The sequence below is a fragment of the Notolabrus celidotus genome, chromosome 17 (assembly GCF_009762535.1).
Source record: "Notolabrus celidotus isolate fNotCel1 chromosome 17, fNotCel1.pri, whole genome shotgun sequence".
Classification (NCBI taxonomy): domain Eukaryota; kingdom Metazoa; phylum Chordata; class Actinopteri; order Labriformes; family Labridae; genus Notolabrus; species Notolabrus celidotus.
Window position 1 is genome coordinate 12,708,616 of NC_048288.1, and position 268,041 is coordinate 12,976,656.

At 40.2% G+C, this 268,041-nt stretch overlaps 3 protein-coding genes and 1 long non-coding RNA gene across 4 annotated transcripts; 2 read left to right on the plus strand and 2 right to left on the minus strand.

The window, feature by feature from the left end:
• Positions 1-52,379: 52,379 nt before the first annotated feature.
• Positions 52,380-152,553, minus strand: reck (reversion-inducing-cysteine-rich protein with kazal motifs). The gene is made up of 21 exons (XM_034705797.1): positions 152,371-152,553; positions 131,309-131,367; positions 124,576-124,650; positions 116,325-116,361; positions 113,492-113,577; positions 113,052-113,099; positions 111,687-111,720; positions 109,788-109,985; positions 107,407-107,671; positions 107,141-107,314; positions 93,940-94,152; positions 92,474-92,610; positions 90,104-90,247; positions 89,815-90,003; positions 80,916-81,038; positions 78,489-78,660; positions 75,415-75,604; positions 75,000-75,210; positions 74,819-74,892; positions 69,560-69,715; positions 52,380-56,160 (listed from the first exon to the last, which is right to left on the minus strand). The coding sequence occupies exons 1-21, from the start codon at positions 152,441-152,443 to the stop codon at positions 55,942-55,944; spliced, it is 2,877 nt and encodes a 958-aa protein (XP_034561688.1). The 5' UTR covers positions 152,444-152,553; the 3' UTR covers positions 52,380-55,941.
• A 3,384-nt stretch (positions 152,554-155,937) lies between these two features.
• LOC117828921 lies at positions 155,938-181,443 on the minus strand. Its single transcript, XR_004634520.1, has 3 exons — positions 181,356-181,443; positions 181,202-181,266; positions 155,938-156,409 (listed from the first exon to the last, which is right to left on the minus strand). It is a non-coding gene; the product is annotated as an uncharacterized LOC117828921 (long non-coding RNA).
• A 5,292-nt stretch (positions 181,444-186,735) lies between these two features.
• On the plus strand, positions 186,736-193,942 carry LOC117828920 (cytochrome c-type heme lyase). The gene is made up of 8 exons (XM_034706322.1): positions 186,736-186,859; positions 189,315-189,429; positions 189,540-189,587; positions 189,707-189,840; positions 189,940-190,088; positions 190,335-190,454; positions 190,572-190,658; positions 191,869-193,942. The coding sequence occupies exons 2-8, from the start codon at positions 189,321-189,323 to the stop codon at positions 192,065-192,067; spliced, it is 846 nt and encodes a 281-aa protein (XP_034562213.1). The 5' UTR covers positions 186,736-186,859; positions 189,315-189,320; the 3' UTR covers positions 192,068-193,942.
• A 15,048-nt stretch (positions 193,943-208,990) lies between these two features.
• Positions 208,991-213,771, plus strand: LOC117829328. Its single transcript, XM_034706957.1, has 3 exons — positions 208,991-209,372; positions 213,132-213,257; positions 213,396-213,771. Exons 1-3 carry the CDS (start codon positions 208,991-208,993, stop codon positions 213,659-213,661), a joined length of 774 nt encoding a protein of 257 aa, XP_034562848.1. The 3' UTR covers positions 213,662-213,771.
• The last annotated feature ends 54,270 nt before the right edge of the window (positions 213,772-268,041 follow it).

Sequence of the window (268,041 nt, forward strand, 5' to 3'; positions counted from 1 at the left end):
GAAAAATTGGTTTTGCAGACCTAAACTGAGTGACTGTAAACATTCATTATTGCTGCAAAGATCGTCTTTTTTGAATGGATGTTTACAGAGTTTTTGGCGCCAGCGTCAAGTGGACGCTCAATGAACTTCCGTTTTTAACACTTCAACATGGGCCTCATATTTTAAGGACAGAAGTTTCCCCTTGGGTAGGACAAACAAAGAAACACACATTAGCCCAGATTGGGCCTTAACAATCAATCCAACGACTTAACGAAGGAAAAATAAAGACACGACTGGACTCAAACACTATTTAGATTAACAAAAAAGGTTTACACATAGGAGTCCATAGATGAAAAACAAATTGACACTTTTAATGATCTAAAGAGGATTTTATTGATTAAAAATCATTTCTTTATACAGCTAAGTTATTAGTCCCTCCATTGGCATTCTTAACAGATACAGGACATAACAACAGCACCTGTACAATGTCCTCTTCATTGTTACTTCTATATTGATATTTTCTTTTCGCTCAACCAAGGACTCAAGGATACTTTATTGTGATTCTGACCATGTATAACATGAAAATAATGAAAGCAGTACTCAGGTCTCGGTGTAGTAAATAAGTACTTGTTCAGTAATAAATATCACCCACCTATAGAATGAGCTGAGTATGTTGGGGTTCAACCCTGCCCTCTAAGATGAGCCTTTTTGAAGATGCTTGTGGTATAATTATGGCACATGAAGGTGTACCCTGAGGTATTTAAAGCAGGGAACAAACTCCTAGCCGTTCCATCAATATAAAGAGGAGTTGGGGCAGTGTCTGTATTACGCAAATCCACAATACTCTCTTTGTTTTCGCTGATGTTGAACACTACCGTGTCGTCAGCAAACTTCACTATGAGGTTGTTTTGAAAGTGAGCTCTGCAGTCATATGTCAGCAGTGTGTAAAGCAGATGGCCGAGGATGCAGCCCTGGGGGCCCCCAGTGTTGAGGATAATGGGAGAGGATGTGATGTTTTTGATTTTAACAGACCCTGGCCTGTGAGTCACAAAGTCCAAAATCCAATTGCAGAGAGATTGGGATATTCAGAGTCCTGACTGATAGAACTAAAATCAAGAGCAGCCTCACATAGGAATCCTTATTTTTCCAGATGTAAAATGGATCAGTTGTGCGGTCCTGCCTGTAGGCATACTGGTGCGGGTCTAACGTCATGTTGATGGACTGCTTTGTGTGTGTCATTACCAGTCTATCGCAGTACTTCCTCACGGTTTAGGTGGGTGCAATTGGGTGTTAGTCATTGAGGCTGGACAGTGTTAGGGTTTTTGGCACAGAAATGATACTAAAAGTTTTGAGGCCCAATAACTTACTTTATCAAGTCCAAGAAAACGGAATCCAAAAATGGTCCAAATGAAAACATGAGAGAACCACTAGAGGCATGAAAGCCGAAGGGTACTCATGAGAATACAAACATTATTGGCACCTTTTTTGGCTTTGACTTCACTTCACATCAGTGAACAAGTAAATCATTTCTCTTGAATCAAAAAATTGAAGATTTACACCGAAGGAAATTTGTGTTGGGTAGATTATTTCTTTATTGTAACAATGCTTCTTGGTAATAAATCTTCTACTGTTGGAAAGCCTGTTTATTTCCCTTTTAAATTGTGCCACATTTGTAATACTAAACAGTTTATTCTGCTGTTGCTATTGGCTCTTCTTTTGAGCTTCTGGTTCCCCCTGGTGCTGCCACTCAGGCACCTGATGGGCGCTGCTACAGTGGTCAGTAGGTGTCCTTATTTGGACACATGTCAGAGTCAGGCCGTGACGGTATAAGATTTATTGCCAAGAAGCATTGTTACAGCAAAGAAATAATCTACTGAACAGACAAGTCCTTACTTTTTATGAAATGGTTCAGTTAAATTTGAGCCACACCTGAACTACAAAAGTAAATCCAGCTTTACATACGTGTGACAGACTGTATTCTAATACATTGAGCACACAGAGAGCCCCTCTGGTTACATTTGAGGAAAAAAAATCATGGCCATTAATGCTCCAATTATTGCTACTACTATCCACCTAATCACTATCATATCTCTCTCTCTCTCTCTCTCTCTCTCTCTCTCTCTCTCTCTCTCTCTCTCTCTCTCTCTCTCTCTCTCTCTCTCTCTCTCTCTTCAGATGAGATAAGATTGAAACTTATCAGTAAAACAGGACTGGATCATATCCTATCTTGATGCTGGGTCTTTGTTAATAATTTAACATAGACTACGGTCTAGACCTTCTATGTTTGCAAAGACGTCTTGAGATAATGTTTGTTGTGATTTGGTGCCATATAAATACAGATTGATTTATGATTGATTGTTTCATGGCCACAAAAAAAGAAAGAAAAGTGTCCAAAAATCACTTTTTCATGGCCCAGAATTATTAGTTTTTCTCCAATGCCATCCGAGGGGTGCATTCCTGTCCTGGTCTTATATTTTCGGTCTTTATTGAAGTAACACTTTCAGTGCTGAGTTTTAAATTTAAAGCTCCTGTGATACACTTCTGGATTTTGCTCAGTATGGCCCCCCCTAAAGGGAAAGATGAACATCTCAAAGCTTTGCTGGTCCAGTCCGGTACACACTAAATGATAGAAAACCGTAACCTGTATCCCTCATTGTGAATATTTGATGTTGAACATGTGAAAAAGGCTGTTTCTTCAGCATGCTCTTTATCCTCTGGTCCTGCACCAACCCACCCCTCATAACAGTTGAAGGCATTAAGGGTTACACCATAGAAGTAGTAAGTTGTACTGATGATGGTCTTGTCTGCATTTGTCAAACAGAAAGAGGAATCTTTGTCGACTTTAATCTGTTTCGCAACCAGTAAGAAACTCCACATGGTGACTTTAACAGAGCGTTCACATCCTTGAACTTCATTTGTGACACTTAGCAAAGGAAGGCTTCCAAGATATCTATTAAGCTGGTTCCATGGAGGTTTTTTCACCTGGTCTCATAACAGCCTTTCTGATATTCACTGTGAGAGAACAGGGATTGTGATTAGCTGGAGATGTCCTTGTAAAATGTGTGTTTCAAAGAAAGATGATATTACAGAGCCTTCCTTCAGATTCTTCTATGTTGTCTTTACAGAAAGGATAGAAACTTGTAGGACAAAAAACAAGCTGCTAACTGTCCCTGTTCCTTCCACGTTCATCTCCCTCGCTGAGGTGCATGTGCGTGTCATTCTTAGATGAGAAATGGAGCCTCTTTAATAGATAGATGGATGTATCAATTCTATCACGCTGTCAACCAAAATGTGACAATTTACAACTGATGCTTGAATACCTGAGCTGTAATGTTACCAAACTTCATTCCAGCACCTGGGAGAAAAAATGTCATAAATCTTTGTTTAGACGTTTCATCTACTTTGATCAACTACGCAAACAGCACAAACAACCCAGTGACCCCACAAGATGCAGGCCGTGTCTCACAGAGCTGGTGAAAAATGTCTGTTTGGATTGATTTTTTTTTCTTTTTTCAAATAAACTGATGAGGAATGAGGCGGTGTGGTGACCTGCACAGAGAGGGTCCAGCACCAGAGAAAGAAAGATGAAGGCAGTGGACAGCATTTTGGTTTCTTGCTTCTGAAAACAATGATTGCAGTTATCCTTATGAAAGCTTTAAGAGTGCTTATCAACTCCTTTTTCTTTATTGTTTCACCATTTCTTTTTGTTGTTCAAACATTTCTCAGATGTGGAGAAGATGTCCAAGATGACCAACCTTTACCTGAGTTGCATAAATTTACCATTCCTCAATATGAAGGCAATCATGACCTCAGATTTTTTAGATCAAAGAATCTGTTACTGCCAGATAAAAAAAAGTACAATTCTCTCACTATTTCCCTCTTTTCTTTACAATTATAGTCTTTCAACCAACAAATGCCTCAGTACTCTGCTCAGAGTGTCAGACTGCTGAAATGTCAAATAATTTTGAGAGCAGAGGCAAGCCATCAAACTTAAGAACAACAAACAGCAGGGCTCCCAATTATGACCATTTTCGTCGTATATGCTCCAGAAATTCTATCTGTGCAACTTCAAAACATGTCTGGGAGCATTTGTGCGAGTAAAACGAATTGTTGTGGTGCAACCTTTTCTTTTAATTCTCTGTAAATCAATAATGAATCTCATGGGGTGACTAGTGGTTGATTCGTAATGCTTGCTAAGAGGTGCAGTGTTATGACTTCAATTAAGAAGCCTCTTAGCAAGCATTACTAATCTACCACCGTTCCATTAAATCCAATCAAACGTCAGCTTAAAATTCTAAACTTTCCATCTGCTTTTAAATTGATTAAAACTAGCCTTCAATCTGTCCTTTCACTGTGCTTCATTGTCACATGACAGAGAGAAAAGCTGCCTAACGGTAAACAGAGAATTTGTGAAGTGGTGGATGAGGATGCACCAGCAGAAAATAAGGCTCACAGATTTTGGAGAGTGGCTGAAGGAAATTCAAAAACTTCCGCTTTGAAAATGGCCCAATGTATGTGGCAGTTCTGGTGCTCCCAAATTTTTGCTGGTGCTACTTACTTTTTGAAGTTGGGAGCACAAGTACTACGAGTTAAAAAAGTTCATTTTGAGCCCTAAATGACAAGATGTCAAGAATTAGTGTTAGCTTGCCTTCTCATAAATCCTCCTAAAGCTGTGATCCACCATGTGTCCCAGTTTGTTTTGGAGAGTTTTCAGAACATCTTGGGAACAACAGATTGATTATTTTTTAAGATTGGCTGTAAAAATTCATGGCACACACAGGATGGTTGAAGTGATTGTGGTGACCTGAGACATCTGTGACCAACATCATCAGGCCAGTGTCATATATTTCCTCTGGAATATTCCTGAAGAGCCTGTTGTATAATGTGGGGTTTGGTCTGTGTGAACTCCTGTGAGAACGTAGCAGGAAAAGTTAAGAAAAATTAAATGTGAATGAGTTGTCAGGGGTGGTGATGTTTATATCATGCAACCGGTGTTCTGTCTAGTTTTGCTACTTGGTTGAAAAATTCTACTGCAGCGTGAATTGCTAGCACAGGCTGTCAGTTTGCACTCCAATTTTTGGAGACAAACAGGGTAAGAGAGCTGTGAGAATAAGGTTAGCATGATTTGTTAATCTAATATGAACATTTTATTGAAGATTTCTGGAGAAGTGTAACTCAGTCCACTAATATCCAACATATGCAAATGGATTGAGATAGAAACAAAAATAAAGTGAACAAAATTAGAAGAAAATGAAAGGATTACTTGTTCTATTCCTGGATGAGATTGTAAATGTTACACCGTGTCAGCACTGTCTACCACAGCGTCAATTTCATGTCATGTTTTGCCCCTTAGGAATCAACTTCCCCTCTCAACTATCTGACAGGGAAGACTTCACGCTGTGAGGGGACATGTGTGAAGAGTCTAATCAGGGAACCTTTCAGGGGCACCCGAGGACAGTTTGAGGTTGTTCTTTCATATTTTAGTACAACCTGGCCACGTAGAGATTGAATGTGTCATAGAAACTGAAGATTTGTGACACCGAATCCTCAAAACAAATGTTAAATTTGCTGATTGATGATTGATTGATTGGTCTGACTGGACAATACAATATTTGGTGACCTCTTCTTTTGCACTGCTGGCCTGAGCTTCAACACTTACACATCTATAACTATATCAGTCATTAAAATGCGATACCGAATGTTTATTTCAACATCAAAATTTCACTTTACACAGTTTGCAGAGGACTATCATACTCAGAGGATGAAGCTTGCAGCTCTTGCTCTATATCAATAATAATAACTTTGTTGTCTGGTTACTCTAATCCCAGTTCTGATCATATTCAGAAGCTCCTGCTGTGTTTAATCCAAATTTATAGTCTTGTGTAATATTCTACCCAGTAGCAAGTGTCCAGCACCAAAGTAGCTTGAGGACAGGCATTTAACACCTTTTTATGGCACCACATTAATTCCCTTGGCAAGGCCCTTGCCTATCAGATCATGTTTCATGTATGCAGCCTTTGCAGCATCTAGCTTTGAAGAGAAACTGATCTATGGAATCATCTTCCATACTTCCCCTCATGACTAATAACCATGCTGGGAGGTGGAACTTTAAAACCCTTTGAAGCCCGCAGGCTGAGGAAATTTCCCTGCTAAATGACACACTGAGGAATCTCTATGCTGATTTTGAATTTGAATATTAAAAGTGTGTGGATGGAGGGCATGCTAAAAGCACCTTGGTGTTCTCCAGATGGCTTTTTCCTCTCAAGCTAAAAGTGGCATATTACGCCTAACACCTCTTTCAGCAGATGAGACTGCAGCGGGGGTAATCAGTCTGCCTACACTGGAGGATATATCCATTTACATTATGCATGGCACTCAGACGCTGTAATGTAAAAGGTGTTTAACAGCGAGTAACGCAGGGAGGAATATGCTAACTAAAAGGAGCTGCTTTGATTCCAACTTACAACTCTTTAGCCAATTACATGGTGAGGCATAAAAAATTTCTATTCACACAGTGGCTTTCACTGCAGCTTCTACAGCTGTATGTCTTATGAATGCTCAAGTAGGATGGTATAGAAATTGTACACATGCTCCTATTCCTGCAGCAGAGGCACATTGTCCTCACAAACCACCTTATCCACCTTGTCAGCCTGAATCATAAGGGAGCGTAGTTTCTGCAGCATTCAGGAAACACAACCAAGCTTCTAGTAATACCATTCAGAGAACCATCAGGAGCTCACAAAGATAATTAACAATACTTCTGGAGGAATCCAAAGGAATAAGCTTTGTGAGTGAGCACATAAACACCAACTGCAAAAGTAGCCTTAAAAACATCCCTAACTTTTCATCATTCAAGAATTGTAGAACCCCCCGGAGGTAGTTTTAAGTTCCCTCAGTGAAGGGTTTTGAGTTCCCTCAGTGAAAGCTGCGTATAATCGCCACCTCAATGGTTGAATGCCATCCATCCAAGGGATCTCCCTTTTCAGAGAAAATTTACTCAGCAGCCTGATACTGATTATTCTTCAATTTACAAAACTTTGTATTTGTGTCTCTGAGCATCAAAGAAGACTTCTTTTATCAATCTTTATATGGATTATGCATTGCAATTGTTGGAGCTTGTGTAAAAACACTATACTATGATCATGCACTTTTTTCTTTATATAATGAAATTGATCTTGAATAGAAGAAAGCCCGAAAGGATGAACTTGAATCTGTTTCAGTCCTCTCTCACATTTCATCCAATGAAATTCTGGAAACAACTGGACATTCTAATAAAACGGTATATGTCATCAGATCATACATTTGTACTGTGTGTCACACATACTGGTTTAGTTAAGGCTCAAATGGCAGGCAGAAAACCTGGACCAATGCACAGACAACACACTTTGAACAATGTATTCACCATAAATATTCAGCAGCTAAATTGTGAATCTAAGTGCAGACGTAAATACATTAGCACCATTTCATGTGCTCAACACTACCAAGGTATATGCACTAGCCTTATATTTCATGAAATGAAAAAATGGCCTACTTTCTGCAAAGAAACTATCCAACCTGTTGTTTTTTGTGAGTCTATTTCAAGTGTAGGAAAATCAATTCTTCCTAATACTTCTGCCTGTACAAAACACAATATTTTGATCACGCTGAGGCTGAGCAGACCCTGAACCACATCCTGACCTTCCTGCAACAAAAGATCTAAATTGACATCCTGTCTCCACACTGACATCATGTGAGTTTTACACACACAAAAAGTAGGAATGATAGAGAAAAAATATGATTGATAAAAAAGGGAAATGGCGAAATTTGGCAATGGAAGTAAGACAGAGCACAACAGTTTGTCAAGCTTCACAAGCAGGGTTAACTCCTAAAGCATCCAAAAGCATCCAAAACGGCTGAGTATGAGACCTGGTTCACAACGAAAAAAGCCCAAACCCTGTCCAGACAGCAAACTGCCCAGATACAAATCAGGGTGATAATGGTTTTGTGTTTTAGGCTTGCTAGCTAGTATAGTTATTTGTTTGATGATATAGGCTAGTTTTAATGTGAACATGAAATCTGCTTGTTACTTATCACTCCATATTGCATATTAACATATTGACATATCAACTACACACAGTGACATGGGTTCATAATTTCAAAATTAGGTAGTTCATGTTGTTTACACAACTGATTGAACAGTTGTTGTGTACAGACGACACATTTGCTGATGTTTCAGTTTAAATTGTTACCTTGTTAACTAGTGACTGTAAGCCAATTGGGCCTCTGGCAAATGCCTTCAGTTTTTCATTAAAGACATACAAGCTGACTTTATTTTGACGTTATAATAAAAAAATACACTAGAATATATTTGTGGACTTGAGTCCATGGTAATGTATAGATTTTTTGATAACCAATCGGAGAACGACAACACATTTTGAGTGTAGATACAGTTTTTATTCAGCGTTTGAAGCTCGCTAATTTGTCTGAATGAACGGAGCAAAACGCCACTTATGGAGCGCAGCCTGCAAAATAGTCCAGGCAGACAACTCGAGCTGCTCTCATTCATACTGACCCGTCAGCATCCTCTCTATCAGCTGATCTCAATATCCTCATTTGGTGGTCTATTTAAGCTGCAAGTCTCCCTGTCTCTGCCTCTGCTTTGCCTGAGCTCCTGCTGTCCTGCTCAGTGCTGTGTGAAATTTTTGTATCCACCTTCTCCCTGGCATCCACCTGCGGGCTCTGAGGGGGGTTAGTCCTATCTCATTACTCCTAAATGTCTGCATTTAAATCTACAAGGAGTAATGAGGTTCGGAGCCCATACGCCAAACACAATACTGTATGTTGCAATAAATTTTATCTTAAGAAAAGGTGAGTTGTCTGACTGAACTGTTGCTAAAATGCACATGCATATTTTTGAGGACGTATAGGCTGTAAAGGAGTCTATATATCAATGTGGAAAGTGTATTGGGCTGAGTGTACACTGAGTGTACACTATTTGTGGATAAACTGAGTTGAAATTAAATTTGGCTCTCATTCTTTATCTTACTACCAAGACAGCCACCAGTGAAAGTGTTACATCCTCCATATGTGTAGTCCCAGCAACACTTGAGGGTTTTATTTCCTTTAGGTTTTTGCTGCACTTCAAGGCCAGCTGACATTCCATTTTGTCATTTCTCTAAAGTTGTTTGCATGGCCCTCAAGCTGTATATTGTGTAATCATCACACACAGCTCCAAAAGTAAGAACTCTTATGTCATTCACTGCTGCTAGATCACAAATCTACACACAATGAAAACACTACACACACAATAACACACAGTCTGAAAATTAAATCTCGTTTCAAAAAGGCAGACTTTAATTTGAAAATAATAATAATATTAGAAAAACATTCAATGAAAGAAGATTTGTTGTTTTTAACACATTTTACATTTTTTTGAAGTCACATCAAGTCAAGTCAAAGTTCATCATATCCCATTTAAAACAACAGTAGTTGACCAAAGTGCTGAACAACTTCAAACTAATATCACTAAAAGGGCTTCATTTAATCTTGTTTCTTTTATATTAAACTATGTATTTCATGATTTAATAGGAGATACAATGGTGGCACTGGACGGCAGAGCGTGTCATCGGGATCACACAACACCACCCTCCTCAGACATTTATGCTGGCCGACTACACAGGAAAGCCAGCTGCATCATCAAGGACCCCACACATCCTGGTCACGACCTGTTTCCCCCTCGCCCCTCCGCCTCTCTGGAAAGAGATACCGGACAATCAAATCACACACAAACAGACTGAAAAACAGCTTCTTCCCACAAGCTAAGACAGTGTGCCCCCCTCTCCTCCCTCGCCCAGCAGAGACTGAGGTTGGAGTGGAATAACCCAGCCTAATAGTTTCACAGCAATATTTGCACTCTGTAAATCAGATATATGAGCAGTTTAATATTTTCCATCTTATTCTTATTACCTTCTTGTGCCTTGATTTTATTTCTATTTTGGGTACTTTAGGTTCTCCTGTTTGAGGTTTTGGCCCAAGTTACAAACATTTCTCACTTTTTACACTCATAGTAAGTGGAAAAAAATTGTTTTAGTTTAATTTAGAAAAGAAAATAACCTACCTACAGACCTGGATCCTTCGTTAATCCCATCACATAGAATGTCCATACAGTACTTCTGAATATTCCCATGAATCCAAGTGTATAAAGCCTTTGGAACCCCTTGCTGTGCAGCTTTTTTTAAAGACCAACAACAGCATGATTTATCACTTTCAACATAATCCAGAGGATATTTTAGTGTTACATTCAAATTAAATTAAAATATTATCACGTGACTTCCTTGCAGAGTAATAACCCCAAACTCATATCCACATCTTTACTATGGGAGACTTTTGAGGTGGTTGTTGAGGAGAAGCAAAACAAAGTGAAAAAATAAAATAAAAACAAGAACAGATTTTGAGTTCTGAAACTTTTTCAGAAGTGAACTGTACGCTGTCATTGTCTTATGCTACATTCATGTGCTCCTCAGATGGACCCGGTTTCTGAGTTGAGAAGTCTTTCTTCTGACTTTGGTGTGCTCATGTGCTTTCAGTCCTGAAATTCAGGTTTAGCGTAGATTGTATAATAAATGGAAGTAGTCTTTGGGACAATACCCCATTTGTTTCTGAGGCAGAGTTTGAAGCCAATCGTAGAAGGTTGCCATGTTGAAATGCTGACTCAGCCTAAACTTAATCCATCAAAATGAACATGCTGTTTTTTTTATTTGATTGCATGTCATTTTTTCCCTTTGAGCACATTGTAGTTCAGCTGCCGCAGTGTCTTCCTGCTTCCTGCTGCTGCGATGATGGACAAGAAAAACAACACCACTGTGCGTTTGAAAGGCACATTTCACTCTCAGATGGCTCAGTTGCTAAGTCAAGAGTAACAGAGATTTTAAAATATCACCAAAGTGCGTTTGAGTTGAAGCTACTACCTTAAAGCTAAGAATACAGGTGCTAATATCAGCATGCAGAGCACTGTGTTGGAGTGTGTCAATCTCCTCAGACCTTCAAACAATCTTCAAATGTAGAGATGTTGTACATTGAGACGTCACGGCAGTAATGACGGCATGTTGTAAATCCCTGAGTCATCTGCATAATGACTAAATTACTGAACTTCTCGGCCCCTTCTGCCACCTTCTTGAGCTTTTACCCAGAGCATTTTTGTTTTTTGTTGTGCTATTTTATCGGGACTAAGTCAATAGCTATTTGTGTAATGATGTCACTATTGTTATTTTGAAATAATTTCTTCTGCCCTCTTCTTCTTGCAGGAAAAGCTGCAATTTTGCTCCATTTGCTCTCCTTTTTTGCGTGTTGTTGGGAGTTATGTTACTACAATACGGACATTTTCTCTCTTTTTCAGCCTCCTGAATTCAGTACCGTGAGTCAGGACTGCTTGTTTTGGTCATAAGTCTCTTTGAAGGTAAATTTGAGGCTTCTTTGTGATGATGACTCCTCTAATGTTTTCCCTCTCCTCTTTGCTAATCCAACCTTGGATTAGTTGTTTATGTCATGGATGATGAGGACAAAAAGCCACTGCTTGCACAGGTGGACAGGAAGTTTATTTTGGGATGTGAAGATTCAGGTTTTTCATGTCCTGTATCCAAAAAAATGTGATTGTATGAAATAATACCATAAGCCCAGTGAGTTGTCTTCCAAACAACAGACACACCAAACAGTGATGGAGAAGGAAACATAGAAGCAATCAATATATGCATTATTTGCGCCCTTTTAAAAGCCACCCATTTCCCATCCCTCAGCTTTAGATAAACAGCAAACAAAACTTCCAAAATTAAACACGTTAATGTAATATTTGATATTTGCTTCAAATGTGAAAAAGCTGTTTATGGTGCCTGGGGCGTGAAGAGCAATGCTTAAATAAAGCTATAACCACTTGGCACTGCAGCCCCACAGAGCTGCAGTATACATCCATGAAATATTAATATGCACTCAGCTACTTCTACAAACATTGGCTCTGCTGACGCACTCCAAGTATAAACCTCAATACAAACAATTGTTCAGAAGCTTGAAGAAATATCAACTTTTTCTAACTAATTTAGAAAAAGATGTCAGAAAAGAAAACTTAAGAAATCTTCACAATAATATGTGAAGACAGCTTATGTGAGTGGTAAATAAGTTGCGGGATAACCTCTTGGACCGCCAGGACATTTAATTCTGTTGTGACTAAAGTGTTACCCACATCAGTGGCAGTCTGTGATTTCCCCAGGCTATACTGGAGGAAAAACAATTCCAGTTTATTTCATTAGTATTGTAGGATGAAATTAAATGATAAAAAAATTAAAATCAGTCGGTGTAAAGCTGTGAGAGGCTGCAGCGCATGCTGATTATGTTTATTCAGCTCAAGTCAAGTCAAATCAAATGAAGAGTTTTTTCATTTTGTGAGTAATAGATTTGATATTTATCCAACAAAACTCTGTTTTTACATTCACACCAGGTTGCACCTTTGTGCAAACAACTTTCATTATGCTACATCTTATCCACATGCAATATATCTGTTCATCACAGGGGCAGACCAAGAGGGGGGCCAGGGGGGGTATGGGCCTTTGAAAAATGATTGGCCATTCCAGGTGCAAACCGAAATCCTAAACTATGATTGGCTAGTTGCCTTGCCAGAGGCAGGACTAAATTAAAATCAGCTGTTTGACCTTGATGCTGCAGGCAGCCAGAAACTTTTTCTGTATTTCAGTGCAGCACATTTTGTTCTGTTAGTTTAAGTGCTGTTCACATTGACTAATTTCCCTGCTGGTTACCGTATTAAACCAAGTATGTGGGTTTTCCTTGAAAAGTTGGATCGTCTTATACTCTGGGTTTAGTAATTAAATGAAAAATGGATTTGTACTTATGTAGTACTTTTGAAGTCTTTCTGACTACTCGAAACGCTGTTACACTTCTCATCGCATTCACCCATTCACACCACATTCACTCACTGTACGAGACGCTCAGTATTAGCTAATCACATTCGCCCACCACCGAACAACAGCAGGAGCAATTTGGGGTTCAGTGTTTTGCCCAAGAACACTTCAGTATGTGACTGTAGGAGCTGGGATTGAACCACCAACCATCAGATTGATAGACAACCAACTCTACCCACTAAGCCACAGTGTATGGAGCCAGTTATCTGTGAGCTATGACTGAGACCAGACATCAGTCACTGCTATGTTGTCAGGAGGATCAAAGATGGAGATATGGTGACCGGAGCAAAGTAGCATAAAAGTAGAACAGATTATAACACTGAGGCAGAGTGCCTTTTTAAAGAAGAAAGCAATGCAGAAGAGACGTTAAACAACTGTTAAACAGTCTACAAATGCAATGCCATGGAGTGTAAATCTGACGATGATAACCACATAAAGAGCTGTCTTAAATTGTGTATGTGAACATGTTGGGCCATTGAAAGTATGCCCATTACCAGAGCTGTCATTGATCGGATAAGCTGCAGGTTATATTACATTTTATGGTGTTTAAATAATACTTGGGTGCTTCATTTACAAACTTGACCTTTCTTCTTTTTCATTTAAATGTGAAATTTTAGGTTTGAAATAAATTAAAAACATGATTTAAAAAAAAGACGTGTTAATAAAAACAACTTTTTTATTATTATTGTCAAGAATTATTGTTTTCTTTATGAATAAATGTTTATTTTTGAGGCATTATTTTAAACTATATTTGGGTCATTATGGTAAACGGAAGTTTAATTCCAGGTTGGACAACTGGTCTAAAAATAACAACTTGAACATTATCCAACATCAGATTGTGTGTAGCCGTTTTAACGCACATGAAACAGTTCATTACATTATTCCTGTCAAAATGCTGCAGAGTTGTGTTTCACTTTGCATCATGCATTATGAACATGGCACAGTCTTCCACAAAAAAACTAAGCATACTGTATATAAAACCCTAACCAGGCATCAGAACAACTTGGCTACCAATAATGGACCAACACAATTTCCACATGGAGGCCTAGATTAACATTTCTGGTTGTAAAACAACTGCCTGCTGTTCTCTGTCAACTCTAAACAGCAGATTCAAAGCGCAGATCACACACACGCATCATGTGGTTTTTACAAGACAGGGAAAATCTTTTTGTAGGGCAGAATCAACATGTCAACATGCTCTGGTAAAAGGAGAGTTTCTGACAGAAACCTGCAAGACGGCAAAGTTTTGGAAAGTGTTGTTGTTTTCTGCTTCACCTTAAGAGTGGATATTCATTAAATGGGTTAAAATGTTATATATATATTTATATATTTTTGTATAAATAACAACTTAAGGGAGGATTTTGTCAATCTTTACAAAATCACTAGTTGTGACTGAAATATTTCCCCTTGTACAGGGGTAAATAAACAGATTCACTAGTACATACTTTCATGTCAACTATTTGTTCTGTGAGGTAACTGGAAATTACTCTTCCATCATTTTCTTCTCTGCAAACTTAGCTTAATCTTTCTGCTTCACATAAAATATAAGGTGCATAAATTCACACAAAATAGTATTTAAACGATGCATATTAATCATAGACAATAAAACCAAAGATGAAAGAAATGACCCAATCCAATGACAAAGCATTATTTTCATATTCAATGCAAAGATTTGGCTGCAGCATGGGTAAGATAAGCATGTGCTTTGTTGTGAGAATCATCATCAGGCTCTTAATTTACCTTTATCCTCTTCATATGGATCAACTTCAACTGCCTGAAGATAATCATCAGTCCTGGGCTGGTCTGAAATGGTCCCATGACCGATCAAATCATTTAGTTAAATCTACATATATTTAAAAAAAAAAGGAGCCTATGACTTTGAATGTCACATGTGATAACCTTACTTTTGCTCTTCCTGACTGAGAACAGGACTGTGGACCCTTCAAATACAGTTTGTTTTCTTTGAAGAGATCACATGGATCCCATTGATTGGCTGACTTTAAGCTGTGGTTTTGGTGGTAAAGACAATCAACTCACTGACCTAACATAGCACAACTCTCCTTTACCAATAATATGATGTATATTATAAGCTTAAATCAGGCTTACTAACAAAACTGAGTAATAGCTGAATATTTATTATAGCTAATTATCTTAAAAAAACAAAAATATGCCTTTATTTTCAGATACAAATAAGTTTACACTGTACATTACCACATTTAGTTTTCACATTTAAAATGGAAATTGGTAATTAACTCACAACTTCAATAAAACACTGTTAACCTACCATACAGTACATCTGTTTCAGCATAGCACAGAGCTACATGCGTGCATGCATACCTACTGTTGGAAAACGATCTCCAGTGCAGCTTTTGAAAGGAAAAAAAGAATGAATTAAAATGAAAATAAATACTCGTTAAAAGAAAATAATTATGAAATAAAAAAATTAAAAGAGAAAATCAAGATCCCAAAAATCTAGTGAGGCACAATGCACCCCGCTTCCCTCCACTTCCCTCAGTTAATGAACACATGGTTCTAAAAATCTCATCATGGCTAAAATACAGATGACACAGCCACCTGTTAAGTACAGTTACAATAGGGCGCCATTGGCCTAGTGGTCTATGTGCTATACAGAGGTCTATAGAGTGCCTCTCTGACAAGGACTATAGAGGTTCAACTCCCAGCCACCAACATTTGCTGCATGTCTCCCCCCACTCCCTGCTCTCTACACTTCCTGTCTCTTTTCAGCTGTCTTAAAATGTCCTGGACATTTTTTTTTATATATATATTCTTGTTGAAATTCTTGTACTGGTCACCTTCTTGTTTGCTGCTGTAACTCTATGACTTTCCCCGTTGTGGGACGAATAAAAGGAGTATCTTATCTTATCTTATCAATAGAGGCCAAATTGCCCGAAAATATGACTTAAAAAAATTAATTACTGTAACTACAAGTAAAAAACAGATTCAAGCCAAATACAGCTGTGCAATGTACTCTGGGAAAAAAAAGGCAGCAGGAAAAGTTAGTCGTGAAAATCAAGACGAGGAAGAAGTGAAAACCACTGAAACCTTGAGACAAAACAAAAGTTTTAACTGGAAGTTTTCCGTTTGCTCATCACATCGCCGCTGATTAAGAACAAGAAGCAGCTGGCCGGGCAGGTGAGCGGGTGAGCAGGTCAGCTGATGAGATAAGGTGGGAAATTGCATCCCGGCTGGTGGCCATGTGTGAAGGTCTGGAATGACTGGAGAGGTTTGTGTGCACAACGCTGACTTTTAATCAAATGAACCAGAGACAGGAAAGGGAAGACGGGATGATGAAGCAGCTGTTGCCATGACGGCAGACAACTCAATTTTGATTCCAAATCATTCTTATTTTTCTTTGTCAATAACAACACCTCTGTCAGAGTTTAATTTTAACAGCTTGTCTGTCATTTACAGGGAGTTGTGATGTTTTTCTCCATTAGCAGTTTTTTCTATTTATTTCACCAGAAAGCTAATTACAATAATGACAGCTCCTGGGGGCCGGAGTACAGCAGACAGCTAATGGAAAAAAACAGTAATAGAAAGTCAGCAGCTATTAACCATGCCTCTTTTTTCTTCAAGGCAAAAAAATCATTTCAAAATCTATTTGGTCTGGAAAGTTCCAGTACAATGTGTTCCTTTTGAATCAGAAAGCAAATAAAGTAAAGTCGATAGGATCTCTTTTGGTAATGAGGGTATCCAGCAGCAAGGTTTTGTTTAGCTTCCCACAGAGACAAGCCTTGTGGGAGGCTGATAAGAGGAAGGCCCTCCACCCACCTCCCTGCAGCCTGCTACTACTGGTATCCTGTGTTGCTCTCTTCAGTCTTATTTTCTCTTGTCTGAGCTTTTGTTGGCAGTTTATTAAAGAGCAAGGAATGCAAAGTAATACCCGTGGCTACTATAAGCCATACAGAGTCATGAGTCAGCAGGGTTCCTGACAAAACCCCATGTTACAGTGCTACTGTTTATTCATTCTCATGAAATCAAATGTTGCAATACTTAATGGGTATGAAAAAAATGAAGGTTCGGACCATTGAAAAATCTCAAGATGGATACATGATGTCAGAATCCGGTTTATTGCCAAGTAGGTTTAATATACTGGGAAATTGTTTTGGTGTTGTGGTGCAAAAGCAATTAAGACAAAATTAGAATAAAAAATCCTAAAGCTAGAAAACAGCAGTCTCCCTATGACAAAACACTCATCTAGAATTAGATCAGTGTAAACAATTAAGATTACAAATTTGAAAACTTTAAATACAGCGTTGGTGGACTGGGAGAGCTGTAGAGTTGTGCTGGAATGTACAAGGTGAAGGTGCGTGCAAAACTCAGAATTATATTCAGAGACAATGTCCAATGTAAACAGATACTTCAGACCAGTGCTTTGACATCATCAATCGATCAATCTTTATTTATAAAGTCGAAAACCACAACAGATGTTATCTCAAGATGCTTCACAAACAGAGCAGGTCTACAAAGTACTCTATGTTATATTATTAAAAAAGACCCAACATCAAGACAGGAGAAGATCCAATCCCATCTTACAGACAAGAGTCTGGAACATTCACAGCAGCAGGCCGTCTATGGCAGCGACTCAGAGGAACCTACGAGACAAGGGAGCTCAGGGACTCCAGAAAGGTCAATGGTTAGTAACTTAAATGGGACAGGGAGAGTTAAAGTAGGTGACAGGTAGGCAGAAAAGAGACAAGGGAGAGATAGGATCCCAGTTCTTCAGTTCCCCTGTCAATCTAAGCCTATAGCAGCATAATGTAGAGCTGGTCCAAGCCTGAACCAGCCCTAACTATAAGCTTTATCAAAAAGGAAAGTTTTTTAGCCTACTCTTAAAAGCAGAGAGGATCTCTACGTCCCAGGCAGACACTGACTGGTAGATGATTCCATAGGAGAGGTGCCTGATAGCTGATGGGTTGACCTCCCATACTATTTTTAGAGACTTGGCTTTGAGGTACAATGAGCAGGCCTGCATTTTAGGAGCTTTGTGTTAAAGACGGGTAATAGAACACTATGAGGTCTTTAAGATACGAAGATGCCTGACCATTAAGAGTGTGAATAAAGTCTGACAAAGAAGGTTCATATTATTCTCATATTAATAACACAAATAGTTAATTACTGTCACTTTGATGTAAAAAAAAAAATCACATTTAGTTTTAAATGAATGAAGTCTGTATTCTGAGTTTTGGCTCATGTTGTAGAGGGGGTTTGGTTGCTTGCAGGGAAACAGTCTGAGGCTAAAAGAGGAAATTGGCATTGGCTGAACTTCAATCATGGAGCCAGCTATCATCTGACATCATCTGATAAGACTTAGACATTTTAAAAGCTTTCTCTTGATTCATCTGCAAACATATGTTGACAACTATCTGAGAAAATAACCTCAGAAGTCCGTAAACTACTCTGACTCGATTCGACAGGTTGCTTGTTGCACTATAATAATCAGTAGATCAAACTGGGAGTATTTGCCCTGATATAAGAAGTCCTGATGTCTGCTAGCTGCACCAGAAGACCTTGCAATTTTTTGACTCCAACTAAAAGTTACTTTAGATATGAGTCACAGAACAATGTAACTTTTATAGTCATAGAAATAACAATGATTATTTTTAATATAAAAATTATATTGAAGTCTGGTTGGCAAAGAACGAAGTGTATTTCAGTGGTTATATCATTTCAATGGTCTCAGATAAAGCATTGGCACAATGAGCCTTCCTTTTCAAATCAGTCAATACAATTGTCACAATGAGACGCAGACCGACTTTTTGATGCTGTGTCAAATCTGTTTATTCTTGTTGGAGAAGATTTTTCTTCTGAAAGAGTAATGTCACTGTGAGTGTTCATGATAACCTGTGTTTCCCACAGAGCTCTGTTCTTGGTAATAAAGTAGGTTTTAAAGTAGATTAAAGTAGATTTTTAATCACGATTAATCACAGAATTTCAATAATTAATCACGATCAATTGCATTTTTAACACATTCAGAAGATGATATTATAGGGAAGTAAATCATCTGCAGGGCTCCATGATACCTCAATCCTTTTGGTTCTTTCCATTTCTGCGTTGGTGAGCATAGCTGGAGTGCTGCTTTGCTGGTGGAGATCAAGAGTAGCTCTGAATGCATCTTTGTTTCTCTGCAGCCGGGGGATCTTACTCAGTGTTGACCTCCATCTGTTGGAAACATCTTGGATTGGACACTCCTGCTGTCGTCCATTCTCTGCTCCTATTTGTCACAGTTTTGCTGCACTTGCCGGACTTTTATCCCTGTTAACAGTGCCAACACACAGCATGTGTTCATATACCAGGAGTTTCCTGCTGCTGTCATATTCCGTGCAGTCCGAGCCAATTGTCGTCACTTTGCTTGTGACAATCCATTGCTCTGCAGCTTCAGAGAGGTGCTGGGTATTGTGTTGTTCTTTTGTACGTCCCACCATGAAAGCAAATGAGTGCATGAAACATCATTGTCAATACAGTGTGCAGTTATTCAGAGATAATTTAGATCACTCACCGACGTCTAGTGATCCCAAGTTAATGCAACATCATTTGCACTTTTCAGGATTCCCTTTCCTTGTTTGCTTTCCCTGTTTCATACAGGTCCTGTAAGTGTGGAACTTTTGTTCCCAGCAGCTATGACTGGCCACAGCTTGCTAACCAAAGACGTCTCTTAGACCAAAGTCTTCTGCAATGTTGACTAGCCTGCCTTCAGTAGCCACCGCATATCATCCACAGGTCTGTGAAGATTAGCACACTCCAAAATAGTGCTCTGCCGGCCTTTGTGACGCTGTAGCTCAAGCTCAAAGTACTTTGGTGATAAAGTAATTCTGTTTGACACAAAGTGCACTTTTCACCTGTTAACAGAGCCCGCAGGGAGTTTCTTAAAACGAGTCAAAAACACAGTATTGTTCTTTTTAGTCATGGTGGCAGCAGCAGAAAGTAGGTGCTGCTTAACTATGGTGCCCTCTTCTTGTTTTACTGAGGGTAGCAGCCAGCGTTACCATGCATTACTTCCTCCTACTATATTGGAGTGTGGACCAGAGTAAACAGACAGTGACAAAAGTAGTGTGGGAGTGAAAAATTTGTTTGGGATTAAGGAAAATTAACCAGTTAAGCTTAGTCCGTAATCATGTAACACTGACGGCAGCAGAAATTAGGTGCCTAACTATGGTGCACTCTTCTTGTTTTACTGAGGGTAGCAGCCAGCGTTACCATGCATTACTCCCTCCTACTATATTGGAGTGTGGACCAGAGTAAACATACAGGGTCAAAAGTAGTATGGGAGTAAAACAAATGTATAGGGGATTAAAATAGATAAGAAGATTAAGGAATATTAACCAGTTAAGTTTGGTCCGTAATCATGTCGCGATTAACACTGACAGTCCTAGTATGTAGCACTGATAATACGCTCTTTATGATGTGACATGTGGTGGAAAAAAACACGATAAGCCTAAAGTTAAGATACATTTTTATTTTGGCCTTTAAAGATGCATTAAGCCTTTTAACTACTGTACAGCTTATGTTAATAGGCATCATTAAAAAAAAAAGTTTTATACCAATTTATTGGGCTAGGTATGACACCAGAGTCCATGTATACACGGAATAGTTCAATGCTATCAGACTAAAAGATGAACTGGAAGTGTACTGACTAGTGTTGTAGTCAAGACCACGTTGACCGAGACCAAGACATGTCCGAGATCAGGGTGCAGTGAGACCAAGACAAGACCAAGACATTTAGGGATCGAGACCGAGTCAAGACTGAGACCAAGGCAGGTCGAGACCGAGACAAGACCAAGACCATATATCAATGAAAAATCATTATGAGAGTAAATGTAACAAGGTAGCATGAGTCGCCCTGTAAAAGTTTTTTTTTTCTAGTTTCATAAGTGTTACATAAACAAAATAAAAGACTTCTGTTTATTTTATTTAAGTTCGCTTTAAATACAATTGAAAGCAACAAACAAGGTTTGGTTTTGTCTTTGTTGCTTTTCTTTTGACACGCTGTGAGAGAGTTTATTGCTTAATTAAATGACTTAGCAGACATCTCTGGTCACGGGCACACAGTCTCTCCTCCTGTCTTCTGTCTCCTTTCATTAATGCCTGAGTGCAGGGGGCGTCCCTCACCGTGGCACTGCAAAAGTGGCGGCCGGGAAAAAAATGAATGAATTGAGAAAAAGGGGGGGGGGGGTTCTCTCTTATCACAGTAACGACAGGGACACAGAGTGCATCAGTGGTGGTCTCGACTGATCTTGATATAAAATACGGGGTTGCTCAGTCCGAGACGGAGACAAGGCCGAGTAAAAATGCTTTTGATGACTAGATGAGACCAAGACCTTAAATAAGTAGTCTTGAGACCGGTCGCAAGACCAAGAATGGTCTTGAGTACTACAACACTAGTAGGGACTTTAGAAAGGGAAGGAGTACAATCAATTGACTGGAAGGCCAGTGATAAGGTTAAGAAGGCTTTTATAGAGTAACAACAGGATGGAGAGAAAACCCTACATGGAACAACATCCTCTGATGAACAACGCATCCGCTCTGCAGGTCAGTAACACATTTACTGTTGATTGGATGACCACCTACAGGCCTTAGTACTCGTGAAGACAATATGGTTACACGCTGTTTCCGGACTTAACCTGTTAATGAGTAGATGTCTGCCTGACTGCATCATTAAATGTGCAATTGCGTGGAGCAAAATAGACAGCGGGTGGCGAGAGCAAGAGCAGTGTTTGTTTCTTACTTCAAGTCGATGAGTCTACAGAGTGAGATTTCTGACTCATTAGGCTGTGAAATACAGGCCTCACCGGAGGAATTCCCTGAATTGGGAAAGCCCTGGAGATTATTTTTAGCTTTCATCATGTTGAGGACTTAGTGACTCAGTGAAATTCAGCTGCAGGTTTGGAGACGGCGCACCACAGCCTGTCAGTCATTGTGTGCAGTTAATTAGACACTCTCACAGCCATGCTGGATCAAACTGAGTCACACACTCAAGATTTACTTTAAACTCCACTGAGTGAACAAGAGTTATATTTTCAGATTGACATTTACTGATCACAAAAACTACCAAAAACACTATGATTTTACTCAAAATATATTCTGTTCTAGACCTACGTAGTTTTTTTAAAACTTTAACCACCCATTCATCATACATTATGCCGCTTGTTGGCTGGCTACCAATTAAAGGCATAAAGAAGTTGGCACAAAATATTAATTTGAAGATGACTTTATTGATTAAAAAACAATGTATTCACAGCCCCCCAAAAATGGTCTCTGATTCCTCAGCAACAGATTTTTATCAGCCTCTTTGCAGGAAAAGTATCACTAAATTGCAGATTTCAAGTCAGGTTCAAGTTAAAAAATGTGCTTTCAAGACATAAGATGTATTTTATACCATACTCACATTTGACTGAACATTTTCATTGAAGGTAACATTGGACATGAGTTCCTCTTAAACAACCAGTCAAAGGAACAATATTAATGCCTCTGAAAGGTCTCACCTTCAAAATGAAAGTGCCAGAGGCGTGATGGTGGGACCAAGTGATCCCAACGCTTTGCTGGCATTGAAGGAAGTAACAGAGGCGTTAAAGGCCAAGGTGATCAAGACTTCTGCCCTCATTCAGCTCCTTCTTCTTGTAGCTTTTAATCACTTTTAAAACATTGTTGCTATCACCACCCCAATTTGGTTTAAGGTAGTTGCATTACAGCGATGGGAATCTTAGAGAAGCTCTGACCAGCTCACATGCTGTTGTCTGGATTGCAGCAATCTCCTATTTTCCCTATCAGAGATAGCTTGGGCCCAGTAGCTCCTCAGGCTGCTCCCATATCTATTTCCACTAACTGTTATTATTTCCCAACTCTCAAGACCAGCCTGAAACAGGAACTAACCACAGTGTCAACAGACTGAGGTGAAATGTGCCGGACTCCTTTTCTTGGGTACATGTGTGATCAGGTTGACCCTTGAGTCATCTCTGAGAATTAATTCAATTGGTTTTGAGGTTTGTCTAAAAAGAGTATTTAACGTCGCCTGGTATTAAGTAAGACAATCAGCTAATTTAAGTGTCTCTAGTACAACAAGATAATACGTTTAAAGAATCAGTTAAAAATGTATCAGTGTTTTTACTTTCATGTACTTTTTTGTCCCTTGTGGAACACCTTAGTTAAGCTGCTGCAGTGTCTTCCTGCTTCCTGATGCCTCTATGATGGGAAATATCAACTCCATAGTGGCACCAAATGGCACATTTTACTTTGAAAAATGACCTGTCAAACAAGTTCAAAATAATATTCAAGTTGTGTCAAATAGATTTAAAATATCACAGAATTTGAGCTTGGGTCACCACCTACTGTACAATCTAAAAATACAAACACAGCTAATCAGACTGATGTCAACAGGAAATGGCATCATAAAATCTGACAGAGCATTATATTTAGGGTGTTCAGAACACCACAGACCTGTGGATAATAATAATAATAATAATAATAATAATAATAATAATAATAATAATAATAATAATAATAATAATAATAATAACTCATAGGTGTTACATAACGCTTTTCTTAATACTCAAAGTCGCTTTACATAGAATAAAAGTAAAAATAAAACATGTAAATAAAACAGTGCAAGGACAGGTGGGGCAGAGGTAGAGGTCATGTGTTGTATGCTATTTTTGAACAGGTAGGTCTTGAGGTGGTTTTTGAAAGATTGAAGTGAATCAGAGTTGCGGATGTGTGGAGGGAGAGAGTTCCAGAGAGCCGGGGCAGTGATGGCAAAGGCTCTGTCCCCAGCTGTGCTTGGACTTGGTGATGAGGGACAGGAGATTAGCATCTGATGATCTGAGACAAACAGATGGGGAGTGACTTTAGGAGGTCGGTCAGGTATGAGGGGGCGAGGTTATTGAGTGCTTTGTAGGTGATGAGCAGGATCTTGAAGTGGATTAGGTGCTGTATGGGGAGCCAGTGGAGGTGCTGAAGGATGGGTGTGATGTGAGCTCTGGAGTGGGAGTGATAGAGTAACCGGGCAGCTGAGTTCTGAACATATTGTAGTTTTTGGAGGTCAGTGGAGGGGAGGCTGTAAAGAATGCTGTTGCAATAGTCAAGTCGGCAGGTTATGAAGGCGTGGATGAGGGTTTCTGCAGCAGAGGAGGAGAGAGAAGATCTATGTCGTGCAATGTTGCGGAGGTGAAAAAATGACATTTTGGTGAAGTTTCTGATGTGTGGTTTGAAGGAAAGGGTAGGGTCGAGGATGATGCCAAGGTTATGGACTACTGGAGAGGGTGTGACTGCATGGTTGTCCAGACTAAATGAAGAAGTGAACTACAGTGATGTCTTAAAGATTTGCTTTAAATTGTTAATATGGACTTTGAAACTTTTTTGTAAAAGCATGATAATGGGATTTTAAACATGCAATTAATCACGGTTGAAGTTTGGCGATTGATCATGATTTAAAAATGAAACTTTTGGCAATGCCGCTTTTCTGGAAAATCTTGCCTTTAAATTCTCCGATAGTGATGATATTGACATTTGATGTCTTTAACAGTTCATGTCTTGGGACCTTGTTTTTGAAACTTGATTCTGGTTTTGAACACTCACATAGCTAAAATGAAAGCCTTTTCTTTTTTTGTCATTTTAAAAGTAAGTGTTGTTCAAGTTCCATTTGTACGTCTTTTGTTCTTGTACCTTTTTCGTGTCCTTGTTTTTGCGCTCTGAAATTAACTTTAAATCCCATAAAATGTGTTGCTGCACTGTGGAGCTCTACTTTTTTTTGCTCTTTTCTTTTGCATCACCACTTTGATGCTATTCTTGTGACCTACAGCTCATTAACGATTTGCTTTTTAGTCTCAGTACATGAGCTGACAGGCAGCTGTTAGTCATTGTCTGAGTGCCGGAACTTAAAGCAGCAGACACTCCAACCATCTGTGGGTTCAACCAAGGAGATAAGATGTATTTTATACCATATATTTATCCTTGAAATACTCGATCAAACTCTATTGCTCTCGCTTTGTTGTATACTTTATTTTTTTCACACTGACAAAACCACTCATCTCTCATTTTGTGCATCCTCTATGTCCTCACCACGCCTTTTGGATTCTCACAAAATACCATTTGCCATCATTTATCTCAATTTGCTGTTTTTCCCCTCACACTATGCCAGCCAAACTAAACTCAAGCCAGCAAGCATTTCTTTCCTCACTCAATGATTCCTTTAAGGAAGTGGGCAAGGCCAAGCGGGAAATATGTGGCACACTTCAGTGATCGATGCTCAGATTGGGTGTTCCAAAGATACTGTGTTAATATACTGAAAGTTTTTTCCTTATGGCTAACATTTTTCTTCTCAATGTACAAGGAGCTGTGGAGCTGTATCCTATTAGCTCTCAGTGTTGATACAAGGGCATCCTGCTTCTCCCTGCTCCTGTCGGCCAACCACAGAGAAGTACTTCAGCACATTTTCACATTACTTCACTGTGAAAGTGGTTTTGCCTCTCCAAATTAGCTTTAACTGACTGCAGGTTAATACAATCTTTTGTCATGGCGACCAGAGGGCTTTTTACCCAATATATGTGATGCTCAGTCAGCCACAATGCTTAATTAGCCATGCTGCTTAATTAGCCATGCCCTACAATGGTATGGGTTTTGTTTACTGCCTTGTTGTTGACCATTCTTCAAACAATTATAGCAACTAAAAACAAAGGTATGAATTTCTGCCACGTATCTTCACCTTGAATAAATAATGATTTGATAAAATATACCTATAAGGATGTCAGTTTGACTTAGCTGTTACATTTCACACCCCATGTAAAGAGGATATTGACTTTGGCACGGGCCTGGGTTTGTTCATTACATGTCATTCCCATAGACTGTATAAAATATGGACGTAGTATCCGTGATGTCACCCATCTGTTCCTGAGAGCTGTTTTGAAGCAAATCGACGGCAGCAGCCATATTGGTAATGCGGAACTCAACCAGGCAGAGTGTGACGTAGTGTGAGCCCCTTAGCCAATGGCTGTGTGTTTCCCACCGGGAGTCTCGTCAGTCATGTCCTTATTTGGGCAAAACTCGTAATCTTAATATCTTCTGAACCGTCACGTTAGAAAAAAAATTCACCCCCCGTACAGTGTGTGCCATTAGAAAGATTAGCTTCATAAGGCCAAGCCGTTTTTTGAACCAGGCTGTAAACATGTTTATTAATGCTGCAAAGATCGTCTTTTTCCCATTCATATCTATGTAGTTTCGGGTGTTTCTGCAGTCAGCCTCAAGCGGATTCTCGATGTACTGCAGTTTATAGCACTTCCGCATTGGCTTCATCGTTTGAGACCGGAGTTTGCCGCTTGGTCATTCCCCACTATCTATCCCTTGTAACCTACTGTCCTATATATTAACATCATTTTGAGAATTTTGGTTTAGTTCAGCCAGTCAACTCAAGCTTCAAATATTTCACATATTCCATGCGTCACACCCACAATCACCTGACAAGTATCTTCCCAGGTACGTCGTCTAATTACAAATTTCCGGTTTGTGCCTCTTCTTTGCTAATGGCACTGCTGCCCTGCATCAGTGCTGCGCTCAAACCTTCAGCCCCGCTACTTCCCACCATCCACCTGCAGGCTAATACAGGGTAAAATATATTCTATCATCACTCCTTCTTAAGGCCACCAATTTCTACACACTGTACCTTTAAGTTTTATTATTGCCCGGCTTTCTTACTGATCATCCAGCTGTGTAAGATGCTTGATTCTGATTGGTCAAAACCCCTTGACAACGGCTATTAACTTCCATTAAAATGAGCAATGCCAGGGGCAAACTGAGCACACATCACGACAATTCAGCTACAAAGGAACTTAAACCACGAGCGATGGTAATGTTAGCAGGGGGGTTCAAAGATGTGACATTTCTCTCGTTTATTTTTAAAGGTGTGTTGACCACAGAGCTCAGAGAAGAAGGAGATCTGAATGAGGATAGTTTCATGTTAAATCGACCGCAACAGGAAGATAAGAATCCATCGCCATGGAACGCTAACTGACGTGGAATCACTAGGATTATTTTAAAGTTATATTTTTGGGGCATTTTTGCCTTTATGGATAGGACAGCTGAAGAGAGTGAAGAAATGTGGGGAGCAGAGAGAGGGGGAGGACATGCAGTAAATGGTCAAGGCTGGAATCGAGCCTACGACCCCTGCAATGAGGACTTTATCCTCTGTATGTGGGGAGCTTCTACTGCTAGGCCACCAGCGCCCCATCACTGGGACTATTTTGATAGACCGCTTTGCGTCGGGGTCTTGTCTCACCCTGTTGAGACAAAATTAGTAAAAGAAGTAAAAGTCAAAATAAGCTCTTGTGAGGAGCTTTTAGTTTTTTTTTGCCATGACGCGCCCCTTGTGGCCAAGCAGTACCTCTTATCTCTTGGCTTATCTTAACATAACATCTCATCCTGCTCACTTTTAAGATGCATCACTTGAGAGTCTTTGCTTTTGAAAGTAAAAATCAATGCTGCTTTGGCAGTGTGCTATTAATCATTTCTTCTGTCACCTGCCCCACAGGAGCAGTCTCAGGTATTAAAAATAACAAGAGAAATAATCAATCTTGTTGCTGACTCTCTCTCTCTTTCATTTTTTTTTTTTTAACTTTTATAAGTCACAAAGAAAGATCTGTTTTATTTTCAGTCTGTTTCATAACCAGCTTGAAAGTCCTCACAGGAACTTTCAATAGAAGATGACTTGAATGTCTTTTTTTCATTGTTCGGCTGTTTCACAAACCAAGGAGAGATTTTGAGGGGATATCAGGTAAAGAGAGACATTTCTGATTCAGATGATAGAAGAGATGACGGTTGAGGCTATATAGATCATTGGATGACCAAACTTTCAACCAAAGTCATGGATTCTTTAAATGTAATGACAACATACCACACTGTAAAATAAGTCATTGTTCAAGGCTGGAGTTGTGTAACTCAACAGGCTGTATCATGAGATAGAACACTTCCCCTTATTATGTCACCATGTCTGAATTTTTTAACAAGTCACCTGTTTGGCTGACTTTCCAAGGTCTTTCTTTCAATCACATGTCCCCGTGTGGGAACTGCACATAATGAAGTTCTACTGAGAAAACTTGAGTTGGGCTTTCGAAGAAATAACACTTTGTTGAACTAAAACTAAAGGATACTGAAAGACAACAAGGTGCTTGTATCCACAGCTCTGGAGGTGGTTTGTTTGTTGCGTGTCTGTGTTGGTATTTCATGGTTTTATTTCTTAATGTGGTTCCATGAGCCTCATGTGAAAGAGCTCAAAGTTTGTTTATAGATGAGATCAATTAAAACCAAGGCTCCCTTGTTGCTGATTTATAAATATTTGATGCCTCTCCACTCACATATCTTTCTTCCTCTTTCTTCACTGCAGTGTTTGAGTTTCACTTTGCACACTCTCTTCATCTGCTGGAGAAAGGAAAGGTCCGCTATCTTCACCTTATATGTAGGTTCAACATGTGAATATACCTGCAGGATGAATTTACAACTAGAGAAACAAGCACAGCAAGCACATTTTAATGCCTCTTTTCCATCATATACACTTAAGGGGGAATTCACTACGAGTGGATTGTAGCCGCTAATAGCACCAAAAATTGCTCATAATTTCCTCCTGCTAGCTGCGGTAGAATTAATCTTGAGACGTTCAACTCCACACTGTAAACCCGAACAAGTTGAAATTACTCAAAATGTTTGTTGTAACTGATTATGTAAGAGTTTTTAAATAGCGGAAATACATTTTTTGAGTATAACTGAAATTATAAAACACAATTTCACTTTACTCAATTGTTTTCTTTCTTTTTTAAAATTTTCAAGTTTCCCCAACTCAAATTTTATTTTTTAAATTTTTTAGATTTTTAATTCATACATACTAGATGAACTGAGTCATGTCATGGTTTGGTTAGTTTAGTTTGGTCCTTTTATTCCATGCCATGGTTCCTCCCCATGTTTATTTTGTTTTAGTTATCCTTTGTCTCCCTTGAGTGTCTCTTAGTCTAGTCTTGTGTTTCCTGTTTTATTTTGTAGTTCTGAATCCTTATGTCTGCAGTTCAGTTTTACGTCATGTCCTTGTGTGTTTCCCTTCTTTTGTGATTACCCTCATTAGTTTCACCTGTGTCATGTGTTCCACACCTGTGTTGATTACTGTGTATTTAGTTCCTCTGTTCCACCTGTCCCTTGTTGGATCATTGTTCGTCTTCTCTGTACCGGTACAGCGGTTTTGCGTTGTCTTTCCTCGTTACTTGCCGCTTTGCAAAGCACAGCCATTGTGGTTTTTCAAGTGTGTGAAGACTTATGTGGTGACGTTGATGATGTCATACAGAGCGTCCCTCTGTAGACTCAAAAGATGTCATTTGGACATGGATATTAACTTAACAAAATTGATCTACACATAATTAAAACAACATTAATCATTCAGATAACCCAATAATTAATTGTTTGTTCAACTAAATAGCTGGTTTTGAGTGCTGTATCCTGAATGGCTATGAGTTAGAAGTACTGTTCGGGTTTACAGTGCAGAGATTTGTTAAACAGTAGGGATTCCAAATTCACAAAACTTGCGTTTTCTCTTGTTTGCTTTCTGGAAACCCAGTCAGATTGTCCAAAAACATCTTGATGGGAACATTATTAGTATTTCAGGCAACTAAAATCACTTCAGAAGTAACTCAGTGATTCATACCAGGACAACATGTGCAGTCTCAGCTAACATTGTGTTCCTAAAATAAAATGGGAGAAATGGAAATGAGTGTTATTGCATTTCAAGTAGTTTGGTCCGACCAATTCACAGGCAGCAGTGATAACTATTGAACTTTTTTTTCAAGTCACCTTCGCTTACGTAATTTCCCTGCAACAATTTCCTTTTTGTCCTTTTTTCCCTCCCCTTCAACCTGCCTGTCCCCATGATAATGATGGGTGTGTTGGCAACAGATGGTATCCAGAATTCACAAATGGAGCCAGTTGGGACAGATGGGGGATGCTGGTCCCATTAACTTCCACAGAAGGGCAGACCACCACCTCGCCCGGTCACCTGCTCAAATAGTGAGCTCACGTGTGGGTAGAGAAGATAAAGAAAGGCAGAAATCACAGGTGATGGAGGAGGCAGCGCACAGTGGTCATAACATTGAGCTGTAATGACAACACAGGGAAGCTGATTATGGCAGCAGCTAAATAATAAGGAGCAAAGATGACTTGTGAGTAATGAGGTGGATCATTGAGGGAGGAGAGGGACCATCAAAAGGGAGCTAAGTCATCAACTGATATTGCCCTCCATTGGAATACAAAAAGAAATTAGAACATAGACGCTTCTGGCACAGCTTACATAAGTCTATACCTAGGTCCCTGGATTTCTGTGGAGTACTTGCTCTTGTAAATGTTAACTTAATGCAAAAAAGGACCCGCAATCTGACAAAAACACTACAACAGACTATAGATTTCAAGTCAAGTTTCCACTAGGTGTGGGAATCGAAAACTGGGTCCAACTTAGAACCGGTTCCAATTGATCAATTCCATCAGAATGGTACACCTCAAATGTTAACGATTCATTTTCCAGCATGACGTCACGTCACGTTGCATTACGTCACACACTCTGCAACGCAGAATTCCTTCACCCACGAGGAAACATGGAGAGGAAAAATGTTTATACTCTCCAAATTCAAAGTATTTTCCTCCAGGCTCCAGGGGCCACGTCCGGACTCGCGGCAGAAAATGAAGCCCCGAGAGCGGGTAAAATACCTCCGTGATGACATCCAGAGGAAAAACGTTTATCCTCTCCAAATTCAAAGTATTTTCATCCAGGCTCAAGGGGGTCAGTCCGGACTCACGCGGCCGAAAATGAGGTCAACCTATTGTTCAGTATGTTCAAGTAAAATATGTTTATGTTCAGTCTTGTGCAGACATCCTTTTGGAAAAAATGAAATGGTTCCTTTTGGTGCGAAAGGTTGTGTAGAACTACTTTTTTCCCCCTCAAATAAATACTCAGGAATCGTTAGGAGAATTGATAAGGAATTTGATTGATAAGCAGAATCGACAATGGCATTGACATTAATGAAATCTTTTCAATTCCCACCCTTAGTTTCCACAGAGTACTGTTTGATATAAATGTTATAAGAACACAACAGGTCAACTGACTTCTTCTAGTGCTTTATGGAAGCACATTACACTCAACAAAGAAAACAAATCTTAAAAATGATGACTCAAATTTAACGTAAAAAGTGGCAGACCATGTTTTGTAACCTGAGTTGGAATTCAAGTCACAGACAGTACACAAATTAAAGGAATAAACAACACAAATTATTACCTGGGACTAGGTGAGGGTCTTGCTCACCCTGTTTGGATTCTAACCTGCATAACCACCTGATCACTATATTATTCCCTACTTGTGTTCGTTAGGTGTGGGCCTCACCTTTCCACTCACTAGACAATATTAAGTCAAATTTAGGGCCCGATTTGCAACCCCCAATAATCGGGGGACGAGATCTTATTCAGTGATCATTGATGTCAATACGACTGTTTTACTTCTCCCAACCGGGGATCATGAAAATATCAAATATGTTTGATATCTTCAGAGTGGTCTGAAACCATGGGCATTTTTTATAGTGATTTAAAACACACGGTCCAAATAGCATGGCCCAAAGTGAATTTGGGCGTGTCTGAATATATTTTGCTAGTTAAGTGGCGCATAACCTGTTTGCTAAGTGAGGTGCAGGGCGCAAAGAGGTTGGATTAAGTCCCTTCATTATTCAAAAATGTGTTTTGAGCATAACATCAATCAAACCAATCAGTGTGTGTGCTCTGATTTCCTTTAAGAACCAGGTGCACCTGCAGGCATAGATGTTGTCATTTACACATTAGCCTTCAGCCTTCCACTGAGCTCCTAAATATGCAAAAGACACACAGGTCACTGAAAATTATGTTGATGCTTGGTTTGATTTTGTATACACTGAAACAATCAGGGACATTCCTAATGAACAGACATGTATGGTTAGGCACGAGGCACAGCAGTGTTAAATATTTAAAATTCAGGACACGCCAACAGTATCAGACAGGATCTGATGATAACTTAAGATATCACAGGCAGGTAAGTCGTAAATCTCCTTTTGCTTCTGATTGTTGCTGGAACTCATGGCTGTATTTTTGGAGGGAGTCTGTGGATGATGGAGAGCTTGGTGACGGTCTCTTTACTTTTTGGCCAGTGTAGGGCTGAGATGAATCAGGCATGTGATGAGGTAGCGATGAGGGTGTCCTTGTCCTCTGGCCCTATATAGAGAGCAGTATCATAATGTATAGAGGGGAGGGGAGGAATATTCTTGTCTCACAACCCTCTGTCCTAAAACAAACTGTACTGGCAAAAAACACTGATATTTCCTTAGGAGTGGGGGTGCTGCTGCCTATCTCTGTATACAGTATCTCACTAAAGTGAGTACACCCCTCACATTTCTTCTAAAGATGATGCACAAGAAAGTTTACAAACATTTAGTTAAAGACTGCAGACTAAGCACAAGGATTAATGGAACCTTGTCTTGTGGTCTGATGAGACCAAGATAAACTTATTTGGTTCAGAAGGTGTCAAGTGTGTGTGGCGGTAACCAGGTGAGGAGTACAAAGACAAGTGTGTCTTGCCTACAGTCAAGCATGGTGGTGGGAGTGTCACGGTCTGGGGCAGCATGAGTGCTGCCGGCACTGGGGAGCTACAGTTCATTGAGGGAACCATGAATGCCAACATGTACTGTGACATACTGAAGCAGAGCATGATCCCCTCCCCTCAGAAACTGGGCCACAGGGCAGTATTCCAACATGATAACACCCCAAACACACCTCCAAGACAGCCATTACCTTGCTAAAGAAGCTGAGGGTGAAGGTGATGGAGTGGCCAAGCATGTCTCCAGACCTAAACCCTATTGAGCATCTGTGGGGCATCCTCAAATGGAAGGTGGAGGAGCGCAAGGTCTCTAACATCCATCACCTCCTTGATGAAGTCATGGAGGAGTGGAAGAGGATTCCAGTGGGAACCTGTGAAGCTCTGGTGAGCTCCATGCCCAAGAGGGTTAAGGCAGCGCTGGAAAGTAATGGTGGCCACACAAAATATTGACACTTTGGGCCCAATTTGAACATTTTCACTTAGGGGTGTACTCACTTTTGTTGCCAGTGGTTTAGACATTAATGGTTGTGTGATGAGTTATTTTGAGGGGACAGTAAATTTACACTGTTGTAGAAGCTGTACACTGACTACTTTACATTGGATCAGTGTCATTTCTTCAGAGTTGTCCCATGAAAAGATATAATTAAATATTTGCAAAAATGTGAGGGGTGTACTCACTTTTGTGAGACGCTGTATGTGTAACAAGCTGAGGAACATGACTCTTGAACTCTTATGCTCATCTACTATCTTACCAATGCACCCTCTAAAAAGCAGGAAAGTCCTTCATCACAGACTTAAGACCAAGTTTTGGTTGGTTTAAGATACAGAGGCTTTCTGCTTCCCCACCATGCCATCTTTGTGCCTAACACCAATACACCTCCAGGCGCGAACGCAATGGCGTCAAATGGAAAATAAGAAAGGCACTTGTGCTACATGCATGAACACTTTGCACAGGGTGTGTGACAGGGCTCAATGACTTAGAGGCATGTATATTCGCATAGCTTGTCATGCACCTCTTCCATGCATCAAAACAACACAGACCATACGCACTGTGATTGCTCCGCTTGGTAGCATTTTAATTTCCTGCACTGACAACATTTTCGATATCAACGTACATCAGCTTCACCTCTCCTCTGATGTCTCCCCCCTTTTCTTATTTGCAGTAATTGCAGTATGATGTACTACTGCTCAACATTCATCAGCTCTGATTTCAACCTAATACCCATGGAAAATATGTTTAATGTTGCCATGGTTTCTTGTGCACAAACAACGAGAGAACATAGAAGGACTGGAAACTGGCAATATGATTAACACAGAAATCGCAATGCCAACTAGGGTTCAGGGTGACTGAGTACTGCAGAGTGATGTGGACACTCCAACACACATGTATGTAGTACTCACGACTATCTCCGCTGCTGTGGGGTAACTACGGCGAAGAATCAACATAGAAGTACACACCAGGCTTTAGTTTGCAATGGCATTGATTTGTGCAAGTCTCTGATCTCCACTGGAGGAAATATTACTTGATATTTACTTCATGCTTTATTTTGTATACATGCCACTAAATCAAAGCATTTAGGATGTGGTAGCTTGGATGCGTTTCTGATGCATGTCTTTTTATACATGAAGCAACCCAAACTGGTTCGCCTTTAGATGAAAAAATATGTTTGGACATAATTCTGTCACTTAAATTTCAAGTGGTTGCCTCAGCCATGAGGCGTCTCGCAAAAGCTAAACTGACAGCCACTGACTTGTGTGTGGGAGTTGTTTTTACGAGGCTTGGAGGCCTTGAAAACATCTTATGATCATAAAGGCGACAACTATATTGGACATGAAAAATGATCCAGTTTAACTGTTTCAACTAATACTGAAAAGCGAATGATGTTTACAAACTCAGTTTTCAAAAGATGATGTACCTTTACACAAAAAACTGTTACCTTTCAGATTTTCATTATTGGTTTTTAAGGCAACATCTGGTAGTGACTAGAAACCACAAAATACAAACACAAGTTTTGCTGTAGTTTGAGTGTTTGTGTATATTTATCCTCTTCTGTACATTTTATAATATGTTAATTATATGTAAAAATATGAAAATATAAATGCATGTCAAATATACTCAATTTCACTGAAAAGTGTGACAAAAATGTTAAATTCTGTAGTTATGAGTTGGAATAAATATCTTCGGTCAGGTTTTTACAGGTTTGCACCAGCAGATTAAATCAGTTTGATGATGTGAACACATCAGAGGCGGCTTTTGTTATAATAAAAGTAACAAAGGAAAACCCTTGTCAGAGTCAGATCTGTGCTTTTCTTAGATGCTGCCAAGAGTCTTTGGTAGACTTGGTCTCAGAATCTCTTTCACCAAGGAAATAAAGGAGCAGAAAAAAGGTGACTGGACCCGGAACAAACAAAGAAACAATGAGATTCCTGAAACTGACGTTTGTCTGACGAGAAAACATTTCATTTGATTGCACAACTGTGCAATTATACACAAAAGATGAAATATATTAGTAACCTTAAACAACACTGTGCAATCTGTAGTAAAGTCCTGGCCTCAAAATCAGATCACAGAGATGCTCTTTAGCTTGTAGGTTAAAGACCGACTGTTGTGTAACATGGCTCCACTGATATGTGTGTTTTTTGATTCCTACCTGACAACAGATAAACGTGACGCATGCTGTCCATGTCTGCCTACGTACAATGACAGAAAGAGCAGCAGATTGCATGTGAATACTGTAGCTGAGCAATAACCGAGGCCACAGCCAAGGCCACTGCTGAGCTGTACATGAGCAGCTCTGCCCTCTGCTACTGATTAGACCCTGAGTTAAAATCATTTCAGAAATCATGTCATTGTATCCATTCAGAGAAGAAGGTCCTGCAAAAACTTGTGTAACTATTAGATTGCAGCATCCTTCAGATTGTGCGAGTCTGGTAATGTGGAATTAAATAAGTATTTCCAGAGCAATCTTTTATCAAAATGAGGGGATGTGATTGTAAGGTAATTAAATCCAGGCTGACCTTTAGAGCCCTGGAATCTCAAAAGTTTCATAGCACTCCTTTCAGAGCTTATTAGTTAAGTTTATTTCTATCTTAATTTTTGAATGTGATAACAGTATAAATGGGGTTTTATGAATCAGTACATGACAGTCAGAGTTGGAAGTAGAAGTTTAATTTCAAAGGTAGGAGGACACAGTCAAATGTAGTGAAGAATAAAACCACTCTGTCAGAGTTGCACTCATAGTACCCTGATACCTGCCCAACACCTCAAAACACTATGTGACAGATACAACTTGAACATTCTATAATTTATCATTCTCACCTCTCTACTTTCTGCACGTCCCTGCTTCCTATCACTCTGAATTAATGAATGGTTTCATTTTAAACAATGAAGTAGAAGTGTGTGTGTGTACTCCTTAACAAGTAAGCAAGTGAGAGAGGGAGAAGTCACAGCTTTCTTGTCCGTTTCTTTAGCAAAAATCAACAGGAGGATAATCAGTACTGTTTACATATGTAGCAAGCTAATGAACTAAGTATAAGGAAAGCAAGAAACTGATAAAAGATGATGTTCTTAGTTCCCTTTATTATTAGGAATTAATGTGTATCACTCTCATACTCTTTGTTTTAAAGACGTTTTGTATATCCTCCGTCCTCGCTAAGGTAGGAGGTTTGGACATTATTGCATATAAAACCATTGACCTGCAGAACTGGAAAGCCCCCGCAAAGCCCCCATGAGATGTATGAATCAGCAAGCTTCCCACAGTCTCACCTGTTTGAATTGATTTGAATGAGAGCAAATCGAGCCCCCCAGTAAAATGACATCCCAGGACCACACAGGCCTTCCTTCGCTTCCTTCGCCCATGACCATGTTGCCAGTTCACCAGTTTTCCTCCCTCCGTGACTTTTGGTAGGTATTGTAGACCAGGCACACACCACAAGAGTTGCAGTTTTGGATCTGATCCAGTTGTCTAACTGTCACAATTCAACTTTTGTCAAAATCACTCACATTCTCACACTCACTCATTCTCCTTTCTTCAGACACACCAACTTCAAGGACAAAATGTTCACCTGCTGCCTAACATATCGAACTCATTGACAGGTGCCACTGTAACAAGATCATCAATGTTATTGACTTCACCTGTGAGTTTTTTCTTCTGTGGTTGTTCCTTTATGTTTGCTCTGCCCTCTCCCTTTTGTGTTGTTCCCCTGTGAGAACAGAAAGGGTTGCTGAGAGCAGGGCGAGCTTGGGTGTGTCTGCAGTACACATGAAAACACGGGCTTTGACAATTAAGGATCGGACCAAGAGGATAAAGAGAGGAAGACTCAACACAGATCCCTGGGGGACATCTTTTATGACAATAGTTAATGGATATATCTGTTATTAAAGTTTGGTGTGTGTTAAATGAGCGCTAACGCTTACACCATAAGCAGTTTCAATATGTGGAAGGATTAGGGGTGGGAATTGATACGATTTTATCAATGTCAATGCCATTGTCAATTCTGCTTATCAATCCTCTTGGGTTTTAAACTCAAAAGCGTTGCTCATACAGTATGTGGTGTATCCAACAAACAGCTGTCATTAATCTGACTTGGAATAGTAAAATGTCACAGATGATGATCAACCAAAAGAAGAGGACCCACGTGCAGACCAAAATTAAACAAAAGATTGAAAAGGCAAAACTCAGAAAAGTCCAACAGAGGACAAAAGACAAAAGCAAAATCCAAAGTAGAGGCACTGGAGTATTAGGGAAAAGGTACCGGAGTAAGCACTGGAAAGACTCAACTAACTTGCACAGAAAGGAGGAAACACAGAGATTAAATACACAAAGGGTAATTAAACGCAGGTGTTACATGAGACACAGGTGAAACTAATCAGGGTGGGGCATACAATCACAGAAGAGGGAAAACTAAACCAAACTCACAACAGTAAAAATTAACTTGAGTCTCATAAAGCCTTAAATTATATGTTTAATTACAATAAAACTCCTTAAAGGGATATTTCAGTTTTTTTGAAGTGGGGTTGTATGAGTTACATGTCACAAATAATTGTAGTTGCCACAATGGATGTAAGTCAGCTCGGCCCCTTTTAATGGGAAACTGCCCGAAGAAACTCCACGCAAGGCTACAGTTTTCTGCAGATGGGGCCAAGTCTGCCTCGTAATTTAGCTAATTTGAGAGACTTTAACCCAAGCACTCATCTTGATTTAGGTGTACCCTCCACTGAGAAATTTTTCAGCACTTTACTTTGCCATTAGAAAGCCCATTTGTTTTGGCACTCTTTATGGATACGCAGAAGAAAAAGTATGGACTATTTTCAGCAGCAAACTGATCAGATAATGGAGTCTCTCAGATTCCTGTAACAAAACTCAATTATTGGGCTGCCCTTGCATGGCTTTCGACACTGGACCAAACAAATTTGCCCTATTGCTGTCCCAGTTGATCATTTAATACAGTGTTCCTGGAATATAGTTTTGTTGTGTACACAGACAGAATCAAACTAAAACTGCTGGCTCTAGGCTTACAAAGTGCTCCTAACATCTGTTATCACCTTGCCACCACGCCAACAGAACACGGTGTTCTAACACCATTCATCCTTTTTACCTTTGATACCAAACTGCAAGGCAAAATATTGATTCAACAGTCTTTGAAAAGGTTGTGTACAAAGAGCTAGCTAGCTTTGTGCTGCTTTTAACTGGATTGAGTTGTATTAAGAAGTATACTAAAATCTGAGGTTACTCATTTCTATTGCTCACTGAATGGTGAAAAAGAAATGTTTAAACTAAAGTTAGCAAGAAGTATGCACATAAATCTGTAGCATGTGGCAATGGCCGTCAATGCCCTGGCAACAGTCGGGAGGTCATTCAGTTGCAGTGGTCCTTCAACTGAGCCGCTGGCAAATGAAGAGGGAGGGGGGAGCACAGGAGATGAACGTTCATTACGCACGGGTGGACACTGGGAGACGCCGGCACGAAATTCCAGTGTTGCAAGGAGTATCTCTAAAAGAAATATGGCATTGCTCCTTTTTGTGACTGGCTCTAAATCAGCCCTTAGGTCATCCAGCAGCTCAAAAATAGCATTGCTGGATGATATGTCTCTACTTTTTTTTATTTCTGACAGTACAAATATGTTGACGCATGCACAGAAGATTGTCTCTCTCTCATCTCATCCGTCAATGCATTTATGCCTCCTTTTAGCCACAATGACCGCAGCCAATTGTGCGTAACACTATAATGCTGTGCCAGTTTGCACCTGCCTTTCAATCGTGCTAAATATAGACGCAAAAACACAGACCGCAATCGGTTTCAGGTTTGATAAATCACATTGCGTGTGCTAAATGATTACATTTGCATCTCCTCCTCCCAGTATTTTGCGTGTTCTGATAATCTGCATGTATTCTGCATATTCATGATGGCAAACACGCTAAATGGATTGCACATGCTATTTTGCTCATTTGACAGACGCAATCCTCGGTGCTCCCAGTTAGTACATCAGCTTTGTGCCCGGTGTCAAGTTTGCATGTTCTTTTATACACGCATACCTTTAGTAGATCGGGCCCATAGTTTTTTATACATACACTCATGAACAGACATGCTACCGCCATGCACATTCAGAGATGTCAGAGTGAGGAGTCTGCCATTAACCAGCACCACCGAGGCAGTTGGGGGTTAGGTGCCTTTGTCCTGGCAAATTAACCAGCACTTCTCCCACCACTGGTTCACTTGCTTAACTTGGTGCATGCCGGGTCTTGAACCAGTAACCTTTCGGTTCCCAGCCAAGTCCCTATGGACTGAGCTACTTCATTTCTTGAATATTATCTATTTTCACAATGTTGTGAATCTTTAATCATGCAGTTCGGGTGCAGTATGTCACTGATGTTGTTTTGTTTGGTGTATCTAGTTTGTATTGGTGTGTACAGTGCTCTCTTTAATTTGATGCAGCGTTTTTCCCAGGGCAATTTTCCTCCTCGTCTGCCTCTGCTTCATAATGATTAAAGCTGCTACATGCGACAGTTCTAGTTTAAGTTTGTGTGATGACTCTGATGCATGGCAGAGGAAAAAAAACAGGACAGATAAAAAAGATTTTGCACTTGCTCATGCCATAAACCTTTACAGATATTTAAATTGATCCAGACAGAAGATGACAAAATGAGCCAAGAAGAAAGCCCAACCTACGACATGAAAGGGTTTATCAGTAAGGACTGTTTTCAAATATGTGACACCCACTTTTTGTTTGATTGAGATGAACATTAACTTTGCTAGCTGATTGTATGAAAATGTCATAACCATTACGACTAATTTTTGTTGATTAGATTGCATCAAGTTGACCTTTGTAAAGATGAGGTTGAGGTCTAACAACACCACCAGAACTTCCCTCCTTGTAGGGGATTCATGACAGGTTTTAGCTGTTAAAGAAAAAGAGGAACAATCCTTTTTATTATTTTGTAATGGATGCATATCAACTCAAATACAGCCCATAAAATTCCAATCCTGTCTGTGCTCTACTCACCTCAGCCAGCTGATCATCTCACTATTCAATTTGGGGAATCAGCTGCCAGAGCAAGACACTACTATTTGGAGGTGCATGGTGCAAGTTTTGACCCAGAGGTGGATAAAATAAATGGATTTACTAAGTCTGGATGATAACAGATATGTTATTGAATATTACATAGCCTCTCTCTTTCTTTGCACAAAACAATCCAGATAACAACAGTAACATAATGTACCCAAACATCACTCTTGCCTTTTTAAACGACAAGCATCGCAACTCTATCAGAGCGAGAAGGCTTCTCTTGTAAAGTGTAGCTGGCAGCAAACACACAGACAAGGATGGTAGATTGTCTGTAACCAAGAATCACCTGCCTTTTTCATTCACTGAATATCTTTGGCCAGTCAATTTAATTCACAGCACAGTTCCAGTTTAAATTAATCAAATCACAGGTTGATACGTTAATTACCTCCTTGCAAGATCTTGACTTTCTGTGTTTGGGTTCAAGAGGCATACCCTCACAGTACACCCAAAATCCTGATGTGGTGTAATCAATTTTGGTATGTTGCAGCTGTGTTGACATACAGATGTTGTAGCAGTGCAGTCTAGCTACATCATGAATGCAGGAGATGGAGGTGCAGCCAACGTTTTACTGAAAAGTGAAGGTTGGTTTTGATGATAGGTCATGGAAATACTGATTTACCATGTTAACTTATTTTTTCGATTCATTTAAAAGCTTACTGTGCTTCCTCTATGTGTAAACAGAGATATTACCTTCTCGCTTAAAAGCCGTCACTACCCACATACTCCCACATGTTCTTTATACTGGGAGGAATGTTAAACAATAAATCCACTCCAAGGTTTTCAAACAAATAGGTCTCACATGGACCTACACTTCTCCTTCTCTGCCAACAAACATCCAGTTCCTGTTTGTTTTCTGTTCAGCTATTCTGCTGTAGTTCTCTGTCCCTGTGTCTGGGCGAGGCAACATCATAAAATGTTCATAGTTCCAAGACAACTCAAACTGTGTTCCCTGAAAGGTGCTGTCATTTTTCAAAGTATCCTCAACATCATGTCTCTGCTTTCCTAGCAGACAGGTACCAATAGATCTGTTAATGTAAAAATGATGCTTCTAGTGTCTTCTAGTGTATTTCTTTGTAGATGGATATAAACCTGATTCCTGTAGGTATGGGGGAGGGGCTAGTTTAGTCTGTTTTTCGCCATCCTGTAGATTTGAATATCAAAAACAAACGTCTGGGTTGATGGTCAAGGAATTGCATTTCCATTGCCCACTCGAGAATCTTGTATTTTTAGATTTTTCTTTCAGAATTAACCTTTGCAAGATAAGTTCAGTAGTTCTGCTCTGATGTGTATACTCCCAATGACTAATGTCCGGCTACACTGAGAAGAAAAAACAAGCAATAAGAAACTTTTAAGTGTTTCAGAAAGTGAATTAACTGCATTTATTCTTCTACGCCTGTCCACAATGCAGACTTTGGCATTTCTGCACAGGCTTCACGTGTCCTTCTCAATCAACCACTATGGATACACCACCAACTGTGAAAGCATCAGAGACAACAGTCCAGTCAAGTCCCTTTGCACATGCAACAAGCTCACACACAGTGTGTGTCAGGCACAATTATTCAAAGCCTCTTGTTAACAATAAGCTGCAGCACTTCAAAACTAATGAGGTAATCACTTAGGTAATTGTGCTATTTGTAATTTTTAAGCATTGCTCATGTAGAGTTGGGGAGGTAACCATGGTGAGAAACTTTTAGATAGGCCATCCTACAACAAATTATTTCCATGGCCCTGCTGGACTAACAAGCAGCTTTCTTTATTTACTGAGAGTAGAGTAAAACCACAAAGAGCAGGAACTACAAAGTAGTGCTAGGTTTGAGTTCCCCTGTATAGTTGGTAAAGCATTAAATCAAATGAACATATATTTCTTTATTAAAACATTTTTTTCATGTAATTAAAGCATTTGCTTAAATTGGATTATAGTGAAATGCAAAAACGATAAAATAGATTAGGATAGGTACTTTATTGTCATTGCAAAGAGATACAACGGAACTTCATTCGGCAGTATTTCCATACAGCAGTGTTCAATGTATCAATAAATACAATTAAAAAAAAGGACTACAAATAAATACTTACCTATATAAAAATATAAATATCAATATGTGCATTCGTCGCTTTAAGTATGTAACTGACAGTTATGTGCAGTGTGCTGTCGGCAAAAGTGTCTAGGGTCAATACATTTTTTTTGGGTGTAGGGCTGTGTCACGAGTTCTGCAGTATGTCCACCGCTTTGGGGAAGAAGCTGTTCTTAAATCTGTTCGTCGATGTGCGAATTGTTCTGAGTCTGGGGGTGAACATGGGATGTCGAGTGCGTTGAGTCCCTCATAATGGATGAGGCTCGTTTCTGCAGTCGGGTTGAGTATGTGTTCCTGAGTGATGGTAGGGGGGTAACTACAATCCACTGTGCCGTTTTGATGATCTGCTGAAGGTCCTTTTTTTCCACTGTGGTGCAGCTGGAGTACCAGACTGTGCAGCCGTATGTGATGATGCTCTCTATGGTGCAGCAGTAAAAGTTCTTCAGCAGGTTACCAGGAAGTTGGTTGCGCCTTAGTGTCCTCAAGAAAAATAGGCGTTGCTGAGCTTTCTTTATTATGTGTGATGTGTTCAGGCTCCAGCTTAGGTCGTCAGATATGTGCATCCCCAGGAATCTGAAGCTGGTGACAGGCTCTACCTCTTTCTCATCTATGCTCAGTCCAGTGTGGTGTGTCTTTTTGGTTTTTCCTGAAGTCAATTATTAGTTCTTTGGTTTTCTTTGTTTAGAGCTGCAGGTTGTTGTTCTTGCACCATTCAGAGAAGGTTTGGATTTCCTCCCAGTAGGCTGCCTCATCATTGTTCGATACGTGTCCCACTATAGTTGTGTCATCTGTGAATTGGAAGAAGGTGTTGGACTCAATATAATCTAGCTAGGGTTGCTATCTACAGCTGTCTTTAAAAATAATAAAAACAATATTGCTGTTGTTCTAAAAATAAGCACACAGTAATAGGTTGTCACCAATTGGTTCATAGTAGAGGGCGTCACCAATTGGTTCATAGTAGAGGGCAGTGGTGTTTCTTAACCCTGTTTGCTACCTGCCATAAAACAGGAAGGACAAAGAAGAAGCAGCAAAAGAAGAAGACTCAGTCACCAGCTAGCTAGCTTTTATCGCAATGTGTTGCTTCTACTGCTAAACAAATCATGTCAGAGGAGATGACAGATGGAGGAAAGGTACTCTACCTGCACTCACAAAAAGATTCCTTAGTTAGGGAGTGTTTTGTGGACGACATATAACAGAATCACACGCAGAGGAAGACTGAGAGGTTTCTGTCAGAGGGCTGGTGACTCATAAAACATAAGTGAGTATCATTATGAAGTGGATGATGGCATGTAAGTTAGTTGCATTTTTATTAAAGTTTCATAAGTAACATGTTGCTCCACTCTTGTCTTGCCTATCCATTATTTGACTGATAGTGTGAACATGCTATGCATGAATTTATTATTGTCCATGATAATCTGTGGTGAAAATCTGTTACCCTGGCAGCCTTAGGGCCAGCACAGTGCTGACTTAAAACATGAATAAAAGTTAGATATTTAAGTTAATAATGTTGAATAATAAACACCCCTCTCCTCCAATCAGTTGCCAGCACTGTCTGTTTAAAATGATTCAAATTTCGGCCATACATTTACTGCTATTTGGAGACAGGATGTCCTACTGCTACATGATTGGTTAAACTATAGGCATAAAACAAATGGGAACCTAGAACACTACAGGTTCTACATTTTTTGTGCAGAAATTGTCAGTAGAAATGAGTTTTAAGCCTTTACCGTTATATATAATATCAGTAGAGAGGTCATGTAAGGTTTATTGATCCAAATGTGCTTGTAGCCTTGGGGTGGGCTGATGAACTTGACTTTTTGGAATGTCTTGTAAATTAAATTTTTGTCAATATGCGTACATATGGAACAACCTCTTTGCTCCACACTTCTTCACACAAGTAAGAGCTGTGTCTTTATCTCAGTGAAAAGTCAAGTGAGTTCGGAGGAGGCTTTAGCTCCACCAAGATCATACAATGTCAGAGTGTCTGTGTTTGTCAAGGACAGAACCTCTGGGCATTGCCAAGTGATGAAGAGTGTCAGGTTTGTCGACCTTAGCATTGGATGTCAGTTCTGTGCAGATTACATAAATCTGCTGGTGTCATATGGTGCAGACTCGGCCTGATTTACAGTGGGATGTGAAGTGACCAAGGGACTCTGCTAAAAAAGAAGATTGTTTTTGTGACACATGTTGTCTACCATTGGGAATACTCCTTTTAGTTCAGGCGCATGGGGTATGATGTGCAAGATTGTGACTGTTTTGCAGTGATATCAAAACAGCATGTATAAGGATATATTCACATTACAAATGCAACATAGGAAAGAATACAGGCCACTGAGGCAACTAGAAAGTAGTATAAGTCCATGAAACTCTATGCATACGAGTGGTACCATCAACTTGCCCACTTGACTGCAGCTCATGCCCAGGGCAGGAACCTGCTGTGTTCATGCACTGACTCACCCAGACACTTAACAAACTTCATACTAGAGGGCAGTCAGGTTAAAGCCTGTTTCATTCCCGGGTCAGTTGATTTGTACATTTGGGTTCTCACATGCAGACCCCCAGATAATGTTGAGTTGTTTTCAGTAGTGCAGTGTGGGTGTGTGTGAAAGGAGCACACATTACCTTGTTAACACAACCAACACATTCTTTTTTTGAAGTTATATTTTTGAGGAATTTTTGACTTTATGAAAGGACAGCTGAAGAGAGACAGGAAACCTGGAAAGTAGTGAGTTAGGGGAAGACACGCAGCAAATGGTCATGGCCGGGAATCGAACCGACGACCTCTGCAACGAAGACTACAGCTTCTGTATGTGGGGCACTTGGATCGCTAGGCCACAAGCGCCAATCTTAAAGTGCCTAAAAACATCCCACTGGGTTTGAATGTGGACTTTGACTAGTCTAACAGCAGAGATGGAGACTTAAGTTTGAGATTTGGACTTTGTTCTCACATAAAAACATGACTTGAGGCTTGACTTGGACTCACCCTTCAAGGATTTCACCCTCAACTCAGATGAGTTTTGGGAATATTGTACAACATTAGTAATTTGTATTTCTGGCCCATTAACATTACAAAGTCATTCTCTCCGTGATGCGTGACCTTCCAAATCTGGTGAGCAAGTACCCACACTCCACAAGTGACACTATGGCAAGCACATGACCTGCTGCTGCTACAGTACAACGTTTTTAAGGCTATTTAGGCTTGCCTTTCATTAGTTTAAAATTGCATTCAACGATCAATAAGTGAAACATCTTCCCCTTGCTCCATACCTAGGGTGGCCCTGAAGGGCAAAACACAACATTTCAGAAAACACAACAACATACAGAAATTGCAGCAACATTTCAGAAAATGTTGTTGTGTTTTCTGAAATGTTGTTGTGTTTTCTCTAATGTTGCTGTGTTGGCCCTTCAGGGCCACCGTTTGGTAAAGATAGAAAAGATACAGATAGAAAAGGAACCTGTTTCCTGGCCGGGAGCCGGTTCACTCGCAGTCGAAACAAAAAAACTGGTTCCCAAATTGAGCACTGGCTCCAAACCTGCTTCGGTGGAAAAGGGGTATGTGTTGCTGGTTAATCTTTGAAACAAAACTCTCGATGCATAGCGCCTCCTTTAGCATCCTAGTAGTAACTGTCACAATGGGTAACAACCAAAAGACAAGGACCCATGTGCAGAGCTATGAAGATTAATTAAACAAAAGAAGAAATTGCAAATCCACGAAAATTAAAATCCGAAATGTCCGAACAAAGACACACGTGAAGCAGGAGAAGGTAATGATGATTATGATGCCATTTTAGCCAGAGTTTTGACTACAAGCTAATTCATTTATTTTTTAGTTTTATAGTCTAGTGATCATTTGCTAATTAGACTGAATGAAAATGATAATGTGCAAAAACAACTGACCTGATGATGGCACAAGGTGAAAAGAAAGAGGATATTCTAGGAGGCTGTTTACACCTGGTTTCAACATTTGACCAGAGTGCTGCATCACAATTGGACAGACACAACACACACTTCAAGATGGATTGGGATCCGATCACTCAGGCAACATACAGAGGTGGTCCGGGAAGTATCTGTCCACATAGGTTCTGGGCCAAGGAGGCAGTATCAGCAACATGTCATACCAACATATGAATATGTTCTTTGTATGTTCAAGCGGAGTGTGCATGAATAATAATAGGCTTAATAATAATAGGGAAGTATGAATTTCATTTTGGATATGGGTTGATCCTGTACTGATGAGGAAGGAGGGTGAGACAGTGGGAGTCAGAGATGTAATTAAAGAAAAGTCAATCAGTTTCTAATGAAACAGGGATGATACAGATGATTTATTCAGTGAAAGATGAGCCGACAAAATGTGGATCGTTCTGTGCGTTTGCTCTGCCACTCACTCATCAAGGCACATGATCTGTTCAATGTCCAGCTCACTATTATTCATCATTTGATACATGATCTACGCCTCTACATCATTTGATTGACACAATCAGGAGATGAGACCTGCTAGTGGTTTATCATAATGATGCAGAATGTGCAGCTCATGTTCTCTGTGTTTTCACTGTTACAGAGACTCCAGGCTGCAACGTAATTTTCACTGATAGTCCACAGAACTGAAGAGGAAGATCAAGCTTCATGTTCCAACAAAGTTTAATATCACGGCCTCACTTGACTCTGTGATGATCCGCTCCGCAGTGCAGCTTTCTCCCTGCATCACAGTTTGTTTTGTTCTGATGTTTTTCAAAGGCTTATAAAGCTGATGGGGCTCTGTGTGTTTTTGCACACAGAGCAGGGAGGTGAGATCCGATTAAGTCACTGAAGATGCATTTCGAGACATATGATAACACATGATCTGAATACCCATACTCAAAGTGTTTACTTGTGATCAAATCATGATACAATTTCATAATTGGCTGAAATAAGTCCTAGATATTATTTCAATCTATAGCACAAGGCAACACATGGACAGTGCAGTTCCTCAAGCTGTGTCCAGCATATTTAAAACATGCTATGTCAGATATAGGACATTAACCCTCCTGTGATGTTCGTTTCTCAGGAACAGTAATAATGTTCCTGGGTCAATTTAACTACATTATTAACTACATTACTAACCACTTAAATCAATATTTAGTGCAATTGTGTTCTTTAATTCTAACAGATCCTGGTTTAATGAGGCTATCTCAATTGTTTTGAATGAAAATTCATGTTAAAAGGGTGTGTGTGTGTGTTTGTGTGTGTGTGTGTGTGTGTGTGTGTGTGTGTGTGTGTGTGTGTGTGTGTGTGTGTGTGTGTGTGTGTGTGTGTTTGTGTGTGTGTATGAGTGGGTGAAATATGTCACACAGTTGCAAAGCAACAACTAGTATTTGACTCATCTGACCACTTTTAGCCTCCACTTTGACTGCCGGGTCAAATTGTCCCACAAACAATATATCTATAAACATGCAGGGGGGGTTTGCAAATATGTGAAATCAACCATTTTCATTGTCTATGTTGGTTTCACCTTTTAAGCCAAGCAGAAGAATTTTCATACCGAAAAAATACTTTTAACAATTTTTGGGGATTTTTGAACTTTGAAAAGGGTCAATTTGACCCGCAACATAACAGGAGGGTTAAGAGGAGTTTTAACCATGGCTGTCAGACGATTACTTTTATAAATGATTATAAATCGGAATTTCAACAGTCAATTATGACTGATTTCAATTTTAAAATGCCATTTTTTTTATTTCAAACAATTTCTTAGTCCATTTAAGCTATGAAAAGCAATCCTGACTAGTGTCAGTGTCACCACTTTGCAAGTGCAGCATTAAACTTCCTCGCTTTATTTTCATCCTTAGGTCTGTGGCGATTTTGAACACTCAAATAGTACTCTGCTACCTTTTGTGATTAGTTGCCTGCTCACATCAGTCTGATTAGCTCCACCTGTATGCTTAGTGGGTGGTTGCTCAAACTCAAAGCACTTTTGTGATATTTTTAATTTCATTTCTAGGTCTGACTTGTTAAGAATCAGAATCAGAATCAGAAATACTGTATTTATCCCGGGGAGGGAAATTTGGTAAAAGTGAGCTGTTTGGGAGTTTGTGCCATCCAAAAGTGCAGTAGTGTTGTTATTTTTCCATCACAGCAGCAACAAGAGCACTGAGACTCAGCCGTGGTATGCTAAAGTGTCAGATAACTGTCCTCATCAGAGAACTCAGGAGAATAAATATATAGTAGTTCACTTTCTATTGTTATATGTACATCTTTCATACCAGTTAACAATGTTGTGACAGTAAATGTCTATAGAAACAATTGAATAAAAAAACATTGGATATAAGAGAACAATGCTCAGTTCACTCTCTGGCACTATAAATGTCACAAAGTCTCTCAGTAATGAGTTTCAGAGGAGGCTTCTTAGTTTCCCCAGAGCACTTAAACATATAATTACAGATCTTCACCCACTGTCGACTGAACACTGTGTACTCTCTAATTCCTATTTTCATTTTTTTCGATTTGTGATGAGAATGTCGGAGATTAGAGGTTTGAGTTCAGCATGAATCACGACTGTGTCAGCATCGACCCTCAGTGCAATTACTCTCCTCCTCACATTTATTTTAAGAAAACAAAATGATAAATCATGACAGTCAGTCAGAGGCATTTACGGAGATCTGCAGAATTTATGAAGATCGATCAAGAAGATGTAAGAGAAAAACTTCTTTGTGTTAACTTGGTAAAAAAATATAAAAAAACATATTAAAATCACTCATAACCAGAATTAAACGAATGCCAACAGATGTTGTTGTCTGGTGAGATGGCACTGGTGAATTATCCAGACTTAAAAGAAGAAGGCCTTTACAAGATTTAAAAACCAGACTTACATTCATCTTAAAAATTACACAACGCAACCGTCACCCTTTCAAACTATATATTATCGACTACTGAGATGACCTTTTGTTAATGCTTTTAAAGGGCTTTCAAATTTGTCCCTGACAGTACCACTGAGGGTGTTAAAGGTACTGATACCACACAGTATACAATATGAAACATCTTGGTGCAAAACTAGATGTATTTAGAAAAATACTCGAGCCTCCTAACCTAAAGTCTCCACATTATATCTCTGTGTATCATATCTGACATTTACTTTGACAAATGACCTGAAAGCTGTGAAGCTTGATTCACACCACAATGGCTTCACTCTCTTCACATGTTCATCGGAGAGACTATATGTGAAGGATAGAGAACATAACTCCCCCAATGTTTTTGTATCTGGATAGATGAAATATTAATGCCTGTTCTGCTGCGCACTTCACACTTCTTGGATTTTGAAAATACCCAAGCTTTAAGCAGACAGCGTTTTATAACAAATGATACATCAGAGCAGGTTTCTGTGCTCCCTTTCAAAAGAAATGTATTTGTAACTGATACCTGGGCTGAATGTTGTTTGTTGTTGGATCAGACGCTCCAACAATGAGTCTGATTAAAAAGTCAAATCCCATCTTTCAGAGCTGAAGCCATGTGTTTGCTGTATTTGGATTCCAGGAATAAATACTGAGTGATGAACCATGCAGAATAAAAAAAAAACAGACATTGTGGGTTGTGGTATTGCTTCTTTTATATTTCATAAAATATGCATCCTGTTGAATTCTTTCTCTTTGAAATTCCTGGCACTTTTGCAGAGTCAAACACATTGATGATAAAAAGAAAGGACAACACTCAATGAGCATACAAATCCAGAGCAATTTGGCAAGAGGAATAATACAAGACAGCTGAAAAACACAGCATGAGTGACAACACTTCTTGGAGTCCTTGCAACTAAAGAAAAAACATCTCAGGTGGGTTCATGCCAGATTGGACCGACTCATCCAGCCCAGTCAATTAAAGCATGTGGAGAATTGAGCTTCATGCTAAAAGTACTTTTCTTCATTGCTTCCAAAGGGCTACCAAATAAGTTATCAGACCTGACGGCTCGTTCTCTTCTTTAACTTGTCAAATATTGCAGATTGGAAAGTGTCCCACTCTCACAAAATGTGATCCTTCTTTATGAACTCCTCCAGCGTCATGTTTTGATGCTCTTTCATGGCTAATTGTTTTTATGTATGAACAAGGTCAAGTTGTAGAAAAATAAGTGCTTTTCTTTTGACATACTGTTAGGGGTCATGTCCACTGCCGCTGTTTTTTGCCCTGAAAGCGCCTATTATCTATGCAAACTTGTAGCGCTCTTTTGGAACCCTGCCACGCTCATCAATGTCACTTCTTGATCACCGACCAACCAGAATCAAGAAGGGGCGGGACTTCTGCAATCAGCTTTGTCAACACAATGGCGGAGGTCCGTGCGGAGGAGAAAAGTTATCACACTCATTTTTTGGAGATATGATTTCCTGGTTTAGAGCTGCTGATTCTCTCACACGATTTCTATCAATATTTCTTATAGTTTCATGTTAAATTGTCATTGAATGAAAGCACGTATGAAGCATACAGACAATTTTAAAACAGACCTAATGGGACGCCGAAGTGTCGCGGGACGACTTTCATTACCCAGCAACAGAACACGCTGGTGGGAAGCGTTCGGAAATTGAGGTTATGGGCGGTGGCAGTGGACATGGCACCTAAAACTTCCAATGAAAGCCTATCCCATTCAAAGGCAGGATCCCTTTTGGTAGCCAGGCTAGCTGTACGTCAATAAATCACTATTTTCTGGCAGTCTGTGCAACAAACCGACACTGGAAATTTAAAAGCCTGTCTCCTACTGATGCATGTACCAGTTAAAGGCCTGATGACTGACGGATTTAATCAAATAAAAGCCCAGGCTACCAATCAGGGTTCTACGGTATGTAATGTAGTTTAAATAAACACAATATTAATTATTGACATACACTGATCAGCCGTAACATTATGACTACTGAGAGGTGAAGCTAAGGTCAGTTATTATCTCTTTACTATAGCAACTTGTTCCTGGTCTGCCCATGCTGACCCCCTTCTATCGCCAAAAGCACTGACAATGAACACACGAGCATAAGAACAAGACCCCGGAGTGATGGAAGAAAGTGACCACGATAAGGCGACAAGTGAGACCCCACCTCACAATCTGCAGGAACAACGTCTTGGTGCCAGTTACCTGAGGAGAGGTATAGATGAGTCAATGTTTCATCAGGTTCAGGCTGTTTTGGCGTTGACATGATGAGATATTAGGCAGGTGGTCATAACGTCATGACTGATCTGTAGACTGAGCAATTCTGGTACATGCCAATAACCAAACTACAGTTTGGTTAAAGTTAGCCACATATCAAATATTTTTGCAACTCTGGAATTCCTGGCTTTATTTTTTTAGCACTTACGTGATGGCTGTTCTTTACCAAAGTCTAACCTGATTTGGCATCTTTATTATAGCTAACTTACACACACACAGCTGGCACTAGAGGGGCAACTAGATCGACAGCATTTGAAGCATAAGGTCAATAAACAGGACTGTTTTTGAAAAGTTTGGAGTACAACATTATGCTATAGTTGATCATATTAGCCTCTTGCAATGACACCAAAGGTGGGATATCAGTTTCTAGTCGCCAGTGATTAGTAAGGAGCTGGAGGAGCTGATCTCCTCAACTAAAGGCTGATTTATACTTCTGCGTTGAATCAACGGCGTACCCTACGCCGGGGGTCCGCGTAGCTCCCGTACCTACGCCATGGCCTACGCACGTAGCTGACATGCACCTCCTCCAAAATGTAACTCCCCGTAGAGCCGACGCGGATCGCAAGCTCTGTGATTGGTCCGCTCGGCGGCTTTGTCTTTCCCGCATTTACAACACTTCCGGGATCCCGGACATCGGCCGCACATTGGCCGTGTATTTCATCTCCTCCTCTCTATTCTTCATGTAATCATGTCTGTATGATAAACAGCAACATGTATCAGCTGTAGATTAACATAACACGCTCTGAAACTCTGTGGAAAAGTAAACAGAGATCGTAGCGGGACCGGAAGCAGGCGGCCGGCTATCAGAGAGACCGCACTGCCCTCAAGCGTTTCGGCGGAGAATTGCTGCGCGACACGGACACACCGACGCACAAGTATGTGGGGCTCATGTCCGCGTCAGCCCCTGCTGCGTAGGGGAGACTTAGAAGTATAAAGCAGCCTTACCTCTAAACAAAAAGGTTATTTTTCACACATTGCTGAACTTTTCTTTGAGCTGAGAAATAATTCACCAGGAGCAGTTGGAATTCTTTCAACTTTAGTTTTCTCTTCGAAGATCAAAAGAAATACAAAATCTTGTAAAGTCACCACACATACGTTGGCTCCATTGGACAAAAACATCACAATATCCATATTCTTAATAATTATAATAATAATAATACCTATACAAATAGTAATAGATGGAGGAGCCGTGTTGAGGGTTCCCTGCTACAGAGCTGCCTAGCACAGTAATACTGTTAGAAACGGGGACATGTTGTGCTGTACAGGCAGATAGACGAACACACAGAGACAGGACACACACTGTGATACATTCCGGAGTAGAAACACTTCATAATTGTCATCATGCAATAAAGAATAACAGCTACCTGTTATATATATATATAAAAAACATGGCACATAGGTGATCATTATCTTAATCAGATACATATCAAATATAGAGACATTTCTTAACAAATAAAAAGTTATTGCATTTTCATTATTACTTCATATAAGACACTATATGCAAGGCATACTGTGGAAATTATCACTACCCAGAGTGAATTGTGGGTAGAGACTAAGTGATTGTCGCTTTGTTATTACATGGCTTCTAGTTCATATGTACAGACAGGAAGCATCCCTTTTAATGCTTTTCAGAGCTGTTGACCTCACAGAGCGAGAGGGGATCTAGGATTTGAATGCTGTTCGATTTCAGAATGGATCGTTCACCTGCTGCTGGGAAACATCCTGGTAGCACTTTGTGAGATGTGGTGCTCATGCCTGCAGATGCTGATCAATTCACCCTCAATCTAGGGAAACACTCTGTTATTTCTAAGTGACCGCCTCAGGTGTTAAAAATAAAGCTAATGCAGAGGTGCAAAAAAACTGCAGTTCCTGGAGTGTCCACTTGAGGCTGGCTCTAGAAGCTCAAGAGACCTGATGAACACTTGTGTTAAAATGGTCATGCTCAACTTCTTCATCACTCAGAAAATACCTTGTGAAAATATATTGAGGCTAAGAGGAATGGATTGGTTTGAGTAATTAAAGGCGTGACTAGATTGACTGACAGGTGGGTGCATTGTAGCTGTTTGCCAGGAGGCTTCATGCCCACCTTAACTCCACCTTTTGTCCATGTTTAGGTTAACCAGAAGTTATGAGTCTGACTGTCTTTGTTTGGGCTCTCCAGAAATCAATCTGTGATGTCACTGAGGTTACATCCATGTTTCATACAGTCTATGGTTATTTCTCCATAGCAGACTGTTGCTAAGAAGAACAGACTGTTGCTATAGATGTGACACTGATGACACACACTAGAGAACTGACTGCCATCATAACACTCTGCAGACAGAGGTCAGATTAATTTGGTGTCAGTTTGTTTACTGTTGGGAAAAAGAGGAGATAGAGGAGAGATGGTTTACGACAAAAACTGTAGACTGTGACCGGAGAAACGACAAAACTGAAAATGACACAAAGTAAACACTAAGCAGAGCGCGGGTATGGGAAACAAAAATATCAACAGACGGGCATTGTCGGGGTAGAAAAACTCTTCTGATTCATGCAGACCTGTTCACCTTGTTTTGTTTCACCATCAGGGGAATCAAGGTGACATTAGACCCCTGTGCTCTATGCCTGCATGGGTCCTGCTCGCCCTGGGTTACAATCCATCATGAGAGCTATAGCAGAGAGTATGCCTTTTAAAGTGGCTGGCTTTTTAAAAGGAAAATTGGATCAAATAACCAGTCTATCACGTCACATTAAGGGAATACAAATATCCAAATGAAAGTCGGTAAATCTTTGTCTCTTCAGCTTTAACACTGAACATTATTTCTTCTACTACTTTTTTTAGAACTGGAGCTTTCAAACAGTGTGATACAAATTTAATCAGAAAAAAATGCCAATCCTGTCGAGCGTATCCGGAACATTCAGACAGTCAGATTTAGAAAAGGTTTCTTTTCTCTCCCTTCAAGGCAGCTATTTGTTTGGGCTTATTTCATGACGCTATAAAAGCAGCTCGTATAGTTTAAAAGATGGCTGATCCACTGTTAAGAGCATCCTCATTTTGTAGCTGAAAGCAGAGACTGAAATTGGAGTTGCATTCATGGACCCTCTGATTTTTTGAGGTTGGCTGGTGACTTTTTAAACCGAAGAGTCGCAGGTCACACATGCCTTTGATTGAAGGTTTTAGAAGCCTGAAGAAGTCGAACAATAATATCTTATTCTGCATCTTCTTATCCTGAGAACATCTGGGAAATATTGCTATCAAACCACAGTTATCTTCCAGTTCATGGAGGACAACCCTGCTAGTTTATAAATTAACGAATAAGCAGATAACTAGAGAAGTAGATGATTGATTGAATACTTAATGTTGTTCTGGAATGAGCTGAACACAGTGTTACTCAGCTTGACTGAATAATGCAGCCGCTCTATGAAGTATTTATCTCTTTAAACCATCTGAAAGTTGATTCACATGGTCAATTATTCATCAAGATCTGATGAAATATATGTTAGGTAGAACAGCTTCAGGTGAAAGTGACTGATTCTGAATCCTAGATCTCCGTTCTCTCTGTGAGGCTTCACTCTTAGTGCTGTGAGAACACAGCAGACCTCCGCTCCCTTTATGTGAATACTTTCTGATTGACTTCTTGGCACTTTGTTTGGTCAGTACTGTGGTTACAACCGACTTTGGAGGCTGGATTAGTTTCATCTGAGCTGGCTCAGTATACGAGCATGGCGCTAATACTGCTGAGGTTAGAGGTTCAACGCTAGGTCCATAAACACCTCACATGTATGTACACGATGCAACAGACTGTGCATCCTATTTTATTTGACTGGAGGTGTAGATAGTGTCACTAATCAGACTCCGTCTAAAGCATGATTTACACTCAACAGAGGAATCTGGATGTTGTGACACCAATCTTTGCACGTGTGTGAGTGTGAAATTGTGTGTGGCTGAGGAAGTTTTGGGACACTTGTTAGACAGATCTGCCGCCAGACTGGGATGTTTTGTCCTCGTCTGTCTCTGTAACTCAGTCGGACACACACAAATGCACAAACACACAAATAAACACGCACACACACAAACACACACACACACACACACACACACACACACACACACACACACACACACACACACACACACACACACACACACACACATACACACACACACAAAGCCTCTAAATAAGACAGAGTGAGTCATGAAATTTACATTCCCACTCAACAGCTTTTAGAAGAGAGCTTGCTGCTGCTGGAACTAATGGATAAACACTGCTGGTATGAAGTCAAATGCTTCTTAAAGGTCACACTCACACACTTACACACACACACTTCACTGGAAGGAAACACCAGTGCGTAACTCGTCCACGGAATAATACTGCTCATACAAAAAAGCTTTCCACATTAATAGCTTTTCCACCTTCTTGATTGTTTGACACGCAGGTGAGTCGATAGGAATGATTGTCGATAAATGCCGCCGCTTCTACCTGCTCCACCGCATACTTACCTTCAGGCACCCCCAAGAAAACGGATAGGGCGATCTTTGGAAACATTCAAGAGTTCATGAGGGATGGGCTTGCTTTTGGGAGAGGTAAAGAGTTCTCAGGGCTAGTGGAGAGCAGGAGCTGCTGCGGCGGAGAGGAGGCCAAGGAGGAAGCACAGGCCAAGGGAGAGACGTGAAGGCTGAGCACTTGCTGAAGAGCGGATGGAGGAGGTTCTGATCTCGGAGGTGAGGAAGGCTGAGAGGGGGACGTGAGAGACCAGAGTGGGGCTGGCATAGTTGATGAGGGAATCGATCTTCTCCGCCTCCTTGCTGCAGGCTTCGATCTGGAAACAAGAGAACACGCTCAACATTCAGATTTCCAAAATTCCCATCTGAGTCAGCAGAGAACTTCTGATTGAAAAATAAGAGCACCTTGAAGTTTCTTTTTTACCTTCATCAAAAACAGAGCTTTACAAAATCAATGTCATCAGACTTTCAAGATGTATACATATATATGTTCTACTGTTGTATTAGGATTGATGCGTAAAAGACACAGGGCCTGATTCACTAAAGGGTTGCGTGTCCTTTGGGCCTGTTTAACCTGTACAAATGAGACAAACTGAAACTGGTTAATTCACAATATGGATGCAAAGGGCTTAGTACGCCCCAAACTGCTGTGCAGAACAAGCAGCGTCTGTGTGCTGGTGCTTTTTGCATATACTAGCTCAGAAAATCGTTTAATATTGAATTTACATTATCAATAATTTTCTAAATAGGGGTTAAACGACAGGTAGTGACTGTCTGAAACTCAACCTTGACACATAAAGGCACACTGTTCAATGTGTGGAGATGCTCAGGGGTTCTTTATGCAGGATGTTTTATCACTGTTTTATTTTTTTGGGGGGGACAAGCAACTCTTGTTGGCTTGCTCCAGGTTGGAAGCTCTAATTTAAATGATTAAATTTGTATCCATCTGTGATTAATTGACCTAACAACAAGCTGGTTTAAGTTCCTCCTCGCCAATGTGCTCAACATCTTTATGTAGACAGGTTTGAGTGTTCAGACAGGAAGTGAGTTTCAAGCAGAAGAAAGTGAAGATGCTGAAAGATTATCTGTGCAAAAAAAAAAAGAAAATTATGGACTTCTAAATTCTTGATGCTATCAGTGGCCGTAATCCCCTCTATTCCCCCCATAATCCGTATAAAACATGGATTCAGTCTCACAGACATCACCTATTGGTTTCTAAAGCATGGTGATGAAGCCTCATGTTGGTGGTCACCATTGGAAATGGTGTCTCCAACTAAACTCAGCCTGGTTTAGAAATCTGCAAAGAGGTGAAGTTGCAGCAGATCTTTAGCATCTTGCCAAAGAGCTATAGCAGATCCACCTGTCACTTAAATCAGCCATGCACTTATGATGCAAAACTATTAGCCTGATAGCACAGAAACAGATTTAAAAAATCACCCATCTGATAGTTTTTACAAATAGTAAAATGGGCTATAGACCAGAAGAGAGATCTGAAGTTAAGAGTTGGATTGTAAAATGCTCCTACGATTACCATTTTAACCAGACTGGCTCTTTTATCTCTACTTTATTCTATTCTGCCTATCTATTTATTTATCAGTCTGTTTAGTACTACTATTCATTTTTAAGACTTGAATGTCTCTGTGTTTTATTGATGTTGTTTTTTACAAGCTGCTCAATCAAAAAAGGGATTCATAAAGTTGTTTGCATTGAATTGAGAAGCATTTCTTGTACCAGGTTGTGTAGAAGTTGAATACTGCTGTAAGAAATGGGCATTTTATCAAAGGGGCTCAAAAAGGTTATCTTGGCTTTAGGTGTTTTTCGACTGCAGGATCTTTACACCGGAATCAAGGACTTTACCGCGGAACCAGGGTCTAAATTCAGTTCTGGGGAAGTTAATCTCCCCCCTGGAAATTGCCTACTTGGGAGGTTGTACTTTTCAAAGGTCCAGGAATTATAGGTGGCAGGGTCTGCAATGCTGAACGGTTTCTTTTTTTTTTTTTAATGCTTTATTTACAGTTTTTCATTTTACAAACAAGAACATTTATTCCCTACACCCACCAATGTTATCCACCCACCCTAAACCCAGAGACAAGAGTGACAAGAATTAAAATGCTGAAGGTTTCTGATTGGTAGAGTAACCGCAGTGTTTTTATTTCACCAACCATCCAATAACATCACACATAACTGTGATTCACGTGACTTGTCTTTCTTTGATTTGTTTGAATTTGTTAAATCTTTTTTTTTCTTTTTGTCGTTTTGTACGTCCCTGGCTTGATTTGCAAAATCTTCCGGACTTCAGCCTGCAGTCAAAACGCAGACAACATTGAGGCTACAGGAACCATTTAGTTCCTGGAAGAATAGTTCTAAGGGCTGAAAGTCTCTGAAAGCACGGGTGGAAATGAGCTAACTTCAAGTGGACACTTGAGGAATGGGTTTAGTGCGGGTTTACGCACTTCCACATTTTCAACTCTGAGGGTTACTGCTTGGTAAAGGAACCAATCTATTGCCAAAAAACTTTGAGTTTACACTTCTACATTGGACAGGTGTTGAATGGCAAACCCTTTCATTTCCTGAAATTCTATGAAAAATTAGTTCCTTTTTTCAGGTTTTCAGTACTGTAGGGTGTATTTTGCAGACATACACTTCTTTCAAGATGAACTGTTGTTTTCCTACGAATATTACTGTCATCAAACCTTCCTTCAATCAACACATTTAGCATACAAGAACTACCACGTGGTGTCAAACTACATTATGAAACAACCACAGCAAACTGTGTCCTTAATTTGCATATATTCTAATCCTTGTGCAAAACTAACTTTCAAAAATCATGTAACCATGTCAGTCCCCTTCTACCACCACCCACAATTATTGGGTTACACTTCGAATTAGGACCCAAGGCAGACATGGACTCAATAATTAGTCCCATAATACAGATACATAAAAGCAAAATTTGTTGTAGTTAGCTTCGGCCTCCTCGGACACCAATTACTCTGTGTTTTAAAAAAACACTTATTAAGACAGAATGATATGAAGTCATTATGAATCAACTGTGTGAGATGATTATGAACTATTGGAAAGATGGAATGAATTGCTGTGAGATTTGAAAAATGTGTAATGCCAAGACTTTCAAAGTCTGACTTGTTTGGTACTCCCTCAGACGAACTCAGAAAAAGACAACTGCGCCCACTAACACCCTTCTGGTCAGTATCTCTGAAGGTTTTGAACACACACTGTCATCATCAACAGACAGAAGAGCGGGTAAACGTAGATATGTATACAAAGTTATAAGGAGCAGAGTGGAATGATGTCCATATTGACTCTGGGCATTAGTGCTGTCACTGATGTAGCCACTCTGGATCAATAGAGGTCTATCACATCAGTGTTGTTATCTGCCTGGGTTATGACTCAGACAATGTGTGTTCATCTCATCCAAACAGTGCCCCCACTTCAGCACACTGCCCTCTCCAGGCCCGACGGATATGAAAGAACAAATACATTTTTCTGACTAACTACTGGCATTCCTTTGTTTAAATTTCACAGTACAGTGCTCGGATGTGAGGAGAATGTCGAAACTTTGTTTTGGCACTGCTTTTGTCAACCTGGGGATGAAAATGGCTTTACTTCTCAAACAAGTGCTGTTGCCTAGTAACAGCTAAACTAAAAGTCGACCAGAAAAAGATTCCCTTATCCGCAGAGTGTGGTGTTTGCGTTGTGCTTTTTTTCATGTTTATCCTCATGTTTTTCCTTCTGTTGTTCCTTTGAGAGATTCTTTCTGCCTCTCTCTATGTTCCTCCTCTTTCTTTCTTATTGAAATGTTCTTACCCAGTTTCAAGAATCCACATTTTCATTACATACTATCACAATTTCAGCAGTGTTTGGTCTCTGTTACAACAAACAAGAGATTTGAATCACGTATCATTATTGTCCATCATATCATAGAGCAGTCAAGTTCACTGGATAGAATGTATGAATGTTTTTTAATCTAAACTGAGAAACAGAAGAAAAGCCTTGGAAAACAAATTACATCAGCCTTGTTGAATGACTTTAATATTCAGTCAACACACAGAGGTACAAACCTGTGGATGCAAAACTGTGTGAAAATCAATTTGCACAACACTCCTTCAGTGTGTTTTTCCTCCCAAAATGTTTTCATTGCCTCGCTGATGAAGAAAATTTACCTGAAAACATCTGAGGGAATAAACCTGGCTAATGGAGCAAAGAGTATTTTTCATGGACCGATTTCCAGCAACCTGTTGGAAGCTCTGAACTGTGTTTTGTAAAACAATTGCTTGTATTTGAAGGCAATCTCATCAGCCAGAACATTTCTCAAAAGGATCTGGCTCTTATGCGACTGAGATTTCAGCCTTTTGTGAATAAGGTCTGTGCATTCTGCCATCCCCTGAACTGCAGGTATCAGCAACTACTAGCACTCTTGTTAAAATAAGTTTGTTGGATCCATAGACTGTATAAAAAAAATGGAGGTAGTAACCGTGATGTCACCTATCTGTAACTGAAGAAGCGCTGTTTTGGAGCCAATCGTGGACGGGTGCCAAATTGGAAATGCTGAACACAACCAAACTTCATCCGCGCTAGCGTGAGGTAAGGGGCCTTTAGCCTTTTCGCCAACAGCTACAGGGTGCCCGCCTGTCAATGAAGTCAGCCATGTCCTTATTTGGGCAAAACTTCTAAGTTTAATATCTTTAAAAATACAGTTGTTAAATACAGTGTTTCTGCAGCCAGCATCAAGTGGACACTTGATGAACTGCAGTTTTTAGCACTTCTGCATGGGTTTTATATTTGAGGACTGGAGATTGCTGCTTGCTTGGAACTTAAGTGTTACTGTCCTTGACCTGGGCTATGCTCTGCCAGTTGGTCACCAGTCCAGCAATTTCCACTTCCATCGACTTGCAGCTTTCTGAGATTGGTTTGCAAGGTCAGTAGAATCACTATAAAAAGAATGCTTGTTACTGTCAGGCGTAGAAGAAAAGGTCTTGGAAATAAATGGAGTTACTCCAATACTGCATACTAACACAGATCTATACTAACACACCCGCCTGGAGCATGAAGACAAAGCTTTTAATTTACCAGATGATCATCGTTCCAACCCTCTCCTCCTGTCTCCTATTGTAGCTTTGGGTAGTGACTGCAAGAATAGTAAACAGACTGCACTCAAACAGTTATTTTCAAGTCTTCTGACTACTTACAGAAAGGCAGAGAATGCTACGTAAAGTGTCAATTCTATTACCTTATCCCAATCACAGCCCACTGGCTATGCCACCAGGAACAATTTGGAGTTCAGTTTGGCCAATGATGCTTCAGTATATGGACTGCGGGTACTAGGATTGAACCGACAAACTTCTGGTTGAGAGACAACTGGCTACTGCTGAGCCACAGCAACCCAAGCTAAATGAGTTTCCTCCTCAGGGGGGCTGAGTTTGGGTTTAGAGAGCTTGGGTTTAGAGAGTGGGTAAGGAGCTCAGACATCCAGAGGACGCTTCGAGTGAAGCTAGAACTCCTTCACATTGAAAGGAGTCAGTTGAGGTGGTGCGGGCAGCAGATTAGGTGCCTGCAATTGGAGGTTGTCCAGTCATGTCTAACTGGGAGGAAAAAGACCCAGAGCCCACTGGAAGGATTATATGAAACCCATACTGCCTGGGAACCCCATAAAATCCCCAAGAGCAGCTTGGAAATGTTGCTAGTGCACTGACGTTTGGGTCAACTTGCCTATAGCCTGCTGCCTTCGTGACCTGGCACCAGATGAGTTGAAGAAACTGAAAGGTTGGATGTATACAACACAGATCACACACTAAAACCAGGGAATAGCTTCTTAAGTTCAACTTAAAGCTAAGCCAGAAGGGCCAGCAAGCTATAATGCAAACAAAATTGTCGTGATTCACAACCAGCACCAGGGTTGTTTTGTTGGAGTGGCATTCAAAAACGAAATCATACACATGCAGCATCTCAGCTGTACAAAGCAATCACGTTTTCAAGATGTTGATTGTGATAAACGTAGCTGTCTGGTTAGCTGTCTCAAATATGATCCAGGCTGAATTTGATGGACTGATACATTAGTTTGAAGGCTTAATAATTGCTAAAAAGTGACACAGCAGTTTATGGCTCTAACAGGATTTCTAAGAAAGGTTGAAGTGACTTCATTCACTGGATTTGAAGGCCGGAATGAATAGACTTGATGTCCTTCGGCTACAAACAATAACCAAACACGTTAAAGAGGCAAAAGCAGTTGTCAGGGTTTTAACGAAGAGTTGGCACAGGTGCATGCTGGGAAATAAACTGGAGCCACCCTGTGTTAGGTTGATATGTCTTTGGACATTGATGAAAATCAAAGAATACCAAATCATCTAGCCCATGAGAGGCTTCAGAGCTAAGAATACCAATCATGAAATCTCAGTCTCAGTGTTTGAGTCATGCCCCATTTCTGCTGACTTCTGATAAGACACAGAATATATGGTGTGATCTTGACAATATAAGCAGAGTTCACTCTTTATGATGGTGCCAGGACAATAAGGTGCATGTATGAGTGGATTCAAGTGCATTCAACCCCAATTTTCCAAAATGGTGTAAAATAACAGGATTTGATGGTTTCCAAACTGTTTAAACACATTTTTTTTTTTACTGATAATAGTGCAAAGACAACATATCCAACCGAAAAAAGTTATGAAAAGTATTTTCTCATTTAAAATTTGATGCCAGCAACTTGTTTCAAATAATTTGGGACAGGGGCATGTTTACCATCATGTCCTCTTTTAACCAACAGCCTTTAAACTATGGGAATCGAGGAAACCGTCAGTTTCTAGTTTTGAAAGTGAAATGTTGTGCTCTTCTTGTATTGTTCAGCATTAATGGAATCTTCCCACATGTGTAAGCTTCCCATGCCATTAGCACTTATGCATCCCAATGCCATCATGGATGCTGGCTTTTGAACTGTGTGCTAATAACAAAGTGGTTGGACCCTCTTTGCTTTAGAGCGGAGGGCACACGGTCCAGGATTTCCAAAGAGAATGTTAAATTAGGCCAACCACAGGACAGTTTTTCACTTTGCTTCTATCCATCTGAAATGGTCTCCGGCTCAGAGAGGTCACTGTCCTTTTTAGATAATGTTTATATATGGTTTCTTCTTTCTGACCTGCGTTTATGGGTGCAGCTACAAACTGTGTTCATAAAGGCTTTTTTAAAGTGATTCACTGCCCATGCAGTGATTTCCACTACAGTCATGTCTGTTTTTAATGCACTACCGCCTGAGGGCATGTAGATCACAGCCATCAAGTATTGGTTTTCATCTTTTTCAACTGATTCTCTGAATCTTTTAATGATATTGTCTACTGTAGATTATAAAACTCAAATTCTTCGTGATTTACCCCACAGTCTCTCACAGAGTAGTGAACCTCATCCCATCTTTACATCTGAGAGACTCATCCTCTATGAAATCCCCTTTTTATACCCAGACATGTTACCAACCTGTTGCAAATTAACCAAGTTAATTCGGAGATTTTCCTCCAGGTGTTTCTTTTTTTAATAATTACACATTCTTTTTAGTGTTTTGTTGTCTGTTCCAACTTTTAAAAAATGTGTTGCTGGCCTCAAATTTAAAATGAGCATACATTGTTGTGCACTGTATTCGGTAAACATTTGGTTTTAATTATTTTCAAACCATCAAATCTGTTTTTAAGGACATTTTACAGTGTCCCAACGTATTGGGGATTGGGATTGTTCATATATTACATGGCAAAGTACTCTAGCTGATTTAATATAATAATGAATGTATTAAATTATATTTAATTTTGATATTGAAAAATAAGTACACCTTGTACTTTCCAAGCAATTATAATACAGACTGCTGTCTGCTTGAGTGTGAAACTCTGCTGCAGACAGTGTTGAAAAAAATATTACAAACTTTAATTCAAATTACACTGATTATAAAAAGTCTTGGTTACTTTCCCTCTATTCTATAAGTTCAAAATCTGTGAATCAGAAACTTCATACAGAGGTACCCAAGTGTATTAAGTGGCCTAATTTAGAAAGACTGAAACACATACAAGGATTCAGATTTAATCTTTTATCAATAGAGTATGAAGCGAGACATCAATTCTGAACATCCGTTTTTTTTCTGTTGAAATATAACAGCTGTAAAACATCCGGTTTAATCTTCACTCTTCTCTTTGGGAGTTTGTCCATCTGAATCTCAATCTTTCAAACAAGTGTGACCAGTCTTTCATTTAATTTCCTTTACTCTGAATAGTTTATTTATACTTCGTTTCAACAGAACTTTCTTCTTCTGAAATACTGTTGCTTTAAGATCACAGTGTTCCTTCCTTTGTGCAACGGGACAGAAGGACCTTGAACTAAAAAAAGACACGGATACAAAGAAAATGAAAACGTCATACCTGCACAGACTTTATACCGGCTCCGATGCTCCTGGCAAGGATTCATTTCCTATCATGAGCTGATTCACAATTTAGAAGGATGTCACGATGACTAAAACCTTCTGTTAGCAGTTGTGTGAATTATGTATTCTGCTGCTGTCTCTGCTGTTAACAGATGCTGTTTGTGCTTTTTGAGGGGAGACTCTAGTGTATGTTTTGCTAAAAAGGTGCCAATTAAAAATAAATTGAGGGGAAAATTCTTAGGGATTGCTAAATCAGGGCGATCAGATACAGTTGAGTGAGATCACTGATCAAGTGTTTTCTTTAAGAAGCTGTGGGAGCAGAACTTTGAAGCTGATTGGACGAAGACTCAATGTGTTTAACTATTCCAACTCATCTTCTTTATTTGAAAGATGTGTAAAATGCACTCAACAAACAGGTTCTCGTGGGGTGAAAAGTTGCCTTCATGTTAGAACTCATTGACGTCTTCTGATATGGCCTTTTAACCATCTCTCTGTTTAATATTAAAACTGTCCTCTTTCCACGCTTCAACTCTTCCACCACTAAGTTTAAGTTTATCCACAGCTTTTGCATGAAGCATGTTTGATGCTTATGGGCATGAACTGATTCTGATCTAAGATTAGATCAGATCGCTTCCAGCTGCAGTTTAACACCAGCCTGGAGACGTCTCAGCTCCAGATAGAGCGTTGCTGTATTATCAGTGTTTTTAACCCACTTAATGGATGACACACATAGACCTTTTCCTATTATGGTAACCTGACATAATCTTCTGTTGTTGCTTCAGGGTACAATACGACAGGAAAGATTAGGAAGTCTTTGTGCAATTTACAAGCAAAATCAATTATGAGGGCTGTCCTCTAAGGCCAGAGATGTGGGGTGGGATAAGGAACTTGCGTAAAAACAGGGTTCTAGGCCGAGCAGTGTTCAGGTACAGGTTGCTGGGCTTTGCCTGACTTCAGTAGATTCAAGCTGCAGCAAAACAAGTCTTCAAACTTGTTTCATCGCTCTGTGGTGGTAAACAAATGCTGTTTTTGTGGCATTGGCCACCAGAGCTAAACTGCGTCATCATTCAGAGGATGAAGGATGTTTAGACTATGCTGGCAGATTCCAAACATCCTCATGTAAGAAAATAGCATCATTATATAATTGTGATGCAGTTATGCATGTTGGTCTCACATCCCAGCAGGCACCTAAGCCTCTTTTAGCCCTAACCCTGCGGCGTAACATTAAATACAGAAAGAGAGAGAGATAAATGCATGTCAGCTCCTGCCATCTAAAGAATATGTTCATCAATTCATTATCAGCTTAATGCACTTAAACAATTAAATCAGATTAACAGACAGCTTTATTTATAAGACAGTTTAAGTGCTTATTGAGATTCTTCTTATGTCAAAGTGGAAAGAAAGAGTTTTTCTGTCTCTCACAAAACAAAGGAGATGACAGTAAAAATCATACGTAAGAAGATAAGGGCCACTGAAAAAAATATCAGAGGGGGGCAGGCAAAAAAAAAAGAATCAAGGTGTTTTTTTCCATTCTGAGATTAAAGTCAAAATTTTGATTTCAATCTCAGAATAAAAAAAACCCAACTTGAATGTATTATTATTTATTATTTGCAGAGGCCCTAATCCTCTTCGGTACAATCATACCTGCACACTTTTTCCAAATTTCCATTGAAAGTATCTCAAAGTGGTCAAACTTTACACAGTATCTCAAGAGTCAAAGTGGCACACATCCACTAAGCGTGCGTGTTAGACCAAGATGAACCTTCTATCTAAATGGTGCTGATGCCTGGAAAAGGTTTCACCAATAACCTAAGAGGTATAAATCAAAGCGATGTTCACAGAACTTTAAGTCTACATTGTTACTGTAATGCTGCAGAGGAGTAAAATACCAAAGAATCTCACAGAGTTGCTCGTGCAGTTGGTTGATACAGGAGGTCTCACCTTTGGATAACAGTTGAGCAAAATCTAATTAAAGAGGGTTAACTTTGAATCAGAGTCAGGGTTAGCATGAAATGAAACTACTTTTAGTGAAATAAACCCAGGAAAAGGTAAAAAGTGAAAATAAAATGAAACATTATCTGTGTGGTTCAGATGGAAACTGAAAGACGCCACTATCAAAGAAAGTGAATCTACTTTGTTCCTTCACCTTCACTGTTAAATGAGTTTAAGTGCTTTGAACACACTGCAAAACAAATGGTGGCGCTATCAGCAAGTATTTATATCGTCCTAACAGATGTCCAGGTAGCACCAGGTGTATTAAGTAAGGGATAATGTATGGTTAGCAGGTAGTTATGGGAAATAGAATCCCAACAGGGGCTTTGCTGGAACTCTTTTCCGCGGATAGATTTGACATGACGTGATCAGTTTGCCTCTGGTGTTGCTCATGTTTTTAAAAAAGTTAATAACCGTCGTCAAAGTTCTCAAGGGGTTTTGACCAAGCGGCAACCTCCGGTCTTAAAATATGAGTCCAATGCAGAAGTTCTAAAAACTGCAGTTCATCGAGGATCTGCTTGAGGCTGGCTCCGGAAGTACTGGAAAGCACATATGCACCAATTCAAAAAAGACGATCTTTACAGCAGAAATAAACATGTTTACAGGCTGGTACAAAAGAAGAGTGTAGTCTGGATAGCTCATTTCTCGATCGGCACACACTGTACGGGGGGTGAGTTTTTCTCATAACGCCCGTAATTTTAAAGATATTGAGATTACGAGGCACAGCTGACTTGATTGACAGGCGGGAACACTGTAGCTGTTGGCTAGGAGGCTCAAACGACACAATCGCTCGATAACAGCAATATGGCTCCCGCCGACGATTGGCCTCAAAACAGCGCTTCAGAAACAGATGGGTGACGTCACGGATACTACGTCTGTTATTTATACAGTCTATGGTTTTGACACATCAGAATCAAGCAGCCTGGTAATAAGAGAGAGTAACCGTCTTAAGTAACACTTAAGGTGGAGCAGCTACCAAAGACGCACACTCCAACAGGTAAGAATGCGGGTGATTGATCATACTTAGAAACTTATGAAAATGTGATAGATGCTTTCATACAAAACTGAAAACTGGATTTTTCTTGTTATGTGTTAGAAGCTTATATTTATAAGCCTAAGGTATATTCAGAGATGATAATTAAATGATACAAACATCTATTTAAACATACATTATCATGATTGTTGTTTAATAAGATGTATAATTAATGCATTCAAATAAAAAGGCTCCATTCGTCAGCACTATTCATAATGAACAACCGCAGAAACAAAAGAATTCAAATGAAGTTGAAACACAGAAGTGAGACATTGAGGGAGACAGATGCGTCCTCCCCCTCACTTTACCCCTGTAATCACTGTAGGCATGAATATTTATGTCCAGAAGGAGTGAGGTGGGTAATTAGCAGAGCTAAACACGGCTGTGCCTGCGAGCCGCTCGCGCCTGTGTGTATATGTTTGTGTGCATGTGTAAAAGAGAACCGGGAAGATGAAAGAGCTCCTGTTGTAAGGCAGACACTGTGCAACCTGGAAAATTAACTTCTTCTGTGATTGTAATGTATATTTATGATGATGATTTGTTTATCAGATCACACTGGGGAAGCTCGCAGTGCATTTCATGAGGCTGCAGATCCTCGCTGCAAATACACCTGAATCCATATATTGCATTGCATATGACACCTCTGTTGTTAATACAATGGAGGTGACAACTGTAGGCTGTCATTGCCGTGAGAAGCATCTTGTCATATGAAATCAATTGTTAATAGATGCCTGAGCTTTAGTGCCAGGGTTAGATTTAAAGCTGATGTCGATATGCCACACTCTACTCTGCTGATAAAGTTAGACAGTCAGAAGTAAGTTAGCAAGAAGGGGCAGTTATTTCTATCTTTAGATAATTTTTTTGTACATAAAGTTTTGTATTCAAGGCTGAAACTGGAGCAGGATGAGCAAACAGGCGTGTGTTTGCTGTTAGAAAAGCTTTGCTAGGTAAGAGAGCAAAGTGGCAATGCACAGGGTTAATGCTTCACTGCTCTTTCAGAACAGAGTGTGCAAATCTTCGTCATTCAGACACTGAAACACACATCACAACATAGGGGCTGTGAAGGGGAACGTTAAACCGATGTGTCTGGTCACCTGTAATAAGCTTATACATCAAAGTTTTGTAGCTACATCACAGATATCGATATCATCACTCTGCATCTGGCAAAAATGTCCGGAACAAAATAAAGTAGTGTCTGTATTTCATTAATTTGCATCCAAAACAAATTCATGCATAGGCAAGAGCCACATCTTTATGGCAGTGGGTGATGGTGCTCATGGGAAATGCAGTTTTTAGTCCAACCTTGAAGTTTGTCACAGAATGAAACCTGATTTCAGGGTCATGTGAGCTCTCTGAAGAGTTCAGATTTGACTTCACCCAGTAAACTAAAAACAAGAGATGCTGTTATTCTAGATTATTCTTATGTCAATACATCCTTCAAAGTACCCAATCCAGCAATGTATTGGTCTAGCTTCCTGTACTTTCTTAGTTCACCCTGTCTGTTGCTCTCAGGCCCAAATCATTTATCCCTACAAATGGAGTTTATTTAGTTTTCAAAATGGCTCCGACAAATGTGGAATACATTTGTATGTGTGTACACAACTCCAAAATATGCTGTTTGTTGATTTTTAGCTCAAAACTCAATTCAAACTCCCCCATGACGATGATGACATTAAGCACACTGCGCTCCAGTTCTGCACTTTGCAATTGGATATTTGAATTCCTCACAAACAGAAAACAGACTCTTTGGATTAACGGATCCATCTTCACTCTAGTGCTTAGGACCTCTCCCCCCCAAAGGGCTGAGTGCTGTTTGTGTGTCTGTTAGCAGGATTATGGAAAAAAATACTAAAGGCAGAATTTTCACAAAACTCAGTGGACGGGGGGTCACTACTAGCCGAGGATGAACCCATTACATTTTGGAACCAATTAAATTTGGGACAAAATCTGAATCCAACTCATGAAAAAGCAATAATACCGTATTAGACTTATGAACAAGCAGTAATGCTGGATTTAGACTATAAACAAGATCAAATTTCTCCCTTATGAACCCAATGTTTTCTCTCAATGATCCACCATGTTTATTAAATCATTGAGTCAAAACTTTTGGGAGATATGTAAATGAAAAGGTGTTCTTCTGGTTTTCACATGACAATAAAATATTTCCGAATTTAAAAAATGGGATTGTTGTCAAGGTAAATGTCAATTTGAGTTAGGAAATTGCCTACCTGCAGATACTAAATTAGCATGAGAAAACATAGTGATGTTCTGTGTCTGATCGTGTTACCTGTAGTGGTGTTGGCTGCTGGTCCACCGGAGCGATGAGGACAACCAGCTCATGGTCGATGCTCAAATATCCAAAGACGTCGCACTGCGGCACCGAGACGTGAAGCCGAAGGATCTGCAGGACGTCGTGCACTGTCACTGGCTGGTTCCTGTTCAGCTGCACAGACAATGTCTTTGTTTAATTCTTTAAAAACACCTTGAGTACAATTTTCATGTTTCAATATGTTACATCAGGTGCATTTCAACTAAAGATTCAACTCATAAAGATATTTTCCTAATGTGGAGGAAACAACCTTTAAGAGATTGCTTAGTTGTTCTCAAAGGTCAACTATTTTTGGTGAGACTTCTCAATGAGCGCTTCCACCCTCATGGTGAGTGTTCTAAAGTACATTTTTTTAACCAATGTGAGTGCAGTGAGCTGTATTAGAACACTTCTAAAAACGTTTTTACTTTTTAAGGAGATCTCAGAGGAAAAGCCTCAATTGAAGAAAATGTCAAATTAATAATAATGGAAGGTCATGTTTAAAAGAAGAACTCGTCATTTTCTACACAAACTTTGGCAAGAGGAAAAGGCAGATGTAAAAAATACAGAGAATATATTTCTAGAAGGGGCATTTCATTTGAAGAAACAACACTGTCACACTTTTCAGTGAAGAAAAAAAATTCAAGGCACTATATTTACACCCCTGTAAAGTCTTGCCTTCATGCCACAGAGGCATGAGGTCCAACCTTTGAGGCAGTAACCTCCAACTGTGCTGTAACGCCATGTGGAATCACATACTGGGGCACCAATATTATGTTGTTGCAGGACCAAAATGAAAGTATAAAGGTGTGATATGTTGCAGTATTTGGGAGCTGCAATATGGAAAGGGATTTTGTCTTACTTATTCCAAACATTCATCTTCTTTGATTCAACAGCTCACCATTAATCGTTGGTTTCGTGGCGTACACACGAGTCTGTGCCATTTTGGCTTTCTAAGCACATTACATCACATTGTCCCTAGCCAATCACAGAATATAAGGCTAATGCATTTTTTTTTCATTTCCAAAAATGTCATCTCAACTTCTGCTGCCTCAAGTGACATCACTTGAGGATGCTTCTCAGACTGCACACATCCCTCTCTGGAGACATTTACGGCTTTAAAAAAAAAACCTCCTGTCAATACCGCCTGGGATCACCCTTTGGAATCTGTGCTTCAACTTAGGGGGAAACACTTCTCGTGGTAGAGCTTTTAATAAAATGAATGAATATAATACTTGTGAAAGAGCCGGTGTTATAAAAGCAGCCTGTTACAGCATCAACAGGGCAGGGGGCCTCTCAGCAGGCCGAGCTGTAGCTTAAGTGGAGTTAAACTCATATTCTCATGTATCTCAGCAGCTGCAGATCAAATCAGCTCTGCTTGTGTTCGGTATTAACAGGCTTAATGCTGAGTCTTACTGTGATGTGCCTGTGCAGGGGATTTCAGCCGACTTGACTAACAGCCAAGGGGGCTTTGTTGTTGTATGATTAAGCTGATCAGAATGAGATGCCTGAGGGACTTATTAGCTGCTAACATGTCAGTGTTTAGGCATCAGCCGGCTTCTGGCTATCCTGCTGTTCAACAGGCTGGGCACACAACCAGGGAGGCTCAGGGGAGGCGTGTGAAAGGAAGCTGTGGCCAAAGGTGGAAAGAAGTGGGCACCTGTGACTGTTGTTTAATGAATGAAGGTCATCATTTTTTCTTGTGGGATATACCCACAGAGCTGCAGTACACTGACTTGTTGAGAATTAAGTACCTAGTAACTGCAGTCATCCCATACTTGTAGTGAAGTGAAAGTAGAATATTCCCCTTTTAGAGTTAGTGGAGTAGTTGCATGGAGCAGCAGATTTCTGGTTGCTGTTCAAAGCATTTTGTGTGTATGTGTGTGTGGTAAGGGTTGGATTGAATGTAATGCACTCATTCACACACACTTCAACACATGGACTGAAAGTAGTATGTGAGGTCAGGCCCCTCTCCTTTGGAATCATCTACCAGTCAGGGTCTTGGAGGCAGACACCCTCTCTACTTTTAAGAGTAGGCTTAAAACTTTCCTTTTTGATAAAGTTTATAGTTAGATCTGACTCAGGCTTGGAACAGGTCTTAGTTATGCTGCTATAGGCTTAGAATGGCAGGGGAAGTGGCACACTGAGCTTCCCTCTCACTCCTCCTTCTGTCTGCATGTCACTAACTTTAAACCTTCATGTCCCATTAAAGCTGTTGTTGGTAATCAGATTTAGATACACTTTTTGTCATACTGGTTAAAATGATCTTTATGCCCCGATGGCAATCAATACATAATGTGTTCCTAAAAAAGAGTGAAAAAAAGCTGAGATCTACAGACGGAGTAAACCTGGGAAAACACCAATCACCGCCTTAAGGGTCCAATTTATAAAACCAATCGAATCCCGTCCTGCCGTTCTGCCCGCCTCCTGTGCGTACATTTCCCCGGCGTGTACTCCTCGTCCCCGTACCCTGCCTCTATTTACTGCCCCTCTCGCTCGACCTCAGACCTGTCCCCTCTGACCCAATGAGGTGCTTTGCTCAGGACTGTAGTCGGGAACAGAGTCTAAAAAGCTCTCACCACGGGGGCTCTGACAAGCAAAAGAATTAAAGACATTTAGTAAGTCCTACAGAAATGCATATGCATTGTAGCGTCTGTCCGTCCGGACGCTGTAGGGATGACGAGCCGATTCTTGAACACGTTGATTTTTAATAACCGGTCACTGTCGGCTGTGATCACGCCAACCAACAAAGCAACAATCAAAGTTTGAATGTATGAAAAACTTCTCTTGTCTCTCCTCTCTCCAGCTCACACACTCTACACCTCTCCTGATGCCTTCACTGACTGTCAACACTGTAGGAATTAAGAACATCTACACTGAACACGTTTAACAAACAGTAGAGCTGTTACAGTAATATATATATTATAACTTTTCTCCTGATATCGTGTCACCAGTACAACTGGATAATGCTAGCATGACAGTTGTGAGTACTAACAGCAGCCATGTTTGTTTGTGTTTTTCACTTTCACTATGATAATGTTTTGGTGACGACCTGTTTTGAATCAGTCACGATCATATGTTCATGAATCAGCGGCGCTCGTGCATGTGAGCGAGGGCGTCTTTTTTGGAGGAGCTCAGAGGGGAGGGGGGGAGGGGTCAGACGGAGTCCTGAGGAAATGCTACATTCAAACTCATGCTAGTTTTCCGTGACTACCAACCCCAGCTTTAAAGTTACTAAGCAAAGATCTTTCTTGGAGTCCATTAGCTCCCTTGTCTCGTAGGTTCCTCTTCACCTTTCTGTAGACCTGCCAGACTCCAGTTGCTAATATCAGTCTCACCATTATCATCCTTGCTACAATGAACTAAAAACAGTCTGATTCCAACTGCTACAACTGAAACTTTAATTCCTCCCCCTATTGTCAACATCATTATAGTAAATGCTAATATGAGACCTGTTGACTTTACACTGCCTGAAGCATGCAGACCCAACACGGTATCGGCAGATGGCTGTCTTACATGAGTCTGGTTCAGCTCGAGGTTTCTGCCTGTTAAAGGAAGTTTCTCCACACCACTGTAAATGCTAAAATCTGTAAAGTGCTCTTCTCATGCTGGATTAAGACCCGATAAGATGGAGTCCTGCCTGTAAAATGGGACTGGATCTTATCCTGTCTTTATGTTGAGTCTTTGTTAACAATATAACACTGAGTACAATCTTGACCTCCTCTGTAAAGAGTCTTGAGACAACATTTTTTGGGAATTGGCGCTTTGTAAATAAAGATTGATTGATTGATTGATTGATTGATTGAGATAACTGGATTAACTTCTCTTCCTGTTGCGCCTCAGCCATCCACTCATCTTCTAACTCTTGCTTTGCTCTCATTCTTTGGATACAGAGTGACAAGTTGTGATATAAAGAAAGTTGGAAAAGCCTTAATTTGAAGTGTGACCTCATTTTGACTGAAAACTTGGCACATGATTTTCTACATAACACCAAACTGAGCATTTGGCAACAAATCCTCTGAGGTATTTGTTTATTTGTTTGTTTTGTGTGGCTTCCAAAACTGACCAGGAAATCAAATCAAGGTAAAGGGAGAAAGAATCCCTTTTTGGGACCTAAGAATTTCATTTCTGCTTTTTTCAGATGATGCGATGTTGTTAGCGTCTTCAAGTTGTGACCTTCAGCAGTCATTGGGGACGTTTTAAGCTGAGAGCAAAGTGGTTAGGATAAAGGTCTGTACCATCAATAATGCTCTGCCAAAAACAGTGGAACAGCTCTTTCCTGGTGGAGAGTGAACCTTTGCCTTAAGTGAAGGAGTTCAAGTTCCTCTGATCTTGTCCACAAGTCAGGGTTAAATGGATCATGAGATTGATGGATGAGTTGGTGAAGCAGCAGCAGTAATGAGAAGCCGGCATTGAGATGGAACATCGTGGTGAAGGTGAGGCTGAGCCTGAAGGCAAAGCTTTCAATTAACCAGTCATTTCATGTTCCAGCCCTCTCCTAGCTTCTGGTCGTGACTGGGGGGAATAAAATTCACAAATACAATCAGCTGAAATGAGCTTCCTCTGCAAGGTGGCTGGGCTCAGCTTTACAGGGAGGGTTAGGAACTCAGGTATCCGGAGGGGGGGTCAGACTAGAGCAGCTAATCCTTGGCATTGAGAGAATCTAGTTGAGGTGTTTCAAGCATCTGAGGAGGACGCCTCATGGGTGAATGAAGGTTTCCCAGGCACATTAACATGGGAGGAGACCCAGGGTTGACCTGAAGCTTGCTGGAGGAGTAATAAACAGTATCCCATTTGCCCTGGGAATGCCTCAGGATTATTCATGGGAAATTGGGAAATGTTGGGAGAGAGAAGTCTGGGCCACCTTGCTGGCCAAAAGTGTATGAGCACAGGATTTTGTGAGGAAAATAGAAAAAGATGACAATGGTGTGAAAATGAAAAGTTTTTTTTCCTTACTGCACTGTTTCTATTATTCAGTCACAGCACTTTGTTCTTTGGAGCAGATCAGCATGTTGCTGCAGTAAGGGCCTATTTGGATTTATAGCTCCCCCATGTGGCCAACATATGTAATTACATCCCATACCACCTGCAGTGTGCTCATACAGAACACTGATGAAGCTCAGTTTAACTCGAAGCGTCTTTTTAGTCACTCAAGTTGACTAACACGGTGAGAATTTGACTGTTCTGAGACTTAAACTGTATACAACCTAAATAAAAATAATAATAACACAGCCATACCTTGGAGAAAGTGTTCATCTGCTCTTTGTTCCAGATGATCTGCAGCATACTGGCACATATTGGACAACAGGCTCCTACGAAGAGGTCAGAGGTCATAGGTTATTTCATTTCAACCAAACAGTTCACAGTGAATTATCCTCTTATAACAAACTAGACTTCAAAGTGTGATCTTCTTTCTCACCAGGTGGAGTGACGGGTTGGCAGCCAGGAGTTGACAGAGGTGGGCAGGGAATCCCGTTGCATGCAGAGTCAGGGGCCATGTCTGACACGGCTCCCACAGCCTGGCAGGGGCCCTCGTAATCCATGGCCACGCGGTCAGAGAAGGCATCGCACACTGTGTTGTAGGTTTCACCATTGTGGCCGCAAACCTGCTGAGGCTTCCTACAGGAATCCTGTGAGCAACACACTAAACACTGTAATATCTGCCCACGTGTGACACACATTTTATCACCTTCACTGTCTGTCTCCTCTCTGCATCTATGCCTCCAAATATAACGGTTACTAGGATGATTATTAAGGATTGATGAAGGATTCGACGCTGTTTAGAGCTTCTTAGCTTTAAGAAACACTGAAGGCTCCTGTCATGTGTAACCCACCTGGCAGTGGCCCATGTAGGCCAGGGTTTTCCCTGCCTGCTGTAGCTGGCACAGATTGGGGTGGACCAGGCCGTCGGTATCACAGGCCGGTTCAACGCTGTTCTTATCACAGGATCCTGGACGACCTACACACTCATACTGCGGGCAGTCTGATGAGTCACTGAGACACACACGGTACTTTGGAATGCACCTGTAGAGACACACACACACACACACACACACACACACACACACACACACACACACACACACACACACTTTAATACATCTATACATCTCTCTTTGCTCATGTGATACCAGTACTCAATACACACTGAATACCACAAGCTTCTTGGTAATAACAGAGCAAAGCAATTAGAGTAAATTCATTGCTTCAAAACATATAAGCAAAGCCTGCCCTATCACCATAGCAACCGCCACGTCTCCTCACATACCTCTTCTCATAATTGTGTTTGGTCTTTGAACAGAGAGCCAGGAGAAAGAAAGTTGATCAAAGTTTATGCAGTGGGATAATATCATGGAGTGTGAGTCCAGGTGGTAAATCTGCCTGTGTGTGTTTATGTGGGTGGGATTAATGTCTTCCAGACCAATGTGGAAAAATGGACTCAACTCTTACTGGAACTTTTGATCATAAAAGACAAAAGTTCAGTTTGGTTCAAATATTTTGCTGGATCTGGCGCAACAGCAAATCACAGTCAGGATGAACACACAAAAAAGGGGCGCAGCTAATGGAAGGATGAATCGCACGTGGGATGTGGAAGATAACAGTGACATAACGAAAGGGATACAGACAAAAGAAGCTCCTAATTAAGAGCTGAGCATTAATCTGTGAAATGGCGAAGACTGGAATTTGTCACTTAATTAATGTAATACATCCAAATGAGCAAGTATTAAGAATGATACAGCTCAGGTCTGAGAGCTGTTGAAATAAGTAAACATGATACTTCTCTTTATTGAATCTGCTTCATTGACAAATGAAACATTAGTAAATCATCCCACTGTGTGGAATTTAGACAATTAATAATAAAATACAGTTAAAGCTGGTATATACTGACAGAAGTGTAAACAGTTGATTTATTGGTCTTAACATTTTTAACATTTTGTGTAATCATGTTTGTTTTAATTGATGATGTTTCACAAGCTGAGACTTTTAAACATAAACAGAAAACTTATCTATTCAGTCTGGCTTTTATATAGGGTTTCATAACCATGTACCATTTTGATGTTTCATATTGATTTTAATTTAAATTTTTATTGTTTTATCTATTTTTAACTACTTGTTTTTTTATTATTTGTCTATTCAGTTTTATTGTAATTTATAGTGCCTTAATTTATCTTCAACTTGATTCCGTACCCTTTTCAGAGTATATGCATTCTAACTATCTATACTCGGCTCGTGTTATTTTGACGCTTTAACTTTTTTTTTAACTACATATATTTTATTGTTGTTTGTCCATTTTTTTATTTTTAATTATTTTATTTTAATTTGATTATCTTTTAAAGCTCTTTGAATTGCATTTGATTTGTATGAAAGATGCTTTTAAATAAAGCTTGACTGATTGATTGATGTGATAAAGGTATTTGTGATATGTGTGTGTGTGCTATGTTGTTGGTAGTGTGATCATCTACAGCTATCACTGACACTCCTTCAGTCACACTTGTACTTTCACAGTTTGAGGCTGAGTGAGTCATATTTTGTCACCTTGCCTGCCACCTTGGTGTTTAATATTACTCTGATGGAATGATGCACACCCATCCACCTTTGCATGCTGGTTACGTTTTGTATTCTACTCTTTGAAACTAGAGATATAAAGTATTTTCAGAGAGGCTCAACAAAGATTTTTCATAAAACATGGAATGGAGGATTTAGCTGCCTGCAGTCCCAAAGTCACTGTGATTAAGTCCACTGGGTTTAGAAATGTGAGTGTGATTATTTAGAATTAATCACACTTGGTTCCCTCAGATTTCCACACAGCTAACGTGACATTACCTCACGTTGTTGATGATTGAGTCTATCCTCCAACCTTGTGTTCTCTTTACCTGTTTTTGAGAAAATACTTCTAAAGGGATTTAAAAAAAATGCAAAGGGCATTCCCCCTGAGGCTTCTATGTAAATGGATAAATAAAGGTATTTAAATATATGAAATACCTCCCCTATTCAAATATGTGTATATGTATTTATATTCTAATCTATTTTGATCTTTTCTTTTTTTCTTTTTAATTATTTATTAAATGTTACTGCATTCTTACCCTTCTATAAACGGTTATGCTTTACATTAATTAACATTATAATATATACTTATATTAAAAAGATGGCCCAGTTAGTTTTTTTTTATCTAACTCTATTGATGTACATTCTGCCATAAGAGAGGAGATGCTTGGGGTTGGGAATTAAAGGGAAGTTATGTGTTTTTCCTGTGAGTGTTTTTTACTTATAATTATGAAAATAATAAAAAAAATATTAAAATAAATAAAATGAAATGAAATGAAATGAAATAAAATAAAATAAAATAAAATAAAATAAAATAAAATAAAATAAAATAAAATAAAATAAAATAAAGGTATTTGAATTCGAATGGAAAGAGTCACATTTCACATTTTTTTTAGTTCTTTTTTTGGCACAACTTTAGTTGAATATTTGAGGGATAAACTCTTGTATTATAATCAAAGCAGGGAGAGTCAGGAACTCTCTCTTCTAGTAGTCAAGTTGAAATCTTTTGTTTGATTGTTATTATGAGTGCTTTTTGTCCCTGCATTCTTCACATATCTGAATGTCCTTTGTTTTCTAAGATTAGTGTCCCTGTCTGGATAGAAATGTGACCATGTGCGAGGGGTTAAAAGCTTATGGCTGTATGTCTGGGGTGAAGATGATTTGTGAATGAAAAGAAATAAACACCACAGTGATAAGAGCCTTGTGGTCAGCAACCCCCCCTTAGAACAAACACAGCCACCTATAATAACAACATAAAAGTCAGATGGAGGGAAATGGTGCAGAAGAAAGGGGGGGGACTGTTGTGATGAGTTAGTGCTCAATGCTAGCACCAGCAGCTGCACTGACATACAGCTGAACCTACCTCTGGTTCCTCTGGCAGGGTTTGTTGAAGCAGGGGTTGCTGAGGCGGCACACGCCGAAATGAAACTGCTGGTCCTTGATTCCCATGCAGCGAGCCACACAGGAACTGGGGTAAGTCCGCCCATTGGAGGCACACACAGGGACGAAGCTGTCTGGGCAACTACAAGGAAGACCTGGATGACATAAGACAGGGTTAATAACAGCTTAGATAGGGGAGGGAAGTCTAAATGGCATCAATCAATAACCTAAGCTCATTAGTATGGCATGACACCACTAACCACCCTAAAGCCTTATAGAGCAATACTGTTTATCACAACCTGGGTTTTCATTTCTGTGAAAATGTTAATCCAAACAAATGATTATACATTCTCTGAGGGACTCTAATTCTGTTAACAAAAAAATATGATCACATTTTCCTTCAGAAATGTCAAGTTCCAAAATTGAGTTAGCTGCTTAACTTGTGATTATAAGTTAGGTTGTTATAATGGGATAGTGGATATGATGGATGGTGGGAGTTGGCATAGAGGGGATTGGAACTTTAACCAAACATCAGTGAAGGGAGGTGCCTGCTTGATAACCCTAGTGATGTGCTGGCTCTCACTATTCATCTGCTCACAGTGTATAACCCCACCAGGATCCTAAGGTCAGCAGGTGGAAGTCTTTTAAATGTACCCAGGGTGAAATCTAGGTCCGGTGAAGGGGCCTTATTTACTGTGGTTCATCTTTTTGGAACGAACTGCCTGCTGACCTCAGGTCCATAACAACTGTCTCCACTTTAAGAAAAAGACTGAAAACATATTTATTTTCTCAAGCGTATGAATGATATGACTGATGTGACTGGGTGCATGTGCAGCAACACTTGCTGTTTGTCTGATTGCTGTGTCTGATGTATGTTGGGTGTATCTATTGTTTTTCTGTTCTTATTTATTCTATTTGGTGAAATGTTTTTTTGTTTTTAATTCCCCATGTAAAGCACATTGAACTTACGTGTAAGGAAATGTGCTTTATAAATAAAATTGCTATTGCTATCTGTCTTATCAATCTCAGGCTTTGGGGGACACGAGGAGCCATGTTGTAGGCTGCTAAACTTATCAGTAGAGGGTATAGTGGGGTGGGTTTGTACCCTGGGTTTAACTCAAATTCAAACTTAACTTGATCACTTTAATTAAGGGCATCCTGCATTCAGTAACACTGTCTCAGTTAGTAATTTGATCAACAAGAAGTGTCAGCAAAACAGCACAAATACAATACAAATCCATAAAAACAGTTTATTGAAATAGTTAATGTAGCTGTAAAATAAAAGTCTAACTCTCATGAACTCAGAGTAAGTTGCAGGATGAACACTGACAGTAAACCATCCCTATCTTCCTCTAGATGCTGATGGAAGAACTATTGTCCTAACATGCTCTGACATTTTACTTTCTCCACTCAAGATAAACTCAGACAAAGAGCAGCAATTTTGCCAATCAAGGCTCTGAATAAGTTGCTTCTCTGAAGAGGAGAGCTATCCGTGGTTATATGGCGTGAGCAGGAACAAAGTGAGAGAGATGGAGCAGGCCTGTTCAAGAATGATGACTGGGTGTTGACTGGATAATGGATGCTTCATCTATGTAAACTAGGGATGTACATTTTAAGTTTTTTCCGTAATCGATCTTTGGAAATGTTAACGATCAATTATTGATTAATCAATGATAAAAAACATTATTATTCTTATGTCAAAAACAAGGCCACATACGTTTTTTTCCCCCTAAATTCCCCCTGCAACAAAATGCATATAACTGACAGGATTGAATACGGGTACATAAGGGTTGTGGAACGGCCTGCCAGAGGAAATCAGACTTGCAGAGTCAGTCCCTCATTTTATTTCACTACTCAAGACACACTTTTATCGTAAAGCTTTTATCTTGTGAATTTATTTTAATCTTTAACGTTTTATCTCTGCTTTTACTGTCTGTTTGATTTTATTGCTTCTCTGTTTTTATTGTGTTTTTATTATTTTTTGTGAAGCACTTTGTTACCTGTTTTGAAAAGTGCTATACAAATAAAGGTATTATTATGTTTAACACTGATTATCGACGATCAGGCTCATAAAAATATTCTCCATGGACATAGTCTTATAATGTGAAGGCTCATAATACTAACAGAAAAGTAATTCAGACTCACAGTGTCCAGTTTGCTGCCTACTTGTTCTTATTGGAAAAATATACATGTGTACGCGGTCATGTGCCAGCTGGGAGCGCAACCAGGTCATAATCAGTCCAGAGGCAGAAAAGCCCAGATGGCTCTGATGTTGCTGGTCAGCAAACATAGCGTAACAGTCTGTTGGCTTTGTATCCAAAGGTAGGGAAATGTGTCAGTGTCTGTTATGTTGTTGAAGGACAGGCGCATGCAAAGCAGGTGATGAACGTCCAAACAAACACAGACGTACCGGTAAAGTGTTGGTGGTCGTTATCCAAGCTGTCGTAGCTGAGACATTCTCGTCTGGAGCAGATGGAGTCACCAGCAAAGCAGGAGCAGGTGTTACATTCTACCATGAAAGATGTCCCGTGGCCTGGTGGGAACACAAAACAACACATTCAGAGAGACAGCAGAGGAGAAATGGACAGGATGATGCTGTATGCTGACGATGTGATGATTTACAGTCCCAAAAACCAAAGTCACAGTCAGGTGTAGCACAAAGTGTTAGTAATGGAGGCCGATTCAGGACTTTGTTTCATGGTATCTACAGACCTGCCTTAAGTTTATTACAAGGAGCTGGTGACAAATTTTTTCACATGACTTTTGTCTGTAAAGTCAAATGACATAACATACACTAATAAGGACTTTGCTACTTTTAAGTTGATTTATATGCAGAGTCCTATCTTTATCCATAGTATTCTTGTGTTTTGGGGCTACTTCTCTACTTAGTGTATATTCTTGTACCTCTTGGTATGTGACAATAATTATCCAGTATTTGATCTATATGGTTGTACAATTGCAAAGGCTGATGGGAAATGATATTAATGGAAAGAATAAGCCTTAAAAGCTCCAGTCAGGAGCTTCTAAGTTGTGTCAACTTTGTACAAAATATTTCCAATCCAATCCAATCCCCTTTATTCATACAGCACATTTAAAAAAACAATCAAGTTTAGCAAATTGCTGTGTCTATTATCTTTAATGATTGTGTCCTGTACATGTTGAATAGCCTTTTTACCAACACATATCACACTGCTGTCTTTAGAGAATGAAATGTATCACTCTTTCAGAATCTTTGCTATAGAGAATGTAAAAATAGTTGTTTTTTCCATCTGCCTTTGACACATACCCCACTCCTTCATTTTTAACTATGAACACTAACTATATAGAAACAACCTGTGTTCTCTGTGATGGTCTTGTTTGCTTCAGACAGACGCATCACTACTGCAGTATTTATATCAAGAAACCCAGATTTTCAAGCTGAGCATTTTTCGGAGCCAATAAAAGCTAAAAGCACGAAAGGTTATGAACTTGAAAACCGAGTCTCGTCTCAATGACCTCCACCACAAAACGCCTGTGAAGAAAGAGCAGCTTTTTTCTCTTCTCTGGTTTCCCTTCTTACTTTGCACAAAACAGGGCAGCTCTCATGCTGACTGACAGTGAAGTCAATTTAGCTGATGTGAACCTGAAACTGGTACAAACTGCTGTGCTCTGCCAGTTGCTGCTGAGTTTTGGGCCAATATCCCTGTCAGTGTTCGGACAGGTGAAAGAGGTGCTGGGATTTTGAGACTGAACATACAGACAGACAGACAGACAGACTGAGTGGAAATGGGATAGACAGATACATGTGGGTCATGTAGGTAAAACTTGAGACTAAAATAAATGGTACAATATTGTAAAATGTTTAATGCTTGTTACTGATGTCAAAAGTGATAACTGATTAACATGTTCCTCTAAGAGCAGTGATTTTTTTCCCATTGCTGCCCTGCAGGTTGAATTTCTTCTATAGCACATCTGAAACTCATCTGTTTAAAATTCTGGATCAGCCCGGGGAATACTAGCACAGAGGAGACAACCTTTGTTCTCCCGTTACACAAGGAAAAAGTTAACTTCTTAAAAACTGAGAAGTGTCCTCTGGTGATGATGAATTTTACCAAGTTTGCTTACATTACATGACGATTAATGATAAGGAGGGAAACAAATGGTTGCTCTCAGTTAATGGTGTGTTGTTACTGGCTCTCTTCCATTTTGAGGCATAGACGAAAGACTCCACTGGTTAAAAATTAATGAACATGCATCATGCTTTCTTGCTTATTTGTGGTTGTAATAAGGCGCAGTCCTGTCATAACTACTATTGATGTTAACTTAAGAGCTTTTGGCCAAAGAACTGGGATTACACTAACTTTTCATGTCCTTTACGGCCCTGATTTTCAACCTATTTGAGTTGTGACCTCATAAATAACACTGTAGGAGTTTGCGACGCCCCAGCCGTGTGGGTGTGGCGCTGTCTGCTGCTGCACTGAAGCAGAGTGGAGATAGATTGAAAGACCAACTGAATAAATCTCTTGATTTATTAGCCTGCTTTCTTTAAGTGGTTTTAAAAACAACTTTTAGCCCCAATTCGACCCACCTCTGCAGAAAAGAGGATACAATGACAGTTAAGTTGGAACATCATATTTTCTGAGAACAAGGAGCTCCTCATTTACATAATAAGGACGGTATATATACAATGCAAGAATTCTCAGAGCAGAATTCCATATTTCTATTTTTTTTATTATTTAACTACTTTTTTTTTTTAATGTAAAAACTACATCTGCAACTCACCACTGCACTTTTATCATATTATGTTAGTCTGTACATATTAGTCATGCCTATTTGTTGTTCTTTTGTATTTATAGCTGATGTTATTATTATTTTTATTTTATTTTCATTTGTATGCCTTATTCTTATGCCTTGTACAAAGAGAGCACAGTTTACCTAAGTCAAATTCCTTGTGTGTTCAAGCATACCTGGCCAATAAAGCTGATTCTGATTCTGTATATAACACAGAGGAATAGACTAACTGTGTTTCAGGCACAGCTTTTGTTCTAAATCAATGTCCGGAGCAGTTATTTGGTGACTGAAGCCATGTGCTGATCTCAAAGCCTGATTCACTGCCATACTTTCTTTAAAAATAAGCTGACATTTATCATGCAGTGCATTTACGAGCTATGTTATTTTATTAAATGACATCAAGTTGCAGGTGATCTCTCTCTGTCCCTCTGTCTTCTCATGAAGCTTTTTTGTCATTGGTGTGAAAATAACACATCTGTTTTAAATAAAAAGTAGACATTTTTCTGAAAGATCAAAGTCAAAAATCTGTATAGCCTCCCTGGATATAGCATTTCTCTGTCAGTTCCTTTCCCTCTATACACACAGTTACTTTCAGAGTCTGAATATAAACAAAGAATCCATTTTTAATGTGAGCAAGATTGTTTTCTTAAAGCTCTAGACCTCCAACCAATCTTCGATAGGCAGCAAACAGCCTGTTAAGTGAAGAGTGATTAATATGCATATTGCATTTGCCTGTATTAATTACAATTTACAGTTGATCACACACTACACCGCCCCTGTGCTGTACGACAGTTTAAGAACCAGGACTTACTTTGGGTCAAATTTATAAAAGACAGGACTGACAGCCGCAACTCACACAGCCAACACACTGTCGGTCTGGGACAGCTCAAACAAGACAAATTATGTCCCTGTACAGTACTGTCATTTTATTTCTCTCTCAACAACCAAGGGTGAGAACCACTACTTTAAGGTACTATTGACTGGTGCAGGTAGAATGATTTCTTACACTCTCATCCAGCATGTTATATATTTTATCATAGCTTTAAGTATAAGTATTAGAGTTGTATGGATACAGCAAATCATCCACGTGTGCCTGTGAGAGTCCATACTGACAACTGTGTCTCAAGGATCTGTTTTTATTATTTAAAGACACGACGTGATGAATTTGGGCCTTGTGGTGATCAGGTAAGGTTAGACAACAGTTGTTTGTATGAGTATTTATCATCATTGGAGATTTCAACATGTTACAGTTTTAACGACATTGATTTTTAATAAACTTCTTTGGGCTCTTTACCATTTGTTTATCCTACGACAGCAATCAAACAATGCAGACATCCTGATGCATGTCTTAACCTGAAGGCAGTTGGTTGCACTTGGTCTTGGTGAGGGCTTCAAAGCAAAGTGTTCACTGCTTTTTATGTTTATTAATTTTTTTTTTTAATACACTGTGACCCCCCTCCTAAATATTAAATATTTATGGACTATTTTGTGTTAGTTCACTACATACAACCCCAATAAAATCCATTTGAACTTGTGGTTGTAACATGAAAACATATGGAAAAGCTCAACAGGGTAAATGCTGTAAATACTGAAAGCAGGTGGAATGTGTAAACCTGGCTCAGGTGAAAAACAGCTGGGTGTGGGGGGACTTCACAAAACCTCTCTCATGTGAGATACCCCGGCAACGAGGCAGAGGTTTGAACTAAAATTACTGAGCAGATGGATCAACAGATGTTTGGCAAGGATTAGTTCCAGCACATAACTCCCAGTCAGACCACATCATTTTACTGTTTGTGCGTACATTAAAGGAAAGGGATACAAAATGTAAGTTGTAAGGTTTAGAGGTATTTGTATGTAGATTTTCTTCAAATTTGAAACTAAGCAAGGTTTCCTTAGCTCAAAGTTAATGCTAAGCCAAATATACCCTTACACCAGCTGGTATAACACAGGGATGTGCACGTTTAGTCAACTAAACCATGTAACAACATCAGTTTTGCTAGTCAGCAACAGAATGACTAGTCTGTTAAAGAAGGTATAAATATTTTTATTATAGGTCTCAAATGCTGATCATATGTTGAATCTAGCTGGGGATATAGCTCTTGTCAGTGGCAATTGCCATACAGCTGTAATGCTCTACCATCCAGATGTAAACAAGCACAGATGACAGATGGCATCTTGTAGCGCAGCACAGTTTAATATCTTGTATTTAAAAAAACAAATGGAGATAAAGTCATAAGTAGGCTGTGTCTGGTTAACACAACCAGAGCACTGTGTAACAAGCTCAGACATGCTAACCTTAACCAGCAAGGAGGACTGAAGGCTGATGGTGCTAGCTCTGCTATTGGTAGGCACACACAGAGAACCAATTTGCAGTGATTACCCGCAGACTGTGATCCTGTGTTTAGCTGTGTTTTATAAAATAAGCTCAATTTTGACTGTTTTATGAGTTTTTACTTTTAGACAAGTCTAGTTCATGCATTTATCTTCAGTGCACTGTAACAGAGTTTTTACAGGTCTCCCGAAAAAAATCAATCACACAACTGCATTTAATTCAGAAAGCTGCTGCTGCTAGAGTCCCCACCAAGACCAAGAAAGTTGCTCAAATGACTCAAATTTTGAGGTCCTTACACACCATCTGGACCACGCAGGTCCTCTGGGACAGGTCTGCTTTCTGTCCCCAGAGTAGAGGCAGGATTCAGCTTTTATGGTACAATTATCTTGAACAAACTCACAGAAAAAGTCATGTCTGCTGAAACTATCAGTTCTTTTGAATCAAGGCTGAAGGCTCACCTGTTAACATCTGCCTTTTATTAGAATATTACTAGTTTCAATGCTGCAATTTTATCGTATTATATTCTAACCTTCCTCTTTTATTTGTCTTTTGCTTTGATTTTTAAGAGCTTGTTCTGACTTTTAAACGTTGTCTTTAACTGTGTTTTTTCTGGCTTTTGTAATGGCTCTTTTCATATCTGGTGGAAAACACTTTATATTGCCTTTTTGATGAAATGTGCTTTATCAATAAATATGCCTAGGCAGAATTAAAATTTAAACTTTAAACTAAAAATAACACCAACATAAGGCAAATACTAAATTTAAAAGATGTTTCCTCAGGAAAAAATAACACAAGTGTGTTCACAAAAAGGCTGATTGACTGTTTTACGGTGATATGCATCTTTTGCCCTTGTACCAGACCATCAAAAGATCATCTACAGTGTACCCTCTTCATGCCTAAGTGATAGCTGGCAGTAGAAAACTTGGCAAAAACCTGCATTAAGAAAGACAAATATACTCAGATTTACACAATGCTACATATTCCATGCTTACACCATAAAGTTGTTTTTTCACAAGTTCAGTTGTCAAGATCTTCCCTTGCACTGGTTCTTCCATCAGGCAGCTCTTAAGTCAACAAGGACAAGGTCTTTTCCTCCTGATTAAGGTGTTTCTTGATGGGGAGTGATTTGGAAAGAACGCTACATAAAGCTCGAAAGCACTCCAAGTAAAAATGTGCCGCTCTTGAAATTTCAGTCTTTGCTGTTAAAGGTCAACAGGATGACTGTCGAGCACTCAAATCCAGAATGGGTCATTAAGAGAAGTGGGAAATGACAAAGCATTTATCATTTCTCTTTGTGAGTGTGCACTCTTTTTCGCCCACTGCCAAGAACAAATTGACCATGAACATCCCGGTGAAACATGTACCTGCTGAACTGTAGGGAAGCTTTTTGAAGGTTCTGAAAAAGGTAAGTCTGATTCGGTGATGTGTCTTTCCCTGCTGTTAGACAACAGGACTTTAAATTGACAGACTTTTCACTGGAGTTCGGCTGTACAGAAAACAAAGCAGCAGGAGTCCAATTCAAGGAAAACATCTGTCTTCAATAATAGTGGAGCAGCTCACTCGTCCTCAGAAGTGCAGGCAAAAAACAAACATAAAAGGAAAAAGCTAGAGGAACCATAAATCGGAGAAAAACTGAAGGAGGGAGGGGAAGATGAAGCAGACAGTAAAATGAAAACAAAGATGCTTTGCTTTGGAAGCACATAAAAATGTGATTAGTAAATTGAATAGCTGTGCCAAAGCTAAGGTGGTGAGATTGTGGAACTCCCGTTGTGCCCCAAAATGAGAGAATCAAAAATAACAATATGAGTGACAGCAGCATGACCACCCTCCATAATTGTTACCCACTTTTAGCCATGCAAAACTGCACCATGTTTTTCTTACACTGCCTCAATTTCAATTGCTGGGATTTTAGAAAAGCACTGAATATGTTGAAGATGAAAAGGGTGAAATAAATGATGGGTTCCTGTGTGTGAGGGCTTCAGGTATTGGCACGTTCTGCACACATTCCCTACATCTGCAGTGCCACTATAAATCACTGTGCTTCAATGTGAAAAACAAAACCTGTTGGAAAAGCGATAAAGCATCCAAAAGCTGAAATGTGCAGAGCAGCAAGAACTCCTTTTCTATCTGTGTCACAGGATTTTTTTCAGAAATGGATCCCTCATACTTAACTGACTGCAGAAATAGTCATTACTAGGTATAGTCATGTAAAAAGCTGCTTTTAAATGCTTTATACAGCATTTTATACCCACCAGCTGACCTCACCCAGAGTACAGAGGAGCACAGGTGACATTTATTACTTTCGGGTTCAGGGATAAGAACTCAAGATGGATGACATAACAAAAGTTTTCCACTTTTAAATACTGTCCTATCAGCCTTCAAGTTGTTATTAAGTGTTGTGAAGTTGGATATTATGAGAGCTCTTGAGGTGTCAAAAAACTTCAGATTTTGAAATACACACAAGTTCTCAACAAGGTAACTCATCGTATCTCTACCATCCATCCCACTTGACCTGCTCAGGATTTTGTTGCAGTTTAAAACATCATAATTCTCCATAATAAAAAAGGAATCAGGTCTGTAAGTTCATTTAAGGTGTATAGTTTGCTTATAAGGTGAGAGGTGAAATGTATGATCTCTGGGAAAATGACACACTTTGGGTAATCTAAAGCCTTTTGGTCTCATCCAGCTCTCCTTCTCACTGAGCTCTGCGGTTTACATACCTTTAAAAATAAATGAGGCAAATGTCACGACTTTGAACCCTGCGGTTATCATCATCACCGCTCATGGTTTAAGTTTTTTTGTAGCGATTGCTTACCATAAGTTTCCTTCACCTGTTCTGCTGCTGTTGCTAATATTGCTGTACAGGATCCAATATGAAAATGGCCGTAGCCTGCATGATAACCATGCTAACCGGAACTAACATTTTTGCCATATTGTTTACCAATATGATGCTAACGAAAACTAATGGTTTCACCTCACCTTACGGTCTGTGGTGTCAACAAGCAAAAACAAAATGTGCCGGAACTCTTTTACGCAGATTGATTTGACATGACGTGTGATCAGTTTGCATTGCTCATGTTAGTGAAAGTTAATAACCGTTGTCAAGGGGTTGTCAAGGGGTTTTGACCAATCAGAATCAAGTATCTTATATTGTAAAACAATGTAAAGTAATGAAAAACGGACGCAAAATAGCTAAAGTCTGTTAAGCGTAAACTTGATTATCAAGACGACCTTTCCCTTGATGTGAATTCTTCTTCTTTGGACTGTCACCTGCTTAATTCGCCGTAACACAGAAGTTGTCTTAGTAAACTGACGGGGTCTAGTTCAAATTCATGCATCAAGGTCTGCCAGTGATGTCAAGACATGTTAAGGAGCAGAGTGCATGTGTATGGAGACTTAAAGGAGCAATGTGTCATAATCAAGCAGAATGGACTTGGTAGAAGGTGAACAAGGGTTTTATATCGGTTTCAGTGTATAATAGTGAGTGGCTACGTGAAATGCACCGGTTGGAAGATGCAGAAGAAGAGAGTTGTCTTTGTGCAAAAATAGTTTATATTGATTGATGTTTTTGATGATAAAAACTGGACAAATGGAGGATCATGCTTATGCATCACAGGAGCTTCCTGTCCACGAAGGCCCCCATAGCTTCATCGAGAGGGGTGAGAAAGGGAGCGTTTCAAACTAGAATCTGACCGCTTGACCTCTACATGTTCTAACTTCTACACACTACACCTTCAACAGGAACTTACAGTCAAGGACATGCAGGAATATCTGTTCATAATCAATGACAAAACTTGCATCTGTATGAGTTAGGAAACCAACATCGACTGTTGTTAGGAGACAAGTTTCAAAAGTTTCTGATGTTATAGACAAAAAGCCCCCACCCACCCCAATGTTCTAACTTTTAATGAAAAGCACATGACATTAAGAGAGCAGTGGGCTGTTACACTAATTGAGCGGCAGCAGATAAATCATTCCTGTCCAGATTTAATTCTTAACTCCACAGGAAGTAATGACTAACAACTTATTTCATGAGTGTCAAACAGGGATGTCAGATCACCAAGCGTGCCAAAACCTTTCCATCATTGTCACTCCCATCACACACGACCAGTGCATTTTGTTTTAAAGCCTTTTTAGACTTTTTGTGGTCTTTTTTGGGGGGGCGGGCTTTTAGGACACACAGAGAGACACACAAGAGAGCTCTTACTCCTCCTCTGTCCTCCTACAACGCAGGGCTTGTTGGTGTCCAGACAGGGCATCTCCACGCAGTTCTCCAGGCGCCCACTCGGACCACAGCTGCACACCTCAAAGCATCCAGAAGGGCCCATGCGAGTTGGTACCTGGATGCGAGAATCTTGCCGTACCAGGAACTCTGAGGCCTCGCCCAGTTTACAGCCTTTAAGAGAGCAGAGACATGCAAACTCTCAGGATGAGCACAGACTGATGATTGTAAGAGTCAAAAAGAAACCCAGGACTGATGATGAGAGAGGTCGTACCTGGCACACAGAGGTATGGCTGACAGTTGAGATCATCGAGGCACCCCTTCCTGTTGACCTGACATAAGTGGTTGCTGGGGCAGGGGTTGGGATTGCATGGATGGATGACCTCCTCGATGATGTTGTTGCCATGGGGACTGGCAGCTGGAGGAAATGATTGAAGGGGTTAGTGTGCAGGTGCAAGATAATCATAATTTTCACGTGATTTCACTTATGAAACCACCCCCTTGGAGGGCAAAAAAGGCTTCCTACTGCTACGGGCTACAGGGAAATGACCAGACTTTGATGCCAACTCTGTTTTTAAAACCTTTTTCTGAATGCCTGACAGTTGCTGCTCAATTACATGAGGAGACAAGCCCAGGTTATGCTTCTTAAGAATACCACCTGAGAAAGAAAATCCTGAGAGGAGGAGATATTAATTAATTATATTAGACGCTCCGCTGTCCCTGGTGAGGAAACAAAGCAACGATCAAAGTCCACACATCTATGAGTGAACATTTCATTAATGGTAAGTTGAAGTAAACACAGAGTATTTGAATTCATGTATGTGTAGTCAATGTAGTATTCGTTCTGACACAAGGTGGTCTAAGGTAGGTTAAGGAGAAGGTTAATATTTAGTGCTGAGGCTTGACAGTGAACTTTTTGGGGGGAGAGACAGTGTTACACATCTGCATGAAAGATATCAGTCACCTTTGCTCTGATGACCAAGAATTTATCACCCTACACCAGGGGTTCCCAGAGTGTGGGTCGGGACCCAATGGGGGGTCGCAAGACAAAAATGGGGGGTCGTGAGACGTCTTCGAGAATGTTTTTTTTTTTAAGTTATCTAAAAATAGAACATTTAACCCATTATAGTAAAAAGTATTGACAAAAATTGTAGTTCAATTTGAAATAAAACCTTGAAAATAGAAAATGTAATGAAATTTCTGCCTTTCTTTGTTCCCAGATGACTCCTAAGTTTAGGGTTAGTGAACAGTTAATTATCAAAAGCATCAGTAGCAGCAGGTTAATTCATAACAGCATAGGAAACACAGCCACATGCTCATGTAGGTAGGCTAATTTTCTGCAGACCAGCTAAATGAAGCCACATTAAATCACTTTGAGGGAAAGTGGGGGTTGCAAGTATTTGGCAGCAATATTTTTGGGGTCGCAGGCTGAAAGGTTTGGGAACCGCTGCCCTACACTTCTCAAACTGCAGCGTTATTGACCCGACCGGATCAAAAATAAATTTAGCTGTCTGTACTTTCATAGACTTTCATTCTGGTGGCGGTGTAAAGGGAAGTATTGTTGTTTAGATAAATGTAAACATCACCAACTTGAAGTGGCAATGATTGTCAGGTGATATAAATATGCCTTATTCTGAAGAGATGGATGATTAACAAGTCTGGACTGCAGCTCCATAGAGCGTTCAATGGAAGCCGTCAATTTACTGTACTCTTTTTTGCCCTCCAGGCTTCCGCGTGACTTAAAACTATGAATTGAGAAAACTGGTAAAGGTCCTGATCATGGCACTTGATGAAAATCTGATGGAGGGTTAAAATCATAAATATTTTATACTGAGGGGGACATGAATTTGTGTTCCAAATTTCATCAGAATCCAGCAAATATTTGCTGCGGTATTTTAATAAAAGACGAGTCAATATACCAGGATTCATTTTCTGGTGACCAAAAAATATCTGGACAAGATCAAATGAGAATATATTAAAAAGCTGTGAGGACATTCTAATCCTGACCTGAGTGTTGAGGCTCCGCTGCTCGCCTCACTTAAAATCATTTGATAAAAACTCTAATTATAATGAGAGAACAGAGGAGACAATTTATATAATAGTAAGTCCATTTCCTCTAATTCCTCTTGAATGATGTTTATTTGAAGGCAAATAATAGCTTCGTCACACTCTGCACTAAATGTTGTAAATTGATCAAATATCCTCTTTCTTCAGCCTCTTTTAGCTCCTTGTTCTGGCTTAAATGTTAAAGTAATTTTGTCTCAGCCCTTCATCAACCCTGTTCCAAGCAACAGTCGACAACTGATGCACCACTCAGGGTTGGTATAACTTTCAGTGGCACTTTAGAAACACAACTTCAATCAGATGCCACTTTTTCTTTTTTTCTAAGTCACACAAACTGCTAAAATGTTAGCCGTAACAGCTTTTTTAGATTGCCTTGTCTTTGTGTCTCTCTGCCCCCTGGTGGCCACACGTGTGTTCGCCGGCTGATCTGTCTGCATGGATCTAGTATGATACATTTTTTTTTCTGTAACTTGTTGATATTTTCTATCTTCTCTAAACTCAGCAGCAAATCCTGATCGTCAATAAACCCTCACAGTCAGTGTGTCCCCTTGTTGAGCATGCACTGTTCGCTGTGACTCACTGAGGTATCTGTGGAGAGGAATGCAGCGTTCAGGGTCATCAATGGGTGACAGCAGCTCGCAGATCCTCTCTGGAGTTTGGCCTTCATGGAAACGTTTCCTGTCCCCACACTGGGTCAAGATGTCCACACAATCTGACCTGAGGACAGATAACATATCCTCAAACATTGCTTAAAATAAAACGTATCAGAATAAATCAGCATAACGCGGTTCGTTGTGTAACTTCAAGGTGAAGAGGGTGGTAATCTGGGCTGGGCTGGGCTGGGCTGGGCTGTCACGACACTCCGCCTGAAGCTGGATGTGGACGGCATGTCACGGTGTAATGTCATTCAAGACAAGTGGGAGATTAGAACCTCAGAGGAAGGTTGTACTTGACAAACTGCTGAACAAGATTTATAGCCAAGAGGGACGCAGTACACGCACACACACACACACACACACACACACACACACACACACACACACACACACACACACACACACACACACACATGCACACTTTTTAACATGACACAGCAGATCCTGGTAGAAGGGCATGGCCTCCACCTGTCTGTCAAATTTCATGTACTTGATTTCTGTACCGACCGCTCATCAGTGGCTGGGCGGTTTCATTCTGTGCAGTCACAGAAGAGAGAAAATAATTGACTGATAAATAATAATGAAGCAAATTGAACAAATGGGCTAATAAAAAATGAAATATCATAGATAAAACCAAAGAAGAAGAATTAAAAGTCACTGCCCTCTTCCATGAAATGCTGCTGTGAATGGATTTAAATCACAGGTGGGTGAGTGAGGTCACCTGTAAAAACAGAGGGTAATTGCACCTTCAACTATTACGACTCTGGGGTTTCAAATTACCTGCATACACCCTCAGGACAGGATAAAAATCACAGACCAGGGCAGGTTCTCATAACATCATCCCATCTCAGCTCTGGAAATAAATCCAGTGTGAATGGGGCTTAACTTCTAAAGGAAATCTGGCTCACTTGAAAAGACATGACAACCGGAACTGCCAGCATTAGAGCATCTCTGTCTCAGTGCAGTGACTCTGGTGTTGTAGAAAATTAAAGCTCCTGTAAAGAGTTTTCAGCTGGGTGTGAAACTGACTGAAATTAATATATATGAGCTCCTAAAGCAAATCAGACCATCAGTACAAAGGATGTTTATTTCTGTATGATAAAATTTAGTGTCTGAAGCTACGGCTAGGGGATTGATGGCGGATAAAGTATCTACCAGCATGCCGCAGAAACAGCCTCGGTGAGATATCTAAGTGATAAAACAGCAGGATAAGACATGTGCAGAACAAAATCAACAGAGGTAAGAGGTACACCAAAATCCATTACAAACCAAGAGTTGCTAACAGGAGCTTTAATATTTTTAAAATAGGCAAGTATAAATATGTATAACTCCTCCTGGTCATGTGATGCTAGTTAGTGTGTGTTTATAACTTGATGGTGGGAAGACATACTTGCATATGACGCTCCCTCTGGACTTGCTGTGGCAGGGTTTAATCTGCAAGGAACAAGCCACGGCCTTCCACATGTCAGGCAGACACTTCCTGATGTCCAGCACCGGGATGTTCATGAACGGCATCTTAATCGTCCCATTAGACCACAGCTTGATGTCGTTCATGGCGCCCTGGTCGGACTGGACATTGCAGCTGCGGAACAGCTCTGTCGGCCTACAAACAGAGACACACACAGACAGAACTCAAAAGGAGATACAAGTTTGTTTGCACCATAAACATATAACTCAAGTAACCGGCTGATTGTGTGGCCTTGAAGCTGTCAGCTCTCCAGGACCTCACTGAGTCCCTCTGGGTGCCATGAGGAGTGTTTTCCCCTTCCCCTGCCCCAGGAAGTGGCTTTGATGTCTGATTGGTGGGTTCAGTCTCAAGTGAGTCAGCTAATTGGTGGTTTGAAGGGAGAGGTGCAGAGAAGTTCTGGGTGTGGTGCCATCATTCCATTTGCTGCTGATGAGTGGATATTCTGTTTATCTTCTACAAGACATGTCTGTGTGTGTGTTTATATGTGTGTGTCCTTGACTTAATTTAACCCTGACTCTCAGACCAAAGCTAAATGTAGCTAACAGCTGATTCTTATTCAGAGCAGAACGCTACAGCTCCCTCCTGACGTAGTTATGTTCAATGGTCTCAAAGGTTTATTTAGGGCTTCTCATTTCTGCTGTTTTTCAGCTTCTTAAGAGACCTTTGTGTTTACCATAACCTTCATGTAAAGATGAAAACAACACTATAAATGCCTCTACAGAGAGACTTTCTGTAAGCTTCCATCATCATCTCATTTTATTATGATCCATGGCATCAAAACCTCAAAGATGCTCAAAAGACACAAGGCCCACCTGATAAACTAAGTGGATGGTATTCTGAAAACAGACTTCTGGGAATCCAGTCTCTTCTGACATGATGCCAATCAGCTGCTGTTTTCTGTTTTTACATTTAGATTTCACTCCAGAGAGTATTCAGAGTATTAATACATCAAAACAGCAACTTAAATAAACCGTTTTAAAGAGACAGTCCCCAGGTGATGGATGCACTATTGACTCAAGTGCAAAGAGGCACCCAGGCTGCAATAAAATACGCCCTCACACAGCAACAAGCATCACATTGGTTGCTTATCACTTAGTGCATTTTTCTGCTTGTGTGAAGAAATCAGATACACAGAGCTCATTAACACCATGAAATGTAGCCTACTTCATCTGCTGTATCATATTTAAAGATATGTCAGAATCTTTAACAACATCCTGGATGGTCCTCTCGATCTGATAGGTGTGATTTGCACAGCTCTCTGTTCATTTATAAATAGGGTTGCCAACTTTCTCACTACTAAATAAGGAACAGGTGCACAGTGCCATGGTGGTGTGAGCATGATGTGTGAATTCAGCGTATATTCATATTCTGATTCAACTGGAGGGAGCTCGGAGCAGGGTTCCCACTCTTTTCCAGAGATCATTTTCCAGGACATTTTCATGGATGATCAAGCTGGTATGACCGTCTAAATTTAGTTCCTAATTTAGTTCCTAAATAGTCTAATATGTTCCTCTCAGTGGAAGTCTACATTGAAAGACATGAAGTCTATGGCTATCAATGAAATCATCTCTTACATACTTAAAAATTATGGCAAATTGATAATAGAACAATGCAACCACAGGTGTACAGCACTTCACTTTATTAGTGCAACCAAGTAACAATGATGGGCAACATCTCAGCTTTCTCTTTTCTCGAAAAATATAAAATGAGCTAAGAAAAAAACAAAACAGCCAGCACAGGAATCAGGAAGCTGCCTTACTGAAATAAATAAATAATAATAATAATAATCAGAGGATCAGTGCTTTAATGACCTAAATAGATCTGAATGACAAAAATGGCCACAAATGTTTCTCAACTCAACTCAAACTCAAAATATACCTGCTTCATCATGATATTCATCCTGCTAAGTGGTCGATATGAAACAAAGCAAATGTCACGTTCTTTTATTTGAGTTACCATAAACTCTGAAAAAATCGCACCGGTGTAAAGACGCACTCTGTATTTGAAGATCTCTCAGAGATTTAAAAAAATGTAAACTGTCTTCCTGCACGGCGATGTCTATTATGATCAGCGATGTCTACAACGTGGAGTTTCTGTGCAGCTGTGTCGCTCTTTTTGTTCCGTTTGTTTTCACTATCGGGAGTTTGCACTCCTGCTAGCTAGAGCAGGGGTTCTCAAACTTTTTGGAGCCAGGGAGAAAATTGTCCATGGCACCCTCATAATTGTAACACAGATTATTCACATTAGTGATGTGTCATGATCAAAAGCTGCGGCTCTGAGAGTCGATGCTTTATAGTGAATCAGAAGAGCCGGCTCGCATTGAGAGAGAGCCGGCTCCCATTTTTTTCCTTTTGCTGCTTAGCTCTCACAGTGCTCAGGCCCAGCTCTGCTCACAGCAGGACTTTGTTTTGATTGGTCAGCATGGCGGCCATGCGGCCAATCACGTGTGAGGACATAGGATACAGGTGATGGAGGGGAGACTGTGTATCCTGGCTACATCTGTTCCTTCAGAGAGAGTCTTCTTGAAGACCGGGCAAATACTCACTGAGAGGAGAAATCGGATCAGCCCATCCAAGCTGAGGCATCTGATTTTTCTCAATGCCAACCTGAGGACATTAATAATGTTTGCTTGAGTTCAGTTCTGGTTCTGTTCTGGTATGGTTCTGGTTCTGTTCTGGTTCTGTTCTGTTCTGGTTCGATTCTGGTTCGGTTCTGGTTCGGTTCTGGTTTGGTTCTGGTACGGTTCTGGTTCGGTTCTGGTTCGTTTCTGGTTCAGTTCTGGTTCGGTTCTAGTTCGGTTCCGGTTCGGTTCCGGTTCGGTTCTGGTTCGGTTCTGGTTCGGTTCTGGTTCAAGTCTGGTTCGGTTCTGGTTCGGTTCAGTTCCGGTTCTGTTCTGTTTCTGTTCTGGTTCTGTTCTGTTCTGATTCGGTTCTGGTTAGGTTCTGGTTAGGTTCTGGTACGGTTCTGGTTCGTTTCTGGTTCGTTTCTGGTTCGTTTCTGGTTCAGTTCTGGTTCGGTTCTGGTTCGGTTCCGGTTCGGTTCTGGTTCGGTTCTGGTTCGGTTCTGGTTCAAGCCTGGTTCGGTTCTGGTTGGGTTCTGGTTGGGTTCTGTTCTGGTTGGGTTCAGTTCCGGTTCTGTTCTGGTTCTGTTCTGGTTCTGTTCTGGTTCGATTCGGTTCTGGTTCTGTTCTGGTAGGGGTCTGGTTTGGGTCTGGTTTGGGTCTGGCTCGGTTCTGGTTGAGTTTGATTCTGGTTCTGTTTGCATGAGTTTGGTTCTGCATGCTTAAGTTTAGTTCTGGTTCTAAACCTAATCCTAACCCTAATCACAACCCTAACCCTAACCCTAATCACAACCCTAACCCTAACCCTAACCCTAATCACAACCCTAACCCTAACCCTAATCACAACCCTAACCCTAACCCTAATCACAACCCTAACCCTACCCCTAATCACAACCCTAACTCTAACCCTAACCCTAACCCTAACCCTAATCACAACCCTAACCCTAACCCTAATCTCAACCCTAACCCTAACCCTAATCACAACCCTAACCCTAACCCTAATCACAACCCTAACCCTAATCACAACCCTAACCCTAACCCTAATCACAACCCTAACCCTAATCACAACCCTAACCCTAACCCTAATCACAACCCTAACCCTAATCACAACCCTAACCCTAATCTCAACCCTAACCCTAACCCTAATCACAACCCTAACCCTAACCCTAATCACAACCCTAACCCTAATCACAACCCTAACCCTAATCACAATCGAACCCTAATCTCAACCCTAACCCTAATCACAACCCTAACCCTAACCCTAAACACAACCCTAACCCTAACCCTAATCTCAACCCTAACCCTAACCCTAATCACAACCCTAACCCTAACCCTAATCACAACCCTAACCCTAACCCTAATCACAACCCTAACCCTAATCTCAACCCTAACCCTAACCCTAATCACAACCCTAACCCTAATCACAACCCTAACCCTAATCTCAACCCTAACCCTAACACTAATCACAACCCTAACCCTAACCCTAATCTCAACCCTAACCCTAACCCTAATCACAACCCTAACCCTAATCACAACCCTAACCCTAATCTCAACCCTAACCCTAACCCTAATCACAACCCTAACCCTAACCCTAATCTCAACCCTAACCCTAACCCTAATCACAACCCTAACCCTAATCACAACCCTAACCCTAATCTCAACCCTAACCCTAACACTAATCACAACCCTAACCCTAATCACAACCCTAACCCTAACCCTAATCTCAACCCTAACCCTAACCCTAATCACAACCCTAACCCTAACCCTAATCTCAACCCTAACCCTAACCCTAACCCTAATCACAACCCTAATCACAACCAAAACCCTAATCACAACCCTAACCCTAACCCTAATCTCAACCCTAACCCTAACCCTAATCACAACCCTAACCCTTATCACAACCCTAACCATAACCCTAATCACAACCCTAACCCTAACCCTAATCACAACCCTAACCCTAACCCTAATCACAACCCTAACCCTAACCCTAATCTCAACCCTAACCCTAACCCTAATCACAACCATAACCCTAATCACAACCCTAACCATAACCCTAATCACAACCCTAACCCTAACCTTAATCACAACCCTAACCCTAACCCTAATCCTAACCCTAACCCTAGGATCAGGGTTTTGTAAAAGAATAAATTCACAAAATTGGGCATTATAAGGCTTCTCATAAAAACACTGTACGTAAAAGGGTTTTCAACACAAACCATTATTTTTTTCAAAGTTAAGGTAAAATATACGGCTAGATCCTAAATTAACACCCGTTCGGGAGTCGAAAGAGCCGGCTCTTCTTTGGGGGCTGAGTCAAAAGAGCCGGCTCTCTGAAAAGAGCCGAACTTCCCATCACTAAAGCACACTTACTACCATTTGCACTCTTAGTTGCCCTTGGAACTATTTTTATAGTAAAACGTATCAATGTAAATACTTCAGACCTGTACCATAGTGATAAACAGATAACATTTCAATTTGTATCAGGTAAATACCACTTGTATATTTTAAAACAGAGGTTCATTTCATTCCTTGTGGACTCAACATGACAGCATTTATACTTTTCAAGTAATTGTGAACGCTTTCAGAAAATTAACAGCAGCAAGACTCACATATCCCTTCGAGCCACCAAATGGTATCATAACAATGGTGTATGCTGTTTTGTAATGACACAGCACAATTTTATAATTTACTAGAAATGTATTCAAATTATTTCACGGACCCCCACCCTATGGTTCGCAGACCCCCAGGGGTCCCAGGACCCCACTTTGAGAACAACTGAGCTAGAGTACGGTAATTGAGCCAAATGTACCATAAAACATAAACAATATACCCCCGTTTTCTGTGAATGCATGATTATGAAGTGAAGGAGAAAAGATGTGAAAAAAGTTGTGCAGTGTCGCTGTCTTTTCCAGCACAGCATGCACTCAACTTTCAATGAATGGGGATGTGTTTTGTTAATCGGGTCAGGTCGCACGCAGCCATGTTGGAATCATTTTCCAGGACTATCTGTGATTTTCCAGCACATTTTATTTTTTCTCCCATTTTCCAGGTATTTTCCAGTACTGGAAAACTGGTCAACTGTTTTCCAGGTTTTCCAGTACGTGTGGGAACCCTGTCGGAGTAGAGCCGCTGCTTCTCCGTGTCGAAAGGAGTCAGCTGAGGTGGTTCGGGCCTCTGATTAGGATGCCTCCCAGACGACTCCTTCAGAGGTGTTCTGGACATGTCCAACTGGGAGAAGGCCCCGGGGTAGACCCAGAACGCGGTGGAGGGATTATATCTCCCGCCTGGTCTGGGATCGCCTCGGGATTCCCCAGGAGGAGCTGGAAAGTGTTGCTGGGGAGAGGGATGTCTGGGTCAATTTGCTCGGACTGCTACGCCTGCGACCCGACCCCGGATAAGCGGAAGAAAATGGATGGATGCATGGATGGATGATTCCACTTGAAATGCAGAAAGTGTGTATATTCCCTTTAATCCTTACTGTATCATTATGTAACCTCATATGAACAAACCTCAAAGAAACCACAATATGGCTCTTTACATCAAAAAACAGGCAAAAGAAAAAAGAAATGCAAAAGAGGAGTACGACTCAACAAATTCACTTTTTCCATGGAAACTTTTTTGCTGCTCTTGACTGACTCAAGCAGTCTTTTGTCCTTTTGCACAGCCAGAGTTTTTGCAGGACTTGGCGCATTTGCGCTGTATACAACTGATCCGCCTGAGGGGCCTCAGGCAGGGGCCTGTGATTGGATGACAGGCGGTGTGATGACACATGACCTACCACTGCCGTTGTATCTGATCTAGGATCTGTAGAGTGCAGTCTGCTGTATTTACAAGAGTTAATAGTCATTTCACGGGACAATTGAGGTCCCGTATGAAACAAACCAATTTAGCCCAATATATGGGATGTCCCAGCTAATACAGGACAGTTGGCAACCCTATTCATAAACATGGATTCTAACCTCTTATATAGCCTCCATGCTAGTATGATCCTCTGGAGCACACCACACCAGCTCTAATGGACTTACACTGCTTTTGGCTTTTTTGCACCATCTGCTTGGAACTCACTACAAAGCACTTAAAAAATGAATGCACTGGTTTCTTTCAGTCATTTTAGATCTTTAGCTGTAAACTTTTTATCTCTGATTGCACCTTCAGTAACAATACTTTTTATTGTTGTCTGTTTTTAAGGGCTATAACTTTTGTTTATCTTGCATCTTAATGAGGGCTTTGCTGTCAATGATTTTTAAGTCTACATAAAGATAATTATTATGTTTAAAATAGTTCAACAGTGACTTACATGATCATTTTAACAGGTTTTAAAACACTTTTTATGGTGTTTCAAAGATTATTGCACTAATTTTCTGTTCAAATCACCCACATCACCTGCCTCTGGCTACACATTAGCCCTGCTGTGTTCACATTATTCTGTGACTACTCTGCAATTAAATAAAAACAGCTTCTTTATTGTGACTGGTTTAGAGTTTTCATCATCACCACATCCCCAAATCCATATTCACCTCCACCCTGCTTTTCTTTATAACCAATTTATTCTACTGAACATTCACAGAGGAGCTAAAACAGCAGGCATGTTTGCCACAGTGTGAGCTATGATTGTGCACTTGTCATTGCATTAGCATGGTTAACATAAAAAGAAGACCTCTTGGCAGGATCAGGGAGGCAGTGGGATGCAGCAGGGGAGGCTGTGGTGTTATGCATAGCAGCTTGTTACAAGCATTTTGTCCTTTGACAAATCAATCAATTAATCAAGCTTTATTTATAAAGCACCTTTCATACTGATTGAATGCATTTCAAAGTGCTTTGACAAATTAATGAATAAAAATAGATGATGCCTAAACTAAACAGAAACAGATTAACAAGTAGTGATGTGCAGAATTAAACAACAAAGGAAATAGTTCAGAAAAAAAATTATGAAATGTAAATAATGGAGATAGTACTAAGTATAAGATAAAAGTTTACCATGGATAAAAGCATTAAAAAATAGCAATAAAATCTGACCTTAAATTATAAAAAGTAAATAATTAAAATAAAACAAAACATAGAATATTCATAAAAATATAAAATTGCATTCCAAATACTAAATTATACTAACTAATTTATTTTATTTAACTTTTATCTAACCAGGAGGTCCCATTGAGATTTAAAAAAAAACAACTTTTTCAAGTTTCTAGTCGTAAAACCTGACATAAAAGCCAGGTCTATCCCCGGCTCCCCTTGGATCCTCTGTCAGGCTGTTCCAGTGTCCTGGAGCATAGTGGCTGAAGGCAGCATCACTAAAGGGTCCAAAGGTTTATGTTCTACTCTGAGGAAAAGAGAGGAGCCGGAGTAGAGTAAAAGTGTCTCAGAGATGTAGTCTGGTGCAATGCCGTGCAGGGCCTTAAAAACTAATAAAGTAATTAGAACTTGTGCTGCTGCATTTTGAATTAACTGTAGTTTGTTTGTTGTTTTCTTTGGAAGACCAGAAAAGAGAGCATCACAGTAGTCCAGCCTGCTAGTTATAAAACTGTGCATTAGTCTCTCTGGTGCTTAAAAAGATAAATACTCAAAGTTGCTCAATGCATCATAGAAACTTCAAGCCTCCAAGCATTCACAATGTATATGTCCAGCTGAGTCCATCACCCTGGTGATAAATGACTGCTGCTGCACTGATTCATCATCACTTCTTTTTTCTATCTCATGAATGGTCGTCTTTTAAAAGCCGTAGTCATGACTCATCCTCTAATTGAACAGCGTCTGAATGGAGGCACAACTTCAATCATATTGGCAATTAATTAAACTTATAACTGCAGTTGGTCACAAAAAAGGCCAACAATTCATGAAGTCCTGAATCATTTAATGGATGAAAGAAAGAATAAATGAATGGAGGATTGAGCAGCTGTAAAAACCAACTAGTTTTGGATGCAATGCTCATAATCAGGACTGCGACGATGGATTAGTCATTAGTTTTTACTTGAGGGTTCAGGAATGTTGGATTTCCACCCACGCAGTCACAGTAAAGACTGACACATCCACGCTCAGCTATCGGCCCCACGCTCCCTCGCCCTGCGAACACCACCTCCACATCAGTGTTTGTCTTCCATGCTGCTCCCGGCTACACTGCTCAGCGTTTGAACCCCTCAGGGGAGGAGAAATCCATACAAGGCTCTCCCGGAGCCCATCAAACAAAACTCAAAGAGCCTTACACACAGTTTGTTTTCCCGAACTTCAAATCCCACAATGCCGCAGCATGAGCTCCACGCACCGCCATCTGAAACCACTGTTTGTACAATTATTTTCTTTGCGGGTAACAACACAGAGCTGAGGGTAAAGCCAACTTCTAATTTGAACAACACAGTCAAATACTTCAGAGAGAACGGCATTGTGGACGCTCTCAGGCTGCTGCTCATTTTGAGAGAGGGCTTTTGTTTGAGCGTCAGCGTCGAATGAGACTCAGTCGCCAATTTTCTCCAACACCCTGACGCCTGAATTAATTGTGTTAAAAAAAATGACATAAATATGGTTTGTACCTGTGACATCTGTTTTATGCATCTCTTGATTTTAAAAGTTTAGTGTGTAGACATCTAGTAGTCAGATTCTAGATTGAAATGTTCCCTTGCTCATCCCCCCCTGTTTGTGAAGCTCTTAAAGTGACAGTGGCCCTCAAGGACAAGAAGCTGCTGTGATGCATGATAAGTGATCCTCCATTAGTCAAGTGTTTAACATCAACAAGGTCTATCAAAAAAACATGTACAACAACAACAACAACAACCCCTCTCTTGCTCTTTTTCTTCCTCTTCCAACTGGTGCATTTTGGAGGTCACTCACTGAATACAACAACATGTATGTAACTAGTTTATCCTTTCAGTGCTACCGTAGAAACATGCTGGTGCAAGTTGGCGGCCTCCATGAAAGGGATCTTGCTCCTATGTAGTTTTAAAAGGCTCATTCTGGGGCGCTGGTGGTCTAGTGGTCTAAGTCAGGGGTTCCCTGTGTGTGGGTTAGGATCCCCTGGGGGGTCGCGAGACACAAATGGGGGGGCTATGAGATGTCTTCCAGAATGTTTTTCTTTTTAAAGTTATCTAAAATAGTACATTTTACCCATTAAAGTAAATAATATCCTCAAAAAAAGTAGCTAAACTTGAAATAAAACCTTGAAAATATAAAGTGTAATGAGTTTTCCGTCTTTCTTTGTTACCAGATGACTCCTAAGTTTAGGGTTAGTGAACAGTTAATTATCAAAAGCATCAGTAGCAGTAGATTAATTCATAACAGCACAGGAAACACAGACACATGCTCATATAGGCAGGGTCATTTTCTGTAGACCAGCCAAATGAAGCCACATTTAGTCAGTTCGAGGGACAGTGGGGGTCCTGAGTCTTTGGTACCTATATTTTGGGGGTCGCAGGCTGAAAAGTTTGGGAACCCCATGGTCTAATTGGTCGCTGTTTTGACTCCCAGCCTCGGCCATTGGCTGCACGTCTTTCCCTACTCTCTACTCCCTGCATTTTCTTTCTCTCTCCTTCTGTCCTATCAAGAAGAAAATGCCCAAAAACATATCATAACAAAAACGAAACCATTTTTATCTTCAGGTGATTATGCACTAACCAAACTTCCAAATATTATTTTCTATTTCTACCAATTCTGTTCTCCTAAATATACACACTGCACCTTTAAAGCCAACCTATTATGCAGATCCATATTTTAATATATACATATAATGTAAAAATGTTTGATGTCCACTAAACCTCAGTAAAGTTTCATGAGAGCAGATATACAGACGTTGGCGTCATCTCTAGACTTGTTGCTCTGCTTCTCTGAACTGATCATTCTGAAGACTTCACAATGTTAAAGGACAACCCCACTCTGCAGCTCGATCAGGATACACTCCCCCAGAAGCTGGAAAGTCCATCTCACCGCTCAGCTCTTTCATCAACCCTGTACTTTGTTGATTGAATACGTCTCAGAAAGCTACTCGGAAAGAGTTATTTTGGTCTTGAAGGAAAATCACAGCAATTGTCTCTTCCTAAAGATGAATGCACCAGAAAACACTGGGAAGGTTTTACGTTTTTTTGAGTAACAACAGCCACGACGTGCATTTTTTAGATTCAATTCTGCTGCCTTTGCCTGTTTGTCTGTGGTCCTCATAGCTTTGAAAATTACATTGTTTGGGGCGCCGGTGGACAAGTGCGCCCCATGTACAGAGGCTATAGTCCTCGCCACAGTGGTCGCTGGTTTGACTCCCAGCCTTGACCATTTGCTGCATGTCTTCCCCCACTGTCCACTCCCCACATTTCCTGTCTCTCTTCTGCTGTCCAAGCACTAAAGGTAAAAATGCCCCCAAAATATATCTTAACCTGAACCGTCAGTACTTCTATGGATCTTTTCGGCCTAGAGGCTACTACTAGAGTAATTTGTATGACACAAACATAAACAATAAATGCAACGAGTCACACTGAGTTTAACTTTTTGCAGGAATTTGTACCAAACAGCAAATATTTCAACAGACCATGCAGTGAACACATCTCATCTCATCACAGCGCTCCACAGTACCCAGTGGCTGTGAGCATCTCACCAGATGACCTGCAGACCGCTGCGGTGCATGTGTGTTAAAATATACTTTGCTTTGTTTTGATGTGTGTGTTAGTGTGACTTCCCGGTGCAGCCTTTGAAGCCGCTCCATTTGGCCTTTGGCCCCATCTGTAGACAGTGTGTAAAACATGCTGTGGTTCTTATTACACTGAGGTCACACTGAGTTCAAAATAAATCCGCCTCCTGTTTCCCTCTCAGGCTCCTTCTTCCCTCCGGGCTCTAAATGATGCATATTCACACAGGAAACAAATATGTATTGTAATCACACAAGGAGTGTGAAATGAATGTAATGAAGCCAATGAATAGGTGCATTTTCTTTAAGAAAGAGTGTAGGGGAGCAAGTTTGTATTAGCTGCAGGTGCTAACAAGATTCAATTCTTTATTGAAATGTAAACAATAAAAGATGTGTGTGGGTGAGAGCAGCAGCAGTCAACAGTTTGAGTTAAATCGAAAAGAAGCTGTCGCTCTGACTGCATGGGGTGAAGCTATCATGTGACGATCTAGAGATACAAGAGGAACTGAAGAGTCAAACTTTCACTCGCAGCTTTAGAAGAAGTCAAATCATGAGCACCGTAAAAGTTAAAGTGGATGATGGAAACATTAACAGTGACAGCAGACAAGCTGTCAGTTGAATTTTGAGCTGTGAAAAACTGAAGACTCAGGTCAGCTGATAATATCTTACATACAACAGTGTTATTTGTGGGTGACTCTATGCAGCATTATGGAACCAGTGAGTCCTGAGGCACTGCTGCCGAACTAATCAGAGCATTAAATATTTAAAATTCCTATATATAAACATAGCACAAAAATAAAGGAAATTTGTGCTCGGTAGATTATCTCTTTGTTGTAACAATGCTTCTTGGCAATAAATCTTACACCGTTGGAAAGCCTGTTTATTCCCCATTTAAATGGTGCCACATTTGTAAGGAACATGCATTTGTGGGACGAGCAACAGCTTTGTGAATGTCAAACAGCTTATATGCTGTTGATATTGACTCTTGTTTTGAGACGCTGGTACCCAAGCTCACAGGTGCTGCCAATCAGGCATCTGATTGGCGGTACCCCCAGGTGCTGCTTATAAGGGGCCTGATTGGCATGGGCCCTGATACAGTGGTCAGTAGGTGTCTGCTCCAAGAATGCCACAAATGTGCTTACTTTTTGTGTTGAGTTTCAATATAAATTAGCCTAAGTTATGATCAGCTGACTCTTAAAGCTGGGGTTGGTAGTCAGATTTAGCCACTATCTACAGCCGGATTAAACCTGGGAAAACACCAACCAATCCCTGCCTTTGGGAGCCAAATTATGAAACCAATCAAATCCCGTCCTGCCGTTCTGCCCGCCTCCTGTGCATACATTTCATGTTTGTTTGTGTTTTTAACTTTCACTATGATAATGTTTTGGTGTTTTCTTACCGCTGAGTGAGACATGAGTTGACGTAGTGCAAAACACAAACGATGTACTGAGGACCGGTTTTGAATCAGTCATGATCATACGGTCGCAAAGCACTGGCGCTCGTGCATGTGAGCGGGGGCGTCGCATTGGAGGAGCTCCGAGGGGAGGGAGGGGGGGTTGGACGGAGTTCTGAGGAAATGCTATATTCAAATTCATGCTAGTTTTGGCTACCAACCTTAACTTTAAATGTTAATCTATTTTAGCTTCAAGTTTTTGAATTAATAACTCTTCTAATAACTCATCAAAACATGCATGGGCCTAATTGAATGCACTCTCTATTGTTTACTGATTTATTGTTGATTGTCTTGAGGGGTAGTAAATTCTGGAGGCAGTAGGAGTGAAAATCTCCCAACACAAGACTTTCCTAGTATCCCTTCGTGTTTTCTTATTTGGAGATGGTTGCTATCTGATAATGTCAACTTTAATGGGTGGATCCTTCCTGACAGAGAGAAGAGCTGGGAAGAAAAAGGGCAAGTATGAAGAACTCCCCTGATTTTAAAGCTGGCAAGTATCCAGGAGTCTGACCTGTTGTTGAAGTTGGTGCAGTAGCCGAGGTCCTTGCAGCCCAGCTGACACGGTTCTCTAACATCAGCCAGGCAGTTGATGAGCTCTGTCTCCACTGGGTTGTACTCGCAGAGCTGGTCGAAATCCTGCCACGTCTGACCGCCCCAGTTAGTGCTGATCTCTTGACACATGTCCCTGTCAGAGCAGAGCAGAGTCTGTGTCAGCACAAGACAACACATCTCACCTCAGTGTGGACTCTGGCTTGTGGATGTCAGCATGCTTTATACCTGCAGAGAGAGGTGTTAGCCTTAGAGCAGCAGTGCAGCTTTGCACAGTCCATCTTCGCAGGATGGGGGGTCTCCTCTTCAGGTGGGGGAGGAGGGTGAGCGCTGCCCAGGAAGCACTGCCACATTGGTTCCTGAGGGAGAGGCTGGGAGCCGCACTCGTCAATCAGACCCTCCATGATCTCGTGCTCTGTGCTCATGGTGCGAAGGATCCGCCGGCAAGACTCCTGGCAGTGGGTCGCCTCTGCCCGGTCGCAGCAGTACAGACCTGGACAGAAAGGGCAAAAGAGTGATGAGCGGCCCATACCACATACAGTATATTCAAACTGTGGTAGAAAAATGGACCCACTGTCGAAATATCAAAATATGTGTTTCTGTGTCAGCTTTTCAAAGCTGATCTGAAGGAAGAGGACTTTTTTCTGTTTTTCACAGGTGGGTTGCTAGGATCTCAAATTCTCTATTTCTGTTTAGTCATTTTTATTATAAATAAAAACTTATTATTAACGTCATATTTCAGGAAGTCAAGAAGTTTCAAGAGATGTTTACATTATGACAGCTGAGGTGAGCAGTACTTTCCAGTAGGAGGCTCCAATCTGCTGATTTTACTCAGTAAAAGGAATAATTTAGTAAAGATGAATTGGATTAGCAAGATGAATTAGAACGAAAAAAAGACTTTTAGCTTGAAATATGTTGTTAAAATATTATAAATCAGTCAATTGGCAATTGCCAGAGGGTTGACATGATGGTTAAAATAGTGTAATTAAGCATCCACTGGAAGCAGTAATGTCCATGAGACTCTTTGATTGCATATACTATATGGCAGCACTATTACAAAGGATTTTTTGTTCACAATCTTATTGCTTAAAGGTGACATATCATGCAAAATGGACTTTTTAATGGTTCTTTACCTGAAATATGTGTCCCTGGCATGTCTATGAACCCCCCGAGAATTAAAAAAATCCATTCTGCCCCTGTTTTGATTTCTACACCTTTCTGTAAATGTGTCTAAAACGAGCCGTTTCAGACTTCTGTGTTTTTGTTACGTCACAACAACATCCGGTCTGTCACGGAGTCAGAGCTCAAAGCTTGTTCAGCCCATAGACTGTATAAAATACAACTCAACTCCTCCTCTGTTTTTCATTCCCTGCACACATGTGTGCTAACAAGGAGCTTAGGAGGGAGGCATGCTAGTTGTAGGCTGTATTTATAAATACAAAGGTCGGTTTTACTCCCCACGTCTGCAGATTTGAAGATCTAGTGTATGATTTTTATTTGTCATGGAAAAGTGCTAGCGCTAATTAGCATAGCCACATAGCTACATGTTCGTAGCTACATAGCTACAGCTACATAGCTGTAGCTGTAGCTGTAGCTGTAGCTGTAGCTGTAGCTGTAGCTATGTACCAAGACACACGTTGACACACTGACAAGTAAAACAACAAGAAACACTAAATCTGTGACCAATCCTTTAGAAAGGTCCTGCTGCCTTTCTGGTAGAGGTCGATTTTACTCCCCAGGCCTGTCAGAGAGAAAACAGAGTGTTCTGAGGACTATTAAAGAAGAGGGATTTTCAGGCAGACCAAAATCTGATTTCAAAGTGTTTTTTTGAGCATAAACTTTAAAGACATTTTTTGGGGACCTCCTAGACCAATATATATTTATGAAAAATGCGTGATATGTCACCTTTAAAGCACACCTCGAGTCACATCCACTGCATTGAATATGAGGCAGAGGTGTCAGACACATCCAGCCACTCACAGTGTTTCCTTAAATCAGCATCTCCCCATGCATGGAAGCAATTCTATCCCAGTGTTTGTTGAATTTCAACAAACAACATTTCCTTATTCTGCTTAGGCGATTACCTGACAGGTCATGAGATAAAACCTGAGAGTTGTGTCAAGACTGGCATAACATCCATAACAGCAAAGTGAAAGATTGGCCGTAAATCTTGAAAGCTGTCATTTAAAAATCTGTTATCCCCCCAAATGTTGATTTCTGAACTCTTCCTGAGTTTAAATATTAGTATTCTGGTGTTTCAAACTTGTTTTTCTTTGCATTATTCACAGTCTGAAAAATACTGCATCTTTGTGTTTTCTTTATTAGATTTCAAACTTTTAACTTTGAACAGGCAGAAACCTCAAGCAGAACCAGACGCATGTTAGAAAGCCATCTGCCTCCACCAAATTGGAATTGTATATATTGTAAGTGTTTTTTCAGAGCTCTTCTTCAAATGCTTAAGAGGCTTTAACAAAGATTTGCAAAAAAAGTTGTTCTAAAAAAAAAAAATAGAACCCATATCCACCCATCACATGAAAACAAACGTTTGTGATTCATGGATTGATCCAGCAGTGCCCAAGTGTCTGAGGTGCGAGTATGTGTTCTCTTACTGTCTATAGGACTCCGTATGGGGTAGGACTTGGTGAAGTTGCTGACACAGCTGAGCAGCTGAGCACTGTGACTCTGGCAGTACTCTTTGACAGCATTGATCTGGGACACGGTGGGGGTCGAGTCAGTCCTGAAGATGGCCTGGCAGTATTCCCTGCAGGTGGTGTGACGCCCTGCATAGCTGCAGCATGTGGAGCCCACTAAAGGAACAAGCACAAGGGTTAAACACTCTGCTGCTTTAGAAACAAAAGCTAAATCTGTTACAGAAGGGAAAGGAGAACAATGTGTGATGACTATGATCATGCTAGGGATTGGGTTGTTGTGCTAACTAGTGAACATGCAAACGCTAAAAGAGTTCAAATTAATCCTCTGATTAAAAAATATTTGGTGACATTTTCGGGCGTCAGTCTTACAAATCTTGGAAGACGTGTAGAATTAGCTTCTTTTGTGCTTCCATTGTTGCAAAAACTGACTTGATGGGTAATTAATTGACTGAATGATGGACAAAAGGAAAACAAAACTACTTTCTGCAACCTAGCTTTCCTCTTTTCAGTAAGTAAACTGTTCCTGCAGCCTAATGGAGCAAGATTAGCATCTATGACGGCTAAACCAAAATTTAAAACTGTACTGTGGCAGTGGCAGTCATTGGTTGAAGGTGAACCTCTAACAAAACTGTTAAAACTACAAAAATGATGGTCTGATGGATCTTGAAGGAACACTTTTGGGTATATAATGTAATAGTAGTAGAATTTATTCAGTCATCATATAACACAATCATTTTCACAGTGCAGACACTTTAAACAAAGCAATAGTCATGTATTAAGTGATGACTGAAAAGGCAGAAGCAAAAATGCTTATTTGAGCCTAGCCTACGTTTTCTATCTAATTAAGCTAACAGCTTCTAAAGTGTAAAGAAAATAACAAAAACAAAACAAAAACAAAAAAATAATTAACATTTATAGACTTCAAAAACTGATTTGCAAACCATTCAAAAAAAAAGAGTGAATCACAAGCTTTTAAATGTATACTAGCATCACTCCACAATTGAACCCCAAATTATATCAGAGAAAACGATATTCTTTTTCCTATTATATTAACATTTTCTTCCTCACTCATTTAGGGTGCATGCGGCGCCCCCTATGGACTAGCATTTGCCTATACTGCCTATGCCACAGGCCGTCCCTGGCCATCAGTGTACGAGTGTAGTGTGAATGGGTGAATGTGACATCTAATGTAATGTAAAGCATTTTGAGTGGTCAGAAAACTCTATAAAATAGCTATACTGATAAAGTCTATTACCAACGCTCAGTTATTAGTATGTTTTCTTGCTTACTTGCTTTTTAAAATCTGTATTAAGTGCAAAAGCAACACCTTGCATTGGTACAGGCTGTATCACTTCTTGAGGGGGTTGCAGTGACTTCCTGGTTTCTCATCACATAGCCTCTAAACCTACATAGATTTATGATCAACATTCAAAACCAAACTTTTGATCTACTTTCAGGTCCAAGATATTTTTTCATCAACAGTAACTTTGTAGTGACTTCAGTACTCCTCTAACATTTCATCCTTCTAGTGAGAATTGCCCGAGCAAAACAAAACCTCTCAACGGGAACTTCTTAACCTATTGTCCTGCCAGACAAATAACAAAGCTGTGCTGCATGTGTGTGTCCATCTGTGCATGGTATGTATTTACAGTATATGTGGCTTAGTGCAATATTGAGACACAAAGGATGGAGGCAGAGTTAAATGAAGCCCATGTATTGGTCTATAATGAATGCATTCAAAGGCGATTTCATTGATTTATGTATGTAATGGCTTCAGGGACAGTTAGGGTCAAAGTTTGCAAGTGTTGTCTTCTTCAGTGTTTATCTTTGTGTAAGTGTGTGTAAGGAAGAACTTACTTTCATTTTTGGTGATGCAGCTGTAGAGAGAGGTCTGGAACGAGAAGAGAAAAGCTGTGATGATACTGAGCCTGGCTGATCAGTTTTAAATCGCTACTTCAACCTTCCAACTTTTTCGGCATGTGACAGTTTGATGCATTCAAGGCCAACATTCACTTGAGCATTTTGAAAACACATAGCTTTAGCTGTGTTTATGCCTTCACTCCACAAGTAGCCTTAAAGCCGGGACTTCTGAAAACCTTGCTTACCCTGTTTGAGTTAGAAATCTCTAGGGTTGCAATTCAGTGTATAAAAGCACTGAAGGTTAAAGCAACCGAAACATTTCATCTGTGACCTATTTCAAAAAATGTATCAGCCTGCATTTTCAGCCTCATATACTTTATATTGAGTAAGTGAAAGTGGGAGACCTTGAGTCCCTGAAAGTAGCATAACTGAAAACAACAAATCTCTCCTCTAAATGTTTGCCCTTAGGTCTTGTAAAACAGTTTCTCAGCAGCTTTTTTCAGACGAAGTTTTGTATCAATGTTGTAAAAAAATGTATCTAGCAAGTTGCCCTTAACCTATTCTTCAAGACTTATCTTTGGACCCCAGGGTTATTTGTGAATTCCACGCTTCTACAACAAAAATTTGCTGAGCATTATTATGTTTCATCGCAAAATATGTTTAGATTAAAGAATCTTCATAGACACATGCATTTTTTTTGTCATTAAATTGTATTAGGGTATTTCAAAATCAAATATTTCCAGGACTATTCAGCAATTTAATTATTTTTATTACCCTGCTCCCTTACTGATGTTATGGCTGTTTAAGATGCTTCATTCTGATTGGTCAAAACCCCTTGACGATGGTTATTAACTTTCACTAACATGAGCAACGCCAGAGGCAAACTGATCACACGTCATGTCAAATCAATCAGTGGAAAAGAGTTCAGGCATTTTTTGCTCCTGCTTGTTAACACCACAGAGCATAAGGTGAGGTGAAACTGTTAGTTTCTGTCCGATCATATTGACTAAAACGCTAGTTTCAGTTAGCATGCTAAAGCGGCATGCTAAACTACACGTGTTTACATATTGGAGAGCAACTCTAAGTTACCAGTCACAACAAAGAAACTTAAACCATGAGCAGTGGTGATGACAGCAGCAATGTTAGAAGTTGTGACTTTTGCCTTGTCTATTTTCAAAGGTGGTCAGAAGAGAAGAAGAGCTGGATGAGGACAATTTCAGTCAGGGTTCTATTTTCCATAACCACCTGCAAACCATACATTATCCCTTAATTAAGATATGAACATCTGTCAAACACTGATTAAACCACTATTAAACCAACAGCTACTGATTAATTCTCCTTCCCTGAGCTCCTCAGACTTACCTCTGTAACTTTTTTGCATACTTTTGTTATGTCATTTTTAGATGATGCCTGCAAGGGAAAATGAAACACAATCAAATTAGCTTTTCTCTCGTAAAAAAATACATGGAATTTGATCTCAGGTCCATCACAACTGTCTCCACTTTTAAAAAAAGATTGAAAACATGTTTATTTTCTCAAGCGTATGAATGATATGAGTGTTGTGATTGGATGCATGTGCAGCAACAATTGCTGTTTGTTTGATTGCTGTGTCTGATGTATGTTGGGTGTATCTATTGTTTTTATTTATTCTATTTGGAAAAATGTTTTTATGTTTTTAATTCCCCATGTAGAGCACATTGAACTTAAGTGTAATGAAATGTGCTTTATAAATAAAATTGCTATTGCTATTATCCAAACATTAATAAAGGTCTTAGAGAAAGAGCTGGATATGTGTGTCTCACCTGTCTACATTCCCTGCGACACTCAGCAGAGATAGCGAGCTCACAGCAGCCCAGCCCCACCCAGCCGTCTGACTTTCTGGATACACCTGGAGACAAATCAAACAGCACAAAATCAAACTGTTGCGTGCCAAGTTGATGAAGGTTGGACTCTGCAGTTCCTGGGATTGGTCATATGAAATAAGGAGATTTACTACCATTGCCGTTTTATTATTGGTCGGCACTTTAATCAGTCTTTTAGAATTTGAACTGCAGTTTGTTACTAAAAAATAGACTCCAATCCAATGCTGTCATTGCTACTAAATTATTCTATTGACCCATAGAGTAAGACAGTTGTAATCTGATGTTTAGTCATTTTAAATCAAATATGGAACCATATTTTATTGATAGGAAACAAGACCATGACGGTCCAATGGAAAATCCTTGTATTCCCATAATTTAACTGAAGCTCAAGTTTGTATTTCTTCATGTCAAGCTTATTTGGGAGAGTAAATGAGAAGTCAGAGCTCAAAGAGCCTTAAGATCTATTGTTTTGAAGTGTTATGGTTTGTCACTTAGATACAGATGTTAAACACTGAGTGATGACTCACTATAAATGGGTGGACACCCAAGACTAAAAAGAGACTGCGTAAAAACCAAAGAGACATTTTTTATAAACACATAAAAACCCGTAACAGATTCAATTTCAAAATACCCAAAACGTCTAGAGAAAACTGGAATTCATAATTACTTATAAAAACTTTAAATTCATATTCTTTTAAATTAAATATGACTGGGCCTTCTTTTACCCTTCAATGCTGGTGATCAGTGAGCAGGGTCTGGCACTTAGAAGAACTGCCAAATTCAAAGTCTAGTATAGTAAGAAGTCCTGCCAAAGAGCTTCACTTTAATACTATCATGTCATCTGTTGAGCTTCAACAAGTGCCTTTATATTTTGCAAGAGTTGAGCAAAAGCATTCTGAGAACTGAAGGAAATCATTAATTGCTGTTGGCAAGTTGGGAGAAGTGGTTACACAAACAGTGTAAATCCCCTTAAAGCTGCTGGAATGCAGTGAACTCCAGAGACTCGATGATATCTCTGAGTCTGAGAGCATCTGAGGGAGGATTGTTCCTTAACAGGTTAAATCTTCACAGACTCCTACGGCTGTCTGGATGCCATATTTTAGTGGGTAAGGAAAGGTAAGAATGATACTTCCCTATCTAGAGGCTGCTAAGCTTCTGACAGGTACATTTGTTCCAAGAACAGGCGGCAGGGTTCAGGCCTTTGATCCGCTGCCTGCTTTCTGCTCTGGTCAAGGCCAGCTCTTCTCACAGATTTAACAGCTTCCTTGCTACCATCTTCTCACGACTGAACACACAGTTGGTCCAGCATAGATTGGATGTCAATGTCATAACATGCCCCTGTCCCAACTTTATTAAATGTGTTCTGGCATCATTTTCAAAAGGAGTATATATCTGTACTTCTTTCCTGATATAAAACTTCAGCAATACTCAGCAGTTCAGGGTCTCCTTTGTTGTGCTTTTTGTGTCATGATGCACTTAATATTTTCAATAGGTGACAAGTTGGGACAGCAGGCAGGCCAGTTTAGCAGTTGGACCCTTCAACTACAGAGCAATGCTGTTGTAATACCTGCGGAATGTGGTTTGGCATTATTTTGCTGAAATTTACATCCCCGAAAAAGGCATTCCCAAAAGAGTGGAAGAATGTCAAAAAGAATGTCACATTTTTAATTGGTCAGATGGCAGGACAGTTTTACACTTCACCTCAGTCCATCTCAACAAGCTAGGGCCCATAGAAGTGGTTATCATGTTTACATATGATTTGATGGGATGGGTTTAACCTGCTTGAGGGTTTTGGAAGTGATTTTGAGTATATGCAGTGATTTCCACTACAGAGTCATGTCTGTTTTTATGCAGTGCAGCCTGAGAGCCTGAAGGTCATGGCCATCCAGTAATAGTTTTCAGCCGTTATGTTTTTTACTGATATTTTTCTGACTCTATTAATGATTTTATTGTGTTGTAAATGATGAAATCCCAAAATTATTTGCAGTTTCACTTTGAGGAACATTATTCTGACATTTGGGGCTATTAGACTTGTGCAGAGTGGTGAACCTCTTTCCATCTTCACCTCTGAGAGACTCAGCCTCACTGTTATGCCCATTTTGTACCAGGTCTTATTACAAACTAGTAGCAAATTAGCCTAATAAGTTGGGAGATGTTCTTCCAGGTGTTTTTTTTTCCAGCATTACATTACTTTTTTGTCCCTGTCCTGTTTTTATCTCTCTGCATAAGTGTTGCTCATATCCAGTTTGAAATGAGCATATCATTTTCAGAAAATAATAAAAATGTTTCGTTTTAACATATGAAAAGTTGTCTTTGCATCATCTTCATTAAATTAAGGGTTCTAATTATTTGTAAACCATCAAAATATCCAAACTTTTTTGGAATTGGAGTTTAATGTGAATAAACAAACATAAACTTTGAAATACGTAAACATTGAAAATATACTTAATTGTTATTCACAAAACTGCTTCATTTGAAAGTGTATCACTGTGTTGAAAGGGAAAATATCTTAGCATCATTTGACATTTAGCATTAACTTCTTCATGAGATATCTCATCCAAATTAATTTGTTATCTAAACTCCAAGAAGTGTGTAGGAATTTTTTGCTCTAAAGAAAGCTGTCAGATCCATGTATAACAAACTGCTAACAAAAGCTCAACAGAAAGCAGGTTCCACAGTTACTTTTAGTATTGGCGTGTTTGTTGATAACTACAGTATGAGAATGAACAACTGTTGATCATGCCTCCAAACCTCTTGCCACCTTGTCTCTTACCTGGAAGTGTAGAGTTGATGCACATCCAAAGTTCATTCTAGAAGACAAAAGACATGAAGAGGTTTATGTCAGATGTGTTATCTGAAGTTTTGTGAAGTACATTGTGAAGTGTAAGGCCTCCATTCATTCCTTTTACATTGATTCTCCAAAAGACTCCAGAAGAGCTACTTTCCAGTCAGACCAGTTGTGGTGTATGGTAACAGTTAGGTAAAAGGCTATAGTGGTTGACTCAAATTACACTACAAGTAGCTTTGCAAACGATCAGTGCTGTTCTTTAATGACATTTTATGCTTGAGGCATACTTTCTGTGTTCCATTAACTGGCAAAGTGGACTGTGGCTCCACCCATGGTTCCATGAAGAGCTTTTGAGGATTGACTCCAGCTCACCACTAACCCTCTGATAAGCCACTTGGCCGAGAAATGTTAAAATTGGAGGAAGCCTGGTTGGAACTGAGGTGACGGACACAGAACTGGAAGCCATCGTGGCTGAGTGAGATATAGGCTGAGATTTCCTTTATTCAAGCAAACAAGATCCTGAATGTTCTGTACCACAGTTCAAGCCCCTCTCTTATGGGGAAAGAAATCTCAACCGAGGCGCATATGGAAATTGTTATCCAATACTGGAAATGAAGAACTCACACCACCATGTTAATAACATGTAGACACCAATAACGAACATTTTACAAGGATGAAAGTTGATCCTTTCAAGAGGACATAAAGTAACGGATGATGTTAAAGCTACTCAAGTTTTTGTTGGTTTTGGCACCCTTTGTAGGCAGTACATCTTATTTTGACGATCTTGACCTGTACATTTCAAGCCAGTATTTTCTGGATTGTTGCCGGTGTTCTTGCTTGCTTTTGACGCTCATAAAGAGACATACATGTTACTTTCAGTCTGTTCCTCACAGGGGCTTCAATGGTATTGCATCCTGAAGGTCTCTGCATCATTCTGACGCACTTCCACAAATCTTTGACATTACGGGATGGGGCTGATGAGATGTTGATCTGACCCCTGGTACTTTAAATATGAAACATCGTGGCCCATGCCTGCATCACTGTTGGTCCTCTTTGTCCTCTTTGTTTGACCTACAATTATAATCAGCTGTCAGAGACAGAGAAAGGTTTCTTTTGTCTCTAGAACATTTTCCTATGTCCATGTGTAAAAGCTTCTCTCTGAGGGAAACTAGGAGGTATGTAAAACAAACAACCAGATGTGTGCCATGGCATGTTGTCACGATATGCCATGACACCAAACAATCAGCACAGTACTGAGTAATATGTTAGTAGTCTCTTTTCTTACCAAACACAAGTTGTTGTTGTAACTTTACAGTTCAAGCACCAAGCACTTCACAATCAAAAGTGCACAGTTTGTACTACAGGTTTGGGAAAGTCTACCTGTTTCTGTCTGTTGGCATACTACTTCTAACTTTTTGACATGTAAGCCCAAAGTTCAACATGACTTCATCTCCCCCTATCCTTTTTTCCAACCCCAACTCAGTCGAGGCAGATGGCTGTTTAACATGAGTTTGGTTCTGCTCGAGGTTTCTGCCTGTTAAAAGTATGTTTTTCCTTACCACTGTAACTTGCTAACTAACTGCTATGTTTGGAAAGCGTCTTGAAATAACAGTTGTTGTGATTTGGTGCTATAAAAATAAAGATTGATTGATTGATTGATTGATTGATTGATTGATTGATTGATTGATTGATTGATTGATTGATTGATTATGGGACTTCAGGAAATAACCACAGTAGCTAGACGAAGCACCTGGTACATAAATACGATCTGTATTAAACGTGGCACCTTGTCCTTTTCAATAAGTTTTGTGCTTTTACCATGACCCACTGAGTCTTCAATACACAATCAGGAGTTTGTAATTAAGTATGAGTAACTTGATGAAGTCCTCATGGCAAAATTGAAGTAGCCTCCACATGTAGAACAGAGCTCATGGGAGGCTGCTGAACATGAGGCCAAATCCAAAGCACTAAGCCTGGTTCATACTTCTGCGTTGAATCAACAGCATAGCCTACGCCATAGGTCTGCGTCGCCCTGTTTCAACGCAGAAGCCTACATGTGTAGCCTGATGTTCACCTCCTCCAAAATGCAACTACGTGTTGAAACGACGAAGACTGCAAGCATCGTGATTGGTCCACTGTGCAATATTGTATTTCCTGCATTTACAACATTTCTGCAATCGCCATACAACGACCGTACATTGGCCGTACATAGACCATACTTTCCATTTCCTCGTAATAATTGCTTTATGATTAACAGCAACATTTATCAGCTCCAATTTAACATTTAATACGCTTGGAGTTGCCATAGAAAACAGACTGCCTACTGGTGTTTCAAGTATTGTAGAGCCACGTGGACACATTGTAGCACAACTATTAGGGGGTTGTGCATCCCACAATTGGCACACCAATTAGCTGTATTATCATGTTCATTCCCAGCAAAAGTTTAACTTTGGTGAATGTGATGAGGAGAAACCACAACGTACAAGTTCAAAATGTATTAAACTAGCACACTTTAAATTAAACACACATAAATACTCATTCACAGAAACATTCGTAATGTTTTCAATTCCTTATTTTCTGTAGGACCATGCCGAAAGATGCCTTACAGTCTCCTTGGTGCAGATTCATCCTCAAGCCAAACTGCACTAATTGATAGCAATGGAAACTCCTGCCTGTCGGAGGGCAATACACATAATTGCATTCGACAGTGTGCACACCCTTCTGGCTTCCACTTTCAAACATGGCAGCCAACTCTTGTCTCACACTTAATGTGTTTACTGACAGTAAGGAGGAGGTTGTTATTTTCTGGTATGTGGTGAGAAACATTTTTGGGGTAAGTGACAGGCTCATTGTCCGGTTATTGCCGAGCTCTGCTTGAAAAGTGAGCTGGGATCGATGAAGAAGTTTCTCTAATGTCATACAGAACAAACACTACGTTCTCTGGATCAAAACAGTGTTGAAAAAAAAACACATGAATCCCATGAAACTTCCGTTGGGTTTGTGGTGAAATGTTGTGGGATTAATCATCACAAACAAACTCCTCTGTCTTCTCTGACTAAGGGACATAGAGCGTCAGATATGGACATGGAAAGGCATTGAAGAAGAAGTGTGGTCGAAAAGAAATCCCTTTCATGCTCTTTTGCTTTTACAGGATAGTCATTTGTGTAAACACACGTCACTGTTAACACCCCCGACCCGTGTCTCTTGGCAGGGGAACAGAGGTTCCCATCAGCAGGCGTCGGCATCATTTATGAGGAAGGCTTAGGAGGAACAGTTTCTTTACATAAAGCATAAACATGATTTGTGATGAAGCAGGGGCCAATAAAGAAAGAACAAGACTGGAAGAATAATGTTGCAGTTTAGAAGAGCGTAAACCCTGCTGTCTACATAGAGAAAGAGCATTCGTTTGCACCTATCTAACATATTTTACATCAAGTCATGGGCTTGTAACCGCGCACCAAGATCATGATAGGATACAGTTCCCAATTCTGGGATCCTGATGTTTTGTTTTTTTCACACTTTCTTTCAGTTTATGTCCAAGCTTTAGAGAAGAGATGGCCTCAAACATCTGTTTTTGTGAGGCTTTTACTTGGCATATTCTCCATTTGATGCAGTCATGCTTTTATTTTGAAACAGGACAAAAAAAAGTTCTTCCTCTGGATCGTAAAATTACAAGAGTTAATAAATCTGCTAAAGGAGTAATTAGCGATAAAAATGTCAATGTATTGGCATCCCCTGAAGAAGCATCATTCTGTTTCCTGCAGAGCAAGTGTGCAGACTTTACCCACTCATAGGTGAGGAGCGGAGCGACTAAAAGGGATTTTCCACCAGTTTATCTAACCTGACAGGTCAGAGAGACAGTTCCATATACCCATGGCATGGGATTTTTCCACATCCATAAGAGCAACAACCATAGACGATGTTTGGGCAGGGCAGAACCCTTCAAGGAAAAACTCAGAGGATGATTGGACGAACGTTCTGTGTCACAGGCCAATCAGAGCAACAAAACATAGGACGCACCAGACGTATGCTGCAGAGGGGTGAACTACATAACTTAAGCTGGACCGGCAGCCATTGTCACGTCAACACATGATTCTTGTCGTTTTTGCAAAGGAATATTATGCATTCAAGGTCTTTGTTCTACTTTTTATAAAAACATATTGTCCATTGTTTGCAGAATTGCTTCATGCATGCGCCACATCTAAACCGCTCCTGTAGCTACTGCCTCTTTCTCCTATATCGATGCTGATTGGTCCGGTCATTCTCAGACTAGGAACAAGCGAATCAGTTTGAAGCTTTGCAAGATAGAACTGATGGCATCTGGCCAATCAATCTGCTTGGCAAGGTTATCTATAGCAAATGGAAATCTTATATAGACTTTATTTTAAAGAATCCCCAACTTCAAAATCTTCAACTGCTTCCATGTCTGTATGCCTCTATACATCTGCAGATAAGAGATGTAGTGACTTCAAACATAGATGGTGCCCTCTGCTGTTAAAAAACAGTAATGTGAATCATTTGTCATCTTGCCGATATGAATTGTATCTCATGTGTACTGGTTTTCAATTGTCTTAGGAGGTATAATTACATCCCAAGCAGTAGTATTGGACATTAAAGCCAATAAGAAAGTGCACACCTGGATCGGTGTGTGAAAACATCTGTAAAGATAACATAAAGCAAAATAGTCATACAAACGTTTACATAATTTACATTTAGAGGAAATCTGGTTGGGAGGGGTAGTGTTGATATTCAAAGTCCCTCTTTCTGAAAAGATGTTTACTCTGTGACTACCAACAGCAGCTTTAAACCGTGCCCAATGTACAGTACCAAAACCACTAATCCAAGACCTAAAACTACATCTAGACTATACAGATATTTCTAAACACCATGATGCTGATTATCTCTTTGATGCAGCAAAGAAGATACATGGAAAACACCAACAGTGTTGATAATACATGTCTATGTGACTTTGTTGGCACATTTTTGCATCTTGTTTGTACTCTACATGCATATTAATAACAGCGACTTACTGTATGTTCAAATGAGAGCACAAATCAAGACTTCTTAAGTCTAAGTACTAATGTGGTTCTAATAGGCTGTTTGGAGAGAGATGAGAAAAAAACACCAAACCAACCTCTGCTTTATAATTAACCATGGTGGGAGGAGGGATCAAGACTCTGTGTTTGTTTGTGATGTGAGAGTGAGACTGTGTGGTTTAACCAGGTGCTTTAGTGTTTGGGTAACCACAAACACCAACCAGCTTCCTGTGTAAGTCTAATAAGAGAGTTGGTGCTGACTTAACATGGGCCAAGAGAAGATTCTTTTTGGGGCTTTATTTGATAGAACAGCTTGAAAGAGAGACGGGAAATGTAGGGTCAGAGGGAAGGGGGAGTCATACACCAAATCATTCCATGACTGGCAATCATATACGACTAGTGCGAGGAGGACTGTAGGCTCTGTACATAGGGCGTTCACTCTACCAACTTCAAATCAGATCTTTCTTTTCTTTAAGTCAAAAATTTGGGGGCTTTTACTCTTTTATTTAGAGAGAACAGGACAGAGATGGAAACCAGGAGAGAGCCCGGGAATGACATGCAGGAAATGGGCTGCAGGTTAGAATCAAACCTAGCATGCCATCCGCTATAGCAGCGTGCAACTATTGTCAGGGTTCCCACTCTTTTCCAGAGATCATTTTCCTGGACATTTCCAGGACATTTTTATTGATGATCAAGCTGGTATGACAGTCTAAGTTTACTTCCTAATTTAGTTCCTAAATAGTCTAATATGCTCCTCTCAGTGGAAGTCTACATTGAAAGACATGTAGTCTATGGCTATCAATGAAACCATCTCTTACATACTTAAAAATTATGGCAAATTGATAATAGAATAATGCAACCACAGATTTACAGCACTTCACTTTATTAGTGCAACCAAGTAACAATGATGGGCAACATCTCAGCTTTCAGCCTTACTGAAATAAATAAATAATAATAATAATCAGAGGATCAGTGCTTTAATGACCTAAATAGATCTGAATGACAAAAATGGCCACAAATGTTTCTCAACTCAATTGAAACTCAAAATATACCTGCCTAATCATGATATTCATCCTGCTAAGAGGTCGATATAAAACAAAGCAAATGTCCCGGGTTTTTTTATTTGAGTTACCGTAAACTCTGAAAAAATCGCACCGGTGTAAAGACGCACTCTGTATTTGAAGATCTCTCAGAGGTTTAAAAAAAATGTAAACTGTCTTCCTGCATGGCGATGTCTATTTTAATCAGCGATGTCTACAACGTGGAGTTTCTGTGCAGCTGTGTCGCTCTTTTTGTTCCGTTTGTTTTCACAATTGGGATTTGGACTCCTACTAGCTAGAGCAGGGGTTCTCAAACTTTTTGGAGCCAGGGACCCCTTACAGGTGAGAAAATTGTCCAAGGCCCCCTCATAATTGAAACACAGATTAAGCACATTAGTGATGTGTCATGATCAAAAGCTGTGGCTCTGAGAGTCGATGCTTTATAGTGAATCAAAAGAGCCGGCTCGCATCGAGAGAGACGGCTCCCAGTTTTTTCCTTCGCTGCTTAGATCACACCGTGCTCAGCCCCAGCTCTGCTCACAGCAGAACTTTGTTTTGGTTGGTCAGCATGGCGGCCATGCGGCCAATCACATGTGAGGCTATAGGATACAGGTGATGGAGGGGAGACTGTGTATCCTGGCTACATCTGTTCCTTCAGAGAGTCTTCTTGGAGGCCAGGCAAATACTCCCTGAGAGGAGAAATCAGATCAGCCCATCCAAGCTGAGGCATCTGATTTTTCTCAATGCCAACCTGAGGACATTAATAATGTTTGCTCCAGTTTGGTTGTGGTTGTGGTTCTGTTTGCTTGAGTTGGTTCTGGATCTGTTTGCTTGAGTTTGGATCTGGTTCTGTTTGCTTGAGTTTGGTTCTGGTTCTGTTTGCTTGAGTTCGGTTCTGGTTCGGTTCGGTTCTGGTTTGGTTCTGATTCGGTTCTGACTCGGTTCTGTTCTAGTTCTGCTTCACTTCTGGTACGATTCGGTTCTGGTTCGGTTCTGGTTCGGTTCTGGTTCGGGTCTGGTTCGGTTCTGCTTGGGTTTGCTTGAGTTTGGTTCTGGTTCTGTTTGCTTAAGTTTAGTTCTGGTTATAACCCTAACCCTAACCCTAATCCTAACCCTAACCCTAAACCTAACCCTAACCCTAAACCTAACCCTAACCCTAAACCTAACCCTACTCCTAACCCTAACCCTAACATCATCTTGTTCCATCCACCGACGCCACGTCGCACCACAGACTGTCCAGGAGTTGATTGTTGCCCTGTTCCAGGTCTGGGAAGAGATCCCTTAGGAGAACATCCGTCATCTCATCAGGAGTGTGCCCAGACATTGTAGGGAGTGTATACAGGCACGTGGAGGCCACACACACTACTGAGCCTCATTTTGAATTGTCTTCAGGAATTTCAACAGAAGTTGGATCAGCCTGTGATCTGATTTTCCACTTTGATTTTGAGTATGATTCTGAATCCAGAACCTCCATGGGTTAATGATTTTGATTTCCATTGATCATTTTATGTTATTTGGTTCTCAACACATTCCACTTTTCTAGGATGGGTTGTTTCAGTGTTCCCTTAATTTTTTTGAGCAGTGTAGTATTCATCAATGGATGAAGCTAGCTAAGCTCTCATGAACCAGGTTCTGTTCAATAACCCAATAACAGGACTTAAATATGAGATATAGATCAACGGTTGAGAACAAATGGTTAGCTATACTTGAGAATTTTTTGACGTTTTAACCTCAAGAGTGGAGATCCCTTTAACATGAAACTTTGTCACTTACATGAGTGACTAAATCACTAAGACAAACATGATGAACCTACCAATGAGAAGTACTCTGTATGTGTTTTATAACTTTGGTTGACGGTGTAATGCAAAATTGGAAAGTTTTAAGAAATGTGCTTCCTTTCCAGGTATTTGTTTGCAGAACTGAAGATAGCTTATAGAATGAACTACAAAAGGACAACCAAACCAGTCCAGGTTCCTGTGTGTTTTCATTTAGAGCTTTCTTGATGCACTAAAACTGAAGTTTAAGAATCTATTTTCTCTCTTTCATCTCTCTGCATGTACTTCTCTTTCTCAATGACATAAACCCAGATGAGGTTAAGACATGAGCCGTCTGTTCCTGTGAATATAGAAAGTGTTACTTTCATAGAGGGAGTGGACTTACCATGGACTCTGGACAGTAACCTGGCAACCTCTGGAGGAGATGCTTTAGACGTGACTCACTCTTTATCGTGGCGAGCTGCAAGACACAAGCAACATACCAAATCAATGCACACAACCTAAATCAATAAAATCCATGTATGTGTATCTATGCAGGACTTTTAAACAGCAGAGATGTAGCTTTATGCAAGAACCTCTGATGCAAGCAGATTCATTCTTCTTAGATGGCAGGAATTAATGATGAAAGAGAACCTTTCTGCTGTTTTTTAGGACTTCAGGGCTAGCAGGCAGCCCATTACTTTGCAATTATTTTGTAGCCTACCGCTTTGGCTAAAAATCAAAACACGTAAACTAAAGCTATACTCATGCAGGATTCATGTAGTTCAACCTAAAACTGTTTAACCAAATCAGGAAGAAATGCAACAAACTTCATCACAAAAGCAAAAATGTACTACTAATACTAAGTTTAAGCAATATTAATTTATACTTTTTCTAACAGGCTGCCTCTTTATAAGCTACAAAAGCAAACAATAGCACCATCAACAAGACTGACAATTTCTATATTTCAATTTTTTTCAGCCGCAAACCTCAGCAAGGGTGATAGGGATAGACCATAGACTGTATAAAATATGGACGTAGTATCCGTAAAGTCACCCATCTGTTCCTGAGAGCTGTTTTGAAGCAAATCGACGGCAGCAGCCATATTGGTAATGCGGAACTCAACCAGGCAGAGTGTGACGTAGTGTGAGTCTCTTAGCCAATGGCTGTGTGTTCCCGACCGGGAGTCACGTCAGTCATGTCCTTATTTGGGCAAAATTCATAATCTTAATATCTTCTGAACCGTCACGTTAGAAAAAAATTCACCCCCCGTACAGTGTGTGCCATTAGAGAGATTACCGTTGTAGGGCCAAGCCGTTTTTTGAACCAGGCTGTAAACATGTTTATTAATGCTGCAAAGATCGTCTTTTTCCCATTCATATCTATGTGGTTTCCGGTGTTTCTGCAGCCAGCCTCAAGCGGATTTTCGATGTATTGCAGTTTATATCACTTCCGCATTGGCTTCATCGTTTGAGACCGGAGTTTGCCGCTTGGGATAGACCTGACAACTGACAGCACACTGAAGAAACATACAGTGTGTCACCTCTAAGACAATGAGGGTATATTAAGTGTATTTTCATTCGAGACATTAGAAGATGTAACTTGTTGCACCTTGTAGCAATCCTCAGGTGTCCTACAGCACAGGAAACGTCACCACCTCAAGTGTCTGTCTGCTATTGGCTGATTTCACACACTTGCTTATGTCACTGACGTATCTTCAACAGTATCCGGAAATCCATTCATTTCATACATCTATAAATGGGAGACGCCACAGCGGAGATGGAGGGTTTTACGCATAAGTTTTGCGGCAGTGAAAAGTAGAGGTGCGAAAAAATATCGATACAGCAATATATCGCAATACTTTGACCTCAAATATGATATCGTTATTTCAACTCTTAATATCGATATTTTTGCAATAATAAGAAATCACATTTTAGCCGAGTTGGAACTAAAATACAACTTCAGTATTTCAAAAACAATAGAGTGGAAAAGTTGTTTTTAATCAAATAGTTTTGACTTAATTTGTCATTTCAATTTTGTGATTTACATGTACCTCATCCCTATTTTTTTTCTAGTTTACTGCGTAGAACATCACAATATATCACAATATTGTGATATCGTGATATATCGTGATACTATTGTATCGTGACCCAAGTATCGTGATTCATATCGGATCGTGAGGTTCTTGGCAATACTCACCCCTAGTAAAAATGTCATGTTTCGTTCAAAGTCTTTCCGCATTACCTGCAGTGTTGTTTTATGAATGAGACACGACGCCACAAGCTCAGAGGAATGGCATACTTTTTCCTGCCGTAAAACGCACCATCTGCCCTGAGGTGTCTCCCATTTATGGATGTAAGAAATGAATGGATTTCCGGATACAATTGGAGGTGTGTCAGTGACGTAAGCGAGTGTGTGAAATCATCCAATAGCAGACAGACCTGTAGGGTTATTTATTTATTTATTCATTGTTATTATTATTACTTATTTATTTGTTACTATTATTATTTAGTTGCTTAATTTTTTTTAAATTATTATTGTTTTTTTCATGATGTAGAATTTAACCTGCAGTACTAAACCCTGATGTTACACACTCCAGTACAGTTGGTGGTGGTATGCACCATTATAATGTGGTTTACTTTCAGCCATTAAAATGAGAGAAGAGGAAGAAGGGGTGGTGAGGTGTGTGTGCTGTAGGATACCTGAGGATAGCTACAACCTTTCCCCGTGGGTTCTGTTGTTTCCCTCCACAGAGGAATGTGTTTAGACCATGGGAAAGTTTTGGATAGAGGCGTCAACCCCAACACTTCTGAGATATGCTCACTTAGACGTCAATAGGCCAAGATTGTGGTGTGGATCCAGTACACGCACACACACCAAGCCTTAACCCATCCAAGTGTTGTGTGAGCGTACAAGGCGAGAGCCTGGGAGAACACAGCTACTGCCAACACTCTCTGGCTAAAGTGCGAAGTCATGGAACCAAGTGAGTGAGATTTACAGCCTCACACACTCAAACTGCTGGGAGGACTCAGTGTTTCTGTGGATCATCTATTTTCCTCCACAGCTATTTGACATTACAGCGATCGCAGTGTATTGTTTGGTGTAATACAGAGCAGCTGGTTTTGGTGAAAAGGCTCTAATAATCCTATTGTACTGTCCTATCTTTGAACCCAATAGAGACAGACTCAGACTGTGTGGCAAACACATCAGAGCGACAAGTAATGGAATAAGAATAGGGTCTGAATGATTCAAATAACACTTTTTTCAGTATCAAACAGAAATAACATGAGAGAAAATAAAACTAACAAAGCAAGAAGTGATCTCAAGAGCAACATTTTCAACTTGAAAACAAGTATTTGTGTTATAATGTAAAGTATTGCACTTTTTTATTCTTTTTTTTTGGCAGTATTATTTATTTACAGTTCTTTTGTTTCTTTCTCTGTGATCACACTTTTGCTCACGCTGCCAGCTCTCTCATTTTCGCTCCTCTGATTTTGTCTGCAGTTCTGACACAAACCTCACTTGCGGGCTGGCTTTTTCAGGGATGCATCCCCATTGGCAAATTAGTTTTTGAACAACAGTGCTGGGCATTGTTTTGATTTGACAATGCCTAGAAGATTAATGAAGTGGGTTTATTACCCGTCTATCTTACTGATCTTCCAGTTGTGAAAGATGCTTGAGGCAAACTGATCACATGTCATGTTAAATCAATCAACGGAAAAGAGTTACAGCGCATTCTGATTCAGCTTGTTGATACCATAGACCGTAAAGTGAGGTAAAACCATTAGCTTCCGTTTTCATCAAAACAATATGGCTAAAACACTAGTTTTGGTTAGCATGCTAAATCGTCAGGCTGTGGACATTTTCATATTGGATCCTGTCCAACAATATTAGCAAGGCAGTGGAGCCGGAGTGCAACTTTAAGTTACCGGTCACTACAAAGAAACTGAAACCATGAACGGTGGTGATGACAGTCGCGGTGTTACAAGTTGTGACTTTTGCCTTGTTTATTTTTAAATCAATAAAATAATCAAGTTTTTTTGCCAACAAGTTTGTATTTTAAGTTAGCAGCCGGTTAATAAGTGGGATAACGTCCAGTTGTCTCACCCTGTCGGGATTCTATTTCCCATAACTGCTTGCAAAACATACATTTTCCCTTACACACTGTTCATGCATGTTGTCCGTGTTGTACCAGATGTTTTTTCTCTGTGTGAAGTTGGAAGTAAAGCTAAGCTTTCATTTATAGCTAAGTTAGTTCGTAGTCTGGCAGTCTGTCATACACAGAAAGAGTACACTGAAGTTGGCTAACGTTGTTCAGGTAAAAGCAGCTAAAGAGACTGATATAACACCAAGCTGACAATGTGTCCCAATCTGTCTCTTTATGTGTCACTGTGTCTTAAACTTGGAAATAAAGGGCTGGTTTATTTCTCTAGACCACTGTCCATTTGCCCCTAATTCATTTACAGGCCACTCTGCAGGTGTTCCTAATGTGTTTGCAGTCACGTGCTCTTCTGCTGTTCTTTGTAGAAGGCCTGTAATTCAGACAGATGCATTGCAGATTGACAGTAACTGTAGCCAGTCCCTTTTCAAATGTCCTCACATCTCTGCCGAACTGACAGAAAAACACAACACTGAACGGAGCATCAGAGATCTTTTGGCAGAAAATCAAAGCAGACATCTCACTGATGAAACAAAGACCAACTCTGAAAACCAACGGATAAGGCCGTCCATTTGTACGACTCGCTCAAGTCTGCGGAATGAAAGGTTGAATGGTTGGAAGACTGGTGGTCTCTTTTCTACAGTGAGGCTCATCCAACTAATAAATGCAGTACTGTAGTTTCCAATCATGATACATCAAGGCCTTTAAGATGGCAGGTTTTAAATTCCAACAAGAAAAGGTCAAAAAAGTCTAGTGGTGTTCGTAGCTTCCTCCCTGAGCATGAAAGTACGTCAGAAAGCAGAATGAGCTGACAGTAGCTGTTACGTTGGATTGCAATCATTTAGATTTACAGATTTGTGGCTTTAAAAAAAACTGAGGAATTGTTCTTCATTCTGTAGCAAGAGGTTCGAAAGCTGGGGAGATATGGCCCCCCATGGGGTGATATAGGGCCCAGCAGGGGCCTAGGGTGGGGGCTTGATGATCAAGGAAGAAAAATTTAACCAACCAACAACCAACAGAAGCACTCTGATGCTTGCAAGAAGAGTTCCTACTAGGCTTGGATATCAGGAACCTGTGACAAATGTCTGTGATTCGTGGATTCGATAACGCACGTACATTTCGGTTCCACCTCTCGGTTCTTGAATGTATCGTTAAGCTGAACCAAAATCAGAACTGAAATTGGTCAAACTTAACTTAAACTTCATCCCCTTTCTTAGGTGTTGTGAGTCCATTTTAACCTCCAGCCTCCAGAAATGAAGCCAATGCAGAAGTGCTAAAAACAGGAGTTTCCACCTGAGGCTGGCTGCAGAACCACCAGAAACTACAAACTCACCCATCCAAAAGAGTCCCTCTTTACAGCAGAAGTAGTGCCAAAACCAAAACGAAACCAAGGCTAACATTTGTAGCAAATTGTTTACCAATATGATGCTAACGAAACTCTTTTTCTGCAGATTGATTTGACATGAAGTGTGTGATCTGGTTGTCTCTTACATTTCTCTGAGTTAGCAACCGTTATCAAGGGGTTTTGACCAATCAAAATCAAGTATTTAACATAGCCAGTAAGAAAGCTGGGTAATAACTCTGTGACGCTAGGGTCAACCTGATTACAGATGTACCAAAAAAATTGTGAACATCTGGTATTCTGTTAAAGATGTCACCTCTTCCTGCTGACAACCTGAGAAATACATGAATTTCCAATAGCATCAGTGGACTACATGGAGGATATTTCTCTAAAGTTGTTGGGAGAACACAAAACTTAAGATTGGTGGTTAATGGTTGACTTGTCACCAGCAGAAATTGATAAGTTGAATGTTAATTCAACAGGTACTTTGGCTGGTAAGAATACTGTTGTCTTGAAAGTGGTAACTGTCGAAACTGAGGGACTATTTTGTTATTTTTGAATCAATAAAGTCGTCTTTAGATGACTTAATATTCTTTAGATCTATACTCAGTGTCATCTTGTTTAGATATTTAGCTGGTAGCCGGGTAATGAGAAGGATAATATATAGCAAGGTAAGGTTATGCCAAATAGAATCCTGACAGGGTGAGACATAACCACAGGCTAACTTTACATTATCCCTTATCTAGCTGAGTTTACCAACCCAGCTGCATGCTGGGAGCCACACTTGGCTCTTTATACTGGTTCATTAATTTATTCAAACTGGTTGTGAGCATTTTGGCTCTGCCTATAACCACCAGAACCTTTGAAGACCCGCTCATTTTCTGGGTGTAACCAGGCACAAGGCAGCTTCCATTAGAGCTAAAATGGTCCTGGTGATTACAAAGTGTGCCTGACACCCACCCCCTACACCCCAACACTGCTACGCCCACCCACACACTCAACTTAACTACAACCTTTGAAGGTTATTTTGGAGCCATTACACTTGTGAAGGGCCATTATCAGCTCGTCACCAGCTTTTTCATCCTGACCACTCTCAACTCTTCATATTTCCCCCACTTCTTTCTGTCTTTTGAGAAGCCCCCTCCCTCCAACTACTCTTTGCCCATCTTTACCTTTCATGTAATGTCTTTTTTCCATCTGTTTTCTTCTCTCTTTGGATAGCAAAATGGTGACGTCAACCAATAAAAGCACAATAGGTTCTGTACAACCTCCCTCTTCAGTGTCCGTCCCCCCCCACTTCAAAAGCAGGAGGACGGTTTGAACTCTGTGCCTGTTTGCTTGCAGAGAAAAGCTTCTTTTACGTCTCCTTTGTGTCTCTTTGCCGCAAAGACGGACATGGGGGCTTCAGAAAGAGTGGGAGAGGGAGCAAGAGAGAGGGGGCGAGAGAGCATCACCTGCTCCCAATTGAAATGGGGCGAGAAAGAACTTTTATTTTGAACTTCAAAGAGGCAAGAGACAAAAAACTTAACACCACTCCCCTTCAAAAACCTCTATTCATAGGTCGGCAATAATGGACTGAGCAGTTGGCTTGAGTGTGTAAGCGACTGTGTGTGTTTGTGTATGTGTGTGTGTTTATACCTGGTCACAAGCTTCTTTGCAAGGCGAGAGCTCAGCAGCATGATGGCAACAGGAGGGATCTGCAGAAAGATGAAGCAGGTTAGCACATTCCAGTTAGCAATTACTTACAGTTCAGAGCATCAAGCTAGCATGGAGGTTTCAGGAATAGCCAAATATATAAAAAGGATCATCCTCTTGGACTATGAGTATTGATTGTATATTTAAAGGATAATAAATATCTGCCTCATGTTAAGGTGGAAATTTGGCAAACCTAGTGCAGTGAGCACACACGGAAATGTATTTTTCTTTGAAACCAGGCTAGCTGTATTACTTCTTCATTGTGTGCCTTTACGACGAATCGGTGTGGAAGCTTATTTATAGTATCTCCAGGATTTTGTGCACTTCCTCTTTGATTGTCGCTGCCTTAAATTCCCTAATTTCATGGCAGCTTTTTTGAAAAGTTGCATCACAAGCTGCAAAGTTCATCAGCTATTTGGTGCAAACCTTACATTTCAACTGTGAGAGACAATGCCAAGAAAACTATTAAATGGCTGAGCATACTGTATGTCTCCAGACATCACTTTTTGATCATTTCTACAATATGACAAATAAAATAGTGAAATGTAAATTAAACCTAAGTACCATGACATGAAATACTAATTTGACAATGCACATGCTCATTTGGTTGCTATCTGTGTGAACAAAGGGTATCTAGCATGCAGCCATCCCAACATATGAAAGTCACAGTAAACCATTTCCTCTGTAAAAATTAAAATACCACTGCATTATATATATATTTTATTTGATTATTTATAGGTATTTATATTTTTTTTCCAGTAGGACAATGGTCAATGCCACACAGTTAGGTCAATCAAGGTGTGGAAGAAGGACCACCAGATCAGGACCCTGTCATGGCCAGCCCAACCTCCAGACCTGAGCCCCTTTGAAAACCTCTGGAATGCAATCAAGAGGACGATGGATGGTCATGAGCCATCAAACAAAGATGAGCTGCTTGAATTTTTGAAACCAGGCGTGGCAGAAAGTAACCCAACAGCTGGGTCAAGACTGGAGCATGCCAAGATGAATGAAAGTTGTGTCCAAATATTGATTCCTGAACTCTTCCTAAGTTAAAACATTAGTTTTAAAAAAATGAATATGAACTTCTTTCATTTTTTTGTTTTGCTTTTTTAGGTCTGAAACACTGCATCTTTTATTTTGACAATTTTGTACTTTTCTGCAAAAAAATGCTCTTAATGACAATATTTCTATTTTGAATTAGGAGGAAATGTTGTCGATAGTATGAAGAATGAAACTTAAAATGTTCATTTTACTCAAACAAATAGGCTACCTATAGTAAAATCTGAGAAACTGATAATTTTGCAGCAGTCTCTCAATTTTTTCCAGAGCTGTAGATACAGAAAATACCCATGCTTGTTTTTCACTGTAAAGAAGGCAACACGTTCACCTGTGGGTGCAAATAAAGTTACCTGAACCTGAACCAATATCATGCCATAATATCATTTGTCCCTAAAAAATGTGCTTGGATTCAAGTCCATTGTGGGTGCATACTGACGGCTGCCTTTATCTGTTTTGACACACAGATGAATATTTAAGTATGCCATTTGTTTAACATTAGAACACCTCACAGGACATGACTTAGTAAGGAAATAGTGTGAAAGAAGAAAAAGTATGATATACAGATTCATTCATTCATAACGGAGAAAGAGTAAGTAATCATCCATCTGACATTGACTTAGTCAAACTGTGGCATTATGTTTGGTGCTGTGGCAAAGATTTTGTCAGACAGATGCAGGGAAATATATAAATAATATGTGTATGTCTCACAGCTATCCCAAAGTAATAAACACATACACACACACACACACACACACACACAAACACACACACACACACACACACACACACAGACAGGGGGATTTTGGCTAGCAACTAGGCTCCAAACCACAGCCCAGCCCAGGGTTCCAGTAAGTGACTTGGCTCGGTTTGCTGTCAAAAACTGCTTCCATGTCCTCAAGAGTGGACCTAAAACCCAGACACTTTATTCATTGATACTGAGCCAAAAACTTTTACAGGCAGGGGGGACAGCATATGCTCTAAAGTCAATCCATTACCTCCATAGTACCTCATCCATTTTCTTGTTTTGTGAATAAAAAGGAAACTTTGCCCCCCCCCCCCCCAAAGTGAAATATCAAGAACTGAAAAGTGTTCTCTTGTGATTTAGCATTGAACTGCTGTGACAGGGTTAACTTCATGGGCTATAATGGCTAATAAAATGATGATGCACTTTGCTAAAATATAGCTCTCTTGCATCTCTTATATTTTTTGTCCAAACAAATCACAGAGGAGTGTTTTCACTGACATCAAGTACAACTATATAAAACCATGGACGGAACAACAGCTATCCCAAGTGAAGCCAAACCCTATACTGTAGATCTCCCCTGTTGACTGTGGTCACTTTATCTTCCAAAAGCTCTGATAGTGACAGTCACAATGCAAAACACCTGGCTTCAAAACAGCAGCTCACAAATGGTAAACCAACTGAGGTCATGGTCCAGCAGACTCAGTACAACATTCATCTGGAGTTGTGTTCGTGCCATTTTCTAACCCCCATGTGCTAAATCCTGTGAATACGTTTAGCACTTCATCGGCTAAATGTTGCAACATGTTCACCAGGTGTTTCATGTTGATGGTGCAAGACAAAATAACATTGGCATTTTTGTTGCCTGTTCAATGAACAGTAATAACCCAGGTGATCCTCGAACAAATTTCTTGGCAGTCCATCAAACAGTCGTAAGGGATTTCAATAAAGAGGATCACCAAAAGTGCCGACTAACAGACCAGCACTGCTTTCCTTTGGGTCAGGCCGCTAGCATGGCTAAAACTCAATTTCTTGTTGACCTTATTTTGCTGATTTTGTTAATCTGTCAGTGTACTTTCTGGCCTGACTGAACTGAGAACAAACAGACTCTCACTCTCTCCCTGCCTTTTTCCCTCTCAAACAAACACACACACACTCACACAGAAAAAGCTTATTCAAACAATGGCAGGTGACATAATAATTTGAGGCGAGGGGGAGGATTGGAGGCCTTTCAGTCATGTACAGTATGAGGCCCCTGGCTGGCTTCTAATGAGCGCTGGCCCCATTCTGCCGCAGCATACACACAACAGGAACAAGAACTCCCCCTCAGCTACATTGTAACACTCAGTTGCTGGAATGAAACACAGCGTAGTCAACCTCTCAGCCGCATTGTTGAACTTTATTCATCCATCTAACTTGCACTGTGCAGTTTCTTGTATGCTGTAATATAAAAAAAACCTGCCTGGATACTGAAATAAAGGGGTGAGGACTGCAGGAATGAAATAATGAAGAGTAGTCACCAGACGCCGTAAAACAGATGCTTTAATCACTCAGTGAGTCAAACATATTACTCATCCCTTTTTTTAGCTTCTATACTTGAACTGGGGCTTATGTTCACACTGTCTGCCTGCTAATGTAGCTACAACACCATGGAAAGCATGCCTCACTCTGTCAGAGCTAGACTCTCTTACCTTGCTTTACTTTCACAGAGACGAGACTGCCTTTCCACAACAAACCTGTTCAACTTTGTTATATGAATACATTACCCACAAGTCCACCGTCTTGAAAGGGGAAAACACAGGGGTTCCCAAACTTTTCAGCCAACAACCCCCAAAATAGCAGTGCTTGATACCGAGAACTCCCCATTGTCCCCCCACTTAATTTAGTGCTGCCTCTGATATCGTGAATAATCTGGCTTAGTCACCTTAGATGTCTTAAGGCAACTAAGAAAATTGGAAAACAAATAAAACATTTTGCAATTTGCATGGTTTTAATTCCAATTTAGTTAGCAACTCCACGGGTGGTCCTGACCCCCACTTCTTCTGATGTTGAGTTTTGAGCAAAATTAATTCACGTGTATATAAAGGCCTGAATGTTTTGTGCTTACTTGCCTAATTTGCCCAAACAACTCGCTTAATTCACGTGTCAAAACCGCGTGTACGCAAGTGCCCAAGATGTACATTTTCAGAAGAGGGGAGTGGTTCCTTTAAACGTCACTCCAGTCTGTTGAGCTCGACTACATCCAGTGCTGAAGCTGGTTATGCTAAAGGGGGCAGTGCTAATTTGCTAGTACAACTGACAGCTGGAATCAAGTGGCAGACAAAAGTTTTTAACAGATAATTCGACTTCCTCACTCACTTTCCTCCAAGTGAGCTGCTTCTTATTCTGTTAAAAATAAGCTAGTGTCACAAAGTTTGGGGAAGCCGCACAAAGAAATATAATAAATTTGTCCTATATATTCCAGATCGATAAATCTCCACCAGTTCATATGTCACATCATACGTCTTCGTAGGATCTGCACGCTGATTTTCTATGGCGGCACGAATGATTTGCTGGAGTTTGGATTTTAAAACTTTTTTTAAACTTTCGCCAATAAGCGAATGACGAGCCCACGTATAATATGCTACATTCGTGCTTCATTTGTGCCGCCCGACAAGAACTTGTGTCTGCTTGAGTCGTCACATTGACTTAAATGTAATTCAATAGCACAAATGCTTCATTTGCGTTTGGTGTGAACACCCCATCACAGACATATCAAACTACAAGGTGTAGCTTCAAAGAGAGTTAATGGTAAAAAAAAAAAAAATCTGCATCCATGAATACTTGTTCGCCCAAGAATTTTCGGACTGATTAACTTTTTGTTCAGCCATTTCCCAGCATCTCAATTACAGAAATTTCATATCAAACTAAAAGCGTGTCCTTGCAGCACGAAATGTAGCTGAAGTCTCAGTGATAAAAGTCCCCAAGATAACATTGTTTCCTATTGGAGTGTCCAAACAGCATGAGATGTGTCGTCGTGGCTGATGCCCCATTTCTAATTTCATTCCTGCTGTTTGTGTTCATAGATGAGGAGTGGTTAGTGAGAATGGAAAGAGAGTAAATGATTGCTTTGTTCATCTTTGTGAACAGTGCAATGAAGTAGCCTTAATATGCTTAACAGCCTTAGAGATGTAGTGCAGTGAGCTATTTCACGCTGTTATGTGGTCTTGTTAGTGGTCAAAGGATATTTAGTTCTTCAATTTTGATGGTATTTCATTTTGAACATTTGTCTTAATGCAGGGATAAACCATCCCTGGGGAAATTTGAAACTAATGAAATGATGAAATAAAGAGCTGATGCAGTGAGTTCAATTTGCTGGCCTGGCACTCAGAATGAAACCTGTCTGTGAATGACAGGCAGCAGTATTAAATTAATGTTGTGTTTTTAGTGTTTGACGAAGGTCTTTGGAATGTAAACTAATCACCCCCGGAAGAAAAACACTCACAGGCACAAACACTTTTATCTCACAGATAAGTGATGACTCAGCATGAAGCGTAAGCTCTCTCCGGGGGGAACATGTGGCCCGACTGTGGGGGTTACTCTTAACAGTCGGGGGTAAATTGTGTCTTTTGTTCTAAGTCCCACCTGAAAATTTAATTAGCAGTGTGTTTTTGTTTTTCAGCACCTTATGGTGAAATTTGCAAACCACAGATGACAGCATTAGTCCTACTGTCGGCTGCAAGCTCATTTTCCTGCATCACTACCATGTGTGTAAAGATGCCAACACCACATTCAAACAATCCACCATCCAAGAGAGACAGCATAAACTAGCAAATGAGGACTGACAAGCATGCATGAGAGTTCCAGATCTGAACCTTCAGTGGAGCCGATGGTGACATGGATGTGGTGTAAATGTGGTGTAAAATAGTGAACGAAGCCAGCTGGTGGCCACTTATGGGCCGAATAGAAGCGGGAGAATCAGTGCAGTGTTCGAAGAGAGATCTTATGTGATCGATGATTGAAAACATGACTGGTTCCTGTAGAGTGGAAAAATATCAGGCTGGGTCTGCAACAGATTGGGCCTTAACAATGTTGTGCAATGTTGTGCAATTTAGACGAACGATAATGCCATTTAGTACAATCAAACGGCAGCTCATTGACGTATGAATGTAATCAGCTGTTTGAACTTCCAGGACAGGCTACTCTAGAGCTCTGAATTCTTGGAATCCAAGTTTTCAAGTTCAAAAATGGTAACGCACTTCATGCTCCAACTCTTCAAGATCAATTCAATAACTGGAGTCATTAAGGGCTCGTTGGCTAACAATGTAGCCACTTAGCTTGTTCCGATGGATCCTTGTTTTTCCTCGTGGGAACATTTTTGTGGAAGAAGTTGTGCATATAATGAACTTAGCCAATTTAAGTAGAAACTGATACTTGAAAACAGCTTTGATTTACAGCACACATCAGCAGTCAGCCGCAGTCTAATTGATTTAGTAAACTGATTACTGAAAGGCTCATCATTCACATTCCAAAAACACATCTACAGCTTAGTTTGGCGTTCACTGTCGATTCCCACAGCGTTCAAAATCAACTGCATGACCCGCATGTCATCTTCACAGCAAAATATTCTATTAATACTAATTATCGTTCATTAATCATTTATTATTCAACAGATAAATGATTATTGGACCAACCCAGTCTCATTGAAGATCCAAAATAGTTGCCAAATTCAACTAGAGTACATAGAATTGGTTGCACTGACGCAAATTTCCCTATTTCATGAAGGCCAAACCACTGTATTTTTATTGCAAGAATATGCAAACCTACACAGACACACTGAAGGTAGAATCTATAGCCAGATGTTCAGGGGATGGTGGTGATGGTGATTCAATTATACACAGGACTTGGAATTATGAGATAGGGGTTCTCCTATGGATGTGAAGAGCAGCATGTAACAGGACCGCTGGACAGCTGGAGTCACCAGACCAAGAATTTCATAACTGAATCAGCAGTTTTCCACCCAAATTATGAGCCTCTCCATTCATCCACGCTGCCTTTATTGGCCTCTGAAAACCTCTAACCTGTTGAATCTAGGCCTGGCTCCGTTCCTTGTTGTATTAAGTGACTACAGAGTGTTTTATTCTGAAAATCAACCGGATGTTTACTTTTATTTTGGTGCCTGACTTCCTGATACACCATGCTCCAGCATCCAACAATAAAAGAAGTCATTGCGTATCTGTTGCAGAGGGCATTGAATTGCCGGATCTAAAACGGAGCTAGAACACAAGGGGGGCGGAGCCAGTGGAAGTAAAGACATTGGCTTGAATTGAAACCTATTAGCCACAGTGCCGAGACGGAGCGGAGATGGACCAAAGATCTGGCTTAATTTAGCTAGTTGGCTGCTAATTATTTATCTTGACATGAAGTAGCTTGAGTTTTGTAATTTCACTGTACTAATCTCATTTAAATGTCCTTGATCTGTTCGTCATGGAAACTAGGGACTTTTTTGTTCGTTTGATTTTGTTATTTTCTGTCATTTGACTTATTTCATAACTAGGGAAAATTTACTCTTTCCAAAAATAACGTAATACCAGGTCAATTACAAAGAAAAGAAGGTGGTTCATTATGTTTTACAATGGATAAGGGGGAGAAAATTGAAGACCTACTCATGTTCATATAAATTAACCATAAAATATTGTACTTCAATCAAACATTTTCCCACACACACACATAGTCGTACATAACAGAAAAAGGTAATCAATAAAATAAAATAAAAAAACGTTCAACACATTTCAGTAAATTTTAGTGACTATTTACTGACTGCAGTGAGTCTAGGTCTGACAAACACAAATGTACCTCTAATTAAATGATATAGTTGCTTTGTGTCTGCTCGCCTTTATAATTAAGTGTATCACTCAGGAGACAAACAAGAAATTACAGAGCAGATTTACCCAATAAATACACATTACTCATCAAAATGTGCAAACTAAGAATATGACAGCAGGATACAAAGTTAAAAATAAAACTGAGGAGGCTTTAAATGGAAACAGAATCAAAAAAACAACACATGCTTTAAAATACACTCTTTACTTCAGAAGTGTTTTCTGTTAGAACTATTACCAGTGAAACACAAGGTAGCGTGCAGACTCTTCAGAAAGCTATTTTCTTCAGTTTTTTTTTTCCCTTCACCGAATTGCCATCCATCAGAACCGCTGGTCTGCCACACTTCAAATGGCTGGGCTAAAAAACACTATTTCAACTATCACAAACAATCTGGAAATAGCTGCCACACTTATGACTAGGAGCCAGCTGCGGGGACGATAAGGAGAGGAATTCCAGTGCAACCCCCCCTTCCATTTAAATGTAACTTTACCCTGGGTTTCCTGCCAGCCAGTTTCCTGTATGTTTATGTTGGCGTGCAGGAAAGAAGTGGACGTAACGGTAAAGCTTGGCACTCATTTATGCATGAGTCAGAATGCTCTGAACGAGGCTTTAACAGATGCAAAGGACTTTTTCTTCAGAGGGTTGAAATACCATTGTAAGTTGCTGATGTATTAATGCAGTGGGTTGTAAAGCAGGCTATCAAGGACAAAGCAGGAAATCAACTTTGCGTATAAATCAGTCAGGGACAATCCTACCAACAGGAAAGTTAAAAAAAAATGTTGTTTTATTATTATTTTCAATCATTAAATTTGAAATATGATGTTACTCTCTTTATTAGAGTCAAACTCTTTGATCTGCACATATAAAAGTAACACCTCTGTTCTGACATTATAACAACTTTAGTATAACTACAGACCTGAAGCTTTCAAAGAAGGTTGAACTCTTACTGTTAACATCATGTCTACTTTTCATTTTCATAAAGGTAAGGTTGGCAATTTTGTTTTGAAGATATTTTGTAATGTTTATAGAAATTCCCCTTCCCCCACAATTGCAATACATACATTTTATCCTTCAATATTGAAATAAATTTGCCATGGTTGCAGAGATTTAATGCATCTGAAAAATGCCACCATTTCTAGAAACTCTTAAAATGTAAATTGCACGGCTTCAAATTATAGGTGGGAGCAAAAAAATGGAGGAAGTAGCGCTTCCACAAGTCAAACTGGTTTAAGTTTGAGGTGCTCTTTTGATTTGGATACATGCAGTTTTAGAAAACACAAACATTTCCAAGGCACTCTCTTTTGAATGGTTTAAATACTTTTATTTTTATGGCATGGTTATGTTTGACTTCCTGATGAAGGCTTGATGCCGAACCGCGTAGAAATGGCAACATATACCATGAAAACAAAGGCATTTTAACCATTTAAAGGACAGTGTGTTGGAATTTTTCTTGGTTTCTTGATTATTTGGGAGCATTTGTGCAAGTGCATTAGTGTGATGCAATATCTCGGAAAATGTAACTCCTGAAGTTGGTTATTGCAAAGGTGATGGGGTGAAAGTAGATGCACCAATTACAACAAGCACTCTGTTATTGGAGAGAGCAGCTAAAAGGCTTTAAATGGCTCCACTATGCACATGGTACAATGTACTGTTACCCACAACCTCCGTCCCACTGATTGTGAACACTTGTGTTCAACACTGGATCCATGCATTTTAAGTGTGAGAGCATGACCAAACACGGAGAGAGTGCCAAACACAAGAAATTCCAGAGCAAATGTGTGGCATAGAAGGATTCAGAATCAGGTTCGATTGTTAAAGCTTTAATTCGCCAGGATGCTGCTGGCCATTCCGCTCAATTGGCAGAGCTGAATGTGGAATTAAACACCACCTAGACTTTGTCAAAGAAGAGCGAGCTCGCCGTCACTGAACTTCAACCCATGTTTCAGCTCATGAAAAAGAACAGCATTGAGATCAACATATGCAAACTACAAGTCATGTGCCAACACCATCAGTGCCTTCATTTTCAGTGGATGCTCCAAATGTTGCTGGTACTCCTAATTTTTTTAAATTGGGAACACCAGTGCTACCAAGTAAGAAAGTGGATTTCAATCCGTGCTCTAATCATCTTATTTAGACTGGCTGATTAAACTGGTACAGAGAGGATCTTCCACAAGTGCCAGTCACAATGGAAGGTAACTTGGTATGATCAGTGACGAGCAGCAATTCGCCGCCGAAATGCTCAAGGAAAGTGTGGTGTCTCTGATAGCCGGTTGCCTGCTTCCGGCCCCACTACGAGCTCTGTTTACTTTTCCACAGGGATTCAGAGCATGTTATGTTAATCTACAGCTGCTACATGTTACTGTTGATCATGCAGACAGAATTACAGGGAAGAAGAGAGAGGAGGAGATGAAATACACGGCCGATGAGCGAGGGTCCCAGGAGCGCTGTAAATGCAGGAAATACAAGCCGCCAAGCCGACCAATCACAGGGCTTGCGGACGGCGTCGATTCTGCAGGTAGTTACATTTCGGAGGAGGTGCACGTCAGCTATGTGTGTAGGCCTCTGCGTAGGTACAGGAGCTACACGGACCCCCAGGGTAGGGTACACCGTCGATTTGACGCAGAAGTATAAATCAACCTTTACGAACCATAGAGCTTTCTGGAGCTCCTTTGTCTCGTATGTTCCTCTGAGTCGCTGCCATTGACAGCCCGCTGCTGTGGACGTGCCAGACTTCAACTGCTATGGACAGGCCAGCGGCTACAACTATTACAATCCGTCCCACCACTATCTCTCTCTCTTTTCATCTCCTGTATCCCTCTTTCCAACCCCAACTCGGTCAAGGCAGATGGCTGTCGAACACGAGTCTGGTTCTGCTCGAGGTTTCTGCCTGTTAAAAGGAGATTTTTTTTCTTGCCACTGTAATTTGCTACATGCTGCAAAGTGCTCTATAAATGGTGGATTAAGATGAGAGAGGACTGAGTGCTACCCTGTCTTGATGTTGGGTCTTTGTTTGTTGTGATTTGGCGCTATACAAATATGATTGGTTGACCTGTTAGGTATCTGTTGCATCTTAAAGCAGCACATATCATATGTAGCATGAGTACACTAAATGGATGTTAAGCTGTAGCAGGATATTAACTCAGGAAGGGAAAGGAAGTCAATAATGGCCTTAAAGCATATTATTTGTCTCTGGGGACCAAAGTGGGTTATTCCCATCCTGGGTTTGTAACTTGTAACTCATAAAATAAAATAAAAAAAAGGAAAAAGTGGAAGTGGAAGAAAAACAATGGTACATCTTAAACACATGTTGAATGCTATGCTTTCTTAGTCAAGTATAAGTGTATGTTTAGTGTGATTGCATGAGTGCATTTAGGTGTGATCATGATTCAGTGTTAAGCTTTAAACTAAATTTGAAGGTAAATAAACAGTAAGCATTCATTTATAGAACAAACAGAATGAACAGTGACATGCATGTTAGTATGTGGGGAGTCACACATAACACAGAGCTCCTACTCTCCTTCCTGCATTCCTCAGAGTCGCTGTCGACTCCATGGGGGGAGAGTTTGGTGGATGGGGGTCAAAGGTCACTTCCTGTGAATTGATTAAGTGAGATTCGCCATGAGGAGCTGCGCATTAAGGGATCATCTGGGCATGTTTGACAGAGAACAGGGAACTGGATTATGAAAAATCAAGCACTTTTGAGGCCTTTTAGTGATCTAGATATTTCTGGGCCTATCTCAAAAACTAAGATGTAAGAAGATGATTCGGCTGTGATGTTTGGTGGTATCTGGTGACACTGACAGTGAAGGTACTCTCCTCACAGTGTTCAATGGAACATTTACTTGCTCTTGATACATAACTTACACTGCCCACCTGACAGGCTTAACATCTGTGATAGAGATTTGAATCAGGGAGAGGAGCACGGCCAGCTTATGTCCTGCTCTGTTTATATACTCTGCTGTGATGGACTTGGTGAAAATTGGACTTTTATAGGCCCCAACGGATCTGTTAATATCAGTGTGAATGTGTGTATTGTTATCACATATGACACAGTAACCAATGGCCAATCCTTAGTTTGATAATTCAGCCAAAACTCTCCAACCAATCCAATGCCAATTTCCAAGAAGGAAAGGAAACAAGACCCTCTCACTTTGGCCTCTATGCCATATTTAATTTATGGTTATGTATTTTATGGCTTTGTGAGGTGCTGAAGAAACCAGTCCAGTAATGCCAACCAGGTGTGTGCTAGGTAACTTAAAGTCACACACCAACCACAAATCCAGAAAAACCTCCAGAACACCTGTATCCTATCAGAGGAAGAGCTAAAGTCACACACACACACACACACACGCACACACACACACACACACACACACACACACACACACACACACACACACACACACACACACACCTCTAGATGACAGGGTTGGTCCTGCCCACTCATTTCATATTCAATTAGCAAAATCAAAGGAAAATGCAAACCTGACCTCCTCAGTCCTGTGTGTGTAATAGGAAATGACATAATGAGGCACATATGGTCACTTAGAATAGTAGAGTGTGGCAAAAAAGGGGAGACAGAGAAAGACTGGGTTGCGCCAAGAAACTATACACTGCTATACAGCACCAAGGATTGCACATCAATTGCCTTCCCTACCTGCTCCATCTCAAGGTCTAGTTTAGTTTTAAGTCCAGTTTTGCGTGTTATTGTGACTGAGATGAGCTGGGGGCATCTCCACGCGCTGCTGCGCAGAGCTGCCTGCACACTCTAATTCTGCTGGGACTAAATCAGAACTACATACACGATGAGGTACCATTTTATTGTGGGGTAAATTAATGACAGATATAGTATAAAAAATGTTTATTTAAATTATATTGTTTATTTATGAGACTCAATACACAGATTTGTCCATTTATCTGTCAACGCTATAATGCTAAATGTTAGCAGTATCATCTGTGAATCAGTTGTCAAATGCAATGAGGCTCGTTTGCAGAAAAAGTGTTTTTTCCTCCAGAAAAATGCATAATGGGTCATTTAAATGCATGTGTTGCGACATGATTTGGTCAGCAGTGCAGTTTATGGAGCATTTATCCCTCTGCTTATGAATAAGACAAAGTCTCTTTAGCTCATTTGCACAGGTTTGGTGGGCTACCCATCCAGTTTTGGTCTTCGCAACTTGGGTGTATCACCAAACAAATTATTACCTAATCCCCCAGCTGTAATAAATACTTGATTCTAATTGTTCAAAACTCCATAACAACAGTAATTAATTAAGTTCATTAAAATTTTATTCAGCTGTTTTTTTTTTCAGTTGGTAGGCAAGTAATAAGCAGGATACTGTATTGTGAGGAGGTCGTTATCTGAATGAGAATAGCAAAATGTGAGAAGGACCCCCGAGATGTAATCTGTCAGAATTCGAATTTGCATAACTTCCTGCTCACTGTACATTATACCTTACTTATAACTCACCTTGTTTAGAGCCTAGCCTTAATATAACCTAAAACCAGGTTGAGACTTAAAACCGCCAAACTGTGACTGCCTATAACTTTGGCAAAGTTTGGGCACTGACCTCTGGCTCAAGAGAAGAAATGAAAAACCAAAGCACGTCCTTTAGAGAACTTTTAGCATCAGTAAGAGCTCGTAATGTATCTCTTTTTAACTCTTTGTTCTCTCACCCATACTCAGACACGGAAAAGGTTTAAAGGTGAAAACCCACACAGGGTTAGCCAATGAAAAGGCCTCTGTAGGGTTTTTAACAAGAGATGAACTATGAGTGACCTGCCAATCGGCCATGGAGTCCTTGTATCATCATGGTTTAAAAGCCCCATCCATTTTCAACTATATTTCAATCATCAACCAGTTTGATTCAGTGGTCTAAAGACATGATCGAATGGAGAAAAGGTAAAACAAAAAACAGCTACAAGGAAGCAGTTCTACATCCCTCAGACTGGTTGGGTACATGTATGTGGGCTAACTCCCTGACTCCTCTCTCTCCAGTAGTGTTCTTTTCTCCCAAACAGGAACCTGATCCAAACTGATCCAGGGAAGCTGATGAGTGATTGACAGCAGGGAACTGTTGTGTTTCTGCAGTACACATATAAATATATAAAACAATACAAAAGAGTCTAAAACACATCACACGGCCTCCAAACTATAACCTTTCAATAACCTCCAAAAAAAAGACGTCTTTTGATGTCATGGGAAGTGCGGTATAGCACAAACAACAACCTAAATTTGGAATGTAATAATTTGAAAACACAAGAAACAGGATCTTTTTTACTTCCTGTTATCTTTAATTCACATGTCTCCGACAAAACCAACAATCAGTATCTCCTTGGGATTTTTTTGGGGGGGGGCTCTTCCTTCTATCACGTCCAAGCCAACAGATACGGCTTTCAGCTTAATTGCATTCTTACCAAAAGTGCTTCTGGGAAATCGTTTTTCTAAAAAACAAATTTATGGAAGAGAATGTTGAGATAGATATACCGAACACAGTATACATAATATGATAAAGACAGTGAAAGAGGGGGTTAAGGGAATGAGTGGGGGAGTAATTATGCTGGAACATTGAACTTAAATAGAAAACCAAAGATAGCTTTAGGGGGAAAAATCAGACATTACTTCCCTTTACTGTTTCAGTAACCAAAACAGTCTTTAAGTTGTTGAAGACTTCCTGTTAGATCCTACATTAAAAAAATAAGTAAAAGAAAAATATGCTGTGAAAATGTACTGATGGTACCAAATGTGTCAGTAAACATGACAGGCTGGAAACATCAGAATTTAATCATAGACTGTGTAATAAATGGATTTAGTATCCCTGACGTCAGCCATCTGTTTCTGAAGCGCTTTTTTGAAGCCTATCGTCGGTAGGAGCCATATTGGAAATACTAAACACAACCTAACTTCTGTCGAGCTAGTGTGAGGTAAAGAGGCGGCCTTTTTCGCCAACAGCTACAGTGTTCCCGCCTGTCAGTCAAGTCAGCTGTGCCTCTTATTGTGGAAAACTCTTAAAATAAAAATCTTCGAAACTGCTGCGTTTTGAAAGAATTCGACCCCGTACAGTGTGTGCCGATAAAGAAATGAGCTATTCAGACTAAAATGTTTTTTTGTACCAGACTGTAAACATGGTTATTTTTCTTCTGTAAAGATCGTCTCTTTTCCATTTGTGTGTATGTGGTTTCCGTTACTTCCAGAGCCAGCCTCAAGTGGACACTCAATGAACTGCAGTTTTTAACACCTCTGCATTGGCTTCAATCCTCCCAGCTGGAGGTTGCCGCTTGGATTTAATTGGGTAAAAATTTGACCTTTGACACTGATGACTTTCAAACCTTTTTGATAGTGTTGGCCTTTGCATGATAGACGCAGAGTCCAAAATAGAGCAAGCTCTCGCATTTAGGGCCCCTACACTAGCAGTTAGCATTTTTATTTAACTTTCAGTATCAAAGTCAGTTTTGTTTAATTAACATTTTAATAAAACTTCACAACCATCATTTTAAATACAAGTCATTCCAGATTTGTTCAAACTTGAATATAGTGATATTACACAAGACAACATTTTCAGATCAGTTATATGACATAACTAGATGTTAGAACAGCATGTTTTAAGTAAATAATTTGAACGTGCAACTTATCCTATCTTGGAAATCTAACTCGCTGTTAGTAAGTTTGTTTCTACACCTGCACATTTTTTTTTAGCTCTTATAAGCTCTCTATTGTGCTGTAATGTCTTGTTCTGTCTTATTTGCTGGTTTTTTTTACTTATTATTTTTTATGTCTGACCTGTGGGGCACAATATTACGCCTCCATGTATGCTATAGTCTGTACTTGGCAGTGACAACAAAGTTATTCTGATTTATGCTTTTTGGGTTCCAAGGCCTTTTCTACGACGGAGAATTGGGATCACCATAAGGACGAAAAATTTGATATTTCAAGAATAAAGTCGTAAATTTACAAGAATAAAGTTGTAAACTTAAAAGAATGAAGTTGTAATTTTACAAGAAATTAGTTATAATTATTTGTAAAGAAGTCGTGAGTATAGGCTATGATTATTCTTTATGTAAAATGACATATAGAAGGATATCAGAAGGGGAGCAAGGACAGACCGGTTGCAGAAGCTTGCACAGGCTGCCTGTTAGTCTCCCCTTCTTCAGAATAGACTCACTTTCTTTCACAATCTATTAAGAATCCTGATCCTTCTTCTAACAATCTGCTGTTGATGTGCTAAAAGATGTAGTTATTTTGAAACCCTTGATTAAGTATAACCTCACAAGATGCTCCTCCATGTTCCTCATTGTAGTGCAGGTGGCTGTGCTAGTCTTCAAAATAACATACTACAACTATCAAGAAAGATCTCTTTGTTTTGTTCACTTGACTCCCAAAACATCTGTGAAAAATCTGTGACGTGTATACCCTGGACACTCCACCCTGAAACTGAAAGAATTGTCGCATACAACTTGCTCCCTGCAAACAAAGCAGACACTTCTTGTGCACCGCATAAACCATAACCGTCTCTTAAAAGTTTTGAACCTGGCTAGCAGAAGCAAATAGAAGCAGCAAGAGAAAGTGCTCTCATAAACCCACAGTGCATCAACTGCTAAGCACCAAAAACAGACAGGCGTTGTTAGAAACCAGCTGTTAAAGATTTCGGAGCATTTAGCAGCTCACGGAGCTTCTATTTCACCCAAGGTCTACGGGGTGATTGGTGGTGGATGAGAGGGTAAGTGCCATAGTTTGTGTGCTTTCCGTTGATGTTTGCTTTCAAACTAAACCTGCATTACAGTGGGTGGAATAAAAGATGTGACTATGTTCACATTTATTTCATGCAGTCTCTCTTTGAAAATTATGTCTGCCAGGAAACTGTTTTTAATTCTAACAGACCCTGAAGATCTAGGATAGTATTTAAAATCCTTCTTCTGATCTACAAAGTTCTTAATGGTCAGACACCTTCATATTTTAAAGAGCTCCTCGTACCATATTACCCCTCTAGAAAGCTACGCTCCCAGCATGCAGGCCTGCTCGTCGTATCTAAAGTCTCTAAAAGTAATATGGGAGGTAGAGCCATTAGTTACCAGGAACTTCTCCTTTGGAATCATCTACCAGTCAGGGTGAAGGAGGCAGACACCCTCTCTACTTTTAAGAGAAGGCTTCAAACTTTCCTTTTTGATAAGGCTTATAGTTAGAGCTGGATCTGGCTTTGACCAGCTCTTAGTTATGCTGCTATAGGCTTAGACTGCCAGTGGAACTGGCACACTGACACACTTGGATCCTACTTACTTTAACTCTTCTTGTCCCATTAAAGTGACTAACCACAGACCTTTCTGGAGTCCCTGAACTCCCTTGTCTTGTAGGTTCCTCTGAGTCACTGCTGTAGACTTCCTGCTTCTGTGAACGTTCCAGACTCCAGCTGCTACAACTACTTTTATCCATCTCATCACTTTCATCTCTTTCTCTCTTATTCTCCTCTATCCGTCTTTCCAATCCCAACTCAGTCAAGGCAGATGGCTGTATAACATGAGTCTGGTTCTGCTGGAGGTTTCTACCTGTTAAAAGGAAGTTTCTACTTGCCGCTGTAACTTGCTAAATACAGCGAGGTGCAATGCTCATGGTGGATTAAGATGAGATCAGACTGAGTCCTGTCAGTAAGATGGTACTGGATCTTACACTGTCTTGATGTTGGGTCTTTGTTAATAATATAACACAGAGTACAGTCTAGACCTGCTATGTTTGTCAAATAGTCTGGTTCCCTGAGAGAGTTAAAGCCAAAGGACGTCTTTATAACCTGAATGACACAAGGCCCCTGACTCCCATCGGACACTCTGTCATCATTCTGTCCTTCATAAGCTGTCTTTACCCCCTACACAGTGAAGCACAAATCACCAGTCTCATGAACTACATGCACTGGAGGCTGTTTTGGAAAGCTTAATATTGTGTGGTGGAAAAAAAGACTTTTAATGTGGACCTAATCTAACATAGCCAGACTGAGAGAGGTTCTGATAGGCTGCAGACTTTTCCAAAGTGTTATCAGTAACCCCAAAGCGTATGGAGATATGCAACAATTAACTTGACTTTATTAAATACAAGCTGGTTACACAACTGCAGAGAACCTAGCAGCAGTCTAATAACTCCACCTGGGTATGAGGACGTAGCCTTGTCAGTGTTTCTGCAGGTCCATGCACTCTGAGTGTTGTCCTGTTGCTCTGAAATGAAAACGCCTGCCGTGTGCTGTTTACTAGTGTAAACCTCAACTATGATGAGACTGCTGATGCTGCCTTCGATAGCAGAGCGCTTTGAACTCGGCGTCTCCAGGGAACACAGCGGGTCAGCAGCCCCAGTCAAAGCAAATTCCCTGTTGTACTAGAATATCCTGGATCCTGAATCCCTCCACCTAGAACTCGTTTGCCCATAATGAGGAGTTGTCAACCAAAGCACTGACCCTATCTCTTTGTAATTTCACTGGGTGTATTTCTCTTGTCGTATATTTAACTTAACAAAAAAAAGGGAGGGGGTTTGCTGGTTGGAAAAACTGTATTTTCACAGTCAATTCAACAATCACTATACCAAGGGGTGGCCAAGACATTCAACTGTGTGTACTACACTTTAATCTTGTGTTCACAAAACTATAATTAGGTTTGCGGGACTCAGGCCCATGCCTGCTCGCAGTGGACATGGAGAGAAAAGGGCTGCCGTTCAGTTCCCTCCTTCCCCTCTTCTTCCCCTTCTGCTTTGAGGAGTCAAATTGGTTCCAGATGCATTCTCTCACGGCTAGCCTCCACAACCAAATCGCAACATGAAAGAAAATGAAGGGGAGAACTTAGCAAAAACTCAGCAGAGGAAAAAAATGTATGGAATTCCAACGCAAAGTAAGTTGGGGAGGAAGTGGAAGAAGGAGCCGTGTTCTTGTTCCTTAGGGCACAACCGACTGTATGATCACTTTGCCACATGGTGCTATTTAATCACACCTTTTTGTGTTTTCTGAGACCTTTAATACTGTCACAAGCCTTTAGGAGACAATGTGCACCCCAAATGAGGATCTAAGAGCTTTGTTTCTTTCATGTTCCTGGCAGATGTGTCAGAAAAAAAATCTGTACAAAGTGATATTTAGCCAGAGCAAATCCACATCCTGCACCCATGTGGACTGAACATCAAAGACCGACCCACCAGCATGTTAGACCAATTTATAACCCTACCCGTGAAGCCCCTTCACACACTTGTTTAAAGACGATGACAAAATGATATTGAAGTGTATCAGCAGCTAAAGTGTCTCTTGAGAGGACACCCTTGCCAAATGGTTCAAGAATGTAACAACATGGTACAAAGTGGCAACTCCATGTTGACTCAGACAATTAACAAGTGAAAGCAACTCTGAGACCAGTTGTCCTACAGCACCAACACACACCTCAATGTTTGTTTAAGCCGCAGACACAAGTCCCAGTGAATTCATTACCAGCTGAAAACAAGCTCACCATTCACATACAATTTGGTCTGTCTTTTAGCAACCTAAATATTCTCAATAGACCATTTATTCACTTATTTCCTTTGTTTCTCACCAATGATAGGTAGTGAACACTCAATATCAGACTAAACCTTCATTAAATACTCAAAACCTGGATGCCTACCCTCTAATGCCTCATATTCAGGACCGGCCAGTGGGATAGGCAGTATAGGCAAATGCTAGGGGCGCCGGCCATCCATAAGGGGCGCCGCTACATGAGTGAGGAAGAAAATTTGAAGATAATAGGGAAAACAATATTGTTTTATCTAATTTAATTTTGGATTTTGTGGAATAATGTCAGTAAACATTTAAAAGCTTTTGATTCACTTTTGGTTAAAGGTATGCAAAGCAGTTTTTGAAGTCTTCAAGTGTTCATGATTTACCTGTTTTTGTTTTGTTGTTGTTTTCCTTACACTTTGGAAGCTGTTAGCTTAATTAGATAGAAAATGTAGGCTAGGCTTAAATAAGCATTTTGCTTCTTCTCTTTCAGTCATCACTTAATACATTACTGATGTTTAAAGTAATAATGACTCAATACATTCTACTACTATTACATTATGCATTTTGAAATTGTATAATAATTTCCTTCTAAATATCAGTGTTATTATCATTTTATTAAAACATAAAGCTGTATGTGAGTTTTCTTTCGGTGTATATGTGATGTGATTGTTTGAGTTGGTTATCATACAAGTGGCACCAGTTAAAATCTTGCCTAGGGCACCAAGTCGGTTAGGGCCGGCTCTGCTCATATCTTATGTGTAAATGTGCTTTTAGGGTACGAAACTGGTGCCGAATTACACATTGGACGTTGTTCATTTTTAAAATGTATTTAAATTAATTAAAAAACAGTTTGAATCTGCCAAAAGCACAGGAAGCATGAAAAGTGCTACATTTTCAACGAGGTTTGCTGCAGAGGTAACGGTCCCTGTTACTCTCCCCTCCAATCCGCTATATGAGCTCCCTTTCCTGCCTATCCTCGGCAGCTTGTCACACTTTGAACCGAAAAATACCTCAGTCCAACACAACAGAAGCTTTTCCGACAGCCAAAGAAAACAAAGCGAGAACATACATATTGGGTTTTATATTCACTACGCCATATTTAAAACTTCAAAGGCTCATTCAGACAATTTGTTACACTACACAGGATGTTAACCCCATACGTCGAGAGACTGGCAGAGCGTCATGCTAACATTTTCCCCAATAAAGGATCTTCAGAAGTTGTCTCTGTGTTTTCGACAAAAGCGCACACTAGAAATAAACACATGAAACATTTCATACATAAGGAGGATGCCTACTTTAATTCGGCGTGCAATACATTAACAAGCAATATTAAATTAAAACTTTTGCAACTGTTCTTTCTCCCGTTTCTCCCACAGTCCTGTCTCACCTACCATCAGACACTCCGTGGTGGGCGGTAGCTAGCGATGTAAACTGCTTAAAATGTTAAGTTTTTATTTGAAAACAGAGCTGACTGATTGGTGTATTGTTAACCGAATACACCAAAGGACTTAAACGATTCAAAAGGTGTTCAAATAAATATCATCTAAGGTGTTTACGTCCACTAAAAGGAAACGTGATGTTAAATCTTAAGATTTTTTAATGGAGTTTGGCTTCATGTTCTCACTACATCAGAGCGAAATCTATCGTGCCCACAGGATGCCAGCTGTCACTTTATCAATAAGTTAGTCCAGAGACCTGAAGCGGACAAACACAGAGACATCCACGCGTGAGCTGTACACTGTTCTGTCATTTTTGCCGACTTACGCAAAGCGTAAAAGAGGAGACAGAGCGCACTGAGGTTTCACAGAGTTACAGTTCTGAAGTTAAAAATCAGAGACGGACATACTCACCCTGAGCTCGGAGCGGCTGGCAGTAAAAGTTTACTGAGAGGAAGAAACTGATTATCTGGAAACACACACGCATCTTATTGCAATCCTAAAGTGCATCGTGGACAAGAAGACATAGAAAACACTTGTACTGTGACACGCTCCATGGATCCCCTGATAACTCTCTCTCTCTCTCTCTCTCTCTCTCTCTCTCTCTCTCTCTCTCTCTCTCTCTCTCTCTCTGCCTCCAGTTTCATGAGTATGAACCGCTGATGACATGCGCAGAAGGGAGAACGACACCGGTTGACGGTGACCCGAACAGATGTAAGAAGAAAGTTTTAAAAGTGACTGCAGTTATCTACTCTTGTGCAAATATGTCTATATTTTTTGTCTGGAATAATCATTAAATTGGAATAATCTTCCAGTCAGGGTCCGGGAGGCAGTCACCTTCTATACTTTTAAGATTATGCTTAAAACTTTCCTTTTATGATAAGACTCATAGTTAGAGCTGGCTCAGGCTTGGACCAGCTCTTAGTTATGCTGCTATAGGCTTAGACTGCCAGGGGAACTCGCACACTGACACACTGGGATCCTTTCTCGCCCCTCTCTACCCCCATCACTGACTTTATCTCTCCCTGTCCCATTAAAGTGACGAACCATAGACATTTCTGGAGTCCCTGAGCTCCTTTGACTCGTGGGTTCCTCTGAGTCGCTGCCGTAGATGACCTGCTGCTGTGGACGTTCCAGACTCAAGCCGCTATATCTTTGTCACCGCTATCATCTCTCTCTCTCTCTCTCTCTCTCTCTCTCTCTCTCTCTCTCTCTCTTAATCTCCTCTATCCCTCTATCCAACGCCAACTCGGTCAAGGCAGATGGCTGTCTAACATGAGTCTGGTTCTGCTCAAGGTTTCTGCCTGTTAAAAAGGACAATTTACTTGCCGCTGTAACTAAATAAATACTGGGAGGTGCAATGCTCATGGTGGATTATTTGTCTGGAATAATCATTTAAAACAAAGTCTAAATTTTGACTACTTAGCTCAAGTAGGGTGTTCAACATTATTTTATTGAACTCCAAAATTTAGTGATAGGAAACAACTTAGCCAAAGGATTAGAGCATCAACTCATAGGCTACAGACTTTATGGAAGTAAGGTGGACAAGTTGGCTTTTACTTGTCGAAACTAGATCATAAAAGACAAGCTTTAAGTGGTTGCTGATATTTTGCTGCCAAATCTTTTATGATCAAGTTTGCAAAAGCAAAATTAAGTATATGCAAAGGCACCAAGGAAAGAAAAACTTACAACAGTGCACCTTAAAGTATATGCCCAAGGCTCACTGTATCACATTTCTCTCTGCAACACAATATCCATTGCAGCAGCTAAACCAAGAGGAACATGGGTTCTGGGTGGGATAGGAAGACTGAGTATACAGAGCCCCTCATGTGAGAAACACTAGAGGTATGCAAGGAGGGGTCCAGAGATAATGTGCATGTACAGGGCCAAGATTTAGAAGCAGTCATGGTTAATGTTAAGGGAAAATAGTCAGAAGAAGAAAGTGTCCAGCAGGTGGTTGTTGGTTTGGTACCATATCTTTTTTTAACCAGTGAGGCCTTAAACAGCTCTAGATTTTCCACTATGCTATCTAAATTGATAAACAATGAGGTTTCTTTGTTTAGCAGGCTAGTTGTGTTTACTTTTGTTAAACCAGAAAGGATTTCCGCATGACTATATCAATGAATTATACTTTTTCATATCCACTTAGTCTCATTGAGAGCCACAGGAGAGCTTTGTGTTGGCAGAAAATGCTTTGAAGCGCTTTGAACAAGTCCCTATTCCACTAACACACAGACATTAGCACCCACAGGCAATGTCAAGTTTCCCATTCACACAACCTGCATGTTTGAAAACTGAAGCACCCAGGGGACACCCACGCATAATACAGAGACAAAGCATGAAATCAGAGTAAATATTTCTGCTGTCTGTCACAGTAATACATACAGCATATCGTTTGTTCCTGTTATTAGAGGGAGTTATTTCTCTTTTCTTGTCTTGAAGATTTCCCATGAATCAGTACGAGACTACAAAGGCTGTTTTGGAGTCAGCGCACAGGCACAGACCTAGTTTGAATAAATGAACTGTGAGACATCACATGAACATTTTGCTGCTTTCACACATCAAAGGATCAGTATGTTGTAGTATCAACCTTCTCTGTGTGCAAACTGAATGTCACTACAGCAGATATATAAGTTCTCTTTTACATTAATTAATGTGGGGATCATGTGGTAACTCACAAACTTTTAACATCTATGAAAACTTAACTACATAGAGGTGGTTGGTTGAAAGCTGGGAAAACAAAAGCAAGTCAGTAGGCTTTCTGTTGAAATGTATTTTTGTCAATCATACTTTCCTAAATCTGGGCTATCTTTTCAGCTCCCTGTCCATTTTAGAATTAATTCTAAGATTTTAATGTTTGTTTTTAAGTCACTACATGGTCTGGCACCTCAGTACATCTCTGACCTCATACACATCTACGCCCCCTCCAGAGCTCTGAGGTCTGCTGATCAGATGCGTCTCGTCGTGCCAAAAAGCCGACATAAGACGAGGGGTGACCAAGGTTTTTTCAGTGGTAGCTTCTAAACTGTAGAATGAGCTACCCACCCAGGTCAAAATGGCCCCCACCCAGGATACTTTAAAATCACATCTTAAAACTCATTTTTACTCATTGGCTTTTAATACAGCATGATAGTTTATTTTGGTCTCTGTTTGTCTTTTAATTTACTTTATTTTAAATTGTACTATTATTAATTTCTACTGTTTGTATTTGTTGTACAGCACTTTGGCAACCTTGTTGTTTTTAAAATGTGCTATATAAATAAAGTGGATTGGATTGGTTTTGAAAATTTCCAGACGTTGAATGGTTAGACTGCATGTGAAAACACATAGCTCCAAATCCACCCATTGAGCAGATACATTTCTTGGGAGTTCATAAGACGTGGGTGTGCTGGGGACATCTTTCACACTGCATGCAAAATGTGTAAAGGGAAAGTCCAGAAAATGCCAGCACCCTGGAAGTGTTTAAGAAATTGTCCTGATTATCTTATCAATGGTTAATGTTTAAGGTATTCGTGTCAGGGTTTTGTCTCACATAACTACCTGCTAACCATACATTATCCCACTTAGTACCCGGCTACTAACTTAAAATACAAACACGTTGGCAAAGGAAAAACGGTTTCACTCACCTGCTCTGCTGCCGTTACTAATATTGCTGGACAGTATACAATACGAAAATGCCCACAGCCTGTCGATATAGCATGCTAACCAAAACTAACATTGTAGCTACATTTTTTCAATTCAAATGGAAACTAATGGTTTTACCTCACCTTACGGTCTATTGTGTCAACAAACGGAAGCAAAATATGCTGGAACTCTTTTCCTCGGATTGATTTGACGTGACGTGTGATCAGTTTGCCTCTGGTGTTGCTCATATTACTGAAAGTTAATAACCGTTGTCAAGGGGTTTTGACCAATCAGAATCAAGCATCTTACACAGCAAGAACATCAGTAAGAGAGCCGGGTAATAAAACACAAATAACGTAGTGAATAAAACCTTTATTAGTCTCATACATTTATTCCACTATCAGCCTAAACAGTTATTTATTTTCTACTAATTTCCTATGACAGCTATCACCACTGTCAATCTGAATTTAGGTCAAAAGTGAAAGTACCAGCACAAGACGATAATTGTTCTGATAAGACAGATAAGGTAATTTTCCAACACAACCATCCAGTGACAGGAAACGTTGTTTTCCAGTGGGGGGCCTCCCAGTCTGTCCCCATATTGTGCCTCCTAATGCCCGTGTCAACAGAGCCAGGCGGCTTTTTGTGCCGCACAGCCGTCAAACAGCAGGGAAATCTCTGTCCAGGGAGACATCCTCTTTTGTAACGGGGTCAAAGGCCGTGAGTGAGGAGGATGTCAGGGGCTGGAGTCAGCACTTTGGCCCCATGTGGCTACATCATGCTGTCGACAGGCATGAATGGTGAGGGGCCACAAGAGAGGGCCCGGTGGCTACAGAGGGGAGGAGAATGGATCATTTATTCATACAGATGTAGCGAGGTCATCTGAGATACAAAGACACTCCTTTGAGCCCAAACATAAGCCTTGGTACCCTGTGTAATACCTTATAATGTAAACCAGTATAATACATCATATTACAATATTTTCATTCACTCCAAAGTAACCACTACTACTCCCAAAATATACCGTTCACTAACTCCCAATAATGAATAATATAATTTCTTCTCCATTCAGCACTGTAATATAACACAATGGTTGCCAAAGTGGGGGTTGCGAGATGCCTTCCAAAAAATAATAGAAATGAACGATGATCTAAGATAGCATATTTTATCCATTGTTGTAAAAATATTTACAAAAATTGTAGCTACATTTTAGATCAAACCATACAAATAAAGAAGGTCACCAATTTTCTTCTTTGTTTTGTTGCCACATGATCCTGAAGGAAATTGCCCTGCTTCTCTCTGTTATTAAACTGCAAATAAATATGTAGGTTTTTGGATTGAGCAAAAGGGTCTCCAGTCTCTGGCACTGCCATATTAGGGGTCATGGACTAAAAAGTTTGGGAACCCATGACATAACCTAGTATGCTTCTTTCCAGGACTGTAACATAAGGTATTATCATATATTACTTTAGCTTTAATGTTGTAAAGCATTAAAACCAAAGCTATATGAAGCATTTATTTAGGATTTTTTTTTAACCTTGTGGTTCTTTTTGCTTAGTTTGATAAATAACTACATTACACTGAAGCCAGTTGAACAGCCTCATTATTATTGATTTAACTTATTGAAGTTAATGTAAGTAAGATGTATTGAGTTAACAATTAAAAGTATTTTTTTTTCCCAAACATATAAAAAAACCCTGAAATAATGAATCATATAACTGTCCTTAACTGTACAGCAACTCCCAATTATGCCTCAATTAATAATAAAACTACCTTTATCTTTTGTTCTTCATTATCTATGTACTGGTGTACATGAAGTAAAGCTTTATCTGATGATCACACATAATTATTCAGCAATTAGAGTATACTTAATAACAGGACTGCTCATTAATTGAATGTTACGTATGAAAAAAAACACTGAAAAATGTTTTTATTTTGGCACATATAAAAGAGTACTTTTTGTAAAGGATAATGTATGGTTTGCTGGAAATAGAATCCCGACAGGGTGAGACACGACTCCAAGCTCTCCTCTCTCTCATCTGAGCTCTACAGTTCACACATCTTTAAAAATAAACAGGGCAAATATAACAACTTTTAACACTGCTGCTGTCATCATCACTGCTCAAGTTTTTTTGAAGCCATTGATAACCTAAAGTTTTACTCACCTTCTCCGCTGCCATTGCTAATATTGCTGGACAGGATCCAATACGAAAATGTCCGTATCCTGCCGATTTATAATTTTAATAATAAACTAACGGTTTTACCTCACCTTACGGTCTACGGTGTGAACAAGCAGAGGCAAAATGTGCAGGAACTCTTTTCCACAGATTGATTTGACATGATGTGTGATCAGCTTGCCTCTGGACTTGCTCATGTTAGGGAAATTTAATAACTGTTGTCAAGGGGTTTTGATCAATAAGAATCAAGCATCTTACACAGCCGGAAGATCAGTAAGAAAGCCAGGTAATAATATGTTATGTTATTAATTCTGGATTCCCCAGAGACACATATTATAACAAGCCAGTGTCAGGTGTCGAACAATATTCAAACTCCTTGTATGATAAAAGTCCTCCAGAAGAGTCCATGACCCTGTCCCTAAACTCAGTCAGATGAGCACTCTCGAATGGAAAGCTACCAGTCCAACGCTGCTCCAACTCTGGGCGGAGGAGGACACGGCTCAGTTGAGCCTGCTGTACTCATGTCATTGTAGTACCACAACATTTTTTAAGGTTTGGCAAAAGTTTTAAAATGATTTTTGAAAAAGGAATTCCCCTCTTTGATACTCTACCACCACTGCCACCACTCAGTCCCAAATAGTTGTGCTTATTTGTTTTACTCTGTACGTTTAATTATTTACAGGGGAGGTCTTTGGTTGCTGCGTTTTTTTTTTTTCATGCAAGATGTGGCACTATGAAATTCTGAATTCCTCACTTATTGTAGAACATTGAGAAAGCGCAACACACATGTGCCCACAGCAGTAGCGCACAGACACAGCAGTCGGAAAGAATAAAGCGTCTGTGGAAGAGAGAGTCTCTTGTTTGCAGTCAGACCTACAGTACAAACCCTGAGGCTCCATCCGTTTCTGACTGGCCAACTGGCTCCCAGCTTCAGGACAGAGCTCCATTGTCAGGGCAGATCTAGTTGGACATCATGATAAACTCAGTGTTGTTGTTTTCTATTAGTTCTGTCTCTATACCCGCTAACCAGATGCTTAATTTCAGTTATTACACAGCTTTACAGATGTCTGCTATAAGTGCATGTGTTTGTATGCCCATGTGTGTGCGTGTGTGTGTGTGTGGACTATTTGAGTCATGTAGTGTTGAGCGGATATCAGCTTTTTATTACAATGATAATGAGACCTTTGAAACTGATATGATGTATTTGTTGGAAGAGTTTTATTTAGTCTAAGATTTGCTGTTTTGGACACCACATGTTTAATTACACCAACACCATCTGTGCTGAAAGTCCTAATTGCTTAACAGATTCCTATTCTATGTAAATCAGCCAAGAAGTAAAAGATTATTTAGAAAATGTGTCACTTTAGTGCAATAGTGCAAAAGACTGAGCTGACATGTTATTTCCTGTTTTAAAAAAAATTGAATAGTTTGTTCTTGGTCATCACCTAATAAACAACTCAAAGAGGTCCTTTTTTATGCAAAAAAACCCCAAGTAACTATATGTTCCTTTAAACTCCTAAATAACTTAAAATGAACTAATTTATGTGCTCTTGTAATCGGGCAGTGGTTAACTTAATTCATTGCCTCATTTAGTGATGAAAAATATTGCCTTTTAAAACTCGTAGAGTATCTATGTTACACCACAAAACCTGATCACTAGGGTGTGAGAGTATTTAGAAACTAATCACAGCAGAAATAGAGAGCTGGTGAGGAGTAAATGTGTAAATGATTAAAAAAAGAAGACGAAAAGACTTAAAATTAAGAGCAGAGGCAAAGTGCAATGCATCCGTTTGCTTATGACTGAGCTCACTGATGTAACAACAAACAATAAATTCCATTCACAGTTTCAGGATCTCATGTCTGCTCTATTTACAGATAGATCAAATGTGGAAGTTACTACACTGGCAAGCCACCCAGGTTGCAAAGTTGTGTAAAGATCAGTGTAGACTGAGAGAACAAAGAAGAAAACAATGCAGATAAAAGTTGAAGCTAGTGTAAGTACGAAATAATTATTCTGGTGCATGAAAACCTGCCACTCAGGGGTGCATTCATGAAGAGGGATTTATGGCTGTTAATAGCACCAAGAATTGTGCATCATCTTCCCCCATTTTCTTCTCTGTCTCAAGGTCTATTTCACAAAGCATATCACTCTAAAGATATTAAAGCACAAAAACATCCACAATGTCCTGCAGTTCTGTGCAGCTTGCTCTTGTTTTGCGTCTAATTGTGGAGGAAAGCTGTCAGCATCTCCACTCTCTGCTGCACAGAGCTCCATTGTGCACTCTCATCCTGGTGGTGCTAAGATCTATTCACATTTATGATGAGCTGAATGGAAAGGAAACATAGTTACCATTTTTGAGTTGATTCATGATAGATAATCAGATCATTTCCTGAAGCAAGCTAGTGAAAGAAGCACTATCAGGTTCAGAACACTGTTAACACCAGTGTATGCGAATTAGTTGTTATTTGCAGCACATGTTTGGTAGGCCCAAAATCATTTTATGCATCAGGCCCCCAAAGTTTTAAGTTAACGTTACGTAGAAACCAAATTTAGAGGAGCTGTTTTTAGTTTAGGTCATAGACTGTATATAAAATGGAAGTCAACTCCCTCGGCTTAAAGTGAGACTGCCAAAAAAATTGCTCCTCCTAGTGGCTGGCTGCAGTATAGGTCAAAAACTCCATCTCCCTTATTCCTTTGAATGGGGCTGCAGTCACACTTTAAAAAACAAATATACGTCTTACAAATGTTTCTCACATCCGTATGCTGTGGTGATATGTAGTTATTATTTGACAGTTTTGTGTTCAAGGCCTCTTTTTTCTGAAAAGTTTATTTTTCGTTAGTTATTAGAAGTTAAAAAACGGGGGTTTACACCCGGGTTTACTTTGATTGACAGCTGCCGTAGAGAGAAACTTTGTAGGACCTTGTGATGCTAAGCTGTAGGGCGGAGCTTGTTCCCCAGGGAACACGCAAATTCCGTACTGCTCAGACTCTGGCTGCAGGAAATGTACAAGATGTCAGCATTCTGGAACGGGATATAAACGTACAATTGGAAAAGGTGGTCTATGGTTTAGGTAGACCAAATGCTGAGTTATTTTAACTCAGTGTACACCAACAACTAAGTTTATTGTACTGCCAAATTTGTAATTTCAGCCTTCTATTAAACTAAACCTTAACAGAACCAGCTCATGATCGTTTTTGACGCAGAGTCACATTGTGTGGGACTGTTGATAGCATCATTTTGAAGGAAATAAATGTTATTCCATATTTACATGTTAAGCACGTGTACAGCTGATGGGACTGTCATAAACAGTAATTAAGTGCATCTATGTTTTCACTGCCATGTCGCCCAAGAGATGAGGATCACTGATATGACTTCTATAGGTGTGTCCATCAGCCAAAGCCCTCCATTAGTTCTTTTTGTAATGCTGTTAAAACACTTCAGTAACATCCCATTTGTTAACTTGTGAAGGCTTGTTTGGCTGATTGTGGAGGGGGGCCACCTTTTGGCCTCTGTCTTGTCAACAGGGATACTCCACATGCCGTGTTAGCGTGTGGGGCTCCTATTTGCACCTATACAGTAACCAAGGATAGTGTGTGTGTGTGTCATTGTTGTGTCACTGTGTGTGTGTGTGTGTGTGTGTGTGTGTGTGTGTGTGTGTGTGTGTGTGTGTGTGTGTGTGTGTGTGTGTGTGTGTGTGTGTGTGTTTGTGCATGAGCATATGTGCCTGTGTCAAGTTCTATGTTTTTGTGTATGTCCCCCAGGCAGCATTGCATGGCTTTTCACCACCTGTCAGTATGTAGAAATGAGGAAAAAAACACACAGAGAGAGAGAGAGAGAGAGAGAGAGAGAGAGAGAGAGAGAGAGAGAGAGAGAGAGAGAGAGAGAGAGAGAGAGAGAGAGAGAGAGAGACTTAGGCCTGGGTTTGCAGTCAAGGTGTGAAAGGAAATCCTCAAATTCACAGAGCAAAAACAGCATCTGTCAAGTTCACACTAGCTGCTCATGTACAGTCTGGGTTCATGTGTGCTCCATGGTTGAAGTGGCATACAAATGCACAAACATGCACACGTTTAGTCAATCCCTGAGGTGCCTTGCATGTCAGAGAGGGAGAGAAAAAGCAGAGACAGAGAAAAGAAGAGGCCCTGTCAGTGTTTTGGTGTCAGCCATGATGGATAGGAAACAGGAACATATGGTTTGCCATTGTTACTCACTAAATCCCCTTTTGCTATAGGGCTGTTTGCTTGCTTTCCAGGTGCTGAGTTTGACATGGCTTAGATAGACCATGACATACAATGCCATTGAGTAAGAATGGAGGAAAATAACATGAGCCACCTGTGTGTGTGTCTAAAGAGGTGGGGGCGATCTCTGGAGGCTAAACATGCCGTCAATTGTGTAACAGTGTGATGTTTTACAAAGTAGTCCTAGATTAAAACTGCTGAGCCTTTGATTTTACTCTTGCATATGTTTTAGTTTACTTTCTATTTTATTCTCTTAATTTTTTTTCTCTCTTATTCCATTGCATAGGTGCTTGTTGGGAAATTCAGTGTCATCTTATTGTCTCTTATTGCAATACAGTTGGCTGTCAAAGCAACAGGATATGCTTTAACTGTGTATTTTTGCTTCATATCGATACCACAAAAAACTAAATGTGAAAATGAAAAATACATATTGTAGATGAGAAGTATAAGGCGTCTCTATGTTTTGATGTTCTTCAACCCATTTATCCAGGTTCAACCCGGTGTACTATGGAGTTGGGCTTCTTATCATAGTGTGCTCGTTAGTGTTTGAACCAAAGTTGCAAGGCACAAAACCAGACAGAACACCTGCCGCATGATATACACGTCGTCACACTCCTCCCTCCTGCTCTGGGTGAATTTTCCAGAAGATGTCCTGCTGTGATCTCACATGAGCTCATGCAGACTTTACCTAGAAAATTGACACGGGGGCTGGTAGGAAAGTTTTCAGGGTGAAAACCCCTATCAATTTGCATTCACACATGTAGCTTTGGAAGTTTCTGTGAGTTAGAACAAGCCCTTAGCAATCAGCTGTTAACTTTTCAGTCTGTTCAGTTTGTGCCAAAACTAGCATCCCAGTTTAAATCACAGTAATGATTTACATTCAGGATAATGCGAGTGTTAGTTTTTGAACAGTGTTTGCTAACCCCTCCCTCCCCTTCAGCTCCAATCTCCCATCCAAACATGGTTAATTTTTACTCAGAAATATAAGAAACTAAACAAAATGTTGACAGCTATAATGCTAAAGCTTCAAAAATCCTGAGTTCACTCCCAGTGGCTACATCTACATAGGTTCAGTCTTCCTTAAGATCGTACATCCAATGTCTTTTTACCTTGCTTCCTCTGTTACTTGCATCACAAACTTGATATTTTCATCAGCTATTTGTTAAAAGTGAAGTAAGCATGAGTTTGACAGAACTCTAATCAATCAATCATCAATCAATATTTCTCGTATAGCGCCAATTCACAACAAATTTTTATCTCATGACGCTTTTACAAACAGGTCTAGACCATACTCCATGTTAACTTATTAACAAAGACCCAACATCAAGACAGGATAAGATCCATTCCCCTCTTACTGACAGGACTCGATCTTATCTCATCTTAATCCACCATGAGCATTGCACCTTGCGGTATTTAGCTAGGTACAGCGGAAAGGAAAAACTTTTTTTTAACAGGCAGAAACCTCGAGCAGGACCAGACTCATGTTAGACACCCATCTGCTTTGACTGAGTTTGGGTTAGAAAGAGGGATAGAGGAGAATAAGAAAGTGAGAGAGATGATAGTGATGAGACGGATAGTATTAGTAGTAGTAGTAGTAGTAGCTGTTGCCGCTGGAGTCCGGCACGTCCATAGCAGCTGGAGTCTGGAACGTCAGGAGCAGGTCGTTTACAGCCAAGACTCAGAGGAACCTACGAGACAAGGGAGCTTAGAGACTCCATACAGGTCTATGGTTAGTAACTTTAACGGGACAGGGAGAGTTAAAGTAAGTGATCTGGGGTCGGGGGAGAGGGGTGAGATAGGATCCCAGTGTGCCAGTGTGCCTGAGCCAGCTCTAACTATAAGCTTTATCAAGAAGGAAAGTTTTAAGCCTTCTCTTAAAAGTAGAGAGGGTGTCTGCCTCCCAGACCCTGACTGGTAGATGATTCCAAAGGAGAGGTGCCTGATAACTGAAGGTCCTACTTCCGATACTACTTATAGAGACTTGAGGTACGATTAGCAGGCCTGCATGCCGGGAGCGTAAGCATTAAATAAGTTTACTCAAAGCTAAAAATAAATGCACTTAGTGATTGTGAGTGACATCACATTACACTTTTGACCTTTTGATATTGGTTAGCAGAGTTTTATGACATTACTTAGTGAATAAAAAAGCAGAGGAGAGCTATTTTTACTTCAAGCTCCTCACAGTAATCACAGGGAGATGCATGTGGATACAGTGTGCATGTGTGTTGGAGGAGGGGGGCAGGGTGAGCACACCTTGAGGCCATATGTGAACCAAATGGGCTCACGCACATATGCACACACACAAACATATAGGTAAAGCACTCCCACAGACCGTAATGTGGCCTCTGTACTTTGTGGTTACAGGATGCCAATAAATGAGCCAGAACTCTGTGATTGAGTCTCATTTCATCCGATACCAGAATGAGTTGAGGTCTACTCACATGTGTCCCGGCTTCCTGTTTCTGGTCTGGTTTGAGACTGTGGATCACCCCCTGATTTTATTTCTTCTGTGGTCCCCATGACATGTCACTATGATCGAATTTAAAGACAAAGCATTGCTCCATGTGTTTTATTAGATTCTGCTGACAGGGTTCAAAGATTGAGTTTAAAAATTCCTTATCAATGATATCCTATTAAATGTTGCAATGATTAGACAAACCAACACTTTATATTTCCTCCCTTGGTATTCATTAGTATCTGTGATAATTATAAGACAACATCTGTAAGCAACATGATAGCTGTTTTGGGATTTCCTTCCTCCTACATAACACAGGCCATCAAAGGCTGTATTATAAATGAATGTATTCTTGGACAGTTGATCCATTAATCTCTAACATTTCAATCAAATCTTATTATATATATATATATATTTACTGATTTAATAATCATTTATAATTCACAGCCAAAACAGGGTCTCTTTAATTCCATGGAAGGACTCTCCCACATTGCCTCCGCTCAATGTGCAGTAGTAGGAGGCTGAAAATACGGACTGAGCTTTCCAACACAAACACCTATAAAACAAGTTTTAAGACACTGTCATCACTCTTTCTCCCTCTCTGTATCTCCCTCTCTGTCTCTCTCTCTAATTTCACTTTCATCTGCCTTTAAAAAGGTCTTAAGAAAAAGAGAAGATGCAGACACACACAGGGAGAGGTTGCATGATTCTAAAGGAGAATTAAAAAAAAAAAAATTTTTTAATACACATTGATTCTATGGGGTCTCTAACCGGCAAGGTGCACGTGATAGATTAATATAAAGCATAAAGCAGAGAATCACATTGATTCCATGAACCTTCCTGTTCGTCCGCCATGTTTGTTTACACCAAAGTCACGTTTTACTACTTGAGAGTTGGAATATTGAGCGTGAAGAACCTGATACTCTGCTGAAGAATCGGTGTTGTGTTCCCTAGTGCACACCACACACACTATAAGATCAGATGAGAGGGATCTTGTGCGATCTGCCTTTTGTTGTCATCAAGTGTGTGGTCTCTAAATGTGTGAAGGTTTGAAGAATCCTGTACTGTGTGCCAGCCTTAAGACACCTGTAAAAAAAGGATAAAGCATCCCTAATATATACTTAATCTTACAACATAAATCTTATGACAAAGGGAAAAAAATATCTGCATTTGCTAAACTGTAATGCTATTAACATATTTTAATTTGACAGATAAATTTACAACACCATGCAGGGTCCATCTTACATAACTCAGACAGCCCTTAAATGAAACCAAAGAAGGACTTTCAGCTTTGATCACCGCTGATCAAAGCTGAACTCAGAGTGCTGCTACTCAGCTGCTCTCCATAGGCTGATAACCACCCAGCATGCGTCACCACTGGCAACATGCCAATCAATGATGTCACGGCAGGTGCTCTCAATCAGCTAACACCTGCTGTGACTTCACTGTAGGTGATCTCATACCTTGATCTAAGTGTAAAGGAGAAACAAGGATGCATGTTTATGGTTATTGTGTTATTAATTTTGCTGTACGAATAAGAGTGTTGGCTTTGAATAAAAAATATGTTGGTGGTCTCGAACCATAAAATCAGCCCAGTCAAAAATATGCATCCTTTGTCTTTATTTCTGGATTTTAACCACGCTAGGCTGAAAAGATTGAGGCCTCATGAAAGGCTTGAAAACATTCAAACCACATTTTAAATTAACTGAGAACAGAAACACAAGTGGCCTGCCCTCTTTGTGTGCCTTGTCAGTTGACATTTAGCGGATCCAGTACAAAAACACAAACGAAAAATAAGATCTGGCTCCGTTTGCATTTTTCCGATGAACTTGTTTTTGTCTGAGTTTTTGTTTCTCTGTTATGTGATCCCATTATCTTACTCAATCTTTGCAACATCTTGTCCAAAAGTTGAGATCTTCCAAAAGGATTTGGGTTGGCCAAGAACTTTGAGATTAGACCCGTCCAAAAATGTCTTTCCAACTTAAAAAAATAGATGAATTAAACAAAGCCTTCTAATGGAATACTACAGTGTAGTATCCATCCATTAACTTTCATCCAGGTATCTGGGATCAGGTCACTGGGGGCAGCAAGCCGACTCAAACATCTCTCTCCCAGCTATGCTTTCCAGCTCCTCCTTGGGGGATCCAGAGCGTTCATAGGCCAGGTTGGATATGTAATCTCTCAAGTGAACTCTGGGTCTAGGGCGGCATTTAGGTGGCATCCTTATCAAAATGCCTGAACCACCTCTACTGACTCCTTTCAGTGCAAAGGAGCAACGGCTCAACTCCAAGCTGTCTTTGGATTACCAAGCTCCTAACCGTATCTCTTGGGCCCAGCCACCCTTCAGAGAAAACTCATTTCAGCCATTCATTATCAGCAATCTCGTTCTTTTTGTCACTACCCATAGGTCACCAATTCACCTGTCAATCTCACTACCCATTTTACCCTAACTCACTTCGATGGTCTGTAATTTTGCATGTTTTCTGGAAGCTTCCAGCTATGGACCAAACCAGGCACTACCACCAGAAATCATTGGGGGCAGTGTGATGCAGTGTAGCCATTAATTCAAGGCAGACCAGCAATACACAAAAAAGAAGAATACTTTGTTTACTGGCAGAACTTTTTAAGGAATGCTTGTCAGAAACTATACATATATTTGATGTTACCACGCCTGGTCACAGGGACAGACAACTACAGCAGAACAGCTAGGCAGAGGCGTTGTGGTATCCTCTTGTGGATTGTTCATTGTTCATTATTCATGCTAATGTAAACGATGTGTTGGAGAATGTCAGTGGTGATGGTTATATAGTTAAACATATGTACCAAGAATGGCATAAACCAAAAGTTCCTCAGAGTTACCTTTAAATTACTCTTCAATGCCGTTTGACAACAGAGCGAACAGAGGGATGGAAGTTTTTCTTTTCTCACACCGCACTTGCACCAGATCTGTGTCCGGTCCATTTCCGATCAGCTGCGGTCTGGCTCCGTGCTATCTCGTCCGTCAACACCATAGACTGAATAATTAATGGACGTAGTATCCTTGACGTCCCCCATGTGTTTCTGGAAGTGTTTTGAAGCCTATCGTTTGCGGGAACCATATTGGATGTGCTGAAGTCAACCTAACTTCTGTCGAGCTAGTGTGAGGTAAAGAGGCGGGCTTTGAGCCTCCTCGCCAACAGCTACAGTGTTCCCGCCTGTCAGTCAAGTAAGCTGCGCCTCAAATTATGGAAAACTTGTTATCTTTATATCTTCGATACTCCTGCGTTACAGAAAAATTCACCCCCTGTACAGTGTGTGCCTAAAGAGAAGTGATTTATCCAGAAAAACTGTTTTTTTCCCAGGCTGTAAATATGTTAATTTCTGCTGCAAAAATCGGCTTTTTGCAGTTGGTGTGTATGTATGTGGTTTCCGGTACTTCGGAGCCAGCCTCAAGTGGACACTTTGGGAACTGCAGTTTTTAACACTTCTGCGTTAACCAAATTGACATTGGCATAAATTAAAAGTTCCTCACAGTAGCTGTAAGTTACTCTTTAAAGTCATTTGACCACATTATGTTCACATAAAGTGAATACAGAGTGAACTCTACACCTCTGGAAGTACCATACTTGACCCTGATCATCTTCTGAGGAATTGCTCTTCTACTTAAGATCGAATTTAAGCTCCCATGATTCAAGTGAACAAAATGTCTTTGTGGGTTTAATGAAACGTTTAATGGATGATTTCAAACCAAATATAAACACACAAGAAGCGAGTGAAACAAAAAAAGAACGGCTATCACTCTCTTTGCATGACTGCTTCCAGCAGCTCCAAAGCATCATAACTCTCAGGAAACCTCTGAGCATACTGAACATCATGTAGAGGGATTGAATGTTCTGAGGCCCACATCTGCTTAAGTGTGTGTGTGTGTGTGTGTGTGAGTGTGTGTGTGGTATGCACCCTTAATAAATACCTCCTTTCATGTGCGTGCGGCACTCCAAACAGCAATGTGGGCAGCACATATGAACGTACACATGGCGTTCATTCAGACTGAGGCGACGTTCGGGATCAGAGGCCGTCCGCTGCTTTCTTCTATTTACAGAGATGATATGCATGTAATTGTCAACTGTTATGCAATACACCAGTAATCACTGCTACAGCAGGCATTTATACTAGCCACGGTTACTCAATTGCTTCATTCATGTTGTTTACAAAAAGTATTTCACAGACCTTGTTGTTCATTAAATACCTTTTAACTTTAGGTGAAGAAAACCTGATGAAAAGCTGTGGTTGCATTTTAGTGCCGCAATAGTTTTATAACTACAACAAGCACGGAGAGTATATCTACTCAATATCTTCTAGCATGTTGCTTATCTGCATTACACATCTGCTTTTCACATGAAGCCTGCAGGCTGTATGGGTTTCATTTAAAGAGAAAGGGTTAGGGGTACTTCAGATTTGACCAATTGCATTCTCTTATCTGTGTAAGGCTTAGTCTCATCCATCATGACTTCAAACAAAGCAGTAGCTGTTTGTTGCTGCTGTGCTGGAGAATGATGGTCAATAGTTAAGCAACTTATTCAAGTGGTTACATCGGCTAGTCTGAGTAGCTTCTGCTGTTATGGTTTGTTTGTTTGTGTGACCATTTTTGGATTTAGGCCATACTTGCGGATGATATATGGATTGTAAATGGACTGACAACTTTATTATGTGGCTTGTGAAGGTAGCTGGATCCTTAATATTGATTGTCTACCTGTCTGTCAATGAGTTGTCCTTTTGTAGTCATGACATATTTATGCTTCACGAAGAACCCCTGCTTATTTTTTTATACCAAACTACCATGTCCCCACTGCTTCGGGTTTAAAGTAAAAAAACAACCAGATCTCTGTGTACCACCAGAAATTGCACTTAACCGCAAAACCAGTAGAGGTCAGTAAGTCAAATGCAAGGGCCATTCAACAAAGATGACACCATAAAAGGAGACAGACTATGTGACTATGCCAATCTAGGATCTGGTCGGTAATCGTTTGACAAAGACACAAGGAATGGAAGGAATGGTCAACTTTTCAGGGCTGGAAGTGTTCGAAGTGTTTAGTGAAAATGACTTCAAGCGAAGACTGAGGCTGTTTTTTCGAAACCACCTACTATACTAGCAGTACGTACTGATTTTAGCCAAATTCAGTGCAATGCAGTATGTCTGCAGTATGCCAAAACTAGCCAGATGTAGTACTGATTCTGGAAAATGTCTCAGTTCGCAGCAGACCAGTCTCCCTCGTGTACTGTTTCCCAAAATGCACAGCGCCAATGTTCCGCTTTTTCTTTTTACTTCTTTTTTGACGGGGGACACTCAATTTTAAGGTGCTGTGAAAATTATTTAATTCAATATAAACCACTTCTTAACTTTTTAAATTATCAGTGGATGCTAAAGCAGTAGTTTCTCCATCAGCTTGGCCGTTTGCCTCTGCTTTCCGAAACGAGAAATTCAGCAACGCCTGACCCAGCGTACTGCATGACAGTTCCAACAGAGCAGTCATACTACAGACTACATTCAAACGCAGTATGAAGTATGTACTGCATACTACATTCGTAGGTAATATGTAGTAGACGGATTTGAAGACAGCCTGTCTCTTCAGTGGACTGGGCAAGTGTTACAAGTCTAACTGGAATCTTGAGAAGCAAGACTGGAGTTGAGGGTCAATTTTAAGCCAATTCTGAACTGAATTTTTGGTTGCACTACTGACTGCAATGTTTTCAACTTGATTGAACGTTGTTTTCCGTTTAGTGTATGGGGCTGGCACAGCCAATCCCTGCTCAATCAGCTGCCCCCAACCAGTCACCTGACAACAAACTTTGGTCACCTGACAACAAACTCTGGCACAGTGAAAGAGCCACAAACTGATTCCCCAACCTCAGGGCTTTTGTTTTGTGATTGCACCAACAAAAAGTGGTAGAGAGTATCTGATAGTATCTTGGCAACATGCAGCGTGATGTTGATAACAGAACACACCTATCAGTCATAACATTACCCCCACCTGTGCAATCTAATGCAATACAATACAACAGCTCCATCATACTGTAAATCCAACTTGGATAAATCTTCCACAGTTGCAGTTCTTCCTGATACAATGGAAATATGATAATTGTATTTTATATTTTTCAACTTCTCTGTCAGTGGTAGTTTTCAAAGGAATCTGACATTCAGAGTTTGTTAAATATTAGTCGTCAAAATCACCATTGGACTCATTAATGTCAGTTGTGTCGCCTCTGGTTTCCATGTTGACTGTTTTCACTGCGTACAATCAAAGCTTTATGATCCTTCTTGGACTTCAGTGAAAACCAGCATGTCTTTTCAAGTTGAATTAATGTAACTTCTCTTAAGATTCTGTGTACAGATTTAAAGAAATCAAGATAACTGAGTCCCAAAAACAGAGGAAACATAAAAGTATGGTAAAAAAAAATATCTAAGAAAAGCTTCTGGTTAAAAAGCTGAAGTGCTATAAGAGCAAGATTTGTTGTCTTTATGGTATTCTACATAAATAGATACACGCACTGGTCACATTTATGTATCACCAAAACCATCCATGAATCCATTGTATGAAGAATGATGTGTGTCAGATGTGTCTTAAACCAGTTACACATGTTTTCTTAGTGGCTTACTAAAATGTAGTTGTGTCCATTATTCACTCAGGTGGTTCAAAGCCATGGCCGGATTAGCCTTTAACCTAGCTACAAAACTGTTTCAGCTCTATCATAACAGATGACATCAGCAGCATGTCTGGTGTAACCATTCAGTCTTTCAACTAATTATTCTTGCCACAGAGACTTCACCCTCTTTTTGCAAAACATCCATAAAAAGACACTTTTAAGGCCACAATTACAAGTTCTCTGCTCTGAACGTGGCTATATTTAACACTCTAACTGTATAAATAGGGTGGATACAGCTGGCGACATGTCTGTGTGGACAGCATTCTGACTTCATACCATGTGTGCACTGAGAATGGTAAAGATTAATTCCTTTGTTTATGCTCCTTTCCTCCAAAATGATGCTTAAAAACCAATGTTATGTTGGCTGAATTGTAGTCTAAGACGAAAACATAAGAACCTTAGACTTTGAGTGAGAGCAACTTTGTAGCTTTTAAGATAACGTATGCAAGCATCCTGGGTTCAAATCCCCAGCATTGACTGCCCATGGGAGATGAAGTTAAAAAACTATCCTCACACTGTAATAAGAAATGTTCTTTTGAAGTCCAGTATATGGTGGAATGTAAACACCTCCAGAAGACGCTCCATGGTGTTGAGGATAGGCAACATGCTATGTTTGTGAAATGTTGTTGTGTTTAGCCCTTCAGGACCACCGTAAAATACCTTATTGTATTACATATCAATGACAAACTTGAGTCTAATTTCTCTTCAGGTTTTATCATGAGCTATTACATGTAACACGTAAAATGGGAAAAACAGCCTAGTAGAAACCTTGAATGTTACACAGCAAAGGAGAACCTATATGATTGTTTCTTGACCGCCACGCCACGCCACGCCACGCCACGCCACGCCATAAAAGGTGCTGAACTGTGAATCTTTGAATGGAAATTTACGACCAAAATTTCAGTCTTGCTTTTGAATGCCATTGAAGACCATCACAGGACAAAATGACTGATCCACAAAAGAAAGATACGTGACTGTCTTAATTTCACAAGATGCACAGAAGCAATAAACCAGCAAACACTTCAGTTACTAATTACCCCATGTAGCCCCTCAGTGACTCCTACCCAGCCTCCTGCCATTTCGTCTTGCCTGTATCTGCTTGATTCTTTTTTTTAAGTATCTTTTTTATTGAGCAATTATGTTTCATACATTCCAGATACATTCAAGTCTCATTTATAACTTTTAGAACAATAACAAGATAAATAAGCGCTAAAGTAAATAAATAAATTAATGACTCAAAGACAAATAAATGAAGGAATCCGTTCAAATAAAAATAGAATAAATGAATAAATAAATAAAAATCACAAAAGCAAAAAGACAGACTAACTCCTGAGTTGTCCGGAAACTTCTAACCACTCCCTCCCTTCACCTTCCACTTTCCCACTTACCCTTCCCATCTCCCTTTTCCTGTTAATCTTTATCATGTTACGATATCACAACAGCATACTGGTAAGGCTTGTTACTGGGGTTAGCATTTCGCAGCTGTCCAAACCTAAGAAGTGGAGAATGACATCAACAGCAACCAGCTGCACATAACCTTTTAAACAGCAGTATGAAGAGGCTCATAATTAACATGAGACGCTGTACTTCAGTCAATGCATTAATAAGAAGGACATACTGATGGACCTCTGACACTTGTAGTTTGACACTGACTGTACTTGAATTGTGTTTCTCTTTAGTCACTTCTTGTTAAATGTTTACCAGCTAGCTTTGTCTTCCTGTGTTTTTGGTGCTGGTAATGTGCAATATGTTTATATAGCCTCAAACCAGCATCAGCAGTCTTCTACAGTGGTGTTGGTTTGTGGGCATCACATTTTTATTTATGTCTTCACTAGAACCCGCTAAAGTTATTGTAAATAGCTGTACCCACAATGCTGCACTAGCGTAGGTGAACCTCACAGCTGCTCTGATGCTGTGCACTACTTCTTTTGAGCCAAACCCTGGTCCTCAGGGCTGCCCTCCACTGACAGCATATGGACTGTAATTTTGAGCTAAAACTGGAATAATACAAACCACAGGGGAACAGAAAAAAAATACATATTTGGAGCCAGCACTCAGCTTGTGGTGCAAGGCTGTGCCATGCCTCTCTAACCCAAAAATAACCAAGGGACTTGATTTAGACAAATTGTTTTTTCACTCTGTGTCTTTTGTTCGTGCTCAGCGGAGGTCAGCTGGAGGAATGCAAGATTTGGAAGAGCAGAAGAATTTTCAGAAACCTCATTTTCATTTTGAGAAATAGTTAAAGCTCCATTTGCAATTTCATAGAAAACTGAGGTTTTAAGTGCTTTCTTTAAACATTAATGTTTTTTCAGTCAAATCAGATGGTTAACAAAGAGTATTCAGTATTCAAATCAATGTTGGAGCACCCAAATTTATACGAGGACATTTGACATTTCTAAAGACATTTTGATGTATTATTTTCAAATAAATGAATACTGAAAAACCTCTGCTGGAAACTAAACCTCCATTAACCATTTTAGAGCAGGGTTGAATAAGTCCAGTGGGGCATGTTTTGCATTGCAAATATTTGATTGATAAATCACTAGGTAACAGCTGGATGCCAATTAAAAGAAAATGAAAAGTGAGCATGGTGAAATCTTGACAATTTTGAAAACAGTAGGTTTTTGTTTAAACAGTGTCCAGTTATGAAAATGAAGCTGGTGCTGGCTGTGAATCTGCAGTTCCTCAAGTGTCCACTTTAGGCTGGCATCAAGAGCCAAGTGGACCCCATTGGAGCCCATTCATTTGGTCATTTTGACAGAAGTAACAAACAAGTTTACAGCTTTGTACAAAGAAAAGCTTTGAGCTCTACATCTCTCTTTATTGCTTTGTACATGAAGATTGTGGGGGGTGAGTTGTTATATGATGATATATACACATAATAAGGGGCATGGCTAAACTGATACTGACTAATGGGTGCATTTTTGCCACCTACCAAGAGGCTAAAAACCTGTCTTTAAAATTATACATGATTTTAAAATTGCCATTGGATGATCATGCTAAGAGGGTGTTTTATGTAGACATGCAGTGTTTGGGCCCTGTGATGGGTTGGCGACCTGTCCAGGGTATACCCTGCCTTCCGCCCGAAGTCAGCTGGGATAGGCTCCAACCCCCCGTGACCCCAAACGGGATAAGTGGTCAAAGTAATGTATGGATGGATATGCAGTAATTGGAGTTATTCACTACAAAAGTAATATGTTAGAGTACCTGAATACATTTTTTGCTGTGATAAGTCATGTAATGCGTTAGTTCTGAAGTTTAAGTAAGGGCATAGATTCATTTTCTGAAAAGAAATCCATCATTGAAAAAAATACCATATTTTCCTTTTCTCGCCAAACAAAATCCCTGATGCATTAGCACTGTTTCTGTTTCCCTCCTACTTCAAGGCAGGTAGCTGTGTACCAAGGGAAGGTAAACCTACAGGTGTGTTAGTGCCTATGCGTAGCTGGCTAATTCAACCAGTGGTTTAGTAAGCTGTCAGACCGACATTGTTTACTATGAAGGCAGACTATTTCCGTTATTTAGATTTTAAGGGCGAATAGAGCAAGGTCATCACGGTGAAATATTACATCGTGTCCTGATAGCAGGCAGAGCAAGCAAGCATCATAGACAGCGACAAGATCAGCCAGATCAAGTCGTTTCCTATAGGAATGTCCTAAACCTAGCTAAACCTAGCTCCACAACACTGGTAGTGAGGTCAATTGAAGAGGAGGAAGATTATGATGGAACTATGCCTAGTTTTTAGTTGAACTAAAACGGTCACTCAGAAAGAAACTAATGTGCTTATTGCTGATATGTGATGGAGGAGATGCTACCCATATCAGCAGTAGAATCTCTTATGATCCACTGTTCCCTGTCATAATAATATGAATGAATATAGTTGTCATATAAGCATTTTGTTTTTGTTTGAATTTGTATCAGTAAGTGTCACTGAGCTGTATGCACCAACAAGTCTGTTTGTATAAATGTACATGTCAAACAATCACTACGATGGTTTATATGAAAGAGCATCAAAGTATAACATCTGTGAGTCCATATATCTGTTCGAGTGACAGCTGGTGTTTCGCTCCCCTCAGATACAGCCTGTGTTTTTTCCCTGGTGGCAGGAGGTGTCCTTCAAGCTCCATTCTCCTCTCAATCATCCGTCACTCATCATGACGAATGGTCCGCTCTGAAGCAGCTTCTCCTCCCAGGCTGAGGTGCACGACGGCTGCAGAGCCTCACAGCGGGGAGCTTGTATTTGCACTTCCTTTGTTGTTGGTGATGCTGCTATTATTCTTTTAACTCTGCTGGCGATACACTTTGACGTTGTAGCCAAAATGAAAGCTGCGTGTTTAGAGCAACAATCTTTCTGCCATATGAAATTCTGAATCAAATAGTCTCTTTGGCGTGAATGCTAAAGTTACATTTTTGCTGAGGGTAAATTCCGTCTGATTTGATAAATACCTACAAGAACACAGAACAACTAAATAACAAATACACAAACACAAAGCGGTTGAAAAAGAATGAGGGAGGAGACACATGTGTCTTCCCTTTGGTTGTGGCAGGCAGATATAGATTTTGCAGCCAAGAGAAATGTGTTGCTACACCCAGAGAGGACGTAGGGTTTTGTCTATTTGTCTTTATTTTTTGAATTTTTATGTCATTTAGATTTTCCAGAGAAAAATGCCGAAGAGTTTTTTTCTTCCTTGAGGAATTCCTGCAGATTCCTCCAATGTCAAAACTAATCAAATGAAGCCTGCTCTGAGACTTCACATGACAACACCAAAACAAAACAAATAGAAAAACTAAGGTACAAAATGTTATCTAATGTCAGAGGTTTGAAGATATTGGATGCTTTAAGAGTACTATAGACAAATTAGGTCTTTTCCTCCAAAATGTTCTTTACAAAAGATACTTAACCTTCCTATTATGCTTGTTTCTCTGGAACAGCAATAATGTTCCTGGGTCAATTTGACCCGGGGCATATTCAATTATCCAAGTGTCAGAACCCCAAAAAATCCCAATACACATTTTTTTAAATCAAATTTTTAACTCCATTACTAACCCTTTAAATCAAGATTTAGTCCATTGGTGTTCTTTAATTCTCAGATCATGGTTCAATGAGGATAACTCATAACTAAATTCATCTTAAAACTTTTTTTAATGTACATTTGAAAGACCTAAATATAGATACAATAGTTTTAAATGACAGATTTTTGTTTATTTAATTTTACATTTTGAATTTTCTTTTTTTTTATGAAGTGATGTCGATAAATTAAAACAACACCTCATCACATGCTGCCCAGATTTCTATGCTGCATTTAGCTGGTTTGCAAGGCACATATTGCCTAAAATAGACTTTAAAAGGGTCGATTTGACTCGCAACATAAGAGGAGGGCTAACATTCTATTCTTATTAACATCATTCATCCATCTCCCTTGACTAGATGGACTTCTATCTTACCTTAACTTCTAAAATGGGACATTGAAAGCACCATAATACTTTCATGTGCTCATCTCTGGATTCATAGGTCTGAAGTGCAGCATTGAAACTTCTACTTCACTCTCCCCCAACATCTTTTCATAGAATATACTGTACATTCATAAAGAATAAAGATATATAAAAACAGCTTTTATTGAATTGACGAGTTGCCAAGCTAGTGTTAGCAAACTGCACTGGTGAAAGTTAACTTAACAGGGATTGGTTTGGTTTGCTTAACTTGCATGTGTGTGTCCACATTCACCAGTGAGTTAGAAAGCGATGTCACAGTTCTACAGAATAAGTTATTTTTCTTTCAGAAGGATAAATTGTAAAAAATTGCAATGTGCTCTTACGATCTATTTGAAGAAATAAAATATTCATCTGCTGGGCCAGACTGCATATTTCATGATGGGAACTCATCTTTTCATCCCTTTCATTGAGCAAGTCATCGGTGGAAGATGCATTGCTATTGATTTTCTGTAACCACACTGGACTACAATCTGGACTTTTCTGTGCTTCAGTCTGGTAGCTATACTTTGGAACTGTCACAGCCCACAGAGGGGCACACAGAAATAATCTATCAAGACTTTTCTTGGCAATGTGAGTTGTATTGATTTCAGTTTTGGTTGTGATTTAGGAACAAGAAAGTTGTAGAAATCTATCCTACATCTTGATTTATTCTGACGTATGGCCTGAATTAAGAATGCCACATATAGGAAAACATTTTTTTTGTTTAATTTGGTGAACACCGTATTGGAAATATATAATAACAAAAAAACAACATTGAAGTAGTTAGGATACGACCAATATATGCATGATTACTGTCTCTAGTGAGTTGGAAATGCACTAAATATTTAAAATGTTGTCTGCAGATGTGAGTTGTTCTGGCATTCGTTCTTCCTGAATATGTACATATAAGCATGTCATTTCTTCACGACTGCGCTGCTACAAATGAACCCCCCCTCCTCCCAGAGGGCCAGACAGTATAAATAATGGCTCCAGTTGAGTTTGTCCAGAAGAAACAGACGTGCTTGTCCCCCCATGTGCCTGATCAAAGGCAGAGTGAGTGAAAACGAAAACAGATAAAAAAGCCGAGTGAAGGAAACATCTCAAAAACAGCGAGCTGAAAATAACACATTCATCATCATCTCAGTCCCAGCTGTGGACGCGCTGGAATTAATCAGAAGTACAAAGTCAAGCAGGAACAAAGTCTGTGATGCAGGCCTTAGGAGGACTGTTAAACTTCAACTTAATCCTACTGTGTTTACAGACTGGGTTCAAACACTGGGACATTTCCTAAATACACCTGATCTGGTATGTGATCCGCAGTAGTTCTGATGGAAGGTTAAAAAAATCACGACTATGGCTCTTTTGTTCAAACATTTTACATATTTTCAAACAATTATCCTTTATACTATACCCACAATTGTATAATGGGTACATTTAATTGGATGGGAAATGTCTGAAATTTGAATACATTTCTCAGCAATACAATTTTACTGCTCTGTGAGGCGGGACAAAGATTTTTAATTACAATCAGGTCTAAGCTTTGTAATTTAGAGTCAAAGCTCTAGTCATATCAACAATCTCCAAGTCACAACAGGCTTTTACAGGTTGACAGTTCATGGCGGGATATTTACACCCCGGTTACTTGTCTGCAATGTGTAACACATGGAGGCATAATGGTGAGGCTAAGTTGTTCCATCTCTGATTCGCCTTTGGACGTGTGAGCAGATGATGGGAGGAAGGTGGTGGCAAGGGCGGAGACAATAAGGCTGTGTTCGTGCATGTCTGAGGCTGTGTGTATGTGGAGCTCCTGCTGTGTGTATTCACCATTAATTGGATAGAAACTGGATGACATCACTTTCCACCAATTGTGAGCGTTGACACCAAAAGGCCGCCACCATGGGCGCTTACATATTGCACTAGTGCAACCAAGGCATGCACAGAGGCAATCTGGCTGGTAGCATAACAGGACTGACGTGGCACCCACAATGCTAACTAAGCCATGCAGTAAACTTGCCGATAAATATCCAAGAATTCTCAGGTAAGTATAGTCCACAGCCGATCAATTTCTTGTGATGACTTCCCTGCAAAAACTCAAAATCTTACCAAGTGAAGTTGTCTCATTTTTAGTCAAAATGTCTTATCCCACTTGATTTAAGATAAATGTACTTAACAAGTAACATTTGAGAAAGATAGAGGGACATGTTTTAAGACAATCCATCTTAAAGATCTTGTTCGGTCAAACAATCTTGAAATGATCTTGTTTTGAGTTGTAATTTAGAAGAAACAAGGTTTATTTTACATTTCATACATTTTTCAAGCTGAGATCTTATTTGTAGAAGACGGATAATCTTGATTTAAGACAAACTCTTTACTTGATTTAAGTAAATCCATTTTATTGGAGAATCTATCAGAAAACAGCTCCATGATCAGATAAAAATATACATCCTCAAACTACATGCACACAATGATACACCTACTTTTGAGCATAGCTGGCTTATCCTAAAAAAAACAACATGACTGAATATTAGTATATCCAGCTCACTATGAGAAGACATTATATCTCAAAATGCTCAAATTAAACTTTGTAATCTTATTTCAAGTACAAGATGGTCTTAAACCTAGAGAAGTGCCGCTATAATACAACTCAAATTAAGGTGAATATATCTCAAATTAAGAAGTTGACGTGAAATTAGTGCAAAAATCTTTTTTTGAGTGAAAAAATACTAATTGATAGCATTCCTGGCTTATTCTGAGACACTAAGCTTTAAAATACTGGTGAAATATTGCTTAAAATTTTCCTTGCTAATTTTAAGATCAGTTTTCTAAATATTATGTCTTAGTTTAATAAATCTTACCAAGCAAATTTTCACTTGTTCTACTGGCAGATTTTTTTTGCTAATTTCAAAAGGTAAAAGTACCTAGAAATAAGTTTTTTTTTTCTTGTTTTTGAAGGGGCATTTTTTCCAGTGTTGAAGCAGACTCTTGTGGCTTTGGAAAGTTCAATGACGCTTGGGTTGGAGTTCCTTACGTTTTCTTGCCATTCCTCTACTACACTAATAATCCAGTTTAGAACTCTGCAGGAGCTTGCATTTTCAACAGAGCTGTCAATCATGGTATCATATCGGCTCTTTTTAATATTAGATGACCAAAATTAAACGTCTCTGAAAAATTTGCAGTCAAGTGAACAACTAACTATGAGAGAAATGTGAGAAAAAAAGGATTTGATTCGCCACCCATCTGTTTCTGAACGCTGTTTTGAAGCCAATCGGCAGCGGCAGCCATATTGCTTCTTTCGAGCCAGTGTGACGTAAAGGAGGCGAGCTTTGAGCCTCGTCTTTTTCCCCATTCATATGTATGTGACTTCCGGTACTTCTGGAGCCAGCCTCAAGTGGATCCTCAATGAACTGCAGCTTTAACACATCCGCATTGACTCATATTTTTAGACCGGAGGTTGCTGCTTGGTACAACTACAGGACTGGTCGATGATACCGGTAAAACTACAAATCGCTTGGTATAAATAGCAGACCACCCAGTGAAGTGGCAACTAGAACCCCTCACACAAATTACACTGCACACTTTAAAACCCAATGACATAAATCACACTCTAAACAAGGAAAAGATATACTGTCGCGACTATAAAGAGCCAAAAGCCGCTGAGAGGCTGACGCTGGGCCTAGTTATTGTCGGACGCGCTAAAAGCAAAAATCCCTATTGCACAAAAAAGTAAGTTTAACCTTTTATTACCAAAAAGGATAATCAACTCATGATAAAGTGCACAAACAGAAAATAGCAAAAATAAGTGATAAATAGCGTGAATAGTGTAAACTGAGCGGTCAACCAAAAGTACGGAGACCCAGCTCACCCGCTCTCTCTACCTGCAAAACAAAAGAACACAGGTGGCCTAAATGAACTCAATATCCCCGCCCCTAACACATGACCTGTAAATAAACAAATTAACTGATCCAACAATAAATCGTATTGTAAACAAACAACAAAAATAACACCACAAAAAGTATACAAACAATATCCTACCCTAAACCTCAAAAATAACATAATATAAACACTTGAATCCCTTCATGGCTCCAACATATAGGCTACCATGACCCAAATCTGCATGAACAAAACACAGAGGGGATTTAATTTTGAAGCCTCTAGTCTCTGGGTTACTACACTATCCCCCAAGTATTGTATTGCGTCCACAGAAGTTTATTGCACAGAGCCCGCTATACTAAACATTAATTCAAAGTGGGAAAAAACAGTGACCACCAATACTGCACATAAGAGCCCTATAAAAGTAAACAATATTAAAAATACCTTGTCAATATACAATACACTATTAAACATATCTAAAACTGTATAACTTGTTTTCTAAAATGCACACATATTATTGTACCTTCAAATCATTGAATTGGTACCTCAACTGGTGACACACTGCAACCTGATCTAAACATTCTTAGTTTGCTGAATGCCACTATAAAAACACACAATTACCATCACATCGTCAGTTTACACATGGCAGCTATAAGCAATTGCATAAAAGCTATAATAAATTAAAACTTATGATTATAGGGATAATTAAAATCATGTGAGCTGGCCTACCCGTAATATGAACGTGCCTCACGGCGTCCGATTTATCCACCTGTTTCAGCGTTTCTTTGAAATACCTGAATGAATACAGTTTATTAAGTCATTCTGAAATGTGTCATCAGTCTTACATGACAGGGATCATGTTTTAATGATACGCGCAACTTACTGCGAGCAATTGTTTGGCCCGCGTGGTGGAGCGTCTCCCCCTGTTGCGTTTCCTGGTCAAGCACCGGTGACAGAGAGGGAGCGCTCGTTTTCTGCACCTATTTATAGCCTTCTCCTACAGCACCGCACTAACCAGCCTTACATACACTCTATCGTCAACTGCGCCTCATTTACTTCCAAACACCTAAACACAATGTGAAATCACACTCTGGGACACCAATTTAATGTCTGTCGATGTGTAAGGACAAAAGCGAAGTGATGGCTGCACTTTGTGATGACAGTGAATGAGGGGGAATCTCAAGTCAGGTGCTCTCTATTTTCAACCAACAAGCAGAAATGATCTTAGTCAATGGCAACACCTCCAATGTTGGGACAAATTAATTTCACATCCAGGGCAACAAGTCCTCAGTAACACAAGCAAGTCTCAAGTGAAGAACAGTTAGTTACAAGTCTGAAACAACACAACACTGAATTAACAAAGTGAGTTTCAAATTCTTGGTCACGATAGGTCAGTCAAAAGTGAATTAACATTATAAAAGCAGGAACTCTGCAATCAGTGCCACCTCAACCCAGGTGGGCTCAATTACCTGTTAATCACCTCACCTGGAACTTAGCAAGACTCAGGGACTGAACACAATCAATTCTACAGAAATGAACCCTTAAAGGTAAACCAAGCACATTTTACTAAAGGCGGGTACACACTACGGGATAACCAGCTGATTTTTGTCCCGATCTCCACCTTACGATCAAAGCCAGCAAAGGCCCGATTGTCGGATGTTTGCAAATGACATTGTGTGTGATTTTCCTGTGGTATGGGGTGTGTTAAGAGTGATTTTGTCCGGTTGGAGCCGCTTGGAAGGCCTTAGAAGGAGAGATCGTAAATAATGAACATGTTTAATATTTGCGACTAGAAATCCTGTAGTGTGTGGGATGCTCCGAGAGCAGCCGAGCACCCACAGTGTGTAATGTCATGTGTACCGGAGCAAAAGCCAGTCAAGACGCGGGCTGACTCAGTTGACTGACGGAAGAGGAAGTAAAGGCAAACAAAGGCTGTTTCCGAAACGGCCTGCTACATACTACCTACTAATGTAGTATGCAGTAGGTATTGCCTAGTACATACTGCATTTGAATTTAGTCTGTAGTAAGACTGTTCTGTTCGATCTGTCATGCAGCATGCTGGGTCAGACGTCACTGGATTTCCGGTTTCAAACAGCAGAAGTAAACGCCAGCCTTAAGGGAGTAAAGTAACACAACTTTGTTTTCGTTTAAACTAAATAAGTTTAGTTCATAATAACAAACATTGTTTTAAAAAATCCGGACTTTAGAAAGTACTCTTTAAATCAAGATCATTTTTAGCATTACACTGGAGAGAACACTTCCATCAGGACTGAAAGTTCAAGACTGAGGGTTTTCAAACCCATGTCTCTCAGGTGCAAGTGCACAAGTGCACTAAGATCCTAGCAGCAACATGCTGCCCAGAGTAAGACATATCCCAGATATTGCATGTTAGTGTAATTCAAGCAATCAGGGTTTTACTTCAGTTTTTTTACTTTCAGGCAGGTCTGAGCCAGGATCAGTAAATCAAAGCCAGGCTAGAGTCTGATACTTAGTACCAGCACATGGACAAATTTTGATATGTTGAGGATTTGAAACACTGATACTGCTCACATAATGTGATCGTATGCTCTTGTGTTGAAAGGATAATCTGCTGTGAGGGAAGTGAAGAAAAGAAATTGATAGCTTGGTTGGAGAGAACATCAAGCGATCTGAAGTCAGAAGTCTTGCATCCAAGTGAAATCCGAAGGAAAAGTCAAACTGAGGTTAAATGTTGCTTTAAGAATCTGAAGATCCAGATTTTATTGGAGCCTGATGTGTACAACTCATGTTACTTTATCAACTTCAGCCTTGCTAGCATGAATACGCTAACGAATTACATTTCAAGTTATGCAACAGGTGCATTGATCTGGTATAGGCTAGTCCTAAAGATGGTTCGGAGCCTAGACTTTGACAAGAGTAAAGAAAATGGAGCAAAACACAAGAAGATGTAAAACGTGTGTGTGTTTGTGTGTGTGTGTGTGTGTGTGCGTGTGTGTGTGTGTGTGCGTGTGTGATTAGGGTATAAAACTTTTACTACAACAGCATCACAGCTGTGAGGAAGTCACACATGGCATACGCATCCACAAATAGATTTAAAAGGTTATACCTCTACAACCCTCTGACACACACACAATAAGCCTTCATGAGTCAAAGTGGCACTATTGGATAAAGGCTTCATTTTTGGCATTGACATGCTGTGTGTGTCTTGTAGGAGTGCTGAAGTTCTGGAAGAAATTAGGAAACTCTTCCGCCTTAATCTGCTCAACATGGATGAAGCAACCTGTGTGAACAGTCATGCATTAATCAGTGTGACTGGTGTAAAGTTTCACATAGTTTTATAAATTGCGGTCAGGAGGGGTTTCAGAGATTTGGACAAAGATTTAAATGTCCAAATTTAAAATTTAAATTTAACTTGCTGCTTGTGAAACGTAGTGCAGTTTTAAGACAGCTGATACCCATAAGTCCTGAAAAGTAAAACCCTGCAACTTCGTGGTCCACTGAATTGGACTTCAACAAACAGCATTTAGATTTCTCCCAGAACACTTCAAGGAGACTTTTTCTCTTAGTGGAGTTTGTGTTCTCATTCCAGGCACAGCGAGAGCTACGATTAATTACACGCACAAACAAATAATAGAGCCAAACCCAAAGCAATAACCATTGGTGTCCAACCAATGTCCCGCTGTTAGGTCTTTTTCCAGTGAGGGTGTTTACAACCAGAAAAGTTCAAAGTGTAAAAGCTCTGCTCTGCTCACATTTGGAGGAATTTGTAGTTTTGTGAATAGTCTTGTAAAAGTACAGAAACAATTTATACAGCAGTCGTTAAGGATTACTGCGTCGTTTTATTGCTCTGGATAAACGTATGGAATGTGATGATAAGTTCCCTGCGTATTGTGGTTAACTGATTAATTGCAAATAAGCTTGAGAATATGCATGCAAGACATTATCTCATTTGAACGCCATTATAACTCTTTCTCAGCTAGTAATAAAAAACAACAGGAAAGTAACCGTTGACTGTTCTCAAAGTTTCATGTGCTGACATATGGTGTATAATGAGCAGAATACTTCATATTCAAACCACCTGGTTTTAAAACCAGAATTTGAAGGGCTTATATTTAGTGTTGGAGTAATACGTTGGATCCATCTGGTAGAAGCTCTGAGTCAGTATTCAATACTTGAAACTCTTTATTACTGCTGTTTAGTGTGATATTAAATAACAATATAAGCACCCAACAAAAGAAAACCTGGCGCAAAGAGGCATTCCATTGTGATTACTGCTTAGTTTCTGAAATGAAAGGGTTAAATGTACCTTTAAAGCCTGCATGTGGACTGCACTTGATGAGTCCCAGAAATGACCTGAAATGACAAGATATGCATTAAATGGGCAGTGTGTGATACATGTCAATTGTACGTTGTTGCCCCTTGACATGTTACAAAAAGATTAAAAGTTGATAATTAAAGGTATAGATGATCAATTCAATTCAATTCAATTCAAAGCAAAACTGGGATAAGGTTAAAAAAGAAAGACTCCAAACCCTGCTTTATTGGCGGGATAAAGACAACAACCATCTATATGTCAAATGTGGTATGACCACCATAGACCCGGGGCTAACTGTTCAACTGAACATGTCAGTGACTGTCACAGTTACAACAGCTGTGGAAACATGATAAGAGTCATTGTGAATACATCCTAGCGTATTGTGTATTGTACTATAAAAATAAACTCATCAGATATGTGTTTAATGAAAAACTAAAAGCGTTTGTGATAGGCGCACTCGGCTGACAGTCACCAATTAACAGAGTCACAGTTTACACTGAAACCCCAGTAGCATCTATAGCTGGGAGCTATTAAATCTCTTCTTTTTCGTTTTTCGTTTTCACTCTAAAGGGGTCTATACAGTAATATACATTAATGTGTCGCAGTGTTCCAGTACCAGCACAGTCAAAACACAATATCTCAATCCTCTTTTACTCCTGGACCTACTGTGTAGTTTCAGGATCTTTAGGGTCAAAGGTCATGCAACAGGACTTGCAAAAAGCTACACCAAAGTGATACATAGGCAAAATAATGCAATTTCAAAGAATTACAATTGCAGATTTTTTTCAATTCAACCCCCTATAACCATGTCAGAGGCTCTGCACAGGAAGCATCAGAAGATAGTGATATACAGTAACTGCTACTGTGAACACACGACTCATAAGGTGCTCTTTAGCGACCTCTAGTGGCCGGCCACTATAGTACAGAATGTCTTTGTTTGGTAACACAAGGAAGTCATTTATAACATTGTGAATTATTTTATGAATTACTTTTTAAAGGTTTTAAACTGTAGATTAAAAAAAATCATTCTGTACACGTAGTGCACTCTACGCCTTTAAGAAACAACAGGTTGTTGAACTATCACCAAAACTCTTTGTTTTTAGAAAGCAAGATCACTGTTTCAATGCTATATAGCACTTTGTTTTATTACCAATACCTTACATATCTGTGATTCTCACAGGAAAGTTCAGGGACAACCACTCTGTGTCCTAAGGGTGGTTTTGGTGGACCCTAAACCATCCACTTTTATTATACTTACTGCCCCAAGACACATAATACTTACACACACAATACTTTGATTTCTGGTGCAATATCTCATAACCATGAACAATATTGTAAATTATTCCATAACATATCTTATTATTATATTCATCTACTACATGGCTTAGACTAATTCAATTTATTTCATGTCTTAAAAGTAATTCTATACATTTCTTTGCACAGATGATATTTTTATTTTTATTTAGAATTTTTGAATTTGTGTTTAGGTTTATATATTTATTGCGCTTACTGTCTTGTTGTGTCCTTACTGTCTTGTTGTTAAGTACCAGTGTTCCATTTACCACATCAAATTCCTTGTGTGTGCAAGCTCACTTATATATATATATACATACATATGAAGTGTTCATTTGCAGAAACAGATAACTGACATTTAAATTTTTTTTCAAATGTTTCAAAAAACATATTTTTCCTATTACTAGCTTTAGGTATTATCAATCAACTGAAGTGGGGTGGCTTTGACTCAAAATGACATTACTAAAAAAAAGGTAACTTTATTAAACATGTACATTAAAAAGAAAAGAGTTTTTTGAAAATTCATAAAGACAGAGTTATCTGTTTTTGCATCATATTCAGAAACATCAGATCATACTTTGTGGAATTAAATGAAAATCCCTAAACAATGAAAGAAGCTGGGGCAATGTCTTATCGAATAGGGGTTTTGACGTAATCCTAGTGTGAGGACGTGATGACATCACGGCGCACGTACGGCTGAGTTGTGCAACTTCTTCTGCGTAACAGCGTCTGTCCTGCACGTTGACATTGGGATAGCAACCGGCGGACACATAACACTTCTCAGCTGACTTCTCTCAAAGGTGAGTTTGTCTAACTCTCAATATGTTTCTGACTGTAGACTTTGTGATGAGGGAGACACCAGAAGAGACTGCTCGAATGTGTTGTTGACATATGACTTCGAAAGGACTTTACATTCTTCATCCTACAGAGGTATTCATCACACCAGCTAGCGTTAGCTTAGACACTAGGTGGTCTGGCTAATGCAGAGAAGGGCAGAAAGTTCCAGAATCAACCCATCATGGTTAGCAGACTGGTGAGCAGTGGTTGAATACTCAATTAGTCCAACTTAAGGATATCACGTTGGGAGGGTTCGGGGTTCGCAGAACGGTTAACAGGCTGTTAGCCACTAGCGTTGCTAAGTTAGCTAGGTGTCGCTCAGTTATGTTACAGCCATCAGTAAACATGAGGTTAGACAAGGACAGTGAGAGACACCACGACGAGATGTTCACACTTAACCACCTATTTATAAGTAAACTGTCGAATCACGCATTCACTGTTATGACATTAAGTCCTTTGTCTGCTTTTACACACATACTGTGTTATGACATGTTTCAGTATTTCTGTTTGCCTTGTGTTAAGTCACTTTAGAGATGTGATTTATGGCTCTTTGAAGGGAACCGGATCTTGAGGAGCCGTTCCTTTCAAAGAGCCGTTCAAAAGACTGGCTCTTTGGCTCATTGTTATTTATTTATTTTTTAGAAGTCAACCAGGGGTAACTCGTTTTTATCAAGGAAACAATCACTGGTAGCAGTTACAAGATACATGATATTTGGATCAGAATAATTCAAACTCACACATCCCACCACTATATATACTCTATTGATGGGAATTATTCTGAAATATTGATTATTATTTCATTTGGCATTGTAAACATTCCATAAGATAGTGCCATATCCCCATGCTTAGACAGTGAGATCACTATTTTGAATTTTCCCTCACCCAAAAAACTTTGAGGCACTATAAAAACTATGCAGGCTACACAAGTACATTTTAACAATACAGAAAAAATATAAAAGTAATAAATAAGAATACATATATATGTATATAAAAAATTATAAATACAACTAGAATGAAATAAAGACATTATAAAAATGTGAATGCTAAATTGTACTACCCCACCTGGTGTTTCTACATCTGAACTACTTTACAAACAGGAGCTCAGCTTCTTGATTCAAATCCACATCAAAACAATGTAAACAATAAAAAAGCGTAGACAATCAGTGTAAACTAAAGACGTGGAGGCAATCTGCATATAAAAATGGCTCCCAGATGAACGGCTCGCAACTGCGAATCGGTTCTCATCGTTCACTTAGAAGAGCCGTTTAAAAGACAGACTCTAGCACAAACGTCACATCTCTAGCCCCTTGGCTCTAGGCTGTGATTGACAGGTGTCATGTTTACATACAAACACCCCTTTTCTTCTTTATAAATGCAATCTTTATGTAGATCTCTGACCTTAGGTAACAGTCTTATTCAATGCAGTCAAGCAGATCTACATCAGTCTTCGTGGATGTCTGAAGAGCTGAACACTAACACCCCGTCTCCAAAGAGGTTGGGATGCTGTGTGAAATATCTACAGGAACACAATGTGATGAGTTTATGAAACATTGAAACCCTGTAGTTGAAAATAGCACTGAGACAACATATCAAGGGTCTGTCCCGAGTGACACCAGAGGTGAACTCCCCTCATGTTTGCTTCAGAAAGATGCAGCCTCTGTGGGATACCATCATCCTGATAATCAGAATCAGAAATACTGCATCACTCAGGGAAATCCTGTCATCACAGTTGCTCTTATACACATATAGAAGTTAGAGTATAGGCATGTTAATAGAAATGGGGATAAAATATACATCATATTACATATAAATCAGAAAGGCAATAATACAGAGAAGTTTCAAATAAGGAAACAAGTCCAGGGCTCAACAGAGTGCCTGACACCAAGAGGTTTGAGTTATGAAGCTTCATTACCACAGACGAGAAAGACTTCCTGTGTCGTCTGTGGTGCATTTAAGGGATATGAGTCAAGCACTCATTGTGCTCCTGTGTTTTACAAGGACGTTGTGGAGCGGGGTGGTACTTAGACAGAGTCCCACTGGCCTCGTGGATCAGGTTGTTAAGTCTGTTGGTATCCAATCCCCTTAACCTGCTGCCCGAGCACACCACATCAAACTCGTACAACATCCTCGGCACTGCCTGCAGATGTTAAAGGACCTCAGTCTCATCATGAAGTAGAGGCGGCTCAAACTCAGTTTATTGTCTAAGCACACCTCCCTACTTTTAAAAATGGTTAACTGACATCAAATTCTAAATTCGTTACATCTGGTATCTTGTCATTGTGCTGTTTTCAGTTAGAGGTGGGGTTGGAAATAATCACATTTTACTCTGCATCCAAACTTCTTGGGGAGACAAAGGTTTAATAAGGTGTTCTTATTTTCATGTCTCTGACTCTCCGTATGTTGTGTGTCTCAAAACAGGACAGGATGGGAGCCTCCTTGTCCACACCGGCTGCTCCTACAGTCAGAGCAGAAGCCATGATGGCCACCCCCCCTCAGGGCTGCCCCATGCACCAAGAGGCCCAACCTGTTAAAGGTACTACTGGATGACACATTCTATTATTTTGCTATATGCTATGATATCATGTATTTTTTAAATGGTTAAGTCTGTGTTGACATATTGTAATGTGCTTCTTCATCTCTTAGTGTCTCCACCTTCAGAGTGTCCCATGCATCAAGCTCAGCCTGTGAAAGGTAACGCTTAAAAGATCAGTGCCATGCTTTTAAATCTGTAACGAATGCATCTCCTGTCAAGGTTCATGTTGTTGTTCTATGAGAGTTAGTAAGACTCCATGTGTTCTTGTTTCCTTCAGTGTCTCCTCCGTCAGAGTGTCCGATGCACAAAGCAGAAGCAGGTCCAGCTCACCAGGATCGAGCCTATGAGTTTGTGGAGTGTCCAATGAAAGCTGCAGCGGGCATGAACAGTGACATTGACCCTTCAAACATGGTAGGCAAAAGAAGAGGAGGAGTGCAGTAAGAAGAACCAAATTGTAGATCACGTTGTTGAACTTCTTTTCTTTTTTTTTTACCACCTGTGTTTGTACAGATGCCGCCTCCAAACCAAAAGCCGGCTCCTGACCAACCTTTTGACCTGTCTGTAAACCGAGAGGAGTCAAACATCCCTCGTCACAACACAGAAAAGAACTGGGTTTACCCGTCTGAGCAGATGTTCTGGAACGCCATGCTGCGGAAAGGGTGAGTGCATACACAGACGTCTTAGTTGCAAGTTTGTTCTTGGACTTCTGCAGCAACGTAGCACCAAATCTTTTGGTTTCCAAGTGTGCAACATCCTCTTAAAACCTTGAATTCTAGAATCTAAAAAAACCTTTCCTTTTGGGGCCTGTTCACAACCAGAAACCTCACAAACACGGCAAATTTAGCAGAGCTGACTAGAGTCCGAGAACCTGCAGATGTTCTTTAATTCTCTTGTCTGTGCTGCAGGTGGCGCTGGCGGGAGGACGACCTCGGTGCTCACGATATGACCAACATCATCAAAATCCACAACAAGAACAACGATCAGGCCTGGGATGAGATCCTGAAATGGGAGGCCATGCATGCACAGTGAGTGGACCCTATGATCATCTCTAACAACAAAAAATACACACAAAAATCAATCTTTTATGACCATTATGTTCATAGAAGCATCAGGGGTTAATATATTTGTGTTCTTCCTTGAAGGGAATGTCCGTGTGGACCGACTCTGAAGAGGTTCGGTGGTAAAGCCAAAGAGTTCTCACCCAGGGCTCGCTTCCGCAACTGGATGGGGTGAGCTTCTTCATATTTTCATACACAGCATAAAAGATCACCTACATCTAGGGCTGGGCGATAAATCCATAAAGAGAATTATTGTGATGTAATTTTTCTCAACATAAATATAACAAATGTTAGATAAAAAAATTATATATATTTAAACCTGTAATAACACCCCAAAGCCACTGGAAAGAGAGCTAATGTGCCTTAGACGCTAGTTGCCACCCAACATTAGACAGAAGAAGAAGACGCCATGTCACAGGGGGAGAGGTAGGCGGGGCTTAAAGACGTTTGGAACGGAATGTAAACACAGCTGAAACGAGCAACAGCGACACTGAAGAAAACTCAAAACCTACCAGCTCAAAGCTGTCTTTGGTCTGACACTGTGCTGACTCTGCGTTAACTATTGACTTAATACAGTTCATTACATTTACTTACAGGATGTGGGTAAAGGAAGAGCAAAGAGAAAACTTCTGCTGTGCATTTCCAACATGGTTAATGTCCACCGTGTCTGTAGTACAACTTAAAACTGAATGACCGTGATGCTTTCACTGCACTGTGGGAAACAATATCACTCTGCCCGTAACCCTTAACCCCCTTGAATCTTAATGGGGAGTGCAAAACTCAAAATAACAGTCTATAAACTGATACACTGTACACAATTTGATATATCTATGGTGTAAATTTGAAATAAATGATGGAAATTATCTGAAAAAATTATAATTTACAAACTAAACTTCACAAAAATCTCATCTTACACAAAAGACCTTCTTCATGTTAGCACCATTAAAAAGGGTGGATTTAAGAAGCTTCTCAGAAACCTTAATCCAGATACAAGCTAACAAACTGTCTTCAACTTTCATTCAGGGGCAAAAATCTACCTTTAAATTTAAATTAAATAATGGTTTGATATTTATTGTGAAAATTATCGATATCGACTGGTATGAAAAATGTTGTCGTGATAGCATCTTTTCCAATATCGCCCAGCTCTACCCACATCCAAAGACAGTTGTCATTCAGACCGGCAGATACCATTCAATCTGATGTGATCAACATCAAGCATAGTGATGGAGCCCTTTGTTTTACGTATAATCATCAACCATGATGTCATCCCAGTGTTTTTACAACCAGTGAAAGTTTAACTAGTATGTTTATTGCTGCTTTCAAGAACCACATACCAGCTCAAATTGAAAATATGAACCTCTTCACTTGTCTTGTCCCTCAGCTATGAGCTGCCGTTCGACCGCCACGACTGGATCATTGACCGCTGTGGGAAGGAGGTGCGCTACATCATCGATTACTACGACGGGGAAATCAACAAAGACACCTACCAGTTCTCCATCCTGGATGTGCGCCCTGCTTTTGACTCTATAGACGCCGTCTGGGACCGCATGAAGGTGGCCTGGTGGCGCTGGACCTCCTAAAAGACTTTTAGAAAAAACACACACACACACATATATATACAAAGGTCACACGAAGGACTGCGAAACTAGCTCTCCTCCTTTCAGCTCTCTACATGAAATGCTGTGCTGTGAAAAACTTTAAAGAAGCGCCATGAAGAAAAAGAAACAGACTGATAGTTTTAGCAGAACTTCAATATGTTAGGCAATAAGATGTTTCATGTGCTAATCCTATTGATATCATTGCAAGCCTTACTTTTTGGTTTGCATTGCAGCTCATGTGCTTGAAGCTACAGGAAGTGATGTCAAACAGGTCACATTGACTCGCTGCCCCCCCCTCTTGTCTAAAGAAAAACTTTTTAAAGGAACACTCCGCCCATCAAACAAAATTTACTGTAAGAATTATGAAAACAAGAATGGTTGTTTTTCAGTGGTCATGGTGAGCTTTGTCTAGTTAAAAAATTAACCCTGAGGACCTAACTGAAACCTTCTGATGCCAGGTTTATACTTCTGCGTTGAATCAACGCCATAGCCTCCCCACCTCCTCATAACTGTAACATAAACAGCGCATAAAAACAACGTGGACCACAAGCTCTGTGATTGGTCTGCTGGGCTGTGTTGTATTTCCTGCATATACAACACTTCAGGAATCACTGTACACTGACTTTACATTTCATTTCCCCCGACCTCCCCTCTATTCTTCCCTGTAATCGTTGCTGTATGATCAACAGCAACACGTATCGGCTCTGAATTAATATATTTTGCTCGCAATCGCTGTGAAAAAGCAAGCAGGAAACATAGAAGGACCAGAAACGAATTGCTGAGCCATGTGGACGTGTTGGGGCGCTGCGGTCTAGAGTCGATGCAGAAGTATTCACCAAGCTTTAGGCTTACCTTGGTTTTAGGCCTGGAGAAAATGTGTGATGCAATTTTGATCAAATGCGCAATGTAAGCACAAGCAGAGTTGGATCTTTGTCTAATTGGTACTCTGAAACAGGATTCATAAACATCTGCTGATCCTTGTTTAGGCATCCCTTTTATCCTTGCATTGCATTTATGCAACAATGTAAAGGCACGGGAATCCCTTAAAAGTTGGAATTTGGAATGCTTCCTAACCAATTTAAGCTGCAATACTGTTCCCGGTTGTTATTTCTGAATACAAAGATTACATGTAGCAGCTTTAATTCTATCAGTAGTTCATCATGGGGACCCCTGACCTCCAACTAGACATCCAGAAAAGTGCCATCGCACAGCATTTTAAGACTTGAATGAGTAAAGTAACGCCTGCGTTTTCCACCAGACCACTTTAAGGTAATGTTTGCAACAAAAAAATGCTCTTATAAATGTACTCTCCACATAGTAGACTTTATTTTGTCAATGGTCCAAAACTCTTCAGTGGATAACCTGCGGTGTTAGTGTTCCCCAGGCAGACTGAGGTGTGTTCAGAGTGCTGAGTATCGCTCCAATGGCAGTTTAAGTTGAGCACACGGAGTGACTCACTTCCACTTGTCTGACTTCTCTTTATTGTATCCTCAAAGATTCTCCTCACATCCGTCCTGGACAACAGAGAGGAGCTTTTGTTTTACCAAGGAAATTCAAAGCAGTGTGAAGGGTTTGCCCTGAAACCTTGATGATTGTGCAGGAGTGTGTTTGTCTTGTGTGGACTAGAATGAACCTTCAGAATACATAGTTCTATTTTCTTAAAAGGACAAGGATGGATATTAGTCTTGCTGATTAACCTTTGCTACACTTGTGTTCCCCCTTCTCTTGAAGGTGTCTTTCTCAGTGTGACATCAGGAACAGCTTGTGTTGCTGTATCTCACTATGTACATCTTATACTGTTTTAGCTTCTGGTTTGCGATTTAAAGGGACAAAAATAAAGTGCTCTGGTTTGCATCAGGTGTGCTGTGGTGTATATCTGCATTGTCTCTGATATCAATCTTCAGCTTCTTCTGTCACAAGTCTCCTCTCATATCTGCTATGTATTTTTTCTGCTTCACTGAATACCAGTTTTTTATTTATTGCTTGAAGAATGAGTGTAAACTTCTGTGTGCGAAATCTTGGTGCTTGTATCTAAAAATTATCTTACTAGCTCTATTGTTGAACTATCATTAAAGCTGGGCGTCTTCTGCCTCTGAAAGTTGCCTTTGTCTGGTCTAGATTTGAAGTCTGTTCCATGTCTTCCACAGCAAAGTTGAGAAACATGGCATGGGGAACCATGATGTGACAGATGGAAGGGGCAAACGTACTACGGACAGTGAGGCTTTCTCAAACTGGTCCCTCCTCACTTCCACTCCACTACAGAGTGAACTCTGCTCGAAGTCATGCTTACAGATTAAATTAAATTTGAGTTTATTTTATTAAGACAATGCACATTAATCAACATTTCAACAGTGTGCCTCAATATAAATGTGCCGAAATTAGCACTATAGCTAAATTTCATCCGTAGTCCTAAGGCAGGTACTCACATAAAACATAAAACAACAAGTTTTAAAACTACAGGATGTCACAAAACAGTTAACAGGACACTACACGAACAGACTTACAAACAGATTTTACATACAAAACGTTTGTGACATTATAAAAACAGGATGGAAGGTGAGGCCAAAGCCCCCGGGAACAGTTATCAAGTGAGAAAGCAGATTATTCATGAGTGCATGACTGGTTATTTTTTAACCAATGTTTAACTGTTTTTAAAGGTGTCAGATGAAGGGAGCACCCTTCAATCAAAGAGCTGCAAGCTATGGGACAAGCTCCACTGAGTCCTGCGGAAACAGAAGCTCCACAGGCCACCATGGTTGCACGTCATTAGATCCTGAATATGTTCTTAACTTTAGGTGTTTTTCCAAAGTATGATTGTATCTCTCTCATCTTGATAAAAGCAGTTGATGTCTGTGCTAATGCTCTCCATTCTCAGGGACACTCACTGTGGCAGACCCTCCATGCAAACACACACAAAAAGGTGAAGGATCAGGCACAGGGTGAAGCAGTATGAGACCACGCTCTCCTTTGATTGTTCATATAGCACCATCTGCTGGATATGATGGTGAATTACAGGTCATCATGATAACTGCCTATCTATCAATGGTGTTGTCTAAACTTTGATGCCTTTTAAACTCAATCATTATGGACCTTTGTTTGAAGGAAAATTTGATTTTCAGAGCTGAGACATTTAATAATGATGTCATCAGTTCTCCAAGGGGACTGCAATGTTCAAAGCTGCTGAGAATTAAACTGTATATGGGGCATATTACATGTCACATTCACCCATTCACATCATATGTACACACTGATAGCAGAGGCTCATATGCAAAGTGCCCATTAGTATGAACTAATCCATTTACACACCACTGGAACAAAGACCAGGGCTGTTTAGGGATCAGTGTCTTGACCAAGAATATTCTTGCATGTGAACAGCAGAACTCAGAACCATCCAAATGAGGGATGACGGACTCTACCGCTGACCCCCGAACAGAACACTAACCTTCACTTAACCCCTAAACACGCAAAGTTGAATTATCAAAAGGACCACCTTTCATACACTGAAGCATGATAGGTAAAATGAAACAAGGCTAAAAACAAGATTGAGGAAAGTTATATGAAATACTTAAGAATAAGAATATAATTATTAAGATAAGATAAAAAAGCCCTTTACTCGTCCCGCAATGGGGAAATTGAAGTGTCACAGTAGCAAAGTAGACTGCAAATAAAAATATATAAAGCAAACAAAAGCCTATCAAGTAACAATTATTAAAAAGTTATTAGCAATTAAAATTAAAGAGGTAAAAAATAAGCATATCTACAACATATATATATCTATATTGTTGGTTATATAGTCTGACCACTGCAGGAAGAAAAGACATAAATACAATAAAAACAATAAAAAAAGATAAATACCAGAAAAATAAAAAATCATTACAATAAAATAATTAAAATAAAATCAGATAATCGCAGAAAATAAATAAATAAAATCAAAACAACATATAAAATGATATAGAATACCATAAACAATGAAGATGGTACTGAAACAAAACTATTGTAGTAATGAGTTAAAAAGAAATTTGAAGTGTCTAAATTTAAAACCCAGGTTAAAAAGGTAAAACATAAGTTTACTTTTAAAACAATAAGATTTCAAAAATGCTTGGGCTTTTATGCCTTTATTCTTAAAGGACAGGAAAGTGGAAAGAGCGGGACACAGGAGTGAAAGAGTGGGGAAAGGGGGTGCAGGCTGGAACTTAACCTAGGCCGCCTGCATCAGGACTCAGTCTCTGTAGAGAGGGCACAACTTAACTAGACGGCCAAACTTGCTGCCCAAGATAAAAAGAAGTAAGACAATGACTTAAACTAAAACGTTGCATTACTTATATTGAGCAACTGGTGATGCACACACACAAACACATTGACACCTTTTCCCCCCTGCCCATGCAATACGAATGTCAAACACAAGAGGGAGGTATTTTATTACACTTGGTGTAAATGATGTGTGGACAACAGCAGAATAAAACATCCCACATGATAAAAATGTTTTGTGCCTCCAGATCAAGTTTGATTGTAATGACCACGAGAATGACCATGCTTTCTTTACCTCACAGAACTTCCTCTTTCGTCCTCAGCACTGAGAAAACATCCTGCATTTCATATTCCACTAAGAATTAAATCTGTTTTTTAAGCTTGTTATTAATAGAACACCTATTTAAGAATCGTCTGGGATTTTCATTAAAGAGGAACTAACAGTGAGGTGACCTCTTGGCCTCTCTCCTGATTACCTGGCAACTGCTCCAGGCTAAATAAAGTGAAGCATGGTGTGAGACATGATGTGTTAATTAGTGAGCTTTGGTGTAGCTGTTTTAAATGCATTTTAGCCGCTTTGTTTTCTCTTGGATTCCAAATGAGTGCATTTCCTAAAATATTGAACTATTCCTTCAAGGTATGAGAGGCTGATATTCTTTGTTGTATTTTTTATATTGTTTTTGGACATATTTTTTAACAGGAATTTAATTGTTGACAAACACTTTGCTCCCTTCTTTCTGCCCATGGATAACGAGCATTTCTCTGCGTTGTTCCTAACTGACCTTAAGTAAAAACAAAGCAGTCCGGCTCATGCAGTTCTTTTTCTGTGTCCTCAGATGCCCCACAGTGTACATATGGCTGCACTGAATTCCTGATCAGCTTTGGGTTATTCTTGTAGGTGGATCGGAGTGAGAGCTGTAAGGATAGTGCGGGCGTCAAACACGACACGTCTCCTGCCTGCTGCATTGGATTCTGGTCTATTAAGCCTCCTGTCAGTGTTGAAGCAGGACTCTCTGCCTCTTGACTGATGGATTCCTGCCTGTATGATTGTCAAATGTCAGCACAGTAGGACAACATCTGTCTTTAAATCTAAAAGGGGTGGACACCTGATATTTACAGTCCACGCTGGAGACAACGCGATGTCTCCACATGACATCTCATCAGCTGTAATTGTCCAACTATTAGAGGGAGCAAAAACTAAATCAATCAGGGACTCTTCATACTTGACCAGGTTTTCTTTGTGGTACACCCTTCCTTTAAATACACCAACTGTGTGTGTCAACCACAGAGCCATGCGTGTTTTGCCAGAAAAAATGTGTGCATGTTGATTTCCCGAGTGTTTAAGGAAGGCTGGATAGCTGCACAGCACACAGCAGATGTCCAAATAGCCTTTGGCATTCCATGTGAAAGTCAGATATTTTAACATATCTGCTCTCTGCAGCCAACATTTCCATACCAAAGACGGGCCTTTCAAGCCCCATGTCTGCCACCAGCCATCCGCTGCCCACCATTACCCTGCTACATCCACAAATCTGCTCACCACCAGCATCAGGAATCATCTTTTAAGATCGAGGCTGCCTCACACGGACGGGGTGTTTGCAGGTTTATCAGCTAATCAGTGTGAATATGCGATCATTCAGCTGTCTTTGTGTTTGTGAGGAGCTACTGTCAATATTCATTCTAAAATGTTTTTATATTGAAGTGTGATGCAGCTTTGTATTGATTTGAAACAGCTTAGCTTTCAGGTTAATCTCTGATATTATGATCTGGACATGCTTCTTTAAATTATGCTACAAAAGCACATCAAGACTTGATTGAGCGAGCTGAGCTGGAACCACCAGAAGTCGGTAAGGTCTTGGAGGAAGAATTGTGGCTTAATTGGAAGCAGAGGAAAAAGACATGTAGTGAGAAAGAACCCAGAAGAAGGCTTATTATAGTCACCAGTGTTGAAAGGTGATTCACAGGCAGTGCTTAATTTGTAACTTTTAGTCCTAGAGCATGAGGCACAGTGTTGATCAAATTAACTAAAGAGAAGTAAAATCAGACGTTTACACTGTGCATCTCTCTCCCCCCTCGCTCCCTTTGACTGACAGCTGTCAATCTGCTCTGCCTCAGCACCACAGACAATCATTTTGACATTTTCAGCACAAACAAAGACAGTGTAACCTTTCAATGCACGTGCAAACAAGAATTTCACTGTCTCAAAGCACAAACGCTCACTTGAACACCGCAGGACTGAGAACAATTTAGGCCAAAGTACTTAGACACCAAAGACCAAATGCATTAAGCTAAATTCCTACAACGCTTCTTCCTCTATGTGTTTAGAGTGCACATCCTCATCTATCTGCCTGATTCATTAACCAACATCATCTCACTCGTCACTCGTCTTATAAGCCTGATTATCAACACTATACAGGAGCACAGCTCTGAAGAATAGCAGAAAAAAGGTGTACCTACATCTTCATTTTGCCAAACAAAACAGCCATTAAACCCTCTTTCACTCATTTTTTGTGGTTATGTTTGCTAAAGTTAGATGCCACGGCACGTGCATTCTTGCTGCTGCTAGGCAATCTGGCAGCTAATTTAGGATACAAATACATTCGCAAAAAAAACGTGATGAAAAGATTATCTTATTGATGTAACAGTTTTAAAAAATCGTGCCAGAGATTCCACGTCAGTCAGTGTTCCATGGCGATGGATTCTTATCTCCCTGCTGCGGTGGGTTTAACATGAAACTGTCCTCATTCAGCTTTCCTTCTTCTCTGAGCTCTGTGGTTCACACATCTTTAAAAATAAACGGGCAAATGTCACAACTATTAACACCACTTATGGTTTACATTTTTGTGAAGCGACTGGTAACTCAAAGTTGCACTCACGGGCTCTGCTGCTGTTGCTAATATTTGTGGACAGGGTCCCATATGAATATGTCTGTAGCCTGCCACATTGTTTTGATACAAATGAAAATATATGGTTTTAACTCACCTTACAGTCTATGGTGTCAACAAGCAGATACAAAATATGCTGGAACTTTTTTCTGCGGATTGATTTGACATGACTGTTGCTCATGTTAGTGGAAGTTGCTAACCATTGTCAAGGGGTTGTAAAGGGGTTTTGACCAATCAGAATCCAGTGGATGACACGACCAGTTGATCAGTAGGAAAGACAGGTAATAAACTGTTATAACTGCCACCCTCTGCCAAATACTTTGACCTCCTCTGAGTCTGAATGCCACACCATTTAAAAAAAATCTCACCAAAAGTTGTTTGTCTTTAATGTATTTTTAATTCACTCTTGCTGTACACTCTTGGCGTGAGCAAAACTCCCACACTGCAGGGATCCTGACCCGACATCTCAGATTCCCCACTCTTTTTTAAAATGAGATTTACAAATGCGTGTGGATAATGCTTAGGAGTCATCTCAGTAAGCACCTTCCTGATGGGGACACTCATCCTAGTAACTTGTATTGTAATTCGACAGCTCCATCTTCACACCAAACGATGTGTACGATGCCCACATTGCTGCTGATGGTGCTTCCATACATTCATTGTCATTAAGATTGAACAAGTCCCTGAGAGATTCTTTACCCAAGGCGGTAACCAGCTCACAGCCAAGAGGTAGCAGTCTTGTGATTTCCAGATCCACAGCCTCATATAGAGAGGTGTTGACTCATACTTGCAACTTCATGCTTTACTTCCAAGATGCATTTCCAGGAACAATCCTCCCTCAGCTGTATCCGAATAATTAGAGAACCTAGGACAAAGGGCAAACAACCAGTGGGAACTTCATTTTTGTGCCAAGGATGCAGATATGGTTACTTTAGTTATGCAAGCACTTTATGGCATGAAGTAATAGCCTGGATCACCATACCACTCTCTAGTGGCTATACTCATCAGCCTTTTATAATGCGTGTTGATTGGATGAGCAAACCCCCACCCTGCAGGAGTAAAGAGCTGGTTAATGGACTATAAGCTAAATGGCTTGGAATCTTCATTGTTCAGAGCCAGCATTATCTTTTCAGTGACCCAGGATCATCTAGCAGTAATGTTGCTCAAGAAAGGGACAGTTGTTCTAACTAGCCTAGCCTTCTGCCACCTTGGATAACAAGAAGTAGTGAACAAATTACAGAATGTAGCCACCGATTAGACAGATATGTCTTGAAGGTGGACCAAAATAAATTTAATTTGCACAATTATTCTCTATATCAATTTTATCAGCTCTGTAAAATTTGTTTTAACAGCTTTTTCTGTCAGTGTGCTGTCAAAAATCAGTGAAAGTCTCCTTACACCAGTTCACAACCAAACATAATAAGCCTTTGGAGTTGACCTTGGCCTGTGCAGGATGAAGCACTGCACAATGCATGAGAGTTAGACTTCTGTATCCCTGCTGTGGGGCTTCTAATGTCACTCTGGGAACAGTGACCTCGCAGGATCAATGCTGCTGCAGTTTCTCACAAATCACAAACAGATCCAGGGTGTCGTTGGTCACTGGAATATGTATTCTCACCAGTCAAAGTCAAATGGTGTGAGTAAACTCTTTTCATGACTAACGCATTCCTGAGCATCCAATTCGATTTTTACACCTTTCTGCTTTTAACAGCTGTCAAGTCAAACTGTAAAAATAGAATAAATAACAGTAGAAAAATGAACTAAGCATAATTAACTAGGCTTTAATATAATAGAATGACCATAAATAAAATCTACAACTCCATCCTAGGTGAGTTTATGAAAAATAAGTATCTAGTTAGTAAGAATAAAACGTATGCTGCTATGCAGAATAAATGAATAAATTAATAAATGAATGAATGAATGAATACATTAATAAATAAACAGATCAATAAACAAATAATATGTTACAATAATGACTAGACAAATATACTAAATCTTGATTAGATTGTTTAATATGTAATATAAATCTGTAAATAAACGAGGAATCAGCTGTTAACAGCGTCTACCCGGAAGGGCAGGAGGTGTCTCATCAGGCGCACCTGGTGCAGGTCTGTCAGAGCGCGCACTGGAGAGCAGCGGGCATAAGCGCTGCACTTTAAACGGACTGCTGTATGGAGTAGATCGGTGGTGCAGAGGACAATCTAAAAGAAACCGAGGAGGCAGCCGGTAGGAGCTGGTTTATGAACTGTCGCTGCTGCTGCTGCTGCTGCTGCGGTGCCGGCTCGGGCACGCGCTTCATCTGCGCGCTGCTGAAATGTTTGTTTGGAACGTCTGGTGTTTAGTAAAACTTTGTATTAAAAGATTATAAATACTGGGAATATTTAAAATACACTTGATGCATTATTAATTAATAAACAATTGACCTATTTCATATGAGATGATAAAATATATTTATATAAATAACTTCGTTTTTGACAGATCTCCTGATAGTTGAATTGGTTTATTAATTATATTAATTGTGGTCAAAATCCCTATCCCTCCCTGACAGCACTGTCACCACCAAATTACAATGGTAACGAGACATTTGCTCACCTCTTACTGCAGATCAGTGGGATGTAATGTTAAAACATTCAACATCAGTCTCTAATTGTGTCAGATATAAAACTATTCAAATGAAAATCACACATAGGGCTTACATTACTCCACAAACTTAAAAAAAATGAATCCAAATACTTCTGACCTGTGCTGGCATGGTTGTGGTGGGATTGGCACACTTATGCATTTACTGTGGTCTTGTCCGATGGTTGAAAGATTCTGGACCCAGGTAATCAATATTTTAGAGCTGTTAATGAATGTTCATGTCCCTAATCGCCCTGATGCCAAGAGCAACCCAATGCATTGTTGGTCTAGCTTTTATGTCTGTAAAAAGGACAATACTCCTCAACTGGAAAATTAAAAAACTAGACTGTTTTAATATGCACAACTGGTTTGCAGACTTTTTGGACTTGTTATCAATGGAGAGTGCAGCATCATCTCTCAGCGACCATCACACACCAGAATCCCTATGGACTATAATCAGGGAAAGTTTAAATTATATATGCATCTAAGCTAATTGTGATCCTAATAATAATAATGAAAAACTATATTAATGTTGATTGTTTTGTCTCTTGTGTGTTTCTGTGCGTTACTCTTGTTGTATATTAGGTGTATTGTCTCTGTCATTGTCTTTCTTGTTATTCGGAAAATAAAGTAAAATTTAAATTAAAAGAGAATTGTGATAAAAAAGCAATGATAGGCAGTTGTTTAAGTTAAATTGAATTGTATGCTGCTTTGTGGTTTTCTTGCTCTGTGCTTATGTTGCATTTGCATGTGTTTAATGCAGGTATTTCTTTTGTCTTTTCCTTTATTTTAAGGTTTTTCACCTGATTGGTGAGAACTGTTTCTGAAAACTCTGAGATGAAAGAAATCAAATAAACGGAGGAAAATAAGATACATGTTGGCTAATTTGAGTGGAGTCCAGTCACCTTTGGTCTGATTGTCTGTCCTTTCAAGTTGGGACACTGCATGAAAATTAAAGAACTTGACTATAGCTGATGAATTGTGTTGACCACCTGGACGGGAGTCTAGGCTGAGGGCCAATTGCAGGGCCTTTCATTGTATGTTTGATTACAGTTAACTACATATGTGTGATGGAATATAACATATATTCTTCTATGAAAATAACATAATTAAGTAAACTCCATCCTAGCAAAGGGACCAGGATTATTCTTGAATGTTGTGAAATGTGAAATAATTGGGTTTCCTGAAGCATAATCTTTATCGTGATCATGAACATCAGAGATAGGGGAGGGCTTATCACAGGATTAACATTTTCTATCAGTTTTCAGCACAAGGTTTCATTGTATCATAGTCGTATGTTTCACCTTATTGGAGAATACATTTTAAATAAAATATATAAAAAACACTTATGGGGCAGCTGTGGCTTAAAGTTGGAGTCGTGATTTGTCTCTCAAAGGCTGGAGGTTCAATCCGATCTCCCACAGTCCAAATATCAAACACCGCCTTTCCACTAAAGTAAAACTGGTCCTTATGCTAGTTCAGAGTTGGTTTAGACTGGTTCTGCGGCTGGTTCCTAGCCAGTGTTTAATCTGGAACCACTTCTTTGTGTTTCAACCTCCAAAAAATGGCTCACCCCTTTTCCACTAAAGTGGCCCTGGTGCTTGTGCTAGGTCAGAGTTGGTTCAACTTTCAATGCCCTCTTTTCCACCAAGTCAGTTCCAGGACTGGTTTGGGGCAAGTGCCTAATCTAAAAACCAGTTCTTTGTGTTTCAACCAGCTAAGAACTGGCCCTAAACCAGAAAAAAAAACAGTTCCAGAGTGGCACCAACTCCTTGCTGGACTAGAAGAAAGAACCACTCACATCAGGGGCTGGGGTCAGGGTTATCGTGATGAAGCTCTCTTGTGGCCCTTGCCTGTGGAAAATTAAGCTGTTTCTTAAAAGGTTCTATCCCCTTTGACACTACCAACTCTGAACTAACACCAGCCTTTAACTGGCACCAGCACCATTTTAATGGTAAGGTGTTGGTTCGGGACCTCATCAGAACCACCTTGCTTTGCCACAGATAAGGACTACATCACGATAATCCTGTCCCCAGCCCCCGATGTAAGATTTTTCTTCCACTAGCCCAGCAAGGAGTTGGTGCTACTCTGGATCTGTTTTTTCTGGTTTATGGACAGTTTTTAGGTGGTCAAAACACAAAGAACTGGTTCCAGATTGGGCACTGGCTCCAAACCAGCCCTGGAGCTGATTTGGTGGGAAAGGTGTAAACCAGAAAAACTGGTTCCAGAGTAGAACCATCTACTTGCTGGGCTAGAAGAAAGAACTGCTTATGTAAGAGGCAGGGGGCGGGGCTACAGTGTCCAAAATAAAAGCCCTCTTCCAGGATTAACATTTTCTATCAGTTTTCAGCACAAGGTTTCATTGTATCATAGTCGTATGTTCCACCTTATTGGAGAATATATTTTGAATTAAATACATAAAAAACACTAATGGGGCAGCTGTGGCTTAAAGTGATTTGTCTCTCAAAGGCTGGAGGTTCAATCCGATCTCCCAGAGTCCAAATATCAAACACAGCCATTCCACTGAAGTCAAACTGGTCCTTATGCTAGTTCAGAGTTGGTTCAGACTGGTTCCACGGCTGGTTCCTAGCCAGTGTTTAATCTGGAACCAGTTCTTTGTGTTTTGACCGCCAAAAATTGGCTCACCCCTTTTCTACTACAGTGGCCCTGGTGCTTGTGCTAGGTCAGAGTTGGTTCAACTTTCAATCCCCTCTTTTCCAACAAGTCAGTTCCAGGACTGGTTTGGAGCCAGTGCGTAATCTAAAACCAGTTATTTGTGTTTCAACCAGCTAAGAACTGGCCCTAAACCAGAAAAAAACAGTTCCAGAGTGGCACCAACTCCTTGCTGGACTAGAAGAAAAAACCATTTACAAGGGCAGGGTCATGGTGATATAGCTCTCTTGTGGCCTTTGCCTGTGGAAAAATAAAATGGTTCTTAAAGGGTTCTTACCCCTTTTACACTACCAACTCTGAACTAACACCAGCCTTAAACTGGCACCAGCTCCATTTGAGTGGAAAAGGTATTGGTTCAGGACTTAATCAGAACCACCTTGCTTTGCCACAGATAAGGACTACAACACGATAATTCAGGACTGGTTTGGAGCCAGTGCCTAATCTAAAACCAGTTCTTTGTGTTTCAACCAGCTAAGAACTGGCCATAAACCAGAAAAAAAACAATTCCAGAGTGGCACCAACTCCTTGCTGGACTAGAACAAAGAACCACCCACTTCAGGGGCTGATGGCAGGGTTACTGTGATGTAGCTCTCTTGTGGCCCTTGCCTGTGGAAAAATATGCTGTTTTTTTCTGGTTTATGGCCAGTGTTTAGGTGGTCAAAACACAAAGAGCTGGTTCCAGATTGGGCACTGGCTCCAAACCAGCCCTGGAGCTGATTTGGTGGAAAAGGTGTAAACTAGAAAAACTGGTTCCAGAGTAGAACCATCTACTTGCTGGGCTAGAAGAAAGAACTGCTTATGTAAGAGGCTGGGGGCGGGGCTACCATGTCCAAAATAAAAGCCCTCCTCTCTTGTTGTTGACCACCACTTGAAAAATATCAAGCTGGAAGCTGGACCAGAGCTGATTGAAAACAACCCACAATGGAAGTCAGGACAAAGCACCATTGGACTCATGAGGAGACAACCTGCCTCCTTGCGTTGTGGTCATCAGCCGAAGTCCAAACCAAGATGTATGGAAATTGGATGACTAAGGTTCTCTTTGAGAAGATCCAGCGAGGGATGACGTCGGCTGGTTTTGAGAGGACAATTGAACAGATTACAAGCAAGTTATACAATCTTAAGAAATGGTTCAGGGAACAGAAGAAGAACATCGGGCTAACAGGCAATGGTCAGCAACGTAGAAACCCTTATTTTAAGGTCCTTGCCTCTGTCCTCGGGGACAGACCAGCATGCCAGATGACTGGGACCTTGAACTCTGCAACGAAGACGGATGCTTTGGAGACCATGGTGGAGGACAAAACCACTAAACCACAGGCGTCCTCTGTTACTGGTAAGTTTTATTTTTCAAGTGTTCAGTCGGTTGCCATGTTGAGTTCGAAATTCATAACACCATTGTTAGAAGTGACTGATTGCTAGTTTGGGTATTGTTAGCTGACCAAGTTAGCCACTATCCTAATGTTCGTATTATTACTATAATATGTTGTGGAGGAGTGTGAATTCTAAAGCTCTGATCTCTGATGCCTACAGATATGGCTGCCATGAGCATGCACAATGTCGCTGAAGACATGATGCCTCCACGAGACTGCAGCTCTACTGCCACGTCAAGCAGCAGCTCTGAAGCTACATGTGGCTCATTACGAAAGGCCAGAAGGGGTAAGAAAACATCCTCACAGCTAGTTCATGCTTCATTTGATTATTTTAATGGATTATTGGCTAACAGAACCTTTGTATTGTAAGTTAACCCTTTATTAATCCATTAACTAATAATTGTTGTAACTCTTCTTTCCACAGGAAAGAGGAAACGTGATAACAAGGAGGAGTTGCTGCAGTATCTGGAGCGAGCAGATGAAAAGTTCCTGCAGCACAGTAAAGAAATGAATGATGCTCTACTGGACAGGATGAAATCAGATACCAGTGCTTTGCTTGGACTCATGAGCCGCATGGTAGCCGTGATGGAGGGCCAACCAAAACAAGGGACCACGTTTCCATACCCACTTCCACACAAAAAAAGGATTTACACTCCTGGTAACTTCGGAACCTTCAGAAATGAGAAATGAAGTCTTTGTGCTAAAGACTGTAACACAAAGAACTGGTTTCAGTTTAGGTACTGACTCTGAACTTTACTAATGAGTGTCTTTGGGTAGGTCGTTGAACCCCCAATTGTCCCTGAAAGCCAGCTACTTTGAACAATTGATACTGATGTGCACTTAACATAGCATCATCTGATATATGCATATGAATGTGGATGTGATTGAGTGATCATGATTGTGGGCTGGGTGAGGATGTCTGGGGTCTACCTATGGTGTTGATACACCATAGAGCAGTGTTTGGTAACTTTTTATTGTATGTTTGGCACCCAGACTGTTGTTAATGCAGATTTACCGGACATTATATAATAAAGTTTTTGGATGACAAACTGTTTCTTGATTTCTGACGTGGGGCATCACCACTTTCTGCATCTGGGTTCACAGGTGAGGTGACTGAAGTGACTATAAATATCTCAGTCTCATTATAATAAAGTCTTCTCAGACCAATCTGCTGATACTTTCTTAAAGAGGGGTCAACAAGACATTTATTTTCTAAGAAAAATGAACTTTTAAAAAATCACCTAAACTAAAAATCCTTTATTGGAAGTATGATTTGTTATTGTATTATATGCTGGTATTAAATACTGACATCACTCGTAAAAGCACATTAGGGAAACAATCATGAAGATCTGTTGGAAAATAGGAGGGAAAAGTAAAGCTGACCTGTACCTGCTGTAACCAGCCAAAGGCCTGCTGTGAAGGCAGACTTCAACCACTTTCAGTTGAGTTTCAGCCAAAATCAGAAGTATAGATACCCCAAGATGAGAACAAACCAAGCAAAAAACAAATCTATTCCCACAGCATTGACATTGATTGTATCATAGGCGTATGTTTCAGCTTATTGGAGAATATATTTTGAATTAAATACATAAAAAACACTAATGGGGCAGCTGTGGCTTAAAGTGATTTGTCTCTCAAAGGCTGGAGGTTCAATCCGATCTCCCACAGTCCAAATATCAAACACAGCAATTCCACTGAAGTCAAACTGGTCCTTATGCTAGTTCAGAGTTGGTTCAGACTGGTTCCACGGCTGGTTCCTAGCCAGTGTTTAATCTGGAACCAGTTCTTTGTGTTTTGACCGCCAAAAATTGGCTCACCCCTTTTCTACTAAAGTGGCACTGGTGCTTGTGCTAGGTCAGAGTTGGTTCAACTTTCAATCCCATCTTTTCCACCAAGTCAGTTCCAGGACTGGTTTGAAGCCAGTACCTAATCTAAAACCATTTATTTGTGTTTCAACCAGCTAAGAACTGGCCCTAAACCAGAAAAAAACAGTTCCAGAGTGGCACCAACTCCTTGCTGGACTAGAAGAGAGAACCATTACATCAGGGGCTGGGGTCAGGGTTATCGTGATATAGCTCTCTTGTGGACCTTGCCTGTGGAAAAATAAAATGGTTCTTAAAGGGTTCTTACCCCTTTTACACTACCAACTCTGAACTAACACCAGCCTTTAACTGGCACCAGCTCCATTTGAGTGGAAAAGGTATTGGTTCAGGACCTCATCAGAACCACCTTGCTTTGCCACAGATAAGGACTACATCATGTTAATTATGTCCCTAGCCCCTGATGTAAGATTTTCCTTCCCTTAGCCCAGCAAGGAGTTGGTGCTACTCTGGATCTTTTTTTTTCTGGTTTATGGACAGTTTTTAGGTGATCAAAACACAAAGAACTGGTTCCAGATTGGGCAATGGCTCCAAACCAGCCCTGGAGCTGATTTGGTGGAAAAGGGGCTAACCAGAAAAACTCGTTCCAGAGTAGAACCATCTACTTTCTGGGCTAGAAGAAATAACTGCTTATGTAAGATGCTGGGGGCAGGGTTATGGTGATGTACAGTAGCTATCTTGTGGCCCTTTCCTGTGGAAAAATAAGCTGGTTCTTAAAAGGTTCTTACCCTTTTTACACTACCAACTCTGAACTAACACCAGCCTTTAACTGGCACCAGCTCCATTTTAGTGGAAAAGGTGTTGGTTCAGGACCTCATCAGAACCACCTTGCTTTGCCACAGATAAGGACTACATCACGATAATCCTTTCCCCAGCCCCTGATGTAAGATTTTCCTTCCACTAGCCCAGCAAGGAGTTGGTGCCACTCTGGATCTGTTTTTTCTGGTTTATGGACAGTTTTTAGGTGGTCAAAACACAAAGAACTGGTTCCAGATTGGGCAATGGCTCCAAACCATCCCTGGAACTGACCATGGTGGAAAAGGGGTAAACCAGAAAAACTGGCTCCAGAGTAGCACCATCTACTTGCTGGGCTAGAAGAAAGAATTGCTAATGTAAGAGGCTGGGGGCGGGGCTACCATGTCCAAAATAAAAGCCCTCCTCTCTTGTTGTTGACCACCACTTGAAAAATATCAAGCTGGAAGCTGGACCAGAGCTGATTGAAAACAACCCACAATGGCAGGCAAGACAAAGCAGCATTGGACTTATGAGGAGACAACCTGCCTCCTTGCGTTGTGGTCTTCAGCCGAAGTCCAAACTAAGATTGATGGAGTTTGGAAGACTAAGGCTGTCTTTGAGAAGATCCAGCGAGTGATGGCGTCAGCTGGTTTTGAGAGAACAATCGAACAGATTTCTAACAAGTTAAAAAAACTTAGAAAAGACTTCAGGGACCAGAGGAAGGACATTGGGCTAACAGGCAATGGTCAGACACGCAGAAACCCTCATTTTAAGGTCCTAGCCTCTGTCCTCAGGCCAGCATGCCAGATGACGGTGACGAATACTTTGGAGACCATGGTGGAGGACAAAACCACTAAACCACAGGCGTCCTCTGTTACTGGTAAGTTTTATTTTTCAAGTGTTTCAGTAGGCTTTCATGTTGAGTTCGAAATTCATAACATTATTGTTAGAAGTGACTAATTGCTAGTTTGGGCATTGTTAGCTGACCAAGTTAGCCACTATCCTAATGTTGGTATTATTAATATAAAATGTTGAGGAGGAGTGTGAATTCTAAAGCTCTGATCTCTGATGCCTACAGAAATGGCTGCCATGAGCATTCATAATGTCACTGAAGACACGATGCCTCCACGAGACTGCAGCTCTCCTGCACCGTCCAGCAGCAGCTCTGGAGCTACATGTGGCTCATTACGAAAGGCCAGAAGGGGTAAGAAAACATCCTCACAGCTAGTTCATGCTTAATTTGATTGTTTTAATGGATTATTGGCTAACAGAACTTTTGTATTGTAAGTTAACACTTTATTAATTCATTAAGTAATAATTATTATAACTCTTCTTTCCACAGGAAAGAGGAAACGTGATAACAAGGAGGAGTTGCTGCAGTATCTGGAGCGAGCAGATGAAAAGTTCCTGCAGCACAGTAAAGAAATGAATGATGCTCTACTGGACAGGATGAAATCAGATACCAGTGCTTTGCTTGGACTCATGAACCGCATGGTAGCCGTGATGGAGGGCCAACCAAAACAAGGGACCACGTTTCCATACCCACTTCCACACAAAAAAAGGATTTACACTCCTGGTAACTTCGGAACCTTCGGAAATGAGAAATGAAGCCAATGCGGAAGTGCTAAAGACTGTAACACAAAGAACAGGTTTCAGTTTAGGTACTGACTCTAAACTTTACTAATGAGTGTCTTTGAGTAGGTCGTTGAACCCCCAATTGTCCCTGAAAGCCAGCTACTTTGAACAATTGATACTGATGTGCACTTAACATAGCATCATCTGATATATGCATATGAATGTGGATGTGATGAGTGATCATGATTGTGGGCTGGGTGAGGATGTCTGGGGTCTACCTATGGTGTTGACACACCATAGAGCAGTGTGCTGTCACTTTTTATTGTATGTTTAGCACCCAGACTGTTGTCAATGCAGATTTACCGGACATTATATAATAAAGTTTTTGGATGACAAACTGTTTCTTGATTTCTGACATGGGGCATCACCACTTTCTGCATCTAGGTTCACAAGTGAGGTGACTGAGTTGACTATAAATATCTTAGTCTCATTATAATAAAGTCTCATCAGACCAATCTGCTGATACTTTCTTAAAGAGGGGTCAAAAAGACATTTATTTTCTAAGAAAAATGAACTTTTAAAAAATCACCTAAACTAAAAACCCTTTATTGGAAGTATGCTTTGTTATTGTATTATATGCCTGTATTAAATACTGACATCACTCGTAAAAGCACATTAGGGAAACAATCATGAAGATCTGTTGGAAAATAGGAGGGAAAAGTAAAGCTGACCTGTACCTGCTGTAACCAGCCAAAGGCCTGCTGTGAAGGCAGACTTCAACCACTTTCAGTTGAGTTTCAGCCAAAATCAGAAGTATAGATACCCAAAGATGAGAACAAACCAAGCAAAAAACAAATCTATTCCCACAGCATTGACATTGATTGTATCATAGGTGTATGTTTCAGCTTATTGGAGAATATATTTTGAATTAAATACATAAAAAACCCTAATGGGGCAGCTGTGGCTTAAAGTGATTTGTCTCTCAAAGGCTGGAGGTTCAATCCGATCTCCCAAAGTCCAAATATCAAACACAGCCATTCCACTGAAGTCAAACTGGTCCTTATGCTAGTTCAGAGTTCGTTCAGACTGGTTCCACGGCTGGTTCCTAGCCAGTGTTTAATCTGGAACCAGTTCTTTCTGTTTTGACCGCCAAAAATTGGCTCACCCCTTTTCTACTGAAGTGGCCCTGGTGCTTGTGCTAGGTCAGAGTTGGTTCAACTTTCAATCCCCTCTTTTCCACCAAGTCAGTTCCAGGACTGGTTTGAAGCCAGTGCCTAATCTAAAACCAGTTATTTGTGTTTCAACCAGCCAAGAACTGGCCCTAAACCAGAAAAAAACAGTTCCAGAGTGGCACCAACTCCTTGCTGGACTAGAAGAGAGAACCATTACATCAGGGGCTGGGGTCAGGGTTATCGTGATATAGCTCTCTTGTGGACCTTGCCTGTGGAAAAATAAAATGGTTCTTAAAGGGTTCTTACCCCTTTTACACCACCAACTCTGAACTAACACCAGCCTTTAACTGGCACAAGCTCCATTTGAGTGGAAAAGGTATTGGTTCAGGACCTCATCAGAACCACCTTGCTTTGCCACAGATAAGGACTACATCATGTTAATTATGTCCCTAGCCCCTGATGTAAGATTTTCCTTCCCTTAGCCCAGCAAGGAGTTGGTGCTACTCTGGATCTGTTTTTTTTTCTGGTTTATGGACAGTTTTTAGGTGATCAAAACACAAAGAACTGGTTCCAGATTGGGCAATGGCTCCAAACCAGCCCTGGAGCTGATTTGGTGGAAAAGGGGCAAACCAGAAAAACTGGTTCCAGAGTAGAACCATCTACTTGCGGGGCTAAAAGAAAGAACTGCTTATGTAAGATGCTGGGGGCAGGGTTATGGTGATGTACAGTAGCTATCTTGTGGCCCTTTCCTGTGGAAAAATAAGCTGGTTCTTAAAAGGTTCTTACCCATTTTACACTACCAACTCTGAACTAACACCAGCCTTTAACTGGCACCAGCTCCATTTTAGTGGAAAAGGTCTTGGTTCAGGACCTCATCAGAACCACCTTGCTTTGCCACAGATAAGGACTACATCACGATAATCCTTTCCCCAGCCCCTGATGTAAGATTTTCCTTCCACTAGCCCAGCAAGGAGTTGGTGCCACTCTGGATCTGTTTTTTCTGGTTTATGGACAGTTTTTAGGTGGTCAAAACACAAAGAACTGGTTCCAGATTGGGCAATGGCTCCAAACCATCCCTGGAACTGACCCTGGTGGAAAAGGGGTAAACCAGAAAAACTGGCTCCAGAGTAGCACCATCTACTTGCTGGGCTAGAAGAAAGAATTGCTAATGTAAGAGGCTGGGGGCGGGGCTACCATGTCCAAAATAAAAGCCCTCCTATCCTGTTGTTGACCACCACTTGAAAAATATCAAGCTGGAAGCTGGACCAGAGCTGATTGAAAACAACCCACAATGGCAGGCAAGACAAAGCAGCATTGGACTTATGAGGAGACAACCTGCCTCCTTGCGTTGTGGTCTTCAGCCGAAGTCCAAACTAAGATTGATGGAGTTTGGAAGACTAAGGCTGTCTTTGAGAAGATCCAGCGAGTGATGGCGTCAGCTGGTTTTGAGAGAACAATCGAACAGATTTCTAACAAGTTAAAAAAACTTAGAAAAGACTTCAGGGACCAGAGGAAGGACATTGGGCTAACAGGCAATGGTCAGACACGCAGAAACCCTCATTTTAAGGTCCTAGCCTCTGTCCTCAGACCAGCATGCCAGATGACCGTGGCCTTGAACTCTGCACCAATGACGGATACTTTGGAGACCATGGTGGGGGACAAAACCACTAAACCACAGGCGTCCTCTGTTACTGGTAAGTTTTATTTTTCAAGTGTTTCAGTCGGTTGCCATGTTGAGTTTGAAATTCATAACTTTATTGTTAGAAGTGACTGATTGCTAGTTTGGGTATTGTTAGCTGACCCAGTTAGTCACTATCCTAATGTTGGTATTATTAATATAAAATGTTGAGGAGGAGTGTGAATTCTAAAGCTCTGATCTTTGATGCCTACAGAAATGGCTGCCATGAGCATGCACAATGTCGCTGAAGTCATGATGCCTCCACGAGACTGCAGCTCTCCTGCACCGTCTAGCAGCAGCTCTGGATCTACATGTGGCTCATTACGAAAGGCCAGAAGGGGTAAGAAAACATCTTCATAGCTAGTTCATGCTTCATTTGATTATTTTAATGGATTATTGGCTAACAGAACCTTTGTATTGTAAGTTAACACTTTATCAATTAGTTAAGTAATAATTGTTGTTACTCTTCTTTCCACAGGAAAGAGGAAACGTGATAACGAGGAGGAGTTGCTGCAGTATCTGGAGCGAGCAGATGAAAAGTTCCTGCAGCACAGTAAAGAAATGAATGATGCTCTACTGGACAGGATGAAATCAGATACCAGTGCTTTGCTTGGACTCATGAACCGCATGGTAGCCGTGATGGAGGGCCAACCAAAACAAGGGACCACGTTTCCATACCCACTTCCACACAAAAAAAGGATTTACACTCCTGGTAACTTCGGAACCTTCGGAAATGAGAAATGAAGCCAAAGCGGAAGTGCTAAAGACTGTAACACAAAGAACTGGTTTCAGTTTAGGTACTGACTCTGAACTTTACTAATGAGTGTCTTTGGGTAGGTCGTTGAACCCCCAATTATCCCTGAAAGCCAGCTACTTTGAACAATTGATACTGATGTGCACTTAACATAGCATCATCTGATATATGCATATGAATGTGGATGTGATTGAGTGATCATGATTGTGGGCTGGGTGAGGATGTCTGGGGTCTACCTATGGTGTTGATACACCATAGAGCAGTGTTTGGTAACTTTTTATTGTATGTTCAGCACCCAGACTGTTGTCAATGCAGAATTACTGGACAATATATAATAAAGTTTTTGGATGACAAACTGTTTCTTGATTTCTGACGTGGGGCATCACCACTTTCTGCATCTGGGTTCACAGGTGAGGTGACTGAAGTGACTATAAATATCTCAGTCTCATTATAATAAAGTCTCCTCAGACCAATCTGCTGATACTTTCTTAAAGAGGGCTCAACAAGACATTTATTTTCTAAGAAAAATGAACTTTTAAAAAATCACCTAAACTAAAAATCCTTTATTGGAAGTATGATTTGTTATTGTATTATATGCCGGTATTAAATACTGACATCACTCGTAAAAGCACATTAGGGAAACAATCATGAAGATCTGTTGGAAAACAGGGGGGAAACGTAAAGCTGACCTGTACCTGATGTAACCAACCAAAGGCCTGCTGTGAAGGCAGACTTCAACCACTTTCAGTTGAGTTTCAGCCAAAGTCAGAAGTATAGATACCCCAAGATGAGAACAAACCAAGCAAAAAACAAATCTATTCCCACAGCATTGACATTGATTGTATCATAGGCGTATGTTTCAGCTTATTGGAGAATATATTTTGAATTAAATACATAAAAAACCCTAATGGGGCAGCTGTGGCTTAAAGTGATTTGTCTCTCAAAGGCTGGAGGTTCAATCCGATCTCCCACAGTCCAAATATCAAACAGCCAGTGTTTAATCTGGAACCAGTTCTTTCTGTTTTGACCGCCAAAAATTGGCTCACCCCTTTTCTACTTAAGTGGCCCTGGTGCTTGTGCTAGGTCAGAGTTGGTTCAACTTTCAATCCCATCTTTTCCACCAAGTCAGTTCCAGGACTGGTTTGAAGCCAGTGCCTAATCTAAAACTATTTATTTGTGTTTCAACCAGCTAAGAACTGGCCCTAAACCAGAAAAAAAACAGTTCCAGAGTGGCACCAACTCCTTGCTGGACTAGAAGAAAGAACCACTCACATCAGGGGCTGGGGTCAGGGTTATCGTGATGTAGCTCTCTTGTGGACCTTGCCTGTGGAAAAATAAAATGGTTCTTAAAGGGTTCTTACCCCTTTTACACTACCAACTCTGAACTAACACCAGCCTTTAACTGGCACAAGCTCCATTTGAGTGGAAAAGGTATTGGTTCAGGACCTCATCAGAACCACCTTGCTTTGCCACAGATAAGGACTACATCATGTTAATTATGTCCCTAGCCCCTGATGTAAGATTTTCCTTCCCTTAGCCCAGCAAGGAGTTGGTGCTACTCTGGATCTGTTTTTTTTTTCTGGTTTATGGACAGTTTTTAGGTGATCAAAACACAAAGAACTGGTTCCAGATTGGGCAATGGCTCCAAACCAGCCCTGGAGCTGATTTGGTGGAAAAGGGGCAAACCAGAAAAACTGGTTCCAGAGTAGAACCATCTACTTGCGGGGCTAAAAGAAAGAACTGCTTATGTAAGATGCTGGGGGCAGGGTTATGGTGATGTACAGTAGCTATCTTGTGGCCCTTTCCTGTGGAAAAATAAGCTGGTTCTTAAAAGGTTCTTACCCATTTTACACTACCAACTCTGAACTAACACCAGCCTTTAACTGGCACCAGCTCCATTTTAGTGGAAAAGGTCTTGGTTCAGGACCTCATCAGAACCACCTTGCTTTGCCACAGATAAGGACTACATCACGATAATCCTTTCCCCAGCCCCTGATGTAAGATTTTCCTTCCACTAGCCCAGCAAGGAGTTGGTGCCACTCTGGATCTGTTTTTTCTGGTTTATGGACAGTTTTTAGGTGGTCAAAACACAAAGAACTGGTTCCAGATTGGGCAATGGCTCCAAACCATCCCTGGAACTGACCCTGGTGGAAAAGGGGTAAACCAGAAAAACTGGCTCCAGAGTAGCACCATCTACTTGCTGGGCTAGAAGAAAGAATTGCTAATGTAAGAGGCTGGGGGCGGGGCTACCATGTCCAAAATAAAAGCCCTCCTATCCTGTTGTTGACCACCACTTGAAAAATATCAAGCTGGAAGCTGGACCAGAGCTGATTGAAAACAACCAACAATGGCAGGCAAGACAAAGCAGCATTGGACTTATGAGGAGACAACCTGCCTCCTTGCGTTGTGGTCTTCAGCCGAAGTCCAAACTAAGATTGATGGAGTTTGGAAGACTAAGGCTGTCTTTGAGAAGATCCAGCGAGTGATGGCGTCAGCTGGTTTTGAGAGAACAATCGAACAGATTTCTAACAAGTTAAAAAAACTTAGAAAAGACTTCAGGGACCAGAGGAAGGACATTGGGCTAACAGGCAATGGTCAGACACGCAGAAACCCTCATTTTAAGGTCCTAGCCTCTGTCCTCAGACCAGCATGCCAGATGACCGTGGCCTTGAACACTGCAACGATGACGGATGCTTTGGAGACCATGGTGGAGGACAAAACCACTAAACCACAGGCGCCCTTTGTTACTGGTAAGTTTTATTTTTCAAGTGTTTCAGTCGGTTGCCATGTTGAGTTTGAAATTCATAACATTATTGTTAGAAGTGACTAATTGCTTGTCTGGGTATTGTTAGCTGACCCAGTTAGTCACTATCCTAATGTTGGTATTATTAATATAAAATGTTGAGGAGGAGTGTGAATTCTAAAGCTCTGATCTCTGATGCCTACAGAAATGGCTGCCATGAGCATTCACAATGTCGCTGAAGACATGATGCCTCCACGAGACTGCAGCTCTCCTGCACCGTCCAGCAGCAGCTCTGGATCTACATGTGGCTCATTACGAAAGGCCAGAAGGGGTAAGAAAACATCCTCACAGCTAGTTCATGCTTCATTTGATTATTTTAATGGATTATTGGCTAACAGAACCTTTGTATTGTAAGTTAACCCTTTATTAATTAGTTAAGTAATAATAGTTGTAACTCTTCTTTCCACAGGAAAGAGGAAACGTGATAACAAGGAGGAGTTGCTGCAGTATCTGGAGCGAGCAGATGAAAAGTTCCTGCAGCACAGTAAAGAAATGAATGATGCTCTACTGGACAGGATGAAATCGGATACGAGTGCATTGCTTGGACTCATGAGCCGCATGGTAGCTGTGATGGAGGGCCAACCAAAACAAGGGACCACGTTTCCATACCCACTTCCACACAAAAAAAGGATTTACACTCCTGGTAACTTCGGAACCTTCGGAAATGAGAAATGAAGCCAATGCGGAAGTGCTAAAGACTGTAACACAAAGAACAGGTTTCAGTTTAGGTACTGACTCTAAACTTTACTAATGAGTGTCTTTGGGTAGGTCGTTGAACCCCCAATTGTCCCTGAAAGCCAGCTACTTTGAACAATTGATACTGATGTGCACTTAACATAGCATCATCTGATATATGCATATGAATGTGGGTGTGATTGAGTGATTATGATTGTGGGCTGGGTGAGGGTAGGTAACACCATGTCTGGGGTCTTGGGTCTGATTTACCTCTGTTGTCACACCATAGAGCAGTGTGCTGTCACTTTTACTGTATGTGTAGCACCCAGACTGTTGTCAATGCAGAATTACTGGACAATATATAATAAAGTTTTTAGATGACAAACTGTTCCTTGATTTCTGACTTGAGGCAAAACCACCTTCTGCATCTAGGTTCACAGGTGAGGTGACTGAGGTGACTATAAATATCTCAGTCTCACTATCACAAAGTCTCCTCAGACCCATGTGCTGATACTTTCTTAAAGAGGGGTCAACAAGACATTTATTTTCTAAAAAAAATGAACTTTTAAAGAAATCACCTAAACTAAAAATCCTTTATTGGAAGTATGCTTTGTTATTGTATTATATGCTGGTATGAAATACTGACATCACTCGTAAAAGCACATTAGGGAATCAATCATGAAGATCTGTTGGAAAGTAGGAGGGAAAAGTAAAGCTGACCTGTACCTGCTGTAACCAACTAAAGGCCTGCTGTGAAGGCAGACTTCAACCACTTTCAGTTGAGTTTCAGCCAAAGTCAGAAGTATAGATACCCCAAGATGAGAACAAACCAAGCAAAAAACAAATCTATTCCCACAGCATTGACATTGATTGTATCATAGGCGTATGTTTCAGCTTATTGGAGAATATATTTTGAATTAAATACATAAAAAACACTAATGGGGCAGCTGTGGCTTAAAGTGATTTGTCTCTCAAAGGCTGGAGGTTCAATCCGATCTCCCAGAGTCCAAATATCAAACACAGCCATTCCACTGAAGTCAAACTGGTCCTTATGCTAGTTCAGAGTTGGTTCAGACTGGTTCCACGGCTGGTTCCTAGCCAGTGTTTAATCTGGAACCAGTTCTTTGTGTTTTGACCGCCAAAAATTGGCTCACCCCTTTTCTACTACAGTGGCCCTGGTGCTTGTGCTAAGTCAGAGTTGGTTCAACTTTCAATCCCCTCTTTTCCACCAAGTCAGTTCCAGGACTAGTTTGAAACCAGTGCCTAATCTAAAACCAGTTCTTTGTGTTTCAACCAGCTAAGAACTGGCCCTAAACCAGAAAAAAACAGTTCCAGAGTGGCACCAACTCCTTGCTGGACTAGAAGAGAGAACCATTACATTAGGGGCTGGGATCAGGGTTATCGTGATATAGCTCTCTTGTGGACCTTGCCTGTGGAAAAATAAAATGGTTCTTAAAGGGTTCTTACCCCTTTTACACTACCAACTCTGAACTAACACCAGCCTTTAACTGGCACCAGCTCCATTTGAGTGGAAAAGGTATTGGTTCAGGACTTCATCAGAACCACCTTGCTTTGCCACAGATAAGGACTACAACACGATAGTCCTGTCCCCAGCCCCTGATGTAAGATTTCCCTTCCACTAGCCCAGCAAGGAGTTGGTGCTATTCTGGATCATTTTTTTTCTGGTTTATGGACAGTTTTAGGTGGTCAAAACACAAAGAACTGGTTCCAGATTGGGCAATGGCTCCAAACCATCCCTGGAACTGACTTGGTGGAAAAGGGGTAAACCAGAAAAACTGGTTCCAGAGTAGCACCATCTACTTGCTGGGCTAGAAGAAAGAATTGCTAATGTAAGAGGCTGGGGGCGGGGCTACCATGTCCAAAATAAAAGCCCTCCTATCTTGTTGTTGACCACCACTTGAAAAATATCAAGCTGGAAGCTGGACCAGAGCTGATTGAAAACAACCCACAATGGCAGGCAAGACAAAGCAGCATTGGACTTATGAGGAGACAACCTGCCTCCTTGCGTTGTGGTCTTCAGCCGAAGTCCAAACTAAGATTGATGGAGTTTGGAAGACTAAGGCTGTCTTTGAGAAGATCCAGCGAGTGATGGCGTCAGCTGGTTTTGAGAGAACAATCGAACAGATTTCTAACAAGTTAAAAAAACTTAGAAAAGACTTCAGGGACCAGAGGAAGGACATTGGGCTAACAGGCAATGGTCAGACACGCAGAAACCCTCATTTTAAGGTCCTAGCCTCTGTCCTCAGACCAGCATGCCAGATGACCGTGGCCTTGAACACTGCAACGATGACGGATGCTTTGGAGACCATGGTGGAGGACAAAACCACTAAACCACAGGCGCCCTCTGTTACTGGTAAGTTTTATTTTTCAAGTGTTTCAGTCGGTTGCCATGTTGAGTTTGAAATTCATAACATTATTGTTAGAAGTGACTAATTGCTTGTCTGGGTATTGTTAGCTGACCCAGTTAGTCACTATCCTAATGTTGGTATTATTAATATAAAATGTTGAGGAGGAGTGTGAATTCTAAAGCTCTGATCTCTGATGCCTACAGAAATGGCTGCCATGAGCATTCACAATGTCGCTGAAGACATGATGCCTCCACGAGACTGCAGCTCTCCTGCACCGTCCAGCAGCAGCTCTGGATCTACATGTGGCTCATTACGAAAGGCCAGAAGGGGTAAGAAAACATCCTCACAGCTAGTTCATGCTTCATTTGATTATTTTAATGGATTATTGGCTAACAGAACCTTTGTATTGTAAGTTAACCCTTTATTAATTAGTTAAGTAATAATAGTTGTAACTCTTCTTTCCACAGGAAAGAGGAAACGTGATAACAAGGAGGAGTTGCTGCAGTATCTGGAGCGAGCAGATGAAAAGTTCCTGCAGCACAGTAAAGAAATGAATGATGCTCTACTGGACAGGATGAAATCGGATACGAGTGCATTGCTTGGACTCATGAGCCGCATGGTAGCTGTGATGGAGGGCCAACCAAAACAAGGGACCACGTTTCCATACCCACTTCCACACAAAAAAAGGATTTACACTCCTGGTAACTTCGGAACCTTCGGAAATGAGAAATGAAGCCAATGCGGAAGTGCTAAAGACTGTAACACAAAGAACAGGTTTCAGTTTAGGTACTGACTCTAAACTTTACTAATGAGTGTCTTTGGGTAGGTCGTTGAACCCCCAATTGTCCCTGAAAGCCAGCTACTTTGAACAATTGATACTGATGTGCACTTAACATAGCATCATCTGATATATGCATATGAATGTGGGTGTGATTGAGTGATTATGATTGTGGGCTGGGTGAGGGTAGGTAACACCATGTCTGGGGTCTTGGGTCTGATTTACCTCTGTTGTCACACCATAGAGCAGTGTGCTGTCACTTTTACTGTATGTGTAGCACCCAGACTGTTGTCAATGCAGAATTACTGGACAATATATAATAAAGTTTTTAGATGACAAACTGTTCCTTGATTTCTGACTTGAGGCAAAACCACCTTCTGCATCTAGGTTCACAGGTGAGGTGACTGAGGTGACTATAAATATCTCAGTCTCACTATCACAAAGTCTCCTCAGACCCATGTGCTGATACTTTCTTAAAGAGGGGTCAACAAGACATTTATTTTCTAAAAAAAAATGAACTTTTAAAAAATCACCTAAACTAAAAATCCTTTATTGGAAGTATGCTTTGTTATTGTATTATATGCTGGTATGAAATACTGACATCACTCGTAAAAGCACATTAGGGAATCAATCATGAAGATCTGTTGGAAAGTAGGAGGGAAAAGTAAAGCTGACCTGTACCTGCTGTAACCAACCAAAGGCCTGCTGTGAAGGCAGCCTTCAACCACTTTCAGTTGAGTTTCAGCCAAAGTCAGAAGTATAGATACCCCAAGATGAGAACAAACCAAGCAAAAAACAAATCTATTCCCACAGCATTGACATTGATTGTATCATAGGCGTATGTTTCAGCTTATTGGAGAATACATTTTGAATTAAATACATAAAAAACACTAATGGGGCAGCTGTGGCTTAAAGTGATTTGTCTCTCAAAGGCTGGAGGTTCAATCCGATCTCCCAGAGTCCAAATATCAAACACAGCCATTCCACTGAAGTCAAACTGGTCCTTATGCTAGTTCAGAGTTGGTTCAGACTGGTTCCACGGCTGGTTCCTAGCCAGTGTTTAATCTGGAACCAGTTCTTTGTGTTTTGACCGCCAAAAATTGGCTCACCCCTTTTCTACTACAGTGGCCCTGGTGCTTGTGCTAAGTCAGAGTTGGTTCAACTTTCAATCCCCTCTTTTCCACCAAGTCAGTTCCAGGACTGGTTTGAAACCAGTGCCTAATCTAAAACCAGTTCTTTGTGTTTCAACCAGCTAAGAACTGGCCCTAAACCAGAAAAAAACAGTTCCAGAGTGGCACCAACTCCTTGCTGGACTAGAAGAGAGAACCATTACATTAGGGGCTGGGGTCAGGGTTATCGTGATATAGCTCTCTTGTGGACCTTGCCTGTGGAAAAATAAAATGGTTCTTAAAGGGTTCTTACCCCTTTTACACTACCAACTCTGAACTAACACCAGCCTTTAACTGGCACCAGCTCCATTTGAGTGGAAAAGGTATTGGTTCAGGACTTCATCAGAACCACCTTGCTTTGCCACAGATAAGGACTACAACACGATAATCCTGTCCCCAGCCCCTGATGTAAGATTTCCCTTCCACTAGCCCAGCAAGGAGTTGGTGCTATTCTGGATCATTTTTTTTCTGGTTTATGGACAGTTTTAGGTGGTCAAAACACAAAGAACTGGTTCCAGATTGGGCAATGGCTCCAAACCAACCCTGGAACTGACTTGGTGGAAAAGGGGTAAACCAGAAAAACTGGTTCCAGAGTAGCACCATCTACTTGCTGGGCTAGAAGAAAGAATTGCTAATGTAAGAGGCTGGGGGCGGGGCTACCATGTCCAAAATAAAAGCCCTCCTATCTTGTTGTTGACCACCACTTGAAAAATATCAAGCTGGAAGCTGGACCAGAGCTGATTGAAAACAACCCACAATGGAAGTCAGGACAATGCAGCATTGGACTCATGAGGAGACAACCTGCCTCCTTGCGTTGTGGTCTTCAGCCGAAGTCCAAACTAAGCTTGATGGAGCTTGGAAGACTAAGGATGTCTTTGAGAAGATCCAGGGAGTGATGGCGTCGGCTGGTTTTGAGAGAACAATCGAACAGATTTCTAACAAGTTAAAAAAACTTAAGAAAGAGTTCAGGGAACAGAAGAAGAACATTGGGCTAACAGGCAATGGTCAGCAATGTAGAAACCCTCATTTCAAGGTCCTTGCCTCTGTCCTCAGGCCAGCATGCCAGATGACGGTGACGAATACTTTGGAGACCATGGTGGAGGACAAAACCACTAAACCACAGGCGTCCTCTGTTACTGGTAAGTTTTATTTTTCAAGTGTTTCAGTCGGCTTTCATGTTGACTTCGAAATTCATAACATTATTGTTAGAAGTGACTAATTGCTTGTCTGGGTATTGTTAGCTGACCCAGTTAGTCACTATCCTAATGTTGGTATTATTAATATAAAATGTTGAGGAGGAGTGTGAATTCTAAAGCTCTGATCTTTGATGCCTACAGATATGGCTGCCATGAGCATGCACAATGTCGCTGAAGACATGATGCCTCCACGAGACTGCAGCTCTCCTGCACCGTCCAGCAGCAGCTCTGGATCTACATGTGGCTCATTACGAAAGGCCAGAAGGGGTAAGAAAACATCCTCACAGCTAGTTCATGCTTCATTTGATTATTTTAATGGATTATTGGCTAACAGAACCTTTGTATTGTAAGTTAACCCTTTATTAATTAGTTAAGTAATAATAGTTGTAACTCTTCTTTCCACAGGAAAGAGGAAACGTGATAACGAGGAGGAGTTGCTGCAGTATCTGGAGCGAGCAGATGAAAAGTTCCTGCAGCACAGTAAAGAAATGAATGATGCTCTACTGGACAGGATGAAATCAGATACCAGTGCATTGCTTGGACTCATGAGCCGCATGGTAGCCGTGATGGAGGGCCAACCAAAACAAGGGACCACGTTTCCATACCCACTTCCAAACAAAAAAAGGATTTACACTCCTGGTAACTTCGGAACCTTCGGAAATGAGAAATGAAGCCAAAGCGGAAGTGCTAAAGACTGTAACACAAAGAACAGGTTTCAGTTTAGGTACTGACTCTAAACTTTCCTAATGAGTGTCTTTGGGTAGGTTGTTGAACCCCCAATTGTCCCTGAAAGCCAGCAACTTTGAACAATTGATACTGATGTGCACTTAACATAGCATCATCTGATATATGCATATGAATGTGGATGTGATTGAGTGATCATGATTGTGGGCTGGGTGAGGGTAGGTAACACCATGTCTGGGGTCTTGGGTCTGATTTACCTCTGTTGGCACACCATAGAGCAGTGTGCTGTCAGTTTTACTGTATGCGTAGCACCCAGACTGTTGTCAATGCAGAATTACTGGACAATATATAATAAAGTTTTTAGATGACAAACTGTTCCTTGATTTCTGACTTGGGGCAAAACCACTTTCTGCATCTAGGTTCACAGGTGAGGTGACTGAGGGGACTATAAATATCTCAGTCTCATTATTAAGATCTGTTGGAAAATAGGAGGGAAAATGAAGCTTACCTCTATCTGCTGTAACCAACTAAAGGCCTGCTGTGAAGGAAGACAAAGTCAGCATGGATACATCTCAACCACTTTCAGTTGAGTTACAGCCAAAGTCAGAAGTATAGATACCCCAAGATGAGAACAAACCAAGCAAAAAACAAATCTATTCCTACAGCATTGACATTGATTGTATTATAGGCGTATGTTTCACCTTATTGGAGAATATATTTTAAATGAAATACATAAAAAACACTTATGGGGCAGCTGTAAAGGTTGGGTCGTGATTCGTCTCTCAAAGGATGGAGGTACATTCCAACCTCCCACAGTCCAAATATCAAACAGCCTTTCCACTAAAGTAAAACTGGTGCAAGATGAGAACGAACCAAGCAAAAAACAAATCTATTCCCACGGCATTGACATTGATCACAGCTGATATTGTAATGTGTGTAATCAAACAGGTGAGGTGGACCCACATGCAGCTATTAAGAATTATTAACATAAGATCAAAAAGGAAACTACCTAAATTGTCCAAGAAAGCAAAGTCCAAAAAGGTGCAACTGAAAACACAAAGAAATACAGGAAGGTAAACCACAACAAACATACTGGACCAGGGTTGATACAATGATCTGACACACAAGGGAGGAAACACTGAGACCGTATAACTGAGTAACAAGCAACAGGTGTGATCACAGGTGAGACTAATTGGATGAAATCAATGTAGCATGAATTACACAAGGACAGGAAGTTATGCAAGACATGAAGCACAAGGAGCAAGACATTTCAAAATAAAACAGGAAACACTTCTAACATACAAGGAGTACAAGAAAACAAAGGTAAAAAAATGACAACTGGATAACAACACTGAGAAAACTAAACAAGATTAACAAATATCAGAAAAAGGTAATACAAAGTAAAATATGCAAATTATACAGGAAAGGACAAAAGGAATACAACAAGGAAAATTCAACACTAAAGAAAAGTAACTTACGACAGCTGTGTGTGTTATGTAAGATAATTTTCTCATGGGTTGTTAATATGGTTCCATTATTGTGATATACCACAAACTTCCATTGAGGACACTAGATAATTTCAATGTACATCCCATATACTATTTATTGTTATGAATACATGAATACATATATCCTTGCAGTAATCCAAGTTTTTTTTTAATCTAAGGGGGAGTCTGTTTGAGTTCATGGATACAGTTCAAACATTTTTCATTCTACTCATTTATTTTTTCCTTTACCGACTAAAATATTTAGATCTACTGTTAACATAAGAAGCGATGCTCAAAAGTCTCTCATAAACAAATACAAATAACTTCTTTTCTAATAACACTCACAGGTCATAGGTTCTCAACACTCACTTCAAGTGGAAGACACAGGCGAAAAATTCAGGGATGGTGCAACCAAAACATGGCTGGCTATACAGCCCAAAGCAGCGCTCATTTGAACTCTGTAGCCCCTCCCACTTGTTGTCAATAATAACATAACTTTAAAAGAATATCTTCTTCTTGTTTTGTTACTAGACGGCTACAGTGCCTATATATTTATTAGTGTTCACCATTGTTGACAGTCTTCATTTTCGTGTTGGAACGACAACATACTGACTTTTTTGTGCTTGTTAGAGCTCTCATGAAGAAAGTGCTGTTGGCTCTTATTATGATCCTGAGCCAAGCACCTCATCAGGTCGGAGAGGACAATGCCGGGACGGGGCAAGGCCGTCCATCCATCCATTTATTTGTCCATCCATCCATCCATCCATCCATCCATCCATTAATTTATTTGTCCATCCATCCATCCATCTTTCCACCATCTATCCATTTATTTGTTCATACATCTATCCATCCTTTTATTCGTCCATCCATCCATCCATCCATCCATTCATCTTTCCACCATCCATTTATTTATTTGTCCATCCATCCATCCATCCATCCATCCATCCATCCATCCATCCATCCATCCATCCATCCATCCATCCATCCATCCATCCATCCATTTTCCTACCCATCCATTCATTTTGTTATCAATAGTTTTAACTATGAGAGCTGTGAGCTCTGTGTACACAAACTTTATCAGTGAAAACAGTGAGTATGATTTTGTTTGGCACTTTGCTCATTAGTCTAAATAAAGTCCAAAAGCTTAGGAGACCAGCAGCTCTGAGGGAGGCCAGTTTGCATAAGAGAACAGTGAACTCAGTAGATGATAGCTGAATGTGGTGATGTTAATTGGCCCTAAACAAAAAGAGCTTGTATGTCTTTTTTTTTTTTTAGTTAAAGGGCAGAAAAGTTCAGTTTTCTATAAGCAAACAAACAAATATAACCACAGCTTTAGAACTGTATGTTAAGAACATGTCAAAATGTCTTCATTTATATTTTCTCATGAGACACATTGGATTTGTTCAGGTTGTTGGTGTTCTTGTTTTTCAAAGTCTGGCCTGGTGTCCTCCTGCGCACACCTTCACCTCATCACCTCCTTGGCCTCCTTAACTGCATGTGGCTTCATGCCCTGTGGCCATATCTGCTCTAAAAGTAAACTATGCTATATTGAGGCTTTGCCACAAAAGCCATGAGAATTCGTCTCTGTCTAATTGATGCTTTTTCTGAAGTGCCCTGAGGCATAATGTGTGGGGTTTTTGGCCAGATCAGGAATGGGACCCCACTCAGCACTGCAACCACTGTAGGTGGTGCAGCTACATTATTAAAAAGCAGCTGGGTCTGACAGTAGGGCCACTGAAAAGGAGTCTCTGTCATCTTTGATGCTGCTCAAGTCTTCTAAAGTTTATTTCTCTTTTTTGTCCAGGTCAGGCCTGAAAAATAAACGTGACCAAATCCCCTAAAACTTTTGGGACTTTATTATTTGGGGTTGAAATGACAATAAATTGAAAGCAACATTTATAAAATCACGCTCCAGATAGACTCACCCAACAGAGATAAGAAATAATCTGATTTTGACATTGTATTATTATCTGCATTGTTCAGTATTGGCAAGGAGTCCTTCATTCATCAGTTGTTGAAGATTACTTCTCAACGTGATATGATTAAAGTGACTAAATAGTAAATGGAAATTTATGAGATTAATCTCATAAATTTATGAGATTAATCTCATAAATTTACTTTTTTATTTTTTTTAACATGGCCCTAATACTCCTACACCAGCCCTTACTGTTGCTAGTTAATGAAACTGTCTCATGGCACTTCTGCTTCCCTTTATAGTTTCCAAAACAACTCTTTTCAATACTCTGAATGCCTTATATTTGCTATCATTCAATGGCATTTGGAATGGCAAGTGAACATAAGAACAATAGATAAAAATCGTATGCTAGCAATAGCAGCAGCTCAAGACCTGGACAATGTACATTGAAATTGCAAGTGTGGTTATAGTGTCTCCTCTGTATGGACCTCTGCCATCACACAAGTCCCGTCCACTCCTGATTTTGATTGGCCAGAGATGGAGAAGTGACATTGATGATTGATGAGCACAGCAGTCTTCCAAAAGTTTAACTATTTTCAACTGAGAGCACAACTAACACTGAGGGTGTTTTTGAGCTAAGGATGCTAAGCACTGAAACTGCTGAACTGCACTGGTTTTGAAAAAGGTTTAGACACTGCTGGTGCCAAAAAGGGTCCCAAACATCTAGTTGATTGCCAAGGAAGACAAGCATCATTGGTAGCAGCCACTCAAGTAGAATATTTCTATGTTTAATATAATTTTATATTCAAATTTTTTGTTTGTTTTGGTTTGAAAAACAATAGATATTTGCAAATATGGTTTTGTGGAACAAGTTCACCTTGGCCCCAGACAGAAAACAACACTCCACTCAGGTTGTTGCTGCCTGTAGCTATTATTTATCAAAGTCAGACCCAGTGTCTCCTGTTTGATATGATTTGTCTCCATGGTGGCGCATGGATCCAATCCAATTTGAAATCATTTATCCTCATCCATCCCAGCTGTCCATTTTTTTGCTTATTTAAACCTTAAGTAAAAAAAAAAAAGGCTTTTTTTTATCTCCAGTTATTTTGGACCAGTTCAGCCGAGCCAATCAAAAGGTTGCATTCTTCCTCCTGGTTGGAAGTCAACAGGTTCATTAAAAAAACATCCAGGTAAAACAGAGAGAACCTGACATCCGAACACAGTGAGGGAGGGCAGAGTTAACTGAGCAGTGATGGAGAAAGGCAAAAAGAGATGGAGTGCTCTATGAAATAGAAGTAGACGGTTCAAATGGAGCCGATAGCTTCATCACACATCTCCTCAGGGACATAATCAGTCCTCCTTCAATTTGGCGTGTGGCGCTTATCACGCTACCGGGAGCCATGACCCAACGACTTTTATGGTGTGGTCGACTGGCAAAGGGAGAGATAGGCCCCATCTGTCTGCCAATGTCTTTTAATGAGCGCGCCAATAAACAGCGAGGAAGAAGACAGGAGCAGAGGCCTTTTATAATTACTTCTCCAATGATCACCCTATTTCATCCTGTATACCAGATCAATATTACAAGACATGGCCTTGATGACTTACAAAGTCACTTAATCTCACTTGATGCTGCCTTCAGTGAGGGAAGACAGGAGGAGGTCTTTGTACAGGTTTAAATGACTGAGCAGCTGAAGGATGGAAGAAACAAATAAAGAAAAGTGTGGTTGAGATCCAGTGGTTTCTTCTTGACTAAACTCAGGGGAAAATGTAGTTAAAGTGTAGCGATATGATACCATACAATCAAACAGATGAGGAGAGAATTCAGGAAAAGAGGTGAAGGTGTGAGGAGCTTAATAAGTAGACAAAGAAAAGTTAAGAGTATGTCACCTAAACGAAGACAGCAACATTAATCTTTGGTCCTCCCTCTGATGCTCAGACAAAATATAGACATTTCTGTTGGTTCTTGTGACCAACAACAGAAGAGTTGCCATGTCTGGCTCTGGCGCTTTGACATCTTGACTCTGCAACACCAAAACAAAACCCCAACAGCATAAGAGGAAGTGAATGCTTGAGGAATGGGACCAGTTTTGCATGCATGCCTATCCAAATCTCTCTTGTTGCAGAGACGTTTGTGCTTCCACATTCTCAAATTTGCTGAGCTGGAGGATGATTGAAGTATATGTATGAGGAAAAATATGTTTGTCAGTATATACGACCTCTAACATAAACAGTGAGACTGTGATGGTGTTTCTGTCTTCACAATAATATACCTCTTTACTCTAATGGGGATTTCAAGGTTATATAACAGCTGCACACATCTCCCAACAAGTACACTTCACCTTATGGAATATAAGCACTACTCCTGTAGCGGTCATAGGTTCACTAATTAGACAGAAATGATCTGGTGAACATTACCAGGAGCATTAGACAAGGCCTCACAAACTGTACACCCCCTACACATATGCCTATTCATTAACGTACTCTATTTTTCTTCATATTCCAATTTGATGCCACCATGACCCCTATTCTCTGCCTATGCATGCATGATGAGCGGTGTATTCACAAAGCGTCCATTCATATCACAGTTAGCTATTGTTTCCGCTCAAGCAAAAGCTGCTTGTCTGGCAAGCACTAATTACGTCCTTGATGAGGAAGAGATGCAATGAAAGAAATAGAGCCCTCAGTAAGAGAAAGAGGAGAAAGGAGCGGTAACCTCAGCGCTGGCCTCTTTGTTTGGAGGGATCAAGACACTCACTGGTGACTAAGGTGTATATTTGTGAGTGTGTGTGTAAGTTGTCTCTGTGATGTTAATTTTGTGACACATACGGTTCCTTCAGTTTCTTTTTTTACCTCTTTACTTTACATATGAACCATCAAAATTAGGTGTCTCTTAACTGTGATTATAGAGCCCAAAATGATATTTTTTTATCACAACTTGATCCATTTGGTCTGATAAGATTTAAGAAGTCAAGAACAGTAGTTGAATTGTGCTATTCCATGTTCATTTGAAACAACAATCTTGGCCCATATGTGGCCTCCTCATGATGTCCAAAAACAAGCAAGTAAGGGTTAACAGGGCAGTCTTTGTCTGCCCTGTGATTGATAGGCAACCTGTCTGTGGGGTGTGCCCCGCCTCTAGTTCAATGCCAGCTTTGATCTGCTACATCTCTTTTAGACCCTTGAAAGATAGATGGCATCACTAATGGTTGCTAATGGTTGGATGTGTGCTGGAAGCCAGCAGTAAGTCAGACAGCTCTGGTGGTCGGCCAGTGGAAGTTATGGATGTGCAAATTTGACTGAGAAGGATTTAACTAGGCAGACTCTGTGCATGAAAGTGCCAGAGCATGAAGAAATGGTGTAGCCTTTACTACAACTCCATAGTCCCAAGTTGGGTTATTGAGGTTGTCATACCAATATGAAATGAAAAATATAGTGTACATATAGAAAATAAAACATAAGCTCAACTTGAAAACACTACGTGGTTGCTTTCCAAATGGATGAGTTGTGGTTCATCCAACACAACTAACCTCATGTTTCTCACAACCCAATTCCCAAAAAGTTGGGATGCTGTGTAAAATGTTCATATGAAAAGAATTTGATGGTTTGCAAATCATTTAAATCTTAATTTTCATTGAAATTAATGCAAAGCCAACATACAGAACATTGAAAAATAAACATTTTATTGTTTCGTTAAAAATGTATACTGTAAGTCATGATAGGCATGTTCCCCCAGGTAATTTTTGTAAGCATTAAGCTTTTACAGTGCTCTGTTGTCCCTGTCCAAAATTTTTGTTCCTGGCGTAAAATTCAAAATTAGCATTATTTCCCCCCATTTTTTTATAATTTCCTTTCTTTCTGTCTGTCTTTTTTTGCACTGCTTTCAATTAAATGTTGCTTTTAAACTACTGCAAACCATCAGAATCTATTTGTATCAATATTTGACACTGCTGCCCAGCTTTTTTGGAACTGGGGTTGTACTTTATGTGATCAGTATTGTAGTGAATGACATCCTGCTGCAACCTTTGAATAGATGGAACTGAAATAAATGGGAAATTATTCAATTTTGTGGGGTTTTTCTAGTCTTCTGAGCTCTCAAAATGATTTAACATTACTTTCTGTTTACCTATTCTCATGCACATTGATACACTGATGGTATATGTAGAGTGCCATCGTTTTCATCAGCATCCAATGTCAAAAGCATTTTCAAAATCAAGCTGTGATGACATTTTATCTGAAAAATAAAACCTTTGACGTTCTTTATTCTGTTCAGTGACCAGTGCAAAGTTGTTGGTCTCAGCTGCACAGACTGTGTGGGAGTGTCAACCTGCTGTTCATGTATATGCAGAAGCACAAGCTGGAGAGGAACATGTACTGAAGGGGGAGGTGATAAAAAAGACCTGCTCTTGGCCAATCATTTAATTTGTTTAATTGCTCTGAAACAGCTGATCCAATCAACATGATGCAACATTAATTCAACAAATGAAGAGCCAGCTCATTTTATTCCTCTTTCTGTGAGTAAGGATCAATCATGGCATTTTCTCTGCCTGCTAGTATTTAATATCAAGGCCCTGGTATCAACTACTGGGTGTCAATACTGAGGGAGGACAAAATCACATTTTAAATATAAAACCATAGCTTCTTCTCCAACCCAGAATTAGACAGCAATATGTTTTCCTCTTGTGGAAAAGGGGCAAGAAGAATTACAGTCCCTCTTCACCACTTGCAGTATGTGCCGAAATGACTGTACATGATAAGAACTGCTTGAAATGTGATAGAAGACATCTTTAATGGAGTCTCCCTATCTTATCTTCCCACATATTTTACAAAAAAATCTGAAGTTTAAATGTTGGATGTCAGTACTAAATGTGGGCAAAGTTTCAAACTTTGAGGTAAAGATGTGTTGAAGTAATTACAGGATGAGACTGCAGGCACTTAAGAAATACACAACAAGGACATGACACTTGTTGACACTTGGTGACTGTTTTCCGGACTACCTTCAATTTTCAGTGGTTAAATTGGAAAACCAGCTGAATAGAAGCGTGTTCAATGTATGTTTTTTTCTTTGTGGGTTTTTTTTACATAATGACATTTATGTTATGATTAAAATGTATTTAAAATGTAATTACATTTATTTATTTTTACTTTGACACGAACGCCACATTGGAAGGATTTCTCCTGCTGTGGGTGGACAGGATACAGGAGAGCAAGACTGAACTAACTGGTGAAGAAGGCTGGCTCAGTCCTGGACCCTGTTGAGGTGGTGGCTGACAGGAGAATTATGGCTAAGCTGTCGTCTCTGATGGACATTTATATATATACATATATATATATATGTATATATACATTCTTTTTGGAATTCTTGCACTGTACACCTTTTTGTTTGCTGCTCTAACTCCATGAATTTCCCTGTTGTGGGATGAATAAAGGAGAATCTTATCTTATCTTATCTTACTGTATCTTACTCAACTCAGCTCATTTTTATCTTTATAGCACCTTTCATACATTAAAGACCCAAAGTGCTTCACCCCCCTCAAAAAAAAGAGAAAACAAGGCTAAAACAAGGAAAGTAAATAATGATAATGAAATAATGAAATACTAACAAAAAAATAAAATTGGGTAAATACCAGAAAAATAAAACAAAATGAAATAACATAGAATAAGATAGATTAAAATAAAAATGATGCTAAAACAATAGGTTAATGGTAAGAATGCATTCCATGACTAAAAAGAAATTGCTCTGACTTAAAAGCAAGATTAAAAAGGTTACTCTTAAGTTTACTTTTAAAAGCACCCAGAGAACTCGCCATTTTAAAGTCAGAGGCAGAGAGTTTCACAGTTTAGGGGCATAAAAACAGAAAGCTCTCTGGTCGGCACTTGTGAGGGACACATCAGGAACATTTAAAAGGGAAGCATTCGAGGACCTCAGTGATCGCCGTGCAACATAAAGGAGATATGTGATGTATGGAGGCTGTTAAGAGCTTTAAAAACAAGTAAAATAACTTTAAAATCAATTCTAAAAGAAACATGTAACCAGTGCAGAGTTTGAAGAAGTGTAATTATGTGATCTGTTATCTTTTCCTAGTTAAAACTCTGGCAGCAGCGTTCTGAATGAGTTGCAATTTTTCAGAGACTTTTGGGCAAACCAGGAAAAATTGAGTTACAATAATCAATACGTTCGATGATAAAAGCATGAATTCAAATTTCAGCGTCTTTCTGTGATGTTTCTAAGATGATAAAATGAAGTACTTACAACCTTAAACTCAGCATATGCTGTTTAACATAATCTCTATTAATGCGGGCAAAATTCAACTTGACTACATGCTGAAAAAAACTGAAAAACTGCCGATTCTTCACTGGCATTGGTGTTTGAGTTGGACTTAATAAACTAAATTATCTAAATCATGTAGCAGAGTTGACCTTTTCTGAAGTGGTTGATAGCCCAGAGCTTCTGTCCTAGCTTACCGCCTGGTTTCTCAAAAAAGGCTGAGATAACCGGGATCCCCTGTGGTTAATACTCATACTATTCACAGAAACCTTCATAAAACAAGTAATAAATAAATAAAAGTATCTCTTTTAAGTAATGTAGGATTGGTTGCAAAGTCATGCTACGCCAAATGTATGTGTATAACGTTTGTTTTGAAGTTATATTAATTGGACGTATGATTTGGCTCTATGCTGAGCAGCCAGTTTTTGTTTTACAGATAATGTTACTCTTAATGGTTGTTCTTCAACATTTGAATCAATTTCATCGAGTGTCAACAAAACTTAAATATCATATAGCACTACTCATAAGAGGAAGACTAAGTCTGAATTTCAGATTACTTGGTAGTGATTATAAGCTGGTTGTACTTTTATAGATACAACCCAGATCAAGGTATAACACAGTGTATGGAATAAGCCTTTTACCATTATGTTTATATCAAGCAATGCAAATACAACATGCACACAAAGAACTTCCTCCAAAAAGCTAAGAAGACACCGGGGGTGAAATAGCTGTGTGCATTATGCACTCTGTTTGCTTTTTGTATGCAGACCACTTGGCTTTTATCTTGTCACAGCAGCGGTGGCACAATCAGGGCGCAATACCTTTAGAAAAGGGTCTTGAAAGGACAAGCAACAATGGCAGCAATTCAGTTCAACTTTGCACACTACAAATGGTAGATGTTCCCCCTGCCATCAAAGACAGACATGCTGCATGTGTAAGTGCTTCAGACATGAGAGGAAATGGCAAAGGCACTTGCCCAGTATGCTAATCAAATTCTAGCGATTTAGTATTCCCCGCCGCTGCTTGAGGGATTTTTTCCTAGATTAAAAAATAAAAAGAAAACATGATTGTGCCCCCCACACCTGATTTGCTGAAAACTTTAAACTCCTAATCAAATCCTGCATCACCTGATGCGGCATCTCCAGCACGCTCCAAGTATTAATTCCACTAATACAGAGGGATGGTGGAATATCATGGGAGGATATTGGAAAATAATTTCTTGCTTGGTTATTCATTGCAGAATTCATTAAAATCCAATTTTGTGAAATTGAAATAAAAACAGCCATTTGCTGTGATAGACTGGCATGCTACAGCAGCAAATATGAGAATGTGGGTGCAGGGTAATGGGGTGGGGGGGAGAGTGTTAATAAAAGAAGATTGAGAAGGGACGGGGGGAGAGGACAACAGAACAAAGACAAACTGAATGAAACAAAGATAGACAAATATTTAACTCTGCTTCGAGTCTTCCCAGCAGCTAAGAGCTGACACAGAAGTTTCTTTCCCTCTGTGCGATGCACTTGGAACAGACTTCAAACTTATTTTCTAGCAATTAGTACACCTTAAGATGTTACCAACTCTCCCCGCCTCACAGCAGAGGAAAAGTGGAAGCTGCTTGTTTCTATCAGGCCTTAATTTTTCCAGACATTAGCAGCTGTACACGAATAATTGCTGGAGCAGCAGCACTGCATTAGCTCATTAGCATGCTGCACCACATGCTTAAAAATAAAGGAGGAGAAATATACATCACTGCCATGATTAGACTAAAATGGTTGTTCCATGCCAGAAATGTGGAGCCTTACAATTAAATCAAAGAGGTTGGCTGTAACTGCTGCAGAGAAGAAGTGAAGAGGGAATCAGAAGTGAAACTTTTGCATCTGGTATGTTATGCTAGCATCGTCTGGTTGTGCAAAAGCATCTCATAATGTGCACATTTTCATGCTAGTAAATACAAATGTGGAGTTTTACAGAAAATGACTTGACCATTCGAATGTGTCAAAAATGACAGGCCTCTACATAAACCATAGCAGCACCTATTCACTGACATATGGGCTGATGTTATAAAAACTGAATCTGTTTTATTGAGGGGTTAAAATGAATTTCCTGTCAGGACGTCCAGATTGTTTATGTCACTGCTGTCAGGGAGGATCTGCAATTACAGCATGCATCAGTACAACAGGCCAACAATTCATATTGGCCACTTTAGCATGTGCACAATGGATTAGATTGAGCCTCCAACCTGCTGGTTGAGAGATGATTGACTGAGACACAGCTGCCTCAAAGCTGATTTATACTTCTGCGTTGCGACGACGGCAAAGCCTACGCCGGGGGTCCACGTAGCTCCCGTACCTACGCAGGGGCCTGCACACGTAGCTGACGTGCACCTCCTCCAAAATGTAACTACCCGTAGCATCGACGCGGACCGCATGCCCTGTGATTGGCCTGCTCTGCGGCATTGTGTTTCCCACATTTACATCACTTCCGGACATCGGACGTGTATTTCATCTCCTCCTCTCTATTCTTCATGTAATCATGTCTGTATGATAAACAGCTACATGTATCAGCTGTAGAGTAACATAACACTTTCTGAATCGCTGTGGAAAAGTAAACAGAGATCGTAGCGGGGCCGGAAGCAGCCGACCGGCTATCAGAGAGACCACACTGCCCTCAAGCGTTTCGGCGGAGAATTGCTGCGCGACACGGACACATCTACGCAAAAGTATGTGGTGCTCATGTCCGCGTCAGCCCCTGCTGCGTACGGGAGACGCAGAAGTATAAATCAGCCTTCACAAGGCAGGAGTGAGTTTGTATGAGAATGCAGTGGGAATAATCGAGAGCAACACATCACAAGATGTTGTAGATGTCAGCACATGCCTCGTTTTATATGTAGCATTGATAAAAACGTTATAAATGCCATGACATCGTGGGTCTCTGTTGCATTCCCTTTTATAACATCATCCTGCCTCCATAGACTCATCTCCCCTCAAACCAACACACAAACCAACTCATTTGACAGAGGAGACTTCAAGCTGTGGGGGACAAGCAACTTTGCAAAAATATCAGGGACAGAGCTCCTGAATGTTTCCAAAAAAAAGACCTATGTCAGTGCATTCATTTTGATAATAGATTCTTGATAAAGCTTGATGATGCATGGGTTGTTAAGAGAGTTAAGAGTTTTTAAAACACTTTAGCAGACATATCAAACCATCATAATCTCTCTCTTTTAAAGAAGATTTAAGTAAGCATGTCCAAAAGTTTGACCTATAACAACCCTGATCATTGTCATTTTGTGTATCTAGACCTTTCACAGTTAGCTACCTACAACCTGTGACTCTGTTCCCAGATCTCACTAATTACTTTGGCCGAAGCTACAAATAAAGTTGCCTTAAATCAGCACCACACAGATCTGGAGGTGAGTCAACATGGACACCAGCACTGCAGTTAATTTGAAAGGCAGACTGCACAGCCACCCCTCCTCCTCCTCTGACCTGTGTTGTTCAGGATGCTGTGAGCCGAGAGGACCGAAGCGCTTCTAGTCCTGAGCCAGCTTCCAGTGGGGTCAATCAGAGTGGACTGACACAGGGTCAGCACCACGCTCACACACCACTCTCTCAGGCCTTCATTAATATTATTTTCCTGCAGAGCCGTGTCACTGGCTTATTGCTCTCTAACACACTTCACATTTCAATGAGGGCTACCTTGTTGTATTTTTAGGTGTATATTTTAGAGAGAGAATCATTCATTTTTGATGAAGAGCTTTGATATGCACATGAAAGCTTGGATGGAAAATGAAGTTGGGCTGTAACAGAGCCATCATAAACCCAGTGCTGGGTCTGCATGCCTGCAGGATTGGAGGGATGTGGGTGCAGAAATGCATAAAGAGGTATCAGGAGCCATAATGTGACATTAAGAATACTATTTGGTGGTGCTGGTTCTTATAGGATATTCCTTTAATGGAAAAATCACATGTATATTCAGGCAAACATTTAATCTTAATGAACTTGCTCTGTTGTATTTGTATTAAGTATTTGAAGAACACAGCTTTTTTGTTGCTTTTCCTTCAAAAAAGTCCTTTTCTTTTTACATTATTGCACATTTTCCAAAGCACACAGTTCTGTTTATTGAATCTTTCAACTTTCCAAACACTTTTTCAATCTCTTAAACTCAAAGTAAAATCTATTTGCACGGTTACATCCTTTACATTCATTTTATGTGGCAAACTCTTCTTAGTGAAGGAAGTTGACACAAGAAACCAGACATGGTTCAAGGAAGTTTGATATTTGACAGCTCCTTATGAAGAACAGAAGTGTTCAATATTAAAGCTCCTCTGAGAATTTCTTGTAATGAAACTGATTGGTATTAATACCAATGCCTCAGTGCTATCTACAAAAGCAAACAAGACCATATAAGAGAGAGGAGTGACTCTTTATGTGTATAAAAGCTTATAGGACTGGGCTGGCTCAGGTTTGGACCAGCTCTTAGTTATACTGCTATGGGCTTAGGCTGCCGGGGGAACTGACACACTGATACACTGGGATCTATAGCTCACCCCTCTCCCTGCACTTACTATAACTCTCCCTGTCCTATTTAAGTTACTAACTATAGACCTTTCTGGAGTCCTTGAGCTCCCTTGTCTCGTAAGTTCCTCTGAGCCGCTGCCATAGACGGCCTCCTCTATCCCTCTTTCCAAGCCCAACTCAGTCGAGGCAGATGCTGGTCTTACATTAGTCTGGTTCTGCTCAAGGACATGCCAAGATTCAGATTATGAGTTGCATGCTAAGCATTTCAAATAATGGGTGAGATTTTTTGTCAGGGAAGAGATAAGTCATCTTTCTTTAACCACCAACATTTAAAGAACCTTAAATGTCTTTACAGGATCATCTTAAAGCTACTTTGGCCAACACTGGTTGTTTTTAAATGTGCTATATAAATAAATTTGACTTGACTTGACTTGACTTGATTACAGTAAGGAGTTTTAGCTGGTTATGAAACAGGCTGAAATGAATACTGATGCCTCGGTGTAGGCCACAAAAGCAAATAAGACTGTCAGATCTACAAGTCTACAAGATTAATTACTCAATTTAATAATTTTGAATGCATGGAACTGTTGTTTAAGGCTCTTTTTCTTACATTTGAGCGATACGTTTATGTCTGTTAAGAAAAGCAGATTCAAATTTTCATCCTAAAACTTTGACACGCATCGGAAAAAACAAGTGGTACTGCTTTCTCCACAGGGGGGCGCCAAAATGGACGCAAACCATTAGTTCCACAGGAGCTTTCAATAACAAAGTTGTTATTAATGTTATACTTTTAACCATGGATTATTTTACATAATACAGCAATTGCTCTCACTATAACAAGGATTCTCCCCCACCTCCAATCATTGTTACATTTTTCATAATGAAATCGCTCTCAATCAAGATGTACCAGTGTAAAAGCTGTGTTATTTGTTTTACCATTCAGTCAGTCAAATAGGGGTCAAAATAATAATTTTAATAATACATTTTATTTATAACGCACTTTTCATTTCAAGAAATCTCAAAGTGCTACAGGCACACAGTAAACTTGAAAAATTTAAAAAAGAGTATTTAAATTAGTTAAAAGCCTCTTTAGAGAGGAAGACCTTTAAGTGTTTTTAAAAAGCATCCACAGTGTGTGGGGTCCTGAGGTGGCTGGGCAGGGAGTTCCACAGATGTGGTGCAGCAGCACAGAAGGCCCGGTCTCCCATGGTCTGGAGCTTGGTTCTGGTTGTAAAATTAGATGCCTGTCTTCCCAACCACAGATCTCAGTGTCAAATTCCCTAGCAGTTAATTGTTCATTATTTCTTTTTCAGTGTTGCAGCCCTTGCAGGAAGAAGATAGTTCCTTGCAGCGGTAACAGCTAGCTGTTGCTTTAAACTTCAGAAAGTAACACCAGATTGTCCACAAATGTTCAGCGTTCCAGGTCAGCCTTTGATGTCAGGGGTCAGCTGCCCTGTGGTAAATCGGAGCGCTGTAGGTCACAGTGGTCAAAGTTTTCAGATTGGGGTATTTCCTTTATTTTTTGACCAGCTTTTAGCTATTGTTATGATGACAATACAAAAGAAAAACAAGATGACAACATAATCCTACAATGTTTTTTTTTAAATCTGTTTTTTAATTAATTAATTTTTCTTTTCTTTTTATTTTTCTGTTCTTCATTTCTTCTTTATTTTCTTATTAATTTTTTTCTATTCTTGGGGATTTTTTTTATTTTTTACAAAGTGTTGAACCAATGTTTGAAAAGTAAAGAGCTTGTGCTTGTAGCTTGCTAAAATGAAATAAAACAGCCAACAAAATATTAGCCAAGCAGCCATAGAAACTTGAAACTGCCTTAAAGTCATGGTATTAACAAGGTGAAAGTACATATTGGTACAGTGGCATTCAGAAGGCGTTATGAAGATGCATGATATGATTATGAGGCCTTAGAATAACTTCAAAAAGAGAACATTTATCGTGCTAAAAAGAGTTGTCTTAGGAAAAAGCGTTTTTCCTATTTTACTTTTGAAAATGCCCATAGCCGTTTAAAAGAATCAGTCATAACGAGGACCACTTTTGTGTCTTTCTCTGCAAATACAATTGAAATTCTGTACAGAAGACTGGAAATCAGTTGTATCAAATTAGCTAAGTGGCTAACTTTTATATTGAAAATTGCTAAAAATGTGCACAAACTTAATTTTGAATAATAAATAATAAACACTTTTTATAGCTAATCTTTTTTGTTCTTGTAGGGATCAAATCCTGAACATCATAATGACGTGCCACAGTCACATGCTTGCCTTTTAAATTCACAATGTTGCCCAGTGGGCATAAAACCTTCAGCAGTGGTTATGTAACATATTGCTCTGATGTCTCTAAAGAGCTGTTTTTAGTTTGTATCTGCTGGCCACAAAACTCTTAACCCTGGCCGTGTCAGAGCTGGACTCCTATCTGTGTTAAATCAAACACTGAGTTATTTGTGGAGTAGCCTGCTCCTTCCTGACACACGGAAAGCCATGAAAAAAAAGAAGAATCCAGTTGACCAGATTGAAATTAGCCTTTGACACAGTGCTGGGCTATATGTTTGACCTCCCTGATTCAAGATGAATCCAGTCCAATTAGAGGCTCTGCAGCCCAGGAGCCTTGTGTTTCCACTAGAGGCTGCTGTTGCTCTGCGCTGGAGCTGTGGTTGTCCGGAGCCGTCAGAGAGGCGTGGGAGGTCCCTGTCAGCGCTCATCTCCACCTGCCTTTCTATAGAAACGCAAGTTAATGAAAGTGGGGAGAGAGATTATGTTGAGCATTACATTTAATTGGACTTCTTTAAATAACTCTGGGACATTTGTGTTCCATCGACAGTGATTGGTTGTGTGTTCTGTGTGCTTGGTAGTGAACAGAGAATGTACCCTGAGCAAATATTTTCTTGCATCTGCGAGTGACAACTTGTGTGTTGCAATATATTTGTCACATATACTCGTGCATATATAGATAAACAAGTGCGTATCAGTTTGTTCTGTTCAACTTAATTCTGCTGTGGGGACGTTGTGTTGCTGCAGCAGCATCAGTAACGAAAGGTAGGAGCATAAACATGAATAATAGAAGCATTACAAGAACATGTAGCAATCTCTTTAAACACAATGTTAGCCAGAATTAGACTGCACTGCTTATTGATCCTTGCTTTATGCCTTCCATCCTTTTTAAATATATCACTCCTTTCAATGTCTTCCTCATACCTACATGTGAGTGCAACATATCATTAGCACATCGACTTTATTAATGAGGCTATTGAGAGCTCAGTTGTCTTATGGTTCTCAGGTCATTTCACTTCTTTGGGGGATGCAGGTTTCTCATACATGTTGGTACCACAGTTGTAGAATACAGACCAGGCAGACATGCGGGTTGGGCAACAGGCTGTTAATACAGAGAGGGGATGTATCTTGACTATATGGTGTGCACATTCAGACGAAGAGAGCAAGGAGCCATATCTTCTGTGATATTCTATCAAAATAAAACACAATAACTAAGTAGTATGGCAGAAAAGGTTTGCAATCAGTTAAATGAGATGACAGTACTTATGAATTACTTCCAATTTTATAAAATCATCCCTCACAAGATGTTAGATTCTGTTCTGGAGCCTGAAACTGGATTTTGTTAGCTGCCAATCCTAAGCTTAAGAATAGATGTCAAACATTGGTGTTTAAGTTAATGTTACTTAAAAGTCCAAAGTCTCAAAGTCTTTAGATTTTTTTTTTATTATTATTTAACATTTTCCACAATAAGATGGCCTTGATGTGAGCTAGAAAGATGAAAAACAAACAGAGGAAACATTCATTGGCCGACGATAGATGTGATGAATTAATAATAATAATAAGAAAACATACATGGTTTGATCCAAGGAAACTTCTGCTTGACAAATTTGTTTGCTCCTTTTCTTATCAAATGTTTTCACTCTGGAGTCACCTTTCAGGGTTTCAGTTATTTCAAGTGAGCTTCATAAGAAGGTAAAGTTTTCCAGATTGTGTGCTCAGACAGTTAAAAGAAAGGACTATCAATATCTGCATAGATCAGCTGTGATTTTCATATCAGCTTACCCGACTCTCAGGGGCGTAGCAAGAGGCTGTCAACATTCAGGGCTCAGCCAAAATAACATTTCTCAAAGCACCACCAAAGATAATTAGAGGTTTTAAAGGTGCAGTGTGTTGTAATAAGCAGCATTTACCAGAACAAACTTGGTAGAAATTGAATATAATATTCTTAAGTATGTTTAAATTAATGTATAATCCCCTGAATATAAAATGTTACTTAGAATGAGCCTCATATCTACATAGGACTGGGGGCGCTGCCATCTTGAACCACCATGTTTCTACAGCAGCACAGAATGGACAAACTCACAAGAGCCATACATGTTTTTGTATTTAGTGGGTGGCTGCGCACCACTCGCAAGACAAAGAAGAATAAGAAAGGAGTGGTTGGTGTTGTGCGCAAAATATTTTGTCTTAATAGGACGTTTTAATGGTAAAAACTTGACACATGGAGGATCATACTCATCATGCATCCCTGCAGCTTTTTGTCCTCAAAGGCCACCGTTGCTTAACTGACAGAAGGGAATGAGCCAGGGAGTGTTTCAATCTAGAATCTGAAATCTTGATATTACCTAATAATCACATTTTGACACACTCTAGCTTGAGGGTGCCGTGTCCTGTTGTTTTTTGCGCTGGCAGTGCCTATTTTCTATTCAAACCAAATACGATTCAGCGTTTTCAGCGCTCAGCATCCTCAGCACAAAACAGCCCTCAGCATCAGGGGACTTTTGTCGCAGCACTTGCAGCTGAAAACGGTTAAACTTTCGGAACACAGCCGCACTCATCAATGTCACTTCCTGATCACCGACCAATCAGAATCAAGAAGGGGTGGGACTCTCAAAGTTTGGAGCTTCTACTAAAGCTATGGGACGATTTCTATGAATAGTTTTAACAGTTTCATGTTGTAATACCATTGAATGAAAGCAAGTATGAAGCATATAGAGCATTTTAAAGCAGACCCAATAGTCACTACTTAGTGGAGCTGAAGTTCTGTGGGACTACTTTCGTAACCTAGCAACAGTCGACACTGATGAGAAGTGCTCTGAAATTGAGATCGTGGACGCTGCCAGTGCAAAAACAACGTTAGTGGACACGGAACCTAAATCTGTTTATGATACATTGAAGGACAAAAGATCCTAGGATCTACATCCAAAGTTTATTTGACTGTCCTCCAACTGTCTTTGTCATTCTGAAACAAATACTGAGGACGCCAAATTGTCTCTTTTGTTACCTAAAAAGGAGAACAAATGTCTGATTTCACTATTTTTGATATGGAGAACAAAGCATGTTGGGTTCAAATGTAAAAAAAAACCCCAGAATCATAGGACCTAAAAGCTGTTTTTGTTACACTTTGCCGGTGCAGAGTTCACAAAATGAATGTTTTTCTGACAAATATGAAACATTTGAATCCATGCCAAAAAAGTCTGGACCGCTCAAACAGAAAATCAGTGTGTTCCTGAAATGCAAAGCAAATGTCTTAAATAAACCAACACAGTATATTTCTTTTGGGAACAACAGAATAGGTCTTATTATCTTACAATACATTTGACTTCTGATCCTGGTCACACTGTTCTCCCTTTGTTCTCTTTTCTTCTTTGACGTCTTTTACTCTCTCCAATCCACTATCCACTCTTCTATTCTCACACATTTCCTTCACTTGAAAGAAGAATATACATACAAAAAATATCTTACCACAATTTAAGATGCAGGAAAGATTTAATCCATATCCTTTTCTCTAGCTCATGGCACCTTTGCCCTCCCTTACTTCTGCTCTGCACTCCTTTCTTCTCAACACATTTTAATCTCTCCTCCATCTCCCTCCTCACCTGCTTCTTCCTCAAGTTTCCTCCACGTATCATTTTCTATTCTCTACCTTTATTCATTTCCTCACTTTCTCCTTCACTCCTCACTTTCCTCTCTCTACCTCACTCCTCAAATTCAGACTTCCGCTTCCACTTCTATGCTCTTTACACCAATTCTGCATTCCTCTCCTCTCGCGGCTCCTCGCCACACATTTCCTCCTCTCTCCTCTTAACTTGTACTTATCACTCCATTCTCACCCCCTCTTAATCTTTCCTCCTGCTCCTGCCTTTTTTTTTTATCCTGCTCCCTCTCCTGTACTTCACAGGTTCTTTTCATATTCTTGATCACCTTTTCTCTTTCACATATGTCCTATGCATTTATGTTGACAACTAAAAACAGTATTCACATCAGATTTGAATTCATTTATATGAGAGATGCTCTGTCGCTCATGAATCCAAAACCATTTTCTTAAGTACTATCACATCATACGGCCTGTAGTGCTTATGCACTAGCATTTCGTGTAAGTTGGCCCTCATGTTCTTGTATATCTACACTGGAAGGTTGATTGACCACGAAAGGTGTATCCCTGGGTTTGCACACGTCTCTTTTCTAATGTAAGTAGATGGAGTAAAAATCTTATTGAGTGACAGACCAGACACTTTGAATTGCTGCTAAATGGTGCATGCAGTTATTAACCATTCTCCATGAATGGTGGCTAACCTTGACTCTGCATTAGTCTATAGTTCAAAAGCTAGTTAGCTAGCATACTTTGTTACTGAATGAAAGGTGGCTAATAAGAATATGCACGTTTAGTCAATTAAACAGAAAAATGTCAACACCACTGCTCATTGGCGCCAATTTTGACTTGTTGGTTAGACAAATTATTGATATGTGATTTTAATGTAAGCCCACAATGCTTGAAGATGCAGTGCTTTCCAAAACTATGTAGATGTTTCGATTCAACGTTGTGTTACTTCAAACTGTATAAAGCCTAAATCAGTAGACATTTAAATAATATTATTACTTATATTATTGCTTTCTTACTGATCTTCCGGTTGTGTAAGATGCTTGATCTGATTGGTCAAAACCACTTGAGAACCTCTTGACAACGATTATTAACTTTCACTAACATGAGCAAGACCAGAGGGAAACTAATAACATGTCATGTCAAATCAATCCGGGGAGAAGATGTCCGGCACATTTTGCTTCTGCTTGTTCATACCATATAGACCAGAGGCCCTCAATAGGCGTCCCACGGGCCACATCCGGCCCGCCAACTGCCTATTTGTGGCCCCTGAACTGTTACTTCTTCACTCTGTGTTTTGGTCGGGTCAGCACGTGTATACCGCGACTTGTCTCCATGCCAACAATACGCAGACAGCATGTTACTGGGCCACTTAGCGTCCACTGCTGCGAGTGCAATTTTTAACTTTCACTTTCGTTTTTAGAGCAGTTCACATATTGGCACTTTTGCCAGCTGTAGGACCCTAGAATGCACGAAAATGGTGTGTTTTAAGTTTGCTGCTCAAAGAAAAGTGGACGGTGAAAATCAGCAATTGAAGGAATAATGGAGTGAAACTTTTGTATTTATGGACCCTCCAACTAGCACAAGACCCATGTGCTTAATATGCCAGGAGACTATAGCTGTGCCGAAGATTTCCAATTTGAAACGGCATTATAAGACGAAGCATAGGAATTTTGAAGAGACATTTCCTCAAAATTCAGAGGTAAGAACTACAAAATAAATGCACTGAAATCATCATATCAAGCTGCAAGCAGGACTTGACACATGTATGACAACACAACACAACACAACACAACACAACACAACACAACACAACATAACACAACAACATTTTAATTCACATTTTTGTTGTTTTGAACGAAAAGGACATTTTGCTTTAAATATTACAGTATTATGGCATGTGGCTGACCGACCTCAATAAATGGACCTTTGACTCATTGAAAAGATTATTTGTGGCCCTTTGAGATTTGTATTTGAGTACCCTTGATATAGACTGTAAGGTGAGGTAAAACCGTTAGCATGCTAATTCAGTAGGCATTTTCGTTTTGGATCCTGTCCAGCAATTATTAGGAGAGGAGCCAGTGAGTGCAACTTCAAGTTATTGGTTGCTTCAAAGAAAGTTAAACTATGAGTGGTGGTGATGACAGCAGCAGTGTTAAAATGACCTAATCATACATTAACCCTTACTGAACAATAATAAATATGTGCTTGCACACCAAAAGTGATCATAATCATTGAAAATGAAGCAACCTTTTGGCTTCTTTTACCTTATCAAGATCACTTTTTGTTGTAGTATAAATAGACAGACGATACCGTCCTGTTATCCAACTTTACTGAGAGACAATGAAACTATAATGTCTCAGATGTTCCCCCTCATTAAACCCTCCACTCTCCACACATCCCTGTGTGACACCTCCAAAGAGGGGGCATTGTGTGCCATCTATGCTTGAAAGAGGAACCTTTTCATAGCTTTGTGTGTGTCTGCGTGTGTGTGTGTTTAAGTGGAAGAATATTGTGTTTGTTTTTAGCAATTCTGAAGCCCTACCTCGTTGCTCGAGGGCTTGTCGATCAATTCTGTCTCTTCCTCTTCCTCTAAACAGACAAAAGTCTTGGCTTTAATTGCTGCTGCAATGAGGCACACACACCGTCTGAACCTTTAATGTTGCTGCCCGTCAAGGTCTCTCTTTGTATAGTTTTTTCTTTTACCATTAATCTCGTTCCATCTCTCTCACTTTGTGTTTTACCTCTTAGCCTCTCCTGGGTAGCAGCTGGTCCCTAAGAAGTCTGAAAATTACATAAAGGTTAATTCCAGTTAGTTTTATTTTTCTACTTTTTTTGCCATCACGAAAACCTGCGTTGGAAAATTTCATAATTTCCCCTCACTTCAGAGCTTTATGTATGAGGGCGCTAATCTCAGATATACACCCACTGGGCAAATACAGTCAGCCACATCTGGAGCCAGAAAGCAATTAAAACACAACCTTTAATGCAGTAACAGAGCGAAACCCTGCAGACAACCTGTCTACAATCCTTTTCAAGTACAACCAGGCTGCATTCAGGTGATATCAGACGGTCTGAACTTTCTCCTGGTGATTACAAAAACAAATGTTACTTGCCTTTCAATCCGAACAGGTAGTCCTGTTCACTGCTGGTGTCGTCAAAAATATGCACATTTTGGCAATGGATCCAGACAAGTTAGCAAGCTTTAAACCCTGAATTTAGACTGTGAGCAGTTTCACAGTGACTGGTTGTTGCGTTGTCAAATGTCAAAATCAATATTCAGTGGTTCTGCAGGATTCTGACAGGATCATGACCCTTTCAGAGCGAGAGTGACTCTTTTAACTGCCAATAGTATTTAGTATAGCAGGATGTATTTTGTGTGTAAGTATGAACTGCCAAAGTGTAAGTGCTGTATATTCAGTGATTTTGACATTGATTGCTTTGGTTGTTGGGTTGTGGGTAAACTCTCTTCCGTCCGAAATGCCTGTTGAACCAGCTCTCAAAACTCAACTTATCTGATGCTAATGCAAGCCAGGGCTACTGCTGCTTCATATTTAGTATATCTTTGTTTTGATAATAACTTTTATATCTTTTTCTGTTAAAAATGTTTTCATCTCCTTGAAAAAGTTACAATTATGACATCTCTTTGCTGTCTTGTCAGCCATTCTGTATGAAATGTTGGATCACATGCCATCACCGATACAGTGCTGGAATATATGGACCTGTTAAAAAGTAACTGAGAGCAAATTGTATAATTGGGATAATACATAATACAATTTTATTTGACATTTATTGGATGATAATTTATTGGACTCATATGTATCACGTAAAATTTAGTAGTGTGTAATGTCTTCAAAATTTGCCATGTACAGAAACAAAGTAATAGCGTCCAAATATTCTTGAATTGAAAGCTGTAATAAAATATATCATACTCATTGTACGGATTAGTCAGTATAATAGTGGTGGGACGGATAGTAGTAGTTGTAGCCCCTGGCATGTCCGCAGCAGCAGGACGTCTACATCAGTGATCCAGAGAAACCTACGAGACAAGGGAGATCAGGTACTCCAGAAATGTCTATGGTTAGTAACTTTAATGGGACAGGGAGAGTTAAAGTAAGTGATGGGGAGACAGAGGGGTGAGAGGGGATCCCAGTGTGTCAGTTCCCCTGGCAGTCTAAGCCTATGGCAGCATAACTAAGAGCTGGTCCAAGCCTGAGCCAGCCCTAACTATAAGCTTTATTGAATTTTCAGAACAAGAGCTCAAACACATCAATTCATGTTGAGCTTTTAAGCTGTGCAGCAGCAGCAGTGTCATTAACACCATCATCACCAGCTTTGGCGTCCCCTAAGGCTGTGTTTTGAGACCCTCTTTGTTCATCCACCACACTATGACTGTCTCAGCCCCTCACACTATTTAGAATATTCAGATGTAACACAATAATGCATGGCTCACTCTTCTTTCGTACAGATACAGATCCATAAACTGTAAAAAGCATGCAGCAGTAAAGGCTTCGCTCTTTCATTCGTCTTAAAAACTGTGGCACAAACATTCGAATTTGACTCGGTGTATCTACATTTATGAGCATAAGCCAAAACTGAAATCATCAATTCATATGATGACATGACAAAAAGCATCTGACTCTTTATGAAGCAGATTTTAGCCTTGATTCAGTCTTTCTATGAGACCGTAGATGAAACACACTTGATATTCCTGCTGTGGTTTGATGTCTGCAGGCGTTTAATCAATGGGACAAGGACATTCTATCATGCACCAAGTTTCTGTTGGCAACTAAGAGAAGTTTCTGTTGTGAGAATGACCACTGAATTCTTCATCATTGCTCAAAATCAGTCACAAAGACACTTTCCGAATCCGATTGACCAGACTCCTAGATCATGGTAACATTGACAAAATGATTGCTGTCAGTTTAAATATCCACAAACTGTCATTGATGACACTACCTTAGACCTGAGCTCACACAGTACTGCCAATAGTGGAACATGGTGTGACTTATTCCTCCTCCCCTCACCGTCCGATGCATAAGACTTTTTTTTTTCATCCCTCACCGACCAGCTCTGCTGAGAAAGAACTGATAGACTTTTCTTAATCCTCCTGGTAGGCTTCAAGACTTACCAAGCCGCAGAACCCTTGGGGAAACGGATTGAATCTCGTCTGCAGCTATTTCCTTGACAGCTTGAGAAGAGCTCTTGCCAGTCAGAGGGGCATTTTGTTGGTGTCAGGTGCCTAACACCCTGTTAAATGAAGGCAAGAACACCCCAGGGCTTTTCCCTGATCCATCGGCTTTAACATTTACTTTAAGTTTCTCACTCACCCCGTCGTATGACTGACATGCGGATATACACAGAGGTTCAACCTAGAGTTCACTGGACAGAAGCTCAGAAAAATTGTGTTTTTCTTAGTTACTTTGACCTTTAAAAAGTTGACAAGGTTAAAAATGTTGCTTATGTGAGAGGCTGACTTTAAAGAGACCAAACTTGATTGGACTGATGATGCAAACTTCAAAATATTGTAATAAGAACAAATTACCATGGACATTAACTTAAGCAGACGACTTCGTCTTCTATTTATAGCAATACAATACTAATCACAATAATTATAATGATAATTGTAGCTGTTAAGGCTTCAACACATAACAAATGGGTTATGAAAAGCTTCAGAGACTCCTGGCCGAGCGCTCTGCAGGAGGCTGCCTGAGCCTGCCAGCAGGAGACCTGAGTCATCTGGTGAGAGGAGGAGCTGCTGCTCACAACAAGAGCAACACACAGAGTGAGGACAAGAAGAGTTTATCTAAGTTTATCTAATGAGGAAAGGAATTGGTGTTAGTCCAAAGCTGATGCACTGATTGGGCAAAGAGGATGTTTAGAGAGGAGCGATGCTGGACTTGCGGGCGGTGATCGAATTTGTGGGCAGAAAAAGTCATCACTATTTCGGGAGATCACTGAATCACACTGTGGCACTGGGTGAAATGTTCCTTCTGAACACACACTGTTGTTATTTGACTCAATTTCACACACAGCGTCCTGCTGCCAGGAATCCACAGCAGAGCACCAAATGTGGATAAATCAACTGCAGGAAATAGTCCCAAACATTTCAATTTCCTCCTTATTAAGTAGTGTTAGTGAAATCCATGTCACCAGCAGCTATAGGAAATTACCAAGACAGAGTAGAGAGGGCTGACAGATAAGTAAGGGATAATGTAAAGTTAGCCAGTGGTTATGTGAAATAGAATCCTAACAGACTGAGACAAACTCACATGGCTCACTATACAGTAACCCTTTTATTACCCAGCTACCAACTACATAAAAAAAGTTGACAGCAAACACTGATCTGGAGATGATTTTATTGATTTATAAATTATTAATTAAGGACCTCTTAATTGTGCTGCTATTTGTGGTATTTTTGGTATTTTCTTATTTCAGTGTTTCTGGTCTTCTTTTCTCTGCTGGTGACTGGTCAGCCAGTAGTAAAAAATAGTTAAGTTAAGTTAAAATTGTTTCCTGGTGAGGCTATGGGAAAGTTAAGTTTTGTGACATTGTCAACCGGAAGAAGTGAAATCATGAACAGTACATTAGACGTGCAGTAACTCCTGCCTTGAGTTAATATGTGTGAGGTCTATGATCAGGTTGACCCTAGTGTTGCCTTTTTTTTTTCAAAATGAATAACTGTTGTCAAGGGGTTTTGACCAATCAGAATCAAACATTTACTGTGACACAGCCAGGTGATTTAGAAAGAAAGCTGACAGTAAAAGTGAAATATAGATAGTGCTAGTGTTTTCCGTACAAGTAAGGGTTAATGTGCACTGAGCAATTGATGCAGATTAGAATCGCAACAGGGTGACGTGAAACTGAGCATTTCAATTCACAGTTAAGGTAAAATTTTATCCTGCTTATTGAGTCAGTATATCGTTAAGTAGACTGCCACACTAAAACTTATGTTGACATTTCTGTCCTCATTCATCTCTCCTTCTTCCTCGGGCTGAGTTGTTGAAACATGTATAGAATAAGCGATTGTTAAAGGTTTGTGTTGTCCAATTAGATTAAGCATTGAAGAAATATTAAAAATATCCTCCATAGTTTATGCTGCATTCATGTGGTGTTTGACACATTGGAAAAACGAGTTTCCGAGTGGGAAAATGCACATGAACGCCTGCTCAAGTCAGAGAAACAACTCAGGAACTCGGGCAAGGGTTTGGTGCCTGACTTAGCAACTTGATGCCATATTTGTTATCAACATTGTGGATAAACCATGTTTTGTTAATTTCAAGAAGCTTTTTATTGATTCACATATTGCCCATCAACGTTTTGCTCAAACATTATTCCTTATAGAGTGACCTAAAAGTTGTGTATCAACATTAGAGTTGTATTTAACCTTTGATAACAAGTAAGGTCTCTTAGCTAAAGCACTGAGTATTTTTCAGCAAATCACCTTATTAACCTGATAATGTTAAACCTGACTTTCTGAATTAGAAGCACCTGAACACACGAAAGTCAACCTCTCAACTCTGAGACCATCCGATGAGCACATGAATGCAGCATGAGTCTACCAATTTGTATTACTGATGTTTTTGCCACAGTGTCAACAGGCCGAGGTAAAATGTGCCAGACTCTTTATTCATTGATAGATTTTATCTGGCATGTGATCACTTGGTCCCTGGAATCACAGTCACCTTTGTTATAGGGTTTGGACCAATCAGGGTCATGTCACACTCAAGTAGTTAAGCAAGGTAATAGTCGTTAACACATAATTGAAACGTAAAGTTAGGAATACTTGCAGGTAGTTATTTGTGGTTCCTGCTCAAATAACTAGAAAAAACAAACTGTAAAAGCTACGTTGCTAACTCATTGAAATTCTGACAGTGTTTCAAAGCTTCATTCTGAAGTACAACCATATATATTTAGCTTTCCACTAAAGCTGGGACTTATGTTCAGAGAGTCAAAAGTCAATAGGCAGTGTACTTCACGTAAAAACAGGTCAAACCCTCAAAGCTACAACCAGCAACCTTTAGCAACCATTTAGTCTCATTTAAACATAATTTTCTCCTCAATCCCCCACTCTCTGCCTGCACCCACACTCATCGTGTCTTGCCGAGGTTTTTCTCTCTACCAAGATTACTGGGCCGGCCTTTAAAAGCACACCTCTGCTCTTTCTGCTTCTCGTCCCATTCCCTCCCATTAAGCCCTGAGAGTCCGGGGCTCTGCCTGTCGTCTCAGCAGGCTATTGATCAGCGTCAGTGTTCGCTGGCTTGGACTCCTCTCCTACAGATAGATCCGGAATGGGCCCAGCCGCCGGCTTTTCATTAAGAAAACACCACAGACGAATGGCAGGGAAGAGGTAAAGGGCATCAGGGCTAAGAGTCTGATAATCAAACTTGATGGTTCTCTGCCAGTCGGTCTTCTGTCCTTCCTGTTGGTTTATTAGCCAGACTGTTTGTCTGCTTTCTTCACCTATACAGCTTGTTTTGATTGTGGAAGCTTGTGAGAAAAGTGGGGCTGAAAATAAAGACACTCATCAACCTCAGGAAAGGTTTCAGGAACATGTTATCAACAACAAGAAAGAAAGTCTGCAGTTTTTCCTTTTGTGTTTAAAGGTATGTCTAATGCCGTGTGACTCAAGCAAATATTTCAGTCTAGATGAGATTTTGATACAAGCAGATCAGCTTGGTAGCATTTCTATTTGAAGTCCTAAAAAAACATAGTGCTGAAAGGAAAAATCTAATTTCACTGCAGGACTAATCCTTAATGACTTTTCCCATATCAGATTCTTCATTTTATCACAGAAAGCATGCCATTCAGAGCTAATGTGGAAAATTAGAATCAGCAAAAGTCACACGTCAATCTGATAGTTCAGAGATGAAATCTAAACCTGGAGAAGCTGAATGTTCAAAGGTAATATAACAGATGGGAGATGTTGACAGCGGGTAACTGGACACAATGTCTCTCCATGTTCCGAAAGTGTTTGAGGACTGCCTTCCTTCCAGAGGGAGTTAAGCTGATTGGGTTTATTCAGTAAGAACAAAATGCAGCGGGCCACCTCTATCATGACTTATCATGGTTGACTCTTTGATTTCCCTTTATTGGGCACCATTGTCTCTAACACTCCTGCATCTCTGTTAATCCTTTCATAACATCATATTTTCTTAAATTAAAAAACTCTGTTCACCTTAACCTCAGATTTCCTCTTGCTTTTAGTTGCTTTAACCTGAGGTCATACTTCAAAAGTAATAATACAAAAGTGTCAACAATTAAAATTACTCATTAGTGCAAGAGTTGATTTTTTTATCTACTACTTGTTCTTTGCTGCAACTAGGAATCAATTTTCAACGTTTTAGTTGGTCCATACACGAAATCACTATGGCTTAGAGGTAGGAGACAGCTTATTCCATGTTACACATTCAAGAATATTCAATATTGCGTGTACAAAATGTCCAGTGTCAACATGATGTGCAGTTATTCATAAATAATTGTGATCACTCTGACGTCCAGGGATCCAAAGTTAATGCAACAGTGTTTGCACTTTTCAGGAGTTCCAGTTTGGTTGCACTCTCTATGTCTTCGATTTAGTTCCATCCACAGGTCAGTGGTGACTCACGCACTCCTAAATTGTGCTCTGCTGGCTTTTTATGATGCAGTTGCCTTTCAGTCTGAGCAGCTGCACCTATAGACATATATACATAGACACTGCATTGACTAGCTGGGTCATACCTCAACGTATGACATGTACATGGAAACATGCCTCCTGACTGTTGTTATACGACCGGTGTAAATATGACTTATTACCATTATAAGATAAGATAAGATAAGATACTCCTTTATTTGTCCCACAACGGGGAAATTCATGGAGATATAGCAGCAAAAAAAAAGGTGTACAGTACAAGAATTTCAACAAGAATATATATAGAAAAGAAAAGTCCATCAAAGACGACAGCTTGGCCAGAATTCTCCTGTGGGCCACCACCTCCACAGGGTCCAGGACTGAGCTGGCCTTCTTCCCCAGTTAGTTCAGTCTTGCTCTCCTGTATCCTGTCTGCCCACAGCAGGTGAAATCCCTCCAATGTGGCGTTCGTGTCCGGTGTTAGCTCTGTTAGCATGATGCTACTCTGCCAGTATTCCCTCTGGTGCTGGGTTAGCTCGTCCACCTTATCATAGATAGATCTTACATTCCCCATAACGGTGGGTAAAAGAACAGGCCAAAGTCATATTTTTTAGCTTGCACCTCAGTAACAGCATGTTGTCCTTGCCTCCTTCTCATCAGCTCGCAGGGAACATTGGGCCTGGCATCGTTTAGCATCAACATGCTACGAGCTGCTAACAGCTGATCTCGTATGTAAACAATGTTACCATGGATACACGCAGGATCTCCGGACACACACAGGAACAAAAATGGTAAAAACACCACTGCAAACGTAGCCAGTTTGGTGTCCATGGCCAACAAATGAGTCATTAAAAGTCACGACAGGCTCCAAATACAAAATACAACTAAACAGATATGAAAAAAAAGGTTGAAAAAAGAACAACCAAGAGAGAGCTGCTGCAACAAGCAGCCACTTGAGCGGCGCTTAGCAGAGCTTTCCACCGATGTGCAACAAATGTTTTGTGGAAGTCTCCACAGCGTGAACGCTACCTTTTAAAAATGCATTCACTGCTCTGCTAAAACACTGTAAAACAACCGGGCATTTAAAAAACTGTGTTAATGTTGCAGCCTAATGGCGTCCCGATTAACGCTGACATCCCTAATGCATTGTATGTTTATTTGTATAGCCAAGCAAACACCTGCATCTGTGGTGTAAGGTGCCAGATTTACAAGAAATGAACACACATCTTTTAGAGCTGATCTTTCAGTGTATAATCGATGATGTTGTTGGTCATTAGTTCCACTTTTAACCCAAATGTTATTCCTTACATTTTAAATCCAGCCACTTTGTCATATTTTTTCCCTTATGCATATGGGATTACCTGTTAACTTTCAGGCTATTACAACAGAGTGGCCCTGGGACCATCATGTTTCTGCATGAGAGACCCACAAAATCGTGGAAGTGGAGCGAAAATAAATCAAATATCCATATATGATGATATTTGTAGCCTTGTGGGGAAATACTGTCATTCAAAAGTAAATACAGCAGAAAAACAGAGGCTGGAGTCAAGTACTTTAGCCCTGCTTTTCACTCTCTTTTTCCTTCCCCCTTCTTCATCCCCTTTTCAGGGCAAATTGCTTTTGCTTTTTCCCTGTCGTCGCTCGGCGTAATCCTCCCTGTTGTCTTAATATCAAGTGGAGAGAGGGCGAGATAATGGAGCATCAGGGGAGGAGGAGGGGGAGGAGGAGGAGGGACAGCATGGCCCTGAAGACCGTCCTCCTGGGAAATAGCCCTCCCTTGTGTCAAACACACAGGAATATTATTAAAACCCATCCCCTCCTCCTGCCCCACCCCTCCCCCCTTTTCCTCTCTATCCAGCACATTTAGTTGCTGTACATAATAGCTCTCATATACATAACAAAAGACAACACACGGAGGAGAACTCCAAATGCTCGTATAATGAATGTGTAGCAAGGTATTGCATGGCACTGAATCAACCCTCCTTTACACTGTTACAAAAGGCGCGGTGCTCGGACAGTACTGCTGACTGAAGCTGTAGTTGAGGTGTACGTCTTTATTTCATTGTCGTCCTGATTGATATTTTTGTGTGTGATGTGAAGTGCTCATGAGATGGAAACAAAGGCAACAGTGATTTCATGCTGCTAGGGATGCCTGGACATCCCTGAGTGATCAAAATAATCACAAAATAACTGCACACCATCGGACAGTACATTACTTTGCTGGGTATAGTTAGCCAATGGTTATCAAAAATAGAATCCCTAGATTAGCTACCTATGATAGGGCAACAAGTTACATTGCAGTGAAGTAATGCAAAATAAACGTCAGTGAATCTTGTAACTTCAGAACTCACAGAGATGATACCTATCTCAACTGTTCATGTCTGTGAAAATTATTAAAGTCAATATGGACCATTTCTTAACTTTTTCAATCATAAGTGGATGCTACAGAAGCAGTTTCCCTATCAGCTTGGTCGATGTTTACTTCCTCTATCCAAAACTGAAAACCAGAGAAGCCTGGCCCATCATACTGCAAAACATATCCAACTGAACAGTTATACTAGATTCATAGGTACAGCCATAGTGTTGATTTGTAAATTAATTTATGGAATTTATGACTTGATACACTCTTAAGGCTAATTTATACTTTTGCGTCGAATCGACGGTGTAGCCTACGCAGGGGCCCACGCACGTAGCTGATGTGCACCTTCTCAAAAATGTAACTACCCGTAGAATCGATGCGAACAGCAAGCCCTCGTGTCCGCATCGTGTTTACATTTACATCACTTCCGGGATCTCGGACATCGGCCGTGTATTTCATCTCCTCCTCTCTATTCTTCATGTAATCATGTCTGTATGATAAACAGCAACATGTATCAGCTGTAGATTAACATAACACGCTCTGAATCGCTGTGGAAAAGTAAACAGAGATCGTAGTGGGACCGGAAGCAGGCGACCGGCTATCAGAGAGACCACACTGCCCTCAAGCATTTCAGGGGAGAATCGCTGTGTGACATGGACACATCGACGCACAAGTATGTGGGGCTCATGTCCGCGTCAGCCCCTGCTGCATGGGGCAACACAGAAGTATAAATCAGCCTTTAGTGTTTCCTGTTCATTTTTAACGTGACAACCACACACGGCACAACTCTGAAACTTAAATGATACACATGATTTCAGCAGTTGGCAGGAAGTTGTGAATTCATAAACAGTGAAAGAGATGTGGCATAACTCCTTTCCGGGGACCGGTTTGGCGTGTGTGTGATCAGGCTGTTCAATCAGAATCAGGTAATAAACACAAGCAGGTGGTTAGTAAAAAAGGTAGGTGATAAACCATTGGGCATAATATATATGAGGAAATGATGTTACAGAATGTTATATAAGGTGTAGCAGATTATGTTACAGAGCATAATGATGTAGTGGATGATGTTGAAGAATGCCATATAAGATATGGAAGATGATGTAAAACACCTGCATCAGAGGATCATGTTATTCATCTGTATGTATTATGTAGAACATTTTGAAGATGATGCCATAGAGCATTTTGTATACCTTGTAGTAGATGATGTTGTAGTGATGTGATATTTCATGTCAGTTTTGTTTCCTTCGATAAGTTCCGTGTGTTCTTGTAACCCAGCAGTTACCCAGAGAACTGTGCGGTGCTGCTGACCTGCAGCTCACCCCGAAGTCTTTACAAAACCACACTCACAGGTGAACACAGACAAACACACACACACACACACACACACACACACACACACACACACACACACACACACACACACACACAAACACACAAACACACAAACACGCTCACACTCAGCTGGACCACAGTGCCAGTAGCTCAGGTCTCAAGGATAGTGGGTGAAATACCGTCTTAAAATGAGATCTGCTGTCTGCATACCAATAGAATGTCCTCAGGGCTCACTGTGTGTATGTGTGTGTGTGTGTGAGGGTGAGTGTGTGAGAGTGTAAGGGACCCAAAAAGCACAGAAAACTATTGATGGTGTGATTTAGAAGAAGAGAGTTGAAACCTGTGGTTAAAGTGGCATCCAGCGTCCCTCAGGAGGCCCCTAGGGTGTCAGAGATGGCTGCATTTGGAGACGGATGGCACGGCTCAAGTGTGAGCTCTTGTTTATGGTAAAGAAAAACGCCAAGTCCAGTTGCAATAAAAAAAAAAAAATTCAAAAAATATGAACCTAAATATGAATATTTTTGGGTTTGGTATCAGTGAAGATTTGAAACAAATAAAGAGTTCAAGCTTTTTATTGTCGTAGCTAATTAATGGCTTCTTTAAAGTCCTTGAAAGACACAGATAAAGCTCCTGAATAATTTTTCTGTCAGCTTCTTAACGGGTTGTGTATTTATTATCTGCTCCTGCTTTTAACACTTTCGATACACACAGATGTTTTAGTGATTATCGAGCAGAACACTGCATCAAATCTACTGTCAAATGTAAAACTGGAGAGGCAGGAATCCAAATTCAGTCCCTTTATTTAGAGTTGAGTGCACAGGGAGTCAATCAGGAAACAGGCAGAGGTATCCAACACATTAGGCAAAAATCTGAGTTTAATAAACTATCACTGGTCAAAAAACACACTAGGAACTAACACGAAGGAAGATTGGAACAAAGGGGTGGAAGACTGACCTTAAATACAAACAGGGAGTGGGGATAACGAGCCACAGGTGAGGCATATTAGAGTAATTTGGGAAGTGCGAAACAGAGGCAGGAAGTCAGTGGACCTGAAACGAGAGACATAAGTGAGTATCAAAATAAAACAGGAAACATGACGCAAGAAAAATAAGGAAAGGTAACTACAATAAGTTATCCAAACAAGAAAGTCATGAGGCATCCCAGATGTGATCTTGATTGATGGTCACTATGATGGATTTTACAGCAGATATTTACAGTGACTGATTTGTTTCACTTTTAAAAGAAAGCATGATAAAATATTTTGTCAGAGAACAACGACAACTTACACATGGACCGTAACAAATCAGGAAAAATGCATGAGATATAGCTCTGTCCACTGTGGGCACTTAAATTGTCACAAACATAAAGTTCCTTAAAGCTTCTTTTTTAGTTAGTTATCTTTTAAATTTTGTGTTTGCAATTTTACACCGTGTGAACACAATATATGTTGGCTACAGTTTGAAAGATAGACATTTAACAGTTGTGATGAGGAATTAAAAATGTGTAACTCCCTTTGTGTATATAAAAAAATGCTTAAAAACAAAAAGATGAATAAATACATGGATGAAGCATAAACGATTAATTTAAATTAGACTTCTCTAAGATTTCTGAATCGCTGCTTTTTGATATTTGAAATGTTTTTTTGTTTTTGTTTGTAAGTTGGTTTCTGAATGAAACGTTTGAAGATTGCTTCATTATAAAATAACATAATTACTTGCACAATGTTGCCTATATGGTATAAGTTATGTTAAAGGGTAGGCAGGATAGGCCTTGGCTTCAGCCTACACCTTTTTTGGTCAGCATGTGATTGGCTAAAATATATGTGGATGTGTATGCATGTTCATTTGTATGCATGAATGCACTGGTTTATGTAGGTATGTGTAAGTATGCATGTACATATCGATATGTGTGTGCATGTACATGCTAGACTATATATATTTTCTTGATGAATCCCTCATTGTTTTGTTTTTTTGCCTTAATTTGTCATTTTCACATGGCTCCTATGTTGTGGAGGGAAGTGTTGGCTGTTGATGCAGACCAAAATAAACCAAATCAATCAATCAATCAATCAATCAATTAAATCAATCAATCAATCAATCAATCAATCAATCAATCAATCAATCAATCAATCAATCACATTTAGCACACAAGTCAAACAAGAAGTTGTTACATGATGGACAAGACAAACAAGACAGGACCAAGTGGACAAGAAAAGACCAGTCATAAAAGACAACCGGGACAGGAACAAACACATGTAATGACACATACATGTACATCAAGACATATATACTTATATTTACAAATAAACACTTACACATAGGACATATTTGTATAGGATGAAATGAAAGTCCCATACAGCTTCAAAGTAAAGAAAATATGTCAAAATGCTCTAGGAAAAAACGTATTCGAAAAACAAGGAAGCTAACTAGCTCTATTTCGTATAACCACTGGCTAACTAAAGCCAGCAAAATACTGTAATGTCTAATGTTGTGCAGTTATTTTGAGATTATTTTGATAACTCATTGACGTCAAGGGATACCAAGTTAATGCGACAGCATATGCACTCTGCAGGAGTTCCACTTTGGTTGCTCTCTAGGTGTCATACAGGTCTCTTTTGTGTGTGAAGGGTTAAGGACAGATAATATGAGGGTGTTATAAGTGGGATAGTTTATCCAATAACAAAAGGCTACATAACAAAAAGTGGTGACCCAGATTACTTTTAAATTGTTATAATTTATCTAACAGGAATGAGCTAGATAAAAACTGCCACACATCTAAAAAGCTCTTTAGGTCAATGTCTTTGGTCCCTTGTTCCTGTCCATTATCAAACAATGCCGCGTGAACAAAGCATTACCAAATCCCATACATGCACATTCTGTTAATGTACAGATAATTTATTTCAATGTATCCACCTCTCTATTAGACAGATCAGGGAGATTATGTGAAGATTGTACAGTTTTTTTCTCTTTACCTGACCTTTCTTTGAGCAACAGGAGGCAGTGATACGCACACATGGGAAAAGGTCAGTCATGTCAGTGTCACCTGGTCATTTCCTCGAACAGTGGGTTGCATCACAGAGCGGTAAGCCTGCAGCAAGCCTTCCCATCACTCTTTGTTCCTCCTTCTCTCCTTCAGTATTACGCTCTGTCCTCCTCGTCATCTGCCTTTGTGAGTCCTGCTGTACTCTCTTTTGGGACTAAACACGCCTCGGTTTGCTTATCTTTAAGTGAAAGGGAAAAGGAGCAAGTAGGGAGACATTTTCTGAAGCAATATCCTGCATGGGGCTGTGAGACATCAAGGACAAATTTGCCATTGAAGGTTCCTTTATGGCCAAATATTTTTCATACAATACTTCCTGCAAACATTTTCCTTCGTCTCAAGCTGAAAATCCTTTTGAGTTGTGTTCTCACATGGACCAATCATATGAATGTAGCTGTGGTGCTTTTTGGAATAGAGTATTATGTTGATATTTCAGGGTGTTCGAGGTCCTAATATGCCCAATCCGTCCTGCCGGCTGCTCATTGAGAGAAGCTCTCTGGTGCTTTAAGGCTAAATAACTGCTCCACCGAGGGCACTGTCCATATTTTTGAAATTCTGCCAGAGCATGATTTGGAGTGTTTCACAGTCATTATCCCTGACCTTCCCAGTTTGAACCTCTCCAGGTTTTAGATTGATGGAAAAGCTTCCAAGTCACAGCCCAACAGGAGGCTGATTTTACGCTGCAGACTGATTTCATACTTTGTGGAAATTTGATCAAAATGTCTCCTTTGGATCACTTCAGACACAAAGACAAATGTTCTGCTGCACAAAGAAGCGTCTCTGTATTGTGTCTGGCTTGATTTAAATTATTAATATACTTCCTGCATGTCAAAAAGATGAATCTAGAAGAAAATGTTGTTGCTGTAGCAATAATGTCAAAGCCAAGCTGATACATTTAAATTGATTCAAAATAAGCAGTTAAAAGAGCATATGAGATTTAAACTTTGGACTTTAAAATTTGGTCCATTTTATAAAATATGAACTCCGTATATGGTCATAGTCACCCCAACATTACTCCAAATGACTTAAAATCAGATTTTATTGTAGTTCCTGGTCAGACTGTGAGCTTCTCCCCAAAAGAGGCAGCCAGTCTTGAAACTGTCCAGCCTTTCGGCCCCGCCTACAGCCAATGTACTGTGCCCAACTTGCACTACAAGTCTGTACTCATTCCCAAAGCTTTCAGAGCAGATACTAAGTACCCCTTAGCATCCTGTATACTCCCATGTACTCCACTCCTGAAAATCCTCCACCATTATTTGGGTGTGAACCATGTGTGAGCATGAATGGCTAAATCTGCCCCAATCTCACCTTTGCTTATTTCACCTTGACTTGTGTGAAGTTTGGGTGAGCAGATGTTTGAACACATTTGGTAACACTCTGGAACATTTACATTCTGGTTTAGGTCTGGTAGCAAGTTTTGCTGCCTATTACTCTTCACTGCTCCACTCAATTGTCAGATTGTTGTAGGAAACATCCTCATACATGTTGTAGTGATATGAACACAGAAAAATTCACCATTTACAGATGACATGCCCAGGGGAAGAATTTGGAATTGTGACAGAAAAACTTGTGCTGTGCTTAGGGCCAGTTCTAGCCTTCTAGCCCCACATTGTACCAGTTTTTCTGTCCCTTTACTGGCTTCCATTCTGTCACAGGAAAAAAATTAAAATGTTGTTGTTGACCTTTGAGGCCCTTAATGGATGGGCACTGTTTTCCTTCGCAGAACTTCCCCATGTCCATACTCCAGCTAGAGCACTGAGGTCAACCAATCAGCTGCTCCCAGATGTGTCTAAAACTCACCTGAAAACCAATGGCGACTGTGCCTTTGCAGTAGCTGCCTCTAACATTACCACTCCAAATAAAATCTCTATCCCCAGCATACCTCATAAGATAAGCATTTGATTCTGCTTATGCATGACTGACAAAAATACGCATTTTATACACTATATTAACACGATTTATCATTTTTTGAACACCTATATTTTGTAGTGATGTGTCGGTCGCGAATGATCCGGCTCTAAGAGCCGGCTCTTTGAAGTGAACGACGGGAGCCGGCTCCTGACAGGGAGCCGTTTTTGTTTTTTTTCCTCGTCTTTTTCTGTGAAAGCCTCACGTGATTGGTCAAGACATGGTGGTGTCTTGACCAATCACGTGTCTACATTGAGCAGAACGGGGAGGGGAGGGGTCAGAGACACAGACAGCACAGTGAGCACACCAACAGGAGGGAGAGGAGAGGGAGAACGTGAGCGACAGAGAGAACGCACTGGAAAGGTGAGAAAACAAGTGACTGCAGAAAACACAGAAAACTTTAGACACATTTAAAAGGCATAGACTGTTCAACGGCAGAGGGAAGACTGCAAGGTGAAAGTGTCATCAATCAGGCTCCACAAAATAACCTGCAAAGGCACATTAGAAGTGTCTGTGAAGGTTCTCAGTCATCCAGGTCATGGACATTAGAAGTGTTTATCCATCAGTGCAATAAGTGAAGAATAAAGACAGTCAAGGTAACCTGCTGTTAATGAAGGTGTAAATAATATACATACAATCAGAGATTGGACCTTTTTGTCTAATTGTGAGGGGTCTTGTTTTTTGTACTTTATAATTTAATTTCTGTAGAACTCTGCTCCATGTTGAGAATATAAATAAAGCCTTTTAAATGAGGCACATTTCATATAATGTATGTTTTTTACATTAGTAATTCATTTTACATATAATTTGAGATTATTTTAGGTAATACAGTCATTCAAACAAGAAAAAATCTGAGGAGCCACTTGGGAGCCGAAAGAGCCAGCTCTTTGTAGTGAGCCGAGCCAAAAGAACCGGCTCTCTAAAAAGAGCCGGAATTCCCATCACTAATATTTTGGTTATAGTTGTGGTGTGTGATTTTTTTAACGAAAGAGATTCTGTGTTTGCTTTTACAACCTTAGCAATGCGCAGGAAGTGTGTGTAATCTGACAACGACAGACAAATGGTCAGCTGTTCAGTTATTTTTTGTCAATCAGCGGATACATAGCTAACCACAAAACACTGACAACTCACAGGTCAACTGTGAGTACGATTCCAACTAGCTTCTACTTTCACGCATATTCCTCCCCACTTGCTTGCCTAATTTTCTTCTCTATCTATTGCCCTGTCCTCTTTGAATAAAGGCCCAAAGATATAACCTGAAAAACAAAAGATGTAGGGTTGCCTGTGGTGTTCTCTGTATGTAAACTGCAGCACTCAGATTCACATCTTCACTCTATTTGACTTGCCTCAGCATGCTGAGTCTGTGCCCTGAAAAAATAATCATAAAAGATGGGTACTGAATGTAGTCCCAGGCTATAGGCTGCTCGCCCAACCACAATTAGTTTGGCAATCTGTTCCTCAATTAGCAGAACAAATTTTTCTTTTCCCTTTAAATTTTGTTTGGGTGTCTAGAGCCAACCTTTGCCCATGACTTAAGCAGGCCCGTGAAAGGAAGTAATGTGAAGGGCGAGTTCCTGAAAATGTCAGGACTTTACTGTTCTGAATGGCATAGAAAATGTTTGGACTTCATGTGTGGAAAGGGTTTGATGCATCTGGCTTGGAGCAAAGTGTCAGAAATACTTCTGTTATATTAGAAAAAATTGTAAATCTGCTTAGGCCAAACAAGCTAGAGTTTAGCACAGGATATTTAGGGTTGAGGCCTATGTTAATATAAAACTTAACTTGAATTTATTGTTCTTACCCTTTCCTTTTGGCCTTGACCTAACCCTTAGATTCTGCCCACCCATCAAACAAAGAAAAGAGATTAACATGTGCAGGTCAAGCGGCAACCTCCGGTCTAAAAATATGAGTCCAATGCGGAAGTGCTAAAAACTGCAGTTCATCGAGGATCCGCTTGAGGCTGGCTCCAGAAGTACCGGAAGTCACATACACATGAATGGGAAAAAGACGATCTTTACAGCAGAAATAAACATGTATAGCCTAGCACAAAAGACGAGTGTAGTCTGGAGAGCTAATTCCTCGATCGGCACAAAGATATTGAGATTACAAGTCTTCCAATGAGAGGCACAGCTGACTGTGGGAACACTGTAGCTGTTGGCTAGGAGGCTCAAAGCCCGCCTTTTTACGTCACACTCGCTCGACAGCAGCAATACGGCTGCCGCCGACGATTGGCCTCAAAACAGCGCTTCAGAAACAGATGGGTGACATCTACGTCCATATTTCATACAGTCTATGGTGCAGGTCTACAAAATGCTACAGGAATACAACGATGTTGAGCATCTGAAGACCTCGGATGAGATTACAGTTGATTATTTGACACACACCTGATTAGCCGACTGCCTGTGTTTTTGACCACTTGTCAAAAGATGTTAAAAGTAGTATGCAAAAGTGTTTTATGCATTGAACATTAAAATGATGCGTTAATTTATCCTCTTTTGGAATCCTGGACTTCAAAGGATCCTCTCCATCCTCCAATGTCACTGTGAGTTATACAGTATTTAGAAATGTGAGACACTTTAACAGCAGAGCAGTTTTTGTGTTTTACACTGCCGCTCCATCCTCACAAAGCAGCTACAGTTAGCTGCAGATTGAAGCCATTGATCACAGTACCTTCCTTCTCTTCCCTCCATTCATCTTCGTTCCTCTCTCTGCTGTTTGAACAGAAGCAGTGAATTAAGAGCTGCTTTTATCTCATGTGTCCACTGGCTCCCCAGACCCAGCATACAGACACCCACCACCAGTGATTAGCAGTAAATTGATTTCACACTCCAGTGATGCCCAGACCAGGCTATAACAGGAACTGGAAGCAACTGTAGGTCACACAAATTAATTACCGCAATTAGCTGGCAGACAGTTAGGGATGTGGAGGAAACAGAGACAGAGAGGGGTTTAGTGCAGTTCAGACCGTCTGGAACTTTGTCTCGAACATTCCTTGAGAAATAGAGAAATCTTCTCCTGACTGATGTCTCCTATATAATAAACTAAGTGCCACTCTTTCTTCATTCCGGCAAAGCTTATGATTTAGATTGAAACCTTTTAGAATTGACACCAGGAAACAAGTGGTAGATAGATTTTGCTAATATAGCTATATTTGATTTTTCAACCCTTTTCTCAAGACTATTTTAGTCTTTGTATGCCTTTAAAGAGAGGTCGGTTAATGAGTAGAGTAGGAAACTTAACTTCAGCCCATTGTCAGCTTTGAAGCGTAAGAGTACCTCTACTTGCACTGACATACTGCGCTGGGGAAGCCAAGTCATGCACAAAAGTGACACCCATGATGCTAAACAAAACATGCTTTTACCTCGCTGATAATACGTGGAGGTATTATTGATAGTAATCAAGCACAGAACATTGCAGGAGCCTGCATTGACAAATGTGTCCTCCTGTAGCGTTTTAAGTAAGTTTAATGCATGTTTTGGCGAGCTGCAAGGGTGTGGTGTCAGTCTTGAGGCTCCACCAACACAATTTGTTTGCCTATCAAGGTGTTTTTTTTGGCCTCACATCTCCCCATGGGTAGAAAGAAGGCATGTTGTCTATTTTAAATATAGTCAGTGAATGTGACAAAAAACAGGGCTTTAAATGGGCCAGAACCCACGTCTAAATTCAACCCCTTGGCATACCAGAACTTCTTACCAGCTACCAGTACCCTATCCTGTCCTCTCCAAAGTATACTTTTTCTTGGCGATTCACAATAGCTTCTAAAGTGCCCATGATGCATAATGTGATGCCCACATCTTTTTGCAGGTGTTACTTCTTCCCCCCTCTGTTTTCACAAGAGTGATGTCAAATTAAAGCGAACGCTCAAGTCTCTACAGCGTTGGATAGATGAGGAAATTAGTCAAAGGAAGATGGCATTTGGGCAGAAAGAGGACACAAACAGAAACAGCTGGATGATGACACAGATCGGAATTAATTTACTTATTATCCGGGTTTCTTACTGATCTTCCATTTGTGTAAGATTCTTGATTCTGACAGCCCCTTGATGACAATGATTAACTTACACTGACAATAGCAACACCAGAGGCAAACTGATCACGTCATGTCAAAGCAATCCGCGGAAAAGAGTTCCGGCACATTTCGCTTCTTCTTATTGACACCATAGGCCATAAGGTGAGGTAGAACTGCTAGTTTCCATTCACATCAAAACGATGTGGCTAAAACGCTAGTTTCGGTTAGCATGCTTAATTGAGATTTTCATATTGTATCCCATCCAGCAATATTAGCAACGACAGAGTAGCCGGTGTAAGAAACTTTAAGTTACCGATCTCTACAAAGATATTTGAACCGTAAGCAATGGTGATGATAGCAGCAGAATTAAAAGTTGGGACATTTTACCTCGTTTATTTTTAAAGGTGTGTGAACCACAGAGCTCAGAGAAGTAGGAGAGCTGGATGAGGACAGTTTGATGTTAAATCGACTGCAACAGGGAGATAAGAATCCATGGCCATGGAACGCTAGCTGACGTGAAATCTCTGGGATGATGATAAAAAAAACTGTAAATATAAATCACTTTAAATCAATTAAATAATCTTTTAAACAAGGTATTTCGCCAACATGTTTGTATTTTGAATTAGTGCTGATAATATATATCCCTTAATTGTTATGTAATTTCCTTTTTCAACTTATCCACACATTTTTAGCTAGCGCTTAACTTTTCTTTCTCTTACAGCTACTGTCCTCTTATGTGTATCTGTCTCTGCTCCATGATAGAAGTGGAATCAGTTTGTTTTCATTGCTCTGCAGTAGAGTCTTCCAGTGAAGGCTTGATGACCTCTTTGCAACACACACCAAAGCTGCTGCATGCTGTTTATATGGCCTCATGGGAAATTGGATAGGAGCACGATTATGCAGAGATGCAGAGGTTCAGGAAGACTTAAAGAGCACTATGTAAGTTTAGGTGATCTATAACACTGAATCTCTTAATTTAACATGAGGTGTGTTAATCTGGGAAACAAGAGAGATAGTTTAAAGTGTCTCCAAAGAAACTGTGTTAGGTCTTTTGTGAGTTTCAGGGCATAGAGTTCCTGCTCACGCTCACAAACCGAACTGTCCGACACTGTGGAGCGAAACAAACAATAAATTATGTGATTTCCATCCATGTTAGTGAATCACTGGCTTCAAGTGAAAGTGTTGGGTTGTTTTCCCAAACAAGCAAATCTAAAAATGGCGGTAAGACCAGACAGATGCACATACAGTGAGTATGCTGTAATGTAACCACCTCTTCACCTCTATTTCAAACAACGTGCATAGCTTGACTCATTTTATCAAAGCCGCCATGATTGCAGCTGTGGAATAAAGACGTGAATAAAACATGTGGAGGGAAGAAAAGTATCCACACCATTTTGTCTTCCTACTGTAAAGCCAGCTTTGAAAAATAAATAATTCAACATCAATCCTACTATTTTCAAATTGCTTGTAAAGAGGTGATTGTATATAACCAATTGTGATCATTCCTGCTGTTCTAGTAGCCTTTGTAGCGTTTAGACTTTCCACATTGTCCAACTGCTCCCCCGGCACACAGCATTACTGCTGCCATTCATAACAACAACAATCCATCATCTTCCAGCTGCCAATTTGGCTGCTCTCATATTATCAAATAGAACACAGTGTACAGTACACAGAATCCAATGTCCTGGTATCAAAATATGCCCCATGCATGCTGCTGATTGTAGAAAAAAATGACATATTTGAAGCTTTCATGCAGCTCATTGAGGTTTATCAATGTTTTCATTTTCCCATCTATCTATCCCTGGAATTCAATTTGGAGCCCGAGCTTGGAGAGCGCTGCTTCTTCCACTTGGGGTAGTAGCTATTGATGTAGGCCACATGCTCCTCTGGCCTCTAGCGAGCAGCCCAATTTTCTATCTATTTACGCCACAGTTATGACCCCATTGATTTCAAATAGCCCTGCTGCTATGGAGGCTCATCTCTGATGCATGCAGTGACAGCGACTGATCAGCAGCGTGGGAGCGGCTGAAAGCCTCAGTGGGCCGACTAAATGGGCCAGCTAAATGTGTGCTTTGTCTCTTGTCAATGGTGGAGCGCATCGTCAATTATACCAGTGATAGTGTATTGCTGGAGTTGGATCAAAGCTCATTCTTCACTGCACTCTGGTTCGAGGCACGTCATCAGATAAGATGAATCAGGATCCTTGCAGTGTGTTGTCTGTTAACAAGCAATTACAACCTGAGTCAACACCATAATCAAAAAATATTTGACTAACAATGTGATGTAAATATAATTTATATACATACACACCATCTTACTCTCTTTCCTGCTTTCCTTTGCATATAGAGTTAGACTTATTACCTCTTTAGAACG

What these genes read in the sequence shown, in the direction of transcription:
- reck (XM_034705797.1), bottom strand. Translation starts at nt 152,443, where the DNA reads ATGCGTGTGTGTTTCCAGATAATCAGTTTCTTCCTCTCAGTAAACTTT. An exon ending in CCAGCCGCTCCGAGCTCAGG is followed by an intron (nt 131,368 to 152,370) that starts GTGAGTATGTCC and finishes ATCTTTCTGCAG; the next exon opens with ATCCCTCCTGTTGCCATCAT. An exon ending in TGCACCAACTTCAACAACAG is followed by an intron (nt 94,153 to 107,140) that starts GTCAGACTCCTG and finishes CTCTGTTTGTAG; the next exon opens with GCCGACAGAGCTGTTCCGCA.
- LOC117828920 (XM_034706322.1), top strand. Translation starts at nt 189,321, where the DNA reads ATGGGAGCCTCCTTGTCCACACCGGCTGCTCCTACAGTCAGAGCAGAA. An exon ending in TCAAGCTCAGCCTGTGAAAG is followed by an intron (nt 189,588 to 189,706) that starts GTAACGCTTAAA and finishes TGTTTCCTTCAG; the next exon opens with TGTCTCCTCCGTCAGAGTGT. An exon ending in TGGGAGGCCATGCATGCACA is followed by an intron (nt 190,455 to 190,571) that starts GTGAGTGGACCC and finishes TCTTCCTTGAAG; the next exon opens with GGAATGTCCGTGTGGACCGA.
- LOC117829328 (XM_034706957.1), top strand. Translation starts at nt 208,991, where the DNA reads ATGGCAGGCAAGACAAAGCAGCATTGGACTTATGAGGAGACAACCTGC. An exon ending in ACAGGCGTCCTCTGTTACTG is followed by an intron (nt 209,373 to 213,131) that starts GTAAGTTTTATT and finishes TGATGCCTACAG; the next exon opens with AAATGGCTGCCATGAGCATG. An exon ending in ATTACGAAAGGCCAGAAGGG is followed by an intron (nt 213,258 to 213,395) that starts GTAAGAAAACAT and finishes TTCTTTCCACAG; the next exon opens with GAAAGAGGAAACGTGATAAC.